The sequence below is a fragment of the Ochotona princeps genome, chromosome 19 (assembly GCF_030435755.1).
Source record: "Ochotona princeps isolate mOchPri1 chromosome 19, mOchPri1.hap1, whole genome shotgun sequence".
Taxonomy (NCBI): Eukaryota; Metazoa; Chordata; class Mammalia; order Lagomorpha; family Ochotonidae; genus Ochotona; species Ochotona princeps.
The window spans coordinates 27,498,071-27,768,927 of NC_080850.1; the positions used below are offsets into that span (position 1 = coordinate 27,498,071).

The 270,857-nt window shown below is 39.1% G+C and overlaps 1 protein-coding gene across 3 annotated transcripts; it reads right to left on the bottom strand.

Moving 5' to 3' along the window:
• Positions 1–10,848: 10,848 nt before the first annotated feature.
• KCTD16 (potassium channel tetramerization domain containing 16) lies at positions 10,849–239,791 on the bottom strand. 3 transcript variants are annotated; one of them, XM_058677739.1, is made up of 3 exons: positions 239,633–239,791; positions 237,668–238,809; positions 10,849–11,315 (listed from the first exon to the last, which is right to left on the bottom strand). In XM_058677739.1, the coding sequence occupies exons 2-3, from the start codon at positions 238,494–238,496 to the stop codon at positions 10,864–10,866; spliced, it is 1,281 nt and encodes a 426-aa protein (XP_058533722.1). In that variant the 5' UTR covers positions 238,497–238,809; positions 239,633–239,791; the 3' UTR covers positions 10,849–10,863. The 3 variants fall into 3 exon arrangements, with proteins under 3 accessions (XP_058533722.1, XP_058533721.1, XP_058533720.1); XM_058677738.1 differs by having other exon boundaries at positions 239,509–239,788; XM_058677737.1 differs by having other exon boundaries at positions 239,170–239,788.
• Positions 239,792–270,857: the final 31,066 nt, after the last annotated feature.

Here is a 270,857-nt window from a genome sequence, read left to right on the forward strand (position 1 = left end):
AGAACAACAAAAATTACTTCCTGCTGCTTATCCCTGAAGTTTGCAGCCAACTTTTCCTCTCAAGCCCTGTCCTTTATTTGCCTGCATCATATGAACATTAGAGGCCAAGCCTTTTCCTGTGACCTGAACCTAATGAGGATTGGACTGTATAGAAGTGATTGGGCTTTGTGGTGTTTCCTATGTAAGAACAAGTTTTCTATGTAAGAATACACAGGGGGTCCGGCACGATAGCGTAGCAGTTAAAGTCCTCACCTTGAATGCCCCGGGATCCCATATGGGTGCTGGTTCTAATCCCAGTGGCCCCCACTTCCCATCCAGCTCCCTGCTTGTGGCCTGGGAAAGCAGTCGAGGATGGCCCAAAGCCTGGGCACCCTGCACCCGCACGGGAGACCCAGAAGAGGCTCCTGGCTCCTGGCTTCAGATTGGCTCAGCTCCAGATATCGTGGCCGCTTGAGGAGTAAACCATCAGATAGAAGATCTCCTCTCTGTCTCTCCTCTCTGTATATCTGCCTATCTGCCTTTCAAATAAAAATAAATAAATCTTAAAAAGAAGAACACACAGGAACTCAGAGGGTGTCCTTGTCTTCTCACCTGGGCCTGGCTGAGTTACAACTGCTCTGAACGGCCGTGTTTTAGCATGCTAGCCCATGCTGCAAACCAGAGCCTTCCCTCCCTTGCTCGGTAGTCTTGGTGAGGGTAGAGACTGAGTCTAATGTAGACTCCAAAACGCTACAGCCTCACCTTTTTCCTGCTCAGCTTGTACCTTATATGAATATTTACTTGGACTGTGCAGCATGGATGTCATGGCTTTGGAAGAATTTTTCAGAACAATGTCATTACAGTTGGCAGTCAATTTTTAAAAAGTCGTTTAAAAGAAGATGTCTCAGCCTGATTCCATAGGAGTTGCACACACCGCTTTCAACACGTGTCTTCTACTCTCAGGATCTCAGGATTTCCCTGTTGCACAAGAAATAGTTTTGGATAAGTCAGCATATCTCAAAGTCAGTATCTTAAAACTAGATCTATTCTTAGAGAAATCTGGAAGATTCTGGGTTAAGTGAGATGTCAAATTCCCTTTACTGAAAAATTCCCAGGGCTTTAGATATGATAAAGAGCATTTTACAGGGCCCGGCGGCGTGGCCTAGCGGCTAAAGTCCTCGTCTTGAACGCCCCGGGATCCCATATGGGCGCCGGTTCTAATCCCGGCAGCTCCACTTCCCATCCAGCTCCCTGCTTGTGGCCTGGGAAAGCAGTCGAGGACGGCCCAATGCATTGGGACCCTGCACCCGCGTGGGAGACCTGGAAGAGGTTCCAGGTTCCCGGCTTCGGATCGGCGCACATCGGCCCGTTGCGGCTCACTTGGGGAGTGAATCATCAGACGGAAGATCTTCCTCTCTGTCTCTCCTCCTCTCTGTATATCTGACTTTGTAATAAAAATAAATAAATCTTTAAAAAAAAAAAAGAAAAAAGAGCATTTTACAATTTCAAAGGGGAATTTGTGAAAAAAAGCTGTATTTCTACAACTATAAATCATTCAATGCCCTCCATTTTTTTTTTTGAACACATCATGGGAGAAGTGTCCCACCAAACACTTGACAGCAAACTAAATTATTTCTGAATGAAGTTCCTGACGTCAGTATTTGTGGACATTTGGGGGAGTATGACGATTTAAAACAGCCCCATTAATATGAAGTGGAGCCATTTTCTCTCTAAGCATTTAGATATTCATTGTCTTAAGTCTCTCCCTTTTCTTGTTTGCTAATTCAGCAACTCCCACGACAAACCCGGCTCAATAACTGCACTGTTAATTGTCTCTTGTCTAAAATTCTTGAGTAAACATGAAATTATGCTGAAACATCAATCTCACATAAATTGCGTTTCAATATGTCTGAGTATATATGCATATAGATATATGAGACAACTAAATGTTACCAAATTATTTATTATGATTGGTGCTAAATTACAATGTATATGAAATGGAGTTATTTATGGGAACACATAAAAAATAGTTACCTATATCTGTAGTTATATTCACACAAAGAATCTGAAATATAAGTTTCTGTTCTGCCTTTTAAAATATATCCACAGAATGACTTTGTAGTTTTCACCATACAATTATACAATACTGATACCGCACCTGTATCATTTACCATACTATAAGAACTAAACATAATATGAAAGCAGTTAATTGCAAATTATTTTTTTTCATATCCATCAGTGACTCAAAACAAAATAGTTTATTTCTATTGGCAGTGAGAATGGACGGTAATAATTAGCATAGTAGATATTGCATACATCGATATGTATGTTTATATTTGTGTGTTGCTCAGGGCTGTTGTTCAATCTATAGGCCATTGCCTTTTGAATGGACCCATGGACCAAAATGGTGTGCAATTCTGCTTGGACAATTAGCAGCACTTTTTCTTTTACCATGTTTTGCTTACAAAAACAAATGGATAAGAAAGAAATACAGCAGGCTAAGATCTATTGCATTACACACTAAGGTAAAAACAGTTACTGAGTTATTCGAGTCACAGTAGTTTAAGTATATTTGCTATTCACAGACTGCAGACTTTTTTTTTTGAATAACCGAGCTGTTGGGAGTTGACAACATGTAGACATGCATTCATGTGAGTCCGTAATTAATGATGTCGATACTGCAATAAGCACATTCATTTTAACACCATTCAGTAAACAGATTCCTTTAAAGTATGAGTTAAATCTGTCACAATTACGCACACCCACAAAAAAAAGGAACCGTGTAAACAATTTGACATTACACTTATGTACAAGCAAACCGTATTGGAAAAGAGAAGAGGTAATTTCAAATGGTGTCACTTGGTATACATCAATGTGCAACAAACTGACCCAAGTTATCAAGTGCTTGAATGAGGTCAAGGAAAAATAATCTGAGCAAGGCCCCAGTAAATCATCACTCAATGTTAGTACCAATGGAATGCAGACGACTCCACCTGCAATGCCATCACATTCAGAGCATCCGAGAAAGATGTGAAGAGGAGCCTCACCATCCCTGGAGAGCTCCAGGTGAGCTCACCAACAAGGTCTTTAACTTTAAAAATGTCAAGGGGGTGGTATTGATATTATTCAAATATGTCAATTTAATTTGGAAAATTATCATGCTTATTAGGTTTGACCCAGTTCTCTGCTGGATCTAAACATGTGGGAAACAAGAACCGGGATTTTGTCTCTATTACTTAAAGTGCCACCAGCCAACACAACGATTTCTGATTTCACCAACTAAACTGGATACCACCACCAAATTCAGGTGTGAAAAGTCTAAAGCAGATCCACAAAGCAGTTTTCATTGGGACTCTGAAGTGTGACTCCACTAAGTTTGTGCTTCTGCATGTATTGGTAGCATACATTTCCAGTAATTCCTGAATGCATTTCCTTGAAGCAGAAGCAAGGCATCGAGAGACCTGGGCACTCATTTCCCTGCCCACCCCCCATTATATACAAAAATACAGTCATCTGTCCTGTAAACTAAGCATAATATTCTCCTGATTTAGCATTCTCCTTTGGAATTAAAAGTAAATGACAAGAAAACTTGAAGCCAGGGTGATGGAAAACCTCCTTTGCGCTTGAAGATTTTGAGAAAAAAAAAAACATTAATTCTTTCCAATGTTCCTAAATTGCATCAGAACACTTAATTGCTACAAACATAAATTTTCTGTATTACTATTTAAGACCACATCTTTAGGGGCCTATGGGGAAAAAAATGAAGGACCAATCTCAGATTATCATGTTTACATTGGCTGGTTACACCTGACAGGTCCCTGGGGGAGGAATTCAAGCTTGGTCTGTGTGCTGAGCCATGGCCTGGGAGCCAGGCTGAGTTTCTGAAACGTATGGGCTGTGTGCCTACAAGCTGATCCCAGGGAGCACCACGGAAGCTCTGCTTGCATAGCGTGACTTCAAACACTTTTCATAATTGCCAATAGTATGCAAAGCACATGGTTATGAATAAGAACATAACTCGATAAATTAAGAGTGCCCAAAATCCAGTCATTTGTCTCTATAAGATACTTAAACAGCGAAGCGTTTTATGCTTTCATTTGACTATCTGCTGTTCCTTCTTACAGCAACTATTTTGGTTTTTGTATAAATAGGTTTATAGTGTTATTTGCAATAGTCTAAAAAGTGTTTGGTTGTAATTACAATGTGCCCTTGAGCCTTAGTTTCTATTTACAATATACATATTATAAATTATTTACCATAGCTTTAAATAATAAAATAGTTTTTTTAGCTCCACCTACAAAATCATATAGGGTCACAAGGACCCTATGAATGACAAACAGAAATCAACAAGGAGATGTTATCAGCAGGTCAGTTAAGTGTCATTTTGGCAAAAACTACTGAGTTTGTGCTGTTGTACACCCCACTTTTTCTTCTCTTCTTAAACATCACTGGTGGGATTTGTGTTGGTTTGGTTTTTCAGAATGAACAATTTTTAAAACAAGTAGTTTGAAATTTCAGCAAGTGGCTGTAATAAAAAAAGCCAGTTAATTTTGCATTTTCTTAAATGCACTTTTTTTTAGTTTTGTATCCATAGATGTTAAATCTAGGTATTTCCATTATATTCTCCATACCATAGATAAACACATATGTTCATAGTAGTAGAGAACTTCAGATATCAAACTATACTAGGCTATCTAAGAGATCAAATATAAACTGTAATAATAATAACTTTCTCAAACTCAAAAATTCCAAAATTTCAAACAATGAGTTTATGTGTGTATACAAATGTATAGATGTATACACAGATATATACATTTAAATAGATGTACAGAATATATACATATATACATCATTTTATACAAATACATAGCTCCTCTCTGACACACACGCACACACACACATACACAAGTTCAGTGCACTTTCTTTTGTTCAGTCACCTCTCATTTTTCAAACATAAAAATATGAATGAAAAAATGCTGGGAAGGGCCCAGCGTGGGGGCCTATAGGCTAAAGTCCTTGCCTTGAACGCACCAGGATCCTATATGAGCGCCGGTTCTAATCCCGGCAGCTCCACTTCCCATTCAGCTCCCTGCTTGTGGCCTGGGAAAGCAGCTGAGGACAGCCCAAGGCTTTGGGACCCTGCACCCACATAGGAGACCTGGAGGAGGTTCCTGGCTCCTGGCTCTGGATTGGTGCAGCACCTGCCATTGCAGTCACTTGGGGAGTGAATCATCAGATGGAAGATCTTCCTCTCTGTCTCTCCTCCTCTCTGCATATCTGAGTTTGCAATAAAAATAAAAATCTTTCAAACAAATGCTGGGAAGAGCCAACCACATTTGGATTTGTGACATATCTTGAATAAAAAGCTGAAATATCTTTAAGCCAAAAGGTGATGATGGCAGGTATCTACTTAGATGCAAATATAAACATACATATACATGCAAACACACCTACTATACATCTCCTTAAGTTGCTAGCCTATATTTAGCACATTAAGCAGGCACCATCCTCCGGACATGGAAAGTAACTCACCACTTTGGGTTTTACCAAAGTGAAAGAATTACCAAATGTCTGTTCTACACCATGACTACCCCTTGGTAAGGTTTGAGGCCTCAACTACAGCTTATGGCAAGAATAATCTTCTCCAAATCTACCTTTCTGTCTTAAGGAGGAGCAGTTCTAATGGTATTTGCAAATTTAAAAAAATGAATCCCAGGAAGGATGGCAGAAGTTCACACTGGCTACTCTCGGAAGAAATGAACAGCAAACTCAAAAGGAAAGATATGAGATTGTACATCCTTTGTGGCCCATCAAACCCAGATGAAAATCTGGCTCTGCCACTGTGAAGCTATAGATCTCCTGGGTATTACTTTCATCTAGTGAGTCTCATTGACCTCAGTGACACTGATTTATTATACGATTACATGAGATAAGTCACGTAAATCATTTAGAGTTTGACACATAATAATAAATCCTTTATATACATTCTAATAATATTTAAACCATCACTCCAAAAATGTTAAGAAGAGCTATATTTAGAAATAATAGTCTAGGACTTGTGTGATCTGACTTAAATTAATCCAAAATTCGATTCTATAGTAGATAATGATGCTCACCACAGTGACCTGTACATGGTAGACACTCAACAAATATTTTATGAATGCATGCATGAACAAATTAATTTCTACTTATTTAAGGATTATTTAAGCTGTCTGGATTCTGTATCTCTCTTGTGTTAAATGATCTGACTTTCTGTTGTCCCTGGAATGGTTCTGCGATAGAAAAAAAAGCATAGGATTATTTACCATGTAAGTGTGGTTTATGTTCTAATAAATTCAGTATGAGCTAAATACTTAGACTTGGCAGGCCAAGCTTGTACTGTGATTATAGCATTTGTGGAGATAGGATATGAGAACTGTCCCTCCATGGGACTTGAAGATCTATGTGCCACCATTAATGAGCAGATATTCAACCCAAAGTGACAAAAGTACATGATGAAGAATTAAAGATAATGAAGGTATTGGCCTGATCTAAACACCTTATCCCCATTACTGGTTTGACTTCAGAGAGCATTTTGTTGTCTATTTTAATCAACTTGAAAAATATTTTTAGCAAGTCATGTAAACAGAAGTCTTCAAAGTGCTTCCCAACAAAATAATTTAGTTGTTGTAAGGTGACAACTGCAATGAAGTGAAATTTTTCTGAGGCAGAAAGATTACAAGTCAGTCTCATTCCTTCCAGAACTCTGAAAAAATTTAAGTCTCAATTTTTTGAGTTCTATAAAGTGATAATGTGATCTCACTTTAAATAAATCACATATACATTTAATGTGATACTAAAATATTGATTGTATTTTTTGCCATCTCTTGGCCAGGAAGTGCTTGTGTATGTAGCACAAGCAAATTAAGCCAACTTTAGATTCAGTTTCTCAGCTTGAGCACCATTGACATCTGGGGCTAGCAATTCTGTTGTAGGGAACACTCCTGTTGTAGGATCTTTAGCAACATTCTTGACTTCTACTCATTAGAGACCAGTAACACTTTCCAAGTTGCGACCATCAAAAACATTAAAAGCCATTGTCAAGAGTTCTGGAGTTTGAATCCAGCCTGGTTGAGAGATGTTGTTTGGGATAAACATAAAAACCATGCAAATCCAAGAAGTTTGTTGAAATTGTTTGTCTCTCACATAAAGGGTTAAAACACCAACTACTGACTCAACTGAGACAAACTACTGATAAACAATGTAAATTTAATATCTATTCTAGCTTTCAAAAAGTGTGTTCATTTTCTTTCTTTCTTTCTTTCTTTCTTTCTTTCTTTCTTTCTTTCTTTCTTTCTTTCTTAATGTGGGTTGGGGGAGAAAAGATGTCATTAAAGTATACAAAAGTGAGTTTTTTTCCCACCAAACATTTGTAATATTTGAATTAAACATCATAAGACCAGCTTACCCAAATTCTCCAAGAATTGATCCTCACAGTCGCAATATGACATTGTATTAAACTGTGAAACTTGTAACTGAAGAATTTTTTCCATGCACCTGGATAAAGCTCATATGTGCATTAGTCAGTATTGACTCAACACTAACCTAAAATTCCTGCTAGCATCACACACACACACACACACACACACACACACACACACACACAGATGCCATTACAGAGCAACTCCTCTCCATTAGCTTCTTGTACATAAACACTTCCATTTGAGATAGACAGAACCAATATTTGCCGGCAGAGAATCAGAAATTATGTTGATTCTTCTTGTGCAAATGCAGGTAAATTAATTAAAGGTCAGTTCTAAGAATAATGTGACAAGATGAAGGAGGTCCCTGGAGATAAGTGACTTTCTGAATCAGGTGGTTGGCACCTAGGGGCTTTTATGAAACTGAATAACAGGAAAGTAACTCTCACCCTTCTCTGGACTAAATGCTTGGATAGTTGTTGGGCCAAGAAACATTTTCTCTATCTTTCAAAATATAACTTCCTTAAATATAGTAATGATGGTAGTCTAAGAACTTAAAAAATCTTTACCCAAATAACCTAGATTGAGGATATATATATACAACTTCCTATTCATTTGATGCCATGAGTGTCTTAATATCAATATTTTATGGCACTTGTTATAACCAATGTTCAACAAATAAGCCATATATATATATATATATATATATATATATATATATATATATATATAATTCTGTTAAGAACTGAGCTGCACGTTTTAAACACTATTTTGAGTTTGGAGAAACAGGCGTGATTCAGTCCCCAGTAGGGTTACTGGGGTATTTCCTCTCCTCACTCTCTTACCCAGCACTCATTGCTCATGTTGCAGGCTCAAACACTTTGCCTGATAACTTCACTCAGAGTAGTAATGATGACTTCCACGCACCTGCTGCAGAGCTCTTCCCTGACAAGTTCAGTATTTACCTCAACAACAGCATCCGCACTAATGTGGATGATGTTCATGTTAATCTTTGCTATTTGTACTTTACGCCACGTGTGGTACGAATCCAGAGCTGGTCCAGAATAAAAACGTTGCTTTGCTTTAAAATGAAGTTTCCATTTCTAGTTTTCTTTGTTGTCAGGAGCTAAGGGGTGGAGGGAGGGGAGTTCCTGCACAGAATAATTCAAGAAAATTCATAATCCTGAGGAAAAGTGCCATGTACACTTTTTTTCTAGTGGCTTGACTGTCCATTCAATTCTGTTTTGATAATATTATATTCCAGTCTGAAATTTAAGGAAATTAGGACTCTGGCCATTTCAATTTTACCCTAAATTTTTGGAAAATACTGTTTAACTGTAATAATTATGTAACTAAAATGAGTTTCAGAATAATTCCTCCAGATCCAATTTCTTTACCAATTTAGTTGTGATTATTTGCAAGATCATCTATTATTAAGATGACTGCATTGTCATGTACTACCAAGACACATTGAAAAGAATGAAAATATATCACTAACCAAGCTATATTGCAGTTGACTTCAAATATCTGCTATTATATTAATAGACAAAAGCATTTCTACCCATAAATTACAATTATCTGAGTAATTCAACTCCCAAAATAAACTTTCTGTTTCATTTAAATAAAACTGTAGACCTCATTCAAACCATTAAGGCAGGAAAACATTGGCTAATTCTGTCTTCCAAGGGGAAGGAAAGAACTGCAAAAATCAGGAAAAAAAAATATCCCTATACTGATAGCAGAAATCAAGACAGAACCTTTTATACAATAAATGCACATTAGCAAAAGATTTCAAAGAGAAGAAATTGGTCATTATTCTTCCTTCCTAGATATCATCCAGTTGCCCTTATTACACAGACACACACACACACACACACACACACACACACACACACGTTATAGAAAATTAGGGGGAGCAACTGGCACACAATGAACCTTTGAAAACAATTTCTCAGTTGCCAACAGAATGAATGAAAGATGCTGAAAATAAAAACTCATCTTTCAACATTAATGTAGCCTGAGTCTACAAAAGTATTATTGTTACATTAATAGAATGTGGAATCACATGGATGGCTGGATAACTATTAACAGGGTTTTTTTTTTTTTTTTTTTGGCTGTGTCTACACAGCGAGCCCCAGTTACCTATGAGGGTTATTACAGATTTTGTCGAAATGACATAGCTAAATCTTCATGTGGACACAGCCAAATCCCAGAATCCTAACAGCAACCAAAGCTGGATACGACAAACAATAATGTAGCATTGCAAGATAAAATCTTCATGAGAAACTATTGTAAGAAATGAAAAATACATTTTCCTTTGAAACAAAAAGTACTCAGGTACTGTGTGTTCTTCCTAATTCCCGAGTTAGGCAGGGATATAGAGAAGTTCAAGGTGGAGGATGCGGAAAGGCCACACCATTAAAATGTGGGACACTGTGAGGACACTGATGCGCTGAGACAAGGGTGATCCTCCCCTCACGGTGGAGAAGGCTCTGTGGTGTCATTCAGTAGTAAATTGTGTTGATGCAGATGTTCGTCTTTTCTTTTTAATGTAAAGAATGTTGGACTGGCTCTTCTCGCTTGCTCCTAACACTAAAAAGAAAAAATAAAATAAAAGAGAAAGCCATAAAAGGGAGACTGAAATGTTACCTTCTAAGCAATTGTGCTGATAATGAGGGTTGTTTAGTGAAAGAAAGGATTTTCAAGAGAGGAAACTCTGGCAGGGTCTGAAGAAAGAGGCACAGACTCATCTGTGTGATGAGTCCAAGAGGGGCTCCTGCAGCAGGGACGCAGCCCACAGGATGTCCAGGCCCCGGGACCTCTGCTGTGTGTGTATATATACATACTTAGCTGTGCTAGTGTGGCACAAATCCTCATGCATACAATCAATACAAACTGGCACGTAGAGATCTGAGAGAAAAGTCATAGAAATCTACCATCCCCACCCTCACCCGCAACACCCCTGAAAACACAGGGAAAAAAAAAAACCCAAAATACAGTTTAAAAAAAAATCTAAGCATGTGCCATTGGGTTCAATCTCCTTCTATCAAATCCAGAGAAGGAAGTAGATGAAGAGAGAGAGGAAAAAAAAAAAAAAAAACAGTTTTAGAGAAATGACTCCCAAGGCGTCACAGCTATTCTTAGGTAGCTGGATTTCAGATGTATAAGATACTCAACTCATGGGACCAAATTAAACCACAACAAAGAAACAACAGAGGGTTTCCCATATTTCCACATTTGGAAAGAAATCTACCCTGTGGATTTACACGTTTAAGTGAACTAGGTAAAGTAGGCAGTAGGACTTCAATGGACTATTGTGTTCTAACATGTCTCATCAGTTTTTTTTTTCTGTAAAATAAGATTTTAGGAGGGTTCCAAAATGGTGACTCAGATTTTTTTTTCTTCTCCCATCCCCAGCCCTCCCCTATAGGTGATATTTTCGTAAAAGTTCAGATTGCCAAGGGTGTTTTCTCTCAGGAAACCGATCTGGAATTTTTATCTTCAGAAAATCCTGGATGCATTTCTCTAGCTCCTCCTCAATGGAGAGCTTTTCCTTAACAGCTTTTTTTTTGCTGCTCACGTTCGACTCTCTGGAGCCCGAGGTTAGAGTCCGAAGCAGATCGCTTTTCCGCCGCATCTCGGACTGTTGGACCAGCTGCACTGGACCCTTCTTGATGGGACGATCCAGAGTCTGGATGTTGGTCTGGCGTGTCACAGGCCCACAGATGACGGTCTCCTGGGGGGAGCTGGCTTCTGACTGGCTGTCACAGCTGGAGGTGGAGAGGTCATTGCAAGATGTGCCGCTCTCTCCTTTGTCACCTTTGCCATTCTTACAGCAGCAGTCACAGTGCGAGGATGACCACCTGGAAGGCTCCCCTGCAAGGAAAGCATAGGACACAAGAGATTACTGTCAGCTCAGGTTGCAATGCCGCACAGCACGGCACTTGGAGACTCACCCACACGCACCACACTTTAAGAAGAAAAGAGGATGCATACAGAGGGAGCTACCAGACAAGTCAAGTCCACGAGAATAGAAGATTCATAATCCCACTGTGCAATGCAGCCCAGGCAGTTTAATTCTTAAACCCACGTATACTACATCTGGATATCAGTGGACAGGAATATCCAGCTATTCCATGTATTAACCTAGTTGCCTTGACACAAAACTCTTCAATGTTCAATGCTTCTATTTCCTCATGTATTAGATGACGATACCTTCCAACTACCAGATTTGTAGAGAGGATACAGATCTGTCAAGTAAAATTCTGAAGGAGGTACATGGCATACAGTAAGCCCCAAAAACACAGTGTCCAATTTTACCATGGCTGACAATAAGTCTTAATACAAAATTCTGTGTGTGAACAGTCAGATGCAACATGAGAAGTGTCTCAGAGTGGAAAGTAAGCAGGCAGTGAAGGGGGGCTTCCCTTGTGCTGGCCCCTATCTAAGCTCTGGACACTCATTTTCTCACAGGCCTCACAATAATGCTATAAACTCAATAGTTTCACTACAGTTACCATACAGGAAAACTAAGACCAAGGAATTTAAGAAACTTAATACAGTTTGTATCACAGGACAAAACTGGATTTAAACGCAGGGTTCTCAAATGCCATAAATAAGGCAATTAACCCGTTTCAATTTGCCTGTTTGTAAAATTCCTGTTTCTGGTTCTATACCATAGTCAAGCTTCTGGTTCCTCATGAAATTCGTTCTCACTATCCAAGAGAAACAGCTGTCTCATTCCTATGAATGAGCTATTCTGTAGGTCTCTTTCTACACACATCACATTTTATTTTAATGGTTTTTCATAATACTTTGTGCATCTCTGCTACTAGACCGTAAGCTCCTAATATGAACACAGTGAAGTGTTGTTGTCACCCAGTAAACAGCCTAAGGAATAGCAACTCCTAAATACATGTGATCCAGTAGCTCCTAAATACATGGGTTCAGCCATGGTTGAAGCTTGACTTGTCAATGGGCCTTTCACTTATGTGATCCACTAATATCTTTTTTATTCTTTTTTTTTTTTGATGTTACAGGTTAGTTTTATTTTCCAAGCCCTCTAAACAACAGAATATTTAAGTAAATGGCTCTGAATTCAAATGAAACAATCTTCATCGCCAAGACTAACCACACTATCTCTTTTATTCTTAAGATCTTCTTTGAGACCCTGTTTCCCTGAGTCTTGATTGATAATGTGACATTCAGCAATTTGGAGAAAGGAATTCTTCAGGTAAAGCAGTAGGTGGCTCTACAAACTAGAAAAATTCATACTCACAGAACAAAGCAACTTTCTAAACATATCGCTGCCTAATTCATTCACATCCCCCTGGAATCCTGAATGGAATGCAATCAAGTGATAATACATCACATAATTGATATTTTATACAGATAGTTGAACTTGGATCAAAAAACTGGAAACATTTTCTTTATTAGATTGAATAAAAGGATTATGATGTATCTTTAAATGTTTTCCAGCGGAACCAATTTTGATTTGCAATCTAACCTACTTCACTTCCATTTCTAATATCTCCAAAGTAAAAGAAAGTGAATGAAAACTATTAGGAAAGTTACATGCTATCTTGTTGCATAATGCCTACCTGTTAGATACTTACATTTTACATTTTCCCCTAAGGAGTTTAAAAGAGGTTGTAAACATCGACTGTAGTCATGTAACTAACATAGAGCCACCCTTTAAAGTCACATTATAATATGAAACTGAGTAATCACTGTGGTTATATAACCAATAAATGAAATGCAACAATCCAATGAGCTGAAAGAAATCAACAGAAGTGGCACTGTTATCCCAGGCTATGACAAACAGATATCTTCCACGCGACATAGGAACTTTCAAACACATGCCAGGCGGTTATCAAAATTCTCAGCAATGGAAACTGGTCTCTCCCTCTAGTATGGATTTTGAGAGAATTATTTTTTTCACTTTTAGTAGATAAAATCTACATCTGCCTCCTCAACTTGGTCATCTCTGCCCCAATAAGACTCAATTAAGAAACTGTTCCAAAGAACTGGACTAAAGAAATACAGTAAAACCAGAGTTAAAATGGCTTAGTCCTTTGTGGGAAAGTTCAGAAACTGAATTTAGCCTTTGCAGAAACAGAAAGAGGGGGAAGGGAATGATAGAAAGGAGAAAAAGAAGAAATTCTATGTGCAAGGATAAACCTGCCGATTACCTTGAAGAAAGATAAGAAAATATCTGGGGCATAAATGTTGTGGAACCAGTAAAAATGCAAGCCTGGGAGCTTCTTTCTCCATGGAAAAGCTGTTCCATTCAATGGACTCAGAAGAAAAGCTGAGTTGTTTCAACAACAAAAGCCCTGAAGCATTGGGACCCCTGAGTACTCACATGGAAAACTGCAAGCAGCCCTCCAGGGAGGCCGAGCCAAGAACCCGGCACTGACATAGCTAGTTCCTCCCTGAACTGATGGGGTGGTCACATTTTTAAGTGACATCCGGGATTCTCTGGCTTCCAGGCAAAGAGAACTATAACTTCATCTTATTCCACACATTAAGACTACTAAAGGGAAATTGAACAACTGCACCTTTAGTGTAACTTGTCATAGCACCACATGCTTCAATATTTTATAAGACCATTTGAATGCTTTACCATTTTGGCGAGGTAATTCGTAAGATGGTTTCTGAAGTCTCTGTAACATTCAAAATCAAAGAGGTTGAGATTAATACATTCCAGCTAGAGTGTTGTACGGAAAGTCATTCTGAAAAATGGAAAATAATCCAACATGAGAAGACAATCACTCCACTTCTCCATAGGAAGCATTGTCGGCCTGACTACCTTCTTCCCAGGAACCTCACCCCGCCAAGAAGCGGTACACTACATCAGAACACTGAGGCGACATGTGAGAGCAAGCACATCCCACTGGGAAGTACTCACACATCCTGAGGCGACTCAAAAGATCTAATAACGGTCCCCAACTCAAGATATTCCAGAATCCCCCCAATCAAAGCAAGTAATGGTATCATAAATACTTGGTACTTCAAATTGTAGCATACTTTCACTTCTAATATGCTGAGGTTTTAATATGGGCTGGGCTAATTCTCTCCCCATGGGGCAAAAACAGGCTACAATTGTGTGACCAGGAGACATTTTTAAAAGGTCGAAGTCTAATTTCAAAGTGGATGAGTCTTTTCAAATACAACTTTCACTGCAGATACATCAAACAGTTCTAGCATTTGGAGGAAATTATAGTTTGAATTACATGGGGAGGGGCAGGATACTCAGTTGCTGTAAGTCCTTGAAGTCCAAAGTCTTTGTGCAATTTGTGACTGGAACAATTGAGGACCATGCAAGCAACAGGTGTGATTGGACTTGACACTCTTCTGCTACACTCCTACCTGTGGTAGTCCCTGCTGATGAAGGAATAATAAAAGAGGGCAACATATTTCTCCCTATGAAAAATTCAAGCCAAGCTGAGTGAAACACGACTTAGCAGACTCACAAAGTACTTATGCATTTTTAAAAGAGGCAGCTCTGCAATCTACCCACACTGCAAATTTTCCACCTGCTAATGGCTGTGAGCACAGTGCACATCATTTACAGCAGCAGCCTAGGAAAACTGCATTCGTTCTTTTCGTCAATGAGGTAGGAGCCTTCCAGTCTGGGAGCTAGGTAGCCAGATTTAATTTATTGAGGCTGCTAAAAGACTTGCTTGGTATCCCAGCTGAAAAGTCAATAATGGTCAAATTGATGTTTCTAAAATTCTGCTAACCTTGGAAAAGATATTGCAGAGTGAAGATTGGGAAGGCTATGTGAGCTGCTGTGACAGCCATCACTCTTGGCTTGTGACTAGCCTTTTTTTTTACTTATGGACAGTCAGTCTTGGATGTATCCAGCCGGGGTTCCCCATTAGGGGTTTGCGTGTGGACGAGATCAGCTGGTGCATCACTCAGAACCAGGAGAGCAGGTACTTCACCAACGATCTTAATAACAAAAATGTAATACACAGGATTAACTAAATAGATATTGGAGGACTTGAAAATGAAGGCAGGTAACACGAAAGAAACAAAGATGGTGACTACAGGAGGCAGTTACCACAGTGAAGTCTTAGGAGACGAAAGAGGATGAAGTCCGAAGAATCTAAGAACTTAGAAGGGGTACCATGTGCAGGTGGGACTCAGAAATCTGAGGAAGGCAGGTTGGCTGCCCTGCTGGTTCTGATTTCTCTAAAGGAGGGAGGAAAATTCCAGGGAGGGAGAAAAAGTGACGGGGAGAAAAAGGAATCAATTACTTTTGGGGTAAATTAAAGCTGGGTTCATGCCAAGAGAAACAAAGAGCAAGTGAGGAGTCTTTATCTTCAGGTCTTAAAGTTGTCTTGGAGCACCTCCTACTGGCAGAACATTGGCAGCACCTCCTATTGGCAGGAAGTCACCTATTGGCCCTGTGGAGGCTGATGTAAAAGAAACTGAAATACCATATGCTCTAATGCAGCAGTTAGGAAATGAAAATAAAATCATCACTTTAGTACAGCTTCTTGTCCTGCTGCCCTGTTTTTTCCCTCAGGGCTTTGCCATTTCTCTTCCCTCTGCCAACAACAAATTCCTTACGCTTTCCTCCTGCCAAATTTCTGCTCGTACTCCAGAACTCAGCTTAAACATCACTGTCTCCAAGTGGCCTTACTTATCTGTCTACCCTTCCAGTTTCAGCTCAACCCAACCTCACGTCCATAGGTTTACAGCAACACAACACATAAATACAAATGTGTCCCTTGGGTTATTCTTGAATGCCTGTCTCCCACACTGGAATATAAGGACTGTGTTGGTTTCCTTCTGAATTCTAGCTTACATTCCAGGGCACACGTGAGTCTGGGTGGCAGGCATGAGTGATAGGTGCTTAGTAAATATATCTAAATGATCAGTGAATGGGAAAAGAAACACATTGTATGTTGCACATGCATATATGTGGATTTTACCCCACCCCACTAACATAGATGTAACAAAAGCATGGCAAAATTCAAAGACTACTCCTGAATTTTAAATATATATACTGCTATATACATGTATGTGTATACAGAACTATCATCACTCACAATGATTTGCAACTTAAGCAAAAAGTCACTTTCATAACCATTATACCTATAATATATATTTAAACAATTTGATAATGTTCTGTTTATCCTACCAACTATGAGAGCAATGTAATGATTTGAATAAAGCAAGAAATTCCAAATTTGACTCCCTGGTTTATGCTCTGACTCTTTCCTTCCAGCACTCCATGGTGATACACATATTCATTTTTTTTTAAGATTTATTTATTTTTTATTGGAAAGGTGGATATACAGAGAGGAGAGACAGAGAGGAAGATCTTCCATCCGATGGTTCACTCCCCATATTTCACTCCCCAAGCTGCAGCAACGACCATAGCTGAGCCAATCCGAAGCCAGGAGCCTCCTCCGGGTCTCCCACGTGGGTACAGGGTCCCAAAGTCTTGGGCCATCCTCAACTGCATTCCCAGGTCACAGGCAGGGAGTTGGATGGGAAGCGGGGCTGCCGGGATTAGAACTGGTGCCCATATGGGATCCTGGCACATTCAAGGTGAGGACCTTAACCACTACGCTATCGCACCAGGCCCCATGTATTCATTTTCTAAGCCCTTTCTGCTCTTGTTTGGTTTCTTCCTCACCTTATTTCCTATTCTTTGTCTCAGAGCTTTTTCAGCTGAAGTCATGCTTCTGTCTCACAGGTCTCCACTTGCCTACTTGAAGCGCTAGGGCCCATCCTTCTACCTTCTCTTACCTGGTCCTCTTCATCCTTCTCTCACTTTTCTTACGACCTTTTTCAGAAACTGTAATGAGTCCTCCAAAGCCTACAACTCATCTCATTCAGTGGCTAGCTATCTTCAGTCTCTGCAAATGAAATGCCCCTGGGATAGCCATGGGATGTCCTGTCCCCTTCTTGTAGGAACAGAACTCTTCCTCTCCTGCAACAATCGCTCCTTCCCTCTCCATGTTGTCCTGAAGCAGCCATCAACAAGGGGAAGACTCACGGTCCATATTTGAACAACGGAGTTTTTATCTCCTAATTAGAGTAAAACAGGTAGAGGCATGTGACAGGGAAATCATGGAACTAGGGGTATGATCATTGACCAAACCAGTTGAAGAAGACATTTATGTAGAAGAAAGCAAAGCAAGAAGACAGGTAGAGCCGAGAAATCAGAGGGAGGGAACTAACAATGTCTCAAGTTGGCCCTGTCACCAGCTTGACAGTTATTTAAGCCTAGATTTTTTTCTGATGAATCTAGTGAGAGTTAATTTTGGGGATTTAAAAGAGTCTTGCAACTATATCAAGCTCACACAAAACAACGTAATATCTTGCTAATTTGTCCTCTTCATCATCTAAGGACTTAGGCAATTATAACATTAATGCTGGTTGATAACTTCAGGGGCGAGCACCATTATTATTTTATTGAAAAGGTAGATTCTACAGAGAATAAAGGAGCAATAGAGAAGTTCCATCCACTGGTTTGCTTCCCAAATGGCATCAGCAGCCAGAGCTGAGTTAACCTGGAGCCAGGAACCAGAAGCTTCTTCCAAGTTTCCCATGTGGATGCAGGACACCAAAACCTGGAGCCATCCTCTGCTGCTCTCCCAGGCCACAAGCAACGAACTGGATCAGAAATGGAGCAGCAAGGACACAAGCCGGTGCCAATACAAGGTGTAAGGCAGTGCAGGTGGAGGATTAGCCTGCACTCCACTGTGTCGGTCCCACTCAGGGATCTTAGAGCTGACTCATTTCTGTTAGCTTTTGATTTTGTTTGCCTTTGACACACTAATCCCAACATGTTTAAATAACATTTTGAAAATACATAGCGAAGCTCTTTTGCCAAATGTTGTGCGCAGTAATCCAGTTGTGCATAGGAATAGCTATCCTCCCAATCCAGAAACCCAGCATAATCATAGATATCATTCATTGAGGAACACTGCTGTGCTTGCCAGTCTCTCTAGGTGGTATGATATAATCCTCACAGTAGTCCTATTGGGGGATGCTGTTCTTCTGTCTTTTTTTCATGCAGGAGGAAACTGTAATGGAATGTGGTTAATCACCTGGTCCAAAGCTAAAGGTTGAAAAGTGACAAGAATTCAAACGTGTATCCTTTTAAAGTGAAGATTCTGGGGCTTGTGCTGTGGCATAGTTGGTTAATCCTCAGTTGGCAGTGTAGGCACCATTCTAGTCCCAGCTGCTCTACTTCCCATCCAGCTCCCTGCTTATGGCCTGGGAAAGCAGCAGAGCATGGCTCAAGGTCTTGGGGTCCTCTTCTCCCTTCTTGCCCCCAACATGGGAGACCCAGAGGAAGTTCCAAGCTCTTGGATTTTCAAATAAAAATAAATAAATCTTCAGGGTCCGGTGCAGTAGCCTAGTGCTTGAAGTCCTTACCTTGCACGTGCCAGGAACCATGTGGGCGCCGGTTCTAATCCTGGCGGCCCTTGCCTCCTATTCAGCTCCCTGCTTGTGGCCTGGAAAAGCAGTAAAGAATGGCCCAAAGCCTTGGGAAATTGCACCCGGGTGGGAGACCCGGAGGAGGCTCCAGGTTCCGGGCTTTGGATTGACTCAGCACAGGCTGTTGTGGCCACTTGGGGAGTGAATTTACAGATGAAAGATTTTCCTCTCTGTCTTTCCTCCTCTCTGTGTATCTGATTTTTCATTAAAAATAAACAAATCTTTAATAAGTAAATAAATAGATCTTTAAAAATAAAAAAGGTGAAGCTCTTGCCCTATTCAGTAGATCCATTGTCCAATCATAAAACTTTTCTCCAAGAATTATTTAAAATAATTAACTGGCTGAAAGGGATAAAGAGTTGGGGCCTGGTGCGATAGCGTAGTGGTTAAGGTCCTCACCTTGCATGAATGTTCAGAGGACTGTATGTCATCTCGAAAAAGCAAGAGCCACAAAAGCTCCTGGAGAGAGTTCAGTGTTGAGAGATTGCTACAATGTGAACACTGCCTAACGTTAGGAGATGGAGGGAGGGATGGAGGAAGGGGAGGGGCGAGTTACAGGATGCTGACACTGGCATCTATGGAACACCTACCCTAAGCCAGAACCCGGACTGGACAGTTCACGCCAGCTCACTAAATCTTCACAGTCAACAAAAAGGGGTAGGATTGCAGAGCCTAATCCTTACCTCTTGGGCTGAGCAGAGAGCTAGAGAGGATTAAGATATCCCAGGTACCAGGAGGCCATCATTTCATCATAGTGATTGAATCAAGTCTCATTTTAAACTGCATATACCCTCAGCGGAAAAATAAATAACAGACATCTCAATGTGAATTAGCTTGTTCCCAAATAGAGAAGAAAGCCTAGGGACTCGTATTAGTGAACAATGCCTGGCAAATGGTAATTATTCAAAAACTACTTGCTGTATTAATCAACTATGAGAACCTACCTCAAGCCACATGTGACACTCAGCACGTAACAGGTAAAATATCTTGTAGTAACAATACTCGTATCTGTAGGATTCAAGCCCAGCACCATTTCCATTTAGACTGGGTAATTGTCTGCAGTAGACTGTCCTGTGTTTTGAGGAGTTGTGGCTGTGCCTCTGGCCTCATTCAGTAATTGACAGCAGCATTTCCCCCTCTTCAGGGAAGGGAACTAAATATATCTTCTTATTTCAATAACTGCTTTTGAGCAGAGGTCAGGGCCAAATCGCCTCCATTTGAGAACTAGTACCCTAAGAAAAATGCTCCTATTTCACTGATGAAAAACCAGAATTCCAAAAAGTTTTACTAATTTGCCCATGGGTCACCACACTAGTAAAGGGCCAATGTCTGGTAGGGCAGACTGCAACAATAACGCCTGTTCTATCACTATATTATGCCGCTCCAATGAAATGCTGCCTTTTTGACAGGAACTTATCAGGCAAAGACTCAAACAGCCTATTTCCAATGAATTCCAAAAGGAGCCCAGTGAAAAGAGATGAAGGAAATTGAGCTGCCCTTTCACTTTTCATGAAATGGAAAGAATACTTGGTTTTCACAAGGCTGCAAGCAGATGATAAGACAACAGAAGGCTGCACAATTCAGCAGCGCTGCCTAAACATGTATCTCTATTCATTCATTAGGCCACTAATTAATTACTATTATTTTAATTAGGATTTCAAAATGAGACAAAGGTGAAGCTAACCAAGAGTTTTCCCCCTATAGTCACTGACAATATTAACAGTATACTTTAATAGTACACAACATCAAATCTGTGTTTACTATGTGGCAGGTGTTGCTCTATACACCTTGCTCACAGAAGCTCATTTGCAAGTTGCAACATTTCTGTGAAATAAATGCCAGCACCACACATTCTTGCAAAAAAGCAGACTAAGGCACAGACAGGTTAAATCCTTCTGAGACGCAACTGTGATACAGCTTTTGGCAGTGAGACCCCAGGATTTCTGCAGTGAGGGAGCAAGCAGAGCCCAGGAGAAAACAAACAGGAATGGGGCATATATTGACTGGTGCTTTGCAGCCTCCTCACTAGAAACTGCTGAAACTATTGATACTCCTCTGGTAGCGGAAGGGTAAGAATTCAATGACATGATTTCCTCTCAGCAGGACCACAAAGCCAATGACATGCCAGTGATCACGGTGCAAGTGATAAATTATACGTAAATGGCCAAGGTTAATATTCATCAGTGTGTATATATTTAACACAAAAATTCAATGGTTGTAAAGAAAATCCCTGCTTTTTTCTTGATTGAGTATCCTGAATAAAGTGCCCTTTTCCCCCAAAGATTTATTTATTTATTTTTATTTGAAAGGCAGATTTACAGAAAGAGAAGAGAGAGAGGAGAGAGGGAGTTCTTCTACTTATTGGTTCTCTCCCCAAATGGCTGTAATGGTTGGAGCTGGGCTGGTCTGAAGCCAGAAGCCAGGACTTTCTTCTGGGTTTCCCACATGGGTGCAGGGTCCCAAGCTTTGGGCCATCCTCTATTGTTTTCCCAGGCCACAAGCAGGGAGCTGGATGGGAAGTGAATCTACCAGGACACAAATAGGAACCTATATGGAGTGCCAGCCCTGCATATATGCAGGTTTAGCCTACTTCATTTCTTCGTTTCTCGTAGCAGTCCTCCCAAAATCTTCCTCAATATTACTTAAAATATGTACTTTACACTCTGATCATAGGGAAATCCTATTTGCATACTTGATAATACTTAACATTGCTGATGTAAAAATTCATTAATACAGAAACAATTTTCCTTATGGGTCTGTAGCAAAATTTGCTTTGTTTAACCTGCAGTCACTAGGGTCCACAAGGATTCCTCAAAGGGAAGATAACCTATGTACTGTGATGAGAGTTCAACTTTACCCCTTTATATACAATTTGCCTCTTATTATTGATACACGTGAACTACATTCAAATGCTTAATTCATAGAAAGCAGTCTTACTAGCTACGCAGCAGATGTTTGCAATGAGCAGTGAAATCAGAGGAGCATCGACAACATACATTTTACTGCTAATTTCCAGATCAAGAGGGATGGGGAAGGAACAGCACAACCCTTATGATCACTGTGAGAAAGCTAGAGTGAAAGACAATTCAGTTCGATATTGCTAAACCTCCATTTATTAAGTGAATTATTCTCTCTACATCTACACTCTTAGGTATTAACATTTGAAAATGGATAAGGAAAATGAACCAAAGGAAAAGGAGTCTATACTCTAATGGCAATGAAAATTCCTGATGGAGGTGATAAAGTACATTTTTAGTTTAAAGCTCTAAAATTATGTAATAATTTCTTCAGCTCCATGAGCTAACAAATATTAACCCAATCAATTTAGAAACCAGAATATTCAGACTGTGGCCCAAAGTGAAAAATCTCCAGACGATTGAGAAGAACAAAGTAAACATGGCAAGGGGTGTAAAGGGTGTTAGGAAAACGCAGAGACAATGAAACATAAACACAAACACTGGCAGCCACGGAAGGGTAAAGATGCCAAGTCAAGGAAGCAAGGGAGGAATGGAGCAATGTCCAAGGAGGAAGCATGGGCGGAATTGAGCTAAGGTAGGAAATTCTGAGGTAGCTCATAGCCACAGAATGAATTCCTAAGCAGAGTCGGGGGGGGGGGGGAAATGGGTGGAAATCAGAGCACCAGCCTAGAAAAACAAAACATGAACTTTTTTTTTTTTTTTAAAGATTTATTATTATGGGAAAGCCGGATATACAGAGAGGAGGAGAGACAGAGAGGAAGATCTTCCATCCGATGATTCACTCCCCAAGTGAGCCGCAATGGGCCGGTGCGCACCGATCCGATACCGGGAACCAGGAACCTCTTCCAGGTCTCCCACGTGGGTGCAGGATCCCAAAGCTTTGGGCCGTCCTCGACTGCTTTCCCAGGCCACAAGCAGGGAGCTGGATGGGAAGTGGAGCTGCCGGGATTAGAACCGATACCCATATGGGATCCCGAGGCTTTCAAGGCGAGGACTTTAGCCGCTAGGCCACGCCACCGGGCCCCAAAACATGACCTTTTAAAAATTACAGTATTAGGATTCTTAGCATGACTTATGAAGATGAGGTCAAGTTCTGGGGTCTGCCTGAAGGAAGTGACGTCTTGCTTTAGACAAGACTGAAGAACAGGGACCAACCTTGCAGCACAATAGGTTAGGCTTCCACTTCTGACTGTGGAATCACATACTGCAATGCTGGCTGTTATTCCTGTCTAGCACCCTAATAATATGGCCAGGAATGTTGCAGACGTTCATGTACTTAGGCACCTGCCACCCATATGAGAGGCCTAGATGGAGATCCAGGCTTATAGCTTTGGCTTGGCCCAGCTCTATCATTGTGGTTATTTCAAGAGTGAACCAATAAGGGAGGGTGGGGGGGAGAATCCCAGATTCTATGTAATTACAACACAATGTAATTAATGAATAAATTTAATAAAAAAAATATTCTAAAAAAAAAAAAAAAGAAAGTCGAAGAGTGAACCAATAAACGGAAGATCTGTCTCCGCGAGTATGTGTCCATCACTCTGCCTTTCAAATAAATAAATAGGATAAGGAAATAATAATTAAGGCAAAGCACACAAAGAAAAAAATGATGTGCCTAACAACCAGGAGGAATAATCAACACTGTCTTTGGAGAGATGAGAGCAATTCAATGGTTGCTGGAGGCTGATGATGGGGAATAGACAAGGCAAGAAATAAGAACTAGATACGGACTAACGTGATGGCCAAGTGGCTGAATCCTTGCTTTGCACGTGTCGGGATCCCATGTGGGCATTGATTTGTGTTCCGGCTGCTCCATTTTACATCCAGCTTCCTGCTTGTGGCCTGGGAGGACAGTAAAGGATAGGACAGAGCCTTGGGACCCCACACCCACATGGAAAGGCCAAGGGAGGCTCCTGGCTCCTGGCTTTTGACCAGCTCGGTTCCAGCCCTTGCAGCCATGTAGAGAGTGGGCCAGTGGATGAAAAATCTTTTTCTCTGTAGCTCCTTCTCTCGGTAGACCTGCCTTTCCACTAAAAAATAAACAACATCTCAAAAAAAGGAGAGTTATATTAAAAGAAGTGTCAGAATCATGTTCAGGAGCACACGGTGAGCCACTAAGGGTGATCAGATGATTAGTTTGTTTAAAATCGTAGAGGATAGAGTGCTGATTATCTAAGAAAGGACAAAGGACAAAGGAACTTGTAAAAATAATGTGATGAGAGGAAGTAAAAACCTAGAGTATTGGTACTGAAAACAGATAAAAACAGAAAGAATGAGAGCGAGCGAGTCAGGTGGTTGAGGTTCCCGATGTGAGACAGAGGAATAGAGTATAAGGAATACACCCACAGGTTTATGGCTCAAGCAGCTAGTACATGGTACTTTCATGCCCTGAAGTAGGTAACCTGGTAAGAAAAAAAAATAGGGAGTCTGGGGGAAGGAGAATGAAGGCCATGAGTTCAGTTTGGAAATCCTTGAGTACATCTGGAACATAACACATTGAAAAATCCTGGTATCTCTCTTAATAAATGTGATTTGGCCTCCTTTTCTTCAAAAGCAGGCATTGGGCTACTGGTTAAGACACCAGTTAGGATATCTTTACCCCAAATCTGAGTACCTGGTTTTGATCACCAGCTCTGACCCCAGATTCCAGATTCCTCTAATGTCAGATAGTCACCCAACAGGGAGATCAGAACTGATCCCCTGGCTCCAACTTTGGTCCGTGTAATTTAGGTCACTTAGAAAAAGAAGCTCTTTCTGTCTCTCAAACTATTGAAAATCTCCTTTACACTCTTCTGTAATTCCATGATTATTCCTTTGTTTCAATAATTCCATGTGACTATATACAATAATTTATATACTGCAAAATAGAACATAGTAAAATAAATGAAGGGTATTTTAAATATCCTATAATAAATTAAATTTTACTCATGTGTTCGTTTTGTCTTTCATCTGACTATAAGTTCTTCAAAAGTAAATTCTCACCAGAAAGGGAATTCCTGGTAGAAATGCAAAGATTTAATAAGTTGAGACAGCAGAAAGTGAGAAAACATAACACTTGCTGTTTGTATAAGCCTCTATACATTATAAAACTGTGTCCATTCATTGTAACACATTTGATCTTCACATTCATTCACTCATCACTCACCTGAATGCTCCCTGCCAGACACTATCTTAGTGATGAGTTTATACTCTAATAAAAAAGACAAACAAAACCGAATAAAATCTCATACAGTTCTGAGGTCAGTGAAGAAAATCCTACAGGACAGTATTGTAAGTTGAGTTGGGATGAGAGGGTTACAGTTACTGGGCAACATTTGAAGCTGACATTTGAGCTGGATCCAAAAGTCCGAAGGAAGCCATCTTACCAAGTTCATGAAGAAGTCATTACAGATGAAAGGATCCGCAGATGCAGAGGAACTGAGGTAGGAATGATATGCCATGTCAAGCACAGGAAGTAGACCTGAATAACAGTTATAGTGCAAGATGAGATTGATAAAGCTGAAAGAAGCTAAATTGTACCCTAGCTCAGTAGATATAGTCAGGAGTAATAACTCTCAATATGAAAATAATAGTGCTTTTTCTTTGGAATTACACTACTTATTTATTTTATTGCAAACTTTCCCTGCCAGCTTTCTAAAGAACATGTTACAGGTGACCAAAAGTGGAAGTAGAGAGGCCAGTTAGGAGGCCAGTGCAGCCATCTACAAAAAGGTTGATAGGAAGATTTTTGGGAATAAAATGGAGATGAGGGACGTATGAAACAGGTTCATTTGTTTTGAATTTATAGATGAGAAAATAAGGCTTAAGGGTAAGCCATCTCAAGTATATTGATTACTCAAATCTTACACATCGTTGTTTGGGCAGGAAGATGCCCTGCAGCCTCCAGTTCCTATACACAGAGCTCTTACTTGGTTTCTCCTTCTGCTGATCTGCACCTGCTGGGGTTGTTTAACTGACTTCACAGACCAGAGTCTGGAGTTTAATTCTACAATCAGGAATGATGATATTGTTTGTAAACAATGACAGACTATGATAAATATGCATTCTGGTTAATTACTGCCTTCCCACGTGCTGTCTTCACTTTCTCATTTCCATCATCCTGTCATATCTTAATACCTGGTTGTGTGTTCTCTAAAGCAGGCAGAGTGAAAACAGCTGCAAACATATGGAAAAGCAACGAAACAGCCTTCTCCCCTGGTGGGCGCCTAGAAACAGGAGGCAGAGCTGAAAATCAGACGGTTGAAGGATAACAGGTTTTCATGAAGTTCAGCCTTATATCATTCCTTTGGGTTGTACGTTACGTTCTTAGTCAAGGAACAGAGTTCCCAATAAATTTCCATTATGGTCTAGATGCTGAAGCTGATGAGTCAAGCAAATAGTAAATTGAGTTCTGTTAGATTCAAAGACATTTGGCTTTTATTTCCTTTTATTGATTTTTTTAAACAGCAGAAGCAAAGAGTAGTTAGTAAATACTCTATGAAAATTGAGTTAACATTATGTATAGAACAGCAGCCTCTACACAGAATTTCTAGAACAGAAAAAGAAATCTCCATATGGTTTATTAAAAACAAAAAACCCCACACATGGTGCAGTACAGGTGTTGTATAAACCAAATTGCAGTACACAAAGATGGCAATTTTGCAGGTGGTAGAAGGCTTGGGATGTGGGGTCACTCGATTCTCAACAGGAATGTCACTGCCGCTACATATCATGTGAGCGACTTCACATGAGTACAGTGAGTCAGTGAATATTCTCCAGTTTGTTCACCTCTGGCGTCACGGTAATAGCAGTAACTGTCTGGCAAGGATGTTGAGCTGTAAATACAACGTACTCTGCTGGGTACTCTGCTGGGTACTAGGTCTCTGATACCATCCAGATACAATCATTTATTGTTGCTACTAGTTTTTAAGAATCCTTCTAGTCTGCCAATTTCTTAGGGGTTGTTCTGGCATGTTAAAAGAATGGATTTTTTGCACAATATGAGCTCCCCACACCCTGCCCACACGCTTGAGTTTGTCTTATACATGCCACCTATGAAATGAAGCTCAATCCATGAGTGGATGGCCTGGATTTTTAGAATATTAATAAAGAGGCAATTTCAAAGGCTTGATCTTCTAACTTACTGCTCAAAGTTATTACAAGGAAATTTTTGTTGTTATCATTGTTTTCTTGGCTGTTTTTTTATATCTATGATGCAAAAAGCTGCTGTCAAAATGAATTTAAAAGCTCAATCCACCCAACTACAACTTGTCAGTCAAAAAATATGCTTTGTAGTGAAATGAAGTTACTGGATCATACTTTACAGAAGTAAAAAGTAAACCTGAGATCATGGCAATGTCCCTAAATGAATAAAACATAGGCACAAGTTTGATACTTAAGTTGTATTACAATATGCCACTAACAAGTCTAGTCTGAACTAACTCCTTTGAATTTAAATGACTGTGTGTGTGTGTTTGTGTGTGTTTGTGTGCATGCGCATGAGTGTGTGTATGCCATAAGGGGAGACGGAAAGTTAAAACATGATAGAAACAGTAACAGAAAAGTGTTTAGGTTGTTCTTTCACTCATGGTTGATTTAAATTAAGCAAATACACAAATGTGCTTTTTTTAAAGATACATTTTAATGTTTTAGGTCAAATAGTAGTATTCTTTTCATGTTTTTTCTATTCAAATTCCATCAACGTTATACTTTGATATGGGGAGGTGGGAAGTAAACCAAAAAGATGTTATCATTTTGAAAGTCAAAGTTACAGAGAGTTGAGGGGAGAGAGTGGACTTCCACCTACTGTTTCAGCCCCTAGATGGCCCCAATGACCAGGGCTGGGCCAGGCTTTGGCCAGGAGCCAGGGGCTTAAGAGTCTTCTGCATGGGTAGCAGAGGCACAAACACTTGTGCCATTCTCTGCTGCCTTTCATGGGCAACTTGCAGGGAGCTGAACTGAAAGCACAGCAACTAGGACAAAAACTTCGGTCCATATGAGGTGCCAGGCTCACACACTTCACCTGTTATGCTACAACTCTCTTTCCTACCAAAACTTTTTACACCTCAAAATCATACCACTGTACTTGGTAACTGGAGGAGATATGTGTTTCAGAGATACAGACAGAAAATTATGCGAGTTTTAGCTCAATTTTAAAAAGGTATCATAGGGGACATAGTAATAACTGGTTGTCTACCTTTGGATCCTCTTTGCTGTTGAGCTATGCAAATGCCTTGCACGGAGTTTACTTCTAAGGTACTGTTGCAAGAAAATCAGGATGGTCCCAGAGAACTGAGAAGGCTATATCTAACGGAGTATATACATTCAAACATTCTCACATGGACCCATTCTGAATTTATGGAAATTTCTTTCTTAAAAATAACAGGTATGCTTTCTTCCTTTCCTCTATATGGGAGGGTGTGGGGTAAGGCTTGGGCTAAAGATAGAAGTGGTAAGAGTGCCTGGGTGTGTGATCTGCATTTGTGAGAACAGGAGTCCTCAGGGTCCCTCTGTGACTGCCGACCTGGCTGGGGAAGTGACTGTCACCTGGATGCCCGGGCTGCACATGGGTAGGGATTGAACAGGATGTTGTTGCTTGTGTCCCGTCCAGTCCCATAGGCTAGTCATCTGAGCCTTCCAGACACTCTTGCTGTTATCACATTTGGTCTGGATCCCACTGAGGATCTTTGGCACCGGCAGGTGACCTGTGCTTGCATGTCCAGTTGGCTTTGGGTACCTTGGTACATACCATCAGAGAGATCAGAGCCTATGGGTTACGCCATGACCTCAGCGCACAGTAGCACACAGGGCCACATACCTAGGTGCACAGGAGATAAGCTCTCCTGCTCCAGCGAACCAACTGAAGACCTCAAATACCTTTCCAAAAGCCAAAGAGAATCCAGCGACTTCTCAGAGTAATGTGTGTTAGGAAACACACACATAACAGAGATGGGGTAGCACTTCACAGGCAAATTGGATCTGTTATCAAAGAGAAAAACAAACTCACAGAGGGCGGCCACCAGCCCATGTAGATGGAGTTGACCATGTGGCAAGGGCCCTGTTCTTGAGCCTGATGAGCTTTTTATAGTTTGGGATATTAAGGATATTCCTAAGGGTGGGGGATTTCCAGGGAAATGGAGAAGTGGGTAGAGACCAGGACTAGCTTTTCTTGGCATTTCAGTCCTAGAAGATGCTTTCCCCTTCTTCTTTCCATGTTCACTTGTTCACTTTGCAAATAAAACGTCTCTATCTGTAACTAATTCACACCTTTTTATTTCTGTACTATCCTGGAAACACACATATGCACATACACATACACACACACACACCCCAAGCTTTGCCAGTAACAAGCCCCACACTAAAAATAACATCATTAGTGTCTCCATTAAAATTCTTTCTTGGCCTATTCAACTCAACATGTTTGGATATAGATTTTTAACTATGAAAAGAAGTCCCACAATTTAGAAGGGAGGGGGCTCCATGGAATCAAAATTTGCATTTACCTGTCTCCCATTTGTCACAGGAGCAAGGATGTGTTCATTCCTCATTGCTCCTCTGTGGGGAAAAGGAAGAAAAAGCCTGCTCTGACCCACCAGAAGAATCTAGAGATAGGGTCATGACAGCATGGAACTGTGACCTCCTGTGGGCACTGGGGACAATAACGCTTCTACCAACCCACTTTCACACTTAAGATCTTTGATAGGTTCTAAAATGTCAACTGTAAGAGATCAAAGATTCTACTTTTGTCCCTTTTGTCTACTGCTGTATGCTCAGTACTCAGAATAATACCTGTGCAACAGATACCGATCTAAAGATAATTGTTTAAGGAATCAATGCATTGCACTGACTTTGGCCTTACTCTATTTCAGGGAAGTTTAGATTGAATAGTCCATAACACATATAAATTCCACCACTGACAGTTGTCTCTTCAATGGTTTTACAAAAAAGCAATAAAGACATTAATTTTGGGGTCAGTACTGTGACATGGCAGGTTAAGCCACTGCTGGTGATGCAGGCACTAAATATGGATGCTGATTTGAGTCCTGGTTGCTGCACTTTCTCCAGCTCCCTGCTAATGTGCCTGGGAAAAAAATAAGATGGCCCAAGTGCTTGGGTTTCTGTCATCCGTGTGAGATAACCAAATGAAGCTCCTGGCTTCTGGCCATGGCAGTTCTGACCATTTGGGAGTGAACCAGCAGATGGAACGGCTCCTCTCTCCCCTCTCTCCCTTTCTCTCTCTCTCTTCATATCTCTGTAATTCTGCCTTTTAAATTAAATAAGTAACTCTTTTGAAACATAGCAGTTTTATCTAGTATCCTTAGGGAAGGCAAAAAAATGTTTTTGTGTACCTTCTCACTAATATGAATATCAGATAATTACAACAAATAAGTGTGCAGTACTTTTAAAGTTTGCAAGAGAAATATAGTAAATATTTTGTCCCACTGGCTATATAGTGGTGCTCTCTGAAGAAAGAATGTAATTGATCACCAAATGCACTTCCAAGGAGGGAATAGAGCTCCCAGGAGACACTGTGGCTGTTAATCATCTACACCCAGAGGTGATGACAAAGAAGAATGAGAACACTCAACCATTAGGTTGTTTGTGGATGCCTGCCGGGGTACATGGGGCACAAGGTCCCCATCGTTTCTCTATTTGGAAAGAAAAAGGAATAAATTGTAAATAGTGGGTTGACACTGGCATGGTGGCCTCAGAACAAGTCATCTTAGAATATCCTCTATAGTGTTGGTGTTTTTAACATAACATTTAGGGCCTAGCACGATAGCGTAGTGGTTAAGGTCCTCAGCTTGCATGCGCCAGGATCCCATGTGGGCGCCAGTTCTAATCCCAGCAGCCCACTTCCCATACAGCTCCCTGCTTGTGGCCTGGGAAAGCAGTCAAGGACGGCCCAAAGCTTTGGGACCCTGCACCCGCGTGGGAGACCCAGAAGAGTTCCTGGTTCCTGGCTTCAGATTGGCTCAGCTCCAGCCGTTATGGCCACTTGGGGAGTGAATCATTGGATGGAAGATCTTCTCTGTCTCTCCTCCTCTCTGTATATCTGCCTTTCCAATAAAAAATAAAGTAATTTAAAAAAAATTTACTCCTTGGCTGGCCTGTATGTACTTGTAGGCTTGAAAATTCAGACCTAATTGCTTCGTTCATTTACTTATACTTTTATGTGTATGTATCTCTCCCAAGATAACTGTACTCTTTCCTTAAAGGGAATTAAAATGTGATCTGGCTGAGACACATATACATGTCTCTAATGTCAGTTAAAAAAAAAAAAAACTGGTAAGGAAAGGATACTCTGTACTTTTAGAGTGGCAAGACAGGTTGAAAGCAGAGTTTCTTCTAAGTTGAACTACCCAGGAAGGATAGGCAATCTCTGGTCTTCCTATAGAAACAGTGATTGTATTTCTAACAGTTCTAATGTCCAATTAGGACTCTATCCACAAACTTCATCAGGGTATGTGTGAGAAAACACCATATTGATATAATTGTAGCAATGTGTCCTGCATATAATTTGGCGCCTCCTTAAAAAATGACTAAAAGAAGAATCAGAACTCTGTGAATATCTGAGACAGGCTACATTGGTAGTAATAACAAACAGATACTTTCCTAGGAAACATGAAGCTGATTTTTATAACAAAAACAAAAAAGTATAAAGTTAATATAGCTACAGCTAGTCTCATAAAGTCTTCAGTTTTATGGAAGATACGGATTGTCTTGCATAAACTTACTGAAGCAAAAGAGGCAGAGACTGATTGGATGAGTAACTTCCTGAATTCTGATTTATTGCAGGAAAACTATGCATAGCATAAGGATTTTACATAACCAAAGTTGGTGTAATCATACATTTTTTGTAGTCCATTTATTCACTGTTGATTTTTCATCAGGACTAGAACTCCTCCTAGAGCAGTTCTGTGAAAAGTTTCTCATCAAAAGAAAGTGGAGGAATCAACCTTCCCTCATCCCATCTCCATATGCTAAATTTATAGCCACTGACCAGTGTGTGTTCCTTAGATAGCCTGGCCACCAGTTCACACTGGAATGAAAAGGGCCATCTCTGAGGCCTTATTACTTTGCAAGGGCTAGTATATCTCTTGGAAGTTTCATTATTATTATTGTTGTTGTTGTTATTGTTTTAATTTGAAAGGCAGAGAGACAAAGAGAACTTTGATCTGCTTGTTCTTTTTAAATGTCCAAAACAGCTGGGTCTAGATCAAGCCAAAGTCAGAAGCCCGGAAGTCATTCAAGTGCTTTTATGTAAGTAACAGATACCCAAGTATGCATGAACCTTGCTGCACTTTCCCACTATTCACATGAATGGGAAGATAGAATTAAAAGTAGAGCCAAGACCACAGAGGCATCTCAAGCAGCAGCTCAATCACTGGACCAAATATCCGCTGTGGGTCGGATTACCCTTTAAGTCTCAGTTATAGATTAAAACTAATCTAAAACCGGCACCACAGAGAATGACTACAGCATATGATAGAAGAGAGTCTTATTTCATGTTAAATAAAAGATTTCTTTCACTGGTGTAAGAATGTTATTTTAATGAAAACAAGTAATTACCCCATGCTAAACAATTTCTTAGTGAATTTGTATGTAATTCTGGTGACATTTTACGCTTTATTATGTGAAGCAAATGATTTCTTCTTCCATGTTCCAAATTTAATAAGCTGAGATTCATACAAAACCTTTTCCAAGTTTCTACAATTAATGTAGACACAAACTGGGAGTTTACAATAATTCCCATCATCACCTCTCTTAAAGAATTTTGTCTTTCAGACTCCACTATAAAAATCCATGTAGATCATAAAGCCATCTTCAAGTGGTAAGAAGATTCTTGCAGCGTATGGCAAAACAATTTCCAATGTCAAGGCGAGAAGATGAAGATAGTAATGGGAAATATTTCAGATTCCTATTGATGGAAAGGAAGGTAGTCAGACCGTTCATCACTAGCAGTAAGGTAGTCAGACTTAAGCAAGGGACTCTGAGGAACTGGGAGCCTGGGCATCACCTCCAAGGAGGAATAGAATGAACACCATAGAGGGGTAACCTGAGATACACAGCCAAAACTCTTCCTTCTCAATCTTTGCCAAATCTGTTGTTATTATAGATCATCACAAAGATCTATAGATGCACAAAGATGTTACAAGCAAGGCATTTGGCAGATACCAAAGATGCTGTCTGCGGTACCTGCATCTTACATCAGAGTGCATTTACTGAGTATGGGCTCAGTTTCCCATCCCAGCTTCTTGCTAATACACAGTCTGGGAGCCAGCACAAGTTGGCTCAATACCTGAGTTTGTGCTACCTCTGTGTAAGATTGAGATTGAGTTCCAGGTCCTTGGGCACAAGCAAACAAGACTTCCTCCCCCATGCGTCCTCTTTCCTCTCCCTCCCCGCCTCCACTGTCCTCTCCCCTCTCTCTTCTTTTTCTTTTTCTTTTTCTCTGCCTTCTTCTTCTTCTCCCCCTCCTTTTTCATTTTTGTCTTCATCTTGGTCTTCTCTCCTCCTTTAAAATAAAAGCTAAAAAAAGTATTCAAGAATCGAAAGACACTATTAAAAGGCCAAATATAAGTTATGGGAGTTCCAGAAGGTGCAGAAACAGAAATTGGTTTTACAAACGTATTTAATGAAATAATAAGGGAAAATTTCCCTAATCTAGAGAAAGAATTGGAAAACAACATCCAGGAGGTGCACAGAATTCCCAACAGACTTGATCAAAAGCAATCTTCACTAAGACACATGATCATCAAGCTCTCTTCAATCAAACATAAGGAAAAGATCTTTAAATGTGCATTTGAAAAAAATCAATTGACATATAAAGGAATGCCAATTACACTCACTGGAGACCTCTCACAGGAAACTCTACAGGCAAGAAGAGAATGAAGTGACATATTACAGATTCTAAAAGAAAAAAAAATTGTCGACCTAGGATAACATATTCAGCAAAGCTTTCTTTTGTCTTTGAAAATGAAATAAAACTCTTCCACAATAAATAAAATTTAAAAGAATTTGCCTCTTCCAAACCTGCCCTACAAAGGATACTTCAAGATGTTCTCTTGACAGAGAAGAGGAATAGCACCCACCAAAACCAAAGGCAAATGTGAAGAACATCCCAGTAAATTGACAACAGAAGACTGTATCAATGAACAACCCATTCCTAAAATGACAGGACCAAATTACCACCCATACATATTAACCCTGAATGTAAAGGCAAGGACTTTAACCACTACACTATCGCACTGGGCCTGGGAAATCTTTACAATTAACTAAAATATGAGATGGGAGATAAGATAGAGTGCCTGTTTGTGCATGCCAAGAGAAATCAATATGCTGTGACTAACACAGCTTCACTCCTCAGTACAACATCCTCCCCTCCCCATCTCTCCTGAATATCAACCCTGTTGAGGGAGATTTCTGAGGTCCTTCTTGCAGTTAATGAGCAAGGATGCTCCAGAGAAGTTTCTCAGAATACCTGCTTCTGAGCGGGGTGTTGAAGTGATGAAACCTTAGCTCCAAAATGCCTTGGGAAATGCAATACATTCATGTTCCAAGTACAAAGCCCCTCCAACTTACTTTGAAAGTTTGCTCAGAGTCTGAATAAATCAAGCTGAAAGACTTAATTATGAAGTCCCAGGGCTGGTTATGAGGATGATGAAGTACCTGCATTGCTGTTTCAGCTCAAGTGTTAATATTTCAGCAACTTCTAACTGCCTGTATTCTATTTCACAATCCATGATTAAAGTGTAATTTTCACAGTGCCTTCCCAAAAGGTGAGATTTGTGTTTCAGTACCTTGTGATAGCATTGCCATGTCCTTTTTAACATGTAAACAAATTCTTCTTAGACACTACTTGTCAGTGCAGTAGACTCAGCACAATAAAGGCTGTTTTGTACAGGGCACCCAAGTGCACACACACACACATACACACACACACACACGACAACTGACCTCACATATGTTCTCTTGTGCCACTTATTCCAGGTACATGTTTGAGAACAGAAATATTGGCAAATTAGCTACTCTGCCTCTTAAAACTCTGTTCTCTGCTCTAACTGGGAATCATAGTTGGAGACTTCAACAGAACTGTTGAGTGAAAGGAAACAGGTGAAGTTGCTCTGAGAGACTCTTCAGCTTTCAACTTTTAGGGGAAATAGGTGCTGAAAATCTCTCAACGTAGCATTTTAAACAGCATTTTAAAATTGTAATTGGTATAAAAGAACAGCTCATGTTATTGTATACAATTTGATGAGTTTGGACATAAACACACACACATCTATCTTCCTTTGTAATGGTGAGTGTGTGTGTGTGTGTGTGTGTGTGTGTGTGAGAGAGAGAGAGAGAGAGAGAGAGAGAGAGAGAGAGATGAAGATGGAGAGAGAAACAAAGGAGGGAGAGAACATGTAACACAAGAACCGATCACAGCAACAGGTTTTCAATTTTTAAGTCATTCTACAGTGTTTCCCATAGCAGCAGCAGCAGCATTTTACATTCTTAAAGACAGTGAGTAGGTTCCAGTGTCTCCACATCCTTTGCAACACTTGCAATCTCTTGATAACAGATCTTAACAGCTGTGAGGCCAGACTTCCTTGCTGTTTTCATTTGCATTTTCCTGATGATTCATGATGCTGAAAACCTTTTGTAGATCTTCTTTGGGGAAGTCTTTATTACTCAGTGACTTTGTTCATTTTTAAATTGGGTCATTACTTTTCATGCCATTGTGCTTCTCACATATTTTTTGATGTCAAATAAACTACAAATATATTTCTCATTTCATAAATTGCTTTTCAACTTGTTTTTTTCCTTTGCTGTGTAGATTTTTTTTGTTGTTGTTTGTGAGACCTATCCTCTTGCCTATCTTCATTTTGGTTATCTGTTCATTGGCTGTCGTATCCAAGAGTGCATTGCTGAAACAGAAGCTAAGAAGCTTTCCCTAAATATTTCAAAATTTCTGGTCTTACATTTAACTTTTTAGTTTAATTTTACTTCTGTTTTGTGTGGCTAATCCTCCACCCTATGATGCCAGCATCCCATATGGGTGCTGATTCATGTCCCAGCTGCACCAAGTCTTTGGGACCCTGTACCCATGTAAAAGACTCAGAAGATGTTCCTGGCTCCTGGTTTTGGATCAGCTCAGCTCTGGCTATTGAGTCCATTTAGGAAGTGAATCAGCAGATGGAAGACCATCTTTCTCTGTAAAGTCTGCCTTAAAAAAACAACAAAAAAAGAATTATTTACTTTCATTGGAAAAGCAGATTTACGGAGAGAAGAGACAGAGAGAAGCATTTTTCATCAGCTGCTTCACTCCCAACAGGACCCTAACAACCAGAGCTGAGCCAATCAGAAACCAGGTGCTAGGAGACTCATGCAGGTCTCCCACAAGGGTGCAGGGTCCCAAAGACTTGGGACATCATCTACTGCTTTCCCAGGAAAGAAGTAGGGAGCTGTATAAGAAATGGAGTAATCAGAACACGAACCAGTGCCCATATGGGATGCTGGCTCTTGGAGGTGGAGGATTAGCTAGTTGAGTCATTGCATTGGCCCCTTTAACCCGTCTTTCACATAAGAAACTAAATCTTTTTTTTTTTTTTTAAGATTTATTTTATTTTTATTACAAAGTCAGATATACTGAGAGGAGGAGAGACAGAGAGGAAGTGGAGCTGCCGGGATCAGAACCAGCGGCCATATGGGATCAAGGCAAGGACCCTAGCCACTAGGCCACGCCGCTGAGCCCAAGAAACTAAATCTTAAAAAAAAAAAATAAATGACAACCAGAACCTGCACAGTAGCCTAGTGGCTAAAGTCCTTGTCTTGCATGCCTGGGATCCCATATGGTCACCTCTTCTAATCCTGGCAGTCCTGCTTCGCATCCAGCTCCCTGCTGTGGCCTGAGAAAGCAGTCAAGGATGGCCCAAAACCTTGGGACCCTGCACCCACATCGGAGACCCAGAAGAGGCTCTTAGCTCCTGGCTTTTGCTCAGTGCAACTCCAACCATTGCAACCACTTGGGGAGTGAATCATTGTATGGATGATCTTCCTCTCTGTCTCTCCTTCCTTCTGTAAATCTGCCTTCCCAACAAAAATAAATAAATCTTTAATAAATGACAACCACTGCATCTTAGAAAACTATATTCTAACTATACTTCTGTAAGTGTACATATAAAATATAAAGGTTAATAGAGTCTAAAAATCCCTCAAATTAGTATTTTTGAACAACTTTTTAAAGTTATATTTATCTATTACATATTTTAAAACATCAGGTAACAACATTGGAAAAAAACTCTATAATTCCATGACAAAGAGATTCATACTATTGCTAATTTTGTGTGAATCTCCACACACCATCTTTCTCTCATCATGAAGATAAATCTATGATATGATTTCTAGCAGCTTCATGCTGGCTCACGAGTTGCACTGAAGGTTTATCTTATTTCAAACCAAGATGAGTTGCTTAGCGTCTGTGAGGCCTAATATGATACAATAAAAGCCATTAGGAGGAAGTGGTTTCTCATTTTTCCTAAGGGTGGAGGCATTAAGAAAAGGAGATTTGATTAAGAGAATATGGAGACAAATCAAAATCTTTAATCCAGGACTTAGCCTTTGGAATCATGATTTAATCTAAAATAGGAAGGCTCCTTAGAGCTGTCATTTAAAAAAACACTCTTGCTCTTCTCTCTGATGCTGTTTTAATGCAACCGCTGATAAGAATCCACTCCTCACAATCCCAGAGCCCAGCCAAGCATATTTTAAAGTGGTAGGTCTAATTTCGAACTTCCGCCTCAGTGTTATGAATATAAATCATCACCAGGACAAGTAAACATCATATAAAGGTGCTGGTCAGCAACTCATCTTTCTCAATAAACTTTCCAAAAGCCAAAATTTATGAATCTAAGATACCAAGAGGGAGTTGGAAACTCACTTCTTAGCAGACACGCAAATACTCACATAGTTAGGGTTCAATACTGGGAAAATGCAAAGAAAACAAAAGCTAAAATTGCAATGAATTTACCTTTCTCCAACTCACTTTATGTTAAAATCTGATATTTGTGCTGCTACCTGCTACCTACAGATTACAGGGTCATTATAAAATGAACAGTCGGTTTGGAGGGCAGAGATAATAGTGAATACAGGAAGACCACAATATGAATGGGGCTGTACATTTTAACCACTACTAGTAGTCTGATTGTGGAGAAAGCATGGCTTACTTGTGGCTTCTTAGAGAACAACAATTTTTGCAGAGCCTTCTAGCATGCAGTTCTGAAATATCGGAAACACTGGAGAAGATTTAAAGACTACTGATGTCTGGTCTGAACCACAAAACTTAATTCAAGTGAAAGAGGGTACAATTTGGACATCAAAATTCCTAAAAGCACCCCAGATCACTGTATGATAGAGCAAAGTTTGATAACGACTTCCTAGGACATTATAATATTCATGGTCTTCATCTGAGAATAACAAATAACCCAAAATAATTATTTCTAAGTCATGATATAATCATATTTGATCTTTAATCACTGTATAGGATATGGGGGAACAGTAGTGTGACACTAGTGCTTCTAATCGTTTATGCTGCTCACATAATATCATCTAACCTACTGGGGAAAATAAAAGCCATAGACATTTATGACAAACTTAGCAGAAAAGTTATCCCCAAAAATATAAACACGAGTTAGTTCAGTTCATTCACAAAGTGACTAAGAAAAAAACAACAACAGCAAAAACTTCCCAGGAGTAGGTGGATCAAGCTATATATTTTGTATAGGAGACTTGCTGCAATATATCATTTAAAATATCCAATTTTCCAGCAATTATGAGACGTGCAAAGAAACACAAAAGCATATTTATGGCCAAAAAAGCAGACAGTAGAAATAGACTTTGAGAGGCCCAAGAGGTAGACTTAGCCTCTATGTTCAGATTATTCAAAAATGTACACTAAGTACACTAAGTAAAGATGTAACAATGTCCCAACAGTTAGAAAGTATCAATGAAAAGTTAAAAGCTACTTAAAAAAACTGAAATTCTGAAGTTGAAAACTACTATAAGCAAAAGGAAATTTTACCAGAGGGTCTCACAGTAGAGGTGAGCTGGCAGAAGAATTAACCTGAGAATGTAAAGATACCAAAGTAAAGATTATTAAGTCTGAAGTGCAGACATGGGGGAAAAAAATGAAGCAAAACAGAGCCCTAGAGAAACATAAGATATCATCAGCCACGTCAAAATGAGTGCAAGGGGAACACCATTACAGAAGAGAGAACAGAAATGTACAGAAAACACCACCAAAGAAATGATACTTGAACATGTTATAAATTTTATTTAAAACATTTATTTATAAAGCTGAGATTCAACAAGAAAGACAAACATATGAAGATTTACATCAAGATAAATTACAGCAAAAATGCTAAAAAACAAACAGAAAATCTTTAAAAAGCAACAAAAGGAAACTATTCAGTATGTACAAATAACTCCTCCAGTAAGGGCATCACTCAGCTGCTTCTAAGAGATAGTGAAGGCTAGGAGGGAATGGTATTATAGTTAAAATGTTATGAGTTAAAAAAAAATAACAAGAACAATAAAATCCAAAACCTGTTGCAAAGAACCCTACTTCCTCTGAACCTACTTTTTCTTTTTTTTTTTTTTTTTATAAAGAAACACTTATTCTGAAATAAAACATTTGAAATTCATATAGGATTTTTCACGCATTCATTTCATCACTATTCACAACAGTCAAAATATAAACAAAATAAAGGTATTCATAATCAGATACATGAATGATGAAAACATGATATGCGAACACAAAGGAATGTTATTCCAAATAAATGAAAAAAAGAATGAAATCACAGCACTGGCAGCAAAATAAATGGAACTGTACTATATCATGTAAAATGGAATGAGCCAGATACAGAAAGACAAATACTACATGCTTTCCTTCATAATTGGAAGGTTAAAAACAACTGGATCTCAACAAAGAAGAATTAATTCTAGAGTTTTCAAGGGGTAAGCATGTAGATACATTTTGGAAAATGTATTATTATTTTTTTTTTTCATAATTCATACATTTACTTCTTTTCAAAATTGGTTAAAAGGCGCTCAAAGAGAGTTATTCAGTTAACTCAATCATAAGGACTTTGTAACAAGAAATACACTTTTTTTTCCCCCCAAATGGAGTTGGTAGACCAAACGTTCAATGAGGACAACATCAGTATAGAACTGTTGCTTTCCTGTGGTCTCTTGGCTATGCAAGCTCCTGGCATGAACAGAATAGTATGGTGAATAGTGACCAAGATCATATATTATAATTATATAATATAAACACCAAGTATGCAGTCTCTTGGCAAAGTATATGTAATCAGATTCAAGCAGAACATGTCTGTGGATTCAAATTACATCACCATTTATTGAATCTACCTTTTAAAAGTGAGAGAAAAATAAAGACATTGCCAGTAAAACAAAAAGTGAACCTGTTGCTAAAAGATCTGTCCTACCAGAAAATCTCAATGAAGATTTCAGTGCTGAAAAAAAGTGAATAACAGATGGTGATTTTATTCCACATAAAAAAAACCCAAAATGCTGTTAAAGGTAATTATGCAGGTAATTACAAAGACAATATAATTACATATCTTGTTTCCTTTGTTTTCTTGACTGATTTAAAAAGCAATTGCATAAAACAATACGAATGTAATTGTAATGTTAAACCTATAACATACAGAAATGTTATATCTGTGGCTGAAAAAAGAACACAATGGGGACTGATTGAAACCAAGCTGTAACAGAGTAAAGAAATGAACCAGATGCTAACTCAAATCAAAGGAAAGTAATGAAGAGAATCAAAGAGGTCAATAAGAAGGTTAATATAATAAACTCTGTGAATATACACTTGGATTCTTTCCCTGGCTTTCCTAAAGGATACGATTTTCACCTAAACATAAAAGAAACCAGTTTTGTATTTATAACATATACAGACATACATGTGTAAAAGTAATTGCATGGGAAAAGGTGAGAAAGAAATAGAATGGCATAAAAGTAAAGTTCCCACATTTCTCTGAAAAGAAACATGAAATGGAGGGCTGGTGTTGTGGTGCGGATGGGCCAGATGCTGCTCACGAAGCCAACGCCGACACTGGAGTGCTGATTCCAGTCTGTGGTGCCCACCCAGCTGCCTGCTAATGTACCTGGGAAAGCAGCAGAGGATGGCCTGCCACCCCTGTGGAAAACCCAGATGGATGGAGCCAGGGTTTGTGAGTGAACCATTGGATGGATGATTTTTCTTACTTTCTGTTTCTCTGTCATTCTGACTTTCAAATCAACAAAGAAAAATTTTAAAAAATATATAAAAATCCTATATGAATTTGAAACACATTGTGACAAATTAAAATCAAAATTGCAAAGCCTAGAACAAGTACAAACAAAAATTGAGAAATTAGAATGATATCTGAAGAACCATACATAATGCATAAAAGTAACAAAGGACAAGTTTTTTTTTTTTTCCAAAAATACATAAAACATAGAAGACAAAAAGGGAAATGGAAAATGTAAGTTTAACTGTAAGGTAAATGGTTTAAATAATCCAAAAGTGGGAATTGTGAAACTGAAAAAGCAAGACATCCTAAGAAGACATATTTTAGATGCAGTTGCAAGCAGTGAAAGCATAGACAAAGATAGCTCATGTGAACAATGCAGTATGGCTGGTCGACGAACACATGGAACATGCTCACCATTACTGCCCTTAAAGAGATGCAAATCAACAACACAGCGAGATGTAACTTCACACCCAACAAGCTAGGTTATCAAAAAGCCGATAATAATAAGCATACCATTATTATAATAGTTAATAGGAATAAGAACAAGGAAGATGCAGAGAAATTAGAACCCTCTTGAATTGGAGGTAAAAATATAAAATGAAATTGGGAGTGGAGCTGGGATTCAAAATAGCCTCTCTGATAAGGGATTCAGGCAGCCCAGTGATGTCATCAGCACCATGCCGACCCCCACCATAAAATTGGTTCTACTTTTTTTTTTAACCTGGTGGTGATTAGGTTGCAAGAATGTATGCTTTAGAATAATGTATTAAAGCATATATTTTGCTTTGTGTAGTTTGCTGCAGCTGTTGCTTTTATCTAATGAAGCTTTTAAGAAATTTAATTGATAAATAACTGTCTTGGAAATGGTATAGAGAAAAGATTTCAACAAGATGGGGTTAAAATTAGAAAAAAAAAAACATATGAGCACAAGGAAGACACAAGATGACAAAACTAAGGGACAAGCTAATCAGATTTGGTGATCGGTAGGATCCATGTGTAAGGTAGAGTGGAAGAAAATGACTTACAGGTTTGGGGACTAAGCCAAGGTGATCCAAAGAACACAGGACAAGGAGTATTCACCCTGATAACTGCATTTGGTTATCAACTTGTCCTGTTCAGCTCCCATTTTGTGTTAGGGTAATAACACACACATTTTCTCTTTAAAAAAATATTTATTTTATTGGAAAAATCAGATATACAGAGAGGAGGGGAGACAGAGAGGAAGATGAACCTGATGATTCACTCCCCAAGTGGTCGTAACAGTCGGAACTGTGCAGATCTGAAGCCAGGGGACAGGAACCTCCTCCAGGTCCCCTACGTGGGTGCAGGGTCCCAAGGTTTTGGGCCATCCTTGACTGCTTTCCCAGGCCATCAGCAGGGAAGTGGATGGAAAGTAGAACATCCAGGATTAAAATCAGTGCCCATATGGGATCCTGGCGCGTGCAAGGTGAAGACTTTAGCCACTAGGTTATCGCACTGGGCCCCCAAAACACATTTTCTTTAGCAAGCCTCTTTCTCAGTCCCTAGCTTCAAATGACTGCTTCCACTTGTGCTATGGCGAGTGATGGTGATGCAGGCCTGGCCAATCAAGTACAGTGTGCCACAGCCACTCACGCAGAAACGCAGACATGACTGTGGTTAGAGTTGCATCTGAGATGTCACCACCTCTTATCCTTCTACACCAAGAGGTATAGACTTTAAACTTCTCATCACTACTGTAGCTATGTGAAATGAGGATTTGCCTAGAGTGATACTAACGCAATGGAAAACAGTACAAATGGATACACACACACTCCAGAGAGTACTGATCACACTGGTTTCTCTTGGACCCAAGGTGAGTACTCTTGCAATATTCAGCTGAGGGTGAGATTTCACATTTTAATCACTCCTTTTTGTTTGTTACTATTAGAAGTATGTTGAGTAGCACTTCTGTAAATTACAAGTGAAAGTATCTGGATGAATACATGAATCAAAAATGTTTTAGAATTCACTGACTACCCAGTTGCATGACTGCTGTAGCCAAACACTAGCCTAACACTAGCCAACAGAATATAACAGTGAGACTTAAAAAGTTTCAGGATTTTTAGTAGCCCAGTAAAAGGCAAAAAAGAAATGGGCAAAGTTAACAAAATCAATTTTAATTAAAAATTAAAATTTTAATTTGCATATATTATTTAAATCAATATGTAAAATCATTTCAACATGTAGTCAATAGCTTTAAACTTGATATTAGAATAGGCTACATTTTTTTCTTTCTGTACTAATTTCTTGAAATGTACTGTGAATTTTAAACTTGTGACAAATTCGTGTTATGACTAACCTCATTTGAAGTTCTCAATAGTCACATGCAAACAGTAGTTGTGACAGTTGGCCAGAAACCTCTGGTCCCCTTTCCCCCAGAAAAATCTATTTTGTGCTGGGCCTTGTTCATAATACCTCAAATACCTAAGAATTGCAAATTATCGTCATAAATGAGAAAAGTAGTAATAGCTCAGTCTAATGAAAGCAAGTCAGTTGCAAGAGCTGGAATGCACAAACGGCAATAATAAAACAATGAGTAATTTACATGTTAGTGTAGATAATGGGAAATTGTAGCTTTATTTTGGTGTTGTTTTTGTACTTGGCTAGACAGTATTAACCCCTTTCTATCTATAAAAAAAATTGCACAGAAAGATAACTCCAAGAGATTTTATTCTTTGTTCAATATTATTCTAAGAACTCTACATATATCTACTTCTCTAATCCATAAAATAACTCTGAGGTAACTGTCTTAAACATCTTCATTTTAAGCACAAACAGGTCAGGTGGCAGGTATGGGACTGGAGCCATGGGCATCTGGATCCTGAGCCTGCACTAGGAAACTCTTGCAGTGTTGTCTTTGTGAGGCAGCATCCTGGATCCCATTGCATAGGTCTAATGTGAGTCTTCCACCCTTTTCTCTGGCAGCCTGGGGAAGTGGTGCAGATGGAAAGGATGTGTGAGAATCTGTGCACAGTAGAGACAAGAGCAGTGATCAGAAATTCCTATTCAGATTGTACCTGCCTGGCCACCTAAGGATCCAAATTCCTGCCTGTTTCCTAAACTACCTATACAGTGTCCTGTTGGTCTGTGAAGTACTGATACCCTTACAATAAATGCTCTCGGCATTAAAATTCCAATATTGATTTTTTTATCACGTTCAATCAAAAATGTTGATTGATGTTTAGGGAAAAGATTATTATAACCATCTCACACAGCTAAGAAACTAAATGTTTTTAAAGGTAAGTACTTTTTTTTCCATTGTTAGTCAGAAAATAGTTGATAGAATTCAAACTTCACACCATCTTCAATCCTGGGACCAAAATCCAGGTTCTCCTGACCCAGGATCACTTAAAATTACCTTGAAGAATGAAGACAAAAGGCTACAATAATGTGACAGCTTTTCATGTATTGCCTGAGACTCAAATTCTTAGATGAGGATGTTCAACACTGTGGTAGGCCAAAGATATTTAAGAAACCAGAAAGTCATAAGTAGTTGACTGTCAACTTCATTTTCTGTCCCGTGACTGGTCTGCCTTTCCCAGAGTATAAACATTCATTAAATCTGAAAGGATTTTAGCTTTGGTCCAAATGAGAGAAAGAAAAGAGTAGAGTCTTAAACAGCAGCCACCTTGTAGTCACATCTGCACAAGAGGTCACCTAGTTAAACTCAAGTGGCTTCCATAAGGAGCTAGACAGAACAATTCTATCAATATACTCCTGCAAGCACAGTTGTTCTTTGCTTGTCTGATATGTGAATGACTAAGAGCAGTGCAACAGAGGATGCTGGACAGACTAACTCAAGGCCAGTACCATGGCAGCCCAACGCTCCAGGCCTGGGAATATAACAAAGAAGACAAGAGAGGAATCCTTGGAGAATGGAATGAGACATCCACACTACAGAATACTCGGGGCACACAAAATACACAAAACTAACGACCATCATAAAATAAAATCATTTCCATTCCCATTCCCATATACTAATTAGAAACATAAACATAACTTCTTTGAAAACAACTGATATTTATCAAAATTTTATATAATGGAGTGTTTGTACCAGCAGTCCTATTTCTGGTGATATAGAAGGATATATATGCAAGGATATTTCCTTTAGAATTTTGTTATTCATATCTCACGACTGTGCTAAAGTAAATGCCCACTAGAAATGGACTATAATTACAGCATATTCACATATTGAAATATGAAACAGGTTTTAAAAGAGATAGGTGTATGTGCAAGAACATAATATTCATGAAGAATTGATGTTAGGGAAGAATAGATCAACACATAAATATACTAACTTGGACTGATATTGTATAAGGTCTCTCCATGTATTAATTCATTTAAATCTCACAACAAACTTCTGAAGCTGATATTATTGTTGTCTTTGAATTACAGGTAAGGCAAAATGCCTTCAACAGGTCATTTAATGGAGAGGAAAGGGTAGAGAACTGATGACTGATTTTTACAATTTGTTTCTGATAAACTGTCACTTTTAAGGAAGCTAAAATAATGCCATAAAAATAGTTTCTAAAAGCACTATAAAATTATTATTGACCCATCTAACTTTGGTCACATGCCCACCTAAACCCTAAAACACATTTCTCAGCTTATTCATTCATGTATTTCCCTCTCCCAATTTTAAGTGACATAGAAAAACTACTCTTATTTTCCCAAAGCAATTGTTCCCCTAATAGCTATCACCATTACAAAATACATGTTAATGTGCACACCCGAAGTCTCCTTCACTGAGCTGCACTTTACAATGCCACTACTGTATTTGTGCTATCTGTTGAATAATAACCACCATTATGATCCAACTGTGTTGTGACCCATATTTTAGAAATTGATTACACCAATTTTCTAATCGTTTTAACTAGAATGAAGGAGTAGGCCTTGGATAATTGTTTCAAATATTATCAGGTTCATCTAGTTGCAATCAATTTCTTTGTATCATATCCCAAAGGGTGCAATGTATAACATCACATTAAAACTGAAAACATGGGTATAAGCAAATGAGATTAAATACCGGGCCAACAAGGCTTAATCTTCCCTCCCCCTGGCCTTTTAAGAAGATTACTATAATCCACATCAGCAATGATATTGCATCACTTATACATCCCTCCCTCATTTGAGACCCAAATACCGAGCATTATGTCTACGAGAATTATTGTGTCCCTCTGTGAAATACAATGAATTTAGCCATTAATTCCTGTGTCAACTGTAAGCATATGAGTATCTCCAATATCAAATAGGAGAAAATAATATGTCAGCTGGCAGTGAACTTGAAAGTTTAAAATAAATGACAAATATCATCCAGAAGGTTAAAGATTTCACATGGTTAGTTCACTCTTTATGGTTAATTATGTCCAAATAGTCAACATTTAACAATCCCAGAGATAAACTGACTCACAGGTGAGCAATCTCTCAGTGCAATAAACTGGCTCAAGGATAGTTTTGTTTCACTGAATAAAGCAATTAGCTTTCAGTGTGCTGGAAAGCGGGAAACAATTTCACAGATGAGTAGAGCTGAGGGCTGTATCTGCTGGTGAAGTTGGTGTGAGTCAAGAGGCATTTCCCAGGTCTTTCTGAGCCGGCATCGTCAGCAGATGATAATACATACAGGATAAACTGTGTTTACTTACAGGCGTGTGACCCAAAGACTGCATTATCTCAAAGACCTGACAGCAATGCCCCAAACAACAAGGAAACGGGATGTTTTTAATAAGGGTTTTCGTGAGCCCAAAGGTGCAACTCACTGTTTAAAACAGAAAGGGCAAACATTTTCATGGAATTCAAACATCATTATTGTAGACATATTAATTCCACTAGGCATGTAAAAAGGATCAGGTTTATAGTAAGGCAGAGCAGGAGCCGATCTCAGTCTTCTCGGGAAATCAGAAAAGATGGTTGCCAATGCAGATACCATAAATTTGTAATTTATTTGAAAGAGAGATAAAAAGAGAGTGCTTCCATCTTTTGGTTCATTCCTCAAATTCTTATATCACCCAGGGCTAAGAAACTCCATCAGGGCATCCCTGTGGCTGGCAGGAATCCAGTTTGAGCTGTTATCAGCTGACTGACTCCCAGGGCGCACCTTAACAGGAAACCGGAAAGGAAAGTGGAGCTGCGATTTGGACCCAGACACTGTAATATGGAATGCCAGGATCCCAAAGAGCCTCGTAAGCACAGCACCAAATGCTACCCTACTCATTTTTAAAGATCAAGCAAATGATAATGACACTGGATGATGTAGAAACTTCAACTGGTGTGCAAAGGCTGATGATGCTTATATAAAATACTTTTTAAAAAGAATTGTAAACAGATATTTATTTAAAAAATTGAGAGAAGTTACATAAATTTTTGAGTTTCAACTTTTCTTGAAGAACAAGGCAAACATTTGATCTCTGTGGATCCCCAGGTCGTCATGCAGCCGCTGTCTTGGAAGGAGCAATGGCTGACCCTCTGAAAGGCCAGGCTCACTGCACTCCTTCCTGCTCCTTGCTGCTTTTACACATCAGAGATGAACTTTAGGCACAATTTTCCACTGCACTTGTGCTACACTCATTTTCACGGAGAGCACAGCCTCTTAAAGGTATCTGAGGTAGTGTTGCATACTGTATTAGGCCAGAAGCTACTAGAATAGATTTCAACATCAGATATAAATGTAAAACCTGGTTTCGTCATTTAATACTGTTTGTCCTTGAACAAATCATTTAATCTTTCTAAAAATCTGTTTTGCAATGAATAAAATGAGAATAATTAAGGCCATCTATCTCCTAACTCAACTGCAAAGATTAAATATGTATGTGTGTGTATGGGTTTGTAAGTCTGCATCTATTGATAGCACAAAAGAACATAAAACACGGCAGAAAAAAAGGCTGGGCTGATGCGAAGAAATACAAGCATGATTTAGAATAAATAATAAAGTTACATTTTCAGAATAGAGTAACTTTTTTGATAAATCAAATGGTTTTATTAGTATTCTAGTTTTTCTCCAAATACCCAGAAATTTATCTATATTAATGGAATCAGGCCTTTTGTTTTTTTAACGAATATGTACTAATATAAGCTATTATCTCCAAAAGTCCCAGTGATTTACCAGTCATTGTAAGGTTTTTTGCCCAGGATATCCTGTCAGTTAGTCCTGATAACATGTGCACTGAAAAAAGGATTATTAAAGTATTAGATCAGACAGTTTAACTAGCTATTTACTAGTTCATTTTTGAAAAAAATATGGTTTTCAAGTTAGGTATGATGGTTCAATTGGCTCATCCTCACTTTGCAAGCACCAGCAGCCCATGTGGGTGCTGGTTCATGTCCCGACTGGTGGAGCTCCTTGCTTATGGCCTGAGGAAGGAGTAGAGGTTGGCCCACAGCCTTGGGCCCCTGCATCCTTGTGGGAGACCAGGATGCGTCTCCTGGCTCGCAATTTTGGCTTAGCTCCAGCTGTTGTGGCTACTTGGGGAGTTCACCAACATATGGAAGATTTTTCTCTTTGACTCTCTTTCTGTAAATCTGCCTTTACTTTAAAAATAAATAAATCCTTACATTAAGAAAACAGAAAAATATACTTATCTGAATCTGTGTCTTCATGTATAAACCAAACAAAAAAATCCTAAATGATTGTCATGGCATACTGACGACAATGTTTGTAAATCTCTTTATTAATGTGCCTAGTACATAGAAAGAACAGAATACCTGGTAATTTGCTTTCTTTCTAGAACTAGTCTGAACAGGTTTCTCAGGTTTTAAAAAGATGACAACAATTTTATTTTTACCTGAAAATCAGAATAATTTCAAACATCGATGAATAGAAAGATGACTAAGTACCTATAGCTAAACAGCATCAGTTTGAAAATGTATTCTAATAACAAAAAGAAAAAAAGTATCACATCATGTAGTTCATTCTTGCTGAATTGCAGAACACCCATAGTTCCTTGCTTTGTGCTAAAAATGAGCAGCTTAGAAAAATCAACATATTGAAAAAACATCTTCTAGGAAATTTAGTAGTGATTCCTAAGACATATGGTTTGGTGTTAACAATTTCCATAACTTTATATATTATGCTATGCAAGGCTCTGAAAAATGTCTCTAAGACCAGGCAATTTTCCCATGATTCATTAAAACAGGAATAATTCAATTTATTGGGTGCATGTACTACTGTTAAGTACCTGTTTTGCACATAGTATTGTGTAAGAGTAAAAACAAGTATGACACTAGCTTTGCCTTCTAACGTCTACATCAAGGTTTCTGAAAATGTGATTAAAAAAAAAACAGTGTAAGAATCACCATGTTTCTAAGTTTTATTAGGTAACTCAGAGACACATAAAATCTGTTATTACTCTACTGGATTTAATAAGTATTTGTGAAGTTTAGAATACTGTGAACAACAAATCACACAAGTCTTTCTAACATGTGCATATTTCTCCCCAAAAGTAAAGCAATGCAACACCCCCCCCCAAAAAAAAAAAGAATCACCATGTTTCTAGGATGCAGATTTTTTTTTTTTTGGTTCCTCTCATATACGCACAATCTGAGTGGTGGCGCTGGCACTCTGCATTGAACCACACCCTAGCTGCTTTATATGCACCCTACTTCTAATTGAATGCATCCATCTATAGAAAGTGAGTTAAGTTGCTAAATTTGATTCCATTAGTAAGAAAAGCCGTGGTAAATTATGTAGCCATACGTGTAGTAGAAAATTAAAATTGCATTTGACACAAATCTTAAGAAGTCATTCAGTGCATACAACCACCTCACTGTTACAGAGAAGTCCTGCAGCAGATGAAGAAAATATGTGTTTTTTTTTTTTTAAAGGGCCTGTAATGGCCTAGTGGCTGAATTTGCTGGGAACATATGTTAGCACTGGTACATGTCCCAGTTGCTCCACTCCCAATCCAGCTCCCTGCTTGTGGTCTGGGAGTGCAGTACAGGGTGGCCCAAAGCTTTGGGATCCTGCACCTGTGAGGGGGACCCGGAAGAAGCTCCTGTCTCTTTACTTCAGATCATCATCACTTGGGGAGTGAACCAGCAAATTGAGGATTTTTCTCTCTGTCTCTCCTTCTTTCTTTATATCTGCCTTTCCAAATAATAATAATAGTAATAATAATAATAATAAAATAAATCTAAAATAAAATAAAATGAGATTTTAAAAACCCCAGGGGAGAAACAAGATGACAGAATAGACTAAGGACAGAGAATCATCAGTTAGGGTTAAGCAGCGAGACCACAATTGTGGGAAATAGGAAAGGACAGACCGAAGGCAAAGGGACACCTGGACACCAGTGGACAAAGGGACGAAGCAGAGACAGCAGAGCTGTGTTGCAGTGACCAGATACTCAAGCAGCAGTCAGAGATTGGAGATTGGAGATTGGAGCTCCACCTGCAGCCAGTTGCTCACCAACAAAGATATGCAGAAAACGAAACTAAAAGAATGGAAAAAGATATTCCAGGCTAATGGAAAAGAAAACGGGCTGGTATATTCATTTTTTCTCAGATAATAAAGATTTTGATGTGCAAAATACTAAAAGAGATGAAGAAGGATACACATAATGAGCAAAGGATCCATTGAGCAAGAAGAGATCACCTTACGAGATTCTCACGTTTTCTTTTTCACTGTTACTTGTTTTCCTCTCTTGCTTTTCTTTGTTAGTATGGCTAAAAGTTTGTTTTACTCTTCTTCTTAACAAATGGCTCTTTATTGTTGCACTTTGTAGGTTTTTAGTTTCAATTTCATTTAACTTTGCTATAATTTTTATCATCCCTTACTTCCATTTTATCTTTTCTTTTTAAATAAGTCCTTGAGATGCATTAGTAGATCATTAATTTGAGATATTTCGAATTTTGTAAGCACCTGATACTATAAATATCCCTTTCAATAATGTTTTTGCTACAATACAAGCGGTTGATATTTTTGTTTTTGCATTCATTTCTTTAAAAAGGATTTTAAAAATTTAGCTCATATAGTAGCACCATTTACTTCAAGAGGCTTTTGATTTTCTTTTTCGTTTCTTCAGTGACACATTGGTCATTTAGTAGCATATTATCAAATTTCATGTTGTAAATTTTCTATTACTCTTCCTGTTGTTGATTTTGTTTTACGACTTTTCATTTAAGAGGATGTGTAGTAATTGTGTAGTACAGACTATCATATCCAGTTGTGAACATACAATGCAGTCTTTTTGCATTTTGCTTCTTAAACTTCTCATTTGATGAAGTATTATCCCTTTTGGTGTTGTATACATCTGAAGAAAAAAGATACAGAAAGAGAGGAGGGAGGATGAGAGAGAGGCAGGAAGGGAGGGAGGAGGGGAATGTCTGTGTTCTGTATTCTCAAAATTGAATCTAATCTGTTAAATATTAATGAAAATTTTTAATGTGGGTAATGACTACAGAATATAACATAAATCTAATTTAATAACTGTAAGACACACACATTTGCATGGGTAGGAAAATGAAACTCTTTGCTGTTGCTGATTTTCTCTGATAAGGAAAACAAGTGACCTTGGGACTGGGTGTTGTGGCACAATGTGTTAAGTAATACCTTGCAAAATACTAGCATCTTATACAAGCACCAGTTCAAGTTACAGCTGTTCCATTTATGCTTCTGCTACCTGCAAATACAACTGAAAAAGCAGGAGAAGATGCTTGGCCCTTGCCACCCACATAGAGACCCAGATGCAGGCTTCATGTCCTGTCTTTGACTCAGCTCAGTCCCAGCTGTTGTGGCCATCTGGAGAATAAACCAGTAGATGGAAGATCTCTCTCTTTCCTTATCTTTCTCTTCCACTCTCTCTGCTAAGTTTGCCTGTTAACTAAAATAATTAAATAAAGAAAGACAGAGAGGGAGAAGAGGGGGAAAAAAGGACCACAGTGGAGGCTTGCATTATGGCCATGATTCCTGAGATACTGTGCTGACTGAGCATGCATATTTTATATTTTATTTCATGTTCTTTCCCCCTATTATTTTAGTCATTTAATAAGCTTGTGTTTTTTGTCTTATTTCATAAAAGCCTAGATTCATCTGGCCTCTTCTCAGTACACTTCCTTCTTTCTGTTTTCCCCATTTCTGTCTTCTCTAATAATTTTTTCACTCTATTTCAATCTCTGGATATTGAAGGCAGTTTTGAACATGCCTTAGGTCCTTGACAGGACTGAAGTTGCTGTGCATCCTGGTCTCCACTGTTTAGCTTTGTATTCCTACATTGTTCATCATTATCTTGTATTTCTTATTTTTACACACTTTGGTTGATGTTCATGGAAAGTTTGCCTGATTTTCTTCCGCACTCCAATTTCACTGTTCATAGTTTCTTTCTTTGAGGAATACATTCTTTCTATTTCAAAACATGTATTACTGTTGATAACTGTTACCATGGTATTGGGACACTAGCCAAACATAATATACAACCAGCTCTTGTCAATCACGGCCTACATTCCAGAATGCTCCCTGATGATTAAGGAGAGGTGTTGTGACTCAAGCTTGGTGTGGATTCTTTGTAACATTAGTTGAATTGAGCTGTCAGTAAAAGTCATTTAAATGGTACCCAAAGCTACATTCTCTATTGCTCAGCAGAGAATCTTCTATAACTATAGGCAGTAATCCCAACTTGCAAAGGGAGAAAGCAGCCATTTGGAGCCCAACTGTCTTCTTTATTCTGTTAACTACACTAATATTATTTCAATAAATGCTCACACTCAGGTTACATTTATGACATAATTAATCAAAATGTCCTGGGAAACCCATAATGCTTCACCCAAATCAGGGCTCAGTAAAGACACTAAAAGGGTTTTCTTGCCAATATAATCAATTTTATCATCTTTACACTATTTGACTTTATCTTTCTTCGTGGTCAACTCCCACCTCTTTTTCTATTGTCTGTTAAGTTAGCAACTCTTTTACCACCACCTGTGGTAGATCAGCCCAGGAAAGGTGTCAGTTGTAGGTTAGCAGACAGCAGAATACACAATCCCAAAAGGACATGTCAGTTAAGCAGGAAATATTATCATTTGCAAATGGTGTAGGATACAAAACAAAGTGAGGAAGGGAAGAAATGCATCATGTTCGGTGTAAGGACACTCTAAATAATAACTTAGGAAATAGTATCAGTTCTTTACATTGGTCACATGTTTTCATTTTGTCTTTACCTGTTGCTAACTCAAGTTATCACTAACTGTGCTCACGTCACTGGAACATTTCTCCCAATTACAGAAACACTCCGGGAAATTACTTCTCTTTGGAAAATATCACCCTTTGGCTTGAGCCTAGTTCTTATTATTTGCCATGCTTTATTGCAACAGTGGAGAAATAGGGTTTGATACTAATATTGCTTATTATTCATAGGATACATAAAGAATGGCTTGTTGTGAAGTTTAGAGATAAGGCAATCTTTGTAAACTGACAATTTGAGTTAAGCTACTCACTCACACATACATGGTTCCTGGAAGACTCTGTCAAAATCACACAGGAATTAAAGGTCTTTTGATGGATAAGGGCAGCAGAGCCAATTGGTGTTCCAACAAATACATTCTGAATGGGTAATCTACCTAGATTTATCAGCAGAACACGCCCCTGTCTAAGTCAAGCCACTATGTTATGGTGTGGAAACAATGACAATTGCCTTATATAATTGGCTCTTCTGCAAGTACTGGCATCAGAAAGACAATCAGAATATCAGCATCTAGGAATGTTTTGGAGATGCGGGTAACAGAGAAACAACAGAAAAAGATCCTGAGCTAAGCTCCGTTTTACCTCTTTCAAATGGCTGCAAGTCAGAATGTGTAGCAATGCAGATTCTGACATGCATGGCAGAGTCATCTCCTTGTGTATGGAGAGTAACACTGTGGGGGAAGCAGGCAGAGGATGAGAAGAAAATATCAAAATTGCTTGAATTAGTGCCAAATAAACTGCTAAGTTACTTCACTAGACCTAGAACCCAATCCTAGGACAGTTATTCAAATTGTGATTTTAGTGATAAATAGATTGCATGAGCATGATAATAGGTAACCTCCACAAATTCACAACCTAGGAAATGAAGAAACATTTCCATTTGGGGAATATTCCAAACATGAAATTAGATTTATTCAACTCTAAAGTTCACATAATTTCCATTTGAGCCATTCTTAACTGTGGGAGACTTGACAGCATCTTCCAGTCACCTAGCAGAAGCCAGATTGCATCCTGTGCCAATTAAATCATTTTCTCTGTGTGTAAAATAAGGACTTGCTGTTGATTAAAGCTCCTTACATACAAGGTCATTCTCACATGAAGACACATGTTTGCGAATCAGTGATATAAAGTACATTTTCTTAAATTTTCTGATCACTGGTTGAGATCAGATTTAAAAGGATATTAGACTTTTGGTGAGTCAAAAAATGTAGGGAGAGGTCATTTGACAAATTGAGATCCTCTTTAAACAGGTAGAATGACGGGGGCTCTTGGAGTGCAATGGAACAGTACAGAGCCCTGGGTCTCCTGCAGGTGGGGCAACCGGAAGGTAGGAGAGGTGCCAAGATATTTTGTTAATTCTATTGACGCTAGGCCTCTGTAGTAGTGACCGAACTCCAAGTAGGAAATCAAGATACTCAAATCCATTCATTCAATTCAGCAACTTCCTCTAAGATAAGGAATCATCTCTAATCTCATTTTCCTGAATTTTCTTCTCTGAATTGGCTGGGTAAATTATCTGTACACCCATCTTCTGGGACTATAAAGCACACTTAGACGCTCTCCCAATGTACAACTTCTAACCTCATTATAAGCTAGCCCAAAGTGTTCCAAAAGAGGAAACAGAGAATGCAGATAACCTTAAGTAGAAACAAGCTTGCCATTAAGCTTGTGTTTGGAGACTGCTCCTCAGGAGAAAAAGTGGCTGTAGCTGAGCTTTGAGATGTGTGCAGAAGTCACTGCCAAAGGTACATGGCCTTGGAATGTTGTTCTGTGGAAGCTGGAAAGTCAATGGGATGCATTACATTTGCTGAGTGCATGGGATGCAAAAAAAAAAAAAAATGTGCATCAACTTACCCACTCTCACGTGCTGGTGTGAGATTCCCTTTCACTAGCTATTTCACTTTCTTGGCATCATTGATCTTGTGTTAGGTAATCCTAGAGGCCACACATACTCCTAACATTAACCTAGTTATGATTTATTGGCCAAGTAGTATAAGTACAGGCGGTAGAGCAGCAAATTTAAAAAACGGTAACTCTGAACTTAACCTGTGCTTTCCTATCATCTTCACAGAAGTGTGATGTGCTGGTGAGTCCCCGACTTCTGAGTCAGGCTGTCTGTATTGGTGGTCCTAGCTCTGTCGTGCGCTACTGAATCTAGCATGGTTCTCAATGAATGATTTTGTATCCCTTTCTTTAACTTCTTTCCTCATTCAATTTTCACTTCATGTGTAAAATATATTCAGAATGTATCCTCTTCTCTCATCCCCTCTGAATATACTCTGGACCAGGATATTTCACTCTCAGCACTGTAGAAATTTTGTACTAGATCATTCTTTGTCTTCACACTGTCCTTTGCATTGTAGAAAGCATACTAGCAACACAGGTTTCTACCCTGTGTAAGACTGCAATCGCAGCTCCTAGTTTTGACAACCAAAAATATCTACAGACATTGTCAAATGTCCCTCCTGGGGTGATAGCAGCAAGAGGGTTATGAAATGTCCTGCTAGACACTATTTGTCCAGACTGAGGATCCACTGTCTCTCTCAGTGACTTTCATGTCTTCTAAAAAAACTGATTGCTTCTCCATTCATTCCCTATAATTCATTCTGCACATGGTCGCCAGAGTATTGATTTAAAAACATAAATCAAATTCTATCATTCCCTTACTTAGAAGCTGGCTTTCCATGTTCTCTTAACACAGAATCCTAACTACTTCAGCCTACGTGCTCTTACATGATAGTTCTCTAATGTTACATGACATGTCTTTCTAATGTTGTTATCTACAAGCCCTCTACTCACTTTACCAACTATCTGTCATTCCACTCTATCAACACAAACCTTCTTCTATTCTTTAAAAACAATGTTCATTCCTACCATGGGATATTTGCGTTTGTGATTCTCTTTGCTGAGAAAATTATTTCTCATAGCTGGAGGCCTCTTGTCATTCAGAAGATGCAAGTGTCACAATCTTAGGTGAAAGGTTTATTACTTGCTTGTTTATGATGGAATGAAAGCTTCCATGGAAATACAAGAGAAAGGTTCTTGGCAATATTTACTTTATAGTTGTCCATTGAACATTTGGATAATCCTCTGGATAAGGTTACTTCTATCTCCAAACAGCCTGTGCAGAAATACATATTCACAGTTGCAATCTACTGTTTTCATTTAACATGAGACTGAGTAGTTGCTAACATTCTTAAGTATTTTTCTGCAAAAAAATTTTCATTTTAAATGGCAACATATTCTTACACCGCGTACCGTAATCGACTTAATGAATCATTTGTTCATTACATTATTTCTTTATTTTTCCATCTTACAATCTCCTTTAGCATTTACTCAGTAGACAATAAAGGTGGAGAATTTTACTTTTGATGTTTTTCAATAGTATCACACATTTCCTCAACCAGACATCAAACACAGAGCTCTATTATTTGGAGCCAGAGTTGAGGGGGATTTGTGCCAAGCAATAAGAATAAATAGCACTTGCTGAAATTTTTCAGTACAGCATGTTGTATTTTTCACAGAAGTAGGGGAGCATAAATACTTTCACTTGTGGATCCGTTTGAATTTTTTAAATGTGGCTGTTCTAAATTTCAATTTGCCTAAGAAGGTGGAAAGATGAGCGCACGGCACAAAATCCAACTCCCAAATCAGCATACAATCAAACAGAAATATTTAAAAGAAAATCAACAGCTCAGAAAGTCTGGTCCTGGCTTTTTTTCAAAACACTAAACCACAGCTTTGATGAATATCAGCTCAAAAAGTTAATGGCAGATTTGAGTTTTACACACTAAGCAGGCTAAAGCCAAACAATTTATTTCCAGAGTCCCAGTGTCTGCCTTGGTACTCAGAAAGCAGAGATTTTGGCTGACAGTCAGAATCAGAGAATTGTGACAAGTAGATACTGGATACTGATTGAAATTCCACCAGGTGCCCTGCTCCAAGATTCGTTTTCAAAGATCTACTTATTCATATTGGAAAGGCAGATCTATAGTGAGAAGGAGAGAGGGGGGGAAGGATCTTCCATCCATTGATTCACTTCCCAAGTAGATGCAACAGCCAGAGCTGAACAGATCCAAAGTCAGGAGCCAGAAGCCTCTTCCAGGTCTCCCACATGAGTGCAAGGTCCCAAGGATTTGGCCCATCCTCTACTGCCTCCCAGGCCACAAGCAAGGAACTGGATGTGAAGTGGAGCAGCCAGGGCACGAACTGGTCCTCATATGGGATGCTGGCACTTCATACGGGAGGATTAGCCAATAAAGCCATTATGTTGTACCCTGATCCAAGGGTTTGGCTGAGTTCTATTGCACACATACACACATATTCTTATACCCAAAGCCTCTGTGGCAAACCCCACTTCCCAGGCCACATATACCTTCCAGTACAGGTAAGTCAACAGGACTCAAATGTTGTTTGAGTTTTGTTTGCTTATTTTCCAAAGAGTTAAACCCCCCTCATCATTGTTTCCCAGTTACTTCCAGGAGTCTCTGTGGTTGATTCAGGGAGGCTTAAGCCGTAACTGGTCCTCACTCTCTGTCCTCCTCCTCGTTACTACATTGTGTGTGCCTATACCCATGCCCATTTCTAGATGTGTCCAAAGTTGCCAGAGGAATTATAATGTCTGTGCAACCATGGAGACAGTGTCTCTCTCCTTGTCTCTCTGCCATGCTCTCTTACTTAGACCTCTGAAATAAATCCCTTTAACTCTGGCTCACTCTCTTACTCTACTGGCATTCAAACTGACCTTAGCAGCCAGGTAGAATATTGATGACATGTCATTTTGTCTTGATTCAAGCTCCAGACATACATTAAAAAAAACCTTCATATCCTTTATCCAAGAAACAACAACCCGCTTTTTAAATAAACCATGATAATGGATGCAAGGCTGCCCCTCCAGGCCAACAGACTCACACAGCCCACTGAAACAAGTTCCGGCTCAGAAGAATGAAATTCTCTGAATGGAGGCTCTGCATAAATCTCCACTTGCAGGCAGAAGTGGGGTTGAAAGGCTCACTTGATTTCACTGCGTAAGTTTTGGGGGCATGATTTTGAGAACCCTCCTCAGGAAGTATCTGCGCTGAACCACTCAAAGTTAACGACAAAAAAAAGCTACTCCTGAATATTTGAAACAGATTTTTCCAGTGAAAAAGAAGCGGCTAGGACGTGCCTAGACTTATCCTGTGGCCTTCCATATTACAGCTGAGAAGAGAAACCTCAATGGCTAAGAGGAGCGTAAAATCCTTAAAGCAGAAAAGGAGCAGAGACAGATGCTTGAGATGTGGGACCAGAAAAGAGGCCAAAGCAGATTACATTAATCTGTTTTCCTCTGCTTAAAGGCCCTCCACTGATTTCAGATGACTTACAGCAAGTGTAAAATTCACATTCAGAAGGCAATCGGCACCGATGCCACGGTGAACTTACTGGCAGGGTTATCTGAAAGCACACAAGGGACATTTTTGCCCTAGTCATTCTTCTTTGATAGGCTTCCCAAGCACATCATCCTCCACTATATATTAAGGCTCCTATCAGCAAAATGTTCTCTCTTCGGCTTCACCAGGAAAGGCTTGGAGCACATGTATCATACCGCATAAGTGTGTGTACACACATGTCACCAGGCTCTTCAAATGAACTTCTCCAATGTGAGAATTACAGTCAGTTCCCTTCCTGAGAATGCCCAAATGTGCATGAAGTTTTCAAGCCTCTCAACAAAATTCTAGGCGCCCTATTTTAACCATCATCTCCAGAAAAGAAAAACACACAGTCACTTCCCAGATATCTTTTATTCTCCCATTCTCTTTATCCCACAGGTCCAAGAAGTTACCTAGTCTTGTCAAATCCCTTCCTAAATATCAGGATATTCAGCCTTTATCCTCATTACTGATGTTTTAGTTCAAATGGCATCTCTTACAGAGTTACTTTAGCAGCCTGTTAAACCATCCTTGATTATTCAACTAAATACTTGTCTGAAAAATAGGTATGATGATGCCACAGTACTGTTTAAACACACACACACACTCTCTCTCTCTCTCTCTCTCTCTGTCTCTCTGTCTCTCTGTCTCTCTGTCTCTCTCTCTCTCTCTCTCACACACACACACACACACACACACACACACATTCTTCAATGCCTATAGCATAGAATGAATATCTTAGACTAGCAGGTCAGATCATGACACAGCTTTCATTTTGCACCAAAGCCTTGTGTCTGACATTTTATCACCAGGTGTTGCTCTTCCCAGCCAGGCAAAGTACAGCAATTTGCATAACAACAATGTTGCTTACTACCAACAGGCAGTCCGTCCTTAGGACCCTGTTACTGCAGTGGCTTTGTCACCAACTTTACCTCATTCGATGCTACGTGGTTTCTGTGATTCAGCTTCAATATAACTCACTTCCCCAACTGCTTGTCTAGTGACCCACCACAGGAAGCATAGATACTATAATGGCACTAGGCAGGTTACATTTCAGTTGTATGATTATATCACACACACACAGACACACGACTAGGCTGATAACTTCTCAAGACAGGATTTTTGTATTCATGGTTGTGTCTTCAAAGCCTTGGTCATTGCCTGTAATATTACATTTGTCAGCTCAGATGCCATAACAAATAATCATGAGTGAGTGGTTTAAACAAAAGGACTTTATTCTTCTGCAGTCAGAGGCTGGGAAGTCAGTTCGGGGTATAAGCAAAGAAGGTTTAATTCTGAAGCCGCTTCCCTTGCCCTGTGTGTCAGCACTATCTCACTGAGTACTCACGTGGCTTCTTTGTGTGGGCTTAGGGAGAGAATAACAGCAGCTCTCTACTGTCTCTTTCTGTGAGGGCACTAATTCCATCATAATACCTCCATCCTCGTGACCCCAGCTAACTTGTGGTGCTTCACAAATTGAGTGTTATCTCCAAATGGCATCAGATTAGGGGTGAAGGCATCAAAATATGAATTTCTAGGGAACATAAATATTTAAACCTTAACCCAAGTCCAATGAGTGCACCATAAAGTGTGATGACTAAATTAATCATAATTTTGTTTTTCACAGATGTGTTCCTTTCTTCTAAACAATTTAGTGGTTATCTATCAACCCACTATACTAGTTGTCTTAATCAGGGACAATTTTGGCTCCCAGGGCATTTTTGAAATGAAATCTCGGGTTATTACAACTAGTGTGGAAGAATTCATTAGCCTCTGATGAGTATGGCTCAATGATGCTGCTTGTCACAACAAAATACTGCTTGGCTAAAAACAGTTCTGAGGTGGAGAAATCAAAATGTTATCAAGTATATAAATGAATGAGGGAATTTTACAAAAAGTCATTTGCCTTCTGCCTTACGTTGCCACCTGATGCTTCTCACTGATCAGTTGTCCTGGTTAACCTGTCCCACAATCATATTTGAATTTCATATTTAATTTTATCAGTTCAGGGATCCCAATAGGAAACAGTTACAACCACCCTGTCTAATATGATTGTTCTTAGACATGAATTCATATCTAATTTAAACTTAAAATACTTTAAAAAATTAAATAAACTTTGGGCAGGGATCCAAGCTATCAGTTCAGACTCTGGTTGAGATACCCATATTCCATACTTGAGTGCAGACTCTGGGAGAATGTGACAGTGGCTTGAGAAGTCGGGCTTCTATCACTCAAGTGGGAGACCTGGATTGTGTCATTGGCCTTTCTGCATTTCTCTCTCTTCTTCTCAAATAAATAAACACTTCTCAAAATTTAAAGCTAAAACTTTGGACCAGTCCTCATTACATTAGCTTTTCAATGCTCAGTAGTCACATATAATCAATAGCTACCACATTGCATAGAATAGGTACATTTTTATTTCTACGGAAAGTTCTTTTGAATAATACTAATCATGTAGGTTATTCCTTCTTCATTACCATGAGTAGTAACTAGGAATTAAATGCATCCTTTACTCTGTTTTTAGAATATTTTCCTGCTACAAGAAGAGGAAGAAACATATACTTAATAACGGTGTGGGAAAACCTTCCCATTCAAATTAATTACACACAACGGAGGTGTATGATAGAGTTTGATAAGGGTATACTTCGCTTGTTAAAGGAATACTTTACTGGTTAATGGGAGAAAAGTCATAAAGTAAATTTGTGCTATAGTTTCTTACATATTTGAATTGGCTTGTCCATATAAAAGAAACAGTAGTAAATTGAGCTAAAGAGTTCATTTTAAAACTCAGCAACTCAACTAACAAAATGTGTATAATGAAGTATTCTGTGAATATTTCAGAGATTAGATGAAAATATTTATATAGATCACTGAGATCAATTGTAACAGTTCATGAGGGTTTTCTCAAAAAATATGTTGGAAATTTGATGAGGCACACATGTCAAATGGGCACAATAGAAAAATACTTCAAGCCATATTAAAAGAGCAGTGGTCTAAATGCTGTCTTGATCTGATTAGGTTTTAGGAAGATACTTCCAACTAGAACCAGGAGAGTATCTGCGGAAACAAGGTAGGAGGCAGAGAGATGATCAGTTATGTGAGTACAGACAGTGTGGTGTCATGGAATGAGCTTGGGATTTGGAGACAAAGGTTATGAGACCCAAACAAGACAGTGACATCAATGGGTTGTAGGCAGTATGGTTGCCCCCAGCTTCAGACCAAACAGCATTTATTTTTAAGATCATCATCAAGAGCATAGACCTTAATATATCAATAGTAAAACTCAGTGTAAGTGTTTCACATGTCTGTTCACTAACCAATTAGTGTGACCACAGAAATAAGGCTTTCATGGGCCAGGCCCAAGACACATACCAACTTTTGCAACTGAGTAAGAGTAACTTCAGTCAAAACTGACTGATAAAGAAGGTCTGGAGTATGACATCTCACAAAAAAGCCTAGGCTATAACTAGATACTAGTTAGCTGAAATGAAAATATCTATTGCACTAAGGTAAAAGTTTGTCTAATTTAAACTAAGTCTGTTATTCTGTAAGTCATGCACAAGCAAGGTATTCTTATATTTATCCATTCATTTATGCGAAACTCATGTAGTAAGTATATATTTTAAGGCAAGCCTTCTGTATTCATTGATTAAGGAGACACTCTCTCAGGACCAGCATGATGTTTCAACTAGCTAATCCTCTACCTGCAAGTGATGCCAGGATCCCATATGGGCACCAGTTTATGCCCTGGCTGCTCCACTTCACATCCAATGTCCTGCTTGTGGCCTGGAGGCAGTAGAAGATGGCCCAAAGCCTTGGGACCCTGTACTCATATGGGAGACCCAAAGAAGCTCATTGCTCCTGGCTTTGGGTCAGCTCAGTTCTGGCTGTTGTGGCCACTTGAGGCATGAACCAGAGGAAAAAAATCTTTCTGTCTCTCCTTTTCTCTCTGTGGAGCTGTTGTTCCAATAAGAATAAATAAATATTAAAACAAAAGAAAAAGAAGGAGGAGACACTATCCCTTCTGGAGCTAAGCCTATAAAATGAGTTGGATAACTTCCTGTTTTCACATTTTCACTGAATTCAGCTTTCTCACTACAAAAATAACATAAAAATATTTTACAGGGACACACAGATCGTGTACTTCTGGTATATTTTGCAGGCTACAAATGTCATCAGTTGCCATGACAACCTGTTTGAGTTCTGAGGGTATGTAGCATTTTTCATACTATCAATCAGAAGCTTGATTTATTTTACAATACCATAAAATGTTGACCCCATGGAGAGGAAAATATGGATGAAATAACTAGCGAAACACTGAAGAAATTATGGCTTCTAGTGTTTCCATGGAGGCTTTGAAAGTTTGGAAGCAGAGTGAAGTTTTTCTAAATATTGACTTCTATAACTTGTGAATAGAAAAATTCTTTTAAAACCCACCAAAAATTCTTACATATACTGAATATTTACCAAGCATGCTAACGTACACAATATAATTACAATGGATTTTAAGAATAGTATGGATATACAAGGATATCTAAGCCAATCCAATTCCTCATTTCATGGAAAGCTCCAAAATCCAAAGAGAGCAGTGTTCACATTTTCATAAAACTACTGACAAACCTCAAAGCAGATCCTGTATCTTCAACATCCTAGGTTCAGTCTACAGCATCAACTAATCAAAACACTGATGTCCACTCAAAAGAGAGTGCTAACACATTTTGTAAATTAGAAACTGAAGATGCATTCCAGAGCATGTTGCATCAATTGAGCTCACTAAGGTTCTCCATCCTGACCATGCCCAGGAGCTATGCGTGCTGACTAGTATTTTTATGACAAATAGAACTTCTGACAACTTACTGACCCTTTGTTTTTCAGTCCTTTCTATCTGTTCTGACTTCCTGTTCCATCAAGGTAGTATTGTAAACTTGACAGGGGAGAGTGATAGCATTGTTGACAGTAGACTTTGATGACACATTCCTGGAAAAGATATACATGCTTCCTATTGAATCAATCAATGATATACTAGGCTAGCTGAAAGTATTAATTATAGTAGTGTTCAATTTAGGAAATGTTAAAAGCTTGTATTAGATTATTGGTTTGTTAGGACAACCATTAAATAGTACGATGTAGTGGGTGGCTTAAAAAACACAAATATATTTTCTTGTAGTTCCAGAGGCTAACACCAGAGGTCAAGGAGTCAGCTGATTTGTTTGATCTCTGAGGTAGACTTGGCCATCGTTTCCCTTTGCTTTCACACAGTGTGTCCTTCGTGAATGTGAATGTTCTAGCTCCTGTTAAGACAAGATTACTGATCAGATCCAATCATGGCCACCCTAAAACCCTCATTTAAACTGAGCTATTTTTCTTTTATTGGTAGTATCTCTAAACTGAGGTTATCTGGATTATTAAGACTATAAAAGTGGAATTTGGGGAACATGATAATCAAATACTCAACTCACAACAAAGCTGTAGTTAAATGTCTTAAAAATAGTCTCATTTCAGATTATCACAAAATAGCCCAAGACAATTTTTCTTGTGTTCAAGGTATTGGAGGGAAAAAAAATAATCTAAAATGCCATTTTCCCTGTAGTATATTGCCTAGCACCCAATCCTTAGCACCATGACAATGTGTGCTCAGAACTTAGGGAACTTGACATATCAGATTGAACAGAATAAAGACCAAATGTCAGAACAAATGAACAGGACCAGAATGAATAGCAAAGTAAGTTCAACTTGGGAACACACATAAGGTTGTTACTGGGAGTTGGCAAGGTTTGCAAATCCTCTGCATTATCTAGTGTTATTTTTTTTATATATTGCATGAGCAGATAATGGAATTTCTCTGCAAATAATCTTCTAGAATTATCCCAGTTAAATGTATGGTTATGTATGATACATTATCCTGAACATCAAATGAAACAGCAAAACAGCACTAATCTCTTTCTTCTGTTGAAATAGACTTAATATGCCAGTGTCAGGGAGAATACATAATTTAACAGCTGCATAAACCACAACAATTTATTCTACTGTGCATTTTGTATTTAAGATGGCACCAATCATGGCCTCCTTCAGGAACCAGCACTCCAAGCTACTTTACAAGGGCACTCCTTAACTTATCCAGAGCCCTGCGACATAAAACTCAGCTACATTTCTCAAATTCAGACAGTCTAATGCAAAGCTCACTGAAATAGTTCATGATGTCCCACACTTAGAGACTTCAGCACATGGCCAAGCCTCTTCCTGGACCACACTTTTCCTGTTCCCCTTCTCCTAAATAACAATGCCCTCTAGTCTTGTCTGAAATGTGGTGACCATGGAGGCCTCCCTGATGGTCACCCATACACAGGCTCTGCCAACTGTGGTACTTAACACTCCACTGAAGTTGTCTGATTTGTTGACTTCTCCTCTAGACTGTAAGAACTTCGAGAAGAGTCTTTCTCACTGTTATATTCCCAATACCCACTGTCACGTGTGGTTCTCAAAAGACGTTTGTTAAACAGATGGTGGATAAAATAGCTGTCCCAAGAACTATGTCAAAGGTTGAGTCCAATGGAAGCTGCTTGTTGATGTGGGTGCTATGAATAGAGTCCCCAGTCTATAAGAAGCCTTTGAGGCAAGTGTTTTACAATCATAAAACAAAATACAATTCAACAGTCTACAACAAATATAGTGTAACAGTAAAGCCAGATATGAATTGAGCCTTAATAATCTGACCCAAATGTTTCTCACTTTACAAAAACCAAAGCTACAGCCTAAAGAGTTCTACGAATCAACATAATTTAATAATGACAAAGGACTGTGTATTGTGGCACAGTGGGTTATCACTGCTTGTGATGTCCTCTCACTAAATTGGAGTTACGCTCTGGACTACTGTACTTCAAATTCAGCTTTCGGCTAATATGCCTGACAGGCTGCAGATGACGGCTCAAGTACCACCATGGGAGACCCAGATGGAGCTGCTGGCTCCTGGGTTCAGCCTACCCAGGCCCAGCTGTCTGCTGGTGTTTGAGAAGTGAATCAGAGGATAGGAGATGTCTTCCTTCTTCCCCTATATTTCTCCATCACTCTCCTTCCCCCAACTTCTTCCTTTGCTGTCATTCTGCTATTTATATAAATGTGTTTATTTTATTTTTTATTGGAAAGTCAGATATACAGAGAGGAGGAAAGACAGAAAGGAAGATCTTCCGTCTGATGATTCACTCCCCAAGTGGGTGCAATGGCACAGATCCGAAGCCAGGAGCCTGGAAGCCACTTCCGAGTCTCCCACATGGGTGCAGGGTCCCAAGGCCCTGGGCTGTCCTTGATTGATTTCCCAGGCCGCAAGCAGGAAGCTGGATGGTAAGTGGGGCTGCCGGGATTAGAACGAGTGGTGCCCATATGGGATTCTGGAGCTTTCAAGGCAAGGACTTTAACTAGGGTACTGTGCGGGGCCCTCTCACTCTGTTATTTAAATAAATAAACAAATATTTCAAAAATAATGATAGAGATGGAGCACAACACATAATTTTGACTTTAAATCCTTTCAAATATTCATTAGAATTGATTCAGCATTTGTAAGTGTCAGACATTAGGAATTAAGGGTGAATAAGAAGAATATCTATGCAGTCCTCAAAAAGTATATATATATATTTTTTCTGGGGCCAGCGTCAGGGCTCAGCTGGCTAACCCTCCACCTGCAAACTCTGGCATACCATATGGGTGCTGGTTCATGTCTCAGCTGTTCCACTTCCCACCCAGCTTCATGAGTGTGGCCTAGGAAAGCAGTAGAGGATCGGCCTAAAGCCTTGAGACCTTGTACCCATTTGGGAGATCTGTAGGAGGCTCCTGGTGCCTGGCTTTGGATCAGCTGTGCTTTGGCTGTTACAGACATTTGGGGAGTAAACCAGCAGATGGAATAACTTTGTTTTGTTTCCCCTCCTGTCTTTAAATCTGCCTTTCCAATAAAAAGAAATATCTTTTTGTAAAAATAAAAAAAACACAAAACAAACATAGTTTTCCTCGAGAACACAAAAAGTAAGATAGGTGAAAAAACAAATGACCGGGCCCGGCACAGTGGCCTAGCGGCTAAAGTCCTCGCCTTGAAAGCCCCGGGATCCCATATGGGCGCCGGTTCTAATCCCGGCAGCTCCACTTCCCATCCAGCTCCCTGCCTGTGGCCTGGGAAAGCAGTTGAGGACGGCCCAATGCATTGGGACCCTGCACCCGCATGGGAGACCCGGAAGAGGTTCCAGGTTCCCGGCATCGGATTGGCGCGCATCGGCCCGTTGCGGCTCACTTGGGGAGTGAATCATCGGACGGAAGATCTTCCTCTCTGTCTCTCCTCCTCTGTGTATATCTGGCTGTAATAAAATGAATAAATCTTTAAAGAAAAAAAAAAAAACAAATGACCAAAAATCAGAAGAACAACACCATATGATAATTTTCAAACAGAAAGTCATGGTACCAAGTTTGATAATGACCAATGAATTTTCCCTGACATACAGTTTCAAAGAGAGGCTGATTCAGGTAAAATAAATATCATAGGAGACGCTTATGTTAATCAGTATACTTGGAACCTTTCTGAATCTTTTGCTGTTTTCAATTTTTAATAGGTTTAATTCCCTATCTCCCACCAAGCCATACTTCTTCCTTAGACTGAATGAATGTTGCTGGCCAGGCTTTATGAAACAGGTGTCTGCGTGATTATTTGTAACAATGTGATGTATGTGTTGTTATAAAATGAGATGAACCATAACTAGTGCATCTGGGCCACAAGGTAATAAGTGGAAGGGGGGAGGTCTTATGTTTTGACAATGAAACAACGAAAGCTACTCGTTTCAAATGCAAATTTTGCAAACAGATCATTGATACAGCATTCAAAAGATACTCTGCCAGGGAGCTGATGTTTAAATACACATTCCTCAGTGCAAATCATTAAGAATCATCTAAAGTTTAGGACATTGTTTGCTACCTTCTTGGTAATATCCTTAAGAGCCAATAAATTTGAAACTAAGTAAAGAACTGTATCACATGATAGCCAACATCAATCCCTGCAGCTAAGCCATGGTTCAGGACTAGAATAACCTTCATTAAAACTAAAATCCTGGGGCCCAGCACAATAGCCTAGCAGCTAAAGTCCTCGCCTTGCATGTATCAGGATCCCATGTGGGTGCCAGTTCCAATCCCGGCAACCCTGCTTTCCATCCAGCTCCTTGCTTGTGGCCTGGGAAAGCAGCCGAGGACGACCCAAAACCTTGGGACCCTGCACCTGTTTGGGAAACTCGGATGAAACTCCAGGCTCCTGGCTTCGGGTCAGCGCAGCTCCGGACGTTGTGGCTACTTGGGGAGTAAATCATCGAATGGAAGATCTTCCTGTCTCTCCTCCTTTCTGTGTATCTAACTTTACAGTAAAACCAAATCTTAAAAAAAAAAAGTACTAACTAAAACCCTGGGTGTGTTTGGTGTGGATTTCCTTTAGCATGGTAAAAGAATTTTGAGAATTTACAGGAGGCTTGCTGATTATCAAATTAATTGCCATAATGGTCAGACACAAGGCAAGGGTAGTCAAATCATATGTTATACCATAGTTTGCCTTGCTTACAAGACATTTAGAAACCATTATAATTGAGTTTCAGTATTTTACTAAAAATGGGATCAATAATTTTCCTACTTTTCCACAAATTTGCCCTAGAAATGAATGGGGTCAAGTTCAGCACTGTTTGTTTTTTTTTTTTTAATTCACACCACTGAAAGTTCAATATTATCAGAGTTATCCAAAGGGGCTTAGAACCACCAATAGTTGCAGATTCCGAGAGATTGCCTTGGAGAGATAAAACTCACCGGAGGACCAAACAGCCCTATTGTTTGGGTCTTTCCCTGGGGTCTACTCCTTCCTGCCATCCCAATCCATCATGAAAAACAAGAGCTGTTTGTCAACAGAAGTCCAATCAAACCAATACCATCAGGGAAGCCGCTTCCTGCAGATGTGATTGATGCTTGGCCTAGAGCTACAAGTTTAGAGCAACCTGGTGAGCTGTGAAAAGCAGACAACCTGACTCCCCATTTCAGCAGAATGAGGTGTCATGTGCTACAGAGAAACAAAAATAAGATGGGATCTAAATAAGAGTCTTCAAGTAAAAGTGAAGGCTCACTTTACCAAAAATAGCTACTGGCAGGTCTCTGCCTCCACTGAGGCCAGAACAAGCACAGAGGTGCATGCTGTGATAGCAGGGATTAAGTCTCCCTGGGAAATCAGTTTTCTAAACATCACAGGGTTCTGGGAAAGTCTTTTCAGCTCACGATGTTCCATTGGCCTGAGTTTACCCTACCAATAGCAAAACGTGGTCTGTTGGAAACCACACCTAAATGTTCCCTTGACTTTATTATAATTTCATACAACATTTTATGGAGGGACTCTCAAAATGAAGTGAGTATTATTTAACATGAACCAGTAATTTTCAGGGGCAACCATGGTAAGACAGATTAGAACTTAGCATTTGGAGTTAAAAGTGCTCGGTTCCAAGGTTGGTTGTCATAGTTAAAATCTGAGAATTACTTAATCTCAACCTCCTTTAAAGGAAATTACAAACATGCAATGTACCTAGAACACCTGTTACCCTAAAGCATTCAATAAATATTGGCAAAGTTATTGTTATCATTATCACTACCCAATTTGAGCACCACAGATGTCCAGGAAAGAGCTGGAAATACAGAAATACCATATGTTCTCCAAAATCATATGGCGCTATAAACCCAAGTAACACTTCATTCTGAGGCTAGCAAGGCAGCACACTGGATTAAGCCACTGCCCGTGATGCCAATATCCCTTATGGATGCTGGTTTGAATCCAAGATGCTCCACTTGCAATTCAGCTCCCTGAAAATGCACCTGGGACAGCAAAAGGGGAAAGCTTAAGTGGTTGGATCCCTGCCACACACAAAGAAGACCTGTATGGTGTTCCTGGTTTCAGACTGGCCCAGCCACCTGTTGCAGCCATTTAAGGAGTGAACTAGAAGATGAAAAGCCTCTCTCCCTCTCTCACTGGAACTGCGCTTTTCAAAATACACACATACAGGTATACGTACATACATACATACATACATACACACATAAATCATGGGGGGGAACCTCACTGTAAAACACTGTAGATCACTAGTAGCTGAGATGGGTGGGAGGAATGGAGGGAAGTTGGATAAAAGAAGGGAGGAAGAGTTGAGAGTAATTTATTGTGCCTAACATATGACTATGAGATGTTATGGCGTAAGCTGGGTGTGGTTTATAGATTGTGACATATACTAATAAGATATTGACAACAGTGAAAGATGAGTGTAGTATGTATGGGAACTCTTTATACTGTACTTTAGCAATTTTGATTTATAAATTTAAAACTATTCTGAAATTTTAAAGTGTATACATATTTAGAATACACACAGACACACACACACACACACACACACACACACAATTTCTCCCTGACACAGTGAAAGCTAAAGCTTGAATTTCCTGACAGTAATCAGTATTCTGGCCAACTCTGCACTGACTGAAATGGAAAACAGTTCAGCCACACTTAGTTGTGTAGATGGGATCCGGGGACCAGGAAGTACCCTTCCAATTGCCTTTATCATAAATTTCACCACTAACATAAAGATTATCAAGCAACCTGTCACCTCCACCGCAGTGAGATCCATAACAGACCACACCTATCATGCTGTCTATCCGTTAATAGTTTTGCCTAAGTTAATTTTCCTTCATAGTTATCCATTTCTGCTTTACACTTTGCAAAGCATGTTGACATTTGCCAGTTCAGATGTATTATGACATTATTGTCACTGTGACGCAGAAAAAGCAATACCATGCAAGAATTATGCTTGACGGGCTGTCTCCATCACAGGAATATTTGCGCAGTGGATCATACACTAACCCTATCCCTTTTCCTCAATGAATGTGGGAGAGGGTGGCAGAGAACAGCTAGATAATCAAACACCAGGAATGTGCTGAATCAGAAGATGAGCTCTCAACATGATGATGATAATACCAATATTTCTTAGTACTTACTGAAAGTTTATACTAATAGAATCTATCCTTCACTCTGTTATATACATACAGTGTCATTCTCAGAGAATGGTACTTACAAAAATTTTCTCCCAATGAGGGAAGAAGTTGCTATAGAGCAAATGTACTTTTAAATTTTCTTTAAAGATTTATTTATTTTTATTACAAAGTCAGACATACAACGAGCAGGAGAGGCCGAGAGGAAGATTTCCCTTCCAATGATTCACTCCCTAACTGAGTGCAATGGCCAGTGCTTTGTTGATCCGGAGCCAGGAACTTCCTCCAGGTCTCTCACACAGGTGCAGGGTCCCAAGGCTTTGGACTGTCCTCAACTGCTTTCTCAGGCCACAAGCAGGGAGCTGGATGGGAAGCGGAGCTGCCGGGATTAGAACCGACGCCCATATGGGATCCTGGTGCGTTCAAGGCGAGGACCTTAGCTGCTAGGCCATGGCACCAGGCCCCACAAATGTACTTTCTTTCTTTTTTTTTTTTAAAAGATTTATTTTATTTTTATTACAAAGTCAGATATACTGAAGGGAGGAGAGACAGAGAGGAAGTGGAGCTGCCGGGATTAGAACCAGCGGCCACATGGGATCAAGGCGAGGACCTTAGCCACTAGGCCACGTTGCCGAGCCCAACACAAATGTACTTTCAAAAGAAATTTATTTCATTTATTGGAAAGGGAGATAGAAAGAGATCTTACATTTTCTTTTTCATTTTCTAAATGCCTGCAACAGCCAAAACTTGGCTAGATCAAACTTGCTTTGGTTCTCCCACTTGGGTGACATGGACACAAGTACTGGAGCCAGCATGTGCTGCCTCCCAGGATGTACATGAGCAGGAAGCTGGGATCTTGTGAAATCACAAGCAAAGGTGAGACCAGCACTGTGGCATAATGGCTATAGCTGCCCTCTGTAGCTCTGGCATCCCATATAGGCACCCATTCAAATCCCACTGCTTTACTTCTAATCCAGCTCCATGATGATGTGCCTGGGAAGCAGTAGAGTTTGGGACCCTGTACCCACAAGGGAAACCCAGACGTTTCTGGCTCTTTGCTTCATACTGGCCTGGTTTCAGTCACTGTGACCAATTGGGAAGGGAAGCAATGGATGGAAGAGTCTATCAGTCTCTCCTCTCTCTCTCTGTAACTCTTTCAGATAATTAAATAAATCTTTTTGGAAAAGGCAGACCTGAGGCTTGAACCCAGGTACTGCAAAATGGGATGTAGGCATAGCAAGAGATGTCTTAACCCATAACTGAAATAAGTTTGTAAACTTCTTATTGTTCCAATCATATGGCTTTCTTTTCTCAGCAAGAAATATTCCTGGAAATGAACTGGATAGGGAATGAGATATTCTGAGGTCATGTTTTTCAGCTATATATGCAAGTGCTGTGTACATGCAAGTACTGTATGTTGAAGGCAAAGGGTTTCTACTCTTTGCCTTCCCAAAGGCACATGCCATACACTAAGATCCTAGAGGCATATCAAAAGTTTGCCTCCAAGTTCTTCCAGCCACCACCCAAACTAGTTTTAGTTCCTCACACAGGAGCACGATATTATAATAAGCAGGCACCAAGTTTGTTCTGTTACCTTAAAATGGAGTGGAATTTTAGAATGCCTCCTTTAGCTTTACTTTTAGAAATACAGTTTATATTTTGGTGCTAATTATCAGAGAGTTCAGCACTGGAGCAGACAGGGAGAAGAGAAGCAGAGAATTGTCTACGTATGGGAGATAGACAAAATAAAGGCCCGCACAGCATATTCACACCCTAATACTGAGTAAATACATCTTCTCTCACATATCGGTACTTTCCCAGGGATCCTATAAGAAACAACACAAACATGTGGCCTACAACATTAGAAATTTGTTTTCTTATGGCTGAGACTCAGAAATCCATAATCAAGAGGGTGGCAGGACAGACCTTTTGTGAGTCCTCAGAGAATGATTTCCTTGTCTTTCTCTTAACTTTGTGATTGCAGCAATTTTTGGTTTTCTTTGAACTGAAGACACCTCAATCCAATTTCTTCCTCTCTGTCACTTCTGTAATTTTGGCTTATATACGTATTCACAAGGCTTTCTATCCTCTGGTACATGTGTTCCAATTTAGATTAAGGTCATCCAGTGTCATTTCATTTTAACTTGATCACATCTACAAAGGCCCTATTTCAAAATAATTTCACATTTGCAGGCTCAAAGGGTTACAATGTTAACATCTTTTTTTAGCAGCCATGATTTAACCCATGCCATACAGTGAAAAGGACTTTGCAAGTGTGACTGAGTTAATAGTCTTGAGAGACAGTATACTTATTTACCCAGGTGTACCCAATATAATCAGAAGGCTAGCCCTACAAGGAGGAGGCAGGTGGATCAGAAATCAGACACCAAGAAGGCAGAGGCTGTAGGAACACTTCATCAGGCAAAAAATGCTGGCAATCCCAAAAGCTAAAGAGGGAAGGACAAGAGTCTTGTCTGGTTTCTCTGGAAAGAAAAAGCACTACTGAACCTAAAACAGTTTAACACTAAGAGTTACATTTTTTCTTTATCACTAAGTCATCTTCCTCTCTTACCCTTCTATAGTCAAGTAGATGATATCACTGCACAACAGAAAGCCCGTTTTTCAAATGGCATAAAAGAACCAGGATTGCCGTTTGTCTACACACAAGAGGAACAGTCACTGTTTATCTGGTTGCCCAGTGCAGGTGGTGACAAGGGGCCAAATAAACAACTTCCTGCCATAGATTTCATTGTGAGATAATCAGCCCAGAAAAGCCTCTTCTGAAGCCCATTAACAGAAGTGCCAGTATTCAGCTGCCAAAAGAAGAAAAATAACTGTGGGCACGAAGCATGCTAGACTGTCCTGGCCTGTGCACCCAATTGAACTGCTCTTCCAAAATCTGAGTATAATATAATCAGTTTCCCTTCTACCTTTATTTGGAATATTTCTAAGTGCTGGAAGATTTTTCAAGCATAGCCTATAAGCTCCGGAGTGCCATCATAGCTGCTGTCTCATTTGTGCTCTCAGGGCCCAACACGCTCCCAAGAGAGGAGTACTTTACAAATATCTACTCAATGAATAGAACAAGAGTCAGATAACACTTAGATCAATTACATAGGAGCTGTGGCAACTTGATAAATTTGCTTTACCCTATCAAACTTGTTTAGACATGTGGGAAATGCAGATTTAATATCTAGGCAGTGAAGACACTACTGTGGGCAAGTGCATATCAGAGTGCCTGGGTATGAATCGTGTTTCTTTCCAATCATAGCCTCTTGCTACTGTGCACCCCAGGAGGCAGAAACTCATAACTCAAGAACTTAGGTTCCTGGCATCCACAGGGAAGACCTGCATGGAGTTCCAGCCTCCTGGCTTCAGCCTGGCCCAACTCTGCCTACAGCAGGAATCTGGGGAGTGAACCAGAGATTGGAAGTGCCCTTTCTATCTTTAAAACAAAATGCATAAATAAATAGAAATTTAAAATAAATCTGGGCACCAATAATTTTAACAGAACCACCAAAGATTTATAGCACTTTGTATTTTGTTCCTCATGGAAATAATTTCTTTTATTACTGTTTTAGTTTCATTTGATGAGTAACAGTTGCGTGTATTTCGGGAACAAAATGTGATGCTTTGGTACTTTTATATAATGTAGAATGATCAGATCAGGCTATTAACCACATCTATTATGTCAAATCATTACTTTGTTTCGAGAAACAGAAGGGAGTGGAATGAGATTCAAGATCCTGAAAGGAAAAAAAGTGGAACCTAGAACACTATAGAAAAGTTATGTTTTTAACAAGTGCACCTAGTGTATAGGTGGATGAACAGACAGATGGATAGAAAAGGCAAATTGGAATATTTTATTGTTCCCCAAAAATGCTAATACAGCAAATACCCATTCGTCTGTCTGTCTAAAAAGTAACCAGAAAGCTGTCCCCTCCTTCATTCGAATGTTGTACAGCAATAGCTAGGTCACAAATCCACCTAAGTAGGTAAGAAGTTTATCACCTGCATTTCACATGTGTATATTCACATTGTCTATATTTGTGTTATTTATATGTATATATTTGTATATTTACGTTTATGATTTACTTTTAACATAAAGGCAGATTTGCAGTGAGAAGGAGAGACAGAAAGATCTTCCATTCTCTGGTTCATTCTCCAAACTTCCTCAATGGCTGGAGCTGAGCCAATCTGAAGCCAGGAGCCAGTTGCTTCTTCTGGGTCTCCCACATGGGTGCAGGAGCCCAAGTACTTGGGCCACAGTACATGGCTTTCCCAGTCTATATGCAGGGATCTGGATGGGAACTGGAGCAGCTGGGACATGAACTGGCACCCATATGGGAGGCCAGCCCTTAGAAGTCACTTGCAAGCACCATTTGGGAGCTGGTTCACATCCCAGCTGCTCTACTTCCAATGCAGCTCTCTGCTTATGACCTGGGAAAGCACTGAAGGCTGGTGCAAGAGCTTGAGACCCTGCACCTACATGGGAGACCGGAAGAAGCTCCTGGTTCCTGGCTTTGTATTGGATAAATTCTGTCCCTTGTGGTCATTTTGAGAGTGAACCAGAAGATGGAATATCTTTCTGTCTCTCCTCCTCTCTTCAAATCTGCATTTCCTATAAAATAATAAATAAGAATAGAAAAAAAGAAAAAGAAGAAGAGTGTCATAATTTTTTGCCGTATTCATGAGAAACTCATTTCTATGTATGAAGTCCTATTTATTCATATGGCTTACCAACTAGACCAATGAAGACCAAAATGAATGTGTTTCATAAACTTAACTGGCTGTCAATGAAAAAATATTTTAATATTTCAATCAGATTTCTAGAATAATGAAAATGTTCAGGCACTTTTATTAGCTTTTCAAATGGCTGTGCTTCAACAAAGTGCACACATAATGGATAGGGCAACCAAAAAATGGAAATTATAACCATGTTGCACATAGAAAACTAATTTTGTTTATTGATGGTCAGAAAAAAATGACAAAAAACAAAACAGTCAATAAGACTGTAATAAACAAAAAATAAAAAAGAAATTTGTGTTCTGGGTGTATACTAATACAAGATTTTTTTAAAATTCCAATGAGGAGAAAAAAAAAAACCCTCCGTTAATGGCAGACTGCTTATAAGAAAATGGAGAAGATGGCTATGGCTTAGACTATTTGGGAGCAAAACAGTTTCAGGTGAATGACATGGTATGTAGAACAGCTGAAAAAATGAATCCAAATGAAACATGTTGATAATGTTCGATACACACAACTATTACAGCATTTTTTTCAAAGATTTATTTCAATTTATATTGTGAAGTCAGATATACAGAAAGGAGGAGAGACAGAGAGAAAGATCTCCTATCCATTGATTCACTCCCCAAGTGGCTGCAATGGCTGGAGATGAGCCGATCCAAAACCAGGAGCCAGGAGCCTCCTCCAGGTCTCCCACACGGGTGCAGGGTCCCACGGCCCTGGGTTATCTTCAACTGCCCTCGCAGGCCACAAGAAGGGAGCTGGATGAGAAGCGGGGCCACTAGGATTAGAATCGGCACTCATATGGGATCCTGATGCGTGCAAGGTGAGGATCCCAGCCACTAGGCTATCGCGCCAGGCCTTATTATTAGCATTTTGATCTTCATATTCCACTTATCACTAAGTATTATACTCACACACATAGGAAGAATTCAGTTACCACTTGCTTCGAGAGAATAGATGGGTGCACCCTTCTTCCCTTGTATTAGCAAACATGCTGCAATTATGCTCTGATACTTAGAGATTGGCCTTTGATTTTAAGTTACAGGAATAAATCGAGAATCTGATATTTTGTACCTGGTGATAACAGTCTTAAGAGTTATAGTAATAGAGTACAAGAACGTAATCTAAATGAGCAAGCTTCACATTCTTGGATTTGATTATTCTATATAGCCTTTGCCTATACTCCTGAAGAACAGTAAGTTTTATTATTATTATTATTATTATTATTAGCTATGTGTTGATATCTTTACCTAATGGAGTGTGAAGCCTGTGATTGTGAAGTCAAATGAAACCAGGCTACAATAAAAATTAGGGAGAAAAAAAAAGAAACAAGGAAGGAGGAAGGTGAACTGGGAATGAGGGCAGGGGGTAGGTAAGAAGGTAAGTGTGAATATGCTCCTCAATTTGTAATGTGAAATCTATCCATTTTATATAAATATCAAAGTTATAATATACAGGTTGTAAATGCAAGAGATTACAAATTGACAAGAAAATTATGTTGCAGAGCTTTCTAAATTTTTAAGGAGTTAGATTTTTTTTTTTTTAATTGGAAAGGCACATCAGATTTAAGGAGAGGAGGAGAGACACAGAGGAAGATCTTCCATCTACTGATTAATTCCCCAAGTGGCCGCAATGGCCAGAGCTGAGCCAGTCTGAAGTTGGGAGTCAGTTGCTTCTTCTGAGTCTCCCACTTGGGTGCAGGATCCCAAGGATTTGGGCATCTTCCACCATCAGGACACCAGCAGGCAGCTGGCTGGGAAGTGGAGTAGCTGGGATATGAACTGGCACCCATATGGGATGCTGGCTCTTGCAAGGTGAGGATTTAGTCATTGAGCCATTACATTGGGGCTGTAGTTAGATTTTTTTTTAATAAAAATGATTTATTTAGTGATTTTTGAAAGGCAGAGAGACATACAAACAGACATATGGAGATCTTACATCTACTGGTTAATTCCCAAAATACACACAAGGGCCAGGGCTGCATCAGGCTGATTTTAGAATCTTGGATTTCAATTCAGGTTTCCCACATGAGTAGCAGGTATACAAATAACTGAGTCCTCACTTGTTGTCTCCCAAGTTGTAAGTCAGAAGTCTGGAATTGGAAATGCAATTAGGACTTAAACCCTGGCACTACGTGTGTGTATCCAAGTAGCATCTTAAATTGGTGTCCCAAATGCCCATCCCTATAAGAAAAAACTAAAAAAATTACAAATACATGATTAAACCAAGAAAATCCATACCAGAATATCCCTTTATTGATGAATTTACATAAATATATGTATGTATTATATATCCAAAAGGATTTATTTTAGGAGATTATTTGTATAACTACTCTAAATCTTTTTATAGATGTAAGCATTTTCACATGTTTCAAAACTTGTGAATAAATTTCCAAAACAATATGCAACTATATATAACTGGCATTTCTAGAGCTACACTGGAGGGACTAAATGGAAAAATAGCAAAGAAGTAAAGAAAGTTATAGTTTACCCTAATCAATTTATCTCACACTATAACTATGTAAATTAGTGTGAACCTATAATCATTTTGGCTCAGAATAATTAGACTAGACAAAAACCTAAGAAAATTGCAGAAAAGAACAATTAAATATAAATGTTAACATATAATACATTTATATCATATTACCAGGATCAGGCAATCTTTTTTTTCTAAATGCCTAATATATTATCACAACTGTGGATAAATAAGAAAATCAGTGTTGGATACATTACTGATTTTTTGTTAGAAATTAACAAAACATGTTTGAAAATTCAAAAGTTTTGTAAAATATTATCAAGGGTTTTTTGTGAGGCTTCTGGAAAGGCAGCAAATTCACAATGTATTCTATCAGATTTGGGTATTAAAAGTATAAAATAATCACACCCTTGGTATCATGGCTCAGTTATTTTGACTACTTGTTCATCCAACTAGCTCTCGTTCCTGGTAAGACAATCCAGTGCTAGAGCGAGGCCAGGGATTTGAGACTTCACGTGACATGTTCTATCCAATGCAATCACTTCATTTATGCATGTGTTTCCTTGAATTGTATCAAGGGGAATCTGAGACACATTCCCTGTACAAAAATGACAGTCTTTTTTCATGCACCATTAGCCTGTGTCTCTCATTTCCAAAACAACATAGAACATCTAGATACTCCTATAAAGTGAAATCAACAATACTAAAAAATACATAAATAATTAGCAAAAAAAATTGACTGGGAGAAGCTATAAGTCAGTTTATGAGTCAGAGATTTGAAAGCAGTCTGATTTTTCTCTGACACAATAGAGTGTTGATTAGCAGGGGACTTATTCTAAACCTATACGGAATTAAGAGTAATGCTTGGACTTCTGCCATTTGTCATGTTTTATCAGAAAGCCTTTGTGGGATTAAGATGAAGCAAACATGTATTTTTGAATCATCTATCAACAATCTTAGAAATCTTATTGTTTTTATCTCTAAATTATATCTGATCTTCAATTATCATGCAAGATAAAGTCAACTCTGAGCTCATTTAGTCCATCAGCAGTTGTCTTACATCACCAGTAAGCAAAGAGCCAAGTCCGTCACCTGAGTATTACTTAACTAAAGACAGATGTCTTTAAATCACCAGAAAAAAAATCTTGAGTTTTGACCAAGGATTCCAAATTGATAAATATCAGACACTATAATGAGATAATAGGCCACAACTGTGTTTTTAAAATGGGTTGCCAAGACCAGCTATCACACTTCCCTTTCTTTCTTTCTTCTCTTTTTTGTTATTATTTCCCATGATGCAGTTGGTAGGTATATGGATTCCTCCCTCTCCCTTGTCTTCCATCTCATTTTCCCTCCATATTATTATAGTGTATAGTTCTTCAGTAACAGTTAAAAGTTCAGCTGGGCAGAACCAGGCTGGACTGCAACACCCATTGGTTCTAGTGGAAGACAGGGCTGAAAACAGAACCAACCCAGCAATTGCAAACATCAGCTGATCGGGGCGATGGACTGTGCCGGGCCCTTACTTGCTAGTACATACAAGAATCTGGTCTAGGAACACCTCAGACAAAGTTTCTTTAGGGATGTCCCCAATAGAAATGCTGGACTCAGAACCCTAACCATGAAAAGACAAAAGATAGAACAACTCAATCAACCACTTCAACTATATGTTGGCAGCAAAATACTGGGCAAACGGAGACTCTATGATGGACTATGTCAATCAGTGGATTCTTCAACGACCTCATCGTACTTGCAGTGGCGAGATAGGCAGCAATTAACAACTGTTGAACTATCAGAATCACTTGAGCAAGAATCTCAGAGCATGCCCTGCATCTGGGACCTGGGCTGGGTGGGAGACTGGGTGGGGCTTCTCCCTCAATATCCCCTTTACCTCAGATACATGAAGGAAACAATATGGAAATAATAGTCTTACCCACTTTCCTGTAGCCCTTGAACATTTTTACCCTAATTAACTATGTAAAGATTTTCAAAAATGTAATAAAAAAATAAAAGTTTAACATTCTGCTATTTAAGTGTATCATGGCTTTGTAGGTATAGGTAAAGGTTGAAAATCCAATATCATATTGTCAAGGTATATTTAAATGAATAAAGTGAGAGTCCTCCTTTTATTCAGGAGTGGAGATGCGTACTGCAATGGATCTGTATTCCTTGGTATGCTAGTCTTCATTACACAGTTCATCTATGAGAATATATGTCTATATTTGTTACTTATATATCTGTGTTTTGTATTTTGCATGCAAGTTGTCTTAAACTAGAGAGAACATACGATATTTGTCCTTTGGGGACTGGTTGATCTCACTGAGCAAAATGTTCTCCAGTTGGGACCATTTTGTTGTAAATGGTTGAATTTCATTCTTTTGAATGGCTGAGACATCTTACTTCTATCAAAAAGATGCAAGTGCCAAGGACTGAAGAAATACAAAATTGTCAGGAATCTCCTGAACGTGGCTGTTGTTTGGTGACCACTTTCTTTCAGGTAAAGGGAGAGTCAGGGATGGTTCAAGGAGACCTCCTGGAGAGCTGGATCAATCCTTGGGGTTCCTAGGGCACACTGGATTGTGGTCCCTCTGTCCTATCAAAAATCTGCAAAAGGGCTGACACACTTTTTTTCCTCCAAGAACTAGACAGCAAACATTATGGAATTTACAATCTGTATAGTCTGTTGCAGGTTTTAATGTAAAAGCTGCTATGAACTATACAGAAAGACATGGATTTGGGCTGTGTCCCAATGAATTCACTAGAACAGGGAGCAGACCAGAGCCGGTCCATGGGGCACAGTTTACCAACACCTGATCTGGAAGAGCTAAGTGAGAGATGACTGTTTAAACAGCAAAGCCCAGGGCAGTAGGGGGTTCTGCTATATAACTGCCAGTCCACTGAACCACAGCTATTAGGTAAGGATGCTCAGACTGTCATGATTCAGATCGGGATCATGTTTGGTGTAAGGAATCAGTCTGGAACTGCTCGAATTCTGCTCCAAGGACCGCCTTGACGCACAACACAACAGCAACAGGAAGATTATTGTGGAGCAGACAGCCAGAACGTAAAGCAAGCAAAAATTCCCGGGGCTGAATAAGGAGGGTGTGAGAAAAGAAGAAAAGGCAAGCAGCCAACCCAGCTGGTGCTGAAGAAGGCCTAAATACCTAACAGCTTTGTTGAGACCCATTTGCCCTGACTATGTCCATAAGAACACCCAGAGACGGCCTCCAGGAGACCTCCACTAAAGATAAGGAGGACACTCTTCCATTGGATCAATTTTAAAATAAGACTGGAAAATGAAAGTATATTTACAATTTGATTACATTACATAAGTCATTTTGTTCAACATATCAGATGCAAAAAACATCTCTTCCCTATAATTATACATGAAAAAAGAAACAATTAGAACAACTATCTGGGTTTTCATCCCAATTAACTAACACTCCTATGACTGCACCAACTCTCCAATTTCTGTAGTAGCTTCCAGTTTAGTTTTCAGTGGTTCTCAAATTTTAGAGACCATCAGAATCACCTGGAGGGCTTCTTAAAACTTCAGATTGCTGGGCCCAGCGTGATAGCCTAGTGACTAAATCCTTACCTTGTAATCACTGAGATTCCATTTGGGCACTGGTTTGTGTCCAGCTGCTCTGCTTCCCACCCAGCTCCCTGATCATGGCCTGGGAAAGCAGTAGAGGAAGCCTAAAAGCCTTGGGACCCTGAACCTGTGCGGGAAACCTGGAAAAAGCTCCTGGCTTTGGGCAACTCAGTGCTAATTGTTGCAGCCACTTAAGAAGTAAACCAGCAGACTGATCTTTCTGTCTCTCCTCTCTGTAAAATCTGACTTTCCAATAAAAATTTTAAAAAATAAATACTTAAAAACCTTCCAGATTGCTAAGGCCACCCCTAGAATATCTGATTCTGTAGGTCTGGGGTGGAAGCTGAAATTTTCCTGGTTCAACCAAATACTTGGGTGACATTGATTTTGAAGACCACTAGTTTGTACCAAACCTGGTTTCCAGGTGTGCTTTGTCAAATCATAAAGAATAGGACTGAACTGTCTAACACTTGTTGGCACATGTTACACTTCAGTTGTTGGCTTGGTTCATTAGACATATCTAGATCATTCTGCACACAATAGCTATGACTAGAAAAAATTTTGCTTATGTTACCAACAACATCCATCTCTTGGGTACATTTTCTCAAGAAGTCTGGACTTTCTGACCTTGTCATTCCTTTGCTTAGCTATGATGTGGAGGTAGTTATCTACCAATATCAACACTTTCCCAAAACTACCAATCTATCCGACGGAAAAAAGTATTGAAGGGAGTTTACTGACATTTTGCCTGACACTGTCATAATCCATGAGTGGCAGAAAATAGACACCCAGTAAGTAGGCAAATTTCCATCTGGCAAGAAGACTGTAATGAGCACCAATGTGAAATGACAGATAGTAATAGATACCAGGAAGTCGACGGGAAAATTAGCTTTCCTCTGTTCACATCTGCATGACAGGGGAAGCTGCCAATCATGGTCTCTAGAGACTGAGGCCTATCTGGGTTCCCAACCATGTTCTCCTAAGCCATGTTCTTCTAAGTTTCAAAAAATGAAAAGAAAAAAAAGCATAGGGAAAAAAATAGAATCAGTCTGTTAGAGAGCTTTAAACAAATGTGGAGCTGTGAAACAAGCTGTCACAAATTGGCACAGAGAATGCAGAAAATCAATGTGAAATGAAAGCTGCCTCTTCCAAGAAAATAAGGCAGGCATTTAACTATTCCTACCCCTGCAACAGCCTGCAAGCTAGAACACAGGTTGCTAGCAAAGGGGCCAGTGTTGCAGCAGGCTCTTCCATAGGGCATGGGTAAATAGGCAAGAACAGACCCAACGAGGCAGGACAAAATCAATTCACTTGCTCAAATACGTATGAATGTGTGTGTGTGCTGTACACGAATTTGTAAAATAAAGAGTTTATTTACTTGAAAGGCAGAGTGACAGAGGTGGAGGAGACAGATATAAAGAAGTCTATCCAATGGGTGAGTCTACAGCCATAATGGTCTGGGCTGAAGCAGGCTGGACTCAAGGGCCTGGAACTCCATCCAGGTCCCCCATGTGGGGGTCTGATTCCTTGGGCCATCTTCTGCTGCCTCCTCAAGTGTGTTAGCAGGGAGCTGGACTAAAAGTTATGTAGCTAGAACTTGAACTAGTGCTTCAATACAGAAAGCTGATGCTGCAGGCTGCAGCCTAACCCATTGAGCCACAATGCTGCTTCATAAGAACAGGATTTTTAGCACCTTGAAGGACACATGTTGCCTAAATTGAGTAAGAATGAAACAGGAATATAAAAGCATCCCACAGGAGTCTTTAAAAAAAAATTGTTAATTTAAAGGTAGAGTTAAAGAGAGAGAGAGAGATCTCCTATCTATTTGTTCATTCTCCAAAGGATCACAACAGCAGGAGCTGGGCTGGTCCAAAGCCACGTGCCAGAAGCTTCTTCTGGTTCTCCCAAGTGAATGACAGTGGTCCAAGAATCTGGGTCCCCTCTGCTTCCCTCTCAGGCACATTAGCAGAGAGCTGGGTTAGAAGTGCAGCAGCCAGGATGCAGACTGTTGCCCATATTGGATGCTGGGGCACATTGCTGGCCCCTGAAAAGAGTTAAATATCATGCATATACAGAAACATAAATTCCCTGCGACTTAAAAAACTGAATTAAATACAGCAATTTAAAGTTAAAATGAGTTTGACTTACAAACTCAGTCTTTGTTTTGAGAGATGCAAGTGATTTTGAGTAAAGAAGGTAACTAAAACAACCACAGAAGTAATGAAAACGACTTCCTGAAAATACCAGGCTACTACTATATTTCATTAATTAATGTCACAAGAATTAGGACATCAGGCAGGTGTAACAAAATACACTATAACTTCACCAAAATAATCCAGAAGTCTTAAGTGCCATAAAAATGCTAGAGATGGTGAAAATTGATTTATTATAATACTAATGGATTTGTGAAAATGCAAAAAAGTTCATTTGAAAAATTAACTAGCATGCTTTTGTGTGAGCACAGTACAAATTAAAACAACTTCCTCTGCAGTGATAAACAACCCCGAAGTCTGTGGTTCAGTACACAACAGAAGACATCTCTTTGCTTGTACTGAATCAAAGTGGGTCAACAGGAAGATACTTAATAAATTAAGTCCCTCAGGCTGCACCTGGATATGTGTTTTCACAAAATCGAGGAAGAAGATAGGAAGCACAGTAGGTTACATGTTTGTTTTGTCTTTAAAAGTGACCCAAGTCATTTCAAGGTTTCATTCACCAAGCACTGGAAAGTAGTGGCTATTCTTGACAAGAACAACAAAATCTTCCTTCCTATGTGCCAGAATAACAACAGCTAGAGAAGTATGATGAACAATACCAACAACAACCTTAATCAGCCTAATTTCTTGCCTTAGTTACTGCAATAAACGCCTCACCAATTACCCATATCCACACGTCTTTCTGTAATTCACTAACATCATCTCCTGAGACTGAGATTTTTTTCCATATTAAAATAGATGCAATAATGTTATCAGTTCCATGCTAGCCAACCCTTTCGTGGCTTTGCATTTCAGTTCTAACCAGATGGGATACCCCATGCCTGGTTTACAACCATCCCTGTGTTCCGACCTATTCCTATTTTTTTTTCCTAACAGTCTGATCACACCCATACCCACTGTTCAACTCACGCCAAGAACTTTCTTCACTCATCTCACCCAGAACTACCTTGGTCCTTTTAGGGTTCCTGAATCCATGGAGCCTTTTTATATGTTATTCCCTTTTCACTGTTCTCTCTTTCCAGCCTGGCTCATCATGACATGTTCCTTCACCCACAGGCTTTCACAACCCTTGAATTCTCTCCCACAGATTGATTTTTTTTTAATAATTCATAGTAGCCAACATGCTTTTAAATTTAAAACCATAAGATAATTTCTGTGTATTAAAATCTTTCCTTCCAAAAATTCACAAAGGAAAGGACACTGTTTTTTTTTTTAAAGATTTATTCATTTTATTACAGCCAGATATACAGAGAGGAGGAGAGACAGAGAGGAAGATCTCTGTCCAATGATTCACTCCCCAAGTGAGCCGCAACGGGCCGATGTGCGCCGATCCGAAGCCGGGAACCTGGAACCTCTTCCGGGTCTCCCACGTGGGTGCAGTGTCCCAATGCATTGGGCCGTCCTCAACTGCTTTCCCAGACCACAAGCAGGGAGCTGGATGGGAAGTGGAGGTGCTGGGACCAGAACCAGCGCCCATATGGGACCCCGGGACTTCCAAGGCAAGGACTTTAGCTGCTAGGGCACGCCGCCGGGCCCAGGACACTGTTTTTATTCCTCCATAAATTTATAGAACTTTGCATACAACCTGCTGTACTGTACAGTATGTACTTACTACTACATGATTACAGAAATTCGGCACAATTCTCTCCTTAATGTCTAAGATCAATAAACCTTTTGAAATACGCATGGCACAAAACTTCTTATGTGAGATTTAAAGTAAAAACTCCCAGGTTAGAATTAAACATTATATCTTTGTGTAGACATCATGGTTTATAAAGAATATTCAAACTTATGAAGAATATTCAAAAATATTCAAATCCGTTATAGTACATGGCCCTTCAAACCTATACTAGGTAGGTCAGGTTATTCACCTCCCATTTTACAATGAGAAACACAAGCTAGAAAAATCAGAGATTTGTTCAGGTTCGTACTGTAATAAAGGGCAATTCTGCAAGTTGAATTAGAGACGTGTGATGGCTCTTGTATATTTGCTTCTAGTTTCACAAGCCATCCTGTCTCTCCATTCAAGAAGGTCAACCATGGAGGTATTCATGTGACAACAATGCTAATGAAAGGAAAATTATTAATATAACACCTGGTCCAGACTCCGGCTTTGTATGCAGAGGATGACCTTCAGTATTCATTTCAGAATCTCTGCCCAAAGGAATTGATCGGGCAAAAGAAGAACTTCATCAAGGGTTCAGTTTTATAAATATAACTCTGTCTGATATCTCCAAGGACACTGAAATCTCTACCACTAGCTTGTGGCAAATAATGCTTTTACCAAGCTTGTATCATATTCCAGTGCTGCTTGGTAGGAGTTAGAGATCATTCTATCCTATTTAGTTAAGAAATACATTTTGATTACATACTCTATAGGAAATGTTGTGTCTGGTGCAGTGTATCAGGGTAGCTGGGGACAGAGGTAGAAGGCTTCTGAGTGTATCTGGAGTGCAGGGTGAGTCTATGTGGATCCTCAACGGGAAGGACAGAAAGTGAGCAGCAATAGTAGACAGTACTGCTCATACAGGTACCAACTACCTTGGAAGAAAAAGAACAGAAAATAGAGGGGAACCAGAAAAGGAAACAAGAATCCAGAAAAATCAACGTAATGACTGTGTGCACGCTGTGACCAACCGACTCCATCTTGCTTTGAAAAAAACACTGCTTGAAGCCATTTTCAGTGCTTCTCCAAGACAGTCTATCATTAATGACAATATTCTGCCTAAAAGAGGAGGGTAAATTTTTCTTCCCAGGGCCATTTGGATATTTATAACATCCTTTATTGGCCACACAAAATTATCAACTTAACTGCTCCAAGAATCTTGAATTTCATGTTCTACCTGTGGTTGCCTTGGTAAGGCCACACCAAATGGTTTTGCTGACCCATTATGGCTGGTGGGCTAGATGTTCACAACATCTACCTTCATGCCTAGGCCCTTGAAATAATTGTTGGAGCTAGACCTTCATCTTTTCCTCCCCTTGCCATCTAACTCTAATCTTTCCCTCTTTCCTTTGAATACAACTCCATTTCTATTTCTTTTTTTTTTTTAAAGATTTTATTCATTTTATTACAGCCAGATATACACAGAGGAGGAGAGACAGAGAGGAAGATCTTCCGTCCGATGTTTCACTCCCCAAGTGAGCCGCAACGGGCCGGTGCGCGCCGATCCGATGCCGGGAACCAGGAACCTCTTCTGGGTCTCCCACATGGGTGCAGGATCCCAATGCATTGGGCCGTCCTCGACTGCTTTCCCAGGCCACAAGCAGGGAGCTGGATGGGAAGTGGAGCCGCCGGGATTAGAACCGGCGCCCATATGGGATCCCGGGGCTTTCAAGGAGAGGACTTTAGCCGCTAGGCCACGCCGCCGGGCCCATCCATTTCTATTTCTTACCACAAGATGCCCCCAGTGCCCATGTCTCCTTGCTCTCCAAATGGAGAAAATTTACTGCTAGGTGAAACTAAACCAAGAAAATAGGAAATCTACCTGGCTTGGCAGGGAGATATGACACTTTAGGCAGACAGAAAAAGGGACAAAATGCTTAAATTGGCTTTAATTCCATTCGTATTCACTTTAAAAAGCTGCATAAAATATTGAATGTGTTTAGCCACTTGCTTTAGAGATAAATGATAAGACTCATTAGCCTTGACAAAAGAAATTTTTAAAATATGAGAACGAGAAATGAATACCCCTGGGAGGCACTACAGAGATATGAACAGTGAGAGATGGTTCACACACTGGAATCCAATTTAATTAGGTTATTGCTCCAGGAATTATCAAAACTTTTAGAAGAGAAACTAACTTCTCTTCTTTTCCTCCAAAAAGACAGAGGGTCAAGTCACATCTGAACCCAAAACTTTCATGGCCAATAAAAATAGCACCTTGATAAGATCAGGAAAATTTTATTGGCATGCTTACGTTGTTTTGTATGGTTTGCTCACTACATGGGACACATTTTATCAGCTGTAATAGGCAACCCCAGAGGCCGTCTGTCAAATGGCAAGGGAGAAGAATGTAAACTATCCATCACACTCCCAGAGGTTCTGCATGACCATATTTTATACAATATCCCCATCATCCATCACTCCAATATTATTTCTATTTTCATGCTTCTCTCATTTCTACCCACTTTCATTCTTCTCTATGGCATTTTCAAACCCTTCATGTATTACAGATACACACACACTTTTTCATACACATGTGAGGACATTAAAATGTTGGTGGGGAAACTGAATTTGTATATGAGTTTTAGTATAAAAAAATTGTTGCTATAAATTTTTGCTCCAAAAAGAATCACAATTCCAGACCTCAACACATACTACATGGTAGTGGTAATAAAAAGAGTCTGGCACTGATACAAAAAAGAAAAGTGGAACAGAATAGAAACCCCAGAAGGGAGCCCGAACACATACAGCTATTTTTCAATAAGAGAACCAAAAACCCAGCTATTAAGCTTAGGGTTAGGGTAGGGGTAGGGTTAGCATTGTTGATTTCTTCAACAAATGTTTGGACAATTGAATATCAGCTTTCAGAAGCAAGAATCAAGATCCCCACCTCTCTCCTTACATAAAAATCAGCTGTGAACAGATGAAGAACCTAAATCTGTATCCAGAAATCATCAGTCCATTAGAGGAAGGCATAAGAAGTGCTCTGCAAGATCTAGGCATTTGTAAAGACTTCTTGGAAAAGTTACCAAAAACACAGGCAGTCAAAGCCAAAAGAAAAAGAAAATGGGACTATATCAAACTATGAAGGTGTCTGCACAGTAAAGGAAATGATCAACAAAATGAAGAGGCAATCCACAGAATGGGAGAAAATCTTTGCACACTATGCAACAGACAGTGGACTAATACCCAAGATTTACAAAGAGCTTTAGAAAGTCAACTACAGCAAAACAGACAAACTTAATAAGAAATGGGTGAAGGGAATAAACAGGCATTTTTAAAAGGACAAATCCAAATGGCTAAACAGATAAATGAAAACAATTATCAGGCTCCCTAGCTATTAGGGAAATGCAAATAAAAACCACATTGTGGTTCCACCTAACTCTAGTGAGAATGCCCTACATTTAGGAATCTACTAACAACATGTGCTGATGTGGATATGGAGAGAAAGGCATCCTAGTCCACCACTAATGGGACTGTAGGCCAGTGTAGCTGCTATGGAAGTCAGTAGGCAGAGTACACAGACAATTAAAATGGATCTACCATAAGCTCCAGCTTTCCCTCTCCTGGGAATATATCCAAGTGAAGTGAAATTGGCACATCAGACAGCAACATGTAATCCTATATTTATAGCTGCACAATCTGCAATAGCAAAGACATGGTAACAACCCAGATGCCTAGTGAAACAGGAATGGATAAAGAAACTGTGGTGCATCTACTCTATGGAATACTGCACAACAATTAAAAAGAATGAAATTCTACTATTTGCAACAAATGGTCCCAGCTAGAGACTACTATGTTCAGTGAAATAAGGCAGTCCCAAAAGGACAAATACCACATTTAATCTTAGCCAAAAGGTTGAGAAGTGATAAAAGGAAAAATATCGTATGTTTTCTCTTATATAAAGCAACCTTCATACAAAATACAAGATCATTAGACATATAGGTAAGCATGTATATACATATATTCATCTAGAAGAACTGCATAATGGAGGTAAGTATATTGGGAAGTGAAGATACATTGCAGTAAGCATTTCTACTCCTGTACAAAAGAAGGACTCCCAATGAAAATGTTAAATGTATCTTTACAAAAGGATGCTGGAGTCTCTACCATGGTCTATACCTACAATGCAATGATACACTTAAGTAGATGAGTAATGGACTGATGCTGAAGGACTATACTATTATAATAATGTGGAAGAAAACAGTGGGGCAGGGAGGGATAAGTGAGAAGGGCAGAAGGAGAAATCCCTGAGCCTACTGAACTGTAACATGAAAAATGCTATTATACATGAATATACTATTTTAGTTGGGTGATCCTTCATTGCTTTGTGTGTGTGTGTTACACCAATGATGGCCCTTACAACTTACAAAGAACTATCATATCTGTTAACTCATTCAAACTAATGGCATCTTAGTTCTTGTAATTAGTTTGACTCTTTGAGGAATGACTGGAGATTTTTTTAAACCAAATAAAGTGTCAAAAATATTTTGGAATTTGACAGTTTTTGTTCCTTTCTTGTTTCATAAATATGCATTAATTGAGCATATTTTCTAGCCTCTGCATTAAGCTAAAACATCCAGGAACTATAAAAGATGACGCTATGTTCTCCACCAATGCAGACATACATTTGTACTCATATAACAAGTGTGTACTGAACATTTATCACGGATTGTAGAGTCATACGGGCATGTGCAGAGTCCAAAGTAGAAGTGCGAGAAGAGGAATAAATAAAGGGAAGAGAGAAAACATGCAGTCACAGCAGCACAGCACCGTACTATGCATCATCATACTACATGTCACCATGGTGTGACACACAGTCAATAACTACATAAGAGCAATAAGAAATACACCGATTTCGGATGACCAATCACCAGTATTATCAGATGAGCTAGAAATCTCCAGAAACACACTCTCAAGTCACTTCCCTTGGCACTCACTCCACAAAGATAGTATATCCCTAGGATGAGTTACTGTGAAGCTGGGAGGCATTAGTGATGGAATTGCATTCAGAATATATTAGTTCCCCATCCTGAACACACACTCAGTTCACCACAGAGAGCTTTTTCCCATCAACTGGAAGGGAAAGTCAATAGTTACTTACTGCTGCAGAAAAGAAGAGACTAAATACTATTTGTCTTGCTCTTAATAGAGTTTTCCCGCCAATACAGTGGATATATCCATTTTATCATGTTTTGTGTATAAATATTTCTAGACTTAGTGACTCAAGTGACAGGAAGGGGACATAAAAATCTTGCAAAAACAATATTTTATTTTTTAAGATTTATTTCATTTGCTTTATTTTAAAGGCAGGGTTAGAGAGAGAAGACAGAAAGGCAGAAATCTTCCATTTGCTGGTTTACTTCCCCAAACAGCTGCAAAACACGAGGCTGATCCTATGTGGAGCCAGGAGCTTCCTCTGGGCTTCCAACATGGGCACTAGGCCCAAGCACTTGGGCCATCCTTTGCCGCTTTCCCAAGTCAGAATCAGAGAGCTGACTTGGAAGTGAAGTAGTCAGAACATAATCCAGTACCCATATGGAATACTGGCATTGCATGAGGAGGCTTAGCCTACTATGACAGAGCATTGGCTCTGTAGAATACAGTATTTTAGAACCCAAATATTGATTATTAGATAGTTCAGTCTCACTTTCCATCACAAGTATGAGTATTCTGATGAAACAACGATGACATAGGAAATTCTTTGAATGTAATTTTGATCTCTTTTAATACTAAATATTAATATTTATGCTATATTAGACCCACACAGCAAGTGTTAGATATTTTCTTTGGGCAAAGAAGTATCTGTTGGAGTAAACTTACATATCATCCCCACAAACACCACAATACACATGATTTGAGTCACAGCAACATTTCTGTGCAGCATGAGCTCTCCTCAAAGAACAGCTGACCCGTCCAGACATATAATACCTTGTATGTAAACTTCAGATTTTGGTTAAGAGTTGATTGGTCTCTCTGGGTACCTGGACAAGCAACACATAAACTTAGGAATTTATGTTGGACATATTTTCCTTTGTGGTCATGGAAAGTAGAAAATCGTGTAAAACGACAAAGTGGCATGAAGCAGCCATTTGAAGCTGTGGGTGTGGATAGAGATTTAGTATGGTAAAAAGAGGCTGTCTGATCTATTTAAAGAGTAACATCCCGGGCCCGGCACAATAGTTCAATTGGCTAATCATTCCACTCCAATCACTAGCACCCTATATGGATGCCTGTTCTTGTCCCGGCTGCACCATTATCCATTCAGCTCGCTCCCTGCCTGTGGTCTGAGAAAGCAGCAGCGAATGGACCTTAGGAGCCTACACCCACCTGGAAGACCTGGAAGAAGTCCCTGGCTCCTCACTTCGGATCAGCTCAGCTCCAGCCGTTGCAGCTACTTGGGGAGTGAAGCAGGGGACAAAAAACCTTTCTTTATATTTCTCTTTCTCTCTGTGTATCTGCCTTTCCAATAAGGATAAATATTTTTTTAAAAAAAGAGTAACATTCCAAGAACAGTAAAGTAGGTCAAGAAATAGTGGAAATGCATGTAAAGGAAGCAAAAAACAAAACACCACAATCTGATGGCATTTATTCTACTGAGATCTAAATAAAATGAAATGTGAGAAAATAACAAATACATATTCTGTATTTCTGATTGCATCTCTGCTATCATTGATTTGTGACAATTATGTAACAAGTTTGTTCTCCTGAAGACATCAGCACCTAGGAGCAAATGAAAATATTTTTCTAAATGTGTGTCCCTTGTATTTTATTGAAAGGTTATAGCCTTAATCAGCATTTCCCTTTAGTGACAGCTATAATCAAGGCAAATAGCTTGAAGCTCACATATTATTATCTCACAATGAACTGTGAAGGAAATATATTGATTCATGGGTTTGCTGATTATTTATTTCCAGCTGTTGGCATCATCCCTTTCAGCCAAAACAGACTGTAGTGCCGTGCTTATTTGAATGCTAGACTCTCCATATAGCCAAAATAGATACCAAATGGTGTGCACTTTGTTTTTGGATGGGGCCTTCCTAAGTTTCACGGACTCTACCTTTAAATGTTACCTACTTTTCACTGGTTATCTACCTATCCATTCTAAAACTAAATAGCCAAGGGATCCTTATTAGAAAATAAGTTGGAAGTCAGAAGTAAGACCCTAAAAATCAGCCACATTTACCACAAAAAATCCATTAGCTTGGAGGTATTTAGTTTCTAAATAAATAATGCTGTAAACACTAATAATGCCTGCCTACAGAATTGCTGGATATTAAAAAAAAACTAGTTTTGAACCATCAGAAAAAGGTTAAATTAGGCCAAATATACTTCTTCTTAAAATGATAACAAAATAGGTAATATACTTGGGAGATTCATATTCCACCTGGAATTTATTTTAAAATGACTAGGAAAAGGGGTATTTGTCCTAGTGCTTAGGATACTGGTTAAGAATTCTACATCCTATATTGGACTGCTTTATTCATGCTCCAAGTCCGTGTTTGCAATCGGCACTTAACCACAATTCATACCTGGGCAAGGTAGTTAGGTCTCCTGAGAGACCTGGATTATGCTCCCAGCTTTAGCCCAGCACCAGCCATTGAGAGCATCTGGGAAGTAAACCAGCAAAGCTTCCCTATCTGTCTGGTGATCTTTCTCTCTGTCTCTTACATAAGAAGATGGATTTTTGAAAATAAGAAATTTGGAAAATGTATTTGTTTTGAAAATTTGGGAGATATTGAATACCTCAGCAGTAAGGGAATGAGTGCTGGCATTTCCAATAGATATTTTGATGGAAAAAAAAAAAAACAGAGGAAGGATTCTCCTACTTCTTCTTTATCCTCCAGTGCCACCCACTCACCAACCTCTGCAACCAATAAGAGTGAAAGAATGCCTGGGGTGTGTCTCTCCACTGTAGGTAATGGGCAAGAATATGTGCTATAACTGAGCAGTGCCATATGATCTACATGAAAGAAGGAAGTGAAACAGAAAACGCTCCATCATAAACTCTCTCGTTTCAATGGCTTCTACTCATCCTGAAAATTAAATTCAGCTGTTCTTTTTAAAAGCGATGTTTATCACATTTATTCCACTGCACAAAGACTAATATTTCACTAGGGGAAAGCATCCTAGTATAACTGTCAACTCATGGTTGTCACATTTGCTATTTTGTTTTTTCTGATCAAAGCGATGTCTATAATTCACCATCTCTAATAAAGATATTTTTACATATTTATCACAATATTGCTTTTGAACCAAGTGTGCCAAACCCATCAGAACTGCTGCTAAACTTGGGGCTCTGATGTTCATGAAGACAGGTGACATAGCTGGAAACAATTAAAGCATGATCAAGATAGAGCTAGGCTAATTACAATAATACATGCTAAAACTTTCAGTGTGCCACTGTCACTTAGCTCTCTACAGAAAAATCCTTTGCTTTGCAAACGTAAATCCTAGCGCCTCGAGGGCTATTGTAAGGCCAAAAAAAAAAAAAAAAAGTAAACCTCCTGAGAAAATATTGCAGTTTTAGGAAAGCAATGTTTTCAGCTGCTATAATCATTCTAATTATTTTAGAATGTTTCCTTTTTCCCCCTTCACCCTCTAGGGCCTTTTTACCTTCAAATCAGCTACAGAAACAAAGCAATTTAGCACAGCAAAAAAGCTTATTAACACATGATGCAGTTCAGTGGCATGAGAAAATGCTGGAGAGAAAACAAGGAATCCATCCCTCCTAAAAAGGTAGATCAGATCTGAACACTTGAAATCAAAGATGCTGAGCTTGGGAGTGAGTAACTCAATGAAATGTGAGCAGAACGGTCAAAATGGCAGCTGTCACTGCAGAGAACTCTCAGCTTCATGGGATGAAATATCGTGGTCTAATTCCCAATGTACACAACAAGTACAGAGCAGAGCTAGGCAATGTGCTAAATAATCCTCATTTATCATTCAAGGGAGTCTACAGGTTCTCTTGAACTCAGTTTCTTTTACGTTGGAAACACATGGTTGATTTAGTTTTGAATTTATTTTTTTAAAAGACTCTTTTTTTTTTTTTTTTAAGAAAGCAAGATTTACAGAGAGAGGGTAAAACAGACTGAGAGAGAGAAATCTATATTCCAGCAACAGCTGAAGCTGAGCTGATCCAAAGCCAGAAACCAGGAGCTTCTTCTGGGTCTCCTACATGGGTGAGGGTCCCAAGACGTTGGGCCATCCTCTGCTGCTTTCCCAGACCATACTCGGGAAGCTGGATGGGAAGTGGAGCAGCTGTGACACAAACTGGTGCCTAGATGGGATGCTAGCACCACAGAATGAGGATTAACCTATTACACCACTATGATGGCCCCTATATTTTGTTTTATTCACAACAACTTTATCAGAATATCTCTCATGGTAGAGATAAGGACTTGAAACCACAATAGCTGATTTACCACAACTAAAAGTTTCAAGATAGGACATCAACCCAAAGAGAAAGTATGTATTATCTTATTTAATAACAATATTAGTGAAACTTTAATTTATTGGAAACTGAGTAGTCCCATGCTATTTTCTGATAGCCATACAAAGATATCCATCTGAAAATGTTGACAGCATTATCTTTGGAATCAAAATAACAATTACAGTTAGGATGGCAGCATGTCGGAAATCCTCCTGAGGAACTGCCTGTCTCAAATATTTCACAATGATATCCTTAAACACAGCCTTTAAAAAGTGTTTGCCAAAGTCTCCCTCAGTCATGCGTTTTGTTCTTTCACAGCAGCTGTCACAAAGCTTACTTAAAATACAATAAATGCCTAACTTCATCTAACTACAGGTCTAAACCCTTCACAGCCAAGTCCCTCTTCTTTCAGGACATAAAATATTTATGTTCCAAAGTATGGGTCCTCATCTAAAGTCCAACCCATTGGATAAACGAACATAGCCTAGTCACAAAAGACCCCCCCTCTTCTCTATTTTCAAGTCATCAAGAGAAATACGAGGTTTCCAGCCACGGAAAACCTTATGGGCAGGAAGCAAAAAAGATGGGGTACTGGTGAAATGCATAAATCTGTCTCAAACAATTGATAATAAACAAAGCCTGCTTTTTTTAAAAGACTTATTAGTTTGTTAGTCTATTTGTTGTTATTGTTGTTTGAAAGACAGCATTATAGAAAAAGAGAAAACTCTTCCATCATGGACTTGGGTCAGGCTGAAGTCAGAAGTCAGGTGTTTCATCTGAGTCTCCATGTGCGTGCAGCAGCCCAAGAGCTTGGGCCATCTTTCTCTTCTCCTGTGGGCATTAGCGGAGAGATGGATCAGAAATAGAGTAGCTGGGATTTGAACTGGCGCCTATTTGGAACTCAGGCAGCATGCGGGTGGTCACTTAAAACCTTTTTTGAAATGAGGTTAGTCCGAATAAAATTTACTTTTAAAAACTATATAACAAAGGCAGAAAGTTCATCTGGAAAAAAAACAAGAGTCAATGTTCTATTAAGCATCCCTCCTTTCACAGACGGTAAATAACCAAAGAAGGTCAGCAATTAATATATAGTAAAACCCTAGTTCATGAATGTTGGCATTTTCTCCCATGATGAGTGTTACTTTAAGATCAATGCACTATAAAAATTTATTTAAGACTGAGCAATCAATCATTTGTGTATATGCAGGGAAACAGAGTAAATGGGCAAATAACACATTGGTCCACTTCGGTTCATGTCTGGTACACTAGTTGTTTATTTGAATAATTTAAAAATACAAGTCTACTCCATTGACCAGGTCAAAACTAAACCTCATTAACTTATTCTTCCAGTAATCACAATACAAAATTATTTTAATGTACATGCAGCATCTTATTTACACAAGAAAACCAGAAAGGATAGGACATAGGTCACAAGATTGGAATTCCACTGATCCCCCAAAGAAAAATCCCCTGTGGGGTGACTTTAACATATATGTATACATCTGAACCTAAGAATTATTTCTTTAACTTTATTACAAAAATAAAAACTAATCTATAACCAACTGGACACAAGATTCAGTGGAATAATAACATGTAAAATATGTATTTCTGGAAGAAATAAAATTACAGGATTGATTTGAATTCTATAGGCCACTTACCAATGATTTGACAATGTGAAAACTAGAATCGGTACATCTCTCAATGAGCTATATACACTTACTTGTTCATACATACATTATCATCATTACACCCCCAATTTATTCGTATATAGATTGATCTTATTTCTAGATACTCTTTAGCTCTAGTTCCTCTATTACTTTTCAGTACAGATGTTTCCCTCACCCCCGAGGATAATTTCCAACAGCAGGTGTTTTAGCCCAGCAGTTAAGTTGCCCAAGTCTTATGTTGGGGTTGCTGGGTTCCAAACATGATTCTGGCTACTGAATCTAGTCTCCAACTAATGCAGATCCTAAGAGGCAGCAGAGCATAGTTGAAGTATGTGGGTCGTGCTAGCACTGTATGAGACCTGGGTTGAGTACCAGTTCCTGGTTCTAGTCCCAGCCACTGAGGGCCTTTGGGTACTGGACCAGCAAATGGGAATTCTATTTCTTCAGTATGCCTATAACACTTAAATAAATAAAAAAACAAGCTTATCTCACCAACCCAGCTTCTTTCCTAATTGTGTTCTTCACCTGTGCAAAAAAAGCACAAAGGAAGGCAGGCAGGCTACATCCCTTGAAATCCACAAAAGTGCACTTCAGATCTCAAGCTGGGCATGGAAACATGGATCGATGCTAAGTGTTTAAGCTTGTTTTCCCCCAATATTAATGTCTCTTACAAAGATACTACAGGTTATGACATGTACATACAGGTTATGACATAGACATACAGGTTATGACATAGACACAAATGAGCACACACACATAAGCACATACACAGTTTTCTGTGGTAGGAATGGATACAAGTAACAAGAAAGCAAATATATAACATGAAAAAAAATGAAGAAGATCAGAAAGGCTATCACGGAATCAACTGTAGAAAATTCTGGCATTGTGGAGAAAGTGTATCAGATAGGGATGTATAGGTTTTCTTACTGTTTCCTTTTTCACATGCCTTTCAGTTCCTACATCTGGGAACGTGGGAAATCAGTAATGATGCTTTTATCACATCCCCTGCAAGAGATTTCTGAGCAGGTGTTTCTTTGCTCATGGAAAGGGCTGGTTAATATTCGCGTAATCATCTCAGAGGCTTACATATAGTGAGGGCTTCATCTCTCCCCTCTCCAAATGTGTATAGTAGATTGGGTGAGCTTAGAGAAGGGTAAAATCAAGGGTAATCTGGTTAAGTGATTCTGCTTCCAGGGATGTATTTTCTTTAATGTACAACAAAGTAAATACCACAGGAAGTATGCAATTTTGGTATTCTATTGAAACTCCAAAGATCTGACTATGCTATCCAACTTATGTGCCTAGCATTGCTGAACTAGAACTGATTATCAGTTGCTAAGGTGTATGATCTTCACAGTTTGCCACAGTCCTCATTATTTCCTACAGTCTGGTACCCAAGCACTTGAGTGAATTGTGTTGTATCTAGGACCTCCATCATAGTTACTACTATGAAGATGCTATGGTTAAGATGCTCATGGAATATCAGGGGACAGTAGAATTATTAAGCTATAAATCGGTATTTCTCATTGAACAGAAGAGAGTTACATGAGAGATAAAGCTGATCTTAGGTCTTCTGGAATGTGAAAAGGTAGCAAGTAAGTCTAATAAAGCAGAGAAACTACTACAGAAATGTCATCACCACATCCAAAGCTGCTCCAAATCTCAATGAGTATTTGTATATGTCCTCACAACGGCCAAAAATTTTTAAAAAGGGTTATTCTACTGTATTTCTTTGTGAGCTTGAAATGCTAACAGAATGATCAATTATGGATGGATCAAAGGGCAAAGCACTGTGGTCACACCAGAGCATTAATCACTTGTAACTCTTGTTAGGGACAACAGTTAATAAAATGGCCCCTCATTTATAACTTTCAACATTTCCTTGTCCTTAATATACAATTTGGCCCTCCAAACACATTTTACTGGAAAATCACACAGGCCAAGAATAACGTAAAAATATTTTTAACTGACAAGGTAGAGTTCAGAGGATGGAATCCTATACTGTTCAACACAGCTTTTCACTTGGAAAAATAACTGTGGTGTATGACTTTTCTCTGAAGAATTTCTGATGGTTTCAACTTTGCACACTTAGCTTTACATCTGTATAGTTAGAACCACCTCCTACCTCGCACAGGTTTATGTCAAGTACCCTCATTTATCTGCATGAATTACGGAACCAATAACTTCATTTCTCCCCAAGAGAGATGCTATTCCATGGGTGTGTTGGAAAAATAATCCCCAGTGCAACAGCATTCAGTGACAGGAATTTCTAGAGTTGAGTAAGTCACAAGGGCTCCCTCTTCAGGAAAAGGTTGCTATTATTATTACGGTTGTAGCTTAGTTATGCTGGGATGAAATAAGAAGGCTTTTGAAAATACTGATACCTTGGTACTGGACTTTTAAGGCTCCAGGACTGGGAGAAAGCAATGTGTTTAATTTATAAATTACATAGCTTATCGTATTCTGTTGTAACAGTACACAACAGCCATCGGTGCTATGGTGCAATGGGTTAAGCTGCTATCTATACCAGAGTCGTCCTATATGGGTTTCACTTTAACTTCTGGCTGCCCCACTTCCAGTCCAGTTCCCTTACAATGCAGCTGGGAAATCATCTGAAAACAGCTCAAGTACATGGACCCTCAATCTAATGAGAAAGACCTGGATGAAGCTCCTGGTTCGAATAGGCCCAGTCTTGGACTTTGTGGCCTTTTGGGGAGCGGACCAGAGGATGGACAAAAATCTCTTTCTCTCTTTCTCCCTCTTCCTCTCTGTAGCTCTGCTTTTTCAAATAAGTGAATGAATCTTTAAAAGAAAATGCACAACAAAGAGGCCCTGTTAAATCATGTTTCTGAGAAAAGTCCATCTGTCAGTAATAATCACTAGGCCAACTACCAAGATTATAATAGCACTTTATCTATATCATTACACATGCATTCAGTATATTTCTTTTTTATAAGGAAATCTAAATAAAGAATGCCCCAGGAAACACTAATCTATAAAGAGTCAGCTATCAAAGAGCAGGAAGATAAATCATAAATGAAAGGAAAAGTATAGGGAACCAGATATCTCAATAGAAAGCAAAATAATGAATGATAAGAGAGCAAAACTGAATGGGTTCAAGTGAGGAAGGTTTGATGTGGCAGTCCTAGCATACTGATCTTGGAAAGCACCTCTTGAGGTTCCCCCTCTGCATTTTCAGATGTGAACACTAACGCAAAGGTCTACGCTACAAAAAGCCACAGGAATAGGACTGCTAATGTAAGCGTCTATTTTGTCTCACACAAAAGTTGGGGCAGTTCTGTTCTAATAGTTTTTCAGGTGCTCAGCTTCAATACAGCTGGTACTTCCAATATCACTGAAGACACCGTTCTCTTCTTTAGGGTCAACATGGCATCGTCACAACTGTGACCCAGATCATGGGATGGGAGAAAGAGGTCTAGGTCAAGTGTTCTCTTTTAAAGAAAATGACTTTTGAAAAACATGTTCTTCTGTATCATGGGTGAGACCTAGAATATATTTGCTCATTTATATATGAGAAAGCACATGACTGTAGGCTCCAGGTGTTGTCTTAAAATTCCGTTATAATAGAATAAAACAAGAAAATATTCTTTGGCAAGGACTGCTGGTAAATCTGTATTGATGTCAGGAGAATAAGACCACAAAGAGATCATGCGTTACTTGAACCATTTTCATAGCTAAGGTCTAGGTTAGCACTTGTCTAGGACATTTCTCTTCAAAAACCTGGAACTGGAAATAAATAAGATCTCAGCAACCAGAGTAAGAAATTCTAAATGAAGGTCTTCTCCACATAGACCAAGACTGGCCCACCTAGGTGTGGCCAATTTTCTTGCTAAAGCAGAGCAATTGTGGTTTGTCACACAACTGATCTAAGAATGACTGCAATAAATACATTATTTCTGGAGAGTAACATGACAGACACTATCACATGAAGATCATGGCAGCTCCAAAGTGAAAATCTCATGCTTGCTTTGGAAAAACATATACTAAAACTGAACATCTTTGAGAAGGCTTCATGTAGTTTTATTGGATAGAAGCTTAAGGAAAAAAAAAAAAGAAATGCACTCAAAATAAAGCATAGAAAAGCTCAGTGGAAAGAAAACGGAAATGATGTGATAATGAGGGCTATACGCACATCATTCATTTCAGCTGAAAAGAACTTTATCAATCAAGGTGTGTGCATAGGGGGTAACTATTTTTCTTTCATGGGTGCACAGAAAAGCCCACAGGACTGGTCACAAACTACTGAAACGGAATGAGTCGGAAGAGTTATCATCCGTGATCGCTTGGGCTTTCTATCACAGACAAGCTGGCTTCATCACCTTTAGAAAGAAATGAAAAACTAACAGCTTGAGAGTGAGATCTGATTCTGCAAAGAGAAGTTAAATTTCTAAAAGAATTCCAGATTTTTTCCATCTCCTTCCAAACTAATCCGCATCATAACACTTAGCAGATAATGCTATATCATACTGTGAAAGATTCTTCAATCTCAATTTCAACCTTGCTATCCAACTTTACTCTCACTTTCTTACCTTCCCCTCAAAAATGTCTCGTTTCAATGTCTTCAGAGGCAGTAGCTATCCTATAATTTCCACTACTTGCCAGTGCACCTAACAGAATGTATCAGACGCCACTCACAGCCACCACTTTCAAAGAAATAAAATAATACAGGTCCTAAAGCACATGATGTCCAATTTCAACTACTTTTTACTGGAAATTCAACATTTCATTTTTGAAATCTCATCTCTGTCTTGTGGCTGGGCCCCAAATGTCTGTTTTCTAATATTTTAAACCTGTAAATACGTTGCCTTATGTGGCAAAACCGACTTTGCAGAAGTGATGAAGGAAATTGAGCTGCCCAAGTTTCTAGTATTACCCATATAGGACTTCAGTACAAGCACAACAGTCTATGGAGCATGAAACAGGGCCAAGAAGGGAAGGCCTCAGATGCATTTAGAAGAAATGGGTTCTCCCTTGGAGCATCTTTGATGTTAGTTAGCTCCTTCATTTTGGACTTCTGATCTCCAGAATTGTAAAAAAAAAAAAAAAAAAAAAGTTAAGGTTCCCAAATTTTGATTCATTTGTTAAGACAGTGACAGGAAATGGACACATATGCACATATCTTCTCCAATACAATATAATCACATGAGTAAACTGCCCTTACTGCACAAGCTATTCATTGTAAATCAAACAAAAGGATTTCATTTTTAAATATCTGAGCCAATAATTTCTTTCCTTAGATTTTTTTTTTCTGTGGGATAAAATACTCCAGGATTTTAGTCATCCAGTACAAAGTGTGACAGGGTAGGTAGTTTGGGTGTAACATGTTAAATCACTATGATACCAGCATCCTATGTGCAAATACTGGTTCAAGTCCTGGGTACTCTCAATTTAACTTCCTATGAATGAAACTAGAAAAGCCATGGAAGATGGCCAAAGTACTTGAATCCTGCTATGTAAGTAGGAGACTAGGATGGAATTCCAGGTTCCTGACTTTGGCCTGTGACCATTTTGGAAGTGAACTGACAAATGAAAGATCTCTCTCTTCTCTCTTTCTTCCTGTGTGTGTATATGTATGTGTATTTTGTCTTCTCTTTCTTTGCCACTTTACCTCTTAGTTAAACAGCAAATCTTTAAAAAGCTATGAACAAAATCCATGGACACTGATTTATATCCTAAATGCAAATGACAAGTAATACAAAAACGATAAGCAAAAGCAGTCACATTGGTAGGTATCTCAAGCAGCATGGAAAAACACACACTGTCTGGCAAGCCCATGATGTCACAGTACTTCTTCATCCTTCAACATCTGCTCAGTGGTTACTAATTCTATAAAAACAGAGTTATGCTTCTTTTCTTCCCAAGATTCCCACAGCACCTGGGAACATATCCTGCACATAGCTCTGGACTGGAGCCTGTTCTGCTATGCCGCAACTGACTGCTTATGGAATCTTCAGTCCATCCCTATCCTAACAATGAACCCGAAATAAAATCCCATCATCTATTTATTTTTTTTTGCCCCCCTCAGCAAACAATGATTGGCAGAAAGAGAAGAGGCAATTAATAAGTCATTTGTAAATGAATTAACACATACATGAATCAATAGTAAGTGCTGCTTGAGGCTCACTGTCTAGCTGGCATAGCATACATTTTACAGCTAAATCTTTACAAAATACTGTTGGATGAATGCTGTTACTCATATTTCACATATAATGAAGTTACATCACAGATGGGTTAAATAATGTTCCAAATTCACAATTTAAAAAACATATGTGTGTTGTGATTGTCTCAGGACCTTGATCTCTACACTGTGATGAACGAAGGCATGACTGGGCAACTCCTTGGCCCTCCCTTCTGTCATTGTTCTGTACATAAGACTGTCTTTACCCTTTACTTATCACAGACGTGTCCAATTCACTGTTCTTTATTCCTTCTTGATAATGGAGTGAGAAACTAAGAAGAGGTGTTACTAAACAGAGCATCAGGTGGGAATTCACTGACAGCTAGTGGGAGGAAAACAGGTAGAAAGCTGTGGGTTATTAAGTAGAGTGTTAATTATTCATGAATAATAACTTGTCACTCTTCCCTAGCAGCTATCCCATGTATGGCAGAACAGGAGAAAAGAAAGGTCTCTTAGCAATTATTTCTTAAATTAAGAGGCATTTTTATCTTGTGACACACATGGAATCAGCAACTTCTAGTCATCACGCTTATTATCTAGGAAAATGGAACATTCAGAAATCCTGCCTGATAAGATTGTGTGAGAATAAGATAACTCATATCCAGCTTACAAGAAAGACAGTGAGTCTGTGAAATTGATGTTTAGGTGAAGTGTTATGGAGATTTAGTGTCTAACCCTCACATCCCGAAAGTCTTGAATTACATCTGTCTTAATCAATGTAAAAATTGGGGACACATTCCATACCACTCAAATGATTATTCCAGAACACTGTTTGATAAAACTACACTTTCAGAAATATCTCAATGATCAAGACGACTGTATAATACATTGAAAGAAAATTTGGGAAGAGGAAGAACAGATCGGAGGTTACCACCCATCTTTATCTAGGGAGTGTGAGGGAGGAATTCTTAGTTACAGATGGCAAAAACAACCCTGACTTAGCTCTTAGATCCTAAGGGGAAACGTAGCAGCTCACGTCAACAAAGAAAAGGGAGAAAAAGGTAGGGGTAGCCAGAATGTGAGATGCAATGCCAGTTAAATTCTCTCCAAACTTGGTTTCTCAAATGGTTAAATACATGAAGGAATACAATGGCCTCATTATTTAATAAATAGGACTATGCTGTACACTTGAAGAACTAATGATATCCTCTGCAGCTTCTAAGCAATATTTGTATTTTCTTGAAAAGATATTTAATAATGGAGGGGATGCCAGTGAGCAAGGAAGCTATTATAGGTCATTAGCCACTTCAATTTATCTTTATTGTTGTGTCAATGCAATTTATATTCCCATAAACAAGAGTCTGTATAATCCCTACTCTACAAACAGATGCCTCAGGATCAACTGTTCCTCTAAGTTATAGAGTTCCAAGCCTCTTTTATATGGGAAAAGCATGACTGAGGGGAAACACAGCAGACATATTAATATTTCTAACATGAACTATATGGCTCTGAGTTCCCTGAAGATGCCAAAAATCACATCAAAATCTCTTTCAACAAAGACTCATTGGGCAGACACTTGGAACTATAACTCACAGGGTTGCGGGAAGAACAAACAGCCTCCTCCCCTCTTCTAGAGCACATTTTACGCAAGAAGCTTTACAACAATTTAAAATTTTTTAAAATTTGTAGCTTAGCAAATGGTTTTTGAGGTTAGGCTGATGAAATATAAAAAGGAGTAGCATAAAAGCAAAGTCATGAGACTAACAGAAAAGGAGGTGGAGGATTTGAACTTGATGTTAGTTCCCAATCAAGTCTCAGTGCAGTACCTGGGCCTCAACTCATCCATTTAACTGTTTCCATTCCTGCCCCACAGTTCATTCAGCTGAGACTGCCTGTGGCCCAAAAATGCTGAGCCTGATGGCATCCCTTTACACCAACATTCTGTGGATTATTCTTTCAAATGGAGCAGAAATAAATGCTGCCATCCTGAAGTAACAAATGAATCAGTGCACTCCATGCTTGCGGGTAAAGCCATTTGGGAAGCCACGGTCACACTTAGGCTGAAAAGAATCACATTTGTTTGTTTTTCAGCCTGAGTCATACTACAGGAAAACTTGAAGGCAACTGCATTCAACATGACTGATCTCAAATTTCTCTGTCAGGAGCTTTCTTACCCTTGAATCCTATTGCCTGACTGCTTCAACACTGCATTCTAGCACCTCTCCTTTTGTCCCCAGGAGGATGGGACCCTTTCCTGTTACTCCTCTGATGTTCTCTTTAGTATTAGAACAATGAACCAGTCACACGAAAGCCACGATGCTCCATACCTGTACGCCTATATAGTTTCCTATAGTTCATTTCATTAATATCTAACTATCAAAGTTACTTGTTCATCTGCGAAACACCTGAAATCATCTCACATACCCCCATCTCCATACTTTGCAGTATACATTTTACAACTGAAAATGCTGCATTTGTGGGTGAAAGACAAATTCTTGCCAAGTTACTAGATTTAGATTGAAAATCTCTAACATGTTTCAAGGTACTTGCTATTCTATGCACACACACACACACACACACACACACACACATAGATATATATTATAGATGTTGGACTTGGCGCAGTAGCCTAGCAGCTAAAGTCCTCACCTTGCATACACCAGCATCCCATATGGAGCCGGTTTGTGTCCTGGATGCTCTACTTCCCATCCAGCTCCCTGCTTGTGGCCTGGAAAAGCAGTTGAGGACGGCCCAAAGCCTTGGGACCCTGCACCCACATGGGAGTCTCTGGCCATTGTGGCCACTTGGGGAGTGAATTAACAGGGAGATCTTCCTTTCTGACTCTCCTCTAATAAAAATAAAATAACTTTAGGGCCCGGCGGCGTGGCCTAGTGGCTAAAGTCCTCACCTTGAACGCACCGGGATCCCATATGGGCGCCGATTTTAATCCCGGCAGTTCCACTTCCCATCCAGCTCCCTGCTTGTGGCCTGGGAAAGCAGTTGAGGACGGCTCAAGGCTTTGGGACCCTGCACCCATGTGGGAGACCCGGAAGCGGTTCCTGCTTCCTGGCAACGGATCGGCGCGCACCGGCCATTGCGGCTCACTTGGGGAGTGAACCATCGGACGGAAGATCTTCCTCTCTGTCTCTCCTCCTCTCTGTATATCTGACTTTGAAATAAAAATAAATAAATCTTTTAAAAAAATAACTTTAAAAAACAATGTGCATTTCAGAGCTGTTTAAAACAAAGGTAAGGAGAGTTCCTGGAAATGTAACTCAAGTTACATATTCAGGAAGGATGCTCTCTCCCTGTACCTGAATTATCACAAAGTAACAGCCGTGCTTATAATCAAAGAATGACTGTCGCAGCTTATGTGTTGACAATACTGTTGGGTTTCAGAAAGTCACTCTAGCTCTCCCAGCTTGTATTGCTGCCTGCATTACTGGTTGCCATCTCTTACACAGCACCTGGGAAACCCTTTTCATGCCTACCCTTATTTCATCTTTTTTTTTTTTTTTTTTTAAAGATTTATTCATTTTATTACAGCCAGATATACACAGAGGAGAGACAGAGAGGAAGATCTTCCATCCGATGATTCACTCCCCAAGTGAGCCGCAACGGGTCGATGCGCGCCGATCCGAAGCCGGGAACCTGGAACCTCTTCCGGGTCTCCCACGCGGGTGCAGTGTCCCAATGCATTGGGCCGTCCTCGACTGCTTTCCCAGGCCACAAGCAGGGAGCTGGATGGGAAGTGGAGCTGCCGGGATTAGAACCGGCGCCCATATGGGATCCCGGGGCTTTCAAGGCGAGGACTTTAGCCGCTAGGCCACGCCGCCGGGCCCCCTTATTTCATCTTTAAATACAAATGGATTTGGGAGTGGGGATAGACAGGCCGAACACCATGCATTGCATCTCCCAGGCTTCAGCTCAAAACTCCATTTCATGCTTCAGAGCCTGGACTATATAGCAGGGCACTAAGCTTGCCAACCAGGGAGGGTGCTAGCCCCGAATGGGCTCCCTCTTAGGCTTGCTGAAATGAAGCCAGCCTTATGGACTAGCAGAGCAGGGCCTCTTTCTACAGGGGCAGAACTTCTGCCTGGGCCCTTTTACTGAAGATAACAGCAGAGAAGGAATAAGACAAGTCATATGCCTGGCATAACAGTCCACAGAACTCACAGAGTGCACCGGAATAATGAGGTAGCCCCCATTTGCAAATGGCCAAAGCTTACCTGGTAGACAACATTGTACACTGTAACAACAGTGTTCTCAATTCCAGATCTCCCTGGTGGAAACCAAGGAGTTGGCAGGACCCAGCCCTTGTCTGAGACTGTGGGAAAGAACCTGTGCTCCAGCTCCTAAAGGTAGTTGGCCAAATCTCTTATTATGGTGGGGAGTATAAGGATCCTGCTTTCCTGCTATCTACAAGCAGAACTACCATCTGCTGCCAGAGGAAACCCACCTTTCTTCTCCCACATTCCTCATTATTCTGAAATCAGCAGAGCCACACTTGGTCCTCCTCATCCCTCCAATCTTTTTTGTCACTTTTCAGCCCTTCCTTACTGTCATGGAGGACTCCTGTAACTACACTGAAGCCACCAGGATAATCTAGAATTATTTACATATTGTTAAGTTAAGTAATTAAAAAGTTTAATTCCACCTATTAATTTCTTTTTGCCATGCAAAGTAACATATTTAAGAACATGATATCATGAATAAAGATCATGGACAACCAAAAATCACAATCACACATCAGCTACTTTCTATTAATTATTATTCATAGGTCAGAACCACAAAGAGCACAGCTTAATGATTATTACTACCTAGAACACACAGGCATTGAAAAATGGGATGAGAACAATTCTTTTACTTCAAACTTTATAATAGCTCCTGAGTAGAAGAGGTAGCATCAACTTTCTTAGTCTGTGGAGTCCAATATTTTAGGATTTCAAAAGATTCCAAGTTATGATGGCAAAAATAGTTACCAGCATCATCAATGAGACTTGTGGCAAGGAACAGAAGAATTTTAAGCTGTGACTTCCCTGGGGCCACATTAGGTTACTCTGGGTCACAGTCCTTTTGAGACTGGCATGCACATTGACAGTGATTTGCAAAAATCTAGATCTGCTATTCTTGGATCTCTTGACCGTAAGGAAATCTTGCAAAATGCAAGCAGAAAGGGGGCAAATTTCAGATTTAATCTTAAGGACGTAATGGCATTTCAGATAACTGATATTCAGGAAGAAGGCCTCAGAAATCCATTCAGCCTCTCCTATGAGGACATTATTTTTGCATGCCTGCTTCTGTCTTCACTCCCAGCCCCAAGATCCAGCTGGTGGCAGAGATCCACATCTGCTCTCTCTCCAAATTCAGAGTTACCTATCTAAATCTCAAGAGACCAAGCTGCTCAATATTCTAGGCCCATTCTAAATTCAAGGGGGGAGAACTTCAGCTGGTTGTGCCTCTCAGATCTAATCAGCTGAAGATGGAGATGACTGTTAAATTCAAACTTATATGTGTTAGAGGTGGGGGGCTCCACTTTGGCTGTGAGCTGGATTGAAATGACCATGGAATTTTCTCAGCAATCTTCTCAACATAGCCAGAGCTGAAAGGACTGACTGTCTCAGTTTTATCAGCATTTTTTTTGCTTCCTCTAAGTGAGGCGATGGCTGGATTTGATTGCCACATCTACGGGGCAAATGTTAAGCCAGATCCCTGTGCTGAGTGGTCTCAGAGATGATTGTCCTCCTTCCTACGCAGCAGACATAGGCTCATTCTTGGTTTACACTCCACTCAGTCACTTAAGACTAAAGTAGCAGAAATGGTTGCCTTCCAAATACGCAGTGTGGACCCCAAAGATTATACTAAAATGTCCTCCTAGGGCTCTTTGGAGTAGGGTCACAGGCAGAGCAGCAACTTGAAGCTACACAGATTGCCACACATCTAATAGCTGACTTGGGATTTATTTCAGGCTGTGAAACTCCTAGTTCCTTATGCTTCCTGAAATTCACAGTCCTAGAACATGAAAGGGAATGTGATAGAATCTCTTATAATCATATATTCAGTTTACAACAATTTATATTTCAATGATAGTAGAAGACGAGGTAGGAGAGGAGACTCTCATGAAAAAAATTAGTCACCTGGTCATTTAATATCCTTGAACTCTCCTTGGGATCTGAAGCTCCAAAGGGCTTTGAAGATCACTTTTCTGAATGTCAGTTATTTGCAACACGGAAACTGTTGATGGCATATTTGACATTGAGTGTTATTATTTCTACCATGGACAGTTTTTAGGTTACTAAATTACTAAATGGAAATCAGTATGGAAAACATTCAAACAACTCAAAGTCAACATACCGTATGATCCAGCAATAGCACTCCTAGGAATATATCCAGAACACTTGTTTTATGAGAAACCAACATGCACTCCTATGCTCATAGCAGCACAATCAGTAATTGCAAAAACATGGAAACAACCAAAATGCCCATCAACAGAGGATTGGATAAGAAAGCTATGGTACATCTACTCCATGGAATACTACTCAGCTATTAAAAAAAAACAAAATGCAGTTCTTTGTGGCCAAATGGGCCAAACTGGAAACCATAATGCTAAGGGAAATGAGCCAATCACAAAAGGTTAAATACCACATGTTTGCCTTAATTTAAGATGATATGATGTTATGTATAACATGTTATGTTTTGAATGTTATATGTTGTGTATAAACTAAATTGAAGTATAGGTGAGGTGGTCACAGAAGGTGGCTGGGAACTCGCATTTACTTTTAACATATTGGTTACTCATTACTATGTCAATTAATTCCATAATGATGTAAATTTTTGCTGATGGTATGTTGGAGCTTTCAATTGACTGGGATGATACTCTGCTGGCTCTGTCTTCAGACCAGAGAGGGTATACCTAAGAAGCCGTTGAACTTGACTGGACAATAAGATGCTGGACTCTATGTTTGGTATACGCTTGCAATGGGGGAATCTCAACTGAACTTGAGCTGTGGTTATGCAACAAGGTGGAGGAATCCACCATGGTGGGAGGGTTTGGGGAGGTGTGGGAGAACCCAAGTATCTATGTAACTGTGTCACATAATACAATGTAATTAATGAAGTTAAATAATAAATAATTAAAAAAAATTACTAAACAATAATAATAACCAGTCTATACTGAGAATTTTTTGGTATGAGGTATACTTCTAATCTGTGTAAAAAGATACATGTGTGTAAATTACACATTTGAATAGGTAACACGCACACACAAATGTAAATTGAAATAGCAAAATTTATACCTCCTCTCATGCTGATTCCATAATTCCTCCCCACAGGTACAAACTTTCCTCCTGGTGTCTTTTGTAGTTCTCAAACAATAGTGTTTTTCTAAAAAAAAAATCATTGATCAATAGCTCCTTATTTTGACACCAATGGCAGTACAGCATCCACACCACTTCATTCTATTTAACAGCACATTTGAGAATTGTTTTAGCTTGGAACATATACTTATGCTTAGGTTTTTACAACAAATGGAAAATAAGTAAATCAGAAGTTGTCTAATACACCTTAACCTGCTCCTTAATCTCTAATCCTTTAGTGGGCGATCCATTGATTACAACAGTAGTCAGTGGTATCCTGAGGAACCCTACCTTGTAATTGTTATTCACATCCCATTGCCTTTTACATTACCTGTAACATAAAGATTTTTCAAGAAAATAACAGGGTAAAGTAACTTCAAGCATCTAATAAAGAGTATTGATCCCTATTGGTTTTGTTCCTGAAGAACCAGATAATTATGTTACCTGGATTTCAAAGTGGAATAGGAAACAAGTAGTGGGGGAAATGTTCAGCCTACATGGGCTTAATTAGTTTACAACTATCTTTTTTTTCTTTTTTGAAACTAGCTTGAGAACAAATAAAAAGCTCCCTATTGATCTAATTAGAGATAATGATTAAATAAATGAATATTAAATGCAATGCACGTTTGTACGGCATAAGACAGTTTAGAAGACCTGCTTGTATAAATAAATTATCTTTTTCTACTCCAACCCCTGCAGTACCAAATATATTTAATAGCTATAGAAAATTACAGTATCTCCAAGGGACGAATTCTAACTCTTCTAGAAAGAACATCATGCAAAAAGAAAATTCAAGTATAAAGATCTGCCTTAATAATTATTAAAATAGCAAATGAAGTTGCTTCTAAGACTGATGCACTGAGGTAATCACAACTTATCAACAAGAAAACAACTAAGAAAGGTACAAAACCACACAAAACAGGGTTTTCCTTTGCTCTAAATCAACTTACACCTTATCTTGAACACAATCTCTACTGATAACTACTAACATGCCCTTAAGCAGGACACATTTTTATAAAAGATTTTATTTGCTTGAAAGGTAGAGTTACAGAGAAAGAAAAAGAGAGTGAGAGAGAGAGATCCTCCATCTACTGATCCACTCCCCAATGGCCACTGTCCAGGGCTGGGATAGGCTGAAGCCAGGAGCCAGGAATCTCTCCCAGGTCTCCCATGTTCATGCAGAAGCTCAAGCACTTGGACCGTCATCTACTGCTTTCCAGATGTATCAACAGGGAGCGATCAGAAACGCAACAGTCAGAACTCAAACCACAGTGTGGGCCCTGCAGGTGCTGTCTTAACTACAACACAATGCCAGCTCCTGGTAGGATATATTCTATGGAAATCAAGCTTCTGTGCAGATTTTGAAGTAAGAATAGGAAAAGAAAAAAGCCAGAATGGAATCTGTCTTGATATGACTGTATAGTCTGTCAAATGAAACACTCATCTATTTATCTTTAGTTGTTTTACTTGAAACAACTCCTGTCCCAAAATAATTATAAAGCAATTACTCGCCAGTTTTCACTTTATTGGTTACTACTTTTACTCAAATAGCAATTACTACATAATTATAGTACATGGTTATCTGAGCAGCCTTAACTGTGCCTACCAACAATAAATTATACAGTGTAGCTTTAATTATGTATTCTACAGAGCACAAATGTGCAGTGACAATGTAGTTACATGTTAATAAGTCCCTCTTCATTTTAGAACTACTACAGTAAAATGCCATTGGATTAGTAGTAACCTGTGGAGTCATGCTTCTATTCTTGGCTTTTTGAAAACCAGTGACCATGGGCCCGGCCTAGCGGCTAAAGTCCTCGCCTTGAAAGCCCCGGGATCCCATATGGGCGCCGGTTCTAATCCCGGCAGCTCCACTTCCCATCCAGCTCCCTGCTTGTGGCCTGGGAAAGCAGTCGAGGACGGCCCAATGCATTGGGACACTGCACCCGCGTGGGAGACCCGGAAGAGGTTCCAGGTTCCCGGCTTTGGATCGGCGCGCATCGGCCCGTTGCAGCTCACTTGGGGAGTGAATCATCAGACGGAAGATCTTCCTCTCTGTCTCTCCTCTGTATATATCTGGCTGTAATAAAATGAATAAATCTTTAAAAAAAAAAAAAAAAAAAAAAAAAAAAAAAAGAAAACCAGTGACCAAAACTACAAATTTTACATTGCCTTCCAGTTCCTAATTTCATCCAACCATGGCAGAATAAAATTAAATAAATCTAAGCTATCTAAATTGATTGGATTAATGGAAGAAATAAAATTAAATAAATAAAATGAAATGAAAAATTAAATGACTAAAATAAAATGAAAAGTAGGCATTTTTGTGTAGTCCTCTTTCCTAACAGGTGTCCTTTTTGGTGGTAAACCAGCAACTGTGGCTTCAAATCAAGAATTGCAGGTGCAGAAGCTTAATAGTCATCACAGGCTGACCTCTGCATACGCACTGCTTGTAAAATGCCGGACTCAGATACCCAGAGGAACTTAGTCTTAAGCCATGGTCTGTGGTTTATCTTCTTAGGATAATGCTTTGGTTCCAGAAGTAACTACAGAAAGTCAAACTTCTGAAGATGAAACTTAGGGATCTAAGTCTTTAACGAACTTAAAATTTTTTTCATTTGAGTTGGTTGAAATGTCAACATGAAACTTCACAAAGTCCGTCAATCTGCATATCCCTGCGGCTATTCCATAAAAATGAGCGCAACACAGGGCACTCTTATCTGAGTATAAGGAGTGACAAAGAACTTCAAAGAAGCAGAAGATAAAAAGCAACAAAGTGGCTCTCCCAGCAATTACTAGTGATCTCTGGGAAGTGTCACAATGGGGCCACAGATCCTAATATACATAAAGGAGGAACAGTAAATGAGAATAGACAAATTAGCTCCATGCCCTCCTACCCGTGAGCACACATCCTTTCCAACAGCAATCACCTTCTAAAATCTCTCCCCTTGCCAGTTTGATCTTGATGTTCCTGCAGCAGAGGTTATTCTGACTTACTTTCTGGTCTTCTATTGCAGAGCCTATCATGAGAGAGTAACAACAGGGTAAGGCCCAAGAACACATGTTCTCCCAGAGACGGTCCCAAGGGCACTACTGCTGGGGTCACCCCAGCTGAAATGAGGGTTGGATAAATAAAGCATGGGTTCTTTCTTCTTTGGAGACTGACCATGCTATTCAGCTTCAGGTTAATGAGCAGTAAACTTTTAAAAATAAATAAATAAAGACTTATTTTATTTCTTTGAAACGCACAAGTAACAGAGAGAAGGAGAAAAGGAGAGACATAAAGAGGTCTTTCATCTGCTGGTTCACTCTGCAAATGAGTGAACCAGCAGATTCACAATGGCCAAGACTGGTCCAGTTCAAAGCCAGGAGTCATGAATTCCACCCAGGTCACCCATGTGGATGACAGGGACAACAATCTGGAGACATCTTCCATTGCTTCTCCAGGCACAGAAAGCTGGACCAGAAGCAGAGCGTTTGGGACCTGAATTAGCCCTCTAATGTTGAATGGCAACATTGAATTGGTGGCTTAACCTGTTGTGTCATAACAAGAACCCCATAAACATTCTTTAAACAAACAAGTTAATGAATGAAAGTTTCTAAAGTTTTAACTCAAGGAGCAATGAAAATCAAATTTAAAAAAAGAGAAATTTTTGAAAAGTAACCATTACTATCTTTCTACTTACTACTTGTTTAATTCTTTATTTAATGAAGGATTCAGCCAGGATACAACAGATTGAAAATATGCCATCCCCAAAAACTAAAGGAAGAAAAAAAAAAAAAAGGAGAAGAAGAAGAAGGGAGATTGGGAAGGAGAGACAAAGAGAGAGAAGGTAGAAAGTGTTATGTTGTTAAAACTGTATATATGAGATGTATGAAGTCTGTTCCCTTCATATATATATATGCATGTATATGCATATATTAAAATGGCATCAACTCTAACATTCTTTTTCTACTTTTCCCTGGTAAGTTAAATAAATAACTCATTAAAAAAGCCACTACAGCCCAAAGAAACCATGTAGCCTTCCCTTTAAATACTGATACACCACCATTAAAAACTATGTTGTATATTATATTAAGAGATAATATTGAAGTCATTTGCCCAATGACTTCATATCTCTAGTAATGGTAGGGTTTTAGCCCAAGTCTGTCAGACTAAAGCCTATACTGTTGTAACTATGACAACCACATCCAGGAACACCTGAACTAACTTTAAATAAGTTCTTACTAGGGAATAAATTTTTTACATCGTCACTTTATATAACTCTATTACAAAATTAATAACAATCCTATAGCATTCCCAATCCATAGGTGAACACTTTTATAAAAGACAGTACAGTTACTCCTAGCTCAGAGATTGATGCTCGGAGCTAACAGTAAAGCAGGTATCAAGGGGAACAGGTGACTTACTGCCCAAAATAAGTTCAAACAGAAAATGAATCTTTTTCCTCTGCTCTTCTGCATCACCTTTCTTCTCTTTTTCCCATAGCTGTTTTTTCTAGATAATTCATCTAGCACATACATCTAGCACACTGATATTGACTTTGTTTACTGGGCCCTGAGATTTTTGGGATCTGAAACAGCAATTTCAAATTATGTATTGATAGGGCCACTTATAAGTCATGGCTAGAAGCAAGTGTCTGATTTCCTTGGATGGAGTAAAACAACTGAATGAGTGAATGAATGGACAGACATGGGACTTTAGACTGAAAGACTAGAAAAAAATGGATGCCAACTACATGTGTCACCAGCTTTCAGGAAAAAAATGCTGACTTGTACTAAAGCAAGTGCTATATAAATATGAACATACAGACACACACAACAGCAGCCCCATAACAATGTTAGAAAACGTATGAGATGTACCTCCTCTGGGACCAAGATATTCAGATTTTAAAATCTTGGCAGCTTTATTTTTAGCTATGTTGGCTGTAAACTGTGATAATACAACCTAATTTGGCAAGTGTTTTATATCCATAATAAGACTTGTAAATGCTATCTGTTTTTGTACATAAAGACATCCTGAGTAAAATATTTAACATAATAATGTCACTTGTCATATTATCTTTCCTCTTTTTACACCTGAAAAGGATTACATGACCTGCGGTTGTAGCTTGGAACAAAGGCGTTCTGTATATTTGTACATTTTTCATGCATGGGTTTTCTCCTTAAGAATTAATTTATGGCTTAACAAGGCATGTGCTTTCAGAGGAGTTTCTGAAAGCACAATTCAGAATGGATACAATATTTCCAAATAAGAATCTCATAAATTATCATTCAAACAAGGACCAAGACATATTTGAGAGTGAAGGCAGATGTCACTGGTAATTAAGTCCAGTAAGTACCCAGCATCTCAGGACATATGGTCTGACGACTCCTTTTGACACATTTACACACAAATTCTCAATACGTTTTCAATGAAGGTAACAAGCATGGGTCAATCAAAGTGATAGGAAAAACACTCTTGGAATGGGGCATGGCTTGTTGTTAATAGCATGTTTCTGAACTCACTGAATCCCCAACTTGTCTGCATTCAAACCTCTGCTTATGAGCAGTCCTTGTCAGTCACCATGCCTTGTGGTCTTCCACAGGCATAGCAGGACTCAACAGTTTGTCTCACTTCTTGTCCCCTTAAACAGACAGTATAATTTAGATGCACCTCATGGAAGAAATGGAAATCTTTTGTTTTATTTAAATACACAAAAATGCTAAAAACTTTCTAGCATGCATGTTCTTGTACATACGTATTTATAGGACATATCCAGTTCAGATTTAAAATTGCATATACAAGCAGATATTTTTCAAACCTCTCCTGTGAGATGCAAAGTTTTAAGGGTCAAATACAGTGTAAAACAAAGACTGCAAAGCATGCTATTTTGTGGAGTCAGACTGTCATAGGTACTAACTGTATTAAATGAGATAAAACATGGTTCTGGCCTTAAATACTTTATAATCTACTTAAGGAGAGGACAATCACATATGAAACAAGAGAGTAACACAGTCAGCAAATTTAGGACTTAATTGTGTTCTATAAACTCTCCAAGGCGAAGTCAGTACAGGTTCAAATTTCTCCCTTGAATATCTTAGAAGCTAAGTGATATTTCTCCCAAAGGAGCTGACCTGACTAGGCTTAAGCTGATTTAGAACAGATACAATTTTTACAGCAAGAATCAAGCAGGAAAAACATTGAAGGCAAATGAGAGAGAGAGAGAGAGAGAGAGACAGAGACAGAGACAGAGAAAGAGGAAGCTGAAAGCAAAGCAGCATGGTATATTCCCAATACATTTCTGCAATTCACATGAACAAAAGGAAAAGGAATGGATCAGCAGATTAGCGAGTGGTGATGAAGAACCAATTGTAAAACAGTAGAGTAGAAAAGTGGAAGATGGACCTGGTGTGATAGCGTAGTGGTTAAAGTCCTTGCCTTGAACACGCCGGCATCCCTTATGGGCACCAGTTCTAATCCCAGCAGCCCTGCTTCCCATCCAGCTCCCTGCTTGTGGCCTGGGAAAGCAGTTGAGGACATCCCAAAGCCTTGGGAACCTGCAGCCGTATGGTAGAACCAGTAGAGGCTCCTGGCTCCTGGCTTTGGATTGGCTCAGCTCCAGCCATTGCGACCACTTGGGAAATGAATCATTGTATGGAGGATCTTCCTCTCTGTCTCTCTTCCTCTCTGTATATCTGACTTTCCAATAAAAATAAATAAATCTTAAAAAAAAGTGAAAGACATCACAGTAAAACAAAGTGCACAGGGTTAAGAGAGGTATGTTATGTGGGATTTCTGGCTAGGCCACTCCACCATGTTTATGTTTCTTATCTCTTTATGGTAGGTCATGCTCTTCCAGAAGCTCCTTATTTCCTATCATAAAAACTTAGTTGAGATTTGGTGATTTGACACACCTCAAATTTATATGGCTAATGTCTGAAGCCCACAAATGGAAAAACATATTTCAAAGACTTATTTTTCTTTTTTGACATTATTTATATTTTTTAAGCCGGGAAGCTAAAGTTAGAAAAAGATCAGTGATTCAAGAATATAGATTTCTAAATCTGTATTTAATACTGCCATGTGAAAATGCCTCGCTATGGAATGGCTACAGAGCAGGCCATGGTTACGTCAGCAATAGCTTCGTTTCCTGACTCTGAAACTTGCTAAATGTACAACTTTGAGCAACTTACTTTCTTTCTTTAAGATTTAATTATCTGGGCTGATGCAGTGGTGCAACATGTTAATTTCCCACTCTGTGGTGCCCACAGTTGCACCAGTTCCTGTCCTGGCTGCTTCATTTCTGATCCAGATCTCTGTTTATGGCTGGGAAAGCAGCAGAGGATAACTCAAGTCCTTGGGAGCCTGCACCCATGTGGGAGAGCCGGAACAGGCTCCAGGCTCCAGCTTCCTGGCTCCTGGCTTTGAATCAGCTCAGCTCTGGTCACTGTGGTCATTTGGGAAATGAATCAGGAGATGGAAGATTTCTCTCTGTCTCTCCTCTCTCTGCAAAATCTGCCTTTCAAATGAAAATAAACAAATATTTTAAAATGTTCAGTTCTCCCCATCTGTAAAATTAGTTTGGAAAACATCATCCATTTCCTAGGGGTGAGACACGTGGGCACAAAATAAGATACATAAAGTACTTAATAAGGAGCCTGGCAATGCTGAGTTCCCAACAAATGTTAGCTATAATACTTTTAAATCATTATTAGGTGTTATGTATAAGTTGTTCAAATACATGGTCCTGCTAAAGGAAAATTTTAAAGTTACACTTTAAAATATCAGAGCTTATACATGGTAAGTTTAACTTTATAGTGATCAATAGATAGACAAAACACATGCTTCAGGTCCATTAAGTTAGGAACTCACTACGTTTATTTAGATATTTGCAATCAGTATATTTAGAATCAAGATATTTTAGCTTCAACTTGCATTAAAATTATGCATTATATTTATATTTATATGCATTAATATTATTTATATGCATCTAGTTTATTATTGTTTTCTGTTGTGATTATATGTGGCTGGTAATCTTACAGAGTTTTAGGACACAAGATCCTATGTTGGACTCAGGATGGGTGGACTAGTAGTACACACCAGAGATTTCAAGGACCATGAAGTCTTTGAAAATGTATGTAAATCTGGGATGTCTGCAAACATTTCTGGAAAAGAATCTGAGCTACAGTCAAATTCTCAAAGGAGTCCATGACAACGGAACAACATCAAAAGAAGAATTATGAAATCAACCTGGTACCTACATAAATTTAGTAGCAACTATTATAACTTGGTAAATATACATATATATTGACACTGAAGAGCCTAAGGCACATTCAATGAGAAAAGTTACAGATTTTTTAAGTTTCAGGGTAGTACTTATGCCACTTTCCTATAAGAAATATTTATTTTGAAACTGTCTCTCACATTAGTGGTAGGCATCCAAGCATTTGGACCATTCTTTGCTGCCTTTCCACGTACATTAGCAGGAAGCTGGACCAGAAGCACAGCAATGGGAACTTGAACAGGTGCCCTGACATAGGGTGCCGGCATCACAGGCAATGGCTTAATCCACTGCACACACACTGGACCCCAGCAAGTAAGTTCCCTTACTTATTTCTCTTTAGTTCTCCTTATTCCCCTCCCCCATATTATGTTCAAATAGAATAGGTCACAGAAATATGGATCTATCTAGAAACTCATTACCTGCACATTTCCGCATTTGTCTCGGTATCTTTAAATGCCAGTTTCTCATATCTAGAAAAGTTCTCTATTGGTAAAATAGCACTACCAAGAAATATTGAAGTTAGAGGAGCCTTTCTACCCCATCTATGATAACTTAACATGTCCTAAATATATGAGAATCCATATATTAATTAGACTTTGGACAATATGTGAAGCACAGGCTCAAACACTTTATATGTACCATTTGAATTTTCACAATGCCATGGAAGTTAATCTGGCACAGTAAGCCCAATATAGATTGTGAAGAAACTGAGACTTCAACATTAAAACGAAATTGAGTCCTTTAGCCGATGTGAAGCAGGTCTGGGAATTTGATCAATGTACTTTTAAAGCTTCATTCCTCATCTCCCACATTCTCCCCTTCCACCTCCTTTGCCTCCACTCCCTTTCCTAGTATGCATGTACCTGAAAAGTATTCATTGTGATCATTTTTTTATCTTGCCAAATTGTTCTTCCAACGGGGGGAGGGATGAGCAATAACACAGTACTGCCAGTATAAAGAGCTCATCAGGTCTCTCAAAAGCAAACATGCTCACGATTGCTCTGCTTCTTCCAGAATGTACCGTGACTTCAATATGGCCCTTTAAGGACAACACTGTTTTTAAGGTTTCACTGGTTTGGCAGAAGCAGGTGGCAGGTGGCAGGAATTAGCCCTTATCTACATCTAATTTTCAGTTCCTATTTAGGTAACTAAGGTTTGTGTAGCTTAAAAGGTGCACTACCTTCTTGGAAGCTAAGTGGAATGAACAAAGTCTAATTAAAAATGTGATTTACTGCTTGATTCAGTATTTATAAGCAGAAAGCTCACTGGCTTCAGAAGAGAATGTTGGTATTAGCACAGCAAAGGATATTCAGAGAGGTAAAAAATAAATGACTGAAAGATGAGGCTCTAAACCTGTTAGTGCCAAGTCAGATGATTTATTTCCATAAATCATTGCAATGTTCAGATTTCACATATTAAAATAATTCAAAGCCAATTTTGCACTGCCTTTTGATCTGAAATCGTTGAGAGTGTTGCCATTGAAGCAGATGAAAAATTAAATGTCTCCATTTCTTTGGAAACAGGGCACAAGCAAATTACTCTATCATAAATTTTAACATCCATGATTCAGTACTCTGTGGGGACTGTGCTCAATTTTCTAGGTCTTGCTACCACGGAAACCAAAGACCAATTAGCTACAGGACAGAAAACCAGCAATGAAAGTCTGAGGACAGAAAGAACGCTCAAAAGAAATGACCATATAACTCAAATTTCAGGGGATAAAACTAGAAAGAGTATACATGTCATTGATTTTGGGGGTGAGAGAGGCATCAGCCTCCTCCCTCGTGCCCTTCCACCCACCCAGCTCTCATCCTCTGTCTGTTCCTCTCTCAGTCTCCAGAGGAACCACATAGCTTCCGATTATCTGCAACCCTGTCCTATGCTCACTCAGATCACTTTCTTCTATCTTTCTTAACTGTCCCCAAGCCTATATGGAATCAACAGCTTAATTTATTTACTTGTCATTGCCACTATTATGTTTCTAAGTTGACATAGTCACATTACACTCCTGCTTTCTTTTGATCATTGTGTGTGTGTGTGTGTATGTTTCTGTGTAAGGGTGAAGACAGTGAAGGTGCTCATCATGGAGTCCACATTGTGCTGATTTCTGGGTCACGGTCAGAGAGATTAGGATCCCAGCTAAATATAATCCAGTGTTAATGGAGAGATGACTGTTCCAGTGAGGCTGTATCCTTGGAAACCTTGGGTCATCTGATAGGACCCCCGTGCCTCACAGTGGAAACTATAGTAAAAAGCCAGCCTCTTCCCATCTTCTGGACTAAAGCCTGGGGTAAGTTCACAACACAAACAAATATAGAGATTTATAAAACTGTGTAAGACTGAATATTTTCCCCTGTTGTACTGAAATTGGATTTAATTTAATTAATAAAAAATAGCAACTAGGACATTCTTACACTGTATAGCAACTGCAATCATTTTTGCAGAAAACAGCTACTGTTTGTCAACCACTTAAGTATTTCATTTGAATTATCTTATTTAATATCGAACAAGTATATCTAGTAAATATGATTGCCATATCTCCTTACCAAACGAAAAAACCTGAAGCACAGAAAAGCTAGATCACATAATCCAGTAGTAAGACAAGTTGCAGATTCATGTGATCAAATTACACAGGTTAAAATGTAAAATCCTACCCACTACCACCTCTCAGGCTTCAATGATGTCCTTTCTCCTAGGAATGTCTTGACTTTCAAAGTTTATGAAAGAACTGGGAAAGATGTGAAAGAATGTTCATTAAATTTATTCTTTTAAAAAATATTTATTTATCTTTATTGCAAAGTCAGATATACAGAGAAGAGGAGAGACAGAGAGGAAGATCTTTTGGCCAATGATTCACTCCCCACGTGGCCCCAACAATTGGAGCTAAGCTGATCCAAAGCCAGGAGCGTGGAGACTCTTCCAGGTCTGCCATACAGGTGGCGAGTCCCAAGACTTTTGGGCTGTCCTTGACTGCCTTCCCAAACCACAGCAGGGAGTGGGAAGGAAAGCAGGGTTGCTGGGATTAGAACTGGCGCCCATATGGGTTCTTGGAGCATGCAAGGCGAGGACCTTAGCCGCTAGGCTACTGTGCCAGGCCCAACTTTATTCTTTTTTAAAGGCCTAGTTATTTTTATTGGAAAGGCAGCTTTAGAAAGCGAAGGATTGACAGAGAGAAAGGTTTACCATTCTCTGGTTCAATTCCCAAGTGGCCACAACAGCCAGAACTGAGCCAATCTCAGACCAGGAGCCAGGAGCTTCTTCAGGTCTCCCACATAGTGCAGCATACCAAGACTTGTGGCCATCCTCCACTGCCTTCCCAAGCTGCAAGCAGGGAGCTGGAAGGGAAATGAGGTAGCCGGAACATGAACCAGCGTCCATTTGGAGCCCCAGCTCATTCAAGACGAGAGTTTAGCCACTGAGCTATTGCGCCGGGTCCAACTTTATTCTTAGGTGGCATAAACAAGACCACAGACTGAGTCCCTGAAATGCAGTCTTACGTGAACATCCCATAAACACTAGTGGAAAAGAGATGGTATTTCAACAGAAACAACTCTGAATACAGCTTTCGGGGTCACTCCTAATACCGCTGCTCTGGTCCAGGTAAAAACAGTCACCAGAGGAGGGAGTTTCTCATCCTAAAATAGTCTCCACCCCTGCAGTTCACCTGCTTAGAGATGGGGGGCAGCACTCAGTACATGCCTCACAAACTGGCTGCACTAGAGGCTTACTGTTATCACTGCCTGCAACCCTTGTCATGGAGGTGTTTTCTTCCAGAAACGTCCTAATCCTGCTCTTTGATGTCAGTTCTTTCATCACACACATTACACCATCTGTTTATTTCCTTTATAGTACCCACTATAATGGGACTATGTCTTAGTTTTGTTTTTCCTTATTCAGGTCAATCAGTCTCCACCGCCAGAACAGTACTTGTCAATACAGTAGCCCTTGATCCCATGTGGCTACTTGAATGTATTAAAATACAATAATTCTATTAGTCCAATTCCTCAATGGCAATATCCAAGTCTTAAATACCGAGTAGCCTCATGAAGTTTGCTGCTAAATAGGACAGCAAATTATTTTCTAACCTAATTAACATTAGATTGTTCCCACCATCACAGAAACTTGTGCTAGACAGTTCTGATCTGGAATTTCCATTTCAGAAGAAAAGCACCCTCTCCTATCATGCTCATTCTATATTCTCACGGTCCAAGACAATGCTGGCAGGCAAGGGTGAACAATAAATGCTGTAAGAATGGATAACAGAAGAACAAAACAAATAATGTGGTTGGGGAGAATGGACTTCTAGATTGAAAGCACTCAGGAATGTTTAATTTGCATGGTGTCTATAAAATTTATGTGTAATTTGTGTTTAAGATAGCATTTCCTGCTCATTAAACTTCTTAAGACAGTTAACTCTGTGGTCAGTCACTTAGTTCAGATACTCCCAGGAGACCTCTGAAAGGACAGTAAAGGCCATAACAATTTGATAGTATCTGAAAGCCATTCACTGGCCCCACTGCTGTACAAATGTCACAATGAATAAAAAAGTACTATTGTTTATAGTTCCTCAAGAATTACGCATGCTCAACACGTTCATTTAAGAAATACATGAACTCTTGCTACAGGAAACCAGAAGTCCCCTGATCCACAAATGCCAAATTCTGCATCATACGGTATCTGAGAAATAGGAGTTCAGATTTTCTAAGGCCCATTTTCATGGTATAGTGAATGAACAAGTGGGGAGTAAGTGAATTTATGCAGGTTGTTCTGCCCTTTGAAATCAAACATCAATGACATGACATTCTTTTTTCATTAAAAATAACTTTTAACAAACACATAAAATCATACATGTTTATGGTGACTCACTCCTATATTTTGCTATATGTATAAGCTTTCCATGATGATTGTATTAATTTACATTCCCACTTTTGTTCCCCATCCTCCTGTTTTTCATGGCAGTCAATCTAACTGGAGTGAGACAATAATTATTTGTGACTTTCTGATTTATACCCTCTTGAAAGTGGTTTTTGTGGTGAAATTCATCTAATCTGAGTAACATGCAGCATCATTTCCAGTGGTTGCTCAGATCTCTGTTAGAAATTGTGTTCAGGTCAGGCATGAGGGAGGTACACCTCTTTAAATTCCCTTCCCTCCTCTCTGGTGGATGCTGTGTCTCCCCAGTGAGCAAGGTGCGATGGTAATCATCCACAGAAGCCCACTGGTCAAGTGGCTAGAAAAACCTGTCCTCCAGAAAAGGGAGTTTCTAATTAAAACCTGTTCTTCACCCCTGCACTGCCCCTGGTTTGGGACAGGTGTCAGTACACTACACATCTCATGAATCTCAGGCACACAGGATGCCATTGTACAGCATCATAGGCTGGGGACCTTTACGCTTTGGTGCTACCTTTCTTTTCCAGGGTTTACTTCTGTTCAGGGTCAAGGGTAACAGTAGTAAGCACTTTATTCTTAACTGCTGAGTGAGGTGTAAACAAATGTAAGCAATGAAATTTCAGGACATGTGCGTTGCAACTTGACAGTGGATCTCCTGAGACACATTTTCATTGTATGGTATGTCTCCCCTGCCTTGTTGTCTATGGGGCAGGTACCAAAATTGGACAATGCTTAAATTCATTAAACAAAATGGCACAGTATTTGTGATATAACCTGTACACATCTTCCTGTATACATTGAATCATCTCCAGATTATTTATAATGCCTAATACAATGCAAATGCTATACAAATTGTTTTTATAGTATACTATTTACAGAATGGAAAGAAAAAAATCTGTATATATTCAGTACAGGTACAATTTAAAAAAATATTTTTCATCTGTGGTAGGTTAAATTCAGGGATGCAGAACCCATGGATGGGGGGCCAATGGCATTTATTTATCTTTCCGTACCTTGTATTGTATCCCTAGCACTTTGCATAGTGCTTGATGTAAGACATTCTTATACAAACACAAGATGTCTCCAAAAAGACCATGAAATTATGGGTATTATGAAAACATTATTTAAAATATTTTTGCCTCAAAACAATTATCTTTTCATTCCATTTTTTCTATAAACTGAAGTACCCTCATATTTCTAGGAGAAACTACAAGATAGAGAGAAGGATGATGGAAGGCACAGCAAGAAGTAAAGCAAGCAAGTGTATTCTCTTTCTCTGGGAACGTTTTCAGTTCCTTGAGGACACTGGACCACAGCTAACAAAACCATGTACATACTGAATACTTTTCCAGCACCATATCAGCTATTATGTAGGAACAAAAAAATGGAGAAATAAAATTGCTCAGAAGAGTACCTGGCATGTTATAAGGTCTCAAAAATGTTGACAGTGTGTGAGTATAACCGAGAGAGAGAGAGAGAGAGAGAGAGAGAGAGAGAGAGAGAGAGAACAGAAGAGCAGAGAAAGAAGAGCATGGAGATCTAGTGAAGGAAGAAATTCACTACTCTTGGGGAAGGTGGGGAAAAAAGAGCAGGTGGCAGCTGAACGGCTACAGCACCAAGAAAGAGCATAAAGCTAGCATTTGAGTCTGCCAAAAAAGTGGTTTTTGGGAACAAGCAGGCTCTTTAAGCTGGTCTCAGTACTTTATAGCTGTGTAACTTCTCCAGGCCTCAATTTCTTTCCTGGTAAAATGAAAACAAATGTGGCATTTGCTTCTGGAATTACGGAGAGATTAAATGAGATAATGCACATAAAATCTTTGGCAGAAGTCCTTTATACAGAGTAAGTGCTGTCTAAACAGTAGATAATGCTACTCAGTAAATGAGATGCTAATCCAGTTCTAAAGATATGTCAAAGCATTTCTGTGGAACAATTCTGACCCCAAAGCCCAGATTCAGATCTGTTTTCAATGGTGACAGAGCACATATTAACATCTCTTTTCTTGACCATATCCAAATTAGTCAGCACTTCCCAATGGTCTGTTTGCTCTGTTTCCAAAAATGCTTGTCAAAGTAAGGGGAATCAGAACTACTATTTCGTCTCAGAGGGCAACATCTTTCCTTCTATCATCAGAGAGTATGTCTGTCTTTTTAAAGAGACATTTATTTATTTACTCACTTACTAATTACAATGCAGAAAGACAGGCAGAGAGAGGGAGAAGCAGGCAGAGGTATTCCATTCAGACTCACTCTCCAAATGACCACAACAGCCAGATCTGGGTCAGGTGTTAGCCAGGAGGCAAGAGCTCCATCCAGGTCTCCCACATGAGTGGCAGGAGCCCAAATACTTAGAACATATTATTGTTTTCCCAGGCCCATTAGCAGGAAACTGGACCTGAAGTGGAGCTGCCAGGGCTCGAACCATTATCTGAATTAGGATGCTAACATCACAAGTCGAAATTACCGCACTGCTTCATAATGCAGGCCTTCGTTGGCTTTTTCTGCTCATACTCCATAACTCTTCTACTCTGCCTCATCTACCAACATCACGCAAAGAAAACAATCATCCCATGTTCTCCACATGCCCGCATACTCAAAGTGAAGGCCTCTCTTTAAACCTAAACCAGGCCTTGAAGGATCAAACTCATCTGTTAGCTGAATCCTTAAAATAATTGTTTGTTTCCTTGTGCAGTAATCAAAATGCCACTAACCTGAAAATAGCTGCTTTTCAGTACTAACTATTGGAACTTATTGAATGTCAATCAAGCTCCATATCTACTTCATAGAAATTTTAACTTATCTATATCCTCAAGCAATTGTTCTAGAAGATTTAAATGAGACTCAGAAAGATTAGACAACGTGCTTAAGACTGCACAGCAAATTCTTAATGAAAGCAGGATTTGAATCTGGGTCAATTAGTCTCCCAAATTCAAACTCAATCAACTATGCCATACTATTATTATTTAATAATCATGTTTATTTTTTGTCCCCTTAGTGTTTTGGGATGGCTGATTTCTTTCTAGAACTTTTTCTCCCTTTTTCAGCACAGTAACTTGTAGGATTTTTTTTTATCAATATTAATTGATCCAAAAAAAAAAAAAAAAAAGCAGCAGGACTAGGACCCAAATAACTGGGACAGCTGTGTAAATTTTATCCTTTTCTCTTCTCTACCCATAGAAAGCTCAGTTCTTATTTCATGCATGATCCTAAACTATAATAACCTTCTTTATAAAGTTCTCGCTTTTAGCTAGCCATAATGCTAAGTAATTTGTACTAATCAATCCCTTTAATATCTATAACAATTCTATACAAATAGATGATACGATTGCTCCCATGTCACCCAAAACCACATGGTGATGTATAAAACCAACATCTACACAGAGGAAGGCTGGATGTAGGATCCTTGTTCTCAACCCCTGCTCCACCTCGACTCAACAGAAAGATCCGAGGGCTGCTCCCTCGAACAAGCTGGCACTGAACAGAGAGCTGTGTGAGAAGCAGTAGCAATCAGTCCTACTAAGATTGGGGAAAACTTTTCAAGAAAATAAATGATTATTTCCATAAATGTCTAATATTGAATACAAGTGGTTAACAGTTATATCATAAAAAAATAAATTTTATGAAAAAGACCCAAAGATACAAAATTTATAAATGATATAAACAATATACGTAAGAGTAAACACAAATAATAGATACACACTAGGGAAAATATTCTTATTTCCTCTATTTATGGAATTTCAAGTCAATACAATTGTATTACATCATTTTATAGCTAAGAGATTAGAACAAATTAAGAAAATATCATAAAATCATATTGGGGAACTCCTGGAAATATTGGCATGTTCACATTCCTAGATAAATAAAAAGTTTGCACTGTCTATTTTAGAAAGCAGCATAAATATAATTATTAAGACCTATAAAGTGATAAAGTGTTTTCTATCTTTTGCTTTAATAACACCACTCTATGCACTTGCTCTGGAGGAATCAGTGTACACATCACAGCTGTGGCCTAATTTACAAATATTTGAGGTTACAATGTTTCAACAATAAACTATCAGTAAGTGGAATATGATTCACCAACCCAAGGCAATATTATATAGCTTAGTAAGTCATTCATTACTGAGACATTGAAGAAACCTGGTGACATGTTTATGTCTGTTATATGAGTAAAGCATAATATGACATATACAATGATCACTATTTTGCATCACCCTGAATACTCACACCCACCCACGTACTCTTCTCTTGATTATCTTGAAGCATTGACTTTCTCTACTCTTATGAACATTTCATGCAATTTTGTGAGTTTAAAGGCCAGAGCTGCATACGTGAAGGCTTGCAGGTGAGTAGGCTGTGCATATCAGAAGAAGCAGAGCAGGTTCAGAAGGCAAGGAGGGAGCATATGTGTGAAACTGGATTCATATAACACTCAGACAAGCACTTTCTTCCTTCGAAGCCTGGTAGAACAGTTTGCCTTTTTAATGTAAAAGACATATAAAAAACAGCTTACCACATTTCTACCAGTAAAATTGGATGCCTTGTTTAATCATAAAAAGGCAAGAAACATGCAAAAATCTTAAAATCGTGCCCCAGATAAAACCAGGTTACAGCAGTGATGGCCTCCGGCCATCCATCAGGCATTGGATGGTTTCTGCATTATTTTCAGGCTGGTAAAAGCAAAAGGCAACCTTAAAGAGAACCTACAGTGGCGGCTTGCTCATGAATTCACAGCATGCAAATGCAGATGCTCTTCTAGGATTCTAAAGTACCTCATTCTTGTACAACCTTGAGCACAACTGCAGACGGGGGCCGGCGATTGCACATTCTCTCATGGTTCACTGTCCACACTGCTGTTCAGGCGCCAGACACTGAGGTCATTAGCCGTGCCTGGAGCTGGCTCCCTCACGTTCCAGTTCCTCCAGCATTGGAAAAGAGGAGAAAGAATCCGAACTGCTCAGAAGCAGCTTTATGGCAGATCTGCCTGTGAGAAGAGACTCGAACACCAGCCCTAACGATTGAGGAGACCCCCAGCATTTTAGACCTGCTGCTGACTTAAACAGTGGCTTCCCTGAGGTTTCCATTCTCTTGAATTTAGGTTTTGATTTCCCTCTGGTTTCAGTTCTCCAAAGTATCAGTTTGGGTCTCAGTTCTGCAAGTTTGGGGCTATTTTGTACCTGTTAACCATATCTACCAATCCATTGCTGCCCTGTATCCCTGGCCCTGCCTACTGCCATGTCTACCAATCTCCAAGGCCCTGTACTTCCAAAACCTGTCCCTATGCTCTCTGATTTTCTCTTTAGGTTTCTCTCTCTCTCTCTCTTTCTCTCTCTCTCTTTCGTGATCCTCTCTCTCCTCTGCTTAGGTCCCTTGGAGCCACCCCCACCCCTGCCACTGTGGCAGGAATCCTCTCTCTCTTCCTCTCTTTATCTCTGGGTAATAAAGAGATCGCCTGTGTGGCTTGTGGCATCTGGTGTCTTGGGTAACAATGCTTTTGCAAGAGCCAGTGCACAAGACATCCTCCCTGCCTGGATTCTATTAGCTAGCGGATGCTTTGCAGATTCCTTGAAAAGTCCTTTCACAAGACAGATGACACCATACATGTGGCATTCCTCCTCTGTGCCCCTACTAAATCTTTCAAAAAATGGATATAAACCCTGCCCAACAAAGAGTCTTTTCCCTTTTTCTTTTGATCGGTAATGGAACTTGAAGCTCTTAAAATTGCCATCTCCCATTTTGTCAACTACACCTCCATTTTTTTTATAGTTATTAACATTTATTTTCTGTGACCATAAAAATCTAACATATTAATAGGTCCTTTCAAAAAACTTGAAACAACAAATTAAAGCCAAGTAAGAAGAACAGTAGAAATTATACCTTAGATCCATAAAATTTACAATATAAAATCCATAGCAAAAGTCAGAGAAAATAATACATGATTATTTGCAAAGATCAATAATATTGACAGACTTCTACCTATACAGGTTAACTAAGAAAACACAACTGATTAGTAATGTAGATGAAATAATTGTCATTACTTCTTATCCTCTGGACATTAAAGATATAATAAAGAAATACCATAAACAAATACATTCCCAGTAATTTTATAATACCGATGAACGGGAACATTTTGTGAAAAGCACAACCAGCCAAAAATCATAGAACGTATAGACCTATATTTATTAAAGACTGATCAATATTTAATAAGCCTTCAAAACAGAAAGCATCAATTCTATATAATTTCACCAGCAGACTACATCACATACTTTAAAAACAAATGATAAGGGGCTCGGCAGCGTGGCCTAGTGGCTAAGGTCCTCGCCTTGATCCCATATGGCCACTGGTTCTAATCCCGGCAGCTCCACTTCCTCTCTATCTCTCCTCCTCTCAGTATATCTGACTTTGTAATAAAAATAAAATAAATCTTTAAAAAAAAACAAATGATAAAATTTCTCTACACACCTATTTCTGAAACTAGAGAAATGTGGATCACTTCTTAACTCATTCTATGAAGCCGAAACTGCCCAAAATTTAAATCTCACAAAGACATAGGAAGAAATGGAAATCATAGGCTGATTACTTATAACATCTGCATCCCATACCGGCACTGGTTTATGTCCTGGCCATTCCTCTTTTAATCTAACTCTCTGCTAATTACACATGGAAAGCAACAGAACATGGCCCAAATGCTCCCAAATCACACACATGGTGTATCAGAAGCTCTTCATTCCTGCCGCCACCCTGATCATAACAAAAACATGTAGAGTGAATCAGCAGATGGAAGATGTCTCTTTGCATATCCCTGAAACTCTCTCAAAGAAATAAGTCTTTTGAAAAGGGGGAAGCACTATGATGGCTAAACTAATATCAAGCAAAAATAAGAACTTATTCAAGGGACAAAGATGGACATAGTGTACTGATAAAAGAGTTAAGTTACCATGAAAATATACCCTTTGTAAATATATCTGTACCAGATATCAAAACAACTGAACTACACCTTCATTTTCTCAGCTCAACCCTTCATGATCTTACTTCCGCCTGCCTCTTTATACCCTTTTCTCACCATGCCCTCACCCTTTGATTTAACCTAGACTTGTCATGACTTGATCATCTCTCAGTATCCTGCACAAATCCAATAGCCTTTCCTATTTTTTCTGTTGTTTTTCATTCTCCATGTTTCTAAGGAGCCCCCCTTCATTCTTAATAAACTCAGCTAAATTGTCACTTCTTCCAGGAAACATTCTTTGGACTTGGTCTCTGCCCTCCATCTCTGTCTTCAACCCAGTCAGCTTTATTAGCACCCTTTATTATGCTATCACTTGAAGGTGCGATAGTCACAACACGGCCTGAACTCCTTTAGCACAAGGATTGTCTTAGCCATCTTTCTCCCCGTGCAACATTTCTCAAAGCAGCCTTACCATGTGATTGCTGGGCAAACAAAAAATCATGTTGACATGTGTAACACTGCATGCTACTCTCAGTCCCATCTGTACCTTACCACTCATCCACTTCTAAGACAAAGTATTTACTTAGCTTGGTTTGGTCCACAATTGAAGTCTCTCTCTCTCTCTCATCACTTTCTTCAATATGCTGTACATAGCAGGTGCTTAATAGCTGTTAATATTAACATGCCTACTAACTAATGAGCATGGGGTGAGGCCTCTGGAGAGTGCTGATGGCTACAGGTATCACCATACACAACACAAGCAGTGGTGTTAAGAAGGTTCTAGTGGGGGCTGGTAGGATAATGTAACAGCCTAAGCCCATGTGGATATCACTTCTCCACTTTGATTCAACTCTCTAATTACGGTCTAGGAAAACAGCAGAGGCCCTTATACAGAAGGAAGCTCCTAGATCCTGGCTTCAGCTCAGCTCAGCTCTGGCCATTGTGACGATGCAGGGAGTGAACAGCAGATGTAAGATTCATTATCTCTATCTCTATTTCTTGATCTGTAGCTCTTTGCATGAAAAAACTAAACAAAATCTCTTTTAAAGGCTGTAGAAATTCAATCACCAGACTCCTTGCATTATACTCTTTCATTTGTATGAGGACCTAGGTAACTTAGTTGACTTTTTGAAATCTCAGTTTTCTGCAAAAATAAAAGGAAATATTAACTGTTGGGACACTGTCACGAATGTCAAATAAAATTATGAAAATCAAGCGCTCAACACAGTATACACTCAGCAAATCAAATCTGTATTCTTATCACTGATGTTGTCATGACAGCAACTTTTGCATAATGATATTGTAAAAATTTTTCACTGGTCTAGGTCTTTATACATTTGGATCAATATTATCACTCCCTTGTACATTCAAGCATTACATTTTAAGACAGGTTTTCTAGGGAAAAAAAAAAAAAGAATTGTCACAGCTTTCTTGGAAAGGGAAACAGAAGTCATGAGATCATCAACATGACCACCTTCAGCCCTGAAGCCAAGTCCTGGGTCAACTCCACTCAGACATCATCTTATATGCGGACATGGTTTGGATCAAAAGCTCCACAGTAAATCTGTCATCTTAGTTCCGAATAAGATTCTGTAAATTCAGCCCCATGTTGATAAAAATCTTTTCAATCAAGCATCAATGAGCACCAAATCTGAAATACAACTAACTCCCATCAACATTCAAGGGCCTTTTTTTAAATGTCACTGATTTCCAAAGATAAATACACTCTGTTTTCAAGATAAGTCAAATATCTAAGTAAGCTGATGAAAAATTATACATCTTGAAGTTCATTAAGATAAGAATAAAATATTTAGGGTCTGGCATGATGACTCAATGGCTAAATCCTCACCTTGAAAGCTCCAGAATCCCAAATTGGTGCCAATTTATGTCCTGGCTGCCCCACTTCCCATCCAGCTCCCTGATTATGTCCTGAAAAGCAGTGGAAGATGTCCTTAAGCCTTGGGAACCTGCACCCTTATGGGAGACCCAGAAGAACCTCCTGGCTCCTGGCCTCAGATTTGCTCAACTCTAGCTATTGCAGTATTTGGGGAGTGAACCAGAAGATGGAAGATATTTCTCTCTCTGTCTCTCCTCTCCACAAATCTGACCTGCCTTTCCAATAATAATGAATCTAAAAAAAAAAAAACCAAGCTATTTGATAAGGACAATCAAAAAAGCTACAGTCTTAAATTGTAGAAGTGGGTCCAGACACAAGTACCAGAATAAGATGGGCTCAGGAGACTAATAGTATTCATGGGCCCAATTTTGCACCTATGATTTTTATAAACATAGCCACACAACATGCTTTGGTCACTAAAAAAAATACTAAACATAAATTAAAAATCAATTCAGCACTGAAGCTTTCTTTTACTTGTATTGCCTTTGCCATGAACATGACTATACTAGACCGCTTGAGAGTGAGAACCGTGAGGAAGAGCTGAGTTGCTCACAATTATTACAGGCTGAACAATCTTAGACTAGCCAACATCTTGCTGACTGCCCAAGCACAGACTCCCAGAGACAGTACAGCCAAGATCAGCAGAGTCACCAGATGCACCCACAGATGACAAAGAACTGAGTGAGGAGAGTCAACACAGAATAGCCACACAGCCAACCCCAACTCTTCAAAGAAGCCTATTATTCCAACCCATTGACTTCTTGTAAAATGTGGTGGTGGCACTACATAACTGATACCTTCGAACCAAGTGACAAGAAGAAAACCGCAGCCATATTTAGTAGCAAATAGGTATACTATGTTTTAATAGCTTTTAATTGAGAACACCTAAATGAAAGATGTTTACGCACAAATTGTCAGTAATGCTGCAGAATAATTACTGAAATCGCCACATGCAGTATGCAATGCAATTATTCTTTACGTTGTTGTTTAGGAGGTAAGGGGCAAAGAACATTGTAATACATTTTTCTGATTGGCTCCATGGTAGCACAACCAACTGGAGAGCTGATGGTTCCTTTGAGGGATGCCAAATGTTAGTACTTCGGGTCCTTCTAACCCTCATTAGACAGATTAGTTTCCCTAAATATGACTCCTTGAATTTCTTGCTAAGCTATTTCATGTTCTAAGAGATAGAGGAGAGAACTTGGAAGTCTTATCAGTAAAAGTGCAGATTTTAATTTAACCTTCCTGTTTTCCACACATTATCTACATGTGACCACAAGGTTTGTTGTTCCTGAGTCTTAAACTTCCCCGTTTCAATTACCTGGAAAAATAATTCTCTTACTGCCACCAGGTAAGGCACTTTGCACATGGCAAGTGATTTTCTGGATCAGCTGATTGCTCCGAATGCGTGCTTTCCAAGGTGCCCTTGACGCTTCCAAGGCATCTAGCAACCTTCAGGCCCTCTGTGCTCAGCACAGACTCCATTCACTTCAGGTGCTCCAGTCTCTTCCATCAGTCGGTCCTTCCTGGATATCCACTTCTTAACTTTTAAAGTATTGTTGACATTTCTCAACTCTGTTGTCTTTCTAGCTCATTTTCTTTGTCCTTACAGGTTTATGACTTTATGATGTTGCAGAGGGGGAGGAATACACAAGCATTTAATCCACTACATTTTGCTCAAAACTCCTTGTTTTCAATATTCAGGAACTTCCTGAAAGGATTTGTGGCATCTTCTTAGAATCTTAGTGGTGGGCCCTGCGCAGAAGCCTAGTGGATAAAGTCCTCTCCTTGCATGCACCAGGATCCCATATGAGTGCCAGTTTGTGACCCAGTTGCTCTACTTCCCATCAAGCTCCCTACTTGTGGCCTGGGAAAGCAGTTTAGGATGGTTCAAAGCCTTGGGATTCTGCACCCATGTGGGAGACTCAGAAGAAGCCTCTGATTTCTGGCATTGGATCAGCTCAGCTCCAGCCACTGCAGCCACTTGGGGAGTGAATCAACAGACGGAAGATCTTCCTCTCTGTCTCTCTCTCTCTGTCTCTCTCTCTCTCTCTCTCTCTCTCTCTCTCTATATATATATATATATATATATCCTATATATATAGTATATATCTCCTATATATATGTATATCCTATATATATATATAACCTGATTTTACAATAAAATAAATAAATCTTTTAAAAAATTTAGTGTTCACAAATATACATGCCTATACTATGCATATTTCTATTTTTTAAAAATGTTTCATTCAAGTTTGGAAATAACAGTTGCACTCAACCATACCACAATGCTTTTGGGATAATTGCATCCGATCTTCATTTTCAAACACATTCTGAACTTTTCCCACTGCTTCTTAAGAATAGAGAATACTTCAAGGATGTTGTTAGAATTTTCTGATTCTTAATGATATGATTTCAATATTGATGAGTGACAGTAACATCCTACCTTCAATGAAGAGACCTCAAAGTCTTCAAGTCTGCAGAGAAATGGGCAGGTTCCCTGTCTCTTATCTGTAACTATATGCTTCTTATCTAACGTAACACATTGTTGACAGCTGACAATTCTCCTTCCTGCTGCTCCTGGATAATTACACACTCACTGCTTTCAACCTAAGTTACCATCTCCTCTATGAATTAGATTGTTGACTTAGCCTTTCTGCATATTGAAGTAGCACTCAACACAATCTTCAAGGTATTCTGCAAAGCTGGTAACACCTATGATAATCACATTCAAATTCGTGAACTCAAGAGCTCGGAATCCTCTTGTGAGTTACCGAACTAACAGTTCACTGGTGATGTTATGCTCTGAGATGTGACTATTATAAAAACTCGAGGAATTCTTTTAAGCTTAAAGTAAAGCTACAACCATGCCCATCTCACAGTTAGTGCTTCAAGCTGCTGACACTGTGTCAAGAACACTGTGAGGCTCAATAAATTTAGGTAGCCAGTGAATGTTTCCTACGCACCCTAAAGCAGGATTCTCTAGATGTGACTTCACGCTGTTACCTTATTTCCCTTTTTTCTAGGATGACTGTCAGTTCCTTGCACAGAAAATATCAATGGCTATTTTAAAGTTCAAATTCACTTCCATCTCCTAAGTCGAGTCCTCTCTAATTTCCTTCATTTTATCTTCCTGCTAAGTTACTTGTTTCATTGTCTGTCTGACTCAGACCATAAGCCAAGGTGCAGAGCCCGGGAAGAAAGATACAGGAAGAGTTAAAAATGTGAGCCCTGCGATCACAGAAGACTTTTACTGGAACTCATGTCTGCTACTTTCACTGCAAGTGTCAATTATTTTATTCAGAAACAGGGCTAATAAGAGAACCTCTGTCACAAAGGACTACTGGGAATGTATTGTAATATCGCCATCTATCAGCACATTGCCTTATTTATCAGGTACTAGCATCAGTGAATATTATCTAGTCCTCTTCTTAAAAACAGGGACTATGTATCATTTACCTACTGAAATCCAATGAAGAAAACAGTAATTTTTAAACTAATAAATTAAAAGACAGATGGCTGACCATGTTGCAGTCAGATTATTTCCTTATGACCCCAATAAATAGAGCTCTTCGTGACTTTAAGTGATTTAACCATTCATGTGGGTAATCTGTATTATTCAAATAATCAGAATGACCTAGAAATTGTGCATTTATTTTGGACTCCAGAAGCTCAGCTTACTTCCGGGGACTTGGTAGATGCTTAGTTGAGGCAATTACGGGCTCTTGTGGTCAATTCTGAAGCTAGAGAGTATAACATGCAATGAATGTCAAACAGTTCACAATAATTTCAATCTCATTTCACTCAAGATCTCTGAACTTCAAATACCTAGTGTCTAAAATAAAATAACTGCAAATCACATCTGTCAATGTTCCTCCTAGGGATTTAATGAACATATGATATATGTGAAAGTATTTTGCAAACTTGCAAGACCTATGTAAATATTCATGACCGTGTGTTTTATTGATTGTTTATTTATAGAAGCTTATTTCTTGGCACCACCTGAAAATTTCTATCCAACTTCACTAATATCCACATTCCTTCAAATGTATTTAACAGATTGATTCAAGGCCACCAACAAAATCTGTTGCTGTTTTGGTGCAAAACAGAGCTTAGTGATTTCCTGTGGTAAAACCCAAGAGGGCCAATAAAATGTTTTCATTGATTGCGCTGTCAGTTTTAGCTGCTGCACAGGCTCCCAAGAAGAGCCACCTCTTAGCATTCTATTGCAGATTTACTTTTAATGGCCCTGGGATCGAGTGGGTAAGTACAGCTTTTGCAGTAACACTAACCCGAAGAGACAGACCTCTTGGGAGTACCATCTCATCTTTATGTTTTCAAACCTGGGGTCATAAATCCCATCAGCCTGCAGAGACGAAGCATCCTAGAGATTATGGTGGCACTGAGGTCCTCTTTGAGCTAATCATGCTAATAAAAATTAAAGTTCAAAGTCACTGGGTAATCTAAAACATTCATTATACCTGTGATGACCCAGTCATGGCTGATCAGCCAAATATTTATTAGGCCAGTGAGTCTGTACCAGGAAGTAAATATTTCTAAGATTCACCTTTTAATCTCCAGGGACGTGAATACTGTGGGATGCAACCAATATTTCAAACAAATGTGGTTTGGAAAGCACTGGAGGTCTTAAAAAAATTGCTGTGAGTCGCCAGGCTGAAATATGAATGGATTGCATATTTATAGTTCATTCATAGACACACACACACACACACACACACCAAACCAAAAAAAAAAAAAACAACAGATCTTGATTCAGATTAAAAATCACCATGGCAGCTAATCTGAAAGAACAATGATGGCATCAATGAATCAGGTAATAATAACCCAAATGTTGGCTTAAAAAACATTCTGCAGCTTAGTCTCTTTCAGCCACAAAAATTAAGCAGATGAGAGCTCCTTTAACAATGAAGCGGAATAAAATGATTCCAAAAAAGGAGGTTGGCGAAATTCACAGTAAGTCTCCAGCTGTCAGGAATAACAGGGAATTGCTGGCAATAAGCACACATATTGGGAGCCTAATGATGGAAGGCCTGGAGAGTCAAGCTGGATGGTTTAGTGGCAATCCATTAGGGCCTTTGGAACCTCAATCAATTCTTACACAGATGATGCAATGAACATGAAGCATGCCAGCATGCAACAAATGCTGCAACATTTGATCTGACAAGGCTACATACTTGCTGATGGTTCAAACAGAATAGTCACCTATTCCTTCCTGACCCTTCCCACAGCCTGAGAATGCAAGGCAGATCATTGCCTAGCTCAGGGGAAGGCCTATGCTGAAAGAGCAAATGTAGATTGACTCTGGAAATATCTGTCTTCCTGCCCCTAAGCCTCTAAGTAAAATTAATGAGGAGATTCTGTGTAATTGCCTCATGAATTCATAATCACATATGCACCTTTCTACAAATTACCAAATCTGTCTGAGTGGCATATTAACGTGGGACTTTAATATTACCTCTGATGGTGTTAACGCAGGCTGAAACATAAGCAGAACTTCACATTTCTCATTTCTTCCTTTTGAAAATGGTTATTGAGTACAGTGCTAGGTTCAACAGAAATCAGGAGAGAAAACGCACAGCTCTACAGTATATTTTCTCACCTTCTAGATAGGGAGAAAGAAAAGTAAATCAATTTTTCTATACAGTGTGATGCTGCTGATGCAACATTCTTTGCAGAGTTAATCTACCGATATTAAATAAATTTATGTCTTCAGACCCTAAACTCTCACTCTTCAGAATGTGTGCTAAAGGCATACATGCAGAAGTTCACCAGGGAGTCTTCATCATACTGTTTGTTAAAACAGAAATAACTAATGATCAAAATCTTCATAATTAGAAGATGGGATAATTATAAATTGTGATGTGTCCATGCAACAAAGATACTAGCCTACAATTTCTGATAATGAAGCAGAAGTGTATAAGTTAATGAAAATACATCCAATTTATAGTAAATAAAAAGTAAGATGAAAAAGAATCCCCACAACACAATCTTTTCTGTGTGATTTCTTAAGTTGTGTTTATAAATACCTACATGTGCATGAGCAATATGGAAATCTCTGTTTTGTGAAAAGAAACATAAGAACCTGGTAATAATGATTATCTGAGGAAAGTGCTTGAGACATGCATATAAAACAACAATTAACATTAATTATTTTAAAGTACTGCATGGAATGTATACCTAATTCTATATTCCCTGTCGTGGAAGTATCAGGAAGGGTTCATGAATTCTAGTGCGGAAGAGAAAGGAACATCATGAATGCTGACAAAAAAAAGCTAAAAGTTGAAGGAAAAATCAACACTAAACTTGGAGAAGCAGGAAAAAAAAAGAACAAAAGGTATTCTAAAAGATGTATCCTCAGAGAGACACTGAATCTCCACATTCATTAGACATGTGTCACTCTGCAAAAAGGGCTGAATTCAGAGCAAATAATTTACAAATTCCATAAATCACTAGAACAGAAAGAGGCTCTTAGCTGTAAATCATTAGGCTTACGTGGCTTAAAAAAAAAGATTTATTTATTTGAAAGGCAGTGTTACAGAGAGAGAGAGAGAAAGGTAGACAGAGAGACCTTCCCCCTTGTGATTCCTGGATGGCCCCATATCTGGGTTTGCACAGGGCTGAGTAGAAGCCAGGAGCTTCTTTCAGGTTTCCCATGTAGATACAGGGTTCCCAGCACGTAGGCCATCTTCTGCTACTTTCACAGACACATTAATGGGAAAACAGATTGGAAATGGAGTAGCAGAGACTCAAACCAGTGCCCACACATAGGATGCCAGCATTGCAGGAAACATTATGCCAAAACTCCAGTCCTATTTAGCAGCTTTCAAAGCATGGTGTATTTCAGTGAGATCATACATGTGCCTAGAGGCAAATTCTCCATCATTGCCAAAATTTCCACTCAAGCTTCCAGCTCCAAATAGTTTTGCTACCACAAAAAGGCTTAATACCCTCACTCTACTGAATACTCAATTTTCCTAAAAAATTTGTAAATTTACTAAAAACTTTCTCAGAACTCAAACTATCTGAAATCTAAACCATGCTCTAAATGTTTGGAATGTGTCAAAGGTTGACCATAACACTACACTCTAAGGTTAGAAAGGTTTTTAATTATAATCACAATATATCTATCTTATAGAGACTACTACTAGTGAAATTAAAGATTTTTGAAACATCTTCATAAGCTTTGCTTTTTGAAATTCTTTCTTGGAATAATTTATTCCCCCCAAAGACAAAGAATCACCTTGGAGGTGTTTGGAAGTAATAGAATTATTTTTTTCTTTTGTTGAATGAAACCAAATTGATTTCCAAATCAGGTGAAAATCTGATTCAAAAGGTCGTGCCTGCACCCTCAGCACCCTCCCACCCAACCCCCAATCAATGTCCTTGCAGTCATTCTCAGTCAGGAAGAGAACTGTAGGAGCAATTGAAATGAGTAAGTACAATTAGATATAAAGTTCAATTTAATCTGCGACACAAGTGTTTCTGTTTCAACTTCAATGCCTTCCACTGCACATACAGTTTGACAAACTAGATGGAAAAATATCTCTATTTATCACAAACTAGTATTATTCATGGAAGGGTCTATACATGTTTTAAAACTTCTATTTTAGAGATGTCTTTGTTTCTCTATCAGATAGTTATTTTGTATTTTTCTTCTGCTAGGCTCTGACATATATCATCTCTGATCACATTGATATTCTATATTTACTGCTACTCTCTCAAAGTCAATTTGCGCTTTGTGTTTTATTGCCAAAAACTTAGGCATCCATCTAAATTGTTTCAGAAAGAAGCCATCCCATAGCAACCTATGGGGAAAAACAGTCAGATTTGTGCAATTTTTATGTCTCCCTTTAAAACTGCAAAATGATTTGCAAAATATAATCACCTTCACAGATGACCTAAGCTAAATTTCAGAACAAGACATTTTACCATATCATTTTAAAACCATATTAAAACTACTTGGGGCCTTCTTTTAGCCCAAATTATTAATTTGTTGTATATAAAAATGAAGGGAAATGCCCATAAACACAGCTACATGTTGCAGAGCTTCTACATGAAGTCATTTCTTCCAGACGGGATCGGGCGCGTTCAGGGTGGTATGGCTGTAGACCACGAAGTCATTTCTTAATTGAGCGAATATCTTTACACTACCTACTCCATACAAATCATCATTCCAGAAACTGGGAAGTTGATAATGGACATGACATCGTTACTAAACTCATGGTCTTCGCAGGGGAGAAGTAAGGGAAAAGAAGCCAGAGAAGAGGCAGTTACAGCACACTGGGATGGGGGCTTTAATGGGAAAAGTACTCTGTGCTCTCTAAGTTCACTGACAAAGTATCTCCTCAAGCTATACTCCCAGAGAAAGCTTCAAGGCTATCATATCCAAGCTGAAACCTGAAGAAAAAGTAATAGCTAGAATGAAAGAATGAAAGAATGAAAGAGAATGGGAAAATATAAGGATGAACATTTTGGTCTAAGAGAAGAGTTTGTTCAAAAGCCCAGGAATAGATAGATCTCAAACATGGAGGAAAGGTTGGTAGATAGGAATGTTGATTTCCTGATTTACTCAGAGCCCTATGCTGTATGCCTGTATTGAAGTACTGCCCTGTGTCCTATGAGAATATACAGGTATTAATCATTTTTTTTTTAATCTCAGAAATCAGAAAGCACAAGTCAGTGTAGGCTGAGCACAGATCTGCGATTTAGAGAAGGAGCAGGTGAAGAACAGAGAGTAGATGGGTCAAGAGATGCAAATAGAAAGCATGATTCTAAATTTTGTGGCAAGGTTTACATGGCAAGTAGGAGTGACTTCAAAACTCTAAGTGTTGTTCTGACACGATCAGATTTTTTTTTAAATAAAGTAGGTTTCCCCACAGTCAAAGAGGCTAGAGAAGAATCTATCCCAGGAACTCTCCAGAGATAACTGTGCAGACTGCTACAGAACAGTGTGTGAAAAACACTGTGTATGTGGATGTGTGTGGTGTGGGATAACAGCCATGTTTACTTCATTCACATAACAGAAGAGAAAACACATGGTCTATGAAACTGTTGCTGCAGAGTTAGGGGTCAGCACACGAGGACAGTTTCTTAAGGAAACGAAAGTCTAGCTGAGTTTTTAAAAAGCCCATGGACTGATCACTGCTGATGAAGGAAGTCATCAGATCACTTCACTGGTGGCAATGAAACATGTGGAATGACTCAGACTGCTCAGAGAGTGCTGGCCGCCACCTGTGGTCACATCAAGTGACTTTGTAGCACATGTCAGAGATGGGAAGGGTCAGTTGAAAGACAGAATAGTGAATATTCTATGACCAATTTTCCATAAATCATTCCCAAATTTCAGTCAATACACAGAGACAGATTTTGAAAGCAGGTGAAAAATGCAAGTCACATAGAACTTGCCTGTTGTTAGCACTAAGAAGCACTAGCATTAGCTTAGTATGCTAAATCTCCAAACATACTTGCTTCCATGTCAATGCCAGTGAATGCTGATATGCATGAAGATGCCATTACAAACCGTGGGTAAAACCGCTGAAGCAGCTACTACAGGGTCTACTCATTATGTGAAGGAAGGAAGCACATTTTTAAAAGCAGCAGTTACGGTTTTAAGTGCAATGTGAAAACAAAAAACACTACAATTCTTACTTCCATAAACTATCGGTAGTGCATTGAGGAGAAAATAAAGAAAATTAATAACAAAGCTAATGACTCAGGCAAAATGCAACCATGTTGAGGCTCTATTACAGCAGTCGCCTGAAAAGTCAGATAAGAAGCTTTTGGGCTGTTTTTTGTTTGTTTGTTTGTTTGTTTGTTTTCAGAGAATCAAGCAGTCATAGAAAGTCCAAAGAAGAAATTACATGGTTCTAAGAAGAAATTAAATGATGTGAGAAACCAATAAGCAACTACTTCGACTACAACATGGCCCTGAAATAAAGGATACAAAGTCTTGGTCTCACCAGTGATTCTAGGAATGAAAGTCAACTTTTTGGTTAGGCTTGATGTACTCTACTGACAAAACATAGACTGGTAGCTTTCAAAGTGGAGTCCAAGGGCATTGTGGCCTAGTAAGTTGGGCTGCCATAGGCAATGCTGACATCTCACAGGCACTGATTAATGTCCTGGCTACTCCTCTTCTGATTCAGCTCCCTGCTACTGCATGTGGGAAACGAACAGAAGATGGTCCAAATATCTGAGCCCAAGCCATTCATGTGGGAGGTGGGATCAAGTTGCCAACTCTTTGCTTTGACCTGACCCACTCTCAGCTATTCAGGCCACTTTGAGAATGAATCAACAAATAGAAGATCTTTCTCTTTCTCAATTTCTTTCTGTCTCTGATTCTTTTTGTAACTTGGATATTAAAATAAACAAATATATATTTAATATATGTATGTGTATATGTAGCCCAAAAATACAGATTCTTTCTCCAGTTCATGAGCCAATTTCACACTCTCACAAATATATTCCATTTTATAGGACTGAAGATTATTTGCTAACAATCTATTATGGGAAATAATTAAGGGCTAAAAAAATAGATGTTAAAGAACAAATGTTAACCCCTCTTAGCATTCAAGAGGTTTCACTGTGCAAATTACATTGCAACTTGCAAAGCTCTTCTTGTGCAAGTACACCTTCAGAGAACTGGAATTACCATACTTTTAAAAGCCACAATTTTAAATTGAAGCACTGTTACTGTACCCAGATACTTCCTTATAAAGCACTTTCTATGGATCAGGCACAGTGCTAAGTTCTGGTGACACTACAGTCAACAACAATATTGTTGTCTTTGTCTTTACCAAACATACTTTGTACCAGGAAAATACATAAATATTGTCTGAAATGACCATAATTTTAACTGTTTTTATTTTTGACCTTAGGTATAATAAACGGCTATTTGTTGATTTTCTTCATTACTAAGTTGCATCATTAGGTATTAATGCAGTAAAGTGCTACAAATTTGAATGCATAGGGATCAGTCCTGAAATTTTCTAGAGTGTACATTTTAATTCATAATCAAAAACACATCATTTGGGGCTGGCACCATGGCATAGTAGGCTAAGCTTCCACCTGTGGTGCTAACATCACATATAAGCACCAGCTCCTGTTCTGGCTGCTCTACTTCCCATACAGTTCTCTGCTAATGTGTCTGGGAAAGCAATGGAGGATGGCTCAAGCCCTAGGGCCCCTGACCCCATGTGGGAGACCAGAAGAAGCTTTTGATTCCTGGCTTCAGATCAGCCAAGCTCTAGTCGTTGCCGCCACCTAGGGAGTGAATCAGCAGGTGGAAGCGCGCTCTCTCTCTTCTCTCTCTCTCTAAATTTGACTTTCAAATTAAAGTAAAATGCATCTTCTAAAAAAATCATTCATATTCTCATTTTAAAACCTGTGTTATAAACATACGTCATCTACCTCCTCCACCCTATTCCCCAAATACCTAATAATGGTGAAACGTGTTATCTTCATGCATTTCTTTTTACTCTCTTTACATTGAATTACAGCAAATAGTAAATTACAGAGCCAAGACTTTATACTCAGTGTGAGCCAAACAAGAGGGTCGCTACTGTAGACAAGAAGTTATCAGTTACAGTCACAGATGTGTTAGGTTTAGTTGTCCTGAATCATCAAGGTGAGAAGGGAAAAAAGACTCTTAAATCCATATGACCCTCAGAATACCCTGGGCTCTTTTGAAAATATCCAAATTTAGTCACCTTATCATGAATCTAAAAATTCAGAATCATATGGCAGACAGCCCTTGGGGATGTACATAGTTACATTATACAATTCTCAAACAATACATTTTGAGAGCTCTCAGGAGAAAAGTTCACCACGAACAGAGAAAATACATGAATAAAAGAATGTTCAGCTGCACTTGACAGTAAAGTTTCCCTCTTTGGCCTGTCATTTTCCCTCATAGCTGCTAACCCCAAAGACTGCTCTTAGACTAAATTAGTTCTCCAGTCATGCTAAAACAGGACAAGCAGTGCTTTGCTCAGAGAATTAGACAGATATCTCATCCTTTTTAATACAATACAATACCAAGCAAGTTTCTTAGTCACCCTACTACGAATGGATGGCAAAGAATTAGTTTCTGACAAAACAGGTACACTTAAACAAATCAATTCAACAAATTAACATTCAGTCACATTTCTTCTAAGCCAGTGCCATGCTAAGCAACAGATTTGATACTGTAAGCAAAATCAGACATGATCATTGTTCTCATGCAGGAAAGAAAACTCTTGAATAAATATTCATATGAATAAATGTATAATTATATACTAAAAGAAGCCCTAGCTATAAAAGGAATGGAGTTTCAGGAGCTCAGTTCTTGCTCATTCAAAAGAACCCTTTCCAAACTGTGAGGTCAAAGAACTCTTACCTTGTTAAGTTATTCTTAACTGAAACCAGAAGGATGAGTAGGAAGCAAATGGATGAAGGAAAGAAGGAGGGGGATAATAATCCCAGCAGAGTTGGAATGCTGAGAGCAAAGGCTTGGAATAGGATAAAAAGGTGACACTGGGGACCTCCCAAAATGACACAGACATGAAACACTGAGTCAAAACTTTGTAGAGATGTTATTCATTTCAGATCTATTGTTTAGTTATAGCCTACAAAAATATGGACCTATGATAAACTTCATGCTTCTTACTACCATCAACATCATCATTATCATCATCATCACTAACCACTATTCAGCACTTGAATCAAGCTAGATATCCTCCCATGTTCATATCATTTACAGTAACCATCAGGAACAGGTTATTTGATTCACATTTCTGATAAGCACAATTTATAGCTGAGCACTAGAGCTAAGAATGTGAACAGGTCATTAACCATTATGCTACATGACACTGATAGTCCTTTGAGCGGAGTCTTTATAGGCATGATAGCTGTGAGAATGCCTCACAGTCCTCCAATCCGAGGGCGCAGAATTGACCAAAGGCCTCAGCTGGTGCACTCTATCATTGTGTATGAACAAACAATAAGGGCCACATTTTCCAGGGACAGCTCCCAGTCCAAGATACTAGGACTACCTGATTCCTGCGAAACTAAAAAATCTGCTCATACCTCGTTTTAGGTCAAGAACTTCTTGATAGACTTGAAAAACTGAAGACACTTCTTCCCATTTCCCTTTACTCCCCTTCCCATTGTCGGACTTGTACAATGATCTCATTGTTCTCCTTATCTTTCCTTTCTTCCCTACAGGTTGCTTTCACTAGCATGAATCCCTAATGAAATTTTTGCCAGTTTTTTTGTTTTTCATTTGTCTTTCTTGGAAGACTCAGAGTAACATGGTCTTCAGTGAGACAGATATATGAAGGTTCTTCAAAATGTTCAGGAAAAAATATGCATTATGAAAAAAATACATGTATTTCAAAAATGTTTTGTACTAAAATCAGTTTTTCTATGAAATTTTTAGACTACCCTCACAAAACCCAAAATGGATGATGGAAAAGAAAAAGGTTCAAGACTCCCTAGTAATCCAATTAGTCTATTTTCTCAGTTGTTTAAATAAGAGTGCAGAGAGAGGTATTTTCTGCATAGCAGGTAAAACCACAATCTACATTGTTGGCTTCTGAGGTAGGTTCCAGTTCTTGTCCAAGCTCCATTTCCAATTCAGCTCCCTACTAACGGTCTGAAAAGAGCAAAGAAGTATGACCCAGGTGTTTGGACCCCTACTACAGTGTAGGAGAACTGGTAACAAAAGTCCCTGCCTCCCAGCTTCAGCCTGTCTGGCTCTGGCCAGTGAGGCCATTTGGGGAATGAACCAGTGGGTAGAAAATATTTATTTCTCCTTTTCTCTCTCTGTTTCAAATAAATAAGTCTTTGAAATTAGTGTGAGATTATAGATTGCAGTCCATTTGTTTTTCATATTATTTATAATATTGATCTCAATTATTAATTTGTATGTGCAATCCTTACTATAAAATTACCCTCTCTCTCTTCCTTCTAAAATTTTATCCAAATGAAGGGATGTGTGAAATTCACTTTAATATAGCACTCATGGTGGGGAGTAGGACAGGGAGGCTGACATTGTGGCACAATAGGTTTCATCCTATGTGAAAGCATGGATTGGAGTCCTGGCCATACCACTTCCAGACCAATCCCCTGCTAATGCATGTGGGAAAGCTATAAAGGATGGTCCAAGCTCTTGGGTCCCTAATTCCCACTGTGGAGGCCCAGATGAAGTTTCAGGCTCCTAGTGGTTTAGGGTTGGCCACTGTAGACATGTAGGGAGCGAACTAGAGGATGGACAATCTCTGTCTCTCCCTCTCTGCCACTCTTCCAATAAGTAAAATGAGATCTTCAAACAAATTTTAAAAATAGCACTGGGGAAAGAAGGAGTTGATGGGGTATAAATGAGCAGCAACTGGTAAAACTAGAAAAGTTGTTGGAACTTGGCAACAGATCCCTAAGACTTTATTACACTGTCCTATGTATTTTGGTTAGATAAATTATCCTTAATAGAATCCTTGATCATGAACGCATAAGGGGAGAAAGTGCTCTGGTTTAGATAATACATTGTAACTCTGAATAGCTACTGGTCACAATGGATACTTAGGAGAAAGTGAATCCAGTTTGACCAGTGGAAGCTATGAGTTAAGAAGATTTTTCATTTTTTAATCTTCTTGTTAAAGCTAGAGGTGATAGAAATCCCTCTCATATTTGGCTAGGCAAAAGCCAGAGTATTTTGACTTTATAGCACTTCAAAAAGACAATAAGTGACTTTGAAGCATTGCTAGATTCAGGCCCCTAAATTCTGTCCCTGGAAGTTTGGTCTTACAGCCTGTATCTCAGCCCTGTTGTTTTTCCCGGGATGGTAAATTGTCCTTTCATAGTGGTAAAATGAGTTTTAGACAGACTAAAGGATTAACCCCTTCCCCACCCTCATTCTCAGAACATGTTTCCCCCAGTGTTCTACAGATTTCTACAATTCGTTCAGTTTGGGTCGATTCACATTACATACTATTCTTAAGATGACCATAATTTCCAGAATGACATAAGATGCTCATTGGTCAATCCTCGTTTGTCTGTCCTTCAGATACTGAAGGTGGTAGGTGGTTCCTGCATAGACTTAGGGATGCTGGGCAGGTGACTGCCACACATACTTTCAGATATTGGGCAGATACAACAGGTGCATACACTACTCTTCAACTGCTGAATCATTTTGACAGAGAGGAACAGCATGTGTGTGTGTGTGAGAGAGAGATACTACTCAAAATTTGAACCATTAAAAAATTTATGCTTATAGAATTATTCTTCTCTCTTGAGATTCATGATAAATGAAACAACTACACAAAATTTATATTGCTTCTATTCTTTTCCCTTTATCAGCAAGTGATGTTTTTGATTTATCTGCATTATTTTGAAAATAAAGTAAAATTGTATTTTTTCCTCACTAATTAGATACAATTTACAGCTAATTGTGACAGCAAGTACAGAAGGAAGAACTGAAGAAAGGGAAGATTTTTTTTTCAGTGCATGTATTATTCTTTCTTTCCTCTGGGAAGACATGCTTGAAACTGAATTTTAAACACTTCAGCACTGGTGAAACAAATTAATAATGGCTCAGACATGGAAGTGCTGCATATTATTCATGATCTTGAAATTATTAATGTAACACATATTGCCATTTTGGTAATTAACACATCTTATCTAATAGAATAAGGCCATCACATCAAACTAAAAAGTAATTAAGTTACATAACTGCACAGCTGAGGCAGAAGGATGCATGTCAAGTGCATTAAAAAATTTGCAACTCACCTAGGTAGTTCTGAAGAGCCAAGCAAGGTAGTTTGTTATTCACGGCTGAGTTTATCAGGGATAAGTCACCCAGTGGGCACCATGGCTCAATTTCTATGTCCTATGTGCACATAAAGGTTATTACCAAACTCTAATATTTCTAAGAATCACCTTAGGGAGCTTCCAAAAATTTATCTCTCCTGGTCTCCCTTGGAGATACTGTGCTCAGAGAAATGAGGAAGGTGTATTTTTTAACCCCCCAAGTAATTTTGAAGCAAGAGATTCACAACCCACATTTTGAGAAATTCCAGAAGCATTTATGATATTCCTTCCAGTTCCAATACTACTGAGTGAGACCACTGATTCTCCCTGACACAGTATGGAGGGGTTTTTGTTTATTTTTTTGTTTGTTTGCTTGCTTTTGTTAGGAATGGGCTTTTGTAATATAAATAAAATGACCATAATTCGCATTATCGGCTTATGGTCTGAAGTACCTCTTCCCTAAAGTTGGCATGGAAAAAGAAAAAAAAAGAGAAAAAAAGAGAGAAACAGCCAGTTTTAGGTTTTTGAGAAAGGTCAAATGGTACTGATTTCATCTAAAACACAACACTCAAGTCTCACCACATGTTACATGTGAGTCATACTGAGAAACAAATAGAATAATTCACAATTTTAATGAATTAAGGAAATTCTACAATGTATAATTCTAAAAATCACTGCCTATGTGTCCTCAGATTTGAGAGAGGGAGGACACCTATGTCAGGGCCGAATTTTAAAAGAGTACAATTGGAACTGGAACAGTAACCCAGCGGCTAACGTCCTTGCCTTGCATGCGCCAAAATCCCAGATGGGCACTGGTTCTAAGCCCAGCAGCTCTGCTTCCTATCCAGCTCCTGCTTGTGGCCTGGGAAACAGTCGAGTGTGGCCCAAACTTCTGCACCCATGTTGGAGACCCAGAAAAGGCTCCAGGCTCCTGGCTTCGGATCAGCGAGCTCCGGCCGTTGTGGCCACTTGGGAAATGATCATTGGATGGAAGATCCTCCTCTCTGCCACTCTTCCTCTCTGCATATGTGACTTTCCAATAAAAACAAAATAGTATATATTTTTTTTAAAAGAGTACAATTGTGGGAAATGATAACCTGTTGCTATCCTGAGTTTCTCCAAAGATCTGAGAAAGACTTTTGATGCCATTACCAGATTCTATTTATCAGATTGCGAGATGTAACCAATATCCATTCCATGGATAATCTCATGGATAATAGTTATCATTCCTAGCAGAGAACAAATACACTGAATTTCAAGCAAACAGTAGGGAGAGGAGTTTGGGTTAACTTTAATGTGTAACTCTAGTAATATGTGAGAAAGATTAATACCAAGTTTAATATCTGCTAGTATTTATGTACATCGTTATTTAAAATCATCAAGGTAGAAGAATATATTATTCACATTTTAAAATTCTTTCCCAAGAACCAATGCTGAAGCTACTACCTACAATGTCAACACCCTATGTAGAAACCAGTTCAAGTACCAGTCACTCCACTTCCGATCCAGCTCTGTGCTAATGCACCTAGGACAACAGTAGAAGACTGACCAAGTGTCTTGGTCCCTGTCCCCACACGGGGCTCCAGTTTCCTGGCTTCAGCCTGGCCTAGCTCTGGCTACAGTGTCCATTTGGGGAGTGAAGCAGCAGATGGAAGAAAACTCTCTCTGTGTAATTAGCGTCAAAATAAATAATTTATCTAAAAAGTGGAAAATAAATCTCTCTCCTTTTGTTAAGGTAGTAGAGTAAATATTAGCCTATGTGTGGAGGGAGGTTAAGAAATGGGACTTCTCAATGAAAATGCTGAGATAATGGATATTTTTTAAAGAAAATGGATTTTTTTTAAATGCAATGTAATGAGAAAATAAACCTGGAAGAAGATCAGAAATTACACCTCAGATACTTGCTCATGTTTAGTAACTCTGTTAAATGGCCTTCAGCCTTCTCCCTGGGGGCAGCCCAGGGGAATTCTGCCCTGCATCAGGGCAGCTATTAGGTCAGATACCACTGTGTTGATAAAGTCCTAGGAGAATTTTTAGGAACCCCACACAATTTCCCAGAAGTTGAGGGAGTAGAGAAGAACTGAGGTACCCACATCCACACTCATACAAACTGAAGTCTAAGTGAAAACTGGGCCCTTGGTTCTTTACCGTGATGGTCTCCTGCTCCGTCAGGTGTACTCTCCTCATTATTCTTTCTCATTGAAGTTTGCTTCAATATTCACTTGCTTTTATGTGTCTGCACTTTCACTGTCAATAAGATGAGGACTTCTCATGGCTAGGAACAACTGCCTCTACTCCTGCTTTACTTTCTTTCATAGTCAAAGTTTTCATAGGCCCTTCTCTTTTTAGAGATTTATCTATTTTACTAGAAAGAGCTGCAATACTCGCTTCAGCAGTACATAATACTACAATTGGAAAGTCAGAATTAGAGAGAGAGAGATATCTTCCATCCAATGGTTCATTTTCCAAATGACCACAAGCAAGAGTTAGGCTGGTCTGAAGTGAGCAGCCAGGAAATTCAATTGGGTTGCTAACGTGACTGCAGGGGCCCAAAGGCTCTACTTTCCCTGCAATTAGGAGAGGGATAGTTCAAAAATGGAACAGCTGGGTCCTGAACTAGTACCCAGGGGGATGCCTGTGCCACAGACCGAAGATTAGCAGGTGCCAGGCTTCCTAACAGGCATTTCTAACATTAACATCTTGATGATCACTGGAGACACGTGTTGATCAAGCTCCAGAGCTGTCCAAATCAGACTGTCTGTCATCACTGCTATTACACATTTTTGAGATCAAGTGTTATTTGAGTAAGCATATGTCAAGGTCCCTGGCAGTCTGCTCTTAAGCCATGGCACAATACTCTCACAACACTTGAGTTGAAGAAGATGACTTTGACTGAATGGATAAAAGAACCCACAATGTGTAAGATTTATAAAACTTCATGAAATATGTGTTAGGCAACTTCTAACATAACTTATCAAATGTACTATATTAGCAAGACATTCATCAGAGCAAGGCAAACTGAGCTAACCCTTCATATCTCAGAATATATTTGACACCTTGTTGAATCCAAGTGGAATTGGAATAAAAACTCCATTTTAGGGCCCAGCACAGCAGCCTAGTGGCTACAGTCCTCGCCTTGCACACAACGGGATCCCATTGGGGTGCTGGTTCTAACCCCGGCTACTCCACTCCCATCCAGCTCTCTGCTTCTGGCCTGGGAAAGCAGTCGAGAATGGCTCAAGGCCTTGGGACCCTGCACCCGTGTGGGAGACCTGGAGGAAGTTCCTGGCTCCTGGCATTGGATCGGTTCAGTTCCAGTCTTTGCAGCCACTTGAGGAGTAAACCAGTGGATGAAAAATCTTTCTAGAGTTCTGTCTATCCTTCTCTCTGTAGATCTGTCTTTTCCAATAAAAATAAATAAAATTTTTTAAAAAAACCCTCCATTTTAACTTTTAATATCCAGGGATGCATTGAAGCACTCTTGAAGTTTTGAGGTTTGGCAAAAAAGAGCAATCACATGACCAGCAGTGTGACCTGGCACAAGTTGTTGCTACTCCTGAGTTCTTTCCATCAGATGATAAAATGTCACTACTACAAGTCAGAATCCAATAAAATAGTGCAGATCTTCTCAAACATGAACTGCACACAAAACAAACATACAACAAATTTTAGTGTCCATTTCTACTTTTTTATCCATTTGCTCAAAAAATGTTATGTATCAAGAACTATGATACATTACAGTACCCTCAGATATTAGTCAATAGAATCTTTTTTATCATAAATTTTAGCTATTCTTTCCTATAGCAATCCTATTTGCTTAAACTTTCAATAGTCTCACTTTTAATTTGAATATATATTTTAACCTGCCTCTGAACACCAAATCTATGGAATAGCAGGTATGAGATATTTTATCTTTAATAAACACATATCAATTAAATGCATAAATGCCTATCTTTGGACCACCTAAAATCATCAGTGTTTGGCACATCTCACTTTGGGGAGCATCGAAATAAAGAATTTTTTAAAATTCTGTCCTCAAGAGTTTTTCTTCCTTTGCAGGTACACCTGAAGCTACCCAGGGAAAATCTCAGCATTCCCCAGAAGTGTCCTGAGTTCAGCTGCCAGCTGAGCCAATGAGATACTGCGACTGAAAGGAAGCTGATCCCAGAGGACTGATGGGAGAGCTCAGGCTTCCCTCCAGCAAATCTGAAAGCGGCAGAGTAATGCAATTACTCTGCTTCAACAAGGTCTGTTTTCCCTGCTACTCCAAGAATCACATTATACATGCAGACTGGTATCAACTGAGATTACATTACACCTAGTGAAATGAACCCACGCCATTTCCTCAGCATCACTTGCCTGTCACTCAGGCATTCCCTTATTCCCAATATGTGTTATTCCATAGTATCATTGGCAATATACAATGAACAACATGCCATCCACATGGACCAAGTTAGAACAAAATCTGTGGTAACAGATCCAGAGAAGGTAACAACAAAGGCCACCCAGGGCTGTCCCTTTGATCTCTCTTTCAAGGCTACAAAGAGATTTGCAAAGATGGTCAGAGCCAGCAGCCTCTTCTCTCCCGCCTCCCCTACCCTGGAGCCACAAGGTAGCTCTGCACAGCTAGAGGAATGCCTCACAGCAAGAGAGGGTTCACACTTGCAGCCTGCGCATGGCAGGGGACTGAATAGAAAGCTTTTTTGCCCCAGATTATTTGTTCAACCACTCAGCAAATATTTGTTAGGCATTATTGTTTGCCAAGCACTGCAATGACTCTGGGGAAACTCAGAGGAGCAAAGCTCCACCTCTCCTCTCACAAATTCCATAGTGCAATACGAGCAAGACACAGGTAAAAACTTTAGTAACTGGCCTTCTGGTGGTGGATCATCAACAAAAAGCCAATGCACAGTGAGAGGGGAGGTGAGGGCTGTGACACTGACGCCATGAAAGAACGCTCTGCTCTGCTCAAGGGAATAAGCAGTCTAGGAAGGAATCCGAGAGAAGACAGTAGTAAGAATCTGAAAGGGTCTTGGCATCAGGATATGCAAGGGAACTGTGAGGATGTACTTCACTCCAGGAAGAAGAAATTAGGACAGGAGAGCTGACTCCAGAAACAACACAGCAGGTTCAAAAATTGATTGAATACGGTCAATGCTGACGTCATAGATTGTGCTATTAAATTTGGGCTTTTTCCAAATTTGAGAGGTTCTTAAACTTTGCTGTGCTCCATTAGCAAGCCATTTCCCAGGACTCACTCCCAGGCACCTAGGGCCCAGAAATATATACTTTAACAAGTAGTCAAAGTGGTTGCTGATAGCAGGTAGTCCACAAACCACAGCGAGAAATATTGTGATTGCTAGGACCACTGAAAATCACATCATTTTCCCTTAGGCTAGACTGTTCCTAGCACTTTCCTTACAAAGATTTTTGTTTAATGTTTGCATTTTTCTGGCATTGATCAGTCTTGCATGAGTGACTTCAGCATTCTATAGGATTCACTGCACCCCTTGGTGCTTATGTTTTGAAGACCCAGTACATGCACTTATATAGAAAAGTTGCAAGAAGTCAGAGAAAAAAGGAAGCAGGTCAACTGACTCCAGCACACATCCTTGAACAGAAGGAATGTGGAAAGAAATGGACTCCTTTTGGTGAGTAATGTTTGCCTGGGTGCTTCTTGGTAGGCTTGGTAACTTGTTTGTTGTAGAAGTCTTCTTCACTGATCCTGACTTCACCAATTCCCCCAATAGGTCTATCTCTCTTTTAAGAAGTCCAAGTGGACACCTAGAGTAGGTCATGGAGCTATTGGGCCCCGGGCACTTCTACTCACATCCACCTGACCTATGTGTGAGTATTCTTTGCCTACCAAGAATCAGTAGGTTTTGCCCTCAAGATGCTTCAAGCCATGTTGTTGTCCCTGCTGTTGTAATGACCTACTCTCTTTTAAAAACACCTATACAAGCAAATCAAAAGAAGACTTGTTTCTATGAAAATGATATTAATGTACAATAGAAAAAAAAACACAAAGGAGATTTTCTTTTGGGAAAAAAGCAGATTTTCTTTTAAAAGCAGGAAATGCTCTGAAGAATTTACTTAGCCACACCCATAAAGCAAGTACAGTTGAAAATTATATTACAAGTGTGACTTGGTACTATATTAATAGTTAAGAAATTGATGTGGAATGGCATATTATCAGTTAAGTTGACAGTTAACATTCCTACATCCCATATGGGGCCACTTGTACTGGATTCTTAGCTCAGGTTTTAGATTGCAGTTTTCTGCTAATTCAGATCCTGGGAGGCAGTACTGATGGCTAAAGTGACAAGTTTCCTGTCACCTCTGTGGGAGGAGATTAATTTGTGGCTATAGCCCAACGTAGGCTGTTGTGGGTGGTTGCAGAGTGAAGCAGCAGCTTCACTTTTGTCTCTGTTTCTCTCTGCCTTTCAAATAAGTAAGATTTTTTTGAAAAAGATATTTATAAATGTACAATTTCTGTTAAAACAAAATCTTATGACATATACAGTTCACTTTTCATTAACTTTCTGGATAGTGCTCTAAGTGATTGGTCCTGACCTAGTAAGAACTTGTCATTAGGTCACAGATTGTTCATTTTAATGCAGCAATTGATGTATATCTTCTCTACTTACTACCTGTAGAGAGTTGTGTAGGCAACAGATCCTTTAATACCTTAATTCTTTCATGTACTAAACTAGAAAACAAGGTAGCTATCTTACTGAATTATTGTGAGAAATAAATGTTAGTGCAAAGGCATATGACAATAAATTAAGTTATTATCATCAACATTATATTTGGAATAAGATGGCAGGAAAATTTAATTTTCACTTTATATACTTCTCCATTATCTGAACTTACATAGCATATAGTATATCTTACACTTTGCAGAAGTAAAGATGCTTATATTTTAGAAATATGAAAAAAGAAAGGCCTCTTTGGCATAACTAAAAAGGTTCAGAGTACATTAGCAAATAGTTTCTAGAGTTGAATCGGGAAGAAATCATAATGCATTTGGTGGTATTAACAGTTAAGTTTGTTCACAGTAGGATTTCCTGGAAGAAAAGTTTGGGAGATTTTTAGATGAGATTTAATGCTTCAAAGTCCACTGTGTGATATTAGAGGCTGTGTGCTGGCTCACAGAAAATCTGTGTTCCCATCCCAGCCCTTGAAAGGAGGAGAGGCTAATGTCTTTAGTGGGTACTTGGTCTTGTAGTGAACATGCCTGTGCTGGGTCCTGGATCCAGATTCCAACTACCTGCTTACGAAAACTCTAAGAAGGCAGTGGTGATAGACAAGTAATTGGTCTTTCACACCCACACGGGATAGCCAGATTTCATTCTGGACTCCTGCCTCTGACCCTGGCCCAGTACAGGCAATTGTAGATATTTGGAGAGAGAACAAAATTCAAAAATAGTTAAAAATTAAAGAAGTGTTAAAAATTAAGTGCCAGTGAACATCAGAAAAGCAGGAAAACAACCTAAAATACATAACACTTAATTAACAAATGACAATAATTGGCTCTTTCCACTAGCCACGAAGACCACTGTGGGCTTTACAACACACCTGTCCTGAACCCTGAAGCACAGATCTCTGCTAAAGCATTATCACACAAGTGTGGATAGGAAAGTCAGACTAAGGGATATACACAAACCAACAGGTGTGGATTTTTCTCTTGGTGCTCTCATGGATAATGACAAGAAAAAAAATCGTATTCATGCCAGCTGCAGATGCATTTTTACCCAATACTTTTGATCTGAAGTTGGCTGAATTCATGATTGTGGGACCCGTTGGTTTGGAGGAACCATTCTGTAGCAAAGTGAAGAATGTAGCCAAAGTCCTTTCACACCTAGTCCTATCATGCCTTTTCCTACAATCTTTCCTGCCTTTCCCTCCCCTGCCCAGTCCCTCACCTCCCCCATTGAAAACAGACAAAACCCCCTTACCGCATAATATGATGGTGATGGATGACAAACCAAGATCTAGGTTACATGCATGACCCAGGCTTTAATTTCAGGTCTGTTCCTGGGCTGCCTGACCAAGCTCTAGTGAGTTTGAGCAAAATGAGCAAATTTTGCTATTTTTTTCTAACCAAGAAAGTAAACCAAAACAGAAGGTGATACAGCTTAAAAGCTGAGAGATATTTCCTTGTTTAAATTTTTATTACTCTCAGGACAGTTTCACTTTATCTCACTTGTTTTAGCTTAAGCATTCCCCAGTGTTCCAAAGAATTCATGTCTCCCAGTCACAAAGCAACAAGAACAAAATACTTCTATCCAAGTACTTCTGGTTTTGACTATAATATTTGTACTAATCTCCTACATTGGTTAATAAAGCTAATTGCCAAAATCTGTTTTGTTCCAGGTGAAATGAAAGTGAAATGTAATGATTCAGACAATTCATTCTGTCACATGATCCTGGCAAATGAGGGTTTAACTACATAACGACTGATACTTGTCTAAGTCAAATCCACCATTAACTGCTATATAGCCTTCAATTAAGTGAATTTCTTTAAACATCAATTTTTCGTTTGAGTGAATTTCTTTAAACATCAATTTCTGCCTGTAAAATGTAAAAATAATCATGGTGTCTATCTTAAAGGGTTACTTTATTTTAAAGAATGAAAAATAAGATAAAACATGCCAAATACTAGTTTCAGAGTTTCCGTGTATAAATAATTGATGGTTATTAAGAGGGATATTAATGAATATCCCTACTACTACCTGATATTGATAATACCACTACCACCCTAACTATTATGAAGAAGAAAAACATTTTAGGAGGGCCCAACTCTTCCAGATCAACTGCTCGCATGTGTCAGTTTTATAAGGTACTTTTCCATAATCTCAAGGAAGGGAGGCATCACCCCCTGGTTTTCAAAAAGACGAGAGTATCATTTATAAAGTTAAACCATAGAGACCACCACTGTGGTGCAGCATGCTAAGCTTCCACCTGTGGTGCCAGCATCCCATTTGGGCATCCTGGCAGCAACACCTCTGATCCAGCTCCCTGAAAATGGCCTGGAAGAACAGCCCTGCATCCACTTGGTAAACCCAGAAGAAATACTGGCTTGGGCCTTTGGGAAGGTTCAGCTCCAGCCTTATGGCTATTTGTGGAGCTTGCCAGTGGATGGAAGATCTCTCTGCCTGTGTCTCCCCCTCTTTCTGTGCAATTCTGCCTTTCAAATAGTTTTTTTTTTTAATGTTAAAGTAAAATTAAATTACCCTATAATAAGTGTGCCATTACACTGATGTGAAAGTATACATAAATCTGAATCAATTGTTTCTTTTACCATAATTTTTCAAAAAGCATAGCTGTACTTTCTAAATTCTAATCTACTCTCTGATGACAAGGTTTATGATAGAGTTGGTATTTTCATGTCTGATCGCAACACTAGGTCTTCACAGTAGAACTCATCTGTTACTTCAGACATTGCTAAACGGCTATGTTCACCACAAGATGTCTTCTAGCAAAAGTTAAAGTTTTAGGAATAGCGTGTTATGTCCAGCAGCAGGTGGATTCTATGTGAATCTGATCCATTAACACTGGTAGGCATTTTATTTTAAGGATATTTGATATTTTTATTTTTTGCTTTGCATAAAACAAAATTTCAAAATGCCATGAATTCAAAAATCATATTTTTTCAACTCTTCTCCAAATACTGAAAAGAAACTAAGGTTATGCTTTAGGGCTTCTTACAGGGTTGTTTTTTTCTCTAAACTCCTCTTTTCTTTATACAGCCTTCTACTATCACTGTTACTCTTTCCTTTCTACCAACTCTTCTCAATGTAATGTAATTAGTGGAAAAACAGTTATTAAAAACTTCATTTAGTGACTGCTTAGGAGTGGTATATGTGACAACTTTTTTAAGAATCAAAACAAGCTTCTGCCTAGTCACTGCTCCTTATTAAGTGTTGCAATCGTGTTTTCACAGTGATCTTCAGCATCATTCCAAATACTCTGAGCAGTGGAAGGGAAAGGATGAAAAGAAGCTCCCACACCCTTTGCCAGTGTGGATTGTAGCACTTTGGTGACAATGTAGTATCTTACATTATCTTCTATGGGAACTACATTCTCATTTGTAAGACAGCAAAATCCAGAATTTTAATTTCCTTTTTTTCCTCTTTGACTATGAATTAGCTCTTTAAAAAAAAAGTTTAACTTATGTGAATGGCATAGAGGCAAAAATGAGTCTCCTTTTTGCTGTTTCAATGCCCAGCCTCTCACAAGAGTTTGGGATGTTAAACCAGGCTACAGGTAGGAAGTGGATATTCATTCCAGTTCTTCAACATGGGTTCCAAAACCCCAAGTAGCTGACCCATCACCCGCTGCTTCCCAGGGTCAGTGTCATCAACAAGCTGGAAGGTGTCAACCCCAGGCACGCTGATAAAATATGCAAGCATCCCAAGCAGTGTCTTACCCATTGCACAACATGGATGCTCCTTCTTGAATACTGAGCTCTATGGTGTATTTTGAGATGACATGAATGCAGTAAATAAACTGAACTGAAGTGCTTAAATTAGTGAGTCAATTTAAATTCTTAGGTTATTTTAAATTAACTCACAACAGACTTTCACAGATATAGATAGTTCCAAAATTTCTAAATGGACATGGCCTGGAAACAGCACTCTCATTGGAAAGGGAAGAAGGGGACTTGGGTTGAATCTGTATGAATATTGACAAGTGCTCTCATGTTTTATTTTAATAGTTTACTTTACATCAAAGTGATGAATGCTGGAGATGAAGCTGATGAACACAATGAATGGGGATGGGACTCAGCACTGACCCTAAAGTCTTGAGCTCTGCCACTGTTCACAGGGTGCAGTAACACAGGGAGACAGACTCCTCAGCTGCTATTCTTACAGGGAAGACAATAGGTGAGACACATTTCTATTTTCTTCAATGGGGATTGATTTATGACACTCTGAACTCTAAGGGGCAACAATGTGTTCACTTTTATGAATCAGGCTAGAGGCTTGATGCTTAAAAGCTCTGAAAACATATGTTCATAGAAGAGAGATTTTAATATGCTTACTGGTAGGGCCCGGCACAGTGGCCTAGTGGCTAAAGTCCTTGCCTTGAACACCCCGGGATCCCATATGGGCGCCGGTTCTAGTCCCAGCAGCTCCACTTCCCATCCAGCTCCCCGCTTGTGGCCTGGGAAAGCGGTCGAGGACGGCCCAAAGCTTCGGGACCCTGCACCCGTGTGGGAAACCCGGAAGAGGTTCCTGGTTCCCGGCATCGGATTGGCGCGTACCGGCCCGTTGCGGCTCACTTGGGGAATGAAACATCAGATGGAAGATCTTCCTCTCTGTCTCTCCTCCTCTTTATATATCTGGCTTTCCAATAATAATAAAATCTTAAAAAAAAATGCTTACTGGTAGAAAAAAAATAGAGAGCCCCTTTAAAAATGTTTAACCTGGGGCCAACACTGTGGTGCAAAGGGCTAGATCACCACCTGCAATACCAGTGTGCAATACAAATGCCAATCCCAGTTCTGGTTGCTTTGCCTTTGATCAGGCTTCCTGCTCACACACCTAGGAGGCTCCTCATGGTGGTCTGGCCCAGTTCTGGCAGTTGCTGCCACTTGGGGGTGAATCAGAAGGCAGAAGCTCTCCTCGTCTCTACCTCTCTTTCTGCAACTCTTTTAAATAATTAAGTAAATATTTAAAATAAAAATAAAAAATTTATTTTTCCTAAATTTTCAGTAATATTTTTTATGTGAAACACCTTTCTTTTCTCTTTGATAGATATCCTGCCCTACTCACACACACTCTCTCTCTTTTCTCTCTCTGTCATGCACACACACACACACAAACACACACATGTACATTTATACATGTATCTTTATTTTGGAAAACAACCTTCTTATTAGGTAATATATTATTAACTCTTTCTCTTTCGACTAAATAAATTCTGCCATAAAATTTTTATGGCCTCAGAGCATTCCCTATGGCAGACACTTCAATATCAATCATTCTTATATTCTTAAATAATTTGGGTACCAATTATAAGTAATATTAAAATGAAATATATTTATATCTATGTAACAGTACTTCAAAAGCTCATGGAAAGTACAGATTATGAAAAAAATAACCTTTGGACTTCAAAAAAATTTTGTTCCAAAATGTATTTTAATTCAATTATTTACAAAAATGTAACACATTGTCTCCAGCATACTTTCAAGTACAGTGTCCGGATGAAAAGCTAGGTGAACTTTCAACAATACTAAATCTTCCACTGAGTACTTACTATGTGTGACGAGTTTACTAACTCCATAACCTTCACAACGACAAAGAAGTTAGATACTGTTGTTGTCTCTACTATATAAATAGGGAAACTGAGTCTGAGACTGACATCTCAAGAGCTTCAAGGTAAATCTAGGATGACCAAATTGATGTGGTAGACCCATAGCATAATGGATGTGTGGCACCAAGGAGATGGAATTACCACTTGAGTGGCTTGAGCGGTGAAGATTAACTTCCAAGGGAACTTTCCTGCTAGTGCAGACACTGAGAGGCAGCAAGTGAAGGCTTGAATAATTGGTCACTGTCATCCACATGAGAGACCATGATGGAGTTTCTGGCTCCTAACATTGGCCTGGCCGAGGCCCAAATGTTGTGACCATTTGGGGGAGCGAACCAGCAGATGGGAGCTCCCAGTCTTGATCTGTCAGTCTCTCAAAGAAATAATTAGACCAAGATTACCACAGTCTTCTAAGAAAGAGCACACTTTGGCATACTTTCTAATGTTCTTTGCCACTCCCTGGAACTCCCTGAAGGAAATGAGCAATGTGTTGAAATAGAAACAAAGGTAAAAAGACAGTGACACAGCCCTGAGTTCTTCCAGTGAATTGAAGTTTGGGCAATTCTTGTTTCATTTATTCCTCATAACCACTATAAAGTGAGATGGAGAACAAATGTCACTAACTCAATGAGTATGACTATAAGTTTACAGCATTCCTCTGTGTTATCAGAGAAAACAGTCATGAAACAGAATTTAGCTCCTAGAGCTACTTCTTTTGGACAAGTATTTTAAAAACCAAAACTTTTGTTTCTGCTTTAAACAAAGCATAATTGAAAGTATGAAAAGATTTCACAAAAGACCAAAAAAGATTTCACATATTATGTTTTAAATATACATAATGACACAATGCAGAATCAAAAATAAATTGAATTGCACTGCATACAAATTTTCCTGCCCTACTCTTTCCTCCTACTGTTCTTCTGTCTCTATGTTCTTTCAGTTCCATGGAAATAAATTCCTGCAAACCATGGTACCTCTTCACCCTTCACCAACTACAGTCCCAAAATAGTCCAATATTATCAGGATTTTCTTGGGAGAACATTGAACTTAGGGCCAATGCATGAGTTCTTTAAGCTGCAGTTTTGTGCATTAGCTAAGCAGATGCATAGCCTGAAGGTTATGCGTTTGGGGTCTCTTCTGCCATCTGTATCTAAATCTCTGGGGAACTGAGTACTAATATTTTGGTTCAAAGCAGTAACAGAAGTCTGTCTGGTCTCAGGACTCTCTCATCAGGATTACAAATTGCTCTGGCCTGTTTCCCAAAACTACAAGGCTTGAAAGACTCAAATATTAGCAACGAATGAAGACCTCATTCAAAATATGCCAAAAACATGTCAGCCTCCTGGGTTTTACAAGCAATTAGCTTGACCTTGAACCACTATTATCTTTTCTACCTGAAAAAAACAAATGGAGGAGATACAGAGACTCCGGATCTTCTGTTGAGAGGATGTTATGCAGCATAGATACCTTGTCTCCTGGAGTTGCAGGATATATTGATCCAGAGTTTTGACTTCTGAATGCATAAAATGCTTTGGGTAGTTTGGCATAGAACTGTCCATTAAATCTAGCAATAAAGGAGAAAGTATTGATTCCGTCTAACTTTTCACCTCTTCTTATTACTAACGAGTTTGTTTCAGAGAGAAGGCAGTGTGAGATGTAAGAAATATGGCAATTTACTGAAGCAGACAAGGTGCACATTAGAATGAGATGAGCTTGTGGTGGATCCCAACCCCAGCATGGGCAATATATGTGTGACTATACCCATGGGCATACTCCGGCTCTCAGGCTTCCATGAAGAAGGAACTGTGAAATCTGCCTCAAAGGGCTAGTGGGACAATTCAACAAGATGTATGTGAAAACTGTTCTACCCTGAAGATGCTCTATGCAACTCATTACCCTGTTGAAAGCAAACGTGGAGGAAGGAGAAGCTGCCATCCCTTGTTCTCTTGCCATTTTAATGCTTTCAGTGCATTTTTTCTATATTAAAATCTTTTTTCTCCCACTCTCCTCCACAGTTTGAGTTTGGCAGATTTATTCATCTGTCTTTGTGTCTGAATAGGCTTGCCTTTTGTATATAGTAAATCAAGCCTGAGAGAATGAGAACAAAGGAAGAGCGATAGAGAAGGAAAGGGCTTCAGATCCACACCAAATAGAACTCGAATTTCTAAGTGAGGTGATGTCAGCCTGGGCTATCTGGATGCCCTAGCAATTCAAGCTGCCCAGTCACTAAATTCAACATCTACCCACCAGCCTTGGATGGGCTAAATTTTGCCTGACTCAAATTAGAATCTGCCCACTGAGCCAACAAAAAATAAAGCCCAGGGATTGCAAATTTCCTCAGAATGAATGCTTACCTGACAAGTTGGTGGTAGCCATTCTCAGTGCTATGTGGGAAGCTGTAACTGGGAAGCGTTCTGGATGTAGCACCAGAATGTGAACATGCACTCATTTCAAATGCACTGACGGGGGTGGGCTGAGGTGGCAGGAGGAAAAGGGTGGTTGTCCTAGGCATGCACAACACAGGCAGTTAAAATTTGGGAGAGCCTAGCTTTTTCTTGATACTATTGAAAAGGTACCCTGGTTTGCCATCTAAGCCTAGATCTTACATTATTCCCCTCTAATAGGTACACAACAGTGCGCTTGTGAGATAGGAGAAGCCTGTGGAGGAGGCTCTGAGCCAGGCAGACCATCTGTCAGCATGATTAATGTGCTGGGTAACACTCGGCTGTTCTTTCCATAGCATAGCAAATGCATCCAACACATCACCTTTGTTCAGTTACTGCATGGCTGGCCAAGATCAGCAATGTACCTCGATCCTTAATGACACTCTAGGATTCTAAATCTTCCTGAGCCTCCATTAGGCAATCTCCTAGGTCAGGAATTACAGACTGCTGCAGCTTCAGCCACAGCAATCATGGCAAGAGGCTGCTCCACAAGCTCAGGTCAATGTACAAAAGTTCTTAACCCAGATCAACTCAGCATATATATGTTATCTAGAACATTCTAGACTAACACTAAGCAGCATAAACTTGGAAGCCTGAGAGATATGGGTTCAAATTCTGCCTTTTCCATTTTCAAGTCATGATCTTGGAAAGTTATTCTATCACTAAGTCTTAGATGTTTCATTTGAGAAATGAACTATCAAACAAAATAAAGTATGCCCAACAGTTATTACAAAGTTTTGCACATAGCAATTGTTTCAAGATGATGCTTACTATTCTAAAAGCACTAAGTGTTTTTGGGAGAATATGAGAGAAGATGTGGTCTCAAAGTTAAGAGCAGGATGCTAAAGTGAACAGTTTAATGACAATAATGCATCTGTACTTTATCATTATTATAACGACTACATGATGCTAATGCAAAGAGAAATGATTCATTTAAATTTGGTAGACTGACCAAATTTCTAAAATCAAGTTCACTTTTGGCCTAAGATTTCAAAGGTAGATAAAATTTAAAGAGGTAGTGAGACTAAACAAGACCTTGTGCAATCACAGGCATGGGAAGCCATGACTGGGTAATAGCAAACAGACCAATGAGGCTGGTGGATGTGGTTGTAGATAAGGGCAGGAAGCTGGATTAGATTAAAACCTTTTAGTAAGGATCTGGAACTTTACTCTTTAGGCCATAGAAAACCATTAGTTATTTCTGCATAAAGGAGTTACCCTGCAGCCATGGTTACAAAACCACAAGTCTTTGTAACTTCGTCCTTCCCTGAAGTTTCTGTTCCAACCAAATACCTAGCTGAACTTTCAGAAAGACTTCAGTGTGGCTGAGCTGCTGCACACTCTGCTTGAGCCCTAAAATCCAATACTTGGATTCAATTTTAAGTCCTAGCTACAGCCATGGTAGAGTCTATTTAATCATCACCTACTGTGGACAGAGGTAATGATCACGATTATAGTGATAATTGCATGTTATCACTACAATCAGCACAGCTCACAACAAACTGCACTGATCCAGGGGCTTCACCGGATTTTAGTTTCTAGGGCTACCATCAAAAAAGACCCAGAGGCTTAAATAACTGAATTTATATTTTCCTGTTCTGGAGGCTACACACCCAAGATTAACACATTGTGTCCTCAAGTCATTTTTCTTTGCTGCTCTTACATTTCTGGTTTCTCTCTGTCCGAACTTCCTCTTCTTACAAAGATGCTATTTGGGTCTGATGAGCCTAATCACTTCTTCAAAGGCTTTATCTCAAATACAGTCACATTCTGCAGCACTAGGTGGTAGTGCTTCAACATAAGGATTTTGGAGGTGTACTACTGAACCATTAACAGCAACTTTGTTGCTAAAACCTCCTGCCTACACTGAATCAGATAACTGCCAGCTTACGCCAGGACACGGAGTATTAGATTGAAGCAAATTCTTATTCAGAGCAAGGAAACAGGGACTGGGGTTGTGGCACAGCAAGCTAAGCCACCACCTGGGACAGCCATGACTAATTTCAAATGGCTAGTTCGACACTTGGCTATTTGCCTTTCAATTCTGCTCTGCTAGCATGTCTGGGAGGTACTAGAGGATATCCCAAGTTCCTGAGCTCCTACCACCCACATTGGAAATTCAGATGGAGCAATGGCCTCCTGGCTTCTGTCTGTCCCAGTCCCAGATGCTGTAATCTTCTAGAGTGTGAACTAGCAGATAGAAGATCTCGTTCCTTCTCTTTTGCCTTTCAAATAAGTAAATAAATAGTAAAAGCATGTAAAAGAAAGATATAACATAGTCCTTCTCCTTAGAATATGGGACTGGGGCTAAGAGATGGCTCATCAGTTCGATCACTTGCCCCCAGAAGCACTAAATGTAGAGTTCCCCATATGCCAGTTAAACCAGGCAGTGCAGGCTGCCAAGAGAAGAAAATGAAGCTTTCTGGCCTAGCAAAGCAAAGCACAGATGAAAACATTTTTAAATTCTAGTGGCTTTTGAATTTTCTGGTTCTAGACTTATAAAAATGCTTTCAGGGTTGCAGGCATTTTGTCTGACAGTTGAAACACACATGTGCCATATCAGAGTGCCCAAGTTTGAATCCCCACCTCTGGTTCCTGATTCTCAACTTCCTCCTAACGCAGACTCTGGGAGGCAGTGGCGATAGCTCAAGCAGCAGGAGACCTGGATGGAATTCCCAGCTCTCAGCACTGGCATGGGCTACCCAGGGCCGTTGTGGGCATATGGGACATTAACTGGAGGATGCTAATGTATTTCTCCCTCTAGCCCTTCTTCAAAACACACAGATTGTAAACAATTTTAACTGTATTTTCCCTAGTTTTCTGTGAGACCCATTTGTTATGGATGCAACCAAAAGGTGATCTCAATTCGGAGGATAACGCCGATGTGCATCAGGACTGTGCCCAACAGTCCCTCCTTCATTCCAGGGCAACCTGAACAACCACTTGACCTTTCTGTACTTGATGATCCTGGTCTAAAATATCTCCACTCTTAGTTAGACCCATTTGGCAGTTTGCTAGACACCCTGCAATAAACGACCGTCCCCAATATCCAATTACAGCTCCCCTGTGTGCCTTTCATGAGTCTTCAGTCATAGAGAAGCAACTTTTTCATGTCCTCAACATGAAAATACACTCTAGCCTTGAAGAGTGTTTAAGCCAAATTCTTGTCTTCACTTCCCCAGGCAAATCATTTCAAGTGTCCTTAGCTTCTCCTTCCAAATAACAATGTTTCACTGCCTTAAACACCAGATTCTTTCAGATCCTTCATATTCTTCTTGAGAGCCATGGAACACACCTTGACCTCCTTATAATGAAGTCCAAACAGAAGCTCACTGGCTTGGAGGGTGACTCTCTGATGCTATATAACCATTGCTGCATTTTAGAATTATGTTGCTTTTTTCCCTTTCCCCAAAACAATACTGCCCACACTAGCTACTCACATCCAACTTACACTTAATATTATACCCTAGTCTTTTCTTATTCTAGTTAAATTAAGTCAATTTTTATCCTCACAAGATTTGCTTTGTTCATTTTTCTTTACTGTATTTCATTTAGATTTTTTATTCTTTTTTTTTTTTAAACACATTCGTAGGATAGAAAACTAAACACCCCTTCCCCAACAACAAAAAAGGCAGGAGTTACACCACATATCCTAGGAGTGATAAATCATCGGCTAGGAAGGATATAGTATTATATCTATATTCTATATTTTCTGTGAGATGATATGTTAAAGTGTGTTTAAGGCTGTAACAACTTAAGACGAGGTTGATAAACACTCTCTAATTGGCACAGGCTTGATCTCCACTTTTTATCTTATGCTCTTTTTCTGGGCCTCTGATGGCATTTGTGTTTAAACCACAAAAACCAAACACCTTATATGAAACAGGAGATAAGATTTGGGGAAAAGAAATGACTTCCCTGGCATCACAGGGCCACTTACTGGACAACCTGTGCATTCCACCTCCACCGACCCCCATTTCCCAGATCGGCCTAGCCTAGCCCTCCCATCATCATGTTTATTGGGGAATTAAAATAACAAATAATGAAGAATTTTAGATAGTTCAAATAATATTTCTTGTGAAACCTAAATAGTTGCAGATCCCTCTTTAAAATCTTTAAAAGCTCAATCATGTTCAATTTTTAAAAAGATTTATCTAGTTTTTATTTGAAATGCAAATTTTACAGAGAAAAGGAGAGACAGAGAAAGAAGGTCTTTCATCCATTGGCTCACACTCAAATGGTTGTAATGATGAGAAGTTGAGCTGACCAAAAGCTGGAAGTCAGAAACTTCTTTAGCTTCTCTCATGTGTTTGCAGGGTCCCAAGCACTTGAGCCATCTTCTGCTACTTTCCCAGGTCATAAACAGGGAGCTGGATCACAAGTGGAGCAGCCAGGACTAGAATCAGCATCCATATGGGATGAGCGCACCACAGGGCTGAGGATTAGTTTGCTGTGCCACCACGCTGGCCCCTGGAGTTTTTAATAAATTTAAGATTTTCAGGGACCTCATGTTCAAAACTTTTGATAAGAAACGAACACTTTGGTCACTCCCATTGCTCCTATCATGCCAAAGTAACAAGTTTTGCTTCCAGCTCTGAAGAACCCTTCCTATCTGCTGGATTCAGAGAGCCTTAAAAATCGCATAGCTGATTCTTTAAGTAATCATCACACATTTAGTAAAGACCTTGTGACTTGATAATATTACACAATCTTTTCTATCACTCTTAAAAAGAATTACTTCTGAAGCTAAAGTAACTAAGTCAGTTAAAGCTGAGAAAGCTTGCATCTAAACTACTACCATTCCAATAACACTCACAGGTAAGATGCATGAGCAAGAGAGAATTAGTCACCTGGCTGTGCAGGGTAAATTTGCTTGCACTCTTGGGTCTTCTGTCCTTGACATGTCTAGCAAGATTGCTAACACCCAGCAAAGCATATGCCTTCTGAAAGGAGACACTAGTGCTGTAAAGATGTCAGTTATATAGCCAAACATGAAACCAAACCAGGGAGAGGCACAACTGGATGAATGATCAGTATAGATAATTAGATTCCTATCTATAATACAGAAAGTATGTCCATATTCTATGACATCCCACTGCTCCTGCTACAAGCTGTACTCCTTTTTCACTGGTGATGGCCAACCCAAGGGGATCCAAATGAAAAGAGACAGAATAATGAAAAAGGAAGAGGCAAGTAGGTGTTTTAATAACCCTGTGAGTATCAGACTATAAAAAGCATTCTATCCTCCACGTGCAAATATGATAGAAGCTCTCCTGTTATTTGAAAACACATATACACCATAGCAACTGCCTTAACAAAGTATGTGACTCATAGAATAAAAAAAAGTAGGTTATTTTACACTTAATTTATTATAGTTATCTTTTCCTTGATACTGTTTATGATGTGCAGTAATAAACATTCAGAAGCTGGGAGTCATGTGAGCTAATTCTAACCAGAAAGAAAAACCAGTGGGTGAAGATTTATGAAATCGCTAACAGATTCAGAAATAACCAGGATAAGTCAAGCTGCAATACATACAAGCTCTTCTACACTCAGGATGACGGTCCCCTTTCAGACAGCATCCTGTTTCTTTTTTCACACTTCAATTCCTTCAAAAATACTTCTTACACACCTACTGTCATAGTGTGTCTTATTTTGAGCTAATTTCTCTTTCTTTTCATGAAGATTGATTTAGTTTTTGAAAGGCAGAGTGACAGAGAGAATGAAGCCTACTAATACACATGGGAAGGCAGTGGAAGATGGTCCAAAATCTTGGGCTCCTGCACGTACACGAGGGACTGAGACAAAGCTCCTGGCTCTTGGCTTCAGACTTGTCTGGCTCTGAATTTTGTGGCGTAGTGAACCACTGAATGGAGGATCTCTCTCTCTCTGACTCTCTCACATAAACAAAATCTTGAAAAAGAAAAAGAAGAAACATATTCTAAAAATGAAATATTTTTGAGATTTCTGTTTCTATATTTATAAATCCTAACAGCATTTTAAAACTTCAAAAGTCACTTTATTAAAGATGCAAAAGAGATGGGGGGACTTTGATGATCGAGTTGCTGAGCGCTTGGTTGCCAAGGGAAGCATCACAATGCATTTTGGCTCATGGGGTTATTTACAGAGTGGTGATTTCCATGTTAGAAAATGACAGAGGCATATCAAAGATAATTTATTCATTAAGTCCATATTTTACTAGTTAATTATGCTATTTTCTTGAGAAGCAGAAAGAGAAACAGAAGTATTGCCTATTTGCTGGCTCACAACCCAAATGCCTTCAACAGCAAGAGCTGGGTCTGGCCAAAATCAGAGCCAGGGACTCCATCTGAGTCTCCCCACATGGGTAGCATGAATTTAGTTACTTAAGATATTACTGCTGGAACCCAGGGCCTGCATTAGCAGGAAGCTGAATTGGGAGTGGAGCCAGGTATGGAACCCAGGCACTCTGATACAAGATACAGACATCTTAACTGCCAAGCTAAATGCCCATCCTTCAATGCCGATTTGAATCCTGGCAGTTTCACTCCCAACTCTTCTCCAGGCTGACGTGCTAGAAAGGCAATGGGGGACAGCCTAAGTGCTTTGCCACTGCCATCCCTGGGGAAGACTGAGCAGGGTGTTTTAGCCATTTTGGCCATTGTGACCATTTGATGAGTGGCCTGGCATATAGATGAAAAACTGATCTCTCTGTCATTATGTCTGTTACACAAACATGCCTTTTAAATAAATAAATCTTAAAAACAAACCAGAGAGAGAGAGAGAGAAAGAATGCACTTACAGTTACACAGCCCATGGTTCTTCTTCCCTCCCCTTCCCTTTGATTTTATACTCAGTTCAATATCTATGGGTCTCCTAATCCAATTATTACTCTGCCTAAAATCCTTCCCACTGCCTTCGTATTGAATTAAAAGTTCTTCATGTCTTACTGATTCTCTTCTTTGTACATCTTTTCTCACTTTCTTCCAATGTCATCCAGTCAAACTCCCCACCATTTCCCAAGCATGGTATGTCCTCACTCTACTGCAAGGTGGTCAACTTGAGGCTCACCCATGTTCACTTATCATACCAAATGTCCTAACATTTGTGATGAGGTGTCTGTTAGCCTGCAGTCCTTTGGGAGCTTTCTGTATCTCCAAGTCAAGTCATTATTAATCATGAGCTCGCTTAGCTGGCCATTCACCAGAATTCAGGTTTTTGCTAGTTTATAAGTTACAATTTATAGTTTCTAGTTATAAGGAACCTCAAATTCCTTAAAATCCTCATAATCTCTATAATTGTTGGATGCTCAATAAATATTCATTTCATGCTTATATACTAAATGTGTAAATTACAGCTTGCATATTAGAGGCATACAATAAATTACATTGCAAAGTGCATTGTATGTTAGAAAATTCTTTATGCTATATTGTCCCAGTGAAACAGCACAAAGCAGTGTCTGCCCTATTACTCGGTACAAGTGGTGAATTCTAAAAAGTGGGTATTCAAAATTAGCAGGGGTGCTCACAGCATGTTGCAAGAATTTGGGAGAAGAGATACAGAAGGAAAACCAAAAGGTGACAATTAGGAGAGATGTTTTGGTGTAACAGATACCAAATATCCATATTTATTTTGTCTGAAATGGAACACATGAGATTTTACCTCCCCAGAGTTTCTTGAATGTGTCTATATTTTTATTGATTCCATGCTCTTCCATTTGAGAGGCAGAAAACTGTTCTAGTAATAAAACAACCATGTGCTCAGATTATATTTGACTACAGCAGAATGGCTCCATTAAAATCAACAAATCACTAGATTCAATTGGTTTAAAATTAGCAGTTATATTGATGATGAAGCAATCTGCATTGATTTCTAAGATAACAAGCTATAAATGATTACTGATGAGATTTTATGAGGTACAATCCCTTCATTTATCCATTTGCAATGAACACATTTTGTGTTGGCAATGACAATGTTACAGGTTTCTTATTTTTCTTGAATCACAGAAGAATGAATATCGTCATATTTTTCATTTAAAAAAAAGAATTAAAATTGTGTATGATGCTTAATTATAAACATCTTTCCTCATTTTCTCTTCCCTTAACCTTCTCTATTATTACAATACTCAACATACACATGTTATCCAAAATGGCCGATGTTTGCACATGACTATATAAAAAAAAGTCTAATTATTTGTCAGGTTAAACAAAATGGAATCCTTTCTATTTTTCAGAAGATTCAGCGGTTATTACCAGATATGTGATTTAATCAAGTTATATAGCCTTGTAAACTTACCAAAAATAACTAACTAAATAAAATTAAAGCAATGCCAGAGTAATAGGCTTTTATGAGGATAACATGATATAATTTATGGGACATATTTAGCTATTTTGCCTATTACTTTTGCTATTATTTTATTGCATTCAAAAATCAAACAAGATACTTTCATTTCAATAAGTAGAGAAAGATTCCTAGTTCTCCCACGAAAAACACTTTCATGTCGGCATATTCCTGGACATATAAAAACTACCTCTCCTCTGCTGGATGGTCCCTCATCCCCACATTTTTTGTGGTTCCTGCCCCCTGTGCTATGGTATACCTGGTTTCCTGATTGAATATTAAGTAAAATGTGCCCAGGCCTCTCTTCTGGGCAGTTTTCTTGATGCACCATAGCCATCAAGGACAAATGTCTTCTCCCATGCCCACTATTTTTCAATGAACCAATACCTAGTTCCAAAAGATAGATCCTTTGTCTTCAAAGGAAACCACTGATGATCCTCCAACACATTACTATAGCACACGTGTACCCATTTAAAACCCATTTATCCTACAGCAGTGAAAGATCTAGGTGAAAAAAACATTTTCACATTCAAAACAAACAAAAAAAGTTATATATTGTCCCTGATAAAATGGGACTTGGATTTTTTTTAACCCAACCTCCAATTTTATTGGTGGGAACAGCCCTCAAAGGCATAATCAAATATTATCCCCACACTACAGGGTACTAGCTGACTCATTTCTGCAATTAAGCATCTACCTGAGAACTTGCTACACACAATAAAAAAGTAATAAAACTAATGGTGGATTTAACTCACCATAGGCAGACCGAGTTTCAGTCATAACTACAAGACACCTCAAAATAAAATTTCAGCAATGGATAGAGGTCAGAAATATTACTGACCTGTAAGAACGAACACTCCTGCATATCTTTATAAGGGCAAATCTTTATAAACAAGGATTTAAATTTCTAAAAAAAAAAGCTACAATAACAATTATATAAATAATGAACAGGGACCACTAAACAATGGAAGAAATGCTAAACAGCTGACATCTGTATGGTTCCTTCAACATTCACAAAAGGAACAAAATACGGAAGCAGCTAATTACAGAAATTTGAGAATTTCCACACCTTAGTAAAAGTGTTTAGAAGCTTGAAATAATTAGGAGTTAGAACAAGACTACAAAACTAGGCAAACGTGAAAAGAGTCACAGATCACCCCAGAGAGAAGATCCCAGATTGATGACAGTACAATGGAAAAGGGAACAGGTTGGGAAGACACAGAAAAGTGGGATTTGGTTACCCAGGCTAACCTTGGAAAGTTAGGTCTGAATAGAGGAATAACCAACTCTCTCATAAGCACTCAACCTTCATCTGAAGAATCAAGATGGCAGAATAGGGTAAGGACACGTTGGAACAGAAGGAGAAACATTAGCCAGTGTGAAACAGACAGGGCACATTCCAGAAAATAGGAGAGAACAGAACAGCAGAAGGGCACCTGGAGACTGACAGACATGGCAAAGCAGCAGATACAACGGTGTGTTGCTGCAGTAACCAATAACCCAGCAGCATTCACCAAGCAGCGATCTGAACTACACCAGCAACAAAGTGGGAAGGGGCATTTATCGGGAGTTCAGGAGGTGAAACCAGACAAAGAACTGCCTGTCTTTTTGGTCTGTTTGATTTGACCAGGAGCAGAGACAGGGTGGCAGGTCCCAGATGGACAGTGTGGGAATAAGGTAGATTTCACAGCCCAGTCGACCCCCTAGAGCCAAATCCAGCTCCATTTTGTGCATGGAGGCAAAGGCTACAGGACAAGACTGCACATGCACTGAGCTGAGAGTAAACTCACTTCTTGCTCAGTGAACTACAACAATGTGGCATCCCACAAGTTCCACACAAGATATGCAAGATAAGTCCGGGTAGCCCTCAGACATGATGGCCAGCAGATCAAGAACTCTAGTAGTGGCACATCAGGTGCCGTTTGGTACAGTGTGGCCAAAGCTTTAAGACTGCAGGGACAACAGTGAACTGTACATGTGTTAACACTGAACTCACTGAGCTCAGTGTATTGCACTGTTCCCACAGGGAAAAAAAAAATACCGATTGTGGCATCGTATGAGTCAAAATAGTTCTGTGTGGCTCTCGGGCCTAAGAGCTAACAGGTTCCTGCAGTATCAGCACCAACAACCACCTAGCTATATAGGACTCCTGGTGTCGCCCTAATCCTGGGAACTGCTTGAACCAGAAGTGGGAGAAATGTTGTACAGACAACAGCGCAGCCTCAGCATGGTTTCACAGGAGCTGAAGACTGGTGAACCAGAAGCTGGGGCTATGGAGACCATGGTGCAAGTCTAACATAAGAACCCTGACCTGGACTCGCTGGAGGGAGTGGCACAAGTGACTGCAAACAAACAGCCATGTACCAACCACAATAAGTAAAACTGAATTGTAGACCTGTGAGTGACACAGCTTAGAAACCTGTCCAAAGGAGAAGAATCTGATAATCAGAAGTACAATGACCAAGAGCAAAAGAAGAGACAAAGACACAATGAATATTACTGAAGACTACCCTGCAAAGGACCAAAATCCTTTGCCAACTTCAGAGTTAACTAAGGAAGACATCGAGAAAATGGGGGATACAGAATTCAAAATGCTTGTTATAAAACCTATTGGTAGTGGGACACATGTAATACAGGAGTTCAGGGAATTTCACACAGGAAATGAATCAAATGAAAGCTTCTCAGAAATTAAGAAAACAGAAGAGTAAATTAAAAGTACAGTGGAGAATCTCCAAAATAGAATGAAGCAAGACGAAGAAAGAATCTCAGAATTGAAAGATATTTCCTGTCACCAGAGGGAAACAAACAAAAAGCTGGAAGCAGGACTGGGTCAAGCTAAAAAAAGTATTCAAGAATTGAAAGACGCTATTAAAAGGCCAAATATAAGTTATGGGAGTTCCAGAAGATACAGAAAGAGAAGCAAGGTTTAAAAATATATTTAATGAAATAATAAGGGAAAAATTTCCTCATCTAGCAAAAGAATTAGGAAACAACATCAGGAGGGACACAGAACTCCCAACAGGGTTGATCAAAAGTGATCTTCACCACAACACATGATCATCAAGCTCTCTTCAGTCGAACATAAGGAAAAGATCCTTAAATGTGCACATGAAAAAAATCAATTGACATATAAAAAATGCCAATTAAATTTACAGCTGATCTCTCACAGGAAACTCAGGAAGCCAGAAGTGACATACTCCCAATCCTAAAAGCAAAATATTTATTATCGGTCCAGGATAACATACCCAGAAAGCTTTCCTTTGTCTTTGAAAATGAAATAAAATTTTTTCACAATAAATAAAATTTAAAAGAATTTGCCTCTTCCAAACCTGCCCTACAAATGATACTCAAAGATGTTTTCTTGATAGAGGACTAGCACCCACCAAAACCAAAGGCAAAATGCAAAGAACAACCCAGTAAAATAACAGAATACTAAATCAATTAACAACAACTCATTGCTAAAATGACAGCACCAATTATCACCCACTCACATTAACCCTGAATATAAATAGCTTAAACTAATCAATCAAGCATCATAGATTAGTAGACTGGATTAAAAAATCTATTTGTTGCCCACAGGAGACATATCTCACCAACAAAGATCATCAGAAACTATTTCTCATGAATTTTGATTTTTTTTAGTTACATCTCTTAAAAATGCTTTCTCATTAAATTCTTCACTGACTCATAGATCATACAGCAGCATCATTTTCTTCAAGGGGGGTTTTGATTTGCTTTTTCATTTCTTCAGCAACACATGAGTCATTCAGTAGCATGTTATTTAACTTCATGGCATTTTTCATTTCTTTTTTTCTTCCTGATGTTGATTTTATTTTGTGGCTTTTCATTTAAGGGATGTGTAGTAACTGTGTAATGCAGACTATCATATCCAGATGTGAGGATACAATGCAGTATCCATCTCTACTTCCACACAAAGATGAATTCCCAATGAAACTGTTCACTATATGTTGACAATAGGATGCTGGACTCTCTGCCATTTTCCATGTCTGCAATGATTGACATACGAATGATTTTGAAGAACTATTCTATAGTAACAATATAGGGGAACTCAACACTGGGTAGGAAAGGACTTAGGGAGGGAGTAGGGGAAATCCCAGGGCCTATGGACCTGGTTCATAAAACAATAATAATAAAAAGAAACAAAATTAAAAAAAAACATTTCCCAAAGGTAAATAAAATTAATTAATTAATTAATTAGTTAGTTAGTTAAAGCACTTGACTTTCAGTTCACCAAGTCCTTGTATAGAAAAGCTAAGGAATTCTGTGCCTTACATATCACACTTTGGGGCTATGGAAGCCCTTCATCATTGTTGCATATTGGCCCTTTCTGGGCAGTGCAGTTCCTAGCCAAAATGTTTGCATCCCAGCAACCCAGCCATAATTCTGAATGCTGGCTCCATCTAAGGCAAATGTTGACAAAGAACTCAGGCTGTCCCTGTGATGTGAGAAGTATGTAACCCTTTATCTCTTATATTTTTTTCTCACTAGCTTTCAACTCCTTCTCTTGTCTTATGCTTTTCCCTGAGAAACTACTTTTTAAGAAAAGTCAACTCTTCTCTCTACACTGATAGATTTTAAGTTTCCACCTTCACATTGAATCTTCAAATCTACATTTACACCCACAAGATTTTGAAATCAACTCAAACATCATGTAATTAAAATCAAACTGTTCCCATTTCTCACCTAAAATAGCACTTTGAGGGCTCATATCTAATTATGTCTTCCATTTCACGTAAATGTAGTCCGTGCCATGACCACCATCTTTGACCCTCAATTCATACCGGCACTATGATAAATTCCTAAATGAAATCTGTAATCACCCCCATTTTATATATATAAGGCAGATCCATTTTTCCTCAAGGAATCTGTTCATCAAACCATGCCCTGCTCAGTAGACTTCTGGATTAAGCAAGTCTACAACCCTAAAGTCACCACCACAAGGATATCCTCACCATGTGCCAAGATACCACACTCCTGAACTGGATTGGTGGAGGAGATTGCTGCCAACAACCTCCTGTCCTACCCTTGAATTTACAACACAAATACCATTAATCACTTTAATGTCAAACAGTGCTTCAGTAATAGTGCTCCCAATTAGGTATTTAAATGCATAAATTCACATGCTATGGCGCTTCGGTTCCATCCACTTTGTTGCAATTACATTCCTTTATATGATTGAATAACACTCATAGACAAACACGCATGCATATGTGCATACACAAACACACACATATACACACCATCACCACCACTACTACAGTTTTTCTAGCCAGTCTTTTGCTAATGAACAGCATGGCTGATTCCATTTATTATTTTCAACAGTGCTACAATAAAGATGGTGGAGCAAGGATTTTTTGATACAATAATTTCATGTCTTGCAGATATACCCAGGAGTGGAATTGTTCCCACAGCTTGTTGCAATGGGTGCGCTAATTCACGTTTTCATCAACAATGCACAGATTTTTTTTTTCTTTTCTCCAACACCAGTATTTGTGACATTCCGTCTTTTTGATAATAGTTATTGGGTGGGAACTGTGGAGCAGTGAGGTAAGCCACCATTTGGTATGACTGCAACTCATATCAAGTCCTGGCTGCTCCTGCTTGCGTCTAGCCCCAGCTGTTACAGGCATTTGAGGAAAGAGCCAGTAGAAGGAAGAGCTCCCTGTTTCTCTTCCCTCCTTTCAGTCTCTATCCCTTTCTCCTTCCCTCCATTTCACTTTCTTCCTCTGCCATTCTGTGTTTCAAGTAAAATTTAAAAAAAGAAAGAAAAGGCAAACATTCACAAACATTTGTAAAAATACTTAGGGCTAAATATATAGATAACTCCTTGTCATGAGGTAAGAGTTCAAGAGAAGTTACATGGAATGATTCCAACATATCAATGACAAGTTCTAGGAACATTAAACTGCTGAAATTGAAAATGACCTTTCTTGACAGACATTAAGAGATAATTAAAATGGGGATTTTTTTAGAAGCAAATGTCTTGGCAATGTCACATTGCCAAAAGAGAAATTTTGACATTTTCCTCTAAGGCAGATCATAGAAAGAAACCCAGAAGGACAGATCTTTACTGATATCTTTGTGAGGGAAGTCATTACAGAGACTGCTTTTCCCTCGACATTTACTATTGTATAATCGGGAGGCATTCAGACACACTGGCTCAATCATAAACATGCTTCAGCTGAAGAAATTAAAGAATACTTATGAGAGCAAAAGTAAGATTCTAATACAAAAATTATTTTAATGCATAGAGTTTAGTATATGTCAGTCAACTCAGGACATTCAGAAAACTTTTCAGCAGTAAGTGTTGATGGTAGAAATCTATACTACTTGATTTTAAAGAATAAATGCTTGTTAGAACTTATTTGGATTTTCATTTTAGTTTTGATAATTCTCTTAATTTTATAATACAAAGCACATTTTCATAAACAAAGCTTAATTTGCACTATTTTGCCAATTAGAGGTCAAAATTAGTATTAACAAGAGCATAACAATGTAGCCATAACCTAGTGGCCAAGCAGGAGTAAGCAACGAGTGGATTCTGTGTTGTCCAATCTCTCTGCAGTAGATAAGGTGTATATATTTCCTATAAGGAAGGGCAGGGAGGTTAAGGAGCTATTCCTTTCTCTTGTATCCTTGGCTCAGTAGCACATTGTGGAGAAGGAGTGCACAGGCATGCAATCAGCAGAGGGAGGTCTCTCCTAGCAGACGTATTTCCCAGCTAGAAACAGGCAGGGAAATGTGAGACCAGCGATAAGAATCTCCACCGAGAAGTGAAACACTCGACAGGCATATCACTGCTTAAAACTTCAGCCCTCTTAAATCTTTAGAAGACGATGGAGTTGATCTCTGCAATTTGCTTTCATGTGATGTCAGGACATGAACTACCCTAGCATGAAATGCAATAGGCTTCAGGGTCTAGGCACATTCTGGTTTCTGTAGGAGGCTGGTGAAAGGGATAAGCAATAAAACAGAATTTTCTCATCTTCCACAGTACCCTGATTTACTATCTCTGTTCATTTTTAAGGTGCCAGTATTAATAACACATGAAAAAAAGGGGAACCAATCAAATGCCTTTTCAAGGACCACATTTCTAAGCCTCCCTCACAACCTCAAGGACTCTAAAGATCATATATGAGTTACTGCAGAAGTAGAGGGGAAACTCCTCCATTGATTTATTGACTGACTCAAAAACATTTCTAGTTTTCCTCACCTGGATGCAGGGACAGGTACCGAAATTGAAATACATGACATCTTCACAAATAGCCAGTTCTACATAGTGGTGACATTTTCCAAAAAGGATACAATAGGTGAAGGCTTTGCTGCAAGTAGACATCATTGTAGTCTGCCTTAGCCCAAGCTGCCTAGAGTCCTGAGCAGCAGGACCTTCATACTTCTCCAACACAAGTTCACAACAGCCTGGTTCACCCAACTCAGTTCATGATTGTGCTTATTATTCACTTCCACAATGGAGAAAGAAGCTTTTATGAATTTAAGCAACTTATCCAAGTTCTTAGAACTAGAAATTGATATAACCATAGTTTAGACCACATTTTCATCTCTCCAAGCCCAGTGCTCTTTCTCTAGAGCAATTTTTATGAAAGTCTGATTCAAGAGTCTTTGTTAAAAGATGATTCAGAAGAATCTTAAAAATGTAAATTCTGAAGCCTAACCCAAGACCTACTTTATCTGAATCTACAGACTATGTATTTGCATTTTAATAAGTCCCAAGGGTGATTTATACACATTAAAGTTTAATAATTATTGCTCTAGATCCTCGTATGTTGTTTCATGGCTTGTAAATCACTGTAAATATTTTTGTTTTAAATATATGAAAGATTGTAACCTTATTAAAGTTTAATCTAGAGAGTTGCCCTAGTAATTAAGAAAAAAAAAAGAAAGAAAGAAAGAAAAAAGAAAAATCCAAAGCCAGGCTTCTTGGGTTGAAATCCTGACTCTTTCACACTAGCTGTTAACCCTGGACAGTTGTTAACTAAATATTGCTATTACCTTATCTTCTTTCTCTCATCTGTAAAATAGAGTTACTGTAAGGTGTAGTGGATGCACGAATGTATCTATAGACTTCCAGCTATAGGGAGCACACCCCAGCCAAGAACGCTGGAAGCTGTCTATGAATACCACAGTAGCATTTGCAACAGTGCTCCACCTTGCCTGGTCTTCTTCCCATTGCCAGAATATCAAAGTAAGCCCATTTCTGGAAGTTGTGAGGCATGTGTAATGACTAATTCTGACTCACAGACATTTGCCCATGTTGATGAGCCATTTTTCAGATGAACGGCAATTTTGGATGAGTGCACCACTTCTTTCCCTTTGTTTCACTTGAGTTAAAATCCGTAACAAGACCTGATTGCTTCCTAACCTACTTCAATTCCTTTCTCATTCTTCTAGCCCTAAGACATTTTCCCAAACACCAACTTTCTATGCTAAAGCCTGACTTGGCGGCATACGCTTCTTGGAGAACCTTTACTAATATGTGAGGATTGAACGTGAAGAAAACCTTAGAATATACTTACTATCAAATTCAGCACATAGTAAGCGTTCAGTTCATGTTTGACATTTTTATTGCAGCAGCTACTTTTATGGCACAACTGCTGCCAATAGCAGAAAAGGTTCATGATATCATTAATCCAAGTACAGGTAGATTAAAATATATGAAAGGACTTTGTAGGTTCTCTAAAATGGACATGAGAGAATCATTGTTTCACATTGTAAAATCGCATTTTAAGTAGAATTAAATGGGAACATTCTAAAATACAATGCAAAATGTTAGCAAGGACATCTGTTCCCCTGCTGCCAGTTCCCACACCTGCCACTGTAGCTTGTTCATCTCCAAAGAACCCGAATCTTTCACAATAGCTGGATCACAGTGGATGTTCCTGAGCATTTGCTGTATTGAACTGTTAAATTGTACTGTTAGATCTAAGCCTTGTGCTATAAGATATGGAAGGATATATTACGTGTTAAGTGATTATATTTTCTACCAAAAATTTTAGAGCCCTTTGTAAATGGACACATACTTTTAGATATGGAATACAAAGAGGTCAATTCTCCAAACTGATGGTGCAAATTAAAATGAGTACAAATTAAAATAGAGTCTCCTGTGGAGACTCTATATGTCCCTCCAAACTGTAACTCATTAATCTGCAAAGAAAGGTAAGGAGATACCTTCTTCACTCACATATTTGTGGTGTATTTGATACTGGCTATTATCTCGAATAGAGCAGCCAGAGGTATAAGTAAAGAGATCTATTTAAAACCAAAACAAGCCAAAATTAATCCCAAACCCCAAGGTTTCAAATCAAATTACGCCTGCCTTGAAGTTGGCAATGATTCAAAACAATAAGTATTCCTGACAAAAACATCAAGAAATGATTCCATTGACTCCAGTCCTTTATGAGGAAAAAAAGTTTGAGAATTACTACAATTACCCATTTTTACAAAGACTTGAGCCCTTTTAGATTTTGAAGAAATGGGCAAAACCTACAATCTCTTATTGCAAGTATATTTTCAGATTTGATCATTCATACACCAGTCACCATTTAATATCATAGACCTATACATCCAAAACAGACAGCATTGGAGAAATAATTTTAAAATTAAAATAGAAATGTTTCTTTCATGATTCATTAGTTTTTGCATTCATGGGGCAAACTGACATCCTCCAGTTGCTGACCCCGAGTACAACAGCACGGTGCCAAGAAAAAAACAAAGTCACTCAGGTCTGAGGGGTTTATTGAAGTTCAAAAATCATAACTAATGTCTTCTGTTTCTACACAAGTTAGGGTGGGAAAGAAGGATTGTGAGGGCAGAACAGAAAGGAGAAAGCAGGCAGGATGGCAGAAGGAATGGAATAAGAGAACACTGAGGCAGTACAACTTGCATTCTAAGATACTGTTAGACCAACATCAACTACTCGATGTGGCATACTTGAAAACGCATCTTTCATTAGTATCTTTCATTTTCCCCTCTTAGGACAAAGATGCTGAGGACTGATTTTACATTCTCAGATTCCTCAGGTGCTACTCAGCTGTCCTAGGATTTAGCAGGACCCTTTTTAACACCTCCGTTCTGCTTGGTTTCTGGGGAGTATTTTTGTGATGTGCTGTTGAGACCAACACTCTTACCAAGACCTTCTTCATGTCACCTACAAACAAACTGCACTTGGGTGCACAGAGACTGTCTTGTGGAAGGACATTTTGTCCCTGAGCTGCTCTCCTCCATGCCTCTGTGGGCAGCTGAACAGTGGGAGTCTACAGGAGGTGCTTCTGTAATGGTGTATTTCAGATAATCATTCAAGAATTCTGGCTGTGACACTCAGATCTGGCTCCTCAACAAGCCAGCATGTGGGCAGAGCTACAACAGAGGAGACAGAGGCATCTATGATTAAGGATGTCCATCCTCAACTCCCTCTGAATGATTTTCTTCAAGCCATGTTCTGTTTTAAATCCTTGTGATGGTACCTCAGTTATGAAGATTGATATAAAAAGAGTAATGGATACAATTTTTAAGTGAAAAAGCTCTTTTGAAACCTGTTCTTACACTTTTTATAAGTAATAAAATAGAGCAGGTAGTAATTAGCAGAAAAAAGAATCATGGTCTCTCATGTGGATATGCCATTCAGTACTAGCAGAGAATGACATCTGTACATGTTAGAGCTAAAATCAGTGACTGTAAAGACAGCATAGTCACCTCCTTCCCTAGATTCAATAGAACTGTTAGGATTTTGGAAAACCAGCTTGTGAGCTTTCATTGTTGCTTTAAAAAGCCTCCTAAGCCACACTGTGCAGCGGGAAAGGCTTCCTTTCATAATTTTCCATCTTTGTTTCCATGTTACCTATACCCAAGAAGGAAGAGATCTTGTTTTCCCTTTCTAAAATCAATACCCTCTTCTTATGCTCAAAGAATTTCTGGTTTCCTGAAACAGTCGCTGTTGCAGCTATTTGTAGCCCACTTCCTGGCCCCAGACCTCAGCCTGCCCAGTAGGAACAGAGCCCAATCTAGGCCAATCAATGTGAACCTTCACTTTAAATTGCAATTTTGAGAAAGATGTTCTATCAGCTGGAGTTATCCTGAGAGATTATAACTTTAAAATTACTGGGCCCATCCTATATAACAGGAAGAATACACTCAGGAATTAAATCAACAGAAAGCTACACAAGTCATGAAAAAGAAGAATACAGATTCCTGGCCACATAATTGGGATAACTAGATCAAGTTATTATATCAGGGCCATATTATCTCTAACTTCTGAAATATGATTCTTTTTTACAGCTTAAGGAAAAACATTGTTATATTTCTGTGACTGCAACAAAAATGGTGAATACTGATACCTTAATACCCACTGGTTTCTAGTCAAAGTTCTCATTTACCCTTCATTTGCTCAGGAATATATGGTTTTATATCTTTCAAATCAGAGTCTTCACAAAACCAATCTCCAGGATTATCTTCTTATTCTGTCAGAAAATTCTAGTTCCTCTTAAATATATCCTGTTATGACCTATGCCGGAAATCAGCTACAGAGCTGATTTAAATTGACACATAATTGACTAAAAAGAGCATTATAATATATCCAGCATTATAATATATCCAGTTTGGAAGGCATTCTGACCAATTAGAAATATCAAAGAGAAAAGTAACTTCCAAGTTGTCCATGGCATAAAGCAAAACATGGTTAATAGGTGACGAAATCAACTAAGAAAGAATGAGCTCATTTCATACTCTGTCACTGACTATAGCTAAAACTCCCAGGTAGCACTTATAAAGTAATTATCTGATTATACCATAAGTAAATAGGACTTGCGCCAGGATCAACATGGTGGAGACATTCCTAGTTGCTTTCCCCAGTATACCCAGCCTCAATTTCACTAAAACATGAACCCCAAGACCCTATCATCAGGTGAAGCAAAACAAGCAAAAGAAAAATGCTTCCCAGTCTTGTGGAGAGAGCTTCAGCAAAGAAAATTCCTATGAGGCGGTTGCTGTGAGACCAATACTGATTTAGCTTAATGCTTCTTTTTCATCTCCTTGGCTGGGCAAAGCAAGCCTCAGTCACACAGTTCCGGCTCTGGGCAGGGTTTAGATAACCTAAGCATGCATGTTTCTCTACTACAAAGAAAATGACAAAGGAGGCCTCTGTGATTTGGAATCTTTTTGTCATCAATTCAAATAGGAATAAACTACATAAATATGAGATAAAAATAGACCTCAGGACAAAAAAAGATATCAGTTATAAGATAAGAAAACCGTAAATATGCTCCCTGCTCTCTCTTCTTACATCAAATAGAGATGGGTTGACCCCTCCCTCTGTCCCACAGAGTGCCCCGACCTCATTTCAGAAGTCACTTCCAAGTAGTAGGTTGTCACCTATATTTCTGGCAGAACAGTTGTAAATCATGACACCTTCCTTGATCAATTCTTCAAGAAGATATAAAAGTCCTAAGTATATCTGCACTTAATAAAAGTATTCAGGGCCCGGCATGATAGTGTAGTGGTTAAAGTCCTCGCCTTGCACTCCCAGGGTCCTATATGAGCGCCGGTTCGAATCCCAGCAGCTCTGCTTCCCATCCAGCTCCCTGCTGGTGCCCTGGGAATGCAGTCGAGGACGGCCCAAGGTTTTGGGACCCTGCATGCGCGTGGGAGACCCAGAAGAGCTCCTGGCTCCTAGCTTCAGATTGGCTCAGCTCCAGCCGTTGCGCTCACTTGGGGAGTGAATCATCAGATGGAAGATCTTCTTCTCTGTCTCTCCTCCTCTCTGTATATCTGACTTTCCAATAAAAATAAATAAATCTAAAATAAAATAAAAGTATTCAAAAAATGAAGCAAATAAGTAGATGTAACGAAAAGGAAAAATAAGGAACTCCACAGTTATAATTGCAGACTTCAACACTCATCTTTTAGTAGATGAAAGATTGGGTGGAGTGAAAACCAACAAGAAAACAGAAGTCCTACGTGACGTTATCAATCATCTTGAGCCAGTTAACATGGACAAGGTACCTGACTCAACCACAGCCTGAAATACGATATTTTCAAATGTGCATGAAACTTTCATTGATATAGACCACGTATTGAATCACAGAAGCAAATTTCAAGATAGTTCAACTAAATGATGCCACATATTGTTCTCTGATCATAGCACAACTAAACTGTGAACCAAAACAGAAAGGTATATCACAAATCTCCAGATATTTGATAAACAACATACTTCTATATAATCTAGGAGTCCAAGAGAATGTTTCAAAGGAAAGTTAAAACATTCTAATGTGAGTGAAAATTAATTCAGAGCACGTCAAAATGTATGGGGTGATCTAAAGTAATGCTTTGAAGAACACTTAATTTTTAGGCTAGAAATAAAGTACATTCCTCCATTTAAAAAGCACACAGAATTTAAAATAAGCAGAATATGTATATATTAAAAAGGAAAAGAGAAAATATTGTAAAAATCAATGAAATTAAAAGCATTCTTTATTGGAAAATGTTGTGTGCATAAGGCTGGGGCAGTCCGGACAGGTTTCTCAGAGGAGGGAGGAAAGCTGATCAAATTGAGTGTCAAGGCAAAGTACTCTGAAGGCAATCTGTTTGAAGACTGGTAAGGCTGGTTGCCTGAAGCTGGGGTACGTGTACTTGGCATTGTGGGAGTGGCAAACCAAGGAGCAGAGAAGGCCAGTGCCTGAAGGCCTTGCCACAATGTGGCTTCCACAAAGCATTCCGAATGGGACATTCCAGTTTGTGTCCCAGCAGCTCCTGCTTGTGGCCTAAGAAAGCAGTCAAGGATGACTCAAAGCCTTGGGATCCTGGACCCACGTGGGAGACCCAGAAGAGGCTCCTGGCTAATGGCTCTTGGCTCCTGGCTCTGGATCTGTGCAGCTCCAGCTGTTGTAGCCACCTGGGGAGTGAATCACTTGGGGAGTGAACCAGCGAATAAAACATCTTCCTCTCTGTATATCTGACTTTCCAATAAAGAATGAATAAATCTTTAAAAAAATGAAGAACCTGTAATTATAAATTATTAGTTTCTGTGCTACAACAAACTCAAATAGAGAAATAAACACTTACGGGAAAAACACATAGTGAGTTTCTCTCCTCCACAGATGAATACAGACTCAGGATGAGTAGCAACACTGAATAGATAACGTTAAATGCATGTTTAGAGCACAGCCTCACACCCTATCATTGCATTGTCCATGAAATACAGGTTATGATACAGTTTCTCGCAATGGTTTTACTTTTAATTGAAAAGATGAGGAACAGAGTTTCAACAGAGAATAATTTTCTCTTTCCAGGAAATCCTAATTTAGTAGTCACTAATGAATAAGGGGCCAGTGTTGTGACACAATGTGCTAAGCCCCCAGCAATGTATTCCATGTTCCAAATACTAGTTTTAGTCCCAGTGGCTCCACTTCCCATCCAGCTCTCTGCTGATGTGTCTGGAAATCCAGTGGAGGAGTGGCTAAGTGCTTATCTTCCTGTTACTTATGTGGGAAAGTTTTGGCTCTTGCTCCAGGCTTTTGGAGGGTCTCCAGGCTTTTGGCTTCAGCCTGGCTCAAATTTGGCTCTGGGACAATTTGGGGAGTGAATCAACAGATGAAAACACACTCATTCTCACCCTCGTGCTCACTCTCTTTTTCTCTGTGTCACTGTGACTTTCAAATAAACAATATAGATCTTTAAAAATTGAATGATAAAGGACTTTTATAATTATCTCTTGGCTTTTCAAACAAATAAATACTAATAAGTATCTGTTTTACACCGAAGAACAAAAGAAGGAATGCTTATGAATCTCTTAGAAGGCTGGGAGAAAAAGGCAACTTCCTTTAGAAAACAAGCATAATGATTCTATTTCTAAAACTTTACTTTCGTAATTTAGACTCTGCTATTTTGAAAACTGAAAGCTTCTGAGAAAGCCTCAGAAGCAATTCTTTCAGAACTCCAGTTTTTCTTCTGCTCTCTCTTCTCCCCAAAGCAAGTCACAGGCCTTCCTTTCTCCACAGTGGATCACAAAAACTAGAATCCCTCTCATCAAAAGCAAGCCATTCAATGCAGAAAGTTCTGTCTCTCTCCTTTCTTCCTTGAAAATCCTTATTCCAGACAGGATCTTGCCTGTAACTAGGAGGAAGGACTAGCACACAGAGGCCAAGATGAACACGGAGAGACAGCCTGGCTAGGACACTCCCTCAGTCTAGATTACATACTAGATTACAGCCTGTTCATCCAATCACATTTCTACATGGTTGCCCATTATTCATGGGAGCGGAACATAAAATAGTTCTTTTTTAGTCTTTGAATCTCCACTTTATGCTGAATTCTCTCATGTCGTGTGAAGCTTTAAACAAATTTGTTATGCATTTCTGTTTTTACCTGTTTAAAGAGTACAGTCATGATCCTTGCCATAGGTAAGGAATGTGTATCACGTTTTTCTTCCCTTTTATTATCCTAACATTAACCTTATACACAAATACTCATTGCAGTTTTTTCTATAAAACTTCGAGATTGGGCCCTGCAGCGTAGCCTAACAGCTAAAGTCCTCGCCTTGAATGCGCCAGGATCCCATCTGGGCACCGGTTCTAATCCCAGCAGCCCCACATCCCATCCAGCTCCCTGCTTGTGGCCTGGGAAAGCAGTGAAGGACGGCCCAAAGCCTTGGGACCCTGCACCAGCCTGGGAGACCCGGAAGAGGTTCCTGGTTCCTGACTCCTGGCTTCGGATCAGCACAGCACCGGCCGTTGTGGCTCACTTGGGGAGTGAATCATTGGACGGAAAATCTTTCTCTCTGTCTCTCCTCCTCTCTGTATATCTGACTTTCTAATAAAAATAAATAAATCTTAAAAAAAACTTAGAGATTATAAGTAATCTTAATTACCATAAACAAACTGGCTAAATATACTGTAGTATTACCACCTGGTAGATATTAAGGTAAAATAGATTAAAGCCATTAAGTACCCAAACTATTAAATCTTTAAGAAATATTATTGAGATAAAAATTATATTGCAGAATTTTATTACAACCACAGGCAACAGTTATAAGTTCATTTTCATATTGTCTTGAAATGCACATATGAAATTCTTAAGAAGAGTGATTCAGGAGAGAAGACAAAAGGTACTACAAAGAGAAAGGAGCTCTGAAGTAAAATATTTTCATGTAAAAATACTTTAAAAAAATTTTATTTGAAAGACATAGTTACAGAGATGGTGTGGAGACACACAGAGAGAGGCAGAGAGGGCAGGAGGCAAGAGTGGGGCGGGGGGGAGCAACGAAGAGATGGGAGGAGAAGAGAGAGAGAGAGAGAGATCTTTCACATATTGGTTTATTCTCCAAATGTCTGCAACCACCAGGTTTGGGTCAGGTGGAATCCTGCAGCCAGGAGCTTCACTTGAGTCTCTCATGAGGATGGCAGGGGCCCAAAGGACTTGGACCACATTTTATTGCTTTCCTAGGCACATCAGCAGGGAGCTGAATAGGAAATGGCACACCCAGGACCAAAACCAAAGCTAATATGGCGCAGATGGCAGCCTAACTAACTGTCACAATATCAGCACCTAAAATTATTTTTTAGGTAGACATTTCAGTGCAGGGAATCAAAGTAACCAATTTCATTTTAATTCATTAATTAATGGAAAGGCATATATACAGGAAGGAAGAGATGTAGAGAGAAAGATCTTCCATCCACTGGTTCATTCCACAAGTGGCCATAACAGCTAGAACTGAGCTGATCCAAAGCCAGGAGCCCTTCCTGGTCTCCCACATAGGTGTAGGTTTCCAAGGCTTTGGGCCATCTACTGCTTTTCCAGGCTATAAACAGGGAGCTGGATGGGAAGTGGAGCATCCAGAACATGAACAGGTGCCCATATGGGATCTCAGTGCATGCAAGGTAAGGATTTAGCCACTGGGCAATTATGCTGGGACCAAAGTAACCAATTTCATCAGGCAATTTTCCAAACAAACCACCACACAGAAAAATTCCAAAGGCACATCACCTGGAGAAACAATGTCAGTGGCTGGTTTTTTCAGCCCTGTCAACATGCCAAGAAAAATCTTCCAAATGGTGTTGTGGGATGTGAGAGAGATCATGCCAGACACATCTAGGATGTATTAAGGAGTCTTTATTAACCAAGTTTGGCAATAATGGTGCCCACTAGATTGGCAAATGAAGTCGCCATGGCAATCTAATTTGAATCAAAACCCTAACAGGAACAAATGGACATTACTGTGAAATCTACCTGTTAGACTGAAGACCTATGTTCCAGCTTCCCTAGGAATATAAGTTATCCTAAGAGACATGCAGCAAACAACCTAGACACTCTTACAAAACTGCAAACATTCACCTTTTCCTGGCTTCTCTGACCACAGTCCATTACTGTGAGGCCTCACCTCTCCTGGAACTCTTGAAAGTATACAAATTAGAAACACAGTATTTGCATCTTCACGACTCACCCAAGCAGTGAACAGAGGATGAGGAATACAGATACACAGGGGCCATGTACAGGAGCTACCTCTGTCCTAGGGGCATGTCTGCAAGATGTCAGAGAGCAAGCTCGTGCTGAGGAGGTCAAGAGTGGGAGTGCAAGAGTGACAGAAGCACAGGACCAAGCAAGAGAGCCCCTCTTGCCTTTATAGGGGTTTGAGAGGGAATGGTTACACATAATGCAATACCACCCTCCTCGAGTTCCAAGTGGTGATAGGTGAGCATCACAGCTGGTCAGAAAGGACCAGGTAGGTGAGGGAGGCATGTCATTCAATTTTCACCTGAATTAGCTGCCTAAGTCCAAAACAATGGCATGGCATGGAAAGAACCTCTATTCAAGTGTTCCTTAAAACCTAGGCAAGATCTTATTGGGTTGCAGCCCCCGACCCTAAGCCCAAAGTTTCCTTAGTATGGCTAAAGGAATTCACTGAAGTGAAGGAATGGTACAGCTGACCCCTAAATATTCCAGTCAGGGAACACGAGCAGTCATTTGATCCTCCAACAGATAAAAGCACTGTTGGCCAATACTGTTCTGATGATGTGTATTTAGGGAAACTCTAGGTGTGGGGCAGAAGGTAACTACCACTGCCATGGAAACCCCTAGACTAGCTGAAGCCCAGTTGGCTTCAGGAACTTGGACATGAGCTGAAACGGACCTCTCAGCCCCAATTTCAGTCTATAAGGACCTTCACTTGAAGACTGCTTATTTGTTCCACCTCCCAGAAGTCGGCGACTGGCTTTCTGGGTGTTTGGAGAGCAGAGCTAGTTCTGAGGCTCCATCAAAACTCCTCAACTGTTGGTGTTGCTGGGACAGGGGAATGGGGTGATTGCTCTGCAACAATCTGTTTAAGAATATTAACTTGCAAACCGCATTTTAGAAATTAGGAATCCAGTCTAGAAGTCCTTAATAATCACACGGTCCTAGGATATTTCTAACACTAAACTTTCAAGTCTTTCAAGCAAATCCTCATGGCATCATTTCACTCCCACTTCCACCCCCCTTTAAAGCCCACGTTTTTTGCAACTCAGTGTTTCCAAATCGGAATTACACATAAAGCTGAAAGTGAATTAAAACTGATTTTGTTTTGAGAATCCTATGACACGCTTTGGTATAATTAGAAAGCCCCTGTAGTGTCATAAAATTGGAAATGGGGATGTATTAGCTTGTGTCATTGCTATGGGGAACTACCTCCTAAGACAATTTGGTTTTAGAGACAGCAGCAACAAAGGGAGAAAATAGGGCAGGCAGTACTGCAAAATGAACCAGACCTGAGGGGCTGGAGGCTTTGTCTGTCCAGGCAGCATGACAGGTGAAGAAGGAAGAGAATCTACTCTGGTTGTTAGGTTGCAATAAGGCCCTTTGCGCAGATACTTTCTGTAGAAGGCTGTGTCCAAGGAGCAGCAGCCAGAAGGAAAGATTCTTTTCTTCAGAAGTTGTTCAGAGAGGTCACTGCTCCGAGAGTGATTCGAATGAGCAGCCTGGAGCTGCAATTTCCTCTCTGCCTTTAAGATACACCTGGAGGTGTATCATGTTTCCCCGTTTTAATTTTAGCATCTACACTTCAGCAATTTGCATTTAAATGCATTGTCAGAGAACTTTCAGAAATCTTTAATAGGAAGACCGATTTGCATTTTAATACACTGTTAAAAATTTCAAAATATCTTTTTTTTTTTTAGTGTGAATACATAATACCAGAGGAATGGCCACCATTAAAGAAATTATAATTACCTGGGTATAATTTAAACAGAGCTGGCTTTCAGAAGCACTGTGGCTTTGTTGGTGTTCCTTCAAAATTCCTTGAAAAAAAATTCCTAAAGAAAAAAAGAAATCCTTCTGATGGAAGAAGCATTAAAAGGAGAATGGATAACTTCACTTTTTAAAACCAGAAAGAAAAGCCCTCCTGAGTACACCAAGGGTTGGCATGAGTTAGATATCAGAAAGAAGGTGATCCTAAGGAAGAAATAAGGAAGCAGAGATTGCCTTTGGTGTACTTCCAACAACCAAAAGGTGAGCCCTGAGGCAAAGAACTCCACCTAACTGGATAAATTTCTTCTTTGTTTTTCCTCTTCTACTGATCACATACTCTTTGGAGTCAGACATGGAGAATAAAGGCCACACGAGGAAGAAAGTGTTGACCCATTAAACATGACCTGCCAAGGGAGAAAGCAGAAGTAACAGAGAAACACAGGTGGGGTCACAGCTTATGCAGACACACCTCCAAGGAGCACTCAGTCATTCCTTTATTCAGTTAATAGTTGCTGCATGTCATCTGTATGCAAGAACAGCCTTACCTAGCAAGTGCGGGAGGACAAAATAACATAATTGAGAGCAACTAGCAATTGAAAGTTTTTTCCATGTGCCATTCTTTCTTGAAGCACCTTTCATATATTAACTTAATCCTTGAAAAAAAACCTTTCTGAGGTGAAAAGATTATTATCCACAGCTAATAGGCAAGGAAGCTGAGACATAGAATGTAAAGAAACTCTTTATTGTCACTCAGCTCTTCATGATTGAGCTTAGATTCAGACCAAGCTATCTGACCCCAAATCCCAAATCCCTACTTCAACCACTAAGCCAATCGATCTCATTTGTCCACAACGAGGATCCACCATGTTTCTCAAATATTTAGACTCACTGCTTGAGAGTGGTTTTGTGAATAATACATGTTTTCCTTGTAGCTGGAGACAGAGAATTTACGATCAACATTAATGAAAGATTGATTGATATATTAATAAATACCAGCAAGTCAGCACTGTGCCATAGCAAGTTAAGCTGCAGCCTTCTGCAGCAGCATTACATATGGGTGCTGGGTTCATGTCCTGGCGGCTGCACTTCTGACCCAGCTCCCTGTTTGAGCTCCTTGGTAAGCAGTAGAGGATGGCCCAAGTGTTAGTGCTCCTGTATCCATGTGGGAGACCCAGAAGAAGCTTCTGGCTCCTGACTTTGTCCTGGCTCCAGTCCCAACCATTGTAACCATTTGGGAAGTGAGCCAAGAGATGGAATCTCCCCCCCCCCCCCCACTGTAACTCTCTGTTTCAAATAAATAAAATAAATCCTTAAAAAATAATGATTTGGGTGTAATTTATAGTAAGAATTGGGACTATAAATTAGCAAAGAAGTTTAAGAAATATTTGACGTAATAGTTTTTTCACAGGGACAACAAACATAATCCCAACTAATTGCTGTTAAAGATAAACAACAAATGGATACCCACTTGGCTGGTTTGACATATCTTGACTGTGTGTGTCCTGTTAACTATGACACTGACATTTAAGTTTTACATATCAGGTGGGAATTGGGAAATTACAACAAACTCATTTTTGTATTACAGATTTTTCTCTAACATGAAAAAAAAAAACCCAAGGATGGTCACTTTGATATACTCCAATTTAGGAAAAAAAATAATCCAAGCCCATAGATTTTGTTTTGAGAGGTGATTGTGCAGTTTCTGATGAATCATTGCTCATGTGAATTATTTATAAAGCTACAGGAAACCACAACCTCTGGCGAACATATCATTCTGATTCCCTCATTCCCCTGCAAGGCTGATTCAATGCCAGCCTCTGCCCCTTTCCGCAGACATTTTAGGCTACCTCTGGCAACAACCAGCCATTCATCTAAAGGAAACCCAACTGATATACAAAGACAAGATGTAGAGCAGTTATCCAGTCAAGGTGTCCCTCTGAGCCCTTTATTATCCCCAGGTGCCAGAGTAGCGAATGCAAGATAGGCAGCAAGGAAAGATGTACAGACATTCCCGCTTACACAAATTGGTTGCTTTTCAAACAGAATCTAAAAGTGTCAATAATATTTATTTCCTAAGACGCTCTCTCTCAGCCTTATAGAGGCAACCAGTAGGAAAAACCTGTTCTACAATTACAGGAACACAAATGGATTCCATTTTTTAAAAATAATATTACTATTCTCAAGGCCTCCACCTTCAAGCACCAAAATCCCATATGGGTGCCAGTTATGTCCTGGCTGCTCCACTTCCCATCCAGCTCCCTGCTGTGACCTGAGAAAGCAGTGGGGGTGGCTCAAGTCCTTGGGCCCCTGCACCTAAGTGGGAGACCCTGAAAAGCTCCTGGTTCCTAGCTTTGGATTGGCTTAGCTCCAGCTGTTGAGGCCATTTGTAGAGTGAACTAGTGAATGGAAAATCTTTCTGTCTCTCCTACTCTCTCTAAATTAGCCTTTCCAATAAAAAACAATAAATAAATTTAAAAAAATTAATATCACTATTCTGGTCACAGAAAAGAACTTGATTCTTACCTGGTCTACCGGAATTTCTCTTTTCATTTATAAAGCCCGTTAGAGTCATTAATCTCTTACTGTTGTGTAGCAGAAAAAACCTGAAGCATTAGTATCAAACAACAGGTAGCGCAGAAGTGCTTGGGTCTTTGCACCCACATGGAAGATCTGATTGAGTTCCTGGCTCCAGGTTTTAGCCTGGTCTTTCCCTATCTATTGCACACATTTAACAAGTGGATCAAATCTCTCTGCCTCTGTTTCTTTGCCTTCCAAATAAATGAAGATAAGTAGATCGGGTGTTTAAAAATCGCAAAGCAAAAAGCGCCTTAGTGATAGTTACTCTGATCATGCTTCATTGAGTTAACAATATTCAAGAGTCACTTATGGGACCAGAGCTGTGATGCAACAGGTTGTCACCACCTGCAGTGCCTGCATCCCATGTGGACCCTGGTTCAAGTTCTTGCTGTTCCACTTCAGACTCAGCTCTCTGCTAAAGCTCCTGGGAAAGCCGCAGAGGATGGCCCAAGTGCTTGGGGCCATTACACCCACACCCATGTGGGAGACCTAGAGGAAGTTCCTGGTTTCTGGCTTCAGCTTGGCCCAACTTGGGCCCTTGTTGCCGTTTGGAGTGTGAACAGTGGAAGGCAGACCTCTCTTCATCTCTTCTCTCTGCTCTGTACCACTGCACTTCAAGTGAATAAAATAAATCTTAAGAGGCTTTATTTTTTAATAAGTAAAAATAAAAATCATTTACGATCAAAGATGCACAGTCAGCTATCAGCATCCCTTGTCTTCTTGGTTACTGTGCATTTAAATTGCATGGACCAGGAGGGTGTGTCCTGGAGTTTGCTTCAAGACCATCGGCTGTTTCTCAGCTTCACTGTACTTTTGGCAAATACGCTATAGCAAGATCAGATTTCATATTATCCCAATCTTTCATCATTTACTATTACAGTCAAGTCATAGAGTAGTTCTTTTTCTGAGTGAAAAAATCCTTAGGGAGTGCAAAGGAAAGTGATAATGCCTGTGGGGAGCAGCTTACTGTACTGGCGTGAAGTGTTTATTGCTGTTGATGTTTGTTATTTGTCTTTATTTTTTAACCATCTTACTTCTTTCAATTAAACTAATAATGTTTTGCCACACTGATGTCCTTCAGTTTTGGGAAAAAATATAAATAGACATTTCTGACACCTGTGTCTCTCTTTTAAGTAGATAATTATGCCTGTACCTGTCCACTTGACAACAATAGAGCTGAAATTGTTTCCTGGCATTGAAAATTAAAATACACCTCAATCTCTTATGTTTTTAATCCTCTGTGGTAGAGAGGTAAGGCTGCTAAGAGCTCAAAAGTGTATGTCTCTACTAAGGTTAAAAAATAGGCAAGCGCATACATGTACTTTTTCCTAAGATAACCTTCATTTAACTCTGTTGGACACAACTTATTATAACTGACTGAAATTATATGGAGTTGTATTTAGTAATGTTGGGGTTGGCATCATGGTATAGTGGATAAAGCCTTTCCCTGTGATGCTGGCATCTCACACAGGCACCTGTTTACATCCCAGGTACCCTACTTCAGATCCAGCTCCCTGCAAATAGGAAAAGCAGTGGAAGATGGCCTAAATGTTCTGACCCATGCACCCACAGGGTATACCCAAGTGGAAGATACACCCAGATCTAGAGGAAGCTCCCACCTCTTAGCTTCCATCCGGTTCAGCGCTGGCTGAAGCAACCATCTGGGAAGTGAACTAGTAGATGGAAGAACTCACGCTCTCCTTCCCTGTGCCTCTCTCTTTGCATAATTCTGGCTTTTAGATAAATAAATAAATATGTGTATAAAATAAAGATGTACCTTAAATTATTCTCTAAAGTACGGAACCACATATCATATATAAATAAATTTGGAGTGAAATTAAACTTTTAAGTACAGTAGATACTATTTGATATTTAAAACCATTCTGCTGTTAATTATTTTTATTAAAACCCCTGTTCTAAATCTAAGTATACATTTTCAGTTTCAAGATTATCACATTTCTCAAAGAACAAAATGAAAATAAGGAAACGCACATGTTAAACGCGTTCACTGTTGAATTGTATTCCATGTGAGGAGGGGACTGTAGGATAATAAGTTTACATGAGATGATGGAATTTTGCCGTCGTAAGGACAAGAAGAGCAACTAGAGCTTTCTCTCTGTCTGAGGAGGCTTTGAGAAAGCAGCTGCATTCAGACAAGGAAGACAGCCTTCATCAAGAACTTGAACATTCCAGCATCCTAATCTTGGACTTCCCATACTCCCTAACTATGGAAAATAAATGTGTTCTTTAAATTACCCCATCTGTGGTATTTCATTCTGTTAAAATAAGATAAATAGATGAGAGCCATTGGTCTGAATATTGTACTCACTTGTACACCAACTTCCTGGTTTTTTTTGAAAAATCTATATGTAATTTTTATCATATATATTTTCAATCATAATTTGTATTCCAAAAGACTCACTAGAAACTAAACTTCATATTCTAACCCTACCCAGAATTTGAACACAATTAGCCATGAAAAGAGAAAAAAGAAAAAAATTATAATTAACATAGTAATATTAAATGATAACCAGATGCCATTTCATTTTTCAAAATTCCTGAGTCTAGTATATTCATTTTTTAAGATTAATTTTTTGAAAGACAAATTTACAGAGGGGAGAAATAGAAAGATCTTTTGTCCATTGGTTCATTTCCCAAGCAGCTGCGATGGCCAGAGCTGAGTCAATCAGAAGGCAAGAGCTTCTTCAGGGTCTCCCATGAGGGTGCAAGGTCCCAAGGCTTTAGGCCATTCTTCATTACCTTCCAAGGCCACAAGCAGGGAGCTCGATGAGAAGTGGAGCATTCTGAACATGACACGATCTCTCATATGGATATCCCATATGGATCCTGGTCCACACAAGGCGAGGATTTAGCCACTGAGCCATCGCCAGGCCCATGTCTATTCATTTTTACAAATGAAGATTAGCAGGGATTTAAGGTGTTAACAATAATCTAACATCAAACTTAAAGATTTTTCTTGGTGATAATTAGACTGAATAAAAATGAAACAGGAATTAGGAAAGTGTGAATCTGTATTACTTAATCCTAATGCCATTGCAACCTGTCCTAATATGTGTTCTCACTTTTGAACCATTACTCTAAATCGGCTTGAGCAAATGTAATACTACTGTTCTCTAAAAGGTCTTTAGAACTCTAGAGCTCATATTCTACTGAGGATTCATCCGAATGATTGTTAAGTGGACCATACAGGCCTCTTCATCGGGCCAGTTCAACTTTACACAACTTTTCAGTCCTAGCATAATCATTTGTGCCACTTCCTTTCATAATCAAGTGTGTCCTGATTTGGGACAAACCATTACAAGGTCACTGGGTTGAAGATTCATCTGGTTCTCATTTTTTAACACCTACCCTGTGCTCAGCTCTGTAACAATGGCTGTAAATGGATGAGTAAGAGAGTTCTCTGCCCTCCGAGACCTTACAAATGGTGATCAGGGTCAAGGGAACCACTTCCTGACAAAGCAAAGTGATAAGGGTCACACAGAGGTCTGTGCAATGTGCCCCTGAGATCACAAGGAATGAGGACAGATGAATGAATGGAACAGTGCAGGTTCCTACTCAGGAAGTGCCAGCAGGACCAGCTCATTAGTGATGTAAGGACCTAGTAACAAACACCCAAGTAAGCACGATTCTCCTTTTTTGTATGTATTTCTCTGAGAATATTTTAAAAAGTGTTGTGTTAAAAGAAGAGAACAGATTTCATACACACATTTCTAAAGATAAACATACTTCCCTTCCTCCTCTGGTCCCAACTTCAAAGTCCTCCTTCTTTCCTTCCTTTTTTTCTTTTTCTTTTTTTTTTTTTTTTGGTTAACATACTTTCAATTCACTCTATAAGTCATCATTAACCATAATATTCAACCAATTGTAGGAAGACCTAAAACAAAGTTTTATGTATGTGAGCATGGAGGGAACTGCACTGCCAATCTAAAATGAGAACACAAGTTTCCTATTTCTATTTCTTCAATGGCTCTAAGGATAAGAAAGCCTGCCCTGCCTGCACATTCATTTAGCACACAGAGGTAAATAAAATATCTGTAGAGGCTATTCTCACAGTTTACTGGTTACCAAACATAGGTCAGATCATGTTTCTCTGTTACCTAAACCCTCAGAGTCTGAGCATCATTTTCATGATGAAATCCACATCTCTTCCCACGGCCCACAGATTCCTGACTTCCTCTGCAGCCTCAGCTCATGCTTTTATGGACCTGCTGCACCCTTTGTGTGTAACACAGTGCATGGCAACGAAAGGATTATTCAGTAAATATTTATTACTAAACTAACAATGGCTAGGGGATGAGAGAGAAATTAGGCCATGTATTTGTTTGACCTAAACAATTTCATAAAACTCTTGGACAGTCATGTCCTGATATCACTGGATAAGAAGAAAGAGGTGAAAATCCACTTGGCTTCTCAGGTGTGTGGGCACTTGATGTTGGGAGGAGGCCAGGTGGTAGAATCCTCACAGTAAAGACAAGGAGGAAAACTCTCTGCCCCTTCAAAGGTCCTTACTAAAGGCTGCAATGAGTCCAGGTCTGCAGTGAGACTGCAAGGTAATTTTACAGTTCCATATCCATTTCTAGGTTACAGAAAGGACTTCTCAGTGACCTTGAGTAAGCCATTTAGGAAAATGTCTGTGTTACTTAAATGAACCATCTCTATGGAGAGACATGATGAGGCTTATTAATTTACATTTATAAAAACACTTTGAAATCTCTGGATGAAAGAAATACTGCAGAGAGGCACAAAGGGCGAGGTAATATAGTGGGTCAAATTGTGCCCTTTTACAGAAACATGAGGTAGGCAGACTTGAAGACACTTAAGGGGCACCTCCGGCACATTATTTTTCATATTAATCTTCTAAGGAACCCCGTACTTTTAGTAGTTTGAATGTCCTAATTACATGTATTTAGTCTAGTAATTACTCTTCCTTAACATTTTTCTCCTCATGTATCAGCTTTGCTTAAAGGACATCTTTCAGAGATTTGCCTGTGAGGTTTTCCCTCTACAAGGCTTTTGCCAGCTTGTTCGTTGCTACCCTACACCAGTGACTTTCAGTTGCCAAACAAGAAGCCTCTGTTCTGAGCCAAACGAGACACATGAGGCCATTTGGTCAATTCTGAACAGGTACTTACTAATCATAGGGAGATAGGAGAGCAAGCTCAGGAAAGGGAAAAGAAGGGAAGTTTTCAAGAAATCTGCTAGCAAATGACTTTTTTAAAAAGAGAGATATATTTCTTTTTTTTCTTGGAAAGGCAGAATTACAGAGAAGAGACAGAGAAGGAAAGATCTTCCATTTGCTGGTTCACTCCCCAAATGGCCTCAGTGGCCAAAACTGAGCTGATTCAAAGCTAGAAGTCAGGAGCACCTTCTGGGTCTCCCATATGGGTTCAGGGATCAAAGAATGTGGGTCATCCGTGGCTGCTTTCCCAAGTCATAAGCAAGGAGCTGAACAGCAAGTGGAGCAACCAGGACGCAAACCGGTACCTCTATGGGATGCCAGTGCTTGAAAGTGGAGGATTAGGCTGCTGAGATATGATGTCAGCCTCTAGTATATGGGTCATTTATATCATTTCGAAAATAATAATATTAATACTTAATAATACTGAGGGCCCAGTACTGTGGTTCAGCAAGTAAAATCACCTGCAATGTTAGAATTAACGCAGATTCAAGTCCCAGCAGCTTCACTTCTAATCCACTTCCCTCCTGATAGCCCAGGAAAAGCTGTGGGTGATGGTCCAAGTGCTTGGATCCTTACACACATCTGGGAGACATGGATGAAGCTCTTGGCTCTTAGCTTCAGCCTGGTCCAGGCGGGGCTTTTGTGGCCATCTGGAGGGTGAACCAGCAGACAGATCTTTCTCTCTCATTCTCTTTCTCCTTCCCTGAAACTCTCCATCTCTGCAATTTTCTTTGAAGTAATAAATAAATCTTTTTAAAAAAATAAATGCTGAAAAAATAGATATTTTTTAGGATAACAATTTCTTCCAATGTGATAAATACACATTCAAAGAAAAAACACAGATTTTTAAAACTGGCAGGCAAAAAGAAAACTAAAAAAAGGAATGGAAACATGCAGCCACCTTTCTCAATATGCCATACCAATTACACACACTGATTGTGACCAAAGGCCAGCAAAAATCCTGACCTCATAATTTTGCTTTCTTTGGGAAGGAAGCAATAAACAGTTGGGTTACCTAGTCTCGTAAAGAGCCGAAAAACAAGACAAAACAAAACACAACCTGACGGGCCTTCCTTTGCTTTGCTTTCTTAAAGGGACTGTCCTCTGTTTGTGTCAGAGGACAGAGGAGAAACTTGTCCTCCATCAGAAGGCTGGAGATGCCCCTGTTCTCTGTTCACTCTCTTTCCCAGGATTGTTTCTGATTGTGCCACCCCTGAAATCTCTTCTTGCCCTTCTCATCCCTCCAAGGCCACACAGAGCTGACTGCTGATCTCTTTGCAGATCAAGTTCTGCCTGCACTCAGTTAGTGCACATCAGCTCACCACTGGGCACACCTGATACATACCCACAATCCCCATCTCATGAAGACCACAAAAGGACCCACGCGAGAATCGCCCACAAATATCCATGGTGCTCAGTTCTTGTTTTTTTCACACATGAACTGCATGAAAGCAGTGGGGCAATTCCATGTACGGGGCATCCTTCTGGGAGCCCTGGCTCAGATATCTCCTTTTTATGCCAACATTTTTTTAGCTTTTGAATAATTGTGCTAAGAGTTGCCTCTCACTTCATGTTGGCTGAAAACACAGAACACAAAGTTCCTCAAGGCTGAAGTGTGACCTGCTGTCTGATCTTCTGTTTTATCACCTTGACAATGCAATACTGAACATGATGGCAGAATGACAAACAGTTGAACCACCAAATTTCTGTGGGCAAGGTATTTTGAACAAATAAAAGGTACTATAGAGAAAATGTTTGGAGTTTCCAAAATAAGTGGCTACTTGACGACTATGCGGCTTTCCTTTGGCTTTGACATGTTAAGACTCAAAAGAAAAGAGCTCAAGGTATCATCCAAATCACCTCCTCAGTCAACATGAAACAGTGACTGAGCGTCCTCCGAGTGCTATCATGTGGTACCATAAGAAAACATACCTTTCTCTGGAAAGCAAAAATGCTTTAAAGAATAAACCCAAGCAAGTGGAGACGATCATTTTTAGCCAGAGACAGATTTGGGGTGTATAAAAGGAGCTATCCAACAAGGACTGCATATGAACACATCTTTGAATTCAGCTTCAGATTCTGTAATTATCTCAAAATGTCTACATTTAGAAATGGCATCAAGGTCCCACAGGGTATACAGAAAACGAAGTAGGATACACATTTATTTAGGAGGATGTCAGTTTGACACTGATAAGGAAGTATCTATGTCCATGTCTGACCTGTTGTTGCAGTGGCTATTCTCAAAGGCTAGGCTTGATATATTCACCCATATCTCAAAGTCCTTAAGCACAGGACTTTGGGACAGACTGAGATTTGAATCTAGTTCGTCCAATCATATTGGTCACTTTAATGTCGACACTACTCATTTCATCACTCCTAGGACCTAGCCTACTGCACATAAAAATGTTCTAGATATTTTTTGACATACCAAACATAATTTAAATAGCACAAATGTTAATGGAGTTAGAACATTGGGTTATATCCCTTTGAACTAACATGAACATGCATGTGGCCAAGATAAAGTGTGGTCAGAGATTATTTAAACTGATTTTGGAAATCTAGGGCTCACTGAGCTCTTCTAACCTCACTGAGCTCTTCTAACCTGGTGTGACTGGTAGATGATGCTGAGCTTTTCCAGAAGTCTATTCCAATCACCACACCACTCACCATGCTAAGCTAACCCCCAGGAGTCTGACAAGAGATGGTGCCTAAATCGTTGCTAGGATCTCCAGGAGAGATGAGTCCAGAGTAGATGAGATAACATCTCTGGAATTATCTCAGTATTTCAAAATCTGAAACAAATCTTTCTTTATGGTCCACTGGATACAGAAATTCTCAATTGGATGAGCCCAGCCTTATAAATAAAAAGTGGTTAGTTGTGCTATTATGCTCATAAAAAAAAGTTTTCTTCTTACAGGAAATTGAGGCTCCTCTACTGTGGTGAGGGCAGGGATGCTTTAGAACAAAACTAATTCTTTGAATTCAGTTGTACAGTATGTGTAATGCATTGTGCTTTGTAGCACAAGGTAATTAACTCACATCATTGTCCTCTAAAAACTCATAATATAATGAGGATGAAGAAATACATATTATTAACTATAAAGCAGAATGTTAAGTGGAATATAAAAAAATCTTCAAGTTTATGGTCTATATACTACCCTGCAAAAGGCAAAGCTATTGCCACATTGTTTATCTTGCATATGCTGATTTATCTTAACTCTCCTAACAGTTTAGGGATTACTAAGCATCACTAAACCTCTTTCTAATCTCTGCATAGAAAATGTTGGCCATATCCTTTGCCCGATCTTCCATTTCACCTGCTCTGTTATCGCACTGATTGATTATACTAGATGCATGCAAAAATGTGATGGAAGTTTCTAGTAAAACAGCAATTATCCTTTAACAACATAAGATTACTCCTCAATTTTTTATTTTGGTCACTACACCCTCAGGACTTCTTGTTGCTTTTGTGGCACTGTTACGAAGGCACACCTCCTGGACTAACCCCAAGGGAAATCAGGCAGACAGCCACCATTAGAGAACTTCCTTAGGGACTGACTGAAGGTCTCGGCTGCTAATCTTTCCTGATATTCTATTAATCATCGTAGTTCAGGTAATAATGAACCTTTATAGGTAAAACCCTGATGATGGAGGATCTTGTGAGCTGAAACCCAAATAGATTCATTCTAAAAAGGTATTGTTGTCTTAATATCAAACTGAAAATTTTCATAGAAAAAATAGGTTCCCTTAGGTCAATATTTTTTGACTGAAGTCATACTGTTCATACAACTTCAAGAGTTTCTTTGGTTTTAGATTTCAAATATTAGCAAAGGAAGGTAGATGGTTATGTTTATTCTTATTTAACAAAACATCACTGCACATTTTTTTTAACTTCATTTGATTTCATTTTGGTCCAGGAGTTGATTTACCTATTCCCATAGGTAATGTGCAGTCAGTAAGGAATAGAGTTGAAGCCATTCAGAACTAAATACCTTGGTTTAAAACACAGATAACAACAAAACCTAAACGAGAGTCTGTATTATTCTAAAAGGCAAGCTTTCAACCCCACCATATGGGCTGTCTCTATATCCACATTTAATCTGCAATAGCGTTATTTGAGAATCACTTTCAAATTTCCTATTAACTTAATCTTCTTGCACAAAGGCTAACTTTGCGCCTCTGTAACATAATTCTTGTTTGTAGAAGTAGAGTAAATAAAGGTAATACCATGTTGCATATTTGAATTTTGGGTTAGAGATGCCATGAGAACGGTGTGTCTCCGTCTCCACATGGCTTCCAAATACAACCTCTGCTAAAATGGGCATTACTTCTGTCCATGAGCAGGCCAACATGGAAACAAAACAATTTCAAACAGAATTAGTGTGCAAGAGGTCCTTTCATGTATAGCTCTGCCAGAAATAACCTAAGGTGGAAGAGACTTACAACTTCTCACCTTGCAGTGAGATGGCAGGAAGTGCTGTGGTTTGTGGAACATATTGAAATTCACCACTAGTCTAGGCTTCTCAGAGATTACATAGCCTCCTCGCTCTAACACTGAGTAATAAATGAGAACAAGAAAGAAAATGTTTCCTGAGAGATTTCCTGTGTTCCCATCTAGAATGCCACCAGCCAGCATCTGGGAACTACATATGCAAATTAATAAAAGTTATTTAAACATACCAGAGCCAGGAGACATTAATAAAGCTAGTTTGGGTTCTAAAACCAAAGACTTGAATCAGCAAAATTTGAGACCACTTCTAATTTTATCTGACCCGTTTCCTTGTATGCTGCTGTTTCTAAGAGCCTCGGTGCTTGCGGTGTCATAAAGACTGAATATGAAACAAGGCAAAAAAAACACAGGACTCAACACCAGCACACATGGGTTAAAGATCAGGCCAAAATCTGTCCCTTAAAAGCAGAGTAATTTTGAGAAAATTACTTATTTCCTGTGAGCATTTTCATATGTAAAAAATGGGCTTGGCATGACCTTTTCATCAAAACAAAAACCCATATAAAATGCTTGTGAGCATAAAATGCATTAATTAGTCACTGGAAGCAAAATCATAATTAACAAAGCAGCAAATTTAATTTCCAAAAGTGTTTTTTATTATACCAGAGAGTAGGGTTTTCTCTTTCCACTTGCTCCATTCCATTCTATCCCTAATTACGTATTCACAAATATTTGCTGACTGCCTAATCTGTGTCAGACACTGCTGAGAATACAGTAGCCAACCTTCTCCTCTTGTGGAAAGGGGAGGGCGAGGAGACAATCAATGAATGTGTAAATAAACAAATGAGTCATTTCAGATGAGAAGGGCTGTGAAGAAAAAGGTAAGGATTATAAAGGAGCTTTCAGAGATAACACATGGGCTGCGATCTGAATCATCGCAAGGAGCCTCTGGAACAAAAGAGAAAAAAGAAGCACCACTCTTCTGTCTAAATGTCAGCATCAAGGTCCTCAGAACATCCTTGGAGCCGTGATCTGATCGAGCCCACCGGCCTCTGTCACATCTCCTGCTGGATTTCTTCTCATTGATATTGCTTCAGCCACACTGTCCTTCTTACTGTTCCTTGTACACTAATGCCCACTTGCATCATTTTGTGTGTGTGCAAAATACATTCTCTAGTCAATGTGTTCTCTCTTGCCCCTTTTAAGACTTGGCTATGGGGCTTTATCGGGTCTGGCATGATAGCTTAGTGGCTGAAATCCTTGCCTTGCACGCGCCTGGATCCCATATGGATCCCATTTGGGCAACAGTTCATGTCCTGGGTGCTCCTCTTCCCTTCCAGCTCCCTGCCAGTAGTATGGGAAAGCAGTAGAGAATGGCCCAAAGCTTAGGGACCCTGCAACCATGTGGGAGACCTGGAGGAAGCTCCTGGATTCTGATTCCTTCATTCAGATCGGCTCAGCTCTGGGCATTACATCACTTGAGAAGTAAACCAGGAGATGGAAGATCTTTCTCTGTCTCTCTGTATATCTGACTTTGCAGTAAAAATAAATAAACCTTTGAAGAAAAAAGACTTAGCTATAGGTCACATGGACATATACCCTTCTTTTTTTTAAAGATTTGTTTTATTACTTTTATTGGAAAGTCCAATATACAGTGGAAGAGAGACAGAGAGGAAAATCTTCTGTTCACTGATTCACTCCCAGAGTGGTCGCAACTGCCAGAGCTGTGCTGAAACGAAGCCAGGAGCCAGGAGCCTCTTCCAGGTCTCCCACGTGGGTGCAGGGTCCCAAGGCATTGGGCTGTCCTCGACTACTTTCCCAGGCCACAGGCAGGGAGCTGGATGGGAAGTGGAGCTGCCGGGATTAGAACCAGCTTGCATATGGGATCCTGGCGCAAAGGCAGCCACTTAAGTCACAAGGATACTGCGCCAGGCTCTTCTTAACTATGTAAATAACTAAAAATAAAATAACATGAAGAAAAAAAGAGTCAGAAGAGAAAGACTCAGCTGAATTCTCTCTTCTCAGTGAAGTCATCTTCAATTACACTCTAAAGTGATACTGCTGCTGCAGCCCCTCCTTTCTCTGTGCTTTTTGATTCTTCACGGCATTTACCAACTCTATTATACTACACAATGTAATCATTGTTGGGCCCATTGTTAAATCCCTCAGGTTAGCGAATGAGCTCCACAAAGCCAAGGACTCTGAGCTCAATCAAGTTAAGGCCCAGAGCAATGGCCTAGTAGCTAAATCCTTGCCTTGTATGGTATCCCATTTGGGGACCAGTTTACATTCCAGTGGCTCCACTTTCCATCCAGTTCCCTGCTGATGGCCTGGGAAAACAGTTGAGGACTGTTCAAATCCTCGGGACCCTGCACCCACGTGGGAGACCTGGAAGTATCTCCTGGCTCCTGGCTTTGGATCGGCTCAGCTCCAGCTGCTGTGGCCACTTTAGGGAATGAACCAGCAGACAGACGATCATTCTGTCTCTTCCTCCTTCTCTGTAAATCTGACTTTCCAGTAAAAATAAATAAATATTTTTTAAAAAATAAATAAATCTTAAAAATAAAAAAGAACGTGAGATTTACAAATCTTCTAATAAGTGTCAGAAAACCATGAAAATAAGCCCAATCCTTATTCACCAATGGTGGCTTGTCGGGAAGAGAAATGGATAGAAAAGACTGTGAGGAAATTATAAAGTAAAAGGAAGTCCATAGAGAAAGAAGACACTCTTGGGTGTCTGTTTATGATAACACTGAACTGATTAAAAAAAAAAAAGCATAGTCTGCAACATTGCTTAAGCTTTTTGTGTGCAAACAGGGAGTAAGTTTGGATAGTTTTTATTGGTTTGCTTGTTCTCCCGTTACCAATGCAGGTGTTTAGCTCAGAGGTTACAACACTGCTTGGAATCCCCACACTTCACTTTTGACCCAGTTCTGTTTCTATGTCCAGCTTCCAGATGATGCATACTCTGAAATGGGTGATGGCTTAAGTACTTGGGTCTGCCACCCATTTAGGAGACTAGGCCTGAGTTCGCAGTCGGTTTCAGTCTAGTCCTTTTCCAGCCATCATAGACATCTGAGGAGTACAAGTTTGTCTGCCTTTCAAATAAACTCAACAAGTAAACAATTTAAAACATGTCCTGTAAGTTAAGTAATAATAATTACAAACATGATAATAAGAAGTAGAATTTAGTGAATACCACCCTATTTATTATGTATATATAACCACCCCACAATCAGCTTACAACGACCATTTTATCATATTCATTGATTCTATAGCTCAAGAATTAAAATGGCACAATGTGCTGTATCACCCAGAAATTTAATTTCTGGGAACAAAATGATATTGAAATCTCTTCTCTGAAACTTCAATTGAAACTGTCTCCTGGGCCGCTCTGTGGCTTCTCTGTTTGGGATTCCTTTGCCTGATCAGACTTACATGATTGCTCAAAGGTCCAAGAGGAAGTATTCTACCAAACCAGCCAGAAGTTCCAGTGCCTTTCCTGACCAGTTGCATATTGTTTTCATTATACTCTGAAATCAGAGGAGTCACAAGTCACAATGCAGCTCTAAGTCCTATCAGGGTCACGGTGCACATAGTAACAGAGCATGGCATGAGGGATATAGATTCATTCATCCTTGAAAATGTGGCTTACAGGAAGTATGATAAGCACTTTACATGACAACCTAATTTATTTTTTTACAAGATCCCTGGAAGAAAGAATTATCTCACATTTAGAATTAAGGAAAATTAACTGCAGGGAATTTAAATGATTTGAGCAAGATCACACTGTTGACATATAGTATTGCTGAGAGCCAAACGAAGGTATCACAGGCTGCACAGTTCCTATATTTCTTAACAAATCTTGCCCGTGAGAAGAGGAATAAACACTAGATAGGCACAATAAAGAGCACAACAAAGAAGTTGGGAGAATATGAGAAGGCCTGAAAAGAAGAAATGGGTAAAAAAAAAAAAAAGCAAAGGCTAGAGCATTATGCTACACGGCCAATGTTCAATTACCAGTGCTAGTGATTTGCTTTGTTTGAGGGAATACCATAGATAATACCCTACATTCAATTGCTTCACGTTAACACCAAACAAATTCCTAAATTTTAATAAAAACTCACACAAGCTACTGACATTCTATACTGTTCACTTTACTAGATTTTAAGTATTTTGAAAGAAAGAATTTAGGTATTCTGGATATTTTGTTCTTTAAGTGAATGTTTAGTGGATGTAGCTAAAAGCTAGATTTCGCTTGTTTTTATCCTAATGGCTTCTGCAACATAGTCATCATTTATTCATTGAGCAAATGCACATTGTCTAATGACTATTAAGTGCTACCTGGAATCAAATTGAGAGTCTTTTTGATAATGTATCCTAGGAGGAAGTTTTGAAATCCCTCTGTGTATTAAAGGCTTTATATCAAATTACTGTCTGTGAATATGACAGAAAATAGAGTGTTCCGCTGGCTGATAGGAAGCTTATTGAAGATGAAGTCTCGGCCCATCGGTCACCTGATTTCTATGATACAGATTATCACTCCTTCCTTTTCCTCCCTTTCCATTTCAAGCGTTGCTCGTGGTCTTCAGCATGTCCCACACAGCCCTGCAGAGTCTAGATCCTGCAGATAGCTCAGGCCCATTGCAAGTCTGTTTTGTTTTCTTCCTGTCTTCCTACCATTCTGGACTCATTTTAGGTCTTTGAACATGTCCTTCTCCACCACCTGTCTCAGGATTTGTGCAGATGTTAGTTCTTTTTCTTAGAATAATTAAATCTTAGAATAATGAAGTCCTGTGTGTTATGTACGTTCAGCTTCACAACAGGATTTTTTTCCTGATTTGAGGATGTTTCCCTTGACTACCCAGGATCAAACTCTCCAGACCTCCACCCAAGTTACATACGCGTATACTGTCCTCTGGACTTGGGACTTCACATGTCCTAGTTTTATTCTTTCATTTGTCTCATCTCCCTACTAGACTCTAGGCTCCTTGAGGACAGACTGCCCCTTTTCTTTTCAATTCTCAGCATGTAGCAGAGGGACAAACCCATTGAAAATATTTAGTAATTATTCACAAAATAAATAAATAGATGAATAAATGGTAAACTAAACCAATAAAAAATGAATCACAATGCAGGATTCGTGTCATTTCAAACAATTTGTAACATGACATTCATCCCTACCTACAAGCAAAACTTCTCAGATCCGGTACTTTCTAATTTTATTATATGAAAATTACACAGTCGATGACAAGCTAAAATAATACTAATATTACAACAACTTAAATACAGTGTTCATCTTTTAAGGTTTCATAGTCACCACTGCATTTTTATTTTGTCCTCAAAACCACATTACAGTGAATTTTTACTGCTTTCATCTTTTCTGATGAAGAATCCAAAACTCAAAGTGATACAAAATTAAGGGTGAAATTCTTTCCGTTTCACAACGTTGGTTGGGTTAAACCAGGGAAGGTCAGGGCCTGGGATTGGGTCCACTTTTGAAGGTACATTGGAAAAGAGACTTAAAAGCAGATGTGCAAAAGCACACAAATTTATTAAATGGGTTATTTTTTTCAAATTGAGATATGCCACATTATATACCAACCTAACCAGAGAGTATATCAGATGTGGGTGTGTAATAATGAAAACAAAGCAAATTAATTCAATTCTATGGAATCAATTTAACAACCATCACTAATTTGTCTTCTGTGAACCTGCTTTTCTTATTCTTTATACTGTAAAAGCATCAAGTTTTATTTATACAACACAATTTAGTACTTCATTAAGCAATCTGTTCTCCATATTTCCTGTGTATACTTCAGTCTCATAACTAGAATAGAAGCAAACAGGAATTATACTCATCTGAGAAAACTGAGTGCCTTGGACTCAAGTCTCTTCCAATCATCTCACCAAACTGCTTTAAAAAAAAACAGTTATTGGGTAATTATGAATCTCAGAAGAGAGGACTGGGAAGCTGAGCAGAGATTTTGAGACTCAAAAGCAAGAAAAACAGAAATCAAAAATCTACAGCTACCAAGGAGCTTGAGTCTGGGGATTAACCATTCTTTGGTTTAGGTAATGTGAAAAAGCTACAGAATATAATCTTTGGGTAGAATCGAGGACTGTTAATGGCCCTAGCCTTCCACTCAAACAAACAGTAAATCCTCTCTGGAGCAGAGTTCTTAGACCTGACTGTACTCTGATAGTTTCCCAGGTAGATATCTAGAGTTCAATAAAAAAAAAAAATCAAACAGGCAGAAAAAGGGGCAAGATAAACAGATAACAATAGAGTAAAAAACGTAAACAAAACCATATAGTATCCAAAGACTAAAATAATTACATTTAAATTAATTTTAATATGTTCAAAAAAGATGACATTGAAAGTCCTGACAAAGAACTAGAAAGTGCTAAAAGAACTTAGTGAAAAAAATATATAGAACTTAAAAATGGGGTCATTAGAAATAAGAAAACAAAGAATGATTTTAATGAAACAGTAGACTCACTTGAAGTGAGAAGTGAATCAGAACATAGCTCAGAAGAATATATCCAAAACAAGTCATACAGAGACAAAGGGATCTTACTTAAAAATAGGAAGCAGAGCTATACAATTGTACTACAAATATATGTCATAAACTCACTGAAGAAACAGATTATGTGACACCACCCTAAGTCATTTGGAACAAGTGGAATCTGCAAGATTATAACAAAATAAAGTGTCACAAGTACTGAGTCCCAATCGATAAAATTGTTGCCCACACTAACAATTCAGAATTTGTCACAGAAACACACTGAAATTGAAATCTCAAGTGGATTGCAGATAGTAGAAGCGGTTTTCATGTTGCTGGAGAAGGAATGTGCAATCAAAAAGGGAAGGGAGCTAGAATAATCTATGTGGCAGTGTATTAGGGATGGAAACATCAATATCACTCATATTCACAGGAAAGATGGCTACATTATTAGTATAATATTCATGTGTGTGCTGTGAATTATTCATAACTGTGTGTCTATACTTGGGTTAATACATTTATGTGTGTTCTTGTTCTATCAGGAAAGTACCAAAAGCAATGAGCATTCACACCGCTCAGATGCTGATTCCTAACATCCTATCTGACAGAATATATTAGGGATCCTTGAAGAAATGCAGAAATTAATCAAAATAAGTCTAAGGGATCCAGTAAGACCAGAAAACACAAAAAGTCCCCTCAAGTTCATACACAATACAACACAACAAAACCTATAAAGTTGCTGATATGTTAAAGGAACAGAAGCCCCACCAGAAACAGCATCTAACCAAAGACAGAGCAATCCAAGGACAAAAACACACTGTTATGTTATTATGTATGAAGTAAGAGATAAATTTTTACAAAATAAATAAATAATGAAACAAAGAAGCAGATTGGGAGAGAAGAGATAATTTTCTCATGCAACAGGGGAGAGATAGCAATACGGACTTAATAATTAAAATTCTTCTCTTTTTATTCACACATAAGACTTCCTTACCTCTTTGAATAAAATATCAAAGTTAAGGTATTACTGTAGAAATTTTGTTCCTTTAATTGATAAGATTGCATTTTCCAATCTATAGTGTTTACAATTCCAAAACTTTTGTGAGAAGAGATTTTACTGTGACATCCAGATATTCTCCAGTACCCCCAATATATACCCTCCACCTTGATCGTAATAAAAATCATATGTCACATATTCAGCCTGTTCTCTAATGCTCCTTGAAAATATTCTGAGAGCATGTATCAGGACAGAAAGGAACTATATTTTGGTGGCATACTTTTGTAGTCATTTAGTGCCCTTTCTTCGAGTATCACCATTCCTCGGTTATCAAAGTGAAAAGCAACGTTGAGATAAATACTCAAAACACTTCAGAGTGAACTTCAGAGTTAAGATGGGGACCTGAGGCAACACACATGGCTAGAAAAAGGAATTCTGTCCTATTTCACACTGTCATAGCTTCAGTGTATACCGGAATATAATGAAAATATAATGAAGGACACATATGAAAAAAAATACCCAGGCTCACTAGTTATCAGGGAAATACAAATAAGAAGCACACTGAGGTTCCACCTAACTCCAGTGAGACTGGTTTACATTCAGAAATCTTCCAACAACACCTGCTAGTGTGGATGTGGGTTAAAAGGTAAACTTTGAAATCCATTGTTGGTGGGAATGTAGGCTAGTGTAGCCACAATGGAAGTCAGTATGGAGATTGATAAGAGAACTGAAAATAAACCTGTCTTAAGACCCAAGCTATTCCACTTCTGGGAATACAGCCAAAGGAAATGAAATCTGAAGAAAATGACCTGTAATCCTATATTTACAGTAGCACAATTTACAATAGAAAAGACATGGAAACAACCCAGATGCCGGTCAAAAGAGGCAAGGGTAAATAAGCCGCAGTACATTTACTCCATGAAATACTACTCAATCATTAAAAAGAATGAAATTCTACCATTTGCAACAAAATTGTCCCAACTATTGATGATTACGCTCAGTGAAATCAGCCAATCCCAAAAATACAAACATCATACATTCTCTCCGATATAAGGCAACTATTATGCAAAATACAAGATCAATAAATACAGAGGTAAACATATAAATCCATATATTTTTGTAGATAAACTGCATGATAGAGGTAAGTATACCAGGAAGTGAAGATACGAGGCAGTATGCATTTCTACCCCAGAATAAAAGAAGGACTCCAAATGAAACTGTTAATATATCTTAATAATAGGATGCTGGACTCTATACCATTGTCTATAACTACAATGTCATGATACACTTAATAGAAGAATTATAAACTTGTGACTGTTGCTGAAGGACTATACTACTGTAATAATATGGGGGGGAGTAAACAGTAGAAGGATGGGGATTATGGAAGAAATCCCTGAACCTATGGAAGTGTCTCATGCAAAATAAAAATGTAAAAATAAAATATGGAAGGAGAGAGGTTGATACCACGGATTCTAATCTCTCTACCCAAATGTAACCCTTGTTTTCTTTAGAAACACACCTCAGCTGCCTAAACAATTTAGGATCCCTGAGAAACATTTTAAAGTTGTATGTTGTCATCAAATACCCATTCAAATGAAGCACTGGAAAGGGCATATCACATCCCTAGTATCTTACCATTAAAACATAATATCAGTCTAATCATAGGGAAAAAGCAAGAACTCAAATTTAAATACCTTAGAAAAACTCTCGCCAATAATGTTCAAAGATCCTAAAAGACAAGGAAAAAACAGGGGACTGGCACAAGTGGGGAGTGAGTATGGAGACCTGATGTACAAAGACACTGTGGGAAAATATACCAGATCCTTTAACAAGAGATGGCGATTATTTTTTCTTTAAAAATTGATGGACCAGGACTGGTACGATAACCTAGTGGTTTAGATCCTTGCCTTACACACGCCAGGATCTCATACAAGCACTGGTTCATATCCTGGCTGCTGCATTTCCCTTCTACCTCCCTGCTTGTGGCCTGGGAAGGCAGCTGAGGATGGCCCAAAGTCTTGGGACCCTATGCCTACATGGGAGACCTGGAAGAAGCTCTGGCTCCGGGCTTCAGATCAGCTCAGCTCTGGCCATTGTGGTCACCTGAGGAGTGAACCAGTGGATGGAAGATCTTTCTCTCTGTCTTTCCTTCTCTGTATAAATCTTTCTTTCCAATAAAAATTTTTAAAAAATGATGAACCCCCAAGAAGTCCTACACCTAAACTAATAGTATAATTCTAAGGTGAACTTCTTAGTTTTGGGAAATGTTCTCTGATTACATAAAATTTTTACATTAAAGTTTGGATGAAGGTTATTCAGAGATGGGACTATATTTTAAAATTCTTGTATTGAACTTATCTCATTTATTTTAAAAATTAACCAATGAAATTAAAAAGCAAAAAAATCCTACATACATTGTGATGAAGGAAGGAAAATTCTGATTGAAAGAAACATTTGGGGTGGGAGGCCCAGCACAATGACTTGGTGGCTAAATCCTTACCTATAAGCACTGGGATCCCATACAGCCACTGGGTTGTGTCCCAGCTGCTCCACTTCCCATCAAGATCCCTGCTTGTGGCCTGGAAAAGCAGTAGATGATGGCCCAACCCTTGGGACCCTGCACCTGCATGGGAGACCAGAAAAAGCTCCTTGCTTCTGGCTTTGAATTGGCTCAGCTCTGGCCACAGTGGCCATTTGGGGAGTGAAGCAGCACATAAAAGATCTTTCTCTTGGTCTCTCCTACACTTTGTAAATTTGATCTTCCTTTCCAATAAAAATAAATATTTTTTTTGAAAAATAGAAAATAAACACTTGAGAAATTACAAACATGCTAACACTCAGTAGACCTAAAATATTCCCCTTAGAACTTCCGGATACAACAAATTGAATAAGAAAGTGAATCATGTGGTGGCTGATAGTATGTATTTTAGACTCAGACATACCCAAGATTGAAACCTGATTTTACCATCTATTAACTATGTGTCTCACATCATATTGCTTAATCTCTATTAATCTGAATTTTCTCATACATAAGAACAGAGCTGTTAACATTTTCAAAGTTGCTGAGTTGTTATGAGCTCTAATTGGAACAATCTTGGTAAAGAACTGAAACAGACCTTGATGACAGATTTTGGCATATAGAAAATATTTAATAAGTGAAAGCAATTATTGTTATCCTTCCAAAACCAGCACTATTCATTGTAAGCATTTCGAAAATCCGTGCCTTTTCTTTCAAGTATAGAGAATAATAATTCTAAATTGCACTCAGTTTTTAATCCATCCTTCAAGTACCAATGGAATCTCATCACCTCTAAAAACTCTGTGATAAACCACTTTAATCCCAAAATTTTCACAGGCTTATGTATTATATAAATATAATTCATGACTATTTTACATGTAGCATTCACCTTTTTGTCAATTAGACTATAAACACCTTGATAATAAAGAGAGCCTTATTTATTTTCAGATTTACCAACATGCTGAGCACAGAATAGACATTAAAAAATTCCAGGGGCTTTTCACTGTGATTTTTAAAAATCTGAGAGTTAGAGAGACACACACAGAAACAGAGTGGAGGAGGAGCTCCAAGTCTAATTCTCTCCAAGCCCATGGCTTTTGTTGAGCTAAGGCTACACTAAGAGCATGGAATTCAACCCAGTTCTCCCCCTCTTTCAGGTAGCAGGATCATAATTACTTGAATCATTGCTGCTGCCACACAAAGTCTGCAGTAGCAGGACCTGGTGTCAGGAGCCAGAGACATGTGTCACACACAGGTACTACAATATATATAATGTAGGTATCTCAAACAGCACCTTAACCACAAGGTCAAATGGCTAACCTTAACCAAATAGTTCTACGTGCTCCTAACAGAATCCAGTTGCAACATGATTTAGTAATCAAGAACTTAGAAAGCTGTCAAAGCAAGACTTAAAGTGGCAAATATATCACTACTATCCTTTTATAACAGAAATAAAAATCTTTCAGAATCTTCTTCACTTCAAATGCAAATAAATTAGATTTTTTGCCACTGTCTCTGGGGTCCATGTCATGTGTTTCTGACTTAAAAAAAAAAGGGAGCAAGAAATAATTTAAAATCAAGTCTTTTAGGCACTTTCACAGACACATTTCCTTGGCTTAAATTCATTCTCTCAGGAAATGCAAACTTGTAATAACTTCCAAATTCTAACAAAAATACATGGTTATACACAATACCAGGAAGAGCACATCATTTAACAATTCCCTTGTGGTGGTTTCCTAAGTGCTTTTACGTGGATTGTCTCAACTGATGCTCATAAAAACTCTTAGATGTTATCTGAGAAAGTATTACTATCCCCTGTTTGCAGATAAAACAACTGAGGTCCAAACTCACCAAAAATCACACAACTAGTAAGTTGCAATTTAGAACTTTCTCTCTCATTTAACAAGCATTTAGTGGATGTCTCCCAACAGTTTTCCCTGTATGCTCTTTCAGCCCCTGTGCTTGCTTCTATCACAGCACTGAAATGATTGTGAATGGCTGTAATCAACTGCCTACTTAATTGTTTCCTCTCCTAGACTTAGGGCTTCTTGCAGGCAAGTGTCTATCCAGTTGTATTCTTCGTGCTTAGCATAACGCGTGCACTCAGTGACATTCTATTGAACAGCTTAATGAGGGGCAGCTCAACAAATAATGTCAAAGGATACACCACAACAGCATGAATTGTTTTGGATAAATGCAAACCGCACCATCCTTTCTCCTGTTCTTATCATCTTCCCGGCAGATTCAATGGTTGTGGTATAAATTTAAAAGGAGCAAGACCTATTAACTGATACAAATCCATAAGACCAAGTGATCAAAGAGGAGCATGGTATGCCAGCACAGTGCCATCACACTCCCCAGATAAAGCGCTTTTGTCTACACAAGATTGAGTCCTATCCCTACTACATTTCCTAGGCAACTCTCAGCTCCAAGTGTTATGCAAGAAGAAAAAGAAAAAGCAAGGAAGGAACAAAGGAAGGAAGGAAGGACTGGTACTATAGAAGGACCAGAAATGTCTAAAAGTTATCAAAATAAAGGGAACTGATGCTCCTAAATGTAGTAGGAGACATCTGGCTTTCAGAGAGAGGAAATACTGGAAATACAAGATGATAGACACTCGCTTACAAGGAGAAATGATTCAGGAATAACATTGTGTGAGGTACTGAGAAGTCAAACTCTAGAAACCTTACAGAAGACAACAGAAACATACCTGCAATGTTTTCCTTCCTGAATCTTTTTTCCTTGTAGGTGTCTTAGACCTACTTTTCTACTTAACCTAAATGCAAAATCAACAGTTTGATATTTATTCTACCTGTGTCATTGTGACAGCATCTCCTTTTTCCAATCCCTAGCCAACTGGCTGCATAAGCCCCACCTTCAGAATCAGAAAAATGAGATGATTGTACAACTGTAGCTTTTCAGAAAGTTGGCATTAAATCCCCCATGTAGAAAAATGGTAAATCACTAGTAACAATATCTGATGCTAAGCAAGTGGAGTGGTACTGATATACTTTGCCATAACTGACAAAAACATCAAGCAACAGTTAGTAGATACAATTCTGATTTTATTCTTTCATACACTTCAATATGACTTCAGATAAACCACTCAACTTCTCTGATGTTCTCTTTGTTTATGATCTTTAAATGGAAGGTAAGTCCTCAAGATCCTATGTACCGATTCAGCTGTGTAACTGAAAACACATACTAATCCGGGAAGAGAATAGCTAGAAGCATTAAACAACTGTAATCCTATTCTTCTGGACTAATTCAAAGTATGAACAATTTCTTCTTCCTGTTCCACAATCCTGGAGATTTAATAGACTTAAACAAGATAATCTTGATCAATGTAAAGAAAAAAGTATCTACTAACTAAAATCAAAGATTGCCTGCAAAAGAATGAGGAATAAGAGAAACCATATATAATCATTGGAAAAAAATAAAAGTCACAAAGGAAAAAATGACCTAACTTAAAATAGCCAACAGATAATTTCACTGTTTGGACCATCTGCATTTGATAAGCATAAGTTTAAACCATGACACCATCTGGTACTACTGGAATTCAACACTGCATCAATAAGCCAAACCTTATGATAGCAAGGATAGCAGCCTCACGGCTTATGATTTAAACAGGGGACATTTTTTAATGGGGGGAGAAACCTATAGCCAAATCAACTTCGTCAGAAACTATTGTAGTGTTTGATGTTCACCCTGATCAGAACCAAACAGAGGCACATAATCTGAAAAGCCACAAGCAACCAGACTTTTGGAGTAGCAAGTGGCACAATCAGAGTGTGAAATTTTAGCCTTTTTATTCCAAGTTCAGGAACCTTCACTGAACTGCAACTGGGTTCACTTGTCTTCAGGGTTGAATAAGCTTGCTTACAAATTACCTGATTTGCAGGTCAGTGTTGTGGTACATTGAGTTAAATGAGTATGAAAAATATTGATATCTGCTACTAAGGTGCCAGTTCAAGTACTGGCTACTCTACTTCCAACCCAGCTTTCAGATAATGTGCCTGGAAAGGGAAAAGATGATTGCCCATAAACATAGCACACATAGCTCAAGTACAAGGGGCCCTGTCATTCATCATCCATCTGGGGGGACCAGGGTGAAATTCTTGCCTCTTGGCTTTTTCGAGGCCACACTTTGTTACAGCCATATGAGAAGTGAGGCAAAGAGCAAACTCCTCCCATCTCCCCACCCTTCACCACCTTCCTAATTTAGCTCCCTGCACACTCTAGCTCTTTCTCTGTTTTAAATAAACAAATAACCAAATGTTTATAAATCATTTCATTGACTCAGTACCACTAATAATATCTATGTAACTTGAACCCTGCAATAAAAAAGTTCTGCTTAGCAAACATGATGTAATTGATCAAGCCAGAATGAATTAGCAAACGTACGGTGCCTTTGATATTATACTTGTCACAAGAGATTTAAAATCAGAATTTTCTGTTGTGGAGTGAAGCCAAGGAACACCAGCTTTGAAGATAAATGGCCTGAGTCTCTTCCAAATGGGGAAGTTTGAGCAATTTATCTTGACTTTTGAATTTTAGCACATTCAAACACAACATCAAAAGCAAAAACTCATTTCCTCTCCATTACTGAGGCTTGGCTGCTAATACAGCACCTGTTTGGCATCAATGACTGTGAATCTACATGTTTCTATACAAAAGCAAAGTATAATAATCGAAGGTCATATTCTTTATAATGAATCATCACCTCCTTCTGTTATTTTTTTCTAGGTGGAAAACATTACAATTGTGTTTTAATTCTGGAGGATTTTTGTCTCATAAATATCTTGATTTCCTAAGTGCAAAGAAGATACTGTAAAAATCAAATGCCAAGGAGAATTAATTAGTCTTTTCTGATTCCTTCCTCTTCACTCTCCACTAGGATTTACTACCAAGGAAGGAGCAGATTTATTGCAACCAGATAAAACCGGTCAGTCCAATTCAAACAGCTGGACAATTCTGCCTTATCTTCCTAGTTGAACTGAATTCTTTTATATTCATTATCTGTCCTGTTTATGGTAGATCTAAAGGATATAAAACAAGAAAAACCCCACTGTGACAATGGATCCCATTTAAAGTGCAAATAATATAATAGCAAAGTTCTTTGCAGATGGGATTGTGATGGACAGAAGCTAAAGCCATTAAAACAAAACTTCCTTTTACAATAAAATGCAATACAAAAGGACAAGGCAAGAACAAGAAGAAAGGACTGTGAGGAGGACTGACTGCAAACCTCAGACATACCTTTCCTTTCTTCTTTTTCTTTTTCCCACACCTAGGAAGAAACCTCTGATAGGTAAGACTTCCTGCTGGTTGCAAAACGCTGTTGGAAGTAGAGCCAACCTTGATGGTATCAATCACTGACAATGCAGATTTCAGCATCATAAGACAATGAATTAACAATGATAGAATCAGAATTTTTTAAGCAAAGGAAGGAAAAAAATCAAAGTATTACACCCTTCATCTTAGCTCAAGAGCAACACAAACTCATGGTTGACACCATTTTCCTTTATTTAATACTTGATATGCCTTCTCCTACAAGCCCCAAGGCACACTCAAACTGGATATACAGTAAAAATCTGAAAGCACTTGTTTTAAAACGTTGACTACATAATTATACTAAATCAATGGGGCAATTCCTTTGTGTGAAACAAAACATTTCATGTTTCCACTCTTATATTTAAAAGTGACCCCAGGGCCCAGCACGGTGGCCTAGCAGCTAAAGCCCTCACCTTGAACGTGCCGGGATCCCGTATGGGTGCCAGTTTGTATCCCAGTTGCTCCACTTCCCATCCAGTTCCCTGCTTGTGGCCTGGGAAAGCAGTGGAGGACGGCGCAAAGCTCCTGGCTTCAAATAGGCTGAACTCCAGCATTGTGGCCACCTGGGCAGTGAATCAGTAGATGCAATATCTTTCCCTCTGTCTCTCCTTCTCTATATAAATCTGCTTTTCTAATAAAAAAAAATCTTCAAAAAAATTAGTGCTGTCATGGGCTATTACAACACACAGGGTTAAAAAATATATGCTATGGACTCTTCCACTAGAATAAAACTTAATTAAAAAGATGTAACACAGACAAGGAAAAAAATATTACTATGAAATAGTATTTCTCAAAGAGAATTTATTTTTTTAAGAGAAACTTGTTTTCTCCTGAATACCAAGTACTTAGAACATATTTGGCAAGGAGAAAATACTCAAAAAAAAAAAAAAAACCATGTATCAGGGGCCAGAATTATGGCATAGTGGGTAAAGCCACTGCCTATAATATCGGCATCACACATGGACACCAGTTCAAGTCCTATTTATTCCATTTCTGATCCAGCTCTCTATTAATGGCCTGGGATTGTGCAGTGGAAGCTGATACAAGTGCTTATGTCCATATAGGAGCTGTGGAAGAAGCTCCTGGCTCCCAGCTCCCGCCAGGCACAGCCCAGGCTGCTGGGCCTGGTGTTGTGAACCAGCAGATGGAAGCTATCTCTCTTTCTGTCTCTGCTTTCAAATAAATAAATAAACATTTCAAAGTAAAAATATCACATAAATGAACAAAGAGGAAGACTCAGCAGGCATTTGTTAAAAGAAATTTATGAGCTTGAACCCAAAAAATTATACATTATAGTTGGATCTCATGAAGTGTTATGTAACACCAAACAGCAGTGATGTGAACTTTGCTAATACTAAATTAGTATCAAACAGAGGCAAGGTATTGATAAGATTGCTGTGTGTTACTAGGTGCCTACTAAATCTCTCCATTGCTAGCATGAAGTCCATAAGGCCCTTCTCCGTCAGCTGGGTCCTCAGTTTTTCAGGCAGAGCCTTTGTTTCTCTCTGCCCTTACACTTCAGCCTTGGGATTGAGAGAACAGGCCATACTTAACCTGATCTCCATGCCTGATCATCCCTTCTTCTACATTATTCTTTCTTATTTTGTCTGCCTGAAAATTTTTTCACATTCTAGACAATATTGCCTAACAATGACCACGTCAAGTGCTGCACATTAAGCCACTGCTTGTGCAGATTCAAATCCCAGTTCCTCCGCTTCTGACCCAGCTTACTGCTAACACATCGCAGGAGGCAATGGAAGATGGCTCAAGTGTGAGGGCCCCGTCACCCACATGGGAGATGCGGTTGGAGTTCTGGGCTCCCAGCTTCTGTTTAATCTAGCCATGGCTGTCATGGTTAATTGGTGACTGAACACATGGATGGAAGATTCTCTCTCCTCTCTCTCTGCCTTTCAAGTAGATGAAAATAAGCAAACCTTACTTTTTAAAAAAGGAATTGTCAGGGAAAACCTTCATGACTATTCCACACAAAATTGAATACTTTCTCAGGACTATGCCTTCAGTTATTTCTACAGCTCATTAATACTTTAACCTCTATTTTCTTTCCAGTAGTGACATCATTTCCATATTTCTTGGATTCACATATAAAGAGGTCTAGCTACATAAATCAAAACATAAATTTATACATTATATAAATGGAATTCCAAAATCAGAAAAGAAAAAACAATACCATGCCTAATAATACCTTCTTCTAAATAAGGCATTGTTAAAATATAGCCCCCCCCAACATATTTTTAAGCTAATATTTTTGCTTCACAATAAAACCACCCTCAATTGGACTACATCTAATGATATCTACTTCTGCTTCTATAAGCATGCCTAAAAATGCCTTATTTGTCTCCGCTATATTGAATTTATGAGATATATGGCTCTTATCACTGATATAGGCACTTTTATTTTCTAATCTCTACTAATTTTTATGAAATGATGAGAGCATGATACATTAAATATTCAAGTAATAATTCAAATTCTTTTATACTGGCAAAACTAGTATGAAGCTAAAAATGAGTTCTCAACTGTAATTCCACATAACACATTTCATCTTTGTAGCCCTTTAACACGCAAGAGTCCAGTGTACTACAATTTAGTTGATGACTAATAAATCTACATTGGTGAATGACACACTTGGTAGCTAAATGACACTGAACATGCAAAATCCCTTGGATCCTTTTAATCAACTATGGCACATTGCACAGTGACTAAGATGAGTCCCACAAGCCAGATTCAAGTCCCAGAATTACTGGCTCCAAGTTTGAAGCACCTGTATTGATTTACCAACACTAGGCTCACATTTTCCCTCTCTAAAATGAGGTTAGCAATCATTGTAAAGATACAATAATAATTTTTGGGACCTTGAATACTTGCACAGATGATCTTTGAATATTTATAATCCATTCATGATAAATTACATTCTCCTGTAGTCATTCAGGATCAGGACGCTGTTGAATGACATCCCGATCATTCAATAGATTCTCTGTAAGTTCAACTTTGAATAGGTATCATCTTCTCACAGGTTTTTAGCTCATTTTTTTTCCATCTTAGATTGTGAAAATCCCTTTCTCCCTTGAAATCTTCAATCACCTTCATCTCTTCATGTCCTCACTGAATTTCTTACCCAGATTCAATTCAATGTTTAGCGCATCCTTTTGCATACGTACCCAACTCCTATGCCTCAGCAGCAGAAAACTTCTTGTCTGCTGGTTAAGATCAAACACAAGCTTACTCCCTCCCTACACCCAAACCTAAAGAAAATAGGACAGCCTCTCTGAATGAACTCATTTAAAATATGGTCTCTTGTTTCAAGTGAGTCCTCAATGCTTCCAGTCAAAAATGCATTTCCCTAGTTCATTCACCTTCCTCCAGACTTGCCTTTTATCTTCAAAACCAAGTATTTCCCCCTCATATCTGTTTTCTGAATGTGTGCATTTATGTATAAGTATATAATTATTGTATACTGTGCCTACTACATTTGATTCTATATACATTTACTCCATTATGGTGGGTAAGCAAAGTTCATGACAAATAACAAACAATTCACTCAGTTCCATTCCTTCCTATGTATTCAAGGATATCAGCCCAGTTATCTCTTTTCTCTCCTGAATTGTTTTTCCCCAACTACTGAATCCTTCCTCAGAACATAAAAACATTCTATTTTTCTATCAAAGCCCCACAGGGCTGGTGTCATGACCCAACAGGGTAATGTCTCTTCTTCTGTCTTTAAATTGACCTGTCAACTAAAAACAAAAAACAAAACAAAACAAACAAACAAAACACCAGAGCCCTGCTTAGCATGCTCTCATTTACTGTTCTACAAGCTGGTGTCTATATTTCACTTTCATCAAAATGTCTTTAAAATAATGCCTATGTTCACCTTACTCAGTTGTTTTACTCATAACTTGTACAAAACAACTTATAATGAGACTTTTCATTTTGCCAGTTCACAAGAAAATTCTGTTTTCAAAGTCACCAGTAATATTCACATTGGTACACCCGACAGGCATTACTTCAGTCCTCAAGGAATGCGCACTTTCGGCAAGATAGGATTTGATTCATTTTCTCCTACCTACTTTTTTGTATTTAATTACTTCCTTCACACAGACATCTCTTGATTTTATATCTTTTTTTAAAGATTTATTTATTTTTATTGGAAAGGTGGATATATACAGAGTGGAGGAGATACAGAGAGGAAGATCTTTCATCCGATGGTTCACTCCCCAAGCGGCTGCAACGGCTGGAGAGGAGCCAATCCGAAGCCAGGAGCTAGGAGCTCTTCTGGGTCTCCCACGTGGGTGCAGGTTCCCAAGGCCTTGGGCCACCCTTGACAGCTTTCCCAGGCCACCAGCAGTGAGCTGAATAGGAAGCAGGGCCGCCGGGATTAGAACCAACACCCACAGGGGATCCTGGCACGTACAAGGCATGGACTTTAACCACTACACTATTGCACCAGGCCCGATTTTATATCTTAATTCTGAAATTTGTCCTTCAATTATAGACCCATCTATTCAACTGCCTACTTACAACATCTACATTAATGCCCAACAGGCATCTCCAGCTTAAAACATCTAGATGTTGAGCTACTAAAGTTTACTCTTAAATTCTACCCTTTCTTAGTCTACCTATTGTGCACTAAGTCCGTTTTTGGGAAAAAAAAAAAAAGTCCATTTTTTCCAAGCTATTTGAGGTAAAAAAAAAAATCTTACAGTCATCCTTCCCATTTTATTTCTATTGTATAACACAACTATGCCATTTGCATTTCCTGATGCTTCTGCCTTTAAAATACTTGAGCAATCCAGACATTGCCATCATTTGCACTTCTGCTGAGTTGATCTTGAGTCACAACCTTCTTTTACCTGTATTATTCCAACAGCGATCTGCGACAGCCCTGCTCTATCCTGCGGCTCCACCAGTCTGTCCTCAAACCAGCATCCAGATTTAGAAACAACAAGTAGGTTGTGAAAATTTAAGTCAAATTTCCAACACCAAAAAGTAGACACTTTTAAAAATAGGCAAAGTCATGTTACTTATCTGCTGAAAACTCAAAATTGGCTGCATGTGTCACCCCAAATTAAAACCACACTGCGTACCTCTGAATGATCCGCCCACTGTTACCTCTTGGGCCACACTTCCTACTAGCCTCTTCCTTCTCTACCTGCTCCAGCTACACAACTACCCACCCTGTTTCTCTACTAGTTACTCAGCCTTGCTAAGGGCTATCAGATGTCACACAGTTGAAATTCATCTCCAAAGGCTTTTATTTAAATATAATCACCTCAGTGAAACTTCCCTGGCTGCTATGGAAAAGGACAACCCACACTCCAACCCCATTCTGATTCATTCTCCAGAGTGATTCTCCCCATATTCCTGTGACACAATTTATATTCCACTTCTTTATTTTTCCTATTATCCATTGCTGCCTCTCACACACATCATAGATTATAAGCTCCTTGGGCCCAGCACAGTAGCCTAGCAGCTAAAGTCTTCGCCCTGCACTCGCTGGGATCCCATATGGGCATTGGTTTTAATCCTGGCAGCATCAACCATTGTGGTTACTTGGGGAGTGAATCAATGGACAGAAAATCTTCCTCTCTGTCTCTTCTCCTCTTTGTATATCTGACTTTCCAATAAAAATAAAATAAATCTTTAAAAAAAGAATATAAGCTTCTTAAAGACAGGAAAAGTATGTTTTTCTTATGCCATGCTGAATCCTCAGTGCTTAGAGCACTACTTGGCATATACTAGTTGTTTAATAAAATCTCACAAATAAATGAATTATGCATAAAATACTTGCCGCAAAGTCTGGCAAAGAAAAACATCACCCTCATAAAAGTGAGCTATGATCATGTATTCAAAAGGATGCAGAAATTTTTTCAGACAAACTCTGAATCTTTAATACTTGGCTCACTAAAAAACAGTAGGAATCACTTTATTTAATACACTCTTACATTATACTTTGTACGTTACAATAATTGTTTGAAATACTAAAAACATATTAGTTCATCAGTAGTTCATCAGTTTGTATCCTTAGAGCCTAAACCTTAGTAAGGACTTTTGAGGTCTCAGTTGTCTCTTTTCTCCTAGGTAAAATGGAGAAAATAATCACTATTTCCTAATGGGTCTAAGGATTCCAAAGAAAGAACATTCTAATAGTTACAAAGTGCCATAGTGCTTCCTGGGGGATATGCCTTCAGTCACTGGCATCTATAATTCATTTCAGAGAAGGTATGTAGTTAAAAGATTAAATAATCATTAAAAAATGAGCAAAAACAAGAACTTATACTTTCATGTCTTTAGAATTCTGGGCTTTTTCATTAAAATTAGGGGAAAAAAAAACCCTGAGGCTGGTATTGTGGTGTAGTTAGTTAAGCTGCTGCCTGTGATGCCAACATCCCGTATATACGCTGGTTTGAGTTCCTGCTGCTCCGCTTTCAGTCTAGCTCCCTACCACGCGCCTGGAAAAGCAGCAGCAGATTGCCCATGCACTTGGGCCCCTGCACCTACATGGGAGACTTGGGAGAAGCTCTGAGCTCCCAGTTTTAGCCTGGCCTAGCCCCAGCCGTTGCAACCATGACCTCCAAACTAAGTAAATAAAGCTTAACTTTTTACAAAGCTGTATTTTAAGAAAATGAAGAAAGAAAACATGTTTAGAGTGTCAACTGCTTTGAAACAACTTCATTTTCTTTGTTTTTTGGTTATAACCTGCCTATTGTTAACAGTTAAACTTCCAAAGTAATAGAACATTGTTCTTAACATAAAATATGCCACAAATATGTTCCCAAATAACTCTGTTAAATATCAAATGGGCAAGCTGCTGGAAGAGAAGTGTGTTTTCAAGATACTTTAAGATTTATGATAACAGTTCCAGGTAAGCCACAGGTTCAAGCCTAAAAGTGCTTTTTTCTCTGGAGGCAAAGATTGCCTGGTAGGCCGCCTAGTTAATTCTGTTGAAGACTACCTTACCTATTTCAGTCTTGCTACTGATTCTAGAACTGGAAACTCCTAACACACTTGTCAATTTTTAAACACACACACACACTCACACACACAAATACATGCATTATTTACTTACAATTGCCAACATCTTTTTTGTACTAAGAAATCTAATGCTTTTTTTTTTGTCCCTGTGGTACTTAGGAAATCAAATGCTTAAAAATAATGTCATGTAGGAATCTCTGGGAGATGAAACTGTATCCCACAGTTCTGTGTGAGTAACTGAGGACAGAATTGCAAATTTCAGCCCAATCTGCTGTAGTTTTTTTAGAATTGTATTATGGGAAAATCATATTTATAAGACTTGAAATTTGAAGGTGAAAGAGAAAGAAAAATTATCCATTTTGAGCACTCTGGCATTCACACACCTTGCTGGAGGCTTTACGTGGGCTTCTCAATCAAACTTGTGAAGTGATTCCTTCAGACAGCTGCTTTGGCAGTCTGAAGAAGACAGAATAGCCAGCTGGTGGGTCTCTGTGCTATGGCAAGACAGTTAAGAATGCCAGCATCGGAGTCAGGGAATCGGGGTTGGATGCCTTTCCATACCATTTGTTATATAACATGGGAGTGATGTACTGCCGTAGCTGGATAGGGTTGTCACAAATGTCAGTCTGGATCTCAGTCAGTCCATCCTTATTGCTCTTCATAGAAACCAGTGAACTCTTCTCATACTTTCAGCCAGACGTGTGATTCTTGGCTTTTTGTCCTGCCAATATTCTGAAGCAGTCACTGAAAGTTAAGCTGCACAAGCTAATCCTCTCTTATCCCCAGTTTCAGGTGCTGGAGGTCTCATGGAAATTAAATAAAAAAACAATTTACATGATACATGAGTTGGTGTTCAACAGAGGATAGCTCTGATTACTGCTAACATCTCAGTATGTAAATACATACTCAAATCACCAAATGTCTACATTTTTATTTCTATCTTATGCAAAAAGGGCTTCGGGAGCAAGTTAAGATAGCAATTATTTTATTACAGTACATCTGGTTGTCTTGAAGAAAATAATCATTTTCCCATAAAAAGAAGCAAATTACCATGGAAAATCAGAGCTTAAAAATTTGAAAATATAACTATCATAAAATAAACTTCTAGTGCTATTTTTATAGAGAATATGATTGGAATAAGAGATAATTCCCAAACAACTCCAAAAGAGTTTTTTAATTACAATTAATTATCTATATAAGGGTAGAAGCACAGTTTTAACCAGAGAAAGGAAAGATAATTTATCTGATAGAATAATAAAATCACTTTAGACTTACTTCACAATATGGAAAAGGATTCTAAACTATCAGGTTTTGAAAAATACACAAATCAATTATAAAAACTATTGTACACCCCCTTTTCAATATGAATAACTATTGCTTGCATTAATAAACATTAGTAAACAAAAATAAACACACAGCTAAAAACCTGACCAAAAATGCAAAAACCCAGCTTTTCAAAAGATGGAAAGTTACCATTTGTTAACAATATCTGGGACAGACTTTTTCAAATGGCTACATAAAGCCCTAGTTTTTTTGAAACTGTGCTCAAGGGCTACCAGGAGAAAACCAAGAGAAAGTGGAAAACGAGATATACCGTAAACTCCCCAATTCTCACTTCAGTCAAAACAGTGCCACTTTAAAGTTGTTTTATGTTGACTTATACCTAGGAAGCCTGGCTATTCAAAAAGAAGAAACTGAGTTATAAATCATGTGGCACGTCTTCTTCTAAGATGCTCTGATTTTATAAATTAAGTTGATACATGTCTTGCATAAAAGATAACACTTGAAACTTTCATCCAGCATTACAGTTTACCAGGGTTCTGCAAAGGATTTGCTTTTATCCATCTGGCCAGTACTTGTATACCAGAAGTATATGATTATTATATGAGAGACTAAAATATGCCCAACAAATCTCTTTCTGGTTGTACATATCTAAGGACATTCTCTAGTTGCACACTCAAGCTATGGTAAAATTGGCTTCCGTGGCAGTCATCCAATCAAGCAACACTAGCACCTCATACCCATCATGCTATTTGCCTCTCACTCCATGGCGCTATGATGCAAGCACAAAGGTCTGCTACTGCTGCCACACAGTCAACATGCCTGAGGTTTGGAGAGCTCAAATGGTTTATCCAATTATCTCCCCACTTTTCATCCACATTTCAGTCCTCTGTCTGGAGGTGTGCATTACCCTTCTCTTTTTTCTCTCATTCATTTCTACTATACTAGGCAGACTTCAAACAGTTCATGAAAAATGCACATTATCTTTTTCTCCGAGAGAGAGAGAGAGAGAGAGGAGGAGAGAGAGAGAGAGAGAGAAACTTCTGTTCATTTGTTCACTCCTCAAATGCTTGCAATGGCCCTATTCCAGAGGCCAAAGCCAGGAACTCAACTCAGGTCTTCCATTTGGGTAACAGAGACCAAATAGCTTAAGTCATATTTTTGTTACCTCCTAGGGTTTATAAAATTGATGAAGTAAATCAGTAATCTTTAAATTTAAAATAATAATAATGTGTATCATTCTGAGCATCTTTTAAAAAAAACCTAGAGAGAAATTGCCAAGTTCCATAAAATCAATTACTTGTCATCTAGCAAACATTTGGACTTTGATTTTGCACATATACTTCTACAAGCAAAAGCTTTGCATGGAAAATAGAACTGGAGAATTTTAAAAAAAAAAAGGGGTGATGATAGTTTCTGAAAGAACTACATTATTTACACAGCTATCATTTAGAAAAATCTAATTAAATGAGAAATTACATTAATATTATTAATCTTAAAGTTATTTAAAGCCATCCCAGGATATAACTTTTATGATTTCATCAACTAACTTATACCTTAAAATCAACAAATACACTCAAAATTTAAACAGCTTCTTGTAAGCATTGTTACTGATTATGTTAAGCTTCCTCACACACAAGGTTCAGTTTAGAAGCTTCTTCTCTATTCCCAAATCATATTTCAACATCATACTAGATTAAAAGCTCCCACTTACTCATCCCTCCTCAATGATAAGTCCCACATGAATACTGGCTATATGATTCTGCTCACAGATGAATCCATGCATTGCAAGTCTTCATTAAATATTTCCAACGTTTATGAGTCAATCATGGCATCATGACATACACCAAAGCAAACAGCAGTGTGAGTTCACAGTACCTAGCATTCTCTGGTGTATCCAGAAAGCTCTCAAACAAAAAAATTAACACCAACCTCCACCTGCCTGTTAAAGAAAGTCAAATTCTGATGAAAGGATGTCAAAATGTGTTAGAACACAGGAATACATTCACTACATTTTTTTTTTGGTCCATGTGGAAGGGTGAAAATGAAGGGAAGTGTGAAGTGCCTGAAGTTCCAAATCAATGAAATCTGTTCAGATTGTTAAGCACTTCCCTGGCAGACTGTAGAGAAGTACTAGAAAATCATTAACAGGAAGCGTTGGTGATTCAGAATACTAACTCTTTGCATAGAGATACAAAATTTTCTACCCATCTTAAGTGGACAGTCCATTGAAAATGCACTTCATTTCATACTGGTCCTCACTAAGTGTGAATCAGGAAAATCTTTTCAAATATATAAATAGTAAATTCTATTTCTGCAAATCTGAAGTATGCCTAATAATATTCACACATTACATTATCAGCTATCTCTGTGACACAAAGACTAGCCATCCAAAATATCTCAACAAAACCACAGATTTTTAGGGCATAATTTCAACAAATAAGAATTAGCAACTTTCGGGCCCAGCATGGTAGCCTAGCAGCTAAAGTCCTCACCTTGCACATGCCTGAATCCCATATGGATGCCAGTTCGTGTCCCTGCTGCTCCACCTCCCTTCCAGCTCTCTGCTTGTAGCCTGGGAAAGCAATCGAGTGTGGCCCAAAGCCTTGGGACCCTGCACCCATGTAGGAGACCCAGGGGAAGCTTCTTGCTCCTGGCTTCATATCGGCTCAACTTAGGCCATTGCGGCCATGTGGGGAGTTACTCAGCAGACAGAAGATCTTCCCCTCTGTCTCTCCTCCTCTCTGTATATCTGACTTTCCAATAAAAATAAATAAATCTTTAAAAAAAGAATTAACAACTTTCTATTTTATTGTTTGTCAAAACTGAACAACTCCACATAGGTATCCCTTTGTTTCACAGGGAAATTCTGATTTCCATTTGTATTACAGTGCAAATTTGCAGGCATATATTCATAGCAAAATGTCTACAACTGTTGTAACTTAATGTTTAAGCTCAAAGAAAATTAGCAATGATGCCTGACAAAACTTCGTTTTATTTTGTATGTAGGTCAGCTCTTTTTCTGTTTAGACTATTTTCAGAACTCTGCAAAACCACCTCAAGGCAAGGATATTTCTTTGTCCAGCATGGTAGCACAGCGGGTAAAGCCACTGCCTGGAATGCCAGCATTTTACATAGGCACAATGCACATGTACTCTTAGTGGAGGCAAAATGTCTTTTTCTTTTCATTTCCAGAACAAATTTAAATGATCCTCTTGCCAGTGGTATACTCTGTAACCATTCTGTCACCAAGATGAACACCCTCTAGACTAAGATTCAAACAAGGTCACCAAAATTCTAAAGTGACTGAATGTATAATTTAAATCATATTCCTAATTTTCTTTAATTACCCCTAAAGGTATTTTATGTAAGTGAGAGGCATAGAGGGAGAGAACTTCCATATACCGGTCCATTCCCCAAAAGCCCACATTTGCAAGGGCAGAGCCAAGCCAAAACCAGGAGTCCACAAATCCATCCCATTCTTCTACAAAAGTGGCAGGAATCCAAGCACTTGGGTCATCTTCTGCTGTTTTCTCAAATGTATTAGCAGGAAGCTGAATCAGAATTGGAGTAGCAGGGTATAGAGCTGACTCTCAAGCAGCAATTGAACTTGCTGTGCTACCTCAGCCAACAATACCTTGTATTCTTTTTTTTTTTTTTTTAAAGATTGATTTATTTTTTTTGGAAAGGCAAGTCTACAGAGAGAAGGAGAGACAGAAAAAGATCTTCCAACCACTGGTTCACTCCCCAAGCAGCTGCAATGGCCAGAGCTAAGCTGATCCAAAGCCAAGAGCCAAGCGCTTTGTCTGGGTCTCCCACATGGGTGCAGGATTCCAGGGTTTTCAACCGTCCTCTGCTGCTTTTCCAGACCAGAAGCAGGGAGCTGGATGGAAAGTGGAGCAGCTGGGACACAAACCAGCACCATAAGGGATCCAGGCATGGAGAGGTTATAGCTGCTGAACCATCCTGCAGGGCCCCACTGCCTGCATTCTTAATTCACAATCACACCACATATTTTCTTGGGTTTTGAAAAGGCACAGGTTGAAATCCAGGTTAGGAGAAAAAAATACAAAAACAAAACAAAACAAAAACCACTCTTAATGACTTCCATGATTGAGCAGCCAGGGGATGCAAACATACCAGAACTGGAAACCTTTTGAAGCGGTTACATCTGTTTATTCAGATGTAATTAGAACACATTTCCTTTTAGAAAAGCATTTCAGCATTTCTAGATGTGTTTTTGTTTTTGTTTTTAGTGCATAGAACGACAGACAGGATTCAGTAGCCCAGAGGACTATTAGAAAGAAACAGGTAATTCACCGAAAGGAAGCATGTGTTTCATTGATGCCAGAACTCCTCATATTTATGAACACTTCTTCAGCCCTGTTTGGGTGCTAGCTACTGCACCCGCTTTGACAACATGTATGTCAACTGCTGTGATCCTCACAAAAACCCTACAAGGAAGCAACAATTGCTTTTCTCTCCATTTTGCACAGGAAGACAGTGAAAACATGGAAGTGAGATAATTCGCTAATGATTGTACTGGGAGCAGCTTAGAAAAGCTGAGCTTCAACTTAAAGCCTAGGTTTACATTGGCAAATAGCCAACTTTCATCTGGGCTCCAAATCTCAGGCTCTTAGCTACCATATCACACTGATTCTGTCATCCAAGGATGATCCTTTACACTCGTAGGAAGAGAAGGGGGAGAGAGTGGAATAATAGGGCAGTAACAGAACCAAGAAGGAAAGTCTCACTGCATACTTTTCATAGGAATAGAGTTCTTTCCCTACTGGGGCTATTTTATCAATTTTGCAGCACTTTCCTGAATTCTGAGTCCCTCCTGGGATTTTGCTTAAAGCTTAGCCCCACCCAGCCTTCAATTTGCTCTTGCTTGGATAAATCAGCTAAAAGGAGATCCCAGGAGACTTCATTGCTGCTAAGTGTTTTTCTCAGTTCTGTAGAGCTAGAATCTTTGTGTAGGTGCTACAAGTAGAACACTTTTCAATGAGAATTCCAACTTTTATGCAAAATTTTTGGCACTCAGTGAAAACCAGGAAATAAAGTATTATTCTTTAAAACACTAATCACAGAATCATTGCTCCAGTTCTTCTCAGTTACTAAGACAATGTACTAGTACATTCAAGAAAGCAGCATCTATGGTCATAACAGAATATTGCAGTAGGCAATTTTTTCTGTTTTGTTAAAAAAAATTATGGAGTATCTACCCCAGATACAGGAAAAAATGTGGAGATAATAAAAAAAATTACGGAGTATCTACATTTGTGTTAGGTACTGTACCAGGTATAATGAACATAAAAGGCACTGTTCTTTGTTCGTAAACCTTATAGTTAAAGAGAAAGTAAATAAGCAAGTATGACATGTGACTGTCTGAATTGCAATGCAGGAAAATAATGTCCTGTGAAACTCACAGATGGTGAATGCAGCGCAGCTTCAGAACAGCTCAAAGAATCCAAAATTCAAAGTACAAAATTAGAATAGCCAGAAGGCGAACTTTTCAAATGCCAAATAATTCCTGCTGACCATCAACAGGACTCAGTGCATAGTTTGGGAGGCTCACTGCACTCCTCATGGTAGCCCAGGTCAATGACAAGAATTAAAGTGGGATATGAGCTAGTTCTGGGCTACTAGTTGCATGGAAATTAGGGACCTCTCTCATTACTTACTTTGTCATAGCAATCACCTTCTATTATAGAGTGCATAGTCCCAAACTGCTTTTTATTGATGTGATTAGAAACATCTAATGAAAAAAATCTCTTTACCTTGCCTCATAAAATACTGCATTTCACATACACTGACGCAAACTGAAAACTCACTTTGTACTGTGTATCATGATTTCTTGCCATAAATACTGAAACTGAATCTTACCAAGGCTCTTGACTTAACAAGTCAACAGAAAAAGACGATAAGGAAAAATATATTACTGACACCTCACTGAAAATAGAGATGACAAATAAAACCCAAAGTATAGGATATTTGATATGGCCAACAACATAGTTTTTTGAAATAAACTATGAATTAAAAAAAAGAGTGGGAAAGAGAGAGACAGAAAGAACATATGGTTTGCATTAGAGGAAACTAATACATACATTTTACTGCTTTGTTGCACTTAGAGCATAGGCAATATTCTTTAAGTCATAACTAGGGATAGTAAAGAAATATAGCAATCAAATACAATGGATGTTCATTTGAATCTTGATAAAAATAAGTCAACCTCAGGAAAAAAATTGTGAGAGAATCAGGGAAGATTGAACGCTGAGTAGATAGTTGTGGATAACAAATTATATTAATTTTTTATGTTATATTGTATTAATTTTTAAGTATATAAACACTCATTTCCTATTTGTGTGAGAATGAAATGAATGACAGCTAAGGTTTGCTTCAACCCAAAACAGTATAAACAGGAGGGAACGTAAGTAGGAGAAGAGATTAAACAATATTGGCCCTGTATTGAGAACTGCCGTTGTTGGAGCTGGGTGTTGGCTACACAGGTGTTCATTATACTATTGTCTCTATATCTGAATAATCTTGAACATGTTCTATAATTAAAAAAAAACACTTCACTGACTTATCAGTCATAAATTACAGTATTGGGGGGGCAGTAATAACACACCAAAGCAAAGAACAATAGTATGTTATAATGCATAAATTGAGATTTAGCCTGCCAATATTTTTTAATTGCTCTCTCCCCCCAGCATATCAATTTCAGGAAGGCATTTTTATTAGGCCTCAGTCCAACAGTCTGGCCATCGGAGGGTGATCTCAGAATCACTGCTCTACTTTCTATTCATATGCTGGTCATATTGTCAAATTCGTCCAGTGATAACAGAGGCTCAGAGAGAAACTAATGTGATTATCTTCCTTTATTTGACATAGAATCAAAAACAGGATAAAATAAACTTTAAAATAGTAACATTCTCATGTCACTGTTTTATTGCACCAAATTCTGAGGGCACAGTATCTTAAAGAAATAAGAAACGGTGCATTCTTGTCACCATGTGATGTCTACCTGCACATGGGTCAAAATGATTTCATGATGACGCTTGATGCATAAACTGTGATTTTCAAAATTAGAAATAAAGGAGCTTCTAATCTTAAGAACACATCTTTCAGGGTAAAAGCCTATTTGGTCTGCAACAATTAGAATCATTTCCATATACCAATGCCACTGGGAAAAATAACACCAGGCCTTGAAAGCATTCTAAGTGCAATGACAGAGCACAATTTTTCCTGTCAACAAGTTTTGCTTATGGCATGGGGAGAAAGAAAACAAGACCAGGAATGACTTCAATAGAATAAAAAGAGCGTATAACAAGAAAGGACAACAGAAAGTCACAAAAAGAGGAGATGTAGGTGGTGGAAGAGACTAAACCACATACACATAACCATTTGGGTTATGGTGTTTCTAAAGTAATTTTTGAATACATCAACCTCATATCTCTTTGGTTGTGCTAAAATTAGGTTGTGAATGGTATCTTTCAAATAACCAGGAGAAAAAGAACTAGAATCATCTTGGATGGATGCATTTCCACTTGTTGTCCTATAAAATCACACCCATACCCTTCAAATGAAACTTTGGAAGTCAAGTTAGAGTAATTTATTCACATTAGCCATAATCATATCAAAGTAGTTGACTGCAACACAAAAATCTAAGTCAGAAGTAATTTTCTGATCTACTTTTCACTAATATCCTATCTCATCAGCCCTAAAGATGTATATAAACTATCAAAATAATTTAAATAACTTGATGTAAAGGCCTCAGGTCCCTTCACTGATAGAAACTCAGAAGAAGCTCCTGGGCCTCATCTTAGGATCAGTACAGCTCTGTCCCTTGCAGCCACTGGGGACAGCAAATGGGAGTTTCTCTCTCTCTCTCTCTCTCTCTCTCCTCTGTAACTCCGACTCTAAAGCAAAATAATTTTTTAGGAAGTACTAGGTGGAAGCAACAAAGATAAATTTGTGTTAAAAATGACTTGGTGGGCCCGGCACAGTGGCCTAGCGGCTAAAGTCCTTGCCTTGAACGCACCGGGATCCCATGTGGACGCCGGTTCTAATCCCGGCAGCTCCACTTCCATCCAGCTCCCTGCTTGTGGCCTGGGAAGGCAGTCGAGGACAGCCCAAAAATTTGGGACCCTGCACCTGCGTGGGAGACCCGGAAGAGGTTCCTGGTTCCCGGCATCGGATTGGCACAGCACCGGCCGTTGCACTCACTTGGGGAGTGAAACATCGGACGGAAGATCTTCCTCTCTGTCTCTCCTCCTCTCTGTATATCTGACTTTGTAATAAAATAAATAAATCTTTAAAAAAAATGACTTGGTGTCCCTTTTGTTTGCAATTCTCACAATTCACAGTGCATAAATTTGTACAAGTGTCGTGTGAGTTAGACTCCTTAAAGGTCATTTTATCATTATTTATTTTTAAAGAAAAATGCTTTTGAATCCTCAGGCTTTCAGGCAATCAACTGAAGTAACTCATTCATGATGCGACTAAAGGAAATGTGCCCAATGCTCTTCAAACAAGAACTATCTCTCCATTCTCTCAGACATGAGAAGATGGTGCTATTTCTATACACCTATTATTTTGTTTCTAAATGGTTGAATGGTTTTTGAGTATATGGTTCAAAATCAGGACTTCTCATTTCCAAACTCCAGTGCTCTCATTTCATTTAGAAATGAATCAAGAGGGTGTTATCTGAATTTAACAGTATCACCTTCAGCACAATAATTGAAAAGAGACATATTAGTCACTTGGATCAGAAATTAGAAAAATGTACCTTCTCATTATCTAAAACAGTTTGTATGACAACAAGTGTAGATGTTTATTTTCTATGTTCCCACATCATTCATATTAAATGTTCTGGTGTTGTTAAACAAATTATAATTCATAATATCTTACATATGATATTTTGGTGTGAAAGTGCTGTACACAAAAGCATTACTTACCTCCACCTTAAATTCTTCAGAACCCATTGCCTTTTTAATTGCATGTAGTTCTGTATTAATGAGGTTGACAACCAAATCTAGGTCCATAATAAAATTTAAATGAGGTTAAAAATCTAATATGTTAATAATTAACAGTTGGATTTTGATCTCCCAGGTTTCTTCTGGAAATTTTGAAAGAAACTTAGGCAAATCAAAAGAGAAGTTCTCTCTCTATGACTGCCAACCACCATATGAAATGCACTAATTTCATACTGTTCATTTTTTATTGCAATATGGACCTAGACAAATTAACATTGCATTACTCTTGAGTTATTAGGATAGTCTGACAGCTTAGAGTTAATTCCTTAGTTCTAAGGAGTATTCGTGTACATATTTCTCTCCTAAAACCAGGAAGAAGTTGAGTTCCTCTGGGAAAAGCATCCTTGCATGTAGTCAACTCCCTGCTTTAGCGTACCTCCCATGGTTTCGGCCCATTAACCCGAGCACAACAGCTTGATGAATTAATGCTTATATAGGCACAGTTGGCAGCTTCTAATTAAATAATTATGGCTAAGCAGCTGCACGGAAGCTGTTTTGCCCCCTAGAAAGCCAGCTGTCAGTTTTATTGGCCATAGGACAGAGGAAGAGTTACCATTTAGCCCTGAAAGTGGAGTACAAAGGAGAAGTATGTCATCGATAAGATCTGTGCTGATGGTCTGAAGTCCCTGTGCGTTTGTGCTAGCCTGTCCTTGGAGACACTGAGCACATACTGCTCACTGCAAACCTCTCAGCAACCCGATGAACGAGGAAGCAATTATAACCTTAGAACAGAGCCTTTCCAGAGCAATCCAAAGAGGACACACGGTGTTAGACAGATGAGCCTTTGATGAACACAGAAATGCCACTAAGCTGGTAGACGAATACATCATGAGTCTCAGTGAGCAAGTGATTAAAGCGGTCCTTTTAGGGGTTCGACTTGTGTGTTTTCATGTGTTTGGCAGCAGCTTCTTAGAACGCTTTGTTTTCAAATTTTAGAAGCCAGATAACATCAAAAATATCATAAATAGATATTTTAACTATCTCTGGATGTTATTTCCTCCAAAAAGTTTGGGGATGATATTTATTCCACAGAATCACAGGTAGTGTCAGATTCCTTTATAGAAGGCTGAAAAAACTCAGTGTCTTATCTCTCTGCTCATGGGAGATTGGCCAGCGGGAAGAAAGCAGTGCCCGCTGATTAAGCTCCAGAATAAAGGATGATATAGCTTGTAGATAGAGTGACTGGACCACATAAAGTCTGTTATCACACATTACAATCCTCTTGCTCTGACAGCTGACTTTTTTTTTTCTCCACAGGCTCTCCTATCTGTGCAATCCATGTGTCTTCACTTCTAAATATGTAGCACATGATAACCCAGTATAGCACAGTTCCACTTCCCACCGGCCTCTTCACCAAGGCTCCTGGCACAATCTCCAAAGGGGGAAAAATGTGCAAGGGGGGAGGAGGGGAGGTACAGATAAATAGTCTAAGAAATTAGCACTTACACTTGTAGACACTTAAGACATTTTTGGCCCAAATTCTGGATTTGTTTAACAAAAAAGAATAGGGAAAATGTTAACACTGGAAATAGGCATATTCCTGGTGGAATTCACCTTACCCAACTCCCAGGTCAGGGGAAAATCAGCAATTAACTCAAGCACTAAACAGTACAGCTTGACACACTGTTCTTCCTTCAAAGATCAATGGCTTATCATTTGTAGTTCAAAATAATGCCATTTCATACAACAAGGCAATCAGCACCGTAAGCCTTAGTTAAACAAGGGAACTGACCTCTTAGAACCCCTTATTTAAAAGGCACCATGGGATAATTGTTTCTTTCTTCCTCACTCTGGTTTCCTTTTATATATGTAACTCTCCCCTCAGCTGTCTGAAGGTGTTTGCAGAGGGCTGACAATTCTCAAGGATCTACTTCCTTTTGGATCTTAAATGAAGCTCAGCTTAATTAAGCCTGCAGCTCAACTCCAGTCTCAGTACAAAATGCTAAAGATTCCAATAGCACATCTGTAAAGCCCATAAAAGCAAATTTCAGACCTGGGGGTTGGGGCAGGGAAGAGGAAAGGGGCCGTTCAGCAGTCTGTACTGCCATCTAGCCAAGACTACATCATTGTGTACAATATCCGCCGGTGTTCTCAAAGTCCATGATGAAAGCATTTCTTAGCAAGAAGCCCAACAGATTTTTTGTTCAGCTAAAAGAATAGTCATCAGTACTTCCCATGTCTACCAAACTCCCATTGACCAAAAACCAAGTTGCAATCATAAACTTGTCCCCATAACTCAGTAAAACCGGCAATTAAAAAAAAAGAAAGCAAAAGCAACCAAACAAAAAGACACAACATGCTTGCTTTCACTCCACATCACTTTCATGTGTCTTTTGTGATGGTGGAAGACTTTGAATAATCTGGGACTAGTGGAAAAACAGAGAAAAGGTGCCTTAGGAAAACCATCACAGCTGAATGCTAACCTCTAATAGTCTAGCTACTCCTCAGGAGACACAACAATCTTGAAGAGTATTTGTCAGATTTCAATAGAACATGCAGGCCATAACATCTGTGAAGAGACTGATACACAGGCAAAATACATGGAACCCTCCACACTTACGGTAGAAGACATATTCTGTATAACTGGACCAGATCTTGTCATCTGTATATTGGTTGACAAAAGATGCTGTCACCGATGAGTTACAGGCCACCATGTGGAATCCACACTCGGACAACATATCAAAAGCCCTTTCCAGATGCTTGAACTTGAGATAAAACCTGGAGGTGTATCTTTCCGGGGCTCGGTCAGGGTCCCTGCTTTCATTCAAAGTTTCTCCGAAGACTTCCTTTGCCAAGGAAATCCTTCCACAAACCAGAATTCTGGGAACTCTCCGGAACTTGGCATCTGCTTGGCCCTCTCTGCCCAGGGTGCAGGATCCTCTGTAACCCACAGTAATGAAACCCCACTTGCGATCGGCAGGGAGCAGCGAGGAAGGACAGATTCTAGTGTCACTTCCTTGGGAGGCATCTTCAAAATCACTGTGGCAGAACTCCTCTGGGCTTTGCTTGATGTCGTCAGGGGTCAGTAGTTTGACCAAGTCTGGGAGCTGGAAGTATTCTGCTTCCCTTTTCAGTCTCCCCCTTTCTGGGAAGTGATCAGGCAGGACCACCTGCCTGTCCCTGAGATAGTCCAGGATGTAACGGAACAAGAAGCCATCTCTATCAACAAAGAACCTTCCCTTGGAGTCTTTGGCTAGGTCATTCGCCGTGTCCCTCTTTGGGGAAAACATTTTCCACAGGAGGGAGTGAGGGATACTTATCAATGTAGAATGGCGAGTGAAATAAACTTGACCCCCAACATTCAGCTCTATGACCTCAGGGAAGGAGTTGGGAACTGATGCTCCTTGTTCCCGGGGGTAAAAACGACTACAGTTTCCACTAAGAGCCATTGTCCCTTTCTTTTCCTTCTCCTATTTTGTTTTAAAGATACAGCCCACTGGAGTCACAGCCTTGTCTTTTGCCTCAACTTGTAGAGGGAGAAGGAGGCTAACTTCTTAAAAGCGATCTCTTCTTCACCCAGACTTTTTTTTCCCAGTAAAATAAAATTTAGAAGTGTCTACAGGTGAATTGGTGCTGAAAAAGTAGCTTAAGCCCAGGCTGATGGCAGCGAATACTTCACAGAGTAGAATCGACTCATCTGCATCCGATCTTCCATCAAGCTCAGTAGGCAAGGCTGGTAGTGTCCCCAGTTACTCTGAAGTCCTTCGGAAGGAAAAGAGAATACATTATTTCCCCAAACCCAGAGTGAGTCAGAAAGAGAGACCTCTGGAGAGGGGAGGGGAAGGGGAAGGGGTAGGGAAGGGATGAAAAGATGGAGGGAGAGATTATTTTACATAAGCAGTCCTGGAACTACTGATTTCAGCTGTTCCTCAACTAAATTGCAGCTTCTCGCATGCTATTTTGAGTCTATATGTTTTTAGGCACAATCCTTTGATCCAGCCATTCATATTAAAAACAACCCTATTTGTTTATTATGCATTCAAATCCAACATGCAATTTTTCGACGCTTAATGGGATCATTTGGTCAACTGTACGGGAAATTCACCGAGTCTTGGAGCTTACCTTGGTGAGTGATGAAGACCCAATTCTAGAGAAGAAATAAGCATTGGCAAAGCAATCAGAATCCACAGCGATCACTGACTGAATCTTGTCAAATCCCAAACAGGTAAAGGACAGAGGTATCAATGAAAAGTGCCAGAGACACATGTGCTTAGAAAATAGTATATATAAAATATTATTTATACAGATGTGTATAGTATGTATGCATGTGCTCTCTCTCAAGTTCAAATTAAAACAAGTCACAAAAAAGTTAAACAGGCTAAGTTTAAGAAGCAAAGCAGAAGAAAATATTCGGCCGAAGCTTCTCCAGGAAAAAAAAAAAAATACATAAAAATCCCAAACCTTTAGAAAAGATCCTTAAACCAGAGGAGAGTTGCAGGGGGTACCAGGAATTAGAAGGTTTTCAGAAAGCCCAGGAACAGGACAGAGAGGTGTGCCCTGCTGGGGTCCCAGGTAGCCATCCCACCTGCCGGCAGGGGCGAGCGGACTCCCATGGTCCCGGCCAGGCAGGAGCCGGTGGAGCCGGAGGCCGCCAGGCGCAGCGACGCCGCTGGGGGCTCGGGGCTTCAGCCTCTCCGGCGGCGGAGCTGGGCGGTTCCACAGTTCCCAGTGCAGTTCGGATGCTGTTGTTTCAGCAGTGCAGGCAAGAAACCATCCAGGGAAATGACTATTACATCATCTTAAAGGAATACGGCTTGGAGAAAGCGGAGGCAGCTCCATCCTCCTCACGTCCTCGTCGGTGACAGGTTGCCAGGACCACAAGGGGATGCGGTGCTCGGCGGGGGGCACGCGACTCCCGGGCTCGTCCTGGGCTAGGGGTGGGGACGCTGCCACTTCCCTGTTGTCCGGGGTGGTGGAGTTCCCAAGGCCCTTTCTCACCACCACCCCGCACTCCCAACCCAAACTCCCGCAGCCTTGATCAGATAAACACGTGTGTGTGTGTGTGTGTGCGTGTGTGTGTGTGTGTGCGTGTGTGTGTGTGTTTTAATTTGGAAAATCGACAAACCGTTTTCAACTAAAAAGCAAATGTCCCCTCTCTAAAGCTTGTCTGTTTATTGGTTGGTTTTAAAGATTATAAGAATGAACCCAGTATTCAAGGGATTTGTCTTAAATCCCTTGATGAGAACCTTCTTCACACAAATCTCCTTCCTTTCTCTTCCCTTCCTCCCTCTACCACGACCACAGTAAACAGATGCACACACAAATCACTCTTGAAATTAATGATACTTCTCGGAATGCATACGCAAAGCGCTGGCGCCCAAAGGACACCCATAGTCTGCAACGGTAAATCACTAGCTGGGCTTACCTGTAAGAAATTGCCACCTTCAACCCTTCACTGGGGCTGTTTCCCTACCCAGCGTCTTCTCTGACCTACTCGCCTCCCCCATGCTGTCCCAGGAGGACTCAGCCCATGGAAGACATGCCTGCTAAGAGACATTTTACTCCTGTCCCAGAGGCCTCCCTTAAGTGCATCATTAGAGTTTCAGGAAGGCATTTCCAGGGCAACCTAATCCACTAACAAAAATGCTTCTAGTTGGGTCTGCCAGTCAGTAATGGCCCAGCCAAGGGTTTCCAGTAAGTCAGCCATTTATTTCCCCCTCTCAAAGGCCAGTGTCTCTGGACTCCCATTTCTGATAAGAATAGAGTACTTCATCGATGAATAATATATGTAAGGCACACTCCATCCCAAACAGCTGCTATTAAAAAAAGAAGAAGAAAGAAAAAACAAAACCCCAAATGGAAGGGAGCCGATGATTTAGACATATTTGATGGAACACGTGTGTTTACAGCCTATTCTTGTCCCAAGAATCAGCTTTGAAGAGGTGCTCGGCAGTACAACAGATTTCCACATAACAATCTTTTCTTTAAATAATCATCCGTTTGCTGAACACATCCAGAGTATTAGCTAACATTCCAACACCTGATTCTGTTTGACTCTGTTTCTTTAACTAATGCATTAACCTGTTCTGGCCTCAATCATTAGTATTTTAATGCTGGACCAAGCAAGGCAATGTTTATGTGATGCACTTATATCGCCATCTAGTGGCATAGGATATCAGTGCAGTTCTCCATCTGGCAACATAGCGTCCAAATTTGTTTTCTCCTTCATTCTTCAGTTTTCACAGTGATTTGAATTTACTTGACATACAGTGTTCAGCATGACAACAAAATAGATATGTCACTGCCAACAGGTCAAAAAAATCTATAAATCTTATCCATGCTTATTAAGTGCTGTTTTGAGTTGTAAGGTCAACACATACTTTGCTTTACTTTTAACAAAGTAGACTTTCCACCAAGGCAATAACTTTTGGCTCAGGTGTTATAAGATTCTTGGGATAGTTTGTAAGCAAGTGGAGAGAAGAAATACGAAAAAAATCATGGTCCTTCACGCTAAAAATGACTTGAGAAATGGCAATCAGTTATGTCAGAGGTGTGGAAAGCTACAGCCAGAGACACACAGCTGCAGAACATCAGGCCAGCGGTTGGTTATGGTAGTGTCTTGTAGATGACCTTTTTGTACAAGTATTTTAGACTAGGGATGGAAAGGTGACATATAAAGAAAATTGTATTTTCTTTAAAGATTTATTATTTATTTCAAAGGCATAATTGCAGAAAGGAAGAGACAGGGAAATTCCACGCACTGGTTACTCCCAAAATGGTTACAAAAACCAGAGCTGTATCAGTGTGAGGCCAGGAAGTCCATCTAGGTTTCCCATGTGAGTGGCAGGGGCCAAGCACCTGGGCCATCTTCTGCTACCTTCCCAGGTGCATGAGCAGGGCACTGGAGCAGAAGTGTAACAGCCGACATGCAAACTGACACTCCTGTGGGATGCCAGGGTCACAGGCACTGGCTTAACTCACAGTGCAACAACACTGCCCCAAGAAAATAATAATTTCAAGCTACTACACATTAGAAAAACAGTAAATTCATTGCAAAGTAAACAGATTTTTTTTTAACAGTTAAGAGTGTTCTGAATTTCAAAAATGAAGTTTTGTTCATTGATCTGGGTTTTATCAGGTGAGGATATTTTGAGACAAGAAAGTTTGAACTTGATTTGGAAAACAAACTGTGTGGAGAATCTGTCAATTTTTTGGAAATTTACCCAAAGACAAAAAAACACCAGAGAAGCAAGTCCTCATGTATGTGAGGCCGGAGCCTCTCAGGAAGAGCTGAGCAGGGCAAGGCAGGGTGTGTGTGTGCAGCTGGGGAGGCCATGGCTGAGTTGCATTTCCATACATCTGCAAACTTCGACTGCGAAGCTGATTTTTGAGATGAGACTACATGTACAAAGTCTCATTCCGAATATATTCCGAAAATATTCACCAGATAAGTTTGACATTATCACTCCCTGGTTCATCTATAATACCTGGTATGTGTTAAACTTTCAAAAGTACAGTGAATATCCAACATTTTTACAGTTATCATGTATTGTATTGTTTTGTGCTGTTTTTACTTATTGAAATACACAGTTAGAAACAAATGAAGGACTACACTATTGTAGTAAAATGGGAAAAATCTGTCGGGCGGGGTGGGTGTTTGAGGGGGAATCCCAGAATATACGAAATTGTACCACATAATTCAAATTTCAAAATAAAAGTGTACTTAAAAAAAGAAAAGAAGCTTGAAGAAAGCAAGGCAACACACCATACTGAGAAATTTGAATAGTGCTAAAGTGAGCCAGGGTGTCTCAGAAAGGCTGTCAGTAAGCCTGGCTCTTTGGTGCCTTGACAAGAGGCAAGAGCCAAGCCTCAGCTGTTAGTGTATTCCTGTCCTTCGTGTCAGCAGATAACGCTGCAAGTGTTATGACTTTCTGCTGGCAGCTCTCCACCGAAACATTGTGGGATGGCACACTCGGCCCAGAGGCTGAACAACAGACAGCAAGACGTCTCTCTTAAGGGAAGAGCAAGGAAGAAATATTCCATCCCATTCTTTATGATAGTCAGGCACACAGAACAGCGAGATGTAGATTGGGTAAACATGATAAAATTTAATTGATAAAATTAATTTGATAAATTTCACTTGAGAAACAGCGAAATTGATAAAAGGTGTTTACCTCTCTATTTCCTGTTTCTTATTTTCCCAAACCCCCATAGCTGAATGGTGAGGGTTAAGTTTTCCAAAAGGACAATCTCAATTTTGGAATACTGTGATCACTTCCCACATCCTCACTCCCTATGCACTTTTAACTTTCCTCTCCCCTCAGACAGAAATAGCTTCTCTGCTGTCCTTGCTCCTGGGAAGTGCATCGATCTCATAAGCCTACTCATACCAAAGTGCCGTGCGCTCATTCTGATACGACCCCAGTGACTCCTGAATTATCGTCCTCATCACAACAGCTACTGCTAATGGGGTCCGACTACCAAATCCTCACCAGGTTTTACCCATCTTGTAGCTCTGCCCGACTTAACTATGTGATTTTGAGCTGGGGACTCCTTGTGTCCGAGTCAGGGTAAAATGATAATAAAGGCTTTCCTCCAAGAGCACCATACTGAAAATATTTCAGGATAGATTTTGTGGCTCTTCCTGATTGCTTAATGAACACATTCCATAGTCAGGATACTTAGAAAAGTAGTTGTATTCATTACTGTAAATTTCAGTTGAGACATAAAGGGATCACAAAAGGCATCCTAAGATTTAAATTAAGCTCTACTTCCAAAGTTTTTGCTCTTCCAGTAATAAATGTCAGGTAAGGGGATTGTATATTCTTGCAGGGATTTCAGGCTTTAGTGGGATGCTCAAAGTAACAGAAAGGGAAACTAAAAATAATCATTATTTCCTGAGTTAAACAGAAGAACGCCACTATCTTTGGCAGAGGAGGTGATTTTTTTTATGTTGTGTCCAGCACAGTATTAGATAGTTTTCATACAAATCTGAGTTTGATACAATCTCGTGAGAGGATGACTATAGTTAATGCTAATATACTGTATATTTCTCTACCCCCCAAAAAAAACCCCTAGGAGATAAGATTTTGGATATTTTCCCCAAAGATGAATGTTAAATGCTTGAAAAGATAAACACATTTACGCTGATTGTACATTACACAAAAAATCACATAGCACCCCACAAACATAATTTTACGCATCTGAATATTTTTAAAAAAAATCTTTGACCTCAAAATACTCACATACAACACACTCAAAATTATACCAATGGAAAAATGCTTTGAAAGTTATTCTTTCATCATTGCCTTTTATTTGTAAAAATATATCTGAGGTTATTTGGTTTTTGGTCCTTTATAGTTCACATGGGATTTGGACAAATCATTTAACCTCAGGTGACCTCTGCTTCTATATCTATAAAATGAATCTCTCTCCTTACAGAGATACTGTGACTGATGACAAAATAAAAATAAAATACATCTGGCAGCCCTTCAAAGACACACCACGAAGCAATTTGCGATGTAAGAAATAAAGGAAGAAGGCAGCAGTGATCTTTCTTGTTAACATAAAGCTTTACAGCAAAGCATGGGGATTAGACCTATATAAACACCAACTCGGAAAAGCAGACTCTTCGAGGTCACCTAGTCTAGTCTTAGATGCAGGTGGAAGTTTGAGGTGACAGCAAACATTCAATCTGGTCCATATATATATATATATATATATATATATATATATATATATATTAAATAGTCTTCCTCTTAAAAGAGTCTTGAACTGTACTCTTATAAAATACAACTGGAAGCAAAAGCTGTCCAGGTCACCATGATGCCTCTAAATATAAGTCTATAGGATTAAGTTCTGTCAAGTGAAATCTGATTTTTAAAATAAAAGATGCTGAACCTAGAGCGATGGCCCAGGGGCTAAATCCTCCACTTGCATGTGCTGGGATCCCATATAGATGCCAGTTTGTGTCCCAGCTGCTCTACTTCCCATCTATCTCCTAGCTTATAGCCTGGGAAAACAGTTGAGGACAGCCCAAAGCTTTAGGACCCTGCACCTGCATGGGAAACCAGGAAGAAGCTCCTGACTCCTGGTTTCAGATCAGCTCAGCTTTGGCCATTGTGGCCACTTGGAGTGTGAACTAGCAGATGCAAGATCTTTCTCTGTCTCTCCTCTCTGTAAATCTGCCTTTCCAAAAAAAATAAATACTTTTTTATTTGAAAAATCTTTTTGTAAAGATTTTTTAGTTTATGCTTTTTATTAAGAACTTTTTTATAAAGATTTTTTAATTCATTTTTATTGGAAAGACAAATTTACAGAGAGAGGAGACACAGAGAGAAAGATCTTCTGTCTCCTGGCCACAATGGCCAGAATTAAGCTGATCCGAAGCCAGAAACCAGGAGCCCCTTACCTGTCTCCCAGATAGATGCAGGGACCCAAGGCCTTGGACCATCCTCGACCGCTTTCCCAGGCCACAAGCAGGGCACTGGTTGGGAAATAGAGCAGCCAGGACACAAACCAGCGCCCACATTGGATCCCTGCGCTTGCAATGTAAGGATTCAGCTACTGAGCCAGTGTTCTGGGCCCAGAAATGAAGTATTAAAATCCTATTGTAAAGAATAGTAGTTGATTTCTAAGCCGGAATACAATTTGAAAGATGTTTATATCAGCTACATGAACATCAGCAAGCCACTTTGCCTCACTGAGACTGTTTTCCTCATACATACATGATGAATAAAGAGATCCACTCAGCAGGGCTGATAAAAGGATGAGAAATAATGTTCTGAAATTGCTTGATGTGTAACAAATGTTCAATAAGTGATGGGCAATATTACCATATTTATGCTATCATTTCCTCTGCCCTCTCCTTCCTTAAATTTCTGCCTATGGGTCTTGGTAAATGGACAGGTACCATAATACTCATTCAGGTTGGAGATGTAACTGACCCCTTTTGTGAAATCCTACTTTTCCCTGCTAACAGGAAGATAGGAGAAATAAAGGGCTCCTTGGAACACTAATCATACTTGTCTTCTGAGATTGATAATTAGTTCATTTAAAAAATGCACTTCTGTCTTACAGAATAGCCACCACTTTCAAAGTTTGATGAATGAAGGAAAGGCAATGGGCAGACTGGATCATTCAGGCTATTTTACATCATTTTACAGTGCTGCAGGCCTTCAGTACGGTAATTGTTTGCAGAAGACATTTTGTAACCACATAAAAATGTCATACTCATAGGTTAAAATGAATCTTACTGGTAGTGTCTACCAATGAAGTACAAAAGGAAGAAAAAGGCCAAAGATCAAATTAGAAAGGGAAAGATTTAGCTCAATGAGCAAGATCGAAATGTTTTCCTAAAAGCCTGGAGACATCAAAGCAGAAACTAGCAGATATACTCTCACTTCCACATTGTCCACAGCTTTGGAGCTATTTGCAAAAAATCCACAGGGTAGGGATCAATTTTCATTTGTCTTGATATGTCCCAGCATCTCAAAATGATATCTCATTGAGCAAAGATTCCCAAATAAGTTTTTTTTTTCTTAATTTAACTGCAGGAGCAAGAGTGATATCCTTCTAATGGTCCAAGAAAACAGGGTCATGTCAGAATGGAAATTTAAGTTAGATGATGCCAGTTGGTTTCTCAAGACATTGAGTTCCACTAGCTTTCAAGAAGCTTTTTTTTTTTTTTTTTCATTTTGTGGCATCCCTAAGAAATAAACTGACCGCAGAATCTAGCTAATCTTAACCTAACACTACAAAGAGGTCATTGAAGTACTTGATGAGATGGCAAACTATCAAGGAAGAAATAGAGAACAAAAAGGCACACTCCTGAAACAGTAACAGAGCTTCAGTTTCAGCATTTTAGATATCAGTTTCTCCATGCCTGTAGCCCAACATACCAAAAGAATTAACAAAACTAACCCTAACATCAGACAATTCCACACATATTCTTTTTCAAGTTGTAATAACAATCATAAACTGTTGGAATTCTGATCAGAAAACAAGGACCTCATAGTGGAAGTAGATCACGCCAAATCCCCTTTAAACTATAGCAGTTACTGGGGCATATAGAACATTTTATTCAGTCTACTTAAAATGTACCCAACACACTCCCAGTGTTCAGTACCACCATATCTTTGTCTTTCTTCATGACAGGCACAAAGAAAGCACCCCATAAATATTTGCTAAAAGATTGCTGGAATGACCAAAGGAATGAATAAATGAATGAGCTAATTCCCAGCTGGAACAATAGTATACAGAAATTCCAAATGGATGCAACAACAGTGAGATTTCATATGGTATACATGATTTTAGTCTCTCAGGAAATTTTTGTTCCAAATAGGAGAATGATTCAAGGATTCTGAATACTAAAAATGGATGTGAACACAACATCTGAGCCTTACAAGTCCAAAAAGATGAATAATATAGATGTATATGTTTCTATCAAGAACTAAAAGCTTGGAAAACAAGAAATTGCTCTTGAGGTATGAATTATCCTCAGAAAAATACAATTCCAGTTTTTTTTTAAAGTGGATGCTAAATGAAATTGTTTACTTAAAATATGTTAGCAAGAGTAGACAAGTTTAATTATTTTATGCATCAGCCTCTCTGCATCCTTTCTGAAAATGTGTGTGCGGTCAGAAAGCCTGGGAGTGATACACTTACAGGCATACATCAGATACATACACTGGGCTAAGAAATAAGAGGCCAAGCACACCATTGAAGTACAAGGTGAGAAAAAAGAACCTCTTTACCCTGTGATGCAAATATGCACGGCTTCTGCCAGGAGAAGTGTATGTTACCTTCCTAGACAATTATCTGAGCCTCAAGTACATCTCACAGTTAACCCTAGGGTCTCTCAAAATGACAGGCTTCTGTGCAAGGTACAGTACCAGTGTTTGTCAGAGGACATCAGACGGTCCTTTGAAAGGAGACCAATGTTGACCATTTCCCTGATAAATCAAGTTACCATATATTTGGAAGAAAAAAATGTGTAAGCACAAAAGGAGTGACACACAAAAAGAATTGATGCTTTTGATAGGAACTAGTTTCAATGTGATGTATCCTAACCAAACTTTTTTGTTTTTGTTTTTGCTTTTCCATGTAGGTACAATGAGGTCTTGAGGGTGGTTTATCTGTCTGTGTTGCTCAGGTGGATACACAAGCTACAAACCTAGAGATAACATTTAATAAAATTATAAATTAGGATACAGGGTTAGATAAGCACTATGGATAAAGAAATGACGGACTTCTTTTCAGCACCAAAGAGTAATCAAATGCATCCCTGCCTTTACCATTTTCTCCAAGAACATTTATATCTGCAAGTATGAAGAAAGAAAAAATAACCGCTCAATGGAAATGACAATTGGAGTTTATATCGAGAGTATTAGTGCTTCAGAATAACCAGTTATCGCCTTCCAAAAAGAAACAACAATTCCTTCCCTGAAAACACACTGGATAATCAGTGTCAACATACCCTTCTCCAAATAACTCCAGTGAAGACTTAAAAAAAAAAAAAAACAGACTTAAGATAGAACCCTCTTCTATCAATTTACTCAAATAATTGTTTCTGTATTTTCAAAAGAAAAATATATTAGGCACTGTAAAGGGACAATAATAGAGCGGACATGAGTCTTATCCTCAACTGGCCTATCATGTGGTAGAGCAAAACAAAGGATAGCACTCACTCTGTGTCAAGGTGGAGACAACTGACACAGGTAAGTGACGACCATTGTTAAGGACATGAGGAAAGTTCTATGAGAGAGACAAAGACCTAACCAAAGCCACAGCCCTTTTTTTAAAACTTTAAGGTACATCCTGCTTAGCACAAAGTGCCCAGTAATAAATTATTGATGGACTGAAGAAAGTGCCACCTTGCATCACTTTGCATTGACTGGGCATGGAGTATGAGAAGTACTCATCTAGAATTCATTTAGAGCCATTCCAGAGCTGACTCATTAGAGTGCTGATACTTCAGAAATATTTTATATGTGCATAAAAATGTAAGTCCATTGCAGCACTAGACCATACAGCCAATTTATATTTGATTACAAGCCAATGAATACTAAGCCATTGGTGTGGTCCTTCCAGTTCATTGCCATTACTTCCCCAAGACAATTGGTTCAAGATGGCTGGTGAAACATGTGCAAGTAATAGTGTGGATCCCACAAAAGATCTAGAAAGATACTAGATAGTAGCAAGCAATCTTGACTGCAACAGCTCTGAGTGCTTCCCCGGAGGTAGTTCAAGAAACCTGGATTACCAGACATTTGTTGTCTGGTAGAAATACTTTGACATTTTGAGGGCAATGTAAGTTTTACTGCAGCCTGAGAAGATATGAGAGATAAACAGAAGACATGTATGACCAGGGCTATATCAGAATACCGGAAGACTTACAAAGAAAGAACATCTAAAGTATGATAATATTCGCACATACTCAAAGTCTCATGCTGCAGTGATTTCCTAGGGCTTCCCAGGTGACCATCTACAGGAACAGATCTCCATAAAGGGTCTGCCCAGAGTTCAAGGCTACAGGTTGGAAGATCCCAAGCACTATTTGTACTTCAGGTTATAGAAATTCGGGCTTCCCTTCCCTTTTTACCTGGCTCTTCGCCATCCTCCTCCATCTTGCCCCTTCCCTTGCCCTGGCAGCCCCCATCCTGCCACCATGGCAGGACACGTGTCCTTTCTAATTTCTTCCCCCTCAACTGCCTCTCCTCTTCCTACCCTGCTGGAATAAAGGACCTACTAAGCCAAAAAAAGAAGAAGAAAATAAATTTTGAAATTCAGAAAATCTTGAGGGATTAAAGAAATCAACTTAGTGTTTTTTTAAAGCAATTGCCTAATATGAAGGAGATTTAATGAACCATCAGGAGTTACATTTGATTGGTACCAAAGGACAACCCTTCGAGCAATTTTAATGACTTATCATTCTGCAGATACAGTCTGCCTGATTGATTGACCCAATGGATGGAAAGGGAAAGAAATACTGAGGTAAAATTTAAGTGCAAGAAATGATTACTTCCTACACAACAAAACAGTGAGGCTGAATCCTAAATCCAGCATGTTTCTTTAGTGAATTAATTAATTTTATTTGAAACGCAAAAAGACAAGAAATAGAGAGATCTTCCAGCCACTGGTTCATTTCCCCCAAATTCCCACAACAAATGGGGTTGGGAGGAGGCCAAAGCTGGGAGCCCAGAATTCCATGCAGGCCTCTCAAATAGACGGCAGGGAACTACCTGCTGGAGTCTTCATCTTTTGCCTTCAAGAGTGAGCATTAACAAGAAGTTAGGACCAGAAGCGGAGCCTATGCACTATGAAATGGGATGCAGACACCCCAAGCATGATCTTGACCATTACACTAACTTGCCTCCCAGACCCACTTATTTATTAGCTAGGATAGTGACATCACCTTTTCCAGGCATGATTTTTTCATGAAAATTAAATAAGATAATACATGTTGAATGTTTCATTTATCAGCTATCCCTAAATATTTAATAATGTACCTCTTGCTGTGACTTACACATTGACATGGGTTGATGTCTTTTTATATTCATTTTCCCCAGAAATATTAGTTTATTCATTCCATGAGAGCACAGTGTAAAGTCACATCAGTAAAACTGGTTAATCCTCATTTAGTTTCCACAGGAAACAGAGCAGCTGTGTGATGTCCTTTGAAAGGTCAGAGCTTCCTACAGAGAGATGTCTGGAACAGGTCAAAGAGCACCATATGGTTGTGCTGTACCGTCCATTCTCTGAACAGCACACTTTCTATTTGCCAAATTGCTGGTGTCACCCTCTCCACCCCCATAAGCTCAAGCCTTGTTCTTCATTTGTTAGCTGTCACTTGTCTCAGCATGGTCCTTTGTGTACAAGGGAGCTTGGGCTAAAATCTGCATATTTCTTTTTTTGCCCTACATGCTTCCATTTGCAGACTTAATTCAATCCCAACGGGTCATCATCAATGTGCAAATAACTTCAAACACCCAAATGATTTTCCTTGATCTTTTCTCAATTTCCATTTATTTGTTGTACATCTCCAATGGATTACCAGCACCTCATACTTAGCCCCAAGCCAAACATCTGTTTGTTACATCCCATATGTTTTGTTTCACAAAGTGCTCTTCCATATCAAACACATCACGGCTCTCCCCTATCCCTGTGAAAACCCACCATTTGCTGCCTTCCCAATACTCAATAATCAAGTCTGTTCTCCTTTTCTCTTCTATGGTACTTTCATATATCTCTTCTACTTTGACTTTTCTTACCCTTGTTCTTTGCTTTTTAAATCTGAATTTGTTGGCTCATCAAATGATAGCTGAGGATTTACTATGACCTAGATGAAGCACCAAATGGTAAGTTCTACCTGAAAGTGCTGCCTCTGCTTTCTAGACCAGAGACAGATTTAAAGACTACCCAAATAAGTCAGGGAGGCAATTTCAAATAGCGATATTAGCTATGAATAGATAGTATGATAAGAAATGTCCTTGATGTTGGAAGAGGCAAAGAGAGGATGCAAACTGCAGGTCTGGCCCTTTGTAGAAGTAAGCTGAGCAAAGGAGCCAGCTATGGGAAACTGTAGGAACAGAGTGCCCAGGCAGAGATTGGCTAGAGCTCAGACAGCTGAGATGACTCTAGGTTTGGTTTGCTCAAGAGACCAAGTAAGCCATCAACGTAGAGACGTGTAGGCAAGGATGAAAGTGTAGATCCCAGAAACAGGGGCCAAATCACTGGAGGACTCTATTACCATAGTAGGAATCTAGATTTCATTTGAGTGTCAATTTCATTACAAAAGGAAGCCATTGGCGAATTTAAAGTTATAAACAGTAGGCTCTCAATATGATAAATATAGTTAATAATAGGGTGCATTAGAAAAGTTCTGAGTAAATTTCAAAAGTTCTCACTCCCTTTAACATCACATGTTTAATATCTGGCTGTGATTGTTCCTCATTATATTTATATATTATGCCGTGACTTCATGCCCCTAAAACATACACCATTAAAAATTGCCAAGGTACAAGAATGAGATTTTAGGAGAAAAGTGATGTTTTATAATTTAGTTATGCATTTTCTTTAAATATGTATGTATTTGAAAGGCTGTTACACATAGAGAGGAGGGCAGACAAAGAGAAGGAAGGAGAAAATCTTCCATCTGTTGGTTCACTCGCTAACATGGCCACAATAACCGCAAGGGGGCCAGACTGAAGCCATGAGTCAGGAGCTTTTTAGGGTCTCCTACTTGGGTACAGGGACACAAGCCCTCCAGTCATCCTCCACTTTTTTTCCCAGGCACATTTACAGGGAGCTGGATCAGAAGTAGAGCAGCTGGATGTCAAACTGGGTAAGGAGGTTTGGAGAAAACCTGGAGATACAGGAGGGAAAGTTACTATTTGCACCAGCCAATGCTCTCCCTCTTTGCAGACATTTTCGTCCAGTTCATTTAACATGCAGACACTATTGTTTTCTAAAGATGCATCCTTTTCCCAAGCATCTTTCTTGTTTTCCCATTGCTTATAAACTAAAAATCCAAAGTCCTTGGTATAGATTCACAGCCTTATGCAATACGGCCTCATCTGCATAGGAAATACATGCAAATAAGTTTATATGGCAAGGATTAATAGTTGCAAGCAGTTCACAATGTTCTGTAATAAATTATTTTAGAAGCAGTAATTCATAGAAAGTGGTGTTTTCGATGTGTGAGGGATCGACATTCACAGCTTTTTAATTGTTTTTAAAATCCTAAAGATCCAGTCATAAATGAATGGACCACAATGCACCAACCATGCTCTAACTTCCAAGGCAAGAAACAGGAAAGCTGTAAAAACTAAGAAAACCAAGTAGTAGCTTAGGACACAAATAAATAACATAAATTAACTTTATTATAGCCTTTGATTTCATCTATTTTCTATATGTCATCTCCAAATACAATATAATGAAAGTAATACTGCTAAATTTAATGACAAAGCCAACTAGATAAACAACTTGATACTGAAGAAAAATCATGCATCCGATTGAACGTAAGATTTCTATTCTGTCTAAAGCAAACATTTCTTGGAAACTGAGAATTCACGGCGAGATTATCAAACCAGATGTAGGAAGTTTCCTGTCAACTTCCACAGAGACAGAAGGGGGCAGTGTTATCCCAGTCTCTTGCATCAACTTGAGGCCCTGAAGAAAAAAACAGAAAAATAAGCAGAATAGCACTGCTCATTGGCCCATGCTAGCTTCCTTCTACTTACCAAATCTCAAGCCCTGAAAGGCAGCAACAAAATCCCCTCTGATAGACCTTGCCAAAACTTTTGGGGCTGCTCTATTTTTAGTATGGCCTCAAGAAACTCAGGCTCATCTCAGCCTTATTGCTAGCTACTGTTTTTCCTATTGCAGAATGGATGGTCAAAGAAATTCATCTGTGTTGATCATATTAAAAAAAAAAAAACCTACACTTAAAATGGTATCATTGGATAGAGGTCCTAAAGTTTCCCTCTACTGCTAAAAAAATGAATGTGTACAATCAGATACCAATCATTCACTCAAAAACATCAACTTACAGAATCTTACATACAGATACATGACAAGGAAAGCAGGCTGACAGGGAAAATCCAGAGATAGGTCCACAGAGGGAGAGACTAGTAAGTATTCTCAGCAGAAAGATAAACATGTTTTTGTTTGCTTAATTACTTTACACTGTAGTTGAAATCAGACAAATATGTGTGTGTGCACACACACACTGAGAAAGAGAGAGACTGATACAGACTAAGAAAGATCTTCCATCTGCTGGTTTCCTACCCCAAACTCACCCAAACATCAGGGGTTAGACCAAAGCAATCCTGGTCTCCCACACGGGTGGCAGGAACCCAAATACTTGAGCCACCTTCTGCTTCTTTTCTCAGGCCTATAGCAGCAAGCCAACTTGGAAGTGGATCAGCTGGGCACCAAATGCTGCCCATATAGGATGCTGGTCTCACAGTCAACAACTTTACCATTTAGGCCACAATGCCAGAACCCCACATACATACACTGACCTCCCCACCAAAAAAAAATAAATAAAAATAAAGATCTTAATTGCTGTAACAAATCCTGACCCCAGATAAAAGTTCGTAAAGGAATATAAGGAAGAATTCGTTTGTCTGTGTTCAGGGTCCAAATTGGGAGGGTGGGAGACAATTCAGAGGATATGACTGCAATTTCACCTCAAAAGACAGGAGGAATCTTTAAAAAAAAAAAAAAGAAGAAGAGGACAAAGGTTCTATTTGGGGACTTTTTAAAAAGGTGAAAAAGGTATGTATGTAATGTGTGTCAGCAGGAGTGTAGGAGTTGGGAAAAGAACAGTAAATGATTCCATGTAGCAGGATGAAAAGTCACCAGTGAAGGAGCATTTCAGCAGGTGCTGAGGAGCCTGAGCATCACTCTGTACCAAGCAGTCATGGTGAGTTTCTGACTATGACTTCCACAAGGCAATCCCGAGTCCGTCTGTACTTTCCTCACCATATTTCTAATTTCTCAGATCACAGACTTGCAACAGGAACTTCCACTCCATAGCTCCACTACGGGATGTGACTTTGACATCAAAGATCTAATCATTTCAGCTTTTACAGGTTTTAAAACACGTTTTTTAAAAAGATTTCTTTATTTTTATTGAAAAAGCGGATATACAGATAGGAAGAAAGACAGAGAGGAAAATCTTCCGTCCAATGGCTCACAACTGAAGTGACCGCAACGGCCGGTCCTGCGCCGATCTGAAGCCAGGAGCCAGGAGTCAGGAGCTCTTCTGGGTCTCCCACGCAGGTGCAGGGTCCCAAGGCTTTGGGCCTTCCTTGACTGCTTTCCCAGGTCACCAGCAGGGAGCTGGATGGGAAGCAAGGCTGCCAGGATGAGAACCAGCAACCATATGGGATCCCGGCGCGTGCAAGGCGAGGACTTTAACCACTATGCTATCGCACTGGGCCCTAAAACACATTTGTTATGTTACAGTGAGTCAAACCACCACTTGGAATCCCTGCATCCCATAACAGAAAGTCAATTTTAGTACTGACTCCTGTGCTTCCAATACAATTTCTTTGATCGAAGAGCTGCCTCCCAGATACCCACATGGGACATCAGAATGCAGTTACTGCCTCATGGTTTTAGTCTGGCCCAGTCCAATCTGTTGGTATTCGGATGTGAACCAGATGGGATGAAAGATATTTCTTTCTCACTCTCTGCCTTTCAAACATAATAGAAATGAAAGATAAACACTATTTAAAAAGATTTTCTCTTTCCACCTCAATCATGGAATAAAGGGAAATAAGGGGAAGGGTTTCTTTATGACTGTTTATCAAAATGAAAGCAGGCATACAATTAATGCTTAACTTGTTGCAGCAATCAATGTTCACTCACAGCAGGGACTGAAGATGCCTTGTGTATGTCATGCATTCATTCAATGTATATATTTTAATATCTTCCATATTCCAAGCATTGCTATTAAACATTAAGGATATAAGATGACACAAAACAGCCAACCTCTGACCTCCTAAAGTTTATATGCAAAACAAAAATGAATAAAACTATCAAATATCAATGGCAATAAACTTGAGGGAATGGAAATAAAGTTAGTTGATTATTCATTATTACATTGCAGGACAGAGGGGACAGCAATGCGGAGAGGGGAAATTTGTGATTTTTAGTAGTTTAAGCTAAAATAACTTTTGTCTATTCAGGTGCTACAGTACAAAGAGAAACTTGCATTCATTAATCAATAATGATAGAAACAGAATAGATACCAATTAATAAATGGTCAATATTTAGTGACTAACATGCTATTTTATTTCTTCACATTAAACCAATAAAACTCTTAAGTGCCAAGGAACTTAAGGCATTAAATGAAAGAGACAAGACAGAGAGAGAGAGACAAACCAAAGACTTAGACAAGCACCCTGCCCAAGTAGTCCTACACATGTGTTCAGAACATGAATTTCAATGCAGACAGTCTGACTCTGAGGGCTGCACTCTTAACCCAGACACTGGACTGGGACACAGAGATAAATAAGCCGTAAATTCTGCCTCGGAACTGCTCATAGCCTAGTAAGAGACAGATTTGTAAACAAATAATTCCAGGGCAGCTATATAAACTGTAATACAGTTAAGGAGACTCAGAGGAAATTGTGGGTGGGTGAGGGAGTCATCAAAATGCAGACGTATTCGTCTGTGTTTGTGTAATTCATTGCTCTCTCTGGGCCTGGCTACCCATACCAATCTGCAGTTTCTCCTAAAGCCTCTTTCCGGTGGATTTCCCCAGTCTGTCTTCACAGGTTGTGGTTTACCAGCTTCACTCTGCACGCAAGAAGTGGTTCTGACACAGAGCCATATAAAAATCTTTACAAGCACGATTGAGAAGGCAGAAAAATAACTGAATCAAAATCTACCTTAACCCTGCTGTTAAAAGGATGAGGCATGTATCTGTATCAATTAAAAGGAGATAACCATAACAGGTTCCAATGCAAGATGCTAGAGGAAAGACATTAATGTCTCACGTGACAAAACTCAAGTCCATTTGCATTGTAATATAATGTGACTGACAAGATATTTGGAAGTAGAACTGTGTTCCATGAAGATCCTTATTTCCTAGCCTAATTGTGTTAACAGCATGAGCTTCCAACCTCAAATCACAAATGGACTCCACAGTCAATGAATTACCTAAAGTCTTTTGGAAAACCCCATCTAGATGCTGAGCACTTTCCAGAGATTCCAAAACATTCATCCCAATGTTACATCACTGAGATCCATTTTATGAACACTTTCAGAACAGTTACTTCAGTAGATTTAAGCAGTTTATAGTCTGATAAAATTCAGAAGATGCCAGAAATCTAAGTGAATTCTTTCATATCCCTGTTATATCTCATCTTCATCAAAGTGTTTATAAAGTAATGGTGTCATTCAGGTCACTACACATACGGACTCCAAACAACTTTAGGGCTTGCTGTTGATTATAGTGCACCTAGTTGGTACTTTTATCTTGATTTTTGAACTTCTGTGTAAGATTAGTTCTTTGAAGCAATTTTTTGTTTGGTGTTGGTTTTCAACGTGTCTGTGTGGTGGAACGATTATGCATTTTTGATTGGGAAGGAACATATCATGTCATTCACAGAGTATTTCCAAATTGTACATGTCACCCCACCACCTAACCCTTTTCCATATCTTGTTCTATTCCAGTCCTAATTATTCATATCTCAATTCTTTATCTGTTGATGTTTCCTCTTCATGTATATTTGGAAGACTTGGGCATGCCGGTTTCAATATCATTTTAGTTAATTGCCTGCGATAAATTTGTTCACTAGTCTTTGAAGAGTTTTACTGTTGGCCTGGGCATTCTTTAGTTAAACAGTCTTTAGGAGTTGGAGGGGGGGAACTTTATGACTATAAAAGCCACCTGCAGATGTATAACTAACTCCATCTGAAAATTAACTATTTTTTAAGATTTACTTATTTTTATTGGGAAGGCATATTTACAGAGAAGGAGATACAGAAAGATATTCTATCCACTGGTTCATTCTCCAAGCAGCTGCAATGGCTGGAGCTGAGCTGATTTGAAGCAAGGAGCTAAGAGCCTCCTCTAGGTCTCCCATGTGGATGCAGGGTCCTAAAGCATGGGACCCTGCTTTAGGGGACCCATTGCTTTCTCAGGCAGGTAGCTGGATAGGAAGTGGAGCATCCGGAACATGAACAGGTGCCCATATACGATCCCAGCACATGCAAGGCAGGGATTTAGACACTGAGCCAACATGCCAGGCCCCTGAAAATTAACTGTTTAGCTGATTATCTTACATGCCTTCTATGTAAAGACATAAGAAAGTTTAAGATGAGTATTTGGCCTCAGTAAATTTGAGGTATAGAAAAAAAATCTATTACTAGTTCCAAAATACTACCAAAGGACAATCTGCAGAGAAGGATCACATCAAAAGAAAAACTCAGAAGACATCTAAGATATGGACAAGTTCATTATCAACCAGAGCATTTGCTTAGCCATGTCAAAGAAGAAAAACCACCAAATAAAAAAAGCTCTAGTGCCTGTAGCTTATCAGAGCCTCTTGCCTACCCTAGTGAAAAACAACCATAGATGATTTCTCAGTCTCCCTGTATGTACAAGCTAGACTCAGAAGTAAGAGTGCTGCCTACTAAAGCAACCACATCCACTTCCGTTGGGGCTGGAAGACAGGTTACTGCAGCAATGACTTGTGCAAATATCTCTTCATGTAATCACAAGCTGAAGCTGAATAGTTGCTGGCAAAAATACTCTAAGCAGGGCTGCTTGCTGGTTCAAAAAAACCTCCTCAAACATACCACACAACTTAGAAACGTCTGGATCTTTTAGAATAGCTTTCACATCTTAAAACAAAAAATTGGTATAGGTTTAACTAACAACCTGACTCTTCAGGTATATGAAGCAATCCAAGGATCAACCATCAAAGAAAAAATTTCATAAGCAAATGAACAATTAAAGCAATTAAATGCTGTGATGCTTAGGACAATAATGGTTGAGTCAAGATAGTTCCTCCTCACATCTTCCCCTATATGGGCCATACCAACAGTACAGCAGGAGAAAAAAAGGAACCACAGTAACATTTATAAGAAAAAATAATCTTTCTCTTCTTGCCTCATTATCTTGCCCTCCCATTCTTATCAGTCCTTTGAACGTTAAAAGTTTTAAGTAAAGAAACATTAACATCACAGTTGCTATTACAGAATTTGGGATTGTGTTTTTCAATCTGTCCTTGTTTGATAAAAAAGAAAAATGTCAAAAATGAGATAAAAATAACTGAAATTAAGTGTTCAGTATGCATTGTAACTATTACGGCAACAAAGAGCTAGGATAATGAATTATGTCATTGATAGGTAGAAAACTATAATAACTGGGCTGGGATACTTATGGCTATTAGTCTGGAAAAATTACTCTACAAAATAAATGTGATTTTTCAGGTCTCTCAAACACATAAGAATGTCTGTGTCCTAAGAGCTAGTCTTTTATGTTTATGTGAACATGAAATTTAAGAACTGGAAAGTCCTAAGGAGTCCTTTGAATATTTTATCAGTTTTTGTTTAAATCGTATGTCTCCCCCAATGACACTGTGAACCCTGTGAGGGAAGGAATCAGTTCTATTTATCTTGCTCACTGTAGCCCATTCCCAGCTTCTGGCACATTCTCTAGCCTGGAATGGGTGTTCAATAAACAGCTGTTGCAGGAATTGGTGAATTAATAATCCTTGTTCCACTTTCTTTTTCTTTATGTTTTTTTGGTCTAGGAAATCAGGTCCAAGTAGAGAAAAATGGTTTATATCATGCATCTAGTGGTAAAAATTGCTTTAGAAGTCAGACACCTCCCTCTCACCCGCTCCCTGACATTGCAGGTGACCTCTGACTTACTTCCAATTTGTGTGAGAGTTGCCATTTTGTGTGGGTTTTATTGTATGGTATTAAAATATGGCATCCTGGAAAAGAAGGTATCAGAATATCCTAGCTTGATCATTTTTGATGATCAACATGCATCTATTATATTGGTTTTGATACTTCGTCTCATTGTGTGGAAGAGAAAATATGGACACAAAAAAGACAGTTTGGTTGGTCCTTTCTTAAACAAACTGGTTAAAAGTTAATTTTAGGGGCAGGTGTTTGGCACAACCTGATGATGTTTCAGATACCCATATGCCATATCAGAGTTTTGGGGTGGAGTTTCAGGTTCTCTGTCTTCTAATCCAGTTTTCTGTTAATGTACACCCTGGCAAACAGCAGATTTGGGTCCCTGACACCCATGTGGGAGACCCAGACTGGGTTCCAGGTTCCAGCCTTCAGCCTTTCCCAAGTGGGTATTTGGAGGTTGAACACAAAACCAATCTTTCTTTCTTTCTCCAACTCTTTCATTCATCCTCTTCTTTTTCTCTCTTCTCCTTTCAAGTAAATTTAAGAATTTTCTAATTCTCTTTGCATTAATGGGTGAAAGAATTTTGAGACAAACTTTACAACTGTTTAAGACCACAGCTACACCCAGACACTTCAGTATTTCAGTTATCTCATCAGTAAAATGGGGGTAATGAAAGCCCTTACCCTTAAGAGTTCCTATCAGAATTCTGAGAATTCAAATTGCTTGGCATATAACAAAGACTAAATAAATATTGGCAGTTTTTAATTTTATTACTCCTGTAATTATAAGAAAAACATTTTAATGTAATAATCTACTTGCATATTTTTTCTACAGGTAAGAACATACCCCTCTTAAAAAAAATAAAATGTGCATGAGTATCTAATAAGAGCAATGGGAACCATCCCTCCCGCACTCCAAATTTCTGTAGCTCAAGTGGTTTTGATATCACCCTTGCTGCAGCCATGGGTATATGACTCATTTAGGTAAAGAAGCTGGTGCATTTGGTACTTCTTTCCATCATGCTTGCTATAGAAATGGGGTGGGGCTCAGTCAGAGACAGAGACGTCAAGATGTCTGCCGGACTTCTGCTAGAGCAGTTGGGAGATAGGACTTGGTTGGAGCCACCAGATACAAACTATAGCCGGCTGTACCCTGGACTTGGCATTCACACTGGCAAGGTATTTCTTCATACAGTATAAGTGATTTGTGTTGAGTGTTCTGTTATCTGCTTTACAAAGTTACACAGAAATCATATTCAATAAGATATCACAAAATGATATGAGTGATATTTTAAAAGATCAAATGGGTATCAAAGAAGCAAATTAATGTGGTTTGATGTACAGACTTGCATCAAACTGGCTGGGTACTAATTCTGCCATTACTGTTCAGCAGCCATGTGCCTTTGCACAAGTCACTTATGATTCTTTACCTCTACCCCTGCCCTGAACACCGAGGATTGTGAAAGTATGCATGTTAGGGGGATGTTTGAGGAAATAAATAATTTAATACATGTAAGGTATTTAGTTCATGACAGACTCAAGCTCCAGCTACTATTTTATTACTATTCAGATGCAAAATAGAGATAAAATACACCAAAGAATAGTGGAAATGGGTCTTGTAATGTTGCTGAGATTTTTCTGTACACAAAGGATGAAACTGACAAATTAAAAACATCTCTTAGCAAAGGACTTGAATAGACCTGTCTCCAGTGGCATTATACAAATGGCCAACAAGCAGATGAAAACACATTCAACAGCAATTACGGAACAACTGGAAGGAAAAAAAGCAAAACCACAATAAACTGGCACCTCACATCCATCCAGAGGGATACTAAAATATTAAATAAATGTTGGCCAGGGTATGGAAGTTGGAATATTTGTGAACTCTTGGTAGGAAAGTAAAATGGCAGAACTACCATGGAAAATAGTATGGAAGTTTCTCAAAAGAATATTTTTTAATTGGATTACCACAAGATCAAGCAATTCTACCTCTGGATATATATCCAAAGGTATTGAAACTGTGGTCTTGAACTTGTATTTGTATATCCAATGTCCACAGCAGAACTATTCAAGGTAATGGTAGCAACCCTAAACTCTATCAGGGGGTAAATGGATAAACAAAAAAAATGACTATACACATAAAAATGTTATACAGCCTCAGAGGAAAACAAGAAATCCAAAATACATTGTTATATGATTGAAATAAACCAGCTAGAAAAAGACAAATGCTGTATGATTGTGATTATAAGAGGTATCTGGAGTTATCAATGTACAGATACAAGAAGTAGAACAGTGGTTGTCAGAACTAGGGCAGAAAAGAGTTTCAGCTGTTCAAAGCCTGCAGAGTTTCCATTTTGCAAGAAAAAGTTTGGAGGATTGGTGGCACAACAGTATGAATATACTTCCACCACTGAATTGTAAACTTAGTTAAATGGTGAATTTTATGTCATATATATTTTACCACAATTAAAAATATATTTAAGTAAATAATTAAAGTACTCTTTTACAGCACCATAGCAGCCACAATGCCCAATCCAGCTTACACTAACACTGAATGAAAAAAAAAAAACAAGTGCTAATTTAATAATAATCTAATGATATAAAAAAGAAGGATTGAGCAGTTTAGAAGGTTGACATTTTTGTGGAGCAAATTGGAATTAAGTGTCAAGTGCTAAAGATGGTCATGTGATGAGATCATGCGACAGATGGCAAAGTGCAGTGCCATCTACAGCTAACAATTCTAGCCTTGATTCATTCATACACTTACCTATAGTAGTTGACAAATATTTTCTGGGCACCTCTCATTTGCAGCCCATCATGAAACAAAACTGTGCTGCCCTCCTGGGTTCACTTCCAGAAAAGAATAACAATAATTTGTGACTTTTAGTTTCAGGTAGATATGTGACATACTTTCCTCTTGTGTAAAATGTGGTGCTTGTGACAGAAAAGCAAAATGGTACTTTTCCTTCTTACATTAAAAAAAAATGTTTATATAACATGCAAATACAGAATGAGGGCAAAAGAAGCCACTAGAGGGCAAAACGAGTACGGCATAAACATTCTAATGATGTAGCATTCTGGAAACACAAAGGAGTCATCTTTGCATAGGCCATGAAAAAATAAGCAATGGCAAACACTATGTGCCATTGCCAACAGGGAACAGCACTAAGTGGTCACGTAAATGTATTTCATTCTCTGAGCAAATGGTGTGGTTGACAAAGCCTGTTATTAGGAGGCATGGCAGCATGCAAGAAGCAGAATACTGTACCTTGTTAGTAACTGAATAATAAGTCTAAATGCAAATAACTGTAAAATGATTTCTACAGAGCCACAAAACACTGATTAAAGAATTTAACCGTGAAGTAGCCCCTCCCTCGTGTTTTATACATACTTAGCATTCTTTGATTATTTGAAGGCGGATGGAGCTTGGGTCAAAATCTACTATTTTTTTTTTTCGTTCTTAATTGTACAAAATCAAAATGCCTTGATGCACTTATGCTGGTCCATAATGGAATGCTTACTACAGGTAAGCAGATTAATTAATACTTCTGTCATTTCACAAAGCTTTGTGTGCTCGCGATATGAGCAGCTAAATCTATTAGAAAACATCCATCTTTCTGTGTGTGCATCTTTCTCTTTCTGCAACTCTGTCTTTCAAATGAATATATAAATCTTTTAAGAGAAAATTTTTATTATAAACCATGATTAACTCTAGCCTTCATGTTAAGTATTTTAGATTTCTAGATTTATTCATTCAAAGTAGCTGCTATTTGTACCCTTTGACCTACTTATCCCAGACCATCCAATCTCCCATCTGCTAATCATCACTATATTGTTTCTTTGCATTCCTGCTTTTTTACAATAATCCACAAAAAAGAGACAACTGAATATTTTTCATTCTGTATCTGACTCACTTCATTTAACATAATGCTTTCCACTTCATCTGTTGTCACAGATTGCATAATTCCCTTCTTTAAGACTGAGTTTTATTCCACGGTGTCTATGTGCACTTTGAATGCTCCATGTATGAAATGCTTAGAAAATAGAACCCTGCCAGGTTTTTAGATTTTTTCCAAGGTTCTGGAATATTTGCTCACTCATAACAAGACAGCTTGAGGGTGGAATGCAGGTCTAACTACAAGAGTCTAGACTGGTGTGGTGGTGATTAAGCTGCTGCCTATAATGCTGGCATCCCATACAGGTGTCACTTTGCATCCTGGCTGCTTCATTTCTAATTCAGTTCCATGCTAAAGCACCTGGTAAGGCAGAAGAAGACGGCTCAAGTGTCCGGACATCTGTAACAGGTGGGAGACCAGAAACCCGTGGTCCTGGCTTCAGCCTGGCCTGGTCTAGCCATGGCAGCTGCAGCCATCTGGGCAGTGAACAAACAGATGGTTCTTTCAAACAAATAAACAAATTTGTAAGACATTAACATAAAAGTCATTTTTATTTTATATATACATTATACACAGTCTGAAGGCAATTTTATATAGTATTTTTAATAATTTTGTGCAAAAAAACAAGATTTTGTGAAATTTTCCACTTTAATATGTTGGTACTCAAGATGTTGCAGATATTGAAGTATTTCAGAATTTCAGATTGAGGATTCTTATCTGTTAAGAAATATGTCCTTTATTCAGTAAACTATAGATAAACATTTAAGCTGTTTCCATATCTTGATTATTGTGAGCAATGGTTCAGTGGACATGACAGTGTGGGTATCTCTACCAGGTACTGGGCTATAACTTTTGGATGTAGGCCCAAAAGAGAGATGGCAGAGTAGGCCTTCATAATAATAATGAAGACCAGCCTCTCTAACAACAAAATATGTTACATGGAGGATTTTTTTTTTTCACAGGGAAATGGGAGCTTTAAAATCTGTGAAACATTTTTGGCAGTCTTCCTATCAAAAGTTGGAGTCCAATTCCAAATCCCTTTAATATGGGCTAGCTTTTTTCTTTTCTTTTCCTTAAGATTTTTAAATTTTTATTGGAAAGACATATTTATAGAAATAATGAGAGAAAGATCTTCCATTCACTGGTTCACTTCCCAAGTGTCCACAACTACTGGAACTGAGCCAATGCAAAGCCAAGAGACAAGAATTTCTTCCGGGTCTCCCACACCAGTGCAGGGTCCCAAGGGCTTTGGGCCATCCTCTACTGCTGTCCAAGGTCACAAGAAGGGAGCTGGATGGGAAATGGAACAGCTGGGGCATGAGGATCTGGGTGCAAGCAAAGCAAGGATTTAGCCACTAAGCCATTGTGCCAGGTTCTAGGTTTATTTTCTTAAACTATGTAATTTACATGGAAAGCAGAATGACTGAGACTGACAGCTTCCATACACTGATTCACTCTCCAAATGGCCACAGTAGACAGCTCTGGGCCAGGTCACAGCCAGGAGACAGGAGCTCTATCCTGGCTTCTCACAAGACGTACTTGGTACATCAATTACTGCCATCCCCGGCCCCTTAGCAGGAGGCTGAATTATGAGCAGAGTCACCAGGACTGAAACATACACTCCAACAGTGGGATGCTGGCAGCCTACACTCCTGTGCCAGAACACCAACTCCCAGGCCAGCTTGGAGACCCGTTTACAGCCAACAGAGTGCATACGAAGTGATGTGAGACCTCTGAGGACAGTCTAGCAAAGGGTACCCAGCTTTTCACTCACTCCCAGGATGCTTTTCCTCAGAAACCAGCCACATATTTTTAGCAAGTGCCTGAAACATGGAGAAGCCTCTTCTGTCAGATGTTATGGCTTAAGCTCTAGCTAAGTTCCCAACTGTCAATGTGGAAGATAGTTCAAATACTCAGTCTTTGAGCCTCTAAGTGAAGTTGTAGCAACAGAGATGAGCTATCTGCAACAAACCCTATTCAAATGTGGATTTGTGAGGAAACAGCATGTTACTGTTGCTGTTTTAAGTCACAAAGTTTCTAAGGGGAGGAGGCTACAAAACAAAGGATAATTGTTCTCTGGTCTGGAATTCAGTAGAGGAATTTAAGGAAGTAAACTGTGAATGGATTAAATTCATGGGCATGTGTCCATTCACCTCTGCTCTGAACAATGAAAAGATTGTCAGATTAACTTCTTCCTCAACACCTAATCACACGTACATTTAAGATCAGGCCTCTAAGTCTTGCAAATAGAGGACTTTTCACTTAGTGGGGTCATTGCCAAGGAAGGACACCAACAGGCAGATCACCATCAATATTCTCCCATGCAGAAGCTCTGCAGATGACAGTCGTTTCCTGACACATACTCTTCAGTGCACAAACAGAATAATTAGAGCTTGGCTTGAATGCCAACCCAGCAGTGACCTCAGCAAGTGAAGCACTGAAGAACAGGAGCAGCGGGCAGTGGAAGGAGAGCGGCTGCATCAGTCTACCCACCAGGGAGGAAGATGGGGGCTTCCTTGATCTTAAAACACGGTGAAAAAGCCAGAACCAGTTGGCTGTATGCAGTCACTGAGGCACATAAAGCAGATTCTAAATTTACTGATAAACACCACAAACGTAGCATTTGCCTCAGCACCTCAGTTGGGATACAAAACACAACAGTACTGCTATCCTAATGAAACTTCTAATGTAATCAGGTCCTTCCCATTATTCATTATTTTTAATCTTGGTCATCTATGGTTAAAACACATAGAAAACATAGTGAATCTGGTACTAACCCTATTGGTAAATGTGGATTTGTGAGGAAACAAAATCCCTTTTCCTAGTCACCTTCTATTCACCATGTTGCTGCAAGAACGCTCCTCTTCCCAAAGTAGGACCAGATGACTAAACAAACAGGATACATCTGACACTGGTCCTAAGAGACTGGCAGGGACCTGCATTATGGCTCTATTGGCTCCCCTGCAAGCACCGGGATCCCAGATGGGTGTTGGTTCGTGTGTCCTGTCTGCTTCACTTCCCACCAGCTCCCTGTTTGTGGTCTGGGAAAAAAAGGTTGAGGATGGCTCAAAGTTTTGGAACCCTGCATCCATGTGGGAGACTCCATGTGAAAGCTCTTGTCTCCTGATTTTGGATCAGCTCAGCTCCATCCATCATGGCCATTTGGGAAGTGAACCAGCATATGGAAGATCCGTCTCTCCTTCCCTCTGTAAATCTGCCTTTCCAATAAAAATAAATACAAAAAAGAGAAGAGAATGGCAGCTGCTTACTAATCAAAAATACTCAGAGCCAGAGTGAGGAAGACACTGAATGCTCGGCAGGGCCACTGGGAGACTGTCCTGATTTTTCTGCAAAGCTCCATCTATTTTTGCTAGTTTTTGAGCTATCTCAGTGAATTCAGGCTAACCTCCCATCACCTCCTCCCCCCATCCCTGTTCAAAAATTTTAAAGGTTAGACATCTAATTTCCAGGAAATGAGAAGGAAAATGTGCCAGATTTAGTTCAGAAGCCAATTTTGGAATTGAGAAACAGAATTTTTAGTGAGAGTTCAGAAAATAAATGATATTTATAAATGTAAAATCAAATACTCTTTTAAACAATGCTGGTATTCCCAAAATAAAATCCCTAAAAGAGTCAAGAAATGCATTTACTCTCCTCCAGAGGGAAAATTTGCATTCTCCTATACTACAGCATTGATTATTTTCATAAAATTGTACAAAATTAGGACTACAGGAAAAGAATAAGCATGTTGACTACTTAAAACAAAATCAAAAGTCAAAAATGTGTTTGTCTTTGACTTTGAAATATAAATACACAAAATTTAACGAAAATCGTAAGTTTGATTTCAAATGCCTCTCAATGAATTCAAGAAGAGTTTAGTTAGTATAATATGTAGTCTTAACAAGATGTCATATCTAAGCATAATAAAAGTGTTACAGTTAGGATACAGTAACTTTACACTCCATAAGAAAATTTTAAAAACTAAATAAATGCCAATCTTTACATTTTTATGTTGTATTTTTAAAAAAATCAGCATAAATGCAAAAATTAAAGAAATGTCATTGTGTAAGAACTGTTATTCTTACACATCAACATTTCCTTTTCGCTGACTTTCCCTCGTTTATAATTTAATGGCCTGACACTTTGTTTTAGAAACTGGTGGAAAATACTCCAGAATTTATCCTTCTATAAACATAGGACTAATTTTGAACCCAAATAATGCAGGGAATTTACTTTGAGCCATGTGTTAGACTACACTTAGAAAAGCATTAAGTTGGGCCCGGCAGCGTGGCCTAGCAGCTAAAGTCCTCGCCTTGAAAGCCCCGGGATCCCATATGGGAGCCAGTTCTAACCCCGGCAGCTCCACTTACCATCCAGCTCCCTGCTTGTGGCCTGGGAAAGCAGTTGAGGACGGCCCAATGCATTGGGACACTGCACCCGCGTGGGAGACCCGGAAGAGGTTCCAGGTTCCTGGCTTTGGATCGGCGCAGCATTGGCCCGTTGCGGCTCACTTGGGGAGTGAATCATCAGACGGAAGATCTTCCTCTCTGTCTCTCCTCCTCTGTGTATATCTGGCTGTAATAAAAAAATGAATAAATCTTTAAAAAAAAAAAAAAGGAAAGACCATGATCAAAGATCTTCCTTTAAAAAAAAAAAAGAAAAGCATTAAGTCAGAAAATTACATTGCCAAATCAAAACTAAACCCAGACTGCAGTCTATTTGAGTATTTAACAGGAAAAAATAATGTGTAATTAAATAAAAGGATGGAGTAAAATCATAAAGTTGTGTTATGGGTTCAATTGTGTCTCATACCAAAGACAAAGTTCTGATATTGTAATATACTGTGATCTTCTTTGAAAATAAGATCGTCACAGCGTTAGACAAGTTAAAATGAGGTAATGAAAGTGGACATAAATAGTCCCCAATCACTGGTACCCTTAAAAAAGGGAAATCTGGAAACAGATATTCAAGAGGGAACACTATTTGAAGACACATAGGGTGAATATCCTAGAGATGAGCATAGGCTAAAGAGAAACATTTGCAAGCTGGGACATCGTGAACCCTGAGCAGCCAGGAGAGAGCATGGGCAGATTCTACCCACAGTCCTTAGTAGCAGGGAATGGTTCCTTCTTGCAGTCATCTGTATAAAATACCGATGCAAGCTTTGATACAGCAGCATCACAATTACTGTGGTCCAGGTATTGTGACAAGCTTTGAAATCATTCCTCTCAGGGATAAAAAATTTTTGGTTTGAAATATTTTCTAGTGCTTTGAGGAATGGTTGTAGAATAGAGATAGTACTAAATAAATTAGCTTTGATCTAAATCCTAGTAATAAAACATACATGAGAGACCCAGAAGAGGTTCCTGGATCCTGGCTTCATATCGGCTCAGCTTTGGCCATTGCAGCTCACTTGGAGAGTGAATCATCAGTCAGAAGATCTTCCTCTCTGTCTCTCCTCCTCTCTGTATATCTGACTTTGCAATAAAAATAAAATAAATCTTTTTAAAAAACTGCAAATGGTTAAACAGCAATGAAGTAGCTATAATTGAGAAGGTCCTGAAGAACCTAACGCAAAAATAGAAAAACTGCTCTGCTGGCAGGAACTCTATAAAAACATATTTTACTCACAGTGATTATAACTTTCTAACTGCCCTCTTATTAAGTAAAACAAACCTGATACTTGCATAATTGTAAGAAACATTACTTATAGAAAACATTTCATGGCAATTATTTCAATTAGCGAAGACATTACTAATTTTTCCTTTGCAATTAAACATATTTTCTACAATCCAACTAGTCTTTCTCACCGTTTCCTGATAATAAAATTCCTTTTATTAAGAGAAGTGAGAGGAGAAAGGAATATAGTGTAGAAAAAGGAACAAATTTTCTTCATTTTTTGAAATGACATTAAACACATATAGAAAACAAAATACAGGACTGGAATTGTGGCTTAGCATTTGAAGCCACTGACTGTGATGCCAGCATCCTATCTAGGCACCAGCTGGAGTACCTGCTGCTCCACTTCTGGTCCAGCTGCCTGCTAATGGTCTGGAGAAAGAAACAGAAGACGGCCCAAGTGCTTGAGCCCTGCCACCCATGTGAGAGACTCCACTGAAACTCCTGGCTCCTGGATTTGACCTTATCCAGCCCTCACCACTGCAGTCATCTAGGAAGTCATCCAGTAGATACAGAATCTTACTTTCTCCATCTTCCTCTCTCTCTGTAATTCTTTCAAACTTTTTTCAAAAAAAAACCACACCACAACCGACACTGTACACTGCTTTTAAGTAACTCTGAAAAGTTGCTCTAACCTTCATGGGTAAGTTCTTAAAACAATAGCATCTGAAGTAAAAAATATATAGGAAAATAAAATTTATTGCATGGACAAGCCAAATTTGGAAAAAGAAAAAGTATATTTTAATAATTCACAATATTACATTAATAATTTTATATCAAAATATAAAATAACAATTTGCAGAAGAAATATCAAAATGAAGATGTGTAATTGATGTTTGAAATGGTTTGCAACCATTGCAGTTTTATAATTCCATTTTGACAGCTGACAAATTCGCATTACATCTGTGGGTATGCTAATTCAGCAGTGACAATAATTGCAAGTGGATCCTGAGAACTTTGCGCTGAGACTTAGCTGCATTATTTCACAATCCAGCAACTGCCTAAATCAATATTGTTGCTATCTGTTTTATACATGAGAAAAGTGAGACACCAAGAGTTTAAGTAAATAGTAAGTGATAGAGCTATAAATCTGGCAGTCCAGCTCCAGTGCATGTACCCTTAACTACCTGCCATATTAATTAAAATGCATGACTAATGTATGACAATTTGAACCATAAGATAATCCAGTAAAAATTACTCTTATCAAAGCTTTAATATAATCACATATAGAGGAAATAAGTGCTACTCTCAAATGTTTAAGTGAAATTCCAGTTTATATAAATATAATACATAGACTACACATTAGATCAAGAACATATTACCTTGGGAATTACTGCCTTCTCCACATTCACATTTTTAAAAATACTAATAGGGCCTAGGGGGTTAGCATAAGGACTAGAAAACTAGACTGGGTTCAAATCTCTGGTCTACTTTCTTGCCTGATGATGCTTGAAAAGTTAGTTACTTGCTCTATTCCTAGTTTTCCCCTATGTCAGATAGGAGTGCATGTTAGCTGCTCCTTGAGTAGTAGCAATTGAGTTAAAAACTACGAGGTGCTAAGGTCAGTACCTGGCCCACAGAAAGTACATGCAGCCACAGGAATTAGCTGTCACATTTTTCAGGTGTTCCACTTGGATCTGTGGCCTGAGTGGCTTTGCCCTCACTAAAGACCAGTTTGCTTTCCCTGGTTATTTCTGCTGCATTATATCCCCTTTAGTTGAGATTAGTTGAGAATTAGAACTTCCAAGTTGTTAGGGGAAATCTGTGCAAACTGCAACTTCCATTTACTTTACAATAGATAATTTGCTTTTTAAGAAAGTGCATGTCATATCTAAAATGAAC

Excerpts from the sequence above, each read along its gene's own strand:
- KCTD16 (XM_058677739.1), bottom strand. The coding sequence starts at position 238,496 with ATGGCTCTTAGTGGAAACTGTAGTCGTTTTTACCCCCGGGAACAAGGA. Across the intron at positions 11,316-237,667 it reads TACAGAATATGTCTTCTACC|GGGAGCCTTCCAGGTGGTCA; the intron begins GTAAGTGTGGAG and ends CTTTCCTTGCAG.